A 288,358-nucleotide genomic window follows, 5' to 3' on the forward strand; every position below is an offset into this window, starting at 1 on the left:
TTCTCTGAATAATAACATTGAAACAAGAACGAAATAGTTATTTGTGTATCTGTTTTGGACGACTGTTTTTAGTGCGAGTGAGAAAGTGCCTAAAATCAATCGTCCAAAATAGATACTCAAAACATTTTTCATGTTAGGGGTCGAAAACCCGAGAAAAATATCAAAACTCCCTCATTTTCAGCTCCGACACATGCAAACAGAATTTTCAAGAGAAGCCTCGTCGACACAGTAGTCTCATAAATTAGGTTTAAAAAGAGGGGATTATTTTTCGTTAAAAATAATCACGACAGAGTAAAGTTAACCAGGCAGGAGCGCTGATTTGACTAAGGACCTGAATAATCTAGTAGCCCTATATTTTTTGTGAACAAAATTTTTCAATTTATGTCAGTGTTCATTTGAGTTCATTTTTATCCAGTGTATTAGGTCCCTTATTTGACGTTTCGAAAATGAACCGCTCCTGCCTGGTTTATTTTACTCTGCCGTGAAATAATCTGTTCTAGTGTTTGGTTCAATGCTATGTTGGTAAAAAAAAGGTTCTCGAGCCCCAAAAATGAAAGTTTTGTCGCAGTACCTTCGGAAAAACTTGACCAAACTTTTTTCTGTTTCCAGAGGTTCTCAGCAATAAATTCTTTCCAGTAATGTCTTTTCGAGGTCTTTCAAGACTGTTGTGTTAACAAAATCAGATAATTTTCCTCCAGCCTACGATTTTGCATTAACTGGAGTAAAATCGAAAAAATAAAGTTACAGCGGATGCCATGGCCTTAATAGCCAAACATCTACTTCGATGGGAAATACAGAAACTTTCACAAAATTGTCAAATTGAGTATGCTTCCCTTGCAAGAGCCGAATTCCTTTCGCACCCTCCGTCTTTCGAAGAAAGACTCTTCGGAACGACAAACAGAGCAATAGCTTGCCCATCACATACAGTGACAAAAAAGTAGAAAGAAAAGCTGTTTTGACCTCGAGAACTAGCGGCGGTCATAGGTCAGAGTGGACTGGCCATCTTCAGTTGCTTCCGATAACCTCTTACACAAGACAGCAGCAAAGCTTTCCATGAACAAATGTAGGATAGTTTGCATTGAGACATTGCCATCTGCTGATGGAAACTACTTTCTGCTTTCTGAATACCCACTTGCTTAACCTGAGACGAAAAGCTCAGAAAGTACTTTGGTATGCAGAAAATGATGCTCCCTAGTCCACTCCAAAGTAGACTAACATTAAGTTTCTTACGAAAACCGTAACAAAATTTGATTTGATTCGAAACATTTTATTTATCAAAAGATTACAGAATTTACAAAACCAAGTAATCAGACTGATAAAATCATTACGGTGCCAACATCGATTAACTGTGATGTAGCACGAAGAAGCAAACCGGAAGTGGAAGCAACCCAGTCGACCCGTCAAAATTGCAATCCACCTTATGCTTGTAGTACGAAAATAGACCCCCAAACAAGTTGTAACCAGCAAGAGAGTTAAAATCACTGAAAGAGTAAATGTGGTGGTATTCGGTATTGCCGTACAAAAATAACGAAACAAAATCAAGAGACTTCTTAAATTAATATCGAGGAGAAATGTAAAGGTAAAAGGGATACAACAAGCTTTATTTACACAATCTGATATTGTATTCCGAAGTTACATTCCTAAGGTTATAAACAAAACAAACCCATCCATCCGAGGTTAGAATTCACAATGAAGAGCAGCACTATAAATCTAGGGTAGCCGCTGTACTTTAGTACGTATGGGAGTGCTTACACTTTATTTTTAACAAGAACGAAGCTACAACTCACCTCACAGTACTAAACCATCTAACCAACAGATAGTTTATATTTTCAATAAGCACGTTACAGTCTGTTTAAGCGTAATAATGCGCTATTGAATGTAAGGATATTTACTTCTGTATATTTACAAGTATTTTCCGTAAACAGCAGGAAATAATACGATAAACGCGTTCATACACATCAATCATCGATGATGTTGTGAAGCATAAACCAAAATGTTCTGTTCATAAGAACTCCCATTTTCTCATCCATTTATACACAGAAAAAAGCAAAAGAAAAGCAAAGAGATAAACGCTAACACGAAAACAAAAACGAAAAACTTATTTTCCAACATCATTTTCTTGTTGCAAACTCCACTGTAAAGTAAATCGCAGAGATATAGTCAGACATTTGCACAAACATCATTTATGCTTTTCTGGGAAATTATTTTGCAATTTTATATGAAGAACTATTTTTATGCACATCTAAGTGATTTTTGATTCTAGCAGTTTACCCAACCGAAAGTCTTTACAAACATTTGTTTGAAGGTAAAAATGAACGATCAGCAAACTGCAGCAAAAAAACACAGAGTCGAGTTTATGTTTCCACTCTTGTTCCTTTTTTTTATCTCTCACTGATGCTGTCGGATAGAAAGTCAATGCGAAATAGTAAAATATCCTTGATGCAATATGATGTCACTCGAACAATTTTCACTGATTTATGGCGTAAGTTTCGGAAAGTTTTGTCAACATGACACCTTTTTGAACCGACAGACAGGTACGGAAGGAAAATAATAAAAGATTAAAATCATAAAAATGTTGCGTTGCCAAGGTTATGCTAATTCAAACTGCAATATAATCTCAATGTCGGCGATTTGAGTGATTGATTCAACATTGGTATGATTTAAGCTTAAAAAATTACTTGCAGAAGTTGCAGAAGCCCCGGAGCCCCCATATTTTAGGTAGTGCCACATGCAGGTGTCACATTAGCAAAACTCTTTGCTTTGTAACATAAATTTTCTATTTTCTAAAAAAATTTTTCGACTTTTTGCTAGATTTTATTTAACTAACATTTCGCGGCCGAACAAACTTTTGATTCCGTGAAAAATTAAAATTTTTAATTATTTTGAAAATTCTCAGAATTTTTCAATAATTTTAAGAATTTAAGAAAGTTTAGGAATTCTTAGAGTTTTAAGAATTTTAAGTATTTCTTAGAACTCATTCTTTAAATTCGTAAATTACAGAAATTTTTGAGAATTTCTAAGAATTTTAAGAGCTTTTAAAGAATTAAGAATAACTCAAGACATCCGTTCCATTGCATCTTTCTCGCACTATACTTTTCCAGTCGTCCGGCGGTATGATTAGACTTAAATTTGGTAAACATGTAGTGCCATACAATTGAACTGTAAGTTGGCTAAAGTTTCCATCGAAAGCTGTGTCACTGATGTAAACCAACGGGTTAAACATTAACTGCAAAGTACGCATTAAGTCATTGTTTAAGAAGAGTGGTGACTCAATGCTCCTAATGTTATTTGAGTGCATCAGGACCGTTTTGAGCGATGGTAGGTCATCAAAACACCCGGTCGGTATGAATTCAATTTCATTTGAACTGAGACTTAGCCATGCCAGTAATTTCTTGTTTTTGAACCAAGAGATATCGATGGTTTTGATTTTATTGGACGACAAATTCATAACCACTAACGAGTCCAGTGGGTCGAAGGCATCACGTTCAATTTTCTCAAGGTCACTGTATGTGATAGAAAGATGTTGAAGCCTTCTGAAGCCCACGAAAGTCGAGCTTTGCAACGATTGTATTTTCGTGTGTCCAGCCCCCACTACGAACAGATTCGGAAATCGTTCTCCAATTCTATCGGGAAGGAAAAACAAATCCGTCTCATTCCAAATACTGAAGTCATTCACCAAGTGATCGTCGCCAGTTGATGAGATCGAAATGTTGGGTGCATCAACGATTTGATCTTCTATTTTACACAGCATGTAGTGTTCGTCTTCATAGAAGCCAATGTCTTGTTTTTTTATGGTACATGTTAACGTTCCAAACGAATTAGCGGTTTGGGTGAACAAAATAACTAGATAAATGATAACAAACAATAAAGTAGCAAGTAGTAAAATAGTGAAAAAAATTGGAAGCGTCCGCGACGAACAAATGGGACGTCGTATTTTATTTTCTGATTTTTTTTCGATGGACATTGTGCAACAACTGAAATTTCAAAATTTACATTTCGGATTAACTGTTTCCTATAATATTCCACGCTCGGATAAGATAATTTTTATCACATGAAGTCGTTCAAAATGTCGAAGAACATTTTATGTAAAAATTTGTTTGTTTAGTGATGCTTTTACCACAAACTGGCCACGAGTTAGGAAGTTTGGTGATTTCAACTATGATTCGCTTAACTTGTCCGTGTGCAAATCGGTATAGTGTTAGAGTCCCACTGTCGCCATGGCCTGATGAGATATGGTATTTTTGAACTGCCTATTAATGTAGAACGTCGAAACACGTATTTAGGATTTGTGCATTTAGAGACCTCACTAACAGTCTCTTGCAGCCAATAACGAGTGCAGTCTGGACCATCAAAAATAGTCCCTGGTCTGGACCATCGGCTTAACGTGACTTCTGAACGCCTAGAAGTATGTAAATACTCTGTGAGGTGCGTAATTGATATCTCGCCTAAATGTAGTTTAGGCATTATGTATTCATCGTATTCAGTGTGACGAGTCATACGAGTCGTACGAGTCGTACGAGTCATTCAGTGTGTACATTTTTACTCAAACATAATGCCATTGTGAGGTAACTTGTGAATGACACCTAAATTTCATTAGTCGTCAGTTGACGTAATTTAAGATAAGACTTAAAACGGAATTAGAATTAAGTCTTCAAGTCCATTCACATGATATAACTATTCAGCCTTCGTCTGCAAAATTTTGACTTTAGACTACATTTTACTGATTAAGCCATATTTTGAACTTTCTACTCTTGCAACCAAACAACATGTGACGGCTGGTTTTGGTTTGGAAATGGAGAAAACGGTAATCTTATCTTAAGTTACTGTGAGGGCGAGTTCACATGTTACATACGCATAAACGCGGTGCCTTTTGAGGGCATCGTTCTAAAACTTGTCAAATGTCAACTGACCAGAGAAAACCAGAGAGATGCTAATATGACGAGTGGGACGTCGTTTCGACGGATAGAGGTAATATGTCGAATGACAGCTGGTTTTTTGAGAGAGAATTCAATACATTTTCTATCGACCAAATTCAAAATCATGCGATATATTCCCTCTATCCGTCGAAACGACCCAGTCGCAATATTAGCATCTCTCTGGAGAAAACAAGTAACGCTGTGCAGACACCACAAGGCGGTGATTGAACGCAACGCCACCTATTATCATTTGTCTGCCCAATGACTAACAGACGACCAACAAATCTTGACAGGTTACGTTAAACTGCACCCCAAAATGTACATGAATACTTTTTAGCACTTGTGGACGACCCCTTGACTGTGTGATGTTATCTTAACGTATGTTGGATATAAGTTTCAGTTGTGATTGTATGTTTATTAAGAGAAAATGCCTGTTGTGCCACTGTGGGCGCTTCTGACATTATTTACCGCGTCTGTCAATAAGATCGAGAGTTCTTCAGCATCTTTAACATGTACAATAAGTAAAAATCACCTCAACTTTCACGAAGACAACCACTACGTACTGTGCAAAATAGAAAATCAAACCGTTAATGCAACGAACATTACAATTCGATCAACTGGCGAAGATCACTTAGTAAATGACTTCAGTATTTGGAATCAGACAAATTTGTTTTTCCTTCCCGACAGAATTGGAGAACGATTTCCAAATCTATTCACAGTGGGCTGCGGATACACGAAAATAAGATCGTTGCAAAGATCAAATTTCCTTGGCTTTACACGACTTCGAGACGTTATTGTAACGAACAGTGACCTTGAGAATATTGAGCATGGCGCCTTTGATCCACTGGTATCGTTAGTGATCATGGACTTGTCAAATAATAAACTTAAACGAATCAGTCGCTCATGGTTCAAAAACAAGAACTCACTGGCATGGCTAAACTTCAATTCGAATGAAATTGATGTCATACAAACCGGGTGTTTTGATGACCTACCATCACTCGAAACATTACTGTTGACCTCTAATAAAATAAGGAGCATCGATTCACCACTCTTCGTAAACAACAAATCGATGCGTACTTTTCACTTAATATGGAACCCCTTAGTTTTCATCAGTGACACGGCTTTCAGTGGAAATTTCACCAAACTTCAAATTTCGTTGCACTCTACCTCATGCTTCCAACACCACTATCCAATTCTCACCATACCACCGGACAACTGGCAAAGCATTGTACGAGAAATATGCAATGGAACGAACGTTTCAAATTGAGAGTGATTAGATCTACCTTATCTCCCTTATTGAGTATAACATTAATAAAATTTTGGTCATTACGTACTGTTAAGGTTTGTTCTTTTGATACAACTAAATTGAGAGATTTAAACTAAATCAAAAGCCGGACGACGACCACACTTTCGAATGAATTCATCTTTATCTCAAGTGTGCAATTACGGTTTCAGTACAATTACTTCCAGGTGGTAAGTCTTTTAACAGGAATGTTGAAAAGTAGACCTATAACGTACGTGATATCGCCGCGCCTCCCGCAACCCAATCGACCTGTATGCCATTTCAGTGGTTTGCGGTCAAGATTATATGCGAATGAATGTTTAAACAGTGTAAGCGCTTTCCATGTTCAAATTAGAAATTGGTTTTTTGATCGGAGACAAATTATTATGATTGGAACCACCTACAACCTGCTTGTCGATAAACTACGAATTACTCGAATTCTCATTTTTATTGTATTCCTTGTAAACGTCCATAGTAGATTGTGGGATTTAATCAATACTTCGAAGCAGTTTATTAACTGGCACCTAAACAATTTTTTCCGTGAATGAATTTGATATGACGATATGACTGGAGGAAGCTTACTTCATTTCTTTTTCTGTAGAAGTTCATATGAATGGCTATTGATTAAAAGCAATTGTGGTTTGATTCAGCTCATTTTTTAGAAAATGAAGAAAATCTAATCTTAGATTGCTGTAGCTCAGTGGAGACAAACATATTTAGGGACCGCCTCGTATTTTTTTAATAACGCGATAAAATTATCTTATCGTTAACTCATCGCACTTCAAGCAAAAGTGATCATAGTCGACAGCAGCCAAATACAGTACTGATTTGTATGAAATGGTCTTTGACAGTGTTTTACAGTTGTTCTTTCAGTTCCCTATTTAGAGTTCCACTCCTGCTTGAAGTGCGTTGGTTAATTACATATAAAATGGTGCTGCTAAAATATTGTGGTTATAGAGTTTCATCTTTCAGTTGCGAATTGAAGTACATTTAAAATAAATCGAAAATGCCACGGCATATCGGGTCACTGTTGTTGTTTATGATATTATTTGCGACGTTAACAAAAATTGGGATTGCCACAGAAACTTTAACCTGTACAATAACAAAGGAAGACATTGGCTTCCACGAGGACAGGCACTACATGCTATGTCAAATAGAAAATCAAATCGTTGATGCACCGAACATTACAATTGCATCAACTGGCGAAGATCATTTGGTCAATGACTTCAGCATTTGGAATCAGACGAATTTGTTCTTCCTTCCCGACCGAATTGGTGAAAGATTTCCGAATCTGTTCACAGTGGGGGGTGGATTTACGAAAATAAGATCGTTGCAAAGATCTAATTTCGTGGGCTTCACACGGCTTCGCAGCGTCTTTGTTACAAACAGTGACCTTGAGAAAATTGAGCATGGTGCCTTTGATCCACTGGAATCGTTAGTGGTCATGGACTTGTCAAATAATAAACTTAAACGAATCAGTCGCTCGTGGTTTGAAAACAAGAGATCACTGGCATGGCTAAATTTCAACTCGAATGAAATTGAATTCATACCAACCGGGTGTTTCGATGACTTACCATTGCTCGAAACGGTATTGTTGAACTCTAATAAATTAAGGAGCATCGCGTCACCACTGTTCTTAAACAACAACCTGATGCGTACTTTGCACTTAATGATGAACCCCTTGGTTTTTATCAGTGACACGGCTTTCGATGGAAATTTTAACCGACTTTGGGTTCAGTTGGATCAGAGTACATGTTTTCAAAACCGCTTTCCAATTCTAATCATACCGCCGGACGACTGGCAAAGCATTGTACGAGAAGCATGCAACGGAACAAACGTCTTAAGTTTGGAGTGACTATCATTATAGCTGAGTCTAATTGATGATAATAAAGTTTTGATCGTTTGATTTTTTTCGAACTGTCCAATGTTTGGTCTCAGCAAGAGTTCTGACACGACTCATCGTCATCTGTTCGTTTATCAAGATGAATTATGTGATGATTGAAGTATTAGATTTTGCTATAAAACACCATAAGGTACTTTAAACAAATGAAGTAGCAGATTTAATGATTTTGTTGCGATGCCCTTGCCGTTTCTAAATGGTGAGCAAACATCAGTTTTCACGAGTTTCTACTACTTATAATGCGAAGGTTTTCACTTATTCAGCTGTAAAATGGCTGCGTTTGAATCATGTGAGTTTAGTAGCTATTGTTTGAAAACAATTTCCGTTTTGTTAAGTTCATTTAAAATGTAGAAAATTTAATCTAATCTTCTGAAGATATTTAGAGAGAACCTCAAATTTTTCTAATAACAATTTCACGATAAAATTATCTTATCGCCAGTTGCATACAAAATATGCGGTTAAAATTGATATGGTAGAGTTTCATCTTTCAGTCGTGATTCGAAGTTCGTTAAAAACAAATCGAAAATGCTACGTCCAGTTGAGTTACTGTTGTTGTTTGTGATATATTTCGCTGCGTTAAATAAAATTGGAAATGCCTCAGGTAATTTTAATTTCCAACGAACCCATACACGCCCGTGTCCGAGGTCAGCTACCATAATATGTAGTCGGCCGTTCAGAACAATGATGTTGCAGAGATACAACACTCTTTGAAAGTTAACCATACTTTGACTGCTGGCTGACCATGGGTGGTGAGTGCGGAAGTTAGGGTGTGCTCAAATTGTCGGCCGTGGACAGACCAATAATCCTACAAAGTTTTAACTTTTTGGTTCCTTCCTTCCTCAAGATATTGCTAAGAAAGTGTATTCACCACCCCTTGACATCATATGACATGTACACACATTACACCCAAACTGAATTAAATTTGCTAGAATTGAACGACGAATCGAATGAGCTATAACTCAATAAAATCGGAGATAGCTTGTTTTCCAAGCGGTCGAAAAATTGGCGAATTGACTCTTAAACAGTAACAGTTTCAACAATTCCACTGTTGATATTATCAACATATATGTTTGTCATTTTACCACTGATTTGTCCTTGTTGCTAAGTATTATTCTTCACAACGCAGGTGAGAAATGGTTATTCACTTGACTAGTGATAAAAAGATAAAAAGTCGAGCGCTCGTGCGAATTTCGTTGAAGCCGATGCCAAAACCAAAATTTTTCATTTTTATCCGGAGTTATGTAATGAATTTTACATGACATGCTTAGCGCGTCAAAAGTAGTGAGTGAAACATGAAAAGTACGATTTTCGACGCATGCAGCACGTAATAGGTATTTTCTCACCTCAGCTGAAACTTTAGGAGTTGTGAAAAACATTGTGTTGACCTCGGGGAAAAGGTAGAAAATTTTTCTCGGATGAATTGTGGAGTTCGGTAGACAAATAACTGATGTAATGGCTACCAAACACATATTTTAGATTTATGTTTAAAAATGAGTTAGGTGCTAAAATGATCTTGCTGGAGTCGGAGCTAATGAAAGTTACTTACCTTTGAAGATGGTTAAGGGAAGTTTTACCAGAAAGCCAAACGCACATCAATTGTTTTCGTATCTTTTTGTTATATTTACATTGATGGATGATAACAATTCCTCTTCATTTCATTTCATTTTTTTTTCTTTAATTACTCGTAGATATATGTCTTCATTTTAGGTATATGTTTCTTATAAATTGTTTCATTTGGAAATATTTATCTCTATAAAAAAAATTGTTTTCATTTTGTTGTCGGATTTTCTTTAAAATAAGATTTCTCGTTTAAATAAAATTTTCTTTTTTATCAATAGAAAAACGTTTGCTATAAATAGAGTGAAATTAATTAAATAAATTTTTTCTTTATATCACCGCGCAATGTAACATTACATTATGAGAGTGTAAATCGATAAAAGATTTGATTTTTTTTGTTAAAAATTTATAAATTTGATTTAGATCACAACAGAACAAAGAAAATCAGATTTTTAACAACATCAATCTGTATTTCGACGGTATACTGTGTCTTACACAGCATAATTCAAAATCAAGTTGAATACATTTTTCTATAAGAATTCAGTTAAATATTTTAATTAATTTATTTTTTGATTTACTTTTTTCTTGGTTTAATTTTACATTTCACTTTCGAATTTTCTATAATTATTGTGTCCTTTAATATATTTTGGTTTTCATTTGTTACAAAAATAGATAACTACGACAATGTACCTTTCAAATAAAGACGAAACAAATCGAACTCAACATCAACGGTATAATTTTAATCGAATTCTCAGTTGACCTCACACATTCATCCGTTTTCCCACTCTGATCAAACGGAAGGAAATCGGAGACGAAACGGATGGGTGTGAGGCCAACTTAAAGCCCCGTCTGGCCAAAAGTACAAAAATGAAGGAAGAAAAAAATTACAATCGAACACGAAAGTCATCTCAAGGTTCTCAAAGAACAGGTTAAGACACTTTAGAGTTGATCACAAAGGCGATGACATCAAGTTTTCAAGTTGACTTTTCATACAATACTTAATGAGTGCGTTTTACAAATTTGATATCACCCACCTTTGTGAGTGTCTTAAACTGTTCTTTAAGAACTTTGATTTAGACATGTTTTCTTAAACACACTCATTACAGATTTGCAAGTTTGCAAGTTTACTTTTCACACAATCTCTTATGAGTGTGGTTAAGAAAACATGTCTAAATTGTGTTTCACCCGCCTTCGTTAGTGGCTTAACCTGTTCTTTCAGAACCTTGATTCATCTAGGAAGTTGATGCCATTCATTTTACACCAGTCAGAAACTATTTTTTTTAATTTATTAGTTAAGGCCAGATTATGGTCGCATATATCGCAAGGATATAAGCGGGCATAACCTGGCCTTAAACGTACAGTAAATACAATCGCACTGAGAAGATGATGATATTCCGAAATATACCACTTATGAACTACATCTGTAAACGGCAGTAGAAACGAAAAATAAGCGATGAACAGTGGGAAATGCCGTTTTATACAACATGTGTAAATACTAGGGAAGTACAAGTTTGTGTACCAGACTGTAAAAAATATTCTAATCAAACGAAGTACAAGATTCGATAATTATATCGGTGATATGCTTGCCGTGAAAGGTTGAATTCACCAAAAAAAAATCCTAGAACACCTTGTTACACATTGAGAATGATAAGACAGGACAAATTTCAATCCAATTGATGTTATTTATGTTACCTGCAATATAGCAATATCCATGTCTCCATACATGCACATGTGTTCATTAGGAGAGCTTGTGCCGTGTCACTGGAATAAATAGAGGGAATTCGAATGGTTGAAATTGGAGACTGTGTTGGATAAAAAAATGAATGAAATTTTTGGAAATTTTAATCAATAATAGTCGCTGATGAAGTTAATTCACTAATTGAGTGATCTGAATGTCAATGTGTCATAATCAACTCTATCTCATTTTCCCCAGGGAACAACAAAACTGCCAGTTTTTCTCTGACAGGGCTTCTTATTCAAAATTTATCAGAATTTTTAAGAATTAAAATTCAGAATAATAAGCACTGCTGAGGGACAGCTGTTCGAAGCAGATTTCTGCAAATCATTTCGTCAATTTTCTATCTAGATGAACTATGCAACCTAAATTGAGTAGTCTTTACTGACCCGTTTCGTATTTACACATTTTTTGATGGTTTGATTTAGTCACTTAAACAGAATGATTTAATTTCATTCGAATTTCTAATTTTGATAAGTCAAAACCTAGTGGATATCAACTGACCTATGTACACATCAAAGGCCCATTTTAAAATTTAAGGCCTTTTTCGCATTCAATTGAAGTAGTTCCACATTCCAATATAGTCTAATATTTCAGTTTGCGTGTGGAACATGTGAAATAACTTAAATGTACGAAGCATGAACAATGGAATGAATTCGGAAACGTGAAATCTTACTTCTATTTCGACACATTACGTTCAGTGTTCAGAATGTTTTCCGCTGGGCTTACAATTCGTAGCAATATCTCAATGAAATCAGTAGTTTCGATTCGCGTAAGAGTGAAAAAATTACTCAAACAGAGGAGAGCAATATGTAGAAAGTCTGAGGCGACTGAGAATAGTTATAATAAGAATATATATCACTGGTGCTGTAAATAATATCACTTAGAATCTGATAGTCATCTGTTTTCGACGAAAAATTACATGAAAAAACGATGCACTCCGGTTAATGCATCCTTATATGGGAAAATTTATGTTTTGAACTGATTGGAGTATGTAACAGATTTTTACCGTAAACAAAAGAAGTAGCAGATTCAATGATTTTGTCATGATACAGTCGCCTTTTCTAAAAGGTTGTTTTGGAAAAAACTGGGCTATCTAATCAAATCAATATTTTCTAACTGTTTATAACCGTTGATTGGGTGTACACATAGAACTGAATGGCAGAGGCAAGGTCTGACATATATGTACTTTAGTTTATCTCAGGTCCTGTGCTATGCAAGGTGTACTATAGTACATATCTAGCAATTGGACGAGGTTCTACTGAATGAATTTGAATACAGTCTGTCTACGGCCCTGAAAAAAAAAGAGAATCGTAAAATTTAAAAGCTAAATTTAGAGTTAATTTTAGTCAGTTCTCTGTAAAAATTCAATTATTTCTGTCCCGTTTTTCTTTAAATATTTTCTTTAATGTTTACGATGAAACATGCCTATCAACTGGTTACACATTTTTTTTTACATAATTTCATTTTTATTCTCTTTGTTTTATATCAATCACGTCAATTTTTTTTTTCGTTAAATTTATTTTATCAGAACAGTTTGATGATATTTCTTTAAGTTGTCGAAATGGCACAGATATATAAATTTAGATAAAAGTTGCAGCATGTGTTTATGATTATGAATTGTACAATTGTCTGTTTGTTTGCTTTTTTTAGGTCGCAAAACAACCATCTACCAAAATAATGAAGGTTTGTCTATGGGAAGAGAGTTTCGGTTTTCATTTTTCTTTACTTTAATTTCGTTATCTACTGTTTTGCTTTGACGGTTCAAAACCGCTTTGTCAATTAATTTATTTTCATTTTCTTAATTTAATTTTAGTGTAATAACTTACCTCAAACATATACAGAGAACGTTTGGCTTAGTAATTAAATAGTTTCGTTCAGTTTTGCAAACTATTTTATGGTTCAGTTACAACACGACTTTTTCAATATTGATCGTAGCACAATTTTTACAAAATGATTTCCTTTGAAAATTCAAAAATTGCAACACAAATCCTGCATTCAGTTAAAGTTTCATCTAAAATCTTCCATGAGATTTTTGGGAATTCAATTTTATTTTTGGAATAGATTTTTTATCGAATTATTTCCCTTTCTACGACATGGGTATGAGTACAACTCCGTACGTTTAGTCCAATTTACAAAATTTGGTTCATCAGAAATAAGAAAAATTAAATTTCCGCTTTCCGTCAATAGAAACGTTAGGAATTTTTTACCTGGATTTTAATGATACACACTTTCACTCCTGTCGTCAGTAAGCACATAAAACATGTGAAAAGGATGCTCAGTCGATCTTTAGTTCCGGAAACTTGGCTGGTAATCTCATCCAAATTTTGGTAAGTTTTTTCTCCTGTCTGTCATATTCAACGACTGTCTATCAGAAGATAGCATTTTTCCAAAAGATAATTTAGGAAAATGCAGAAATTTTTTTTTTCCAAAAATAGTCCTCCGTTTCCTTCCTCGGTCATATTCAACAGCTAGAGGAGGAAACACGGTCAATGGTACTGTGAAACACTAGTCGATAGTAAATTTAACCTTGCACAATGGAATTCAAGGCGATACTGTGTTACGATTTCAATTTACTTACGACAGCAGGTGTCCAAAGTCCTGCTCAACATCTACGGTTGTCAATAGCCGGCAAACCGTTCTCTACCAAAAATTGTCTTTGCCTCGACAAAGATGAGAATGTTCAGTAGCGAGCAGACTAGATTTTAATTCATCAAAAACAATCTCACGACACAAATATTGTTTTACATTTGCAGAGAAGGGTGCTGCTTGTTACGTTCTCCCAAGTTCTCCACTTCAATTTCCATTCTAAAATTCATAATTTAAATTCTGCAGTGCTGACTGACGAACGTGCTAACCAGGTTTGAAATTAAGTACAAGTCGTGACCGTTTCGTAAATATTTCTAAAAAGTTATTTCAGCTATAAATGTAATACGTTCGCCTAAATACACAAGTTAGTACACATCTAAAAAAAGAGTGTAGAGTGTGACTCAAACAACAGAGCACACACCATATACAGAATGGTTTTTTTTACACAGTTTAATGTATTATATCAATCACATCTTCACAACAATAAATGTCTTCCACACTCCATTTCCCGCCGGCAAATAAACAACATGAATCATTAGTTTTATCATAAAAACCCTTTTGCCTCATTTCTCACTTTTTATTACTTTTAATTTCCCGTTTTTGTGCTAATAAAATTTGTTTCTCACACAGCTTCTTCAGCTGTGTACCTGTGCTATACGGTAATCTCTTGAATCTGAACACGTTTTTTCAACGTTGATGTATTGCTATGGTTGCTGTTATAGTTTTGAACGCAACTATTCGCCCCACTGCTGCTGCTACTACAACCGATGCCGCCACTTCCACTACCCATTTCACTAATACCACTGTTCCCATTGTTCCCACAAATGCCACCTTGTTGTTGATGAACTTGTGTATGATGTTCTAGTTGTTTTTCAATTTGATTAACATTGGATGCTGGCGGATTACTTGACGTTCGAGTGGGTGGTTGAGGTGGATTGTGTGTTTTTGTTGAAGCATTTTTCGGATGTTGATTTTGACACAGTGTTACTGTATGATGATGCTGAGATGATTGAATATTCTGCTAAAGTGTTGGATTAATAAAACAGATTATTACTCGGGATATTGGTAAGATTTAATATAATATTTGAGGAGAGCAGAGCAGAGCGCAGAAAGAAAAATCGTAAAAATTATTTTCCTCGATGCTTTTCCCAATTTTATCGCAAATATTCAATCTGATTAAAGGCATTTTTTATGCAAATTCTCGTTTATTATTCAAAAATGTTCAATAAATTATTGACGGATAAACGATTTTATATTCCGTAAACCTTTTAAAATCCGCTGTGCTGAACATATACTCCAAAGGGGGATCATTCCTCAAAATTATAAATGCTATGAAAATTTTCGATAGTGAACAAAGAGTCTCGTTCAACTTTTTATTTTATTTTTTTTTTAATTCGCAGTGACTGTACAGAACCATTGTTATGTCGCATAAAATGTTGAATGCATGAAACTATATGCAAATTTCGGTTCGTTATAGTTTAGTGCTTGTAACTATTGAAGGCTTTCATTTTCAGTGTGATTGATTGTTAGTGAATATTCAACCGGCCATAAGGGCAGAGAAAAGCATTTTCTCCGTACAGTTACAATAAAACCATCTCGGTTGTGGAAAGCAAAGCCTCTCATGCAAAAATTGTAGTTATACTATTCGGGACCAATAAACTTAAATACAATCGGTGGCAGTGAAATTTCAACATGAATTTGGTTCAGCTGTTTTTCAGCCGATTTACACAAACAATCAAAACTGTTTATACGTCTTCATACGGTTTTACCACTACCACGCGCGTTCGTGTAGCAGCTTCTATCGTATAAACAAGTATAGTTTTGATTGTATGTGTGGATCAACTGAAAAACAGCTGAAGCAAATTCAAGCTTTGTTCGTAGAAGACATCCACCTTTTGCCCTTTTTCTCTAAGAGTCAATTCGCAAAAACTTCGTACAGACGGGATTCAAGCCGATAGCGAACCAAACGAGCTTTAGTTCAAACGAATCCGTCATCGTTTCATTCTGAGAATTTCGTGGAACAACTTTTTTCTCGAAATTTTTTTGTTGAGCTGACATAGCTATTATAACTCCAACATGCGAGATGTGAATAATGTCAAATTGTTTACGTTTATGAAGGTCGATGAGGGGAATATTGTTGACCAACAAACACCGATGTATGGTCCACCCAGCCGCCGCAACAAGTGAAAAACCTCGAATTTTTTTTTTAAGTGCTCTTGGCGGCTGGGGAAGCCAGTAACAGGAAGCTCTAACCTGGAGGTTTGTAGCTTACATCACGCCCTATAGATTGACACCCCACACGACCATACCCACCGTCACAGATAGAAATGGAGTTGATTTTTCACACCGATCAAATTCTGGAAAATTGTCGAACTTTGACGTTCTCCAAATAGCGTTTTTTCGAGCGACTTCATCAAAATTGTATTATTTACAGTTTTACTAGTTGACAAATACTAAAACTAACAGACGGGATTCAAGCCGACGGCGAACCAAACGAGCTATAGATCAAACGAATCGTCGTTCCATTCTAAGAATTTCGTGAAACAACTTTTTTCTCGAAACTGACATGGCTATTAGAACAATTTTCTCCGGAGTAGTCGCGAAAATCGTTTTTTATCAATAACTCTAACGAGAGATGTGAATAATGTCAAATTGTGTACGTTTATGAAGGTCGATGAGGTGAATATTGTTGACCAATAAACGGCGATGTCCGGCCCTATCAGCCGCCACAACAATTAAAAAACCTCGTAAAAATTGACATTTTTGAAGGGATCTCGGCGACTGAGGAAGCATTTCGCCGGAAGCTTTAACCTGGAGTTTTGTAGCTTATATCGCGAACTATCCATTGACATCCCACACAATCATACCTGCCGTCATGACGCGTCAGAGATAGAAATTGAGATGCAAGAACTTGTCCCAATCGAAAATTATAAAAACTGCCCTTTTGTTATCTAAAACGACGATAAGAGAAACGATGAGCTCTGGTTAGTATACTGCGTTATGTACCAAAATATAGGTTGAAGCAAATGAAGTAACAGATTTTATCAAACTCTAGATGATACTGCAAACAAATGAAGTAACAGATTTAGTGACTATGCTACTAATAAACCATGTCATATTAATGCTTAATTAGTGCTTAATAACAGGTTAAAGATTGACAAAGTTATGTGACCCCACTAGCCGACGTATAGAATTAATTTGGGGATGATTCCTACTTTTGTCACAAACTTTTCTTCTTTATGAAAAAGTACGTAATGGAGAACGGTTTAAAAACCGGCATATTAAGCAAATTTAAGAAGTGTACAGGTCCTGCACAAGACAGCCACTTTTCCATTATTTTCGTGAACGTACCTAAACCATCGAAAATTTATTCAAAATGTCTTATTTCTTGCGTGTGAAAAATTGAGTGTGGGTAAAGTAAAATAGAATTATTTCCGCTCCGGATATATATTATGGCCAAGAGGGGTTGATTTTAAAAATTTTGTCATAAAATTCCCAGTTTACCCCACACTGGAAATGTGAAAGGTATTTCGCTAATCAATTTTGAAATTCAATTAAGATGAACATTTAAATCAACCGAGGATGTATATATACTATACACTTCATATTTGGTTTGCCTTTTCTTCGTTTATCTCTTCGAAAAATCCAATTTAAAATGCTCCCTTCGCCATTTCTATTCATCAACCATTAGATTACACAAAACTGTAGAACGTAAATTGCCGGCGGTTATAAACCACAGGTGCTCAGAACGTCAAAATTGAGTTATAAAATGATATTTTGTTCGTACCGACAAAAAAAAGAAAAAGAAACAAAAAATACACAAAAGAGTAATGGATTGTTCCAAAGCACACAAGGAACAAGGCAGCAAAAATATGAATTTTTCCGGTTAGAGAACCGTAATAGTTATTACAGCTGTGAGAGTTGCATATGAATGATACACAGAACTTAAACAATAAAAAAAATGTCCCGAATGTATGTACAGCATCCTTCCATGATACACCATGATATAGGTTCAGAGTTATCTTTTATTCACCGCAGAAAAAAAGGAAATTTAAAAATCTTTTATGCTCTCTTGTTATATGCTCTCATAACCATTCAGATAAAAACTACTTTTACAATTAAAAAAAAAACCGAAATATATTCACACCGTAGTTTGTAACGGTTAGCCGAAACGGTTCACTTACCTGTTGTTTATATGCATCGCACATATTTTTGTTGAGTGTACCTTTGTCTCTATGTGTACAAGGACTTCTCTGGAGGGTCGTATAACTCGGTGGTGGTTCTTGTTTACTTTTACCGGGTGAAGTTCCTGGCCGCACCGTTAAGGGAATATCTGTGTGCATAGTTTAAAGCATTCGGTTTAGTGTTAGATAGAGCATACCAGGGAAAAATAACAATGCTCGCTGGTTGTGGGAAAATAAATTTTACAAAGAAAATTCTTTCCGTTGATCGTATGCATAAAGTGTAGCGCAAGCAACAATAAGCCAAACAAAAAATTAGTCTCAGCGGAATGCCGAGATAAAAATGATTTTATAATTTTGCTACAGAAAAGCAACGAATAAAATTAAGTTTCTTACCGCCATCGATGGGACTTTCGTGCCCGGACGTAGAGCCATTATTGCAGCGACTTGTTCGAGTTTTCCGGCGGGATCTCTCGCGATGATAATATATGCCCGCAAATATTAGCATATTTAGTACGAGTAGTAAACAACCAACGCCAACCGTTACTCCCAAAGCTGCTGTGTAACTGCTGTGAAAGGGGACGTTATTTAGGAAAATTCCTATCATTATTTAGTGAGAGAAAAAATGACTTGAATGTAGCTAGAATGTAGTGCCGAGAGGCACTACCCATTGAGATGTAACAGCTATCAATAGCTGAAAGTGAAGAATGACTGACGCTTCAACTCAAATTCATTTAAAAAAACATGACGACACTTGCATGTAGTGTGTTGATTGTACGCTTCGAATACGCTTCAATTTGTGTTGGAAAAAATATCCCCAACAAGTCAAGCAGATATAACAATACGATACAGTGTGCTGAACACACCCATCTGTTCGTAAAATAGTGAAATGTACCCGGAAAACTTGTTGTTCTATTCAGGATTGAGCCGATACAGACTGACAAATTTATGCAGTGAACGCTCCGACAAAATCGATTTTCACGTTCATATTTTTCGAGTTGTCGTTTACATACCTATAGTAATGCCTAGTGGCCAGTCTTTGTAATAGTTCCTCCTCCTCTTCATTTAATGTTAACGGCTCTTCAGTATCCAATAGTGAATCGCCTAGCGTGGTATCTGGAGTACATTCAGGCCCGAATCCTTCCTGTCTCGATTCTTGTACACCATTTACCACACCATTTTGATAATGTTGCTTCGGACGAGTGAATGATTCCTCACGGACGTTGCCTAATATTTTGCACAAGAAATAATTTGCGTAAAATTACGAATCATGAATATGCAAAGAAAAATGCGTCTGGAGAACCAACAAGCAACAGAAGATAGAAAAAAAACGTCCTAAATAAATTCATTTATAATGGCTCTCATACCAGCGTAATAATGAGGTTCCCGCTCACGAAAATGATGATGTCTCATTGATACTTCTGCATCACCGGGTCGATGTAGTTGCGGTATTAAATTTAACCATACAGCCATTTTATGGCCTCGATAATGACTCTTCATTTTTGGTTTAAGTGCTGTAAAATAAAATTTATATTTTGATGTAAATGACAGCGAACCGGTTGGGATGGGGTGGTTGCTTTTATGGAATATTTTAATTAATGGCCGGAAAATGAAAATTTAATTGCGACAGTCATGATTATTATGGTAAGATGATGAGTAATTTACATTAGTTACATTAATTACTGCAAAAAAGACTACGACCCGACATTGGTATACATGTGCGAGGTGATTAACTAAAACATTGTTGCAAAATGCCTCAGTTTGGTGAAACATCTCAAAGAAAAATGCTGAGAACATTTAAGAAAAACCTTCCAAGAAATTACTTCATCGCTGTCAAAAATATAATCCCGAGAAATTTTGATGGTGGAACCTCCTGACAATCGAATAAAAATGTTTGACGGGAAAAAAGACTAAAAAATCATCTGTTATCGACTACGATCACAAAAATAAGCAATCATTTCTGCTTAGTGTTCAGTTTTATAGCCAAACGATATGTTAAACCAAATGAAGTACCAGATTCGGTATCAGAAACTAGTCGACACTTTAGCAATTTCCTTTAATTGTTACATTAAACTAAAGAAGTAACAGATTATGACGATACTATTGTCACTTCTGCAATGGTAATAAGAAAGTCCAAATAAAATTTTCATAAAATTTTTTAAGTGTAGCGAATGAAGAACTAACTGCTGATCCCTGTTTATGTATGCACCTTCACGTATGGATATCATAACTACATAATTTAATGTACTTTAATGTGCTAAATGAACGGTAAATTTTCGTCGCATCACAGCTTTTCTGAGTTTAGTGTTAGGCTAATGGTTATCATCTTCTGCATTTTATGTCGCTTTTATGTTAAAATAAGTTTTAGTTTTCACAGTAATTTTACAGTAATGAAAATCACATATGTTCAGAGAGACAGCTCTGTACATGTGTAGTGTAGAAAGTTAATTGTTGTTCGAGAGTCAGTTTAAATCGTAGTTAATTACAATATCATATTTAGAACTGCATTCAGCTGCATCACAATGCAAATAATAGTAGTTTTGATTGTTAGTTTTTAAAGTGACATAGCTTTCCATATTTTCTACTTCAAAATGTTGAATTTAACGTTAAGCTGAAGAGTTAAATTGTGAATTCTTCGACTTCTTCGAAATATTAGAGATTGGCCAATCACCCAAGATAACAAATAAGGTTGACCGTTGGCTTTTACTAGCTACAGTTGTATTAATAAAAATGCTTCTCTGTCCACTGACGATGCCTGGCTGGTGAGGGTTCGTAGTGAAGGACCACACTCCCTAGTTTACAACATAGAAAAAATACTTTGTCTGGAGGAACTTCTGTTAAATTAGAGGTAAATTGTTAAAATGTCATCCGAGTGATTTTTGGTGGTTGGCTGAGAATGTATAATAATTTTCCTGATACAGGAAATAATAATAGGTTATATTCATTTGTTATCGACATAGACAGACCATGTTCTAATGATAGTGTTCTCTTATAAATAGAAAATTTCTTTCAATCATAATGAGGTAAGAGATTTCACGCCGTTTAAACACAGTAGCAGATTTAATCGTCATACCGTGATTAGTGAAATATTAATTATACTCAAATATGTCGAAGATATTGAGCAAATTCAAAAAGTTATATTTAAGTAGAAAATTCAAATATATCACTTTTCGGACTAAATACTGACAAGCAGCGATATCTAATAATAAGCAATGGGAATGAATCAACGATTTCAAGTGGAAAATTTAGTTGTCACTGTAAGTACGAAAAATTGACGCGTAAATGCGTGTAAATTAGCATTGACTCAATCACAACAGGGAATTTTCGAATACAATTGGAAACAAATGGAAATTTCATCAAATTGTTGACATATTTCAGAAAACGTAAATAGAAATTGTAGAAATTCAACCAAAATCTTTTCTAAAAATACGCCCTGACCCTGATTTAAAGTACTGAATTGAGACATATCATTCGAAATTTATAAGAATACGTCGCATCTTATCTCTTTGGCGCTTAGAGTAGTTAGTATGTAGTTAGTAAACGTAATAAATACGTGCGTGATTATAGTAATCAATCTTTGGCAAGAAATCAGTTTCTTATCCTATTGTAACAAACTGACCGTGTATTGACACTATCGCATTGCAGAATTAATAGTACATTACTGCTATAAGGCTGTATATAAGAAACGTGTACCTATACGAGAGCTTGTGCAAGTATTAGTACGAGCCTAGGTTTTGCAAGCAAAATTATATCACCAGAAAAAGAGATGTTTGCCTACTGCAATAAAATACCTCACTGATATAAGGCTGTATAAAAGAGACTCGTACTAATACTTGCGCAAGCGCTCGTATACGTACAAGTCTCGTATATACAGCCTTATAGCAGTAATGTACTATTATCAGCAAGGGGTCTCTGCATTTCTGTTGGAGTAATTCTGTAAATGAAAATAAATCTTAAAAACAAAACTGCAAGCGATAGACTTGTAATCTATTATCGATATAGACGACCAAAGTAATGGCTTCTCTTCGTTTATATAGCATATGTTTAGTAAAACTACAGAAGTACAAGATTTTGTATCAAACAAATTTAACCATCATATGGCAGTACACTCAATGAACGTCAACACAAGGTATGGTCGAATGTCAAACTTTGTATGTAGCGGAGGACATAGCGATTTCATATAAACAAACTCACCCTCTCATGGTGAATTTGTTTATATGAAATCGCTATGTCCTCCGGTTTACATGAACAGACCATACCTGGTTTGTACATTCATTGAGTACACTTGCCGTTTAGCGTAATAGTTAACAATATCAACAGCTTTAATTATGGATCCATTCAAAACAGTAAGGTTGAATAAACTGATACACAATTGATGTCAGTAAAATTTCCAAAGGAATTTGGTTTAGTTGTTTTTATAACAGTCATAACAATATAACAGTTATAAAAGTATAACAGTTATAATAGTCTATAGTGGCGTTAACACTAACTAGCACGTAACAATATTCCAGCAGTATTAACAAGTATAAGAAGTTGTGCTTATATGAGTGGACCAGTTGATGAAAAATTCTGTATAAATTTGATTGACATCCTTTGTATGGTAACATAATTCCAACAATTTTCTTAATTCGAAAAATAATATCGCAAAGGCCACTATACTGTTCGCATTTCATCAGAATCAGTAATTTTTCCTCATTCCTCATTCAGCCGTCAAAATAGTATAAATTTCGTAATACGTAGCTCACGTTGCCATCATAAAAATGTGACTTCCTGAACATTATTTTTATAATGCCGATTCATAATTCTTATTCTCGAAATTAGACGACATACAAAGAAAAATGTAAAAAACCAGAAATTCGAAGGCTCATTTACTTCATGTGTATATTAGTTCCATGCTCACATTGTTATACAGCGGCAACAATGTGAACAGTCCATTCTGTTCTGAAACGTGCTTCATGTGGAAATGATTGCGCAAACGCTAAAATAACCGCCGCATTGTAGCTGGCTTGCTCATGACCATTCTATTCTTGGAACCCGTGAATGGGAATATTCGATGAATAATTTAAGAATTTAAGAACATTTGTGCAATGAAGTCTATGAAGTTGTGGAGTTTATGATGGTGAAGTAATGTTTGAGACGCGAGTTTGTTTATTTTTGAGAGTTATTGTGATTGGAAATTCTTTTTTTTAAACAAATTCTCCAAACGAAAATTGCTTTGGTTCATAAAGATTACGCATTCGTCGATAACAGACACCCTAACATCAAATCGACTAACTTTAAACCCAAATGGGTTAGCGAATGTTAGGAGTGTCAGTCGACATCAAATAGTCGGTAGAGTAAACTCAATTTCGCTTCGAACGATTCGTTCTTACACTCCATATTGTAAACCATTATTCCCCCTTCTTCTCATTCATTCAGTGCAAGCAAAGATGTCGGCATCTACAAAGAGCCGATATGAATTTGACCCACCAAGTTCTGCAAGTTCAGACAGGTAAAAAATACCGATAGAATATGAGTTACAATCGAAAATAACGCAAACAGTGAAACACATACGAATTGATTGTTTGCGTGTGAATTAAATCGCATTTTCCATACAAAAAACCAGTGATAAATTTTCAAAACCAAAAGTGACAAAACCATGCCGTCGTCGGGCCGAATACAAAATCACATGTAAATTTTTCACATTTAATATATATTTCTGCTGAGCCACGCGTTCTTATAATAATTTTTTTGTTGAAAAAAGATAAAATATCATTTCTGCCTCATTTTGTACTGTGCACTGTCGACGTAAATTAAGTCGGACTTTGTTTACGTGTTAATTAGTATACGTTACACTGTTTAATTACAAAGTGATCTCAAATCTCATTGACGACGTTGCAATATGATAACACATTTTTTTCTTCTTCTCACCACCGTCTAGTGTATATGGTTTAGTTATAAATGTTATACATTGATAATAATACCGGTTCCGATGAAAGAAGTATAGAGACGATGGACTATATAACTTTTGAGTGTAGATATAGATATATATATATATACGCACATGTGTAGATATAGATATAGTCGTAGAAATGAATGACACACAAATCGTGTTGAATGAACTCAAAATGAGTATTTGATCACTTTTATCCTAAAAATAGATAGGAAAATCTCCTATGTATACAATTTACGTGCTATAATTAATCGTTTGTATCGAAAGGCGTATTGTTCTGTATGGGACGTTTAAACATCGATCTAAATTAACCTATACACAAAACACAACAAAACCGAATCGTTCTACTTTAATCATATATTGAACGTGCATAATTAAACGTGGATTCGTTGACGTTGTTGTCAAAAAAAAAAAATATTTTCATTACCATAATGCGAAAAAGCCAAATTGCAAAGGCACCAACACATTTTTTGTTATCAAAATTTAAAACGCAGTTCAGATAAGATTGCGTAAAAACCGAAACACATCAGTGAAAAATGTATGGTCGCAATTATAATCGTGACGACGTTTCCCAACACAATGTTGATGTTGATCAATTTTTAATTAATCGACTAATTACGAACCTGTTGCAATAACAGTCAATTGCATTATATTGTTACAACATTCGTGTTAGTCCCCCCCCCAGAGGAAATATATGAATGCAACATGAACTCTTGACTGGAAGCAATTCAATCACCGTCAATTTAATGATTTTATCATGAATTAAATTGGTCGCGTGGTAGGTATACAAACAAATTTTCTTTGTTGTTTATAATGTCGCAATTATCCGGAGTATACATAATGTACGAGACAGTGTATGTATATAATATGGTGACTGTCTGTATTCGGAGTATTGCTCACCGAATGTTTATATTCTGTTTTGTGTATATATAGGACTGGACCGATGATAGTTCGTTGTACCCATCCAAAATGTGTTGGCTACACAATTTTCTTCCCATGACGACAGTTCGCATTTCAATCAATAAATCGGTCTAAAGTATTAAACAAACAATAATCCGACCATAAGATATCATGTGATGGTTAACGCCATCAAGATTATTTTTTAACCATGAGCGAACGGTTTGGCGAATGGCATTAACATCTTATACAAACAACCAAAATCATAACAATAATAATTTGATACATGCAGACATTCAATCCAGTCAATTTTGTGGAGAGAATAAATTTTAAATTGTGTACTCGTGTCGCGGCTGATAGTTTTGCCTTTAATTTATAACATTTTATGGGTGTTAGACGATTAAAATCACTGAAAATTTATGCTACGAAATGAACTTGACTGTAAGACCAAGGTAGGGTGACGTCAATCTCGCAGACGAATATTAATATCAGAAACCTAATACGATTACTGTAATGAAGTCGTCTCAAAACGATACAGACAGAGATGATGACGTTATGTGATAATAATTTCCCCTTTTTATTGTTCGTTTCCAGTGATGTAGCCGAAAGATTAGAAGTGACTGATGGGATATTTGTGGAAAAATGTTCCGCAGACGACGGATGTGTAAACTATGGGGCAGATGATTTTTATTGTCCCGCCTCTCCGACAACCGTACCGATCAAATCTAGGTCAAATTCATCAGGTAACGATTGTAATGATTTCTGTTATGGGGCGCTTGTGACTTGAATTGAGTCATCCTTAATTCAAGGTTTACAAGTCCGATCACGACCGAGGCGTCAACGCACTACATCCATCAACCAGACTACGACAATAACATCATCGGAATCAATTATCCGTGCTAACAATCGCACCATTTATACAGCAGGACGTCCGCCATGGTACAATTGTGCCGGTCAACAAGTCGAACCATTTGTTATAGGTTAGATTTTGATGAAACCCGTCCAAAAAAAATGCGATCAATCGTTTCATTTTCGCAATGACTTTATCAGGTATATGCGGTGGAAGCGCCAGTGGCAAGACAACCGTGGCACAAAAGATAATCGAAAGTTTGGATGTGCCGTGGGTGACTCTCTTGAGCATGGACTGTTTTTACAAAGTAAATTTGAATTTAAAACGAATTTGACGAAACCCCTGACTCACTTGACAATCTCGACACTCAGATCTTGAATGAGAAACAACACGATGCAGCTGAGAGGAACGAATACAATTTCGATCATCCAGATGCATTCGACATTGATCTGATGGTGGATGTGTTGCGTAAATTGAAAGACGGCCGTAAAGTGGACGTGCCAATTTACAATTTCGTAACACATGCCCGCGAAACAACAACCAAAACCATGTATGGCGCGAATGTTATTATTTTTGAGGGAATTTTAGTGTTTCACAGTCCGGAGATATTGGATATGTTGGACATGAAAGTATTTGTTGACACAGACGCAGATATTCGTTTAGCCAGGCGTCTACGAAGGGATATAACGCAGAGGGGCCGAGACATTGAAGGTGTTCTCAAGCAATATTCAACAATGGTAAAGCCGTCTTACAGTAACTATATAGCACCAACCATGGCTCATGCTGATATTATAATACCGAGGGGAGGTGAGAATAAAGTGGCAATCGAGTTAATCGTACAACATGTCCACACACAGCTACAGCTGGTAAGCCTAACAATCACAGCGTTTCCTAAAAACAATTTTCCATTTTTGTATTATCCCAATTTAGCGTGGGTTTAAGCTACGTGAAACACTAGCCCATTCATACATCGGACAACCGATGCCCGACTCACTGTTCCTATTGCCATCGACACCGCAAATCAAGGGCTTGCACACGTTCATTCGAAACCAAGACACACCGCGCGACGAATTCATTTTCTATTCGAAGCGTTTAATCCGTCTGGTTATCGAATATGCGCTGGGTTTGCTGCCATTCAAAGAGGTCGAAGTAGATACACCGCAAGGCGTTACGTATAAAGGTTGCAAAATGGCTTGCGACCGTATATGCGGTGTGTCTATATTGCGAGCGGGTGAGACAATGGAACAGGCAGTTTGTGATGTATGCAAGGACATTACAATTGGAAAGATTCTCATTCAAACGAATCAGAGTACTGGTGAGCCTGAAGTGAGTATACAGTGTTTCGGTTCGGTTTTATGTTTTCTTGACCACAAATTGTTCTGTTAGCTGTACTACCTAAGACTACCTAAGAATATCAAAGACTGTCGAGTAATATTAATGGATGCAACAGTTGCAACAGGAGCTGCGGCATTAATGGCAATTCGAGTACTTTTAGATTACGATGTTCCGGAGGAAAACATTCAGTTGGTGTCGCTGTTAATGGCGGAAATTGGTGTGCACTCAATCGCATATGCTTTCCCGAAGGTATGCCTAACAGTTTGATACGTTTTTCAGTAACAGTGCCGTTGAATGCTTAAAATTTTGTTTACCCAGGTCAAAATCGTCACATCTGCACTGGATCCGGAGATCAATGACAAATTCTATGTCATACCTGGCATTGGTAATTTCGGTGACAGGTATTTCGGTACAGAGCCTTCGTACGAGACATATGAATGAATTACAATTGTAAATATAGATAATTTTTGGTCATAGCGAATAAAAGCAATGCACGAAAATGGTTTTGTTTACTATATTCTGAGTGTACGCGGTAGTCCTTTGTTCCAGCTGCTGTCAGTGGAGTGAGAGGAGTCCTTACTGTCTGATCATCTGTTCTATTCTTCAAATACAATTTTGTACGAGATTACAGGCTGCAATTGGTAAGAGATGGTGAGTAGAATGGACGGGATTTTTTTTGATTTCGGACAAGAAGCTGTTGGGATCAACTACTAACTTAACAAGCGTATTTCGTGTCGTGTTTCCATTTGAAGAGTAAGGCAGAGGATGGGTGGTTTGGGACAGCGAAAAAGATACCTTCTCAGTTTAAGAGTCACTTTGCGAAAACGTCGGACGATTGAAATTTAGAGGGGCGAATATAGCTCTTTTGGTTTCGATGGATTTGTTGGACTATGTTGAGAAATTTGTAGATTTTTTTTCAAACACTTTCACATTAGGTGTGGGCCTCTGAGAAAAATGACTTTAGTGATAAAACGTGACTACAGTTCACACTTATCACGGTCGGATCATATCATATAAGGTGTCAATGGAAGCCTTCGATTCGAAGGGTTAGAATCCAGCAGTGCCTATATTCGCAATATATTTTCATAAATTTTCTCAAAATTTCGTCATTTTCTCAAATTTCCACAAAAACGTTTTGCGAAAATTCACGAAAATTTGAGAAAATCACGAAAATTTGAGAAAATTCGTGAAAATATTTTCGCGAATATAGGCACTGGAGTCCAGGGAAGAATGTAAGACAAATATTTCTATATTTCTATCAAATATTTTAATGCGGATGTGTTAGAGCGACTAAATTTTCACGAGGATGTTTTATGCTTTTTTTTCTCGAAATAGTACATTTCGTACCTAGGACTAAAAGTCTTTTTCAGCGTGTGAGAAGTTTCCAGACAGAGCCGAAGGCGAGGTCTGGAATCGAATTCACTAAAAAAGACTTTTAGTCCGTGATACGACCAGTATTTTTCATATTGGACGGAGAAAAAGTGCGAAGTCACACTTTTCGGGTTCTAGGTATGAAAAAGTAATATTGTTGCCTGCGCGACCACTATACCTGAGCGATTTATAAATGGTCTAATCTAGGTACCTAGTGTTTACAAACCATACCATTATTTTTCAGGTAGCCGAATAAGGCCGTCCTACCTACCTCTTTGAAAGTCGTCAATTTTTCGAGATGAAATTGCTGCTGGAGCTACTTAGCAGAACGTTTTCGAACATATCGATACTGCTACCTTGTACTTTATTAAGGCAATTATTTGACCATAATTTTACATTTATCCTATTAGTTGTAAGGAGAATATTGCCTGAATACACTTTCGCCCCATCTGGTGTCGTGTATTTTTCTCAGAGGTCCACACCTAAGGTGAAAGTGTTTGAAGAAAAAAATTCTTCCACAAATTACTCAGTCTGGAGATAGCTTTCGAAGGAGATATAACTCCTAAAGCTCGGAGACCCGTTGGTTTCCAATTTCATATAAGCTGGTCGAAGTTTTCGCAAAGTGACCCTTAATTGGTAGCCAGTCATTAGGTTGAAAAGTACAATGAGCACCACTCACAACGATAACATTTTTATTCCCCTATCAAGAACACTCCATACGTTATGCATGCCTTTACTGATTTATCAGGATTAAACGAAAAAAAGTAAAAAAAATTGGCTGAAGAGCTTTCACAATAATGAGCAATTTGTATAGAAACTGAGCATCAGCAGCGCACCGCAGTATAATAATATTTTTCTTTTGACTATTCATGTTTTCCAAATAATTAAACGCAATTTACTTGAATATATTCAAAGGGAGGCGGCACGGCAGCATCAAAAGCTCGAAAATTGTTCGCGTGTTATATATTTATTATGTACAGATGTAAATTCTGCGGGAACAACATAATGTTGAGCATTTGAAAATTACTCGCAACACACCGAACTCCACATACATTCGCTTATTTCATGCAATCAATTTTGTAAAGTACACACAATTTTAGGTCTCATCTCAGCAAAAATATTAAATTGTGTGTACGTTTCAGCGTACATGGAACATACATATATAGGTAGTGGGAAACGATGTGCCGCATTTAGAAAAAGCTTTTACTTTGCTGAAATGTACGATGTGTATAACTACACACACAGAGCACAAGTGTGTACAACATTGCAGCCGAACATTTTGCTTTAATGAAAAATACATTCGAAACAACGAACGCTTTAAGTTTCAAATTATAAATGTAGTGCAAGGCTAGGTAGGAATGGCAAATTCGTGTTTCGTCTGATTCAAAATAGAACACATCGGGAGTGTGCTGCTTTCATGCTTATATAGATTTATATAACACATACAACACACACCAACCCCCGTTTATAACCGGACATTTTTTATTTTGCTGCCAAATTGAATGTCGGTGTTTTCAGGGGGGGTCACGTCACCGAGCAATTAGCTTTGATGCAATATTTGGAATTAATCCAAAAGTACACTTTTGCACTTGCACACTTCATATGGATACACATCACAGTGGGTCGTTTAATAGCTAATAGAATGAACAGAAAAAATATCCTTTGCTTTCAAAGGAATGCGCTGGTGCCATTATCGATGCGATGTAATAACATCAGCGAAAATAAGAAGCTCAAAGGGAGTTTTTTCGCACAATCGCTCATTCAGCATAATTGAGTGTTTACAACGGTTGGCAATTTGAAAATGAAGCTCTTGCTAAAAGGCTGTCACAATCGGTGGCCATTTCTAATTGGTCTAGCCATACAGGAGCATATATCAACTTGGATACGTAACCGGTAATATAAGATCATAAATTACATTGGAATTTGACTGGTGTTACGATTTTGTTTTACTTTGTATAAAATACCGCTCACAGACCTCTCTCCCCCCAAAAGTCGGTACACAATTACGCAACGCACCTCTTAAACTTTTAAGTAAATAACATTTTCCTCTCCCCATCCATTGAATATATAAAAACCAAAACGATCTTTTGAGAGGATTATTTATTCAACATCCCAAGCATTTTAAACGACAAAATAATTAATTTAAATTTCATCCTTTTTTACTCAAGAATTATAGTCGGGACGGTTGTGAATGTTTATTAGCATCGTCATAAAAGCATCATACACACAATCGCTGCGTGTATACTAAAATATAGGTAGTTTGGTTTGGGCTGCAAGTTGTAAACAGAAATAAACAGAAAGTAAACTTGGAAATTGTTTTTCTTCATTAAAATTGAACTAATTCGTTCACTATACTCCACTCTCGTCGAGGGACTGTACTGTTACATAAGTAAAATACAAAGCTGAATTGCAAACAGGAAAATCTTTCTTTTAAGCTTTCTTTTCTCGACCTTTTTTCTCCTCATCCAAAAAAAAAAAAAAAAAAACGAAATGTTATAACGTCGCCCGTTTAGTTTTCTTGTTCTCAAGTACTCATACCAATTCGAAAATCCGTTTAAGACGTCACAATTGTTTTTATTGTTTTGAGAGTCTACATTTATTCTTTTTGCCTGTGTTTTCACAAAGTTAAAGAGTTAATGGTTGATGGCATGAATAACAATAGTTCTTTGTCGGGTCAATTCATTTTGTGCAATTAAAATGAGATGTCTAAATTGGGAATTGTTTGCAATTTCAATGAACTTATGTAATTGTTTTGTGTATAAGTAGCATAAGTGAATGGATATAGTAAGCAAGGCAAGGAGATTTTAGCTTGCTTTTATTGGAACTGATGATTTTTCACTTAAATGTTTAGTATCTTGACTGTTCTATTTTACCTATAAATCTACCGTACTTTACACAGTAAATTAGTTCCCTGATTAACGCTGAAATCAGGATGATAATCGTGGTGAATTAATGTGATTAACGGCTATTACTTAATAGCACATCTATTCTCCATCCGATTTAACTTCTTCGAAACGAAAGCGTTCTATCCACAGGAAATTGCACCACACGGAAAGCAGTGCAATTTTGATAGTCGAACTTTATTCAATTAAAAAAAAATGAAATGGAAATGTGGTTTGCATACAACATCTCTGCATTTCAGATCAGTTAAGGTATTCAGGTCGCGATATATGTCGCTGAATTATTACCGAATGGATCATTTAACAGGGAATTTATTTAGACGCAGTTTACCATTTTAAAGCGATTCGACAACTTCTGTCGAAACTCCATTTCGAAACTAGAAATATTTTGTTAAAAAAGATAAATTTAAGTGTGTGCACCAAGGTCCGTGAAATTTAGATTTTAGAAATAGAAATTATCAAAATTAGAGAAAGTTTAGTGGAACTTGGCGAAACTCCATGTAAACTCTAAAATTTGCTCTGTTTTCGACAGCGACGATATCGTAAGCAACGAGTTAAAATCTTCTTATGTAGCAAAATTTATGTTACAACAAATGAAGTAAAAGATTTTGTATCAAACAGTAGACGATGATCACATGAAGTGCCAGATTTAATGGCTAGGTTTGTCATTCGACTCACAATGCAATGCGCAATTTCATTTTTCGGTTCAAACCAATGTTCAAGATAACCAAAATCTTCTAAAACCTTTAATAATTGTGGAGTTTAGACATGCAAACTGCAGCATCAAATTATTACTCAATGAAGTTAGTTATGAAGTTGAACTATGCGACATTTAGTTTCGGTTGCATTAAAATAGAGAACTTACTTTGTACTGAGAACTTTCAATTTCAATTAAAAATCGTTGCCAAGACAATTTTCTACGACAATAAAGCTCTTGAACGAAACGTAAGAAATCTTAAAACTTTGCGTCGTTTTAAAATAATAATGGAAATATCTATAGAAAATGATGGAATATTAATCGAAAGAAGCGTAATACAATGATAGTTCGGTGCGATACATTTTGCGAAAGTTTCTAATTAGAACGAATTGACATAATTTTCTCTTTAATTGCTAATCAACGGAGTATTTTTATGTTGTTGCACAATGTTGTTATCGCACCAGCACAGGTGGGTTTGTTTACTATGGAGCTATAATTAGCCTCTCATTTTGAATTTGGAGTGCTCCATCACCTACACGGAGAAAACTTGTGCTTGCACACCCACACAGGCTTATCTGATCAAAATGTCAAAAGCGTAGAATAACTACTTATAATAGCATTTTTGAATTGCTTTCATTTTATGGTTCGTCAAAGATCTACACGCAAAAAATATTTGGAAAGTTATTAATCCTCTTGAAGTTTGCTGCAACTGTTCACATTGTTTTAATTAATTTTTAATATTGTTTAACGTTCTACTGACGACAAGCATATCATATTGACTCCTTTACTTCTTTTGATCAAAGTATGAAGAATCTTTTACTTCTTTGGTTTTGTCATACATTTTGCTATATAACCACCGTTCATCGCCTAATTTTGTCGTCTGTGTTGTTAACAGATGAAATATTGCTGATAGAGTTTTAGTCTTTTCTTGATAATCATGCCCGCACGTTAGTAAGCGGGCGTGACGCAAGTCCACTACCAAAAATGTTTTAACATTTTTTTTTTTAGGACGGCGGAGCATATATACAGCAACTTTTTTACGTCTCCCCCTTAACTCCAACGACCCTCAAACTAGGATATCTGGAATATCGGAGTCCATACGAGTTCAACAAGCTATCACACGTTACTGCAGCTTCAAAATTGGCCGAGATATTGAATGTCGAAATATTGATTTTTGTATGAAAATAAACAAAATTTCGTTTTTTCAGATAATTGAAATCGCCTATGTTAGTTAGTTAGTTAGTTACATAGTTCCTATGGAAAAGTGGATCCAGCAACTCCTAAACGTTTCTATAGATTTTCCTGAAATTTTGGTTATAAGCTAAAAATGGCCCAAAAATAAGAATGGAATTTTCAAAAGTTGGAAAAAACCCATATCTTGGGAGCTGGAGCTCCCTAAAGTCTCCATACAAATGCCATATAAAAGCCAATTTGTATGTGTGTGTGTGTTTTGCATATTTTGGCACATGAAATGGATGGCCATGTGTGTTGTTTTGGGATGTGTTTCTTGTTGGAAATTGTGTGGATCCACTAGGTTGGTTCCTAAAATCGTGGTATGGTTGGGCAGCTGGAAAACTTCAGTCACTTTCAGTTTTTAAACTTATCTCGAGAACTGTGGCAGATGGAAGGTTGGTTTCTTGGACAAAGTCTTAGAGTTTTGGGAGAAGAATAGGGCAGTATGTACAAAAAGTGGAAAAATTTGGTCACTATCAGTTTTTAGACTTATCTCGGGAACTGTGGCAGATGGAAGGTTGGTTACTTCGGCAATATCTCAGAGTTTTGGGAGTAGAATACGAGCGAAATGACCAAAACTGGAAAAGTGTTTCAATTTTATGTTTTTGGACTTTTTCGAAATGTATGGCAGATGGAGAATTGGTGTCTTCGGCAAAGTCTTAGAGTTTTGGGAGTAGAATACGGGCGAAATGACCAAAACTGGAAAAGTGTTTCAATTTTAAGGTTGGTGTCTTCGACAAAGTCTCAGTGCTTTAGAAGCAGAAAACAGTGGCAAATATGAAAATTGTCGGGTAGTTGGAATTTCCCGTTTCAAATGTGGTTTTGGTATTATCTCTTGTGTTACGGAACATATAAAATTGCTTTCTTCGTCTCTAAAAAAAAACTTTTGTTATGTTATAACTGGCGCTTTAACCTTAAAACTTACAAAAGTACTGATATCAGTCAAAAAACCCTTAAAGGGTAAATGTGACGCAAGTCCTTTATCTTACTTACAAAATAACTGATATCGCTGAGGGTGACGCGTTACTCGTTACACTCGTGTTTGTACAATATACAGAAGAGTATTAATTCTCGGTATATTCACCGGTACCTTAATGTACTATTAACACATACGCGCGGTGTTCGGATGTCAAAATTACTTAACTAGAAGTTTAATTCAAAAATTACACTTCAGTTCTATGTTGTTGTCTCGTTTTCGCTTATGTGATACAATAGAGTACACACTTGTCACTATCAGTCTCGGCAAGCCTCGACTTCTTCGTTTCGTGACAAGTGTGTAATATATAAAATTGGTCTACTACTTCACCATTAAAAGTTAAAAGACTAGCTAAAACACTTGTTGTTTGAATAAATTTCAACGTAATGTATTAGTGTATGTTTATTTAGACTGGTTTGGAAGCAAGCAATTTGATTATTATTTCTTTCTTCACTTCGACACGTTTCTGCAAGTTGCCATCTGGTTTTCTATCATTTTGTTTCTCATTAATTCCTGAACATCCTCAGCTGCCTTTCTATTCAACTCATAAAATGAAAACGATTTCATGGAATGGATCCATTTCGTTAATTTCGGATACTTAGACTTTTCGATAGGCAAGAATGTGTCCATTGACGATAACGTTGCAATGCAAGAAATATCCGCAATACTCAAATGATCGCCACACAAAAACGGTCCATGTTGTAAAAATCGTTCCATAGTGTCCAAACCCTTACAGATTTTCGTCAGAACCTTTGGTGACATCTCAGTGGCACCGTACACGAAAAGATCCTCAAACAAATTATTGAACTGAGTGTACAAGTAGCCTGTATCAAAATGTAAACCGGCATTGATGTGTGCTCGTTTTACAGTATCCTTCGGATAGAGTTGATCGTCTTTCGCGTAGTTTTCACACAGGTACGCTGCAATGGCATGACTGTCAACAACGGATATGTCATGGTGACCGTGATCCACAATAAACGGTAAGGTTTGTTGAGGATTGATCTTGATTTTGTCAAATTGAAAAGAATTTTTCGTTAAAATTGGAGAAATTAGAATACGGAGAAGGTTGACACCACCAGTATTGCGTGAGTCTGTGTTTCTGTTAATGCATTTAAAGTTTAATGTGACATCCAATGGAACCCTTGTTCTTACAATCAACAAGTAATTCTGGTTGAGTCGCACTTGATTCTCCTGATTATTTATGGATTTAGGGATGAACCACCTGGATTACATTTTTCTTCGGATATCACATGCAACTTTTACTTTCTCGCATGCAACTAGCACACAAACTGGCGCAATCAGCGTTCGAAATGGTAATGGGTTAAAGTTGTGCTTCATAAGTTTACCTTAAGAAATTCGGGTGATAAATGTTCACCTTTCTGTAAATCGACGCTCTTTAACGAAAGCTCTATTCCGATCGCTTTTGCTACGAGTAAAACTGTTCGTGAGGGCGGACTCAATATTGAGTAGTACAAGGTAATATCGGCAGTTGAATTGCTTTTGTAGTAATTATTCACGAATTCACTACTAAAACGTCTTATCATTTTTATGGATCAAAAGTTTATCAAAAATGAACAAAAAAAACTTTCGCACTGCGAAATATTCAAATGTTATATCCAAATCGATGTCTGTTGTGCAACTAAAATCTTAAAATTAATTTTACAATAAACAGACGAACGACAAAATTTATGTAAATTCGGATGATAGGTAGACCAGTCGGTGTGGTTGTTTATTTTATTAAAAAATTAGTCCACTAGCGCGGACGATGTGTTTTAGACGATTTTGTAACTTTTTTTCTTCTTCTATTCATACACGTTTGAGTGATATGCTCATAACATTTTAATTTAAATAACAAAACAAGTAAATATCGAAAATTAGCACAGTTAATAAGAACACTGCGGCCGTCATATTCAAATAGAAATATTTGCAGTTTTTAGTCGCATTTTTAGTGAAGGGCATATCAGATTTTGAAAATTCTTTGTCCACACGAGATCAAAATTTTTGGATTCAAGTTAAAAGCGACAAAATTTGGGATGATTTTCGTACGGTCAGAGGCAGTGAAACAGTATGAATTTGCTTCAGCTGATCCACAAATACAATCAAAACGGTTTATTCTTGTTTATACGGTTGTAGCTGCTACACGTACGCGCGTGGTAGTTTTGATTGTTTGTGTGGATCAGCCGTAAAACAGCTGAAGCAAATTCATGATGCAATTTCACTGCCTCCAACTGTAATTGAAGTATGAATGAAGATAAATGGCAGATTTACTAACGGATTGTGAGTTCTAGGTTGGGGATGTGCGATGGGTAAGGGACCGAGACTGGCGTAGTCCACAAAAAATTGTTTTCATTCCTAGATGTCAAATATCGATTTAAAATTTTTTTTAAATTGATTTACATCTTGCGTAAAATCAAAGAAGCTAAATTTTCGAGTTTTTGGTTGCCTACATATTTCGACCTCTACCAAAAACTTACTTTGAGATTTTTGTTAGCTGTATTAGTCTTATTCGACTAATTGGGGTCCAATTTAACTGGAAAAAATAAAAACCGAAAGAAGTTTGTCGAAAAAGCATATTTCGTGAGTCGTCAAAGTCCGCCGACTTTGAAAAATTGAGTGGATCTTGAACTTGAAAATTCGTAAATTCATCAGGAAAATGATTCAATTTTTGCTCAAGTGGGCCTAAATTCCTGGAAATGCTGTAGGCTATCCAGAACAGAAACGTTTTTCAAAATCATCTGAGAAACGTTTGTGTCGTGAGTATTTGTTTGGCCTAAAATTGGGGAAAAATCTAATCGCCATTAGACATCATTAGACGTGTCGAACAAACGTAACGAGTCGCAAATACTTCAAGAAATCTCAATTCGATTTCTTCCCGACCATTACTCCATTAATGGTGAATGGTTTCATGATTCACAACATGTGGGATGTTCAAACGGTCGATTTGAGAATTCACAGGGTTATGTGAGATAATAATCATAATGCAATCCACTAGTTATGTACTTGTACGAGTGTACAACAAACCCATTAGTGGATTAGGTGGTGGAACCTCCCAATGTAGCCCCTTAGAATTGTATACATACTGGAGCTACACGGATCATTTGTTAAAGATTTCTTTTTCATGAAAATAAATTAAATGAAAATGCAAACTAACTAGCAATTATATGGTCGTTACTATCTCGGTTTGTTGGAGTTTAAACTAGCAACGGCTAGATAAACTAGACAATCTTTTGTCATCCAAAAAGGAATCTGTTGAAAATTAGAAAATCCTCAAAAACTCATCAGAAAGCTAAAGACAATCCTCAATACCTAAGAGTAAAATCTTTGAAAATCGATGGAAATCCAGCAAAAATGGTAAAGCCGATTCTCCTAAAATCATAGAAAATCCTCAGAAAATCATTGCATCTTCTTCTTGCAAGTAAGTCCATACTCAAGGAAATTCATTAATTTCAAGCGCTCGCTGAAAACAGCTACAGAGATGAATGATTCTATATGCCTAGAATGCCTCCATCAGAATATCTCAAGAGAGAAGTAAGGGAGTTATTCTAATTTCCTTATCCAATTTATGCAATGACATAGAAACCAATTTCTGAAGTGTATTCTCCGATACTTTCACATTGAATCAAAAATTATCTTTTCCATAATCTCGTATTGGATTTCTGCAATTCCATTGAAAGTTTAAAGCTCGAGAAACACAAAACTAAACATCAAATCTTCCGGTCAATATTATTATTGTGCTAACAAACATTGAATCTTAACACCTACCATACAACCTCTTGTACAAACTGCAATCATGAAAGCCGAACAGGATTAAAAGCAGAAACACATTGCATAAATATACATAAATTGCTCAATGAACTCCGCATATGCCGCAACGAATGTTTATCCAATAAATACTAGAACTATGCTGAATAAATTTGGGTCTGTTGGAGCAGCAACTTCTTATACTGTTCGTGTCAAAAATTTTATGTACCTGCTTCTAGTTTTAACATACACACGACCATAACGAACACCAACCAACATCGTAATCGCACACACTTGGGAAAATGTTGCCGAACAATTTAACACACACAACTTTTAACAAAATTAAACAATTAATAAAGTTTATCATTCACTGATTGAGTATCTGATACAAAGATCACAATAATCTATTACGACAAAACACCGTTGAATAGACATAAATTATGGTTGTTCTCGGGGTTTTGTTTTCTAACCCCGATGACTATTAATATATTATTCCACCCCCCAAACCCCACACCACACCCGAATGGCATACTAGATACTAACATGAAACTCTCTTACATGGAACGTTCGTAAGGCTGTGTACCATGTACATCGGGAAAAGTTCTACTTCTGGTTAAAGTTCGAGGTAATATCAAACATTTTCATTGAATATTGCGAATATTGTTGCTGAGAAAACTTATGTTTTCCCTGAAGCGTTGCAAAAACTATTTTCAAAAGTTGTTACATATACACGTACACTATACAACAGTCCTTGAGAGTAGATGTTTTACTTTTGGTGCTACTTGCTCTGCTAGTATATAAGTTTCAAGAACAAGCGGTTCGGTGTAGTTGTAATTTCATGGCATAATTTTTTTCTGTTTCGCTCAGTTTCTTTTTTTTTCCTCATTTCGAATTACGCTTGGAAAAGTTCTTTAACATTGGCAAAAACAAAACAATTATTAATGAGAAGTTTATTTTATTTGAGCTACGGAAGCGTAAAAATAAATTAATCCGAGTGTAAAAAAAGAAAGTTACGGCAAAGGCTAGCTGACGGCTATTGTATTTTGTGTCGATTCTATCTTCTTCTTGCTTTGAGTTCTCTTTTTTAAACAGAATTTTGTTCAATGAATTTTTAACGGTGAAATTAATTTCGCTTAATTTATCGTGTGTTGACTCAGCCCCGCAGCTTCGAAGAACTTTAATTGTGTGCGGTAAAAGTTCATCGTCTTACAGTTAGCAAAACTCTTTCATCGATCGGATAGTTTTTCAACAATGCCACGGTGAGCTTGAAAAAAATTTTATTCGACCTCTCGTGGACATGAAATGTTTTTAGTGGTTTTTGTAGAGGGCGGCACCACGAGTAAGAATAACATAACAAGAAAATATTTCGATGGGAAAATTTTTAATTAGATCGATTTTTCGTTTTTCTGTGCGCTGCAGGAAGCTTCGAAAACTGTTTGGACCCTACTGGTGACTTGTTTGATCACAAAAATATAGTTACTGTTTAGCCTGAGGTCTAAGCTTTACAGCGATACCAATCATGACATTCATGACTACCAAAAAACATCTTTTATGAAGGAAAGTCATTCTGCTATGTCGATGTGAATTTTAAAGGCTGTATCATACGTGGATTACTTTTATTTTCTCTTATAAATTATTTTTAGTTATTTTACATAATTTAGGGGGTTAATAAAAGGTCGAAAGAAGATTTTTAACTCGAAATAGGTTTCTTTGTAAATTGCACCCATGAGTAAACTGCATTATCTCGAGTCAAAAATTAACAAACCTTTCTTTTGTTTCGTTCGTAGTTTCTCCAATAGTCATTCTAAGCTAATTCTGCAACATTTTAGTTGTTTCCACTAAAAAATGAGACATTATACGAAGAAATTTGGGTGGTCGTTCAGGTGTACCAACAAAGATTTTGTCAGAATGAAATCCAACCTCATCCTTTGACCTTTTATTAACCCCTTAAATTATGTTAATTAACTAAAAATACTTTTTAAGAGAAAATATAAGTAATCCACGTATGATACAGCCTTTAAAATTCACATCGACATAGTATCGACTTTCCTTCATAAAAGATGTTTCTTGGTAGTCATGAATGTCATGATTGGTATCGCTGTAAAGCCTAGACCTCAGGCTAAACAGTAACTATATTTTTGTGATCAAACAAGTCACCAGTAGGTTTCAAACAATTTTCGAAGCTTCCTGCAGGGCACAGAAAAACGAAAAATCGATTTAATTAAAAATTTTCCCATCGAAATATTTTCTTGTTATGTTATTCCTACTCGTGCTGCCGCCCTCTACAAAAACCACTAAAAACATTTCATGTCCACGAGAAGTCAAATAAAAAAAAATTCAAGCTCACCGTGATGCTGTAAAAATCATATCTTTTGAGAGGCCGTGAACCATATCATGAAAGAGTTTTGTAGCCGCAATTAAGTTAACCCTTGAAGCAATATTACTGAACTCTTGTTTTGAAAAAAACATTTTATAATTAAAATTAACACAGGATGTGGAAATCAGGACATTCTGTAGACGTTTGTAAACAATCCAACTAAAGACAAACATTGTGTGTTTGCTAATTTGACGTCATTTATGTGAGCACGTACTTATCAACACAATATTCCCAGCGCCCTGGACCGTGGTCCAATTGGTCTCTATGAAGAAGCGCAACTGATCAACTTATCAACTTAGTAGCAAATAAGTTGCTTAAAAATCTGTCAGTGCATCCAACGCTACGCTAGACGTCAGTGCACCTGTAAGAGATTACAGAAAGCCACTGCAAATGTATTACAAAGTTCATTTACAATTTGAAAATTCTAAGTCATATCTGACAGATATTGATTATATTCAAAAGAAACCTTTTAGAAACTCCTAGTCATCTGTTATCGACATCAACGACAATTTAAGCGATTAGCTCCGTCTGATGTTGCCTTAATATAGCAAAGTATATCTTACAACTAATGAAGTAATAGATTTGATGACACGCAAAAATGTATACAAATGAAGTAACAGATTTACTGATTCTATCGCAATACGGTTACTGTTTGTAACACGGTTAAATGAAGTAACTAAAGTATTGTACGAAAGATAAATGATCCGAAGAACGACAATAGGTCGTTTCTAATGAATCGTAGACATCACTGCGTTGTAACGAAAAATAGATATCGCTGCTGACGCTAATTTTTCTTTCGCTTTTTGCAAAAACATTCCAACAACTCATGCACAGTAAAAGATTCGATAACTGCACGTATGCTTGCCGTTTGTTGTATTATACACATTTCCTTTTAAACTTGAAAACATTTAAACTTCACTAAATGTGCATTTCACTAATTGAAACATCAAACAAAATTCCAGAGAAGTCAGAGCATGGAGGAAAAGCCAGATTTTAGACGGGGTAGAAAAATGCCAGGAAAAAAGCGGAAATCAATTAATTGAAAATTACGTTTTTCCGGAATCGCAAATATTTCGAAAAAAGAACTAGCGAAAGAAGTAATCAATATCCAATTCACACACCCTTATTTGATGATAAAGTAGTCGCACACTATATAAGAACTCAATGAACGCTTTTTGGGTAAAAGTTTAATTATACAGTACGCTGCTTCTGCTCTTCCATAACTCTTCACCGAAAACATTTATTCAAATACCAACAACAACAAAAGAAGAAGAATATCCAACAAAAAAGCGTGCAATGCAGAAGGACTTTTTCTCTTTCTCTCGTTTCCTTTTCCCTTTGCATGTTTTTGTTTTAAAAAGGAAAATATTGCAAAAGTTTATTTTGTTATTGAGAAAACTTTGTTATTTAAAATGCACTTTTAGGAGGATGTAATTGTAAATAAAGGAAAATGGAAAAACTTAAGTTTGGTGAACAGAATCATCCGAACGTGATAAGATTACGTTTCGTTTCGTACTGGATTTTTTTCTTAAACATTTTTTTCATTTTTTTAAAATGCATCGGGTTATTGAATATTTAGATTTTGTTGCGAGTTCAGAGAGAAATTAAAAGGAAAAAAGAATTTCTTCCGAATAAATTGACTTCATAACTTCAGTAAAGTATGAACAAACAAATGGAATTGAAATTGATGCGATAGTTAAGTGTTTTATCGCAAAGCTGTTTTCAATCTCCGATGTTTATCGCATCCATACAATAACTACTTTCTGTCCAATGACCTGAATTCTCATTTTTCGAATTAAATCTATTGAACAAATGACAAACAAAATTGTTCATAAATTAAACTTGACTAACTTTCCCAAAGAGATGAATAACTTTCGAATCTTTAATGGCCGACGAATAGCAATAGCATCAGAACAATACTTACATATACTTAAATACTGCTGCGACGTAGTTTCATAAGTTTCCCATGTAATTCCCCTGTACCGTGTTCGTTCTCTAGCCGTGCCATAGTCAGGATGAAGCATAGCCTGTTTGAAATTTAAAATATACCGAAAGTTTAAACAACGGAACTCAAATATTTTCACTAAAACTTTGTAATAAATTTTTGACCAAAATTTCGTACCTAACGTAACTGGTGTTTGGGAGTTGGAAGGGAAATATGATAAAACAATCGAAAACAAAAAAAAAAACTTTAAGGAAAATATTGTTCGGGAGGAGACACATGAAAGTTTAATAATAGAAAAAAAATGTTTAAATTACCTGTTGGTGACCAGCTTCGTTTGGATCACCTGTCTTACAGAAATTTGTAACAAAATTCAAAATTGCTTCAGCCACACCCATATCCTGGCGTGAAAAGTTTTGCGAAAAGTTTGGCATGCCCAATACCAGCGGTAGACCGAATATGTACGGTAGATCTTCGCCACGTACACTTCCGAGACGCTGAAAATGATTAGCAATAATTCATATCAGAAAATGTGCGCTCCAAAAAATTAGAACTTCATGAAAGGAGATTTTGTGTGCCAGACCAATTGTAAAAGAATGTTTGGTTCGGATTTTGAATCGCTTGTAATAAACACACACTTTATTTTTACTGTCTATGAACGTCGCTTTTCTTCGGGAAACACAATCTGTCTTCTTGTTTTGACAACAAAGAAAATCCATAAATTTAATGGGTAATATTCATAGAGCGAATAATTTCTCAATGAAAAAGGTATATCTGTACGACTTATGCCTCGGTAATATAATAAATGTGCACGTTAAGCTTTTCGCCTTTTGCCATTCAATACACCTAAATAATTCCACTTTTATATTACTCTACATCGCTCTATAAAAGAGTAAAAACGGGGAATTTTCTTTTAATAAATTTACGATATTTTACGGCAAGTGAAAAGCATTTTGTGGTTAAATATTTTTCATAAAAGTTTGTATCAGATTTTAACCTGGCGATGATAAGCTTGTATTATCAGTCTGACGGTTGATTTATTTTGTGGAAAATTGTGAAAATAAGTACCGATAAAATAGGTAGAAAGCAGAATGCCAAAGGGATCTGAGTCTTAAAATAGAAACATTTTTGTTTTAAGATACTCTCGAAGAATGTTTCCTGATTTGAGAGTTGTGGTTTGTCTCAATCCACAGATTTAGTTTAGCAAACGAAAACCTAGATTCTTATGTTTCATCATTTTATATATAAAAAACATCAGAAATTCATAGACTATAATTGTATTGGATTAACATGTCGTGTTGGGTATAGGGACTGTTTTTGAGAAATTTTTTGAGAATTTTGAGAATTCTTTGAGAATTTTGAGAATTCTTTGAGAATTTTGAGAATTCTTTGAGAATTTTGAGAATTCTTTGAGAATTTTGAGAAATATTTCTTTAAATTTCTCAAAATTTTACAAAATATTTTTCTTATACTTCTGAATAAAATTTAGGAAAGTTGACTTTGTTACATGTCTAACGATGTAGACTATATTTTAAACGTTTTTGTAACTGATTTAGACAGCTAGTTTTGATAAATACTTGAAAACTGAATATCGAAGGCTTTAATTACTTCTTCTTACTCTTTTTCGACTGTACGTGCTCTCTGGTTACATTTTTGTCTGTCTGCACATAAAATTACATTGTTACACCATGTTTTAAGCTTTAAAAAATGTGAGAAATTTTTGAGAAATTTTAGAATTTTTTGAGAATTTTGAGAAATTTGACTTATCAAAAATAGCCCCTGGCTGGGTCCATAGACGAATGCAATGACATTACCGACCGCTACAGCTAATCATTTGCTATCGACAACAACACCAAAAATAAACGATCAGTGCCGGCTGGTGTCCTATTATATAATCGTGAAATGTATGTTGAAACAAACGAAGTAAAAGATTTCAAGTCTTTCAAGTCTATACTTTTAACAAACGAAGTAACAGATTTGGTGGTTGTACACTGAGTAACTTGCCGTTTGTAAGACATTCTATGCAATGTATATTTTGGATTAGATTTCGATTTCAAGCAATTCAGCGTTGGCACATTAATCTTAATAACTACGGAATTTCGAGAGCTTTTCATTTTTGAAGCGTGCAGTTTTGTGAAGGAATTCACCATGTGGTTCATAATCCACTGAGAGCTCACCAAGAACTATGTGTAAATAAACTTTCAGAGATATTTTAGTGCATCACTTATTCTGCTGACACTGCTGAATTATTTGCATTGAATTTGTGCAAATTCAAACACGGTAAATACATTCAACGGTTCTCGTGGTTACGTAAGATTTTTATAGTTACTTCGTGGCGCATCAGTGTGTGTTGGAGAAAATATTTAGTAAAGCTAATTTCAGTTTCAGTGAACTTTCAACAAACCTATCGATCTCTCAAAAAAATTTGCCCTAAAAGAAAGTGCCATAGGGGACTGGTTAGCATAATTCATTTTTTTTTCTTCGGTATTCTCATTATTATGGTTCTCTAAAATGTAACTTTCCATTCAAATTTATTCTTAGAAACTGTTTGTACGAACAACTCATTCCAGGTGGTTGGTCACAGTTTACGTACAAGATTTATTATTCGAAAAAAAAGGAACTCGTTAGTCCCATTAGAAATTCTCAATGTACGAATGAAAAAAAAATGGGTCGTCGTTTATAAACGACCAACGAAAGATTTAAATAATGAAGACTAACTAACGGAAGGTTATATATATATGTACGTTATGCTCTTCAATAAAAGTTTACAAATTGAAGTACCGAGAAAATGAAGGAAACTTTCAACACTTGGCGTAGACCGTAAACATAATTCTCTATCATAATTTGGATTCAATAAAATGTTATTAAATCAGTGAAATTCAAAATTTGCAGTGAAAGGGAAATGTATTTTAATAAATTTTCGCTAATATTAAAAGTATTTCTGCTGACAGTATTATTATCTATCGTCGGTTATGGTTTTCATGTTTTTCGGAAGAAACTTTTGATAAAGCTCTTTGGGAATTTTGAATATAACCCAAAGCAAGCGAGAGCACACATCTATACATTATATAAAATAAAATGTGAATTATTTTCCCGAAATGTTATTTACGCTAAAGCTTGGATTATAATATTTCGAATATGGCAGTTAGAGCGAGTCATCACAGATAGGGGTGGTGCTGTTTAAGGAATCGCGCTGGGATTGAATGGAAAAGTTTTTTTTTATTATTTTTATATTTTATTCCTCGGTACATAAAATGTTATGCTTCAAACATCAAAATATAAGATTTTCGGGGAAAAGACGATTGTGAACATTGTGTTAAGTATACAAAGCGCTGTGATACGTAAATACGATAAAATAAGCGATTTTCATGGTTTGTTTGTTATAATAGAGTCGGATTTTCGGAAAGTTGATGCTTATTCAATAGATTGTTATAAATTTTTGCTTGATGAGCGGCTAAGGAAGTGAAAGAATTTTGATTGAGTAAGTTGAAAAATTGCCAATTTGTTAGGAGTTGTTAAGTCTGCGCGAAAAGCGTAAATTTTACACGTAAATAATTTCGAGGAAGCAGCGATGGCAAGGTTATCTCAGCAAGCAAATGTATTAAAACGCATGATAGAAAAAAAAGCAAAAGAAGCACCTGTTATAGTCAGAAACGACAAAAATAAGCGAAGACCTCCGATATTTGTGGCTAAATATAGTCAAAAGTATGTTCCAACGAATGAAGTAAAAGATTTTCTAACAAACCGTTTACTTTGAATAAAAGAAGTAAAAGATTCAATGATTTATTTATACGATGTTTCAGAGCCGAGCTGGCCCTACTGGGAATTCGGGCAATTCCCAAATGGCATTTTGGATTTTTATATGAAAACGTTATCCCTTTTAGCCCGAAGTGCCTTTTCGTAGTCAGTCCGGCACTGCAAAAACTGATAGTTTGTTTAGTAGCCAATTGAGGCATAATTGACACATAGTGTCTCTGTAACTCTAACGTGATCTATGTGGACAAAGACACTGTTCAGCTTGTCTTTTAATTGTTTACTAAACTAGGAGGGAAGTACAATTGTAAAATGGTATCCCAGACCATGTCATATTTCAAAAAGAAAGTTTACATGCTTGCGTGTTGAAAATCGTCCATTTCATAAAATGTATTACAAGACTCGGGATAAAAGTGAAAAGTCATGTTTTCGATTGTTCATTGACCTCGGCTTCGCCTTGGATAAACAAAATTAAAATTAAAAATCAACACACGAAAACTGGACTTTTTAACTGTTTATCCCTTGTTATGTAAATGAATATTTGCTTCATGCTGCATGGACCTGTCAGTACTATACAACAAAATAAAAAAGCTTTCACTTACTTGTGGATATTCACTGTCTTTTGTTTGATAACCGAAATGGAACAAATACGTTTTTGCCCCACGTCTGGCATGTAGGTAGCCGACCTTTATCAATGGTGCCACAGTATGACCATCACTTAATGCTTCCATTGTTGAATCTCTGGTGGATATATAAAGAAAAAAAAACGTTTAATTCCGAGGGTTTATTATCTTGGCATTACATTTTGGTCGACTGGTTTTTCATATAATGTTGTTGTGTGAAGATATGAATTGCGATGTGTGTGCTGCCCTTTTTATTGTTGAAATATTGAATTTAAATTGAATAACTGGCTGAGTAATAATTAACACTAAATAGAGCTGTAGTCCAGACCGATTAAGGGCGACAATATTCGACTATCTGCCATTAATTTCCTACTAAAATGAAAGTTAACTGTTCGTTACGTTCTGGATTCTATAATGAAACTCTAATTGCATTTGCGAATGTCTAATTACATTTTATGCTTGACGTCTTTGATTACATTTCGTTCTGGTTTAATACTTTCCCAGTAATGTATCTTGAGTCTTCACTGGAAATGTTAATTGACGTGGCATTAAGTCATAAAAGGTTCGTTATGCAACGATTATGAGAGGAACGGATGTTATGCTGGTAGTTAAATTGAGAACACAATACAACAGTATCTCGGTGGATTTTATTGCTCCATCGTCCCTTTACGTGTAGCTATGCGATAAGTCAATGGAATGAGTAATTAATTTGTGAACGTCCCTATGGCATTAATTAAAAACAAAACAGCCCAAGTGTCGCTGAACTTCTTTTTTTTTCGTCGACAATAATTTCTTACTGAATCAACTCTTTTGTCTGCAAGTCTTAAATCAAAAGCCTGATCATTCATCACATTAAAATAGAAACCGTAACTTTCATTAAAATTAATTCATCAAATTCCAACTAATTTTTTTGTTTTGTGTTTATTTAAATGTGAATATCAATTAAACGTAATGGGTCTCATAAATTTGCCTAAGCAAAATTTAATGGCTCTTGCTTTGAAGTAGTGAAGGCACCCCCAAAACATTTACACAAACAATTTTTTTCTTCAAAAAAATTCAAACCAAAATCATTTCAATTTCATGAGGCATTACAAAACACACCTTCAGCCGACAGTCGCCATGTATTACAAATCATTCGTTTTCGTTCATATTGCCATTTAACTAGGAAAATTGAATCATAAAAGAAAAAACAAATAAAAATTCTAATTCGTCTAATTGTTAAATGAATGTAAAAAAAACCCGACGAACGAAAGCTGAAAATGTTGTTCTGGATAAGAATGTGGTGTTTCGTGACTAGCTGTTTATTTCAATCCGAAACAATTTTAATTTAAATATAAAAATGTGTTGTGGAAAACAATAAAAATAATTTTTGTGTTTCACGATTAAGGGGTATTATGGTAATAAATTTGTTATCACCAGCCTAACTCAGCGTTAATTAACTTAAGTTTTTCCGATACAGATCTGGTAGATATGCATGCAAAAGCAGTTAAAAATAACTTAAGATACTTGAATCATTTACAATAGAAAAGGAAATATGAATTGTGTGAATCATTTAGGGTTGCCATTCGGACATTTTTCAAAAGATAATTCCTGTAGAATAGACACTGTCTATTAGACAATATCATGTTCTTCATTTTCCTTTCTTTAAAGATTACTTTTCAGATTTCAATTACTTCCAAGACGATCAGAGCTCATTATGGCATGCATGTACTTTTGGAAAATATAGACGAATAAGACTAAAATCATATGCTGTTGATAAGAACGATAAATAGTAGGCGATCAGCTCTGGCTAATGTTCACTTATAAAGCAAGACGCTCGTTAAAACTACTATAGATTGTCTGCATTGCGTATTATACTGATTAGCAATACTTTGAAGAATAGAAGTAGTAGATTAAGATTGAGTTCTTGAGATGACCTGTACATTTTACGGTCTAGTAAAATGCTTCGAAGCTTTTCTCCATTAAAGCTCTGGACAACATGAAGTACTAGATTTTATGTGGTAAAGCAATGCAAATGTCACTTTAATCATAGACACGTAGGTACGTCATAATTACGCGTGGAGTTTAAAGCCCGACCTGAAGAGGAGGACTCGTCGAAATAAACATTGGGTAGCATGGAAGTAATGTAATAATAATGATAAATCCGCTTCCGACCTATAGTCGTGTTTATCAAGAAAAGAAGAGTTCTTTTTTGGAACTAAAGTCTTCGACTTCGCAAAATCGAATTCGAAAAATATTCGTTTTTTTTTATGATTTCTCTGATCCAAATACTTTTTTTTTAAGAAGTAAAAATATTAAAGCATGCCACTTATCCCACTTGTAGTTGTAGAAACCTGTGCATGTTACACAAACTTACACAATATGCCGAGTCGTAACGAATATTTTTTCGCTCGCCCAAATATAGGCTACAAATTTGCAACGAGTTCATTGCTCTTAAATCGTAACGAAAAAATGGCAACCCTACCATTATTGGATTGAGCTTCTTTTTCCAAGATCATCCAACGCAGATAAAATATTCTTTGCATAATTTTCCATGGCGATAATAATTCTTTTCTCTGCGAAACAATTATAATTACAAATTTCGAATTTTCTTTTGTTCAAGAATAATTTCAGCTCATATTCTTCATTTCAAATTTTAAATAAAAAAAATGTAACCAAACGATATACTGTACACGCCAGCGCGCAGCCATAATGAATACTTAAAAATCTTTAAATCATAAATAATGCATTTTTATATTACACCCGACGATAAACTATAGTACAACATGGTACACAGCTGCAGCGCTCATTAAAATTTTAAATTTAACAAAAGCTGGGCTTTGCACACACACACATCTCGTCGTTTCTCGTCTTAATCACCAAAAAGTGGAGAAAAAAAACGAAAGAAAAAAAAAACCTAAACGAAACGAACAAAAAAAATTATACGAAAATTTAACTAATGAAATGCAACCAGGTCGACTTCCCAGTGATACATTCTTTTTCCGTCACCATTAGCAAAAATTTCTCTAATTATTTAATTTACCCATTTTTCTATATAAGAATGGAGAAAAAAGAATTCCAAACAGAAAAAAAAAGTTCATTTTGTGTCAAAAAAGTATAATGGCAACGAAGGAATTGCATATATACACCTCGTATCTCATTCATCAGTGAATATATTTATGTATTTTCAGTGCGCAAAAAAGAAATAAAAATTTCTCGTCCTATTCATAATAATTATAAAAACTAAAGAACATCCAATTTCGTATCTGCATTACAATAAAATATTAAATTTTGCTCTAGTAAAGTAAGACCAGAGCTGCACAAAAAAAAATTTAAAAAAAACTTACCTAATATTAATGGGGTGTTGAATTGGTTTGTCCCAATCCCTGAAAGTTGAACAGTATGTATACATTACATTCATGATTTCAAGCGATGTGCAATTCATTTTTTTTGTTACTCACGTATACTCATTTCGAACAGCCGAAAAGATTTCATTTAAATGGAAGGAGAAAGCATTCCGTATGTATGTTCTGAGTAGACGGTTTCGTTGTTCTTCCTCCAAGCCATACTGATAAAAGAACATGAGAGAGAGAGAGTGAGTAAAAAAAAGTTGTTTCTCAGATAATAAAAAGCGAAATTAAATTAGAAAAATTCTTTTTTTTCTTCTTTACACGATAAAGTTTGTACTGTTTTAACGAAAAAAAAGCTCGAGTTTAATTTGATAACTTTGTTTGTGAATTTCGTTTTTTTTTCAGGTTTTTATATACCGTTGGTATTCCCATATACAAATGAAAAAGGATAAACAAGAGGATATTAAGTTCAAAAGTGTATACACGAATTCATTCCGATGCTGACAGCATTCTTTATAATTTGAATTTGCGTGGGACGAAAAGTTGATGACAAGAAATAAAAATAATTAAATTACTTGAATGTCTGCCGCATTAAAATCGTTATAGCTTTCCGTTGTGGTCATGCCGATCATCAGTTCTTTCGTAATGAATCCTTGACCGGCATGTTCCATACCAAATTCTGGATCCGGTGCATCGTCTAATGGCAAAAATGGTCCCCATGAAGGCATGAATCTGGAAATGTACCGAGGAACATGTTACAAGTACTGTGACTACTCAAGGAACTAAGTTTTTTTTTGTTAATATGAACTGTCTGGCGCAGAACGAATTCTCAAATTTGTTTATTTTAAGTGAGATTGTTCTGAATTAAAACTCCTTTCATCCATCCCATTCTTGAATCATTATAAAAGTTTCGTATGAGTTTAATAAAAAGTTCGTGAGCATTTAATAAAAAAAAATGTGCCGAAAAGTTTGTCATAAGTTTTCTCAATTTGAAGTACAACATAAAGCGAATGTTTGTACTTCCTCATATAAATGTATAAAAAGAACTTTTAATTTCACAATTAATTATTAATGTCATACAAAACAAACATGTCGTTGTGTGTACATAATATGAACGATTCAAATTGTAACATTGTAAAAAATGACGTAAGGAAAGACTTTGAGGAAAGAAAAGCGTCGTAAATGAATGAGAAATAAAGCAAAATATGGGAAAATGTGTTGTAAGCGACTTGAAACTTAGAGATAGAAGTCGGAGTCGTCACTGTGTTAACAATTCAACAATTTACATAGAAAGGTTACGAGCTACGACCCTACGACATAATTTTACTTTTCCAGTTTCCCAATGCAAGTTTGTGACCAACGCACTTCAATCATGAGTGTGAATTAAATAGAGTACTAATGTCTCGTTTCCTGTTACCAAAAAAGTACTCCGTATGAGAGACAAAATTGAATTTTTCAATTTTTTCTTTGTTTATTTGACAATTCGCTCTCTCACGGAGTACTTTTTGTTGAGTGGAGTGACAATTGACAGTTGACAGCTGTCAGTACGATCGCTCATGCTTGCAGTGCGTTGTTGCGATCCAAATTTTATATTTTCAAAATGTGTTATTCAACAGTGTGATGAAACTATTGCGTTACTGGATTGTCATGTATAGATATTTACACACTAGGGGATCATTCATAAATGACTTTCTCTTTTTTCAGTGCTGCCAGCAGGTTTGAATCATTGTTAGGTCGATAACTACTAATTTTCTTGAGTCAAATGTGTGTTCTATGCATCCAAAGAGACCCTGAATTAGGGTGTAAAACACACATTAACTTTCGAGAACGCATATTTAGCAAGTTTATTAATGATTTAAATCTGCTGGCAGCACTGAAAAAAGCGGATGTCATTTATGAATGGATGTGTAAAAGTGATGGTTGTGATGAGAATCCCACAAAACCTTGTTCATTATGACTAAACTGGAATTTTGCGCATACAATGTGTTTTCGTCAAGAGTTGTAAATTCGATGTTGTCGAGTTGTAAGTTGGATGTTTATTGCGCCAAATTTCCGTCTAGGCACATGTTATAAAAATAGCTGTTAGGAGGTCATGCTTCAATAACTTTTCAAGAATGAATAAGGATTATTCTACTGAATATCTAACTCCTAAAGTGTATGGCTCTGGAGATGGAGACGGATGGTTCAGGTTCGATCAAGCACTAAAAAGACCCTACACTGAACATAATGCATACATTTCAATTTCGACCGGATTCTCATTTGTTGTTAGGTTTTTTTAATAATTCAGTATCGAAGGAGATTCGATAATGTATGGTCATCGAAATATAATCACGAAATCTATAACTTCTTTTCGTCGAAAAGCGCCTAGCGCTTGGGGCAAAAATCTTTTACTTCAATGGTTAAAACATGAGCGTTACTATAGAAGAAAACAGCCTACCGAAATCGGACGCATTTTTCAGTGGACTTTTTTATATGTGCCTAGAAATGTATTCGACCCTAGAAGCCAAAACCACTTTCAAAAAAATTCTTCGAAGTTTGTGTGGCTGGTGAAAGGTGATCAAAAACCGAAAACTTTCTTTTCTTACAAAAATTTCTCCAGTTACACGAGCCGTGCAGGGTCGTGTGGGGTGTCATTAGAAAGGTAATCGCATGTACTGTTGAGCCGCATAGGGACTTATTGGGTTTAAAATTCATCGACACTGAAATATGTGCAGTTAAAGTTTTCAACCGAAGTTCTTACTGAAATTTCTCGAGGTACACAAAACGTACATGGTCGTGTGGGGTGTCATTTGACAGGTAATTTAATGTGCTTTTGAGCCAAATTAGTTCTTATGTGGTTTGGATTCGCTCAATAGTACATGTGATTACCTTTCTAATGACATCCCACACAACCCTGCACGGCTCGTGTAACTGGAGAAACCTTTGTAAGAAAAGTGCAAGTTTTCGGTTTTTGATGATCTTTCACCACCCACACAAACATCGAAGAATTTTTTTGAAAGTGGTTTTGGCTTCTAGGGTCGAATACCTTTCTAGGCACATATAAAAAACTCCAACAGAAAATGCGTCCGATTTCGGTAGGCTGTTTTTCAAAAGAATCCCTCACAAGAGAGAATTGACACGATCATCAGTGTAAGTATTTAGAAAATGACAGTAAATGCGAGTAAATGGGTAAATGCTTTCACACGGTATAGCCGAATTGTTTCCCTTCGATGACTGAAGAGATGACGATCACAGTTTCACAATACATGGTGAAATAATCTTCCTATCAATTGCAAGAGTGAAATCGATTTTCATCAAAACAAATGAATGCTATTTCGGCCACTCCCAAAGGTGTTACAGGTAATCTTATTCCTATATCATGTAGAGCTTACAAAATCACCTTCTTGTACTTACGAGAAATTATTCGATTGTGAAGTCGAGTAATTATTATCTGTTGGAGAATAATACGATTAGCCGAAATGTTTGTGTGTATCTTCAAAGACCATATAAAAACCGATATACTAACGGAATCAAGTCGAATGTTATAACACAGAAGCATTACATGCCGCATTTAAGTATTAGCACAGCTAATACAACACACAATTGACTATACCAACAAAATGGATAGAGATCCGAAAAGAAAAGTCCGTCCTTAGGTGGAAAATCAAGTGGAAAGCAACAACGAAGAAAAACAAACGAATTTGATTAAATCAAATACAAATTTATCTTACCTAACATTCGGTAATCTCACGCCCATGATAGCCTCTAGTGGTTTCGATCGCAAACAATTTGTTATATCATTTGTAACGTCCTTATTTAATCGATTATTTCCATTTGTATCTAAATGGCATGCCATTTGTTGAGATACTTCTACGCGCACACTATCTGGATCAGGTATAACGGACCATGGACTCAATGCCGAACCACTAAGCAATATTGCACGATGGATCAACGCTGTAAATGGATTTTATAATTCATTTTTATTTTGCGAAGCAATTGGACCAAATCAAATTATTTTTTATTTGACGAGATATGGAACAAAACAGAAAAAAAAGTGGAAAACAAACCATCCTGTTGTATGCTAACCATGCTAACATGTTGTTGGATACACTATCCGTACGTTACGGAATATTATAAACTCAATTTCATTGCAACATGAAACTGTAACATTTTCTGCTGAATTTATATTGATAGAAAACAATTTTGGATTTCTATCTAATAATTGAACTAACTAGAACGAATCGTCGAATTATTCATGATGAAGTTTGCAATTCTCCAATATAGACTGTATGGAAACTGGTGAACAACTAGCTTTTATAATAATTGTTTTCGGTGAAATTATAACATACAATGAAACCGTTAATACCACACAGCATTGTTGAAAATACCTAGGCCTTTTCACTGTAATAATATTCTAACCTTTGTGTGCGTATACACAGGGTTAATGGAGCATTAAAGCCTGCAGAAAGAAATAACTCGGATTGAATACCTGCTTTTGTATCGAACTGATAGCAATTTGGCCGGGCCTATTTCGTCGAATTTATTTCCTAAAATTCCTCAAAAATTCTATCTTGAACTGGCTGACATCTAATATCTGAGCCTGCTTTACCTGAACCTGATTCAATCAATTTTGACCTGACCTCAGTTACCTGCAACCTGATTGTTGTGGTCAAATCTGGCCTGAAATTTTAGCTAATACAGATCTGAGATTCCGAGATTTAATGTTAATTAAAGCTTATAAATGTCCAAAGAGATACAGGTCAGAAGTAGAAATTTTTGAAAATGTAACCTTTCACTCAAAGTAGAGCACGAGATACAATGTAGTCAGCTGCAATCCAACTCATCTTATTACAAGAAATATTTGACGTCTTAGCAGTATGGTCGAGCATCGCCTAGCACTTCATTCAAAATCTTGTACTTCATTATTTTTAACATTTCTCTTTCTACATACGGTAACGTCAACAGGAATTTTGTCAAAAGTGTCGGTAACAGATGACAAGCAGATTTGACAGAATTTAACAAAGATCCGTTTCAAATAGACCCTGTGCTCGATTTGAATATTTTAATGAGCACCAGTAATCGATTTCGAACAGCAGGTGAAAATACATCTCACAAACTATTTGTTCGGTAACCGTATAATGACATTGTTGACCTGTTTCTGTTTAGTTAAAGGGCATTCATAGAAGCGCAAAATGTGTACATCATAATGCCTCGCCAGATGCGATGTACTGTTCCTGTTACATTTCAAAATCACATTAATTATAATGCCGTGCTAACAGCGAATTTCAGCGGTATGTACAAACGTAATTCTTATACGTCACAGATGTGGTTCTTTACGTCCTCGCTTCGAATTAAATATAACACAACCGTAACTACCAGGCGACACATAATCGGTCAATCGTTTAATGAATATTTGACATGCTAATTACTGTCTCATTAAGACTCATTGACCATGTAAGCACCGATAGAATCTACTACATCATTCACCAAAATATGACTTACATCATTCCAACCGATTTCAATTCAGGTCATTTCACAGGCGTTGTCAACGTGTATGCACATCACACAATGCAATATTGTTGACAATGCGTGCGGGTTCAGTTTTAAAATTGGAATGGGATAAAATGATGGAAGCGTTACTTCGGTCACTGTTGTTTATTAGTTAGTAATTTAACCGGATTACTACATTAATCAATTTGATCATTTAGAGACTTCCGGAACTGATGGGGGTCAAAATTCATTTGTTAAATAAATAAAAAGTTAGTTAAACCTTTTCCAGCTTTCGATATCAGCACCAAATTAGCCAATGCTGCTCCAGTATCGTGTCCAACTATTGTAACTCTTGATGGATCACCACCAAATGCAGCTATATTATCCCGTGTCCAATGTAAGGCAGCTAATATATCCATAAGTCCCAAATTACCACCCGAACCAGGTAAACTAGAAGCACGTGTTTTAATAAAACCTGCAAGTCAAACAACACCAATTTATAATAAACGAAAATCGTGTTTTACTATGTATGGTACCTAGCTACAGTGAAGGTGAAACTATGGGGGCATTAGTTTTAATGATGAATGATATAGTGATTGATGAATGCCTTTTTGGCTATATAATTTACTATCCACATGTTGTTCATATATATGTGTACACAAACATTTCTCGGTCTTATTTATCAACGGAGAAGAACTATGAAGGACTACTTGATGGTGAGTGTGAGGAAGCTTTCAGTTCTGAGTATATTCGGGGCATGTGAATAATATGGATTATTTTTGCAAAGAATATAAATGATTTCGTTGCGTATTTTTGTTTCGGTAACGATTAGTTTGCAGAGGCTTTATCAAATTAATTAGAAATGAATCTGGGTCAAACGAGTGATGGAGTGAGTAATGAATGGCGATTTCGCATAAAAAGACCAGACGTCATTGCTTGCGCAGTTTTTTTTGTACAGATAAAGTATGGTTTATCCCATCGACAATGAAAGAATGTAAAAAGTTTAACCACAAGAACGTTCCCCTAATTTGAAAAATACAGATGCGTTGGATTAGACACAATGATCAGTTTTTATATAGATTTTACATTGTATAGAATGGTATTGAGGATAGAGCAAAAAAGATGCCTTGCAGGCATCAGGGGACTCGCACGACACAATTTCCTAATATTGTCGCGTAAATGGTAACTTGGAAGTTTGGTTTATTCACAAGAAAATCTAACTTGCCGAAAATTAGGCATTTTAGTCAAGTTAGATTTTTCTTATCAAAATACAGTACGCGAAGTGCAATAATTGCCTTGACCAAGGTCTCTAATTCAGAATTATTACATAAAACTTATTGAAAACAATTCCTGAATTATTCCTGGTATTTGCTTCCAATCGCTCGTATTAGGAGTCATTGAATCATTTATTTGCTCGTAATTGTTAATATTTGCCGGAGCATTTAATATTTGATTTGATGTGTGACACTATCAGAGTGGTTCACCACTCGTTCAAACGTTGTTGTACCACAAAATGTGTATTTTGGGGCAATGATACAAAGTTTGATTACATAACTGGGAATGGAAATTTGAACGTCTGGTTTTCGTATAAAGTTTTTAGACCCGTACCAAGTACTGGGGTCTGATAGGTTTACGCATACGTTTGTAACACGTCGAATTGGACTCCGTGAGTAAGGGGAAACTGACATCATTACTGACATAAAGCCTTCAATTTTGTGTGGCAACAAGGGGAAACGTTTACTTTTTTATCGATATTGGGCTCTAAGCTGCCAAAATAGTGCATCATTTAACTCGAAATTCAATTTGAAGCAAAACGAAGAAAAATGCATTCGACGACATTTCGACGGCATTTTGAAAGCATTTCGGAGACGAGTCTCGGTCGTCAAACAATAATTTATAATTATTTCTGATAGTATGGTGGCAGTTTTAATAGGCAAACTTTGGAACCGTTTCACTATCTGTCGAAATGCAGCTGCTCGCTTGACAACTCCGCATATTTTGCTTTACATCTCAATTTGAAGCATTCACGCCAACGAAAGCAAAATGTTTTTTTTTTCTGAAAAATGTCTTCATTTTTCGCATGGTGCACAATGCAAACATGACATCGGTATTTGTGGTGAGCGTACAATTGTGTATTTATTGCTGTCACTAAGAAAACATCCGAGTAGCGCGATATTTAAACATTTGATATAAATGTTCGATTTATTTCGCATAAAAGGCTTGAGTGTTAATAAATGAAATTTGAAGTATATGACGACTCGACTCATTGTTGATTTTACATTTAAAATAATTTGTTTCACTGTAAGATTGACAACGTTGATTACAGTTGCGAGATTTCAATGTTTTTGCGAAAAATAGAATATTCTCTTCCCAACTGATTAAATTGTGTTATTTTGCTCAAAACTGAATATTTGTCGAATTACCGCACCTCCCAGTAGAGAAGAGTATGAAGTAAGAGAAATAAAGAGTTTCACACTAAAGGCTTTTGATACGAATAGGTGTTTCGTACGGGTCGGCGTTAGCTATGTTTTAATTCCATACAGAAAAGTGACTTTCAATTTTTAACCCAAGTTTTGTACAGCTTTACGGTCCCATGATTGTAATTGTAATTTCGTTAAATCGATTCCAGAACGCGTCTCTGGCTCGTTCGCTAAAAAAGCCCTTTAGTATAAGTTAGGAACAACGACGAAGTCGCGATATTTCAACACTCGGAATCAATGGACGCAATGGACTCATCAATTTTCGCATGGACAAGCAATACCACAAAATACAGTGCATGCTGCGAAAATATTACACGAGAGAACAGCGAATTATTTTTGCAGAACTGTAACTTACTATTTTGTTTGAGTTTTTTTTTTTTTGTACCGGCTTTGTCGGCGCTGCGCCATCTGTTATCATTTCTCTGATTGTGTACCACATTGATATCGTTTATTCTTAAAATAGCCAGTGATAATAAGCTGCATAATAAAATGTCTAACGACATTGCATTTGAACATGTACTTATCAATACTATACCGTGTTACACCCAAACTCAGGTTCATAACAACATACACATCGACCTTGGAAAACTCGTAATTTATCACGAGAGCAATTGAACAAGTGTCAAGTTTTAGAGTGAACCAGACTCTCTATGGAAAAAAAGATAATCTTTTGAATATAAAAGGCGCGAGGTTTACTACGTTGAATTAGTCTAACAGTTGTCATTCTACTGTTGCAACAGTTTTACGTACAAAGTAATTTAAAAATTTTTTACTAAGAAATTCAAAAAGATGAGTCGTCTTATCATTGCCAGTATCATTGTTGTGATTTGGGCGTATAGTAGTCCTCTAACTGAATCAGCAGCAGCAATCGAATTGAGACAATGTTCATCAATCGGAAATAATTGCGGCATTTCACGTGACGCCGAGAAGAACCCCACAAAAGTTGTAATGAGACCGTGTTGCGGTAAATTGGTCTGCTTAGGCGCAGGACCAAATGAAATATTAAATAATGGAGGATCGGCACACCATTCCGATACACTTCTCACTCTCGGAGTTTGTTCGCTAAACTTAGATAATGATATAGCCACTGCGGATAAAGAGGAGTATGAAGCATCCGCTTAAAAAGACAACAGCAGTCACAAGGAATTAGCTTCAAACATAATTCGACTACCAAACACATTTATGAGTAAATTGGATTTTTAACATGCGAAATAAACTTACATTTAAATCAGCAAAGTCAGCCGGACTTTTATTCCCTTGACTGTAAGTCATGATGGGTCTTTTACAACAGAAAATATACCGTACGTGCAGGATCACTGGATCACAGGATCACATAGGATGTATAGAAATGTGATTAAAAACGTTAAATCTAACACGTTTGCGCTCTTTGTTAACTCAGTAACTGGAGTAATTGTCAATCGATTTTCAAAAACTTTTTTATTCGAAGAAATATTCAAATGCCCGGGTCCAGTTCGATTAATGGGTGGTATCGGCTCAACCATCTGGGGCTAGTTCGAAACCGATTTAAAATAGAAATTGTTTGGTCGAGAATGGAATTCCTGAGGTTAGGTTCCAAGGTAGATTATGTTGGTCTAATGATCTAGCTGCTGTTGTTAAACGAGCTTTTGAATCTATTTCAATAGTATTTTTCTTGTTATGTGATTTTGCCTTGTTAACAAAAGCGAGTAAACCAAAGATTAACGGGTGTGAAGTTTAATACGAGTTTAAGTTTATTTATAGGCAACGTTTCAAAGATTTTCAGTGAAACTAAACAGAAATAAATTATTAAAGAGAGAATAAGACTGTTCTAATAGTTCATCTTCTAAATACGTTATAGTGACCATAAAAATATCAAATTACATTTCATTGAAATAAATCAATAAATCGCAATAAATCATTGCCAATAAAAATACTATTGAGAAGTTGAGACAGTCAAGGGATCTGACCCACCCAACAGGTGAGACCTTTGACAAAATTTGCTAGAATTTGCCATTAGCAAATTTGGAAAATTTTGGAAAATCTTAGCAATGTTGGCAAATTGTGGAAAATCGATTTCCCAAAAATAGGCCCTGAGACCTAGTCATGTAATAAAAAATGTAAAATCCCTTACATACCTCGACAGAAGTTGAGTAAATGAATTGGCATTGCCATGTATAGTCTCTGCTACTTCAAATGACGTTCATAAGAAATTCTCTATGACAATGTGTTCAGAAAGGTTCTTACTAACACTCAATTCCATCGGATCAACAATAGAATCGAAATTTCGGTCCTGAGTGAATCGGCAAAACTCTGAGGCCGGTGAATGTTCAATTGAATAAGCAGATAGACATATGAAAAATAGTGTTGATAATCAAGATCACTGTTTCTGTGAAAGTAAAGACTGTGCTCTGACTCTGTACTTTTTAATTTTAAATGCAATTTATCCGAAACTGTAGAATGTTATTTTCGACAACTAAACTTTGTAAATAGAAACCTAATATTCACAGTAATTTGTCTTCTAATGTAAATTTGTTAGCTTTCCGAAAATATGTGGACCGTAAATTATATTCAAACCAACTCTCTCCATTCATGGCATATGACATGTTAATTACAAAGTTCCAGCACACAACACTGTGTGTATATGGAGTAATTTGCAATTTTAAATAACCCATCAACTGCACAAAGTTTTTTTTTTTGTCAAAACAAAAACTTCACCATTATACTAAACTTGATTACTATGTATGGAATTGTTTTAACAAACAAAGTCGACTAAGGCCAAACTATCACTATCGCACACAATAAGATAATGAAGAACTTTTTTTTCATACTCATTTTAAAGTGCATGAACAAAACCTTTAATTTATTTTTGAACATTTGTCCAGGCTATTCCTGTGAGTCATGAATGAATAAAAGTTTTTTTTTTTTTGAACAGTAAAATGGGAAAAAGGAAGAAGTTGCACAAAGCAGCAATTTCAGATAAGAAAATTGTGCAGTTTTTTTATGTGTTTAACCTTTCGGTGTTTTTTTTTTGTTCGAATTTAAGTTTTAACACTTTAAATAAAAAATATCATAAAATGAAAAGAGCGGTTTCTCATCATGATAAAAATCTTATGGGAATTGTTCTTATAGTTTCGTGTATTTTCTTTTCCATCCCGTTTATGTGCAAGAATAATGTAGTTAAAAAAAATATTCTAGATGCAATTGGGGTGTTGCTGTGTGTATATAGAGTCAGCCAAGCAGCAGTTGGCGCAATAATAAATCATATTTTTGATTCTTTTTCCCTAGTCTATTTTTTTCCGTCGAAGATCTGTAAAAAGTTTTGGGATTCTGTTTTAAAATAGAAAAATGTAAATCAATGATAAAAAATTATTAAACTTTTCCGTTGAAAGGATAAGAAAAAAAAAATTATCCCACAAAATAGAGGAATAATTTAATGAATTTGGAATACTTTATTCGATTTAAAATGATTTCTTTTAAACAGATAGTTGGAAGTTGTAGTTTCACGATAGTATTGCCGTGCAGTTCTTTTGGTTTATTTTCTTTGAAATTTTTCATTTTTTCTATTGAAAGACCATTGAAATCGATCATTTTTCCACAAAACAGCTGCAGATATATTTAATATATTTTCCGCTCCAACATACAGCCAACGCCTGCTACTTATAATTATTTCAAGTCTATTAATTCTTTTGATGTAACTATTTTTATCAGATTGAAACCAAATCTTTTACTTCATTCGTTTTAACAAATTGTTTTGATTATATAGTACCTCATTAGGCAGAGCTCGTTGCTTGTTTTTGTCGTCGCTGTCGATAACAAATGAGTGGTTTTGCGCATCAATATTTTCTTCAAATGAGACCACTCAACCGGTCTCAAAAGTCGAAGAAAATATTTTCTTCAAATGAGACCACTCAACCGGTAAACCAATAAATGTTAGGAAAGAGACCACTTGTTCCATCTCTAGCGATCTGGACATATAACTGCAACGAGACGACTCATCCAGTCTCGCACAGTCTGGCGAAATAATATTCGAAAAAAGACTACTCGTTTGGTCTACGGCATTCTCATTTGTTCATCCAAAATGTTTTTAGCAAAAAAAAAAATTATTTGGGACCGAATTGAGAATTCCAGCAATTTTGAGACTAGAATTAGACCGTTGAGAATACGTATTTCATGGTCTCATGAGACCGACATTTTCACTGGGGTTCACATTTTTAGGGTCTACAAATTCATAAACACTGTGGCGCACACGTATCCACCGTAAATTGAATACGGAAGAGTTTCTCATTTGTTGGGCATTTTCAAATAACAAATACCAACCACATTTCAGAGAATGTGTCGCATTTCCACTTTCTACCACTGACTGATTGTAAATAAATAAAATTCATCGATTTATACTTATTGAAATTCCTTGGTCTAGACGAACCCGTCAACAGATGTTTTTTTTAAATTCCGAAAATAGATCATCAATACATTCATCCGAAATGCCTGCCAAATTTCATAGTTTTCAATTTCACAACACCACCATCCGATATTGAAGAGAAAAGGATGTTGCCTGATAAAATATAAACCAGAATTTATATTTCTGTTTTGATTGAACTTTTGAAGCCATAATTCCGTCCCATTAAAATTGTATCGTCAATAACGATAAATAGTTTCCGTTAAATGGAATATTTAATCGGGAAAATATCCAATCTGCTAAATTCAATAGTCTGTGTGCAGAGTAATAAATTTCAAAGTTAAGGTGAAACCAACGCTTTCCATTCTCGCAAAAGTTCTTAGACTGTAATTAATTACTTCAAACTGTACCCGGCTCTGTCTAAGTTGAATATATATAGTGTTGGAGTTGGCTTATTGTTCGCTTCACCAACTCTGTGCGCTCTGGTGCTATGATAGTACATATTTATAACACACAGAAACAGATTGAATGAACGCTTTTTTTATGCGAAACCCAGCAGATATTTACACTAAGTGGATGTATTTGTGTAACATCAGGTTTCAGAGGTCTATATGAATTCGGTTGGTTTTTTTTTTGGTTTTTTTTTGGGGTAAGCCCGATAAACGTTTCGAAACGAATATATTCCGCAATATTGTTCTTTGGTTAGGTACTCTTTTTTTAGTACAAAATAAAATTATACAAAATTTTGTTGCAATTACCGTCAAGTATTATCTGCTTGGCGAAAAAAAAGTCCATGAATTTTTATGGCCCAATTTTAAAAATTTACACATGAAATATGTACGAGCGAAACGAATTCCAACACAATATAAACTTCAACAATGTACCGAGTTCAAAAAAAAGCTTTTGATATTTATAAAAAAAATTTACTCGTGACGTTCCAGTCTGTACTATAAAGTTGAAGTTAAATAATTCATTCATTCCTCTAAATAGCAACGTACACAAATATGTTTGATTTCAGTTCGGAAAATTAAATAGAACGAACGAACGAACAATATATTAATAAATCCACAGCGGAGATTCTTTTGAACGATCAAATTTAAACTTTAGTTGCTAGCGAGAAAATTTTAAATAAATCAATCGTAAACAAACTCAAAGCTCTGTGCAGACAAAGGGTGTCTTAACACACAAAGACGAGATTTAATAACAATGTACGGATTCAATACAAAGCATTTCGACAGAATGGAGAATATTGTTGTCGGTATAGTTTGTGATGAAAAGTTTTTGTAAACAATAATTCTCATTACACTCCCATGATAAAGGCATTAGAGCGTTCTGATGACACGAATGGTATTTCAATATGTATACACTCAGTCTCTTGAGCTATTTTGGCTTTGTACGTCGTCTTTATGCTTTTAAAAACCCTTTTTCACAGCAGAATTCTACGAATTTCTTTTGCCAAAAGATTAAGCTTGATTGCCAAACATTTAATATTAACACACAGTTTATTAAACCGCAAATCTTTTTTAGAAATCAAACAAAAACATCGGCCAAATATTTTCTTTTATCCTGTTGTTTAAATTAAATTTAAATCAACAAAACCTTTTTTTGCTGGCTAGCTTCTACGGACATGGATTTTTTTCCCTGCATCACAGAGGGATCATGGGCTCGCACAAATGAAAGTCGACTTTGATATAAAGTACGGTGCGTGCTGTGCCGGGAAATTTCGACAACACTTTTTGTGTTTTGAATTCAGAGAGGATGTTTTATATACCTATATATATGAGCGCTTTTTAAGGTGTCTCTACACATACAATTCTATACACTTTTATATCCATTTGATTTCACACAGCGCGCATATTTAAATTTAAAACCAGATGCCACGGTAAAATTTTGAACCTATAAATTCGCAATATACGTAACGTATACGGTACATATGCGTAACAATGCGTGATACATACATGAATCTAATTTCGTATACGTTTTCTGTTGTTCGTCGAATATATGCCATGTATTTACTCGGGTTCACCACTTGGGTGGGTCAGATCTCTTGACTGAAAAATTTGTCAATAGATTTTTGAATCGTAAAGGAACTGCAAACTTTGAGTTTTGTTCATTCCATTCGCTCTATTCGTCCCACATGCAGAGAGTAGTGACTCTCTTTACATATATTCCACTTCATTTTCTGAATAAGATCCTCAATGTTTAGGGCTTAAACATGAGAAAAATAAATGCATTGAAGTTCGAGCGTTAGGTACTTTTTTGCTCTTGAAGACTGAAATTCGACGGATTTCGACACGCAAACTACGATCGAAAAATTGAATTTTTTGTGGTTTTTTCAGAGAGAGAGAGAGAGAGAGAGAGAGAGAGAGATATTTGTAGCCGATACGAAACTTTTTTGGCCGGGAGAACGGCTGAAAATGGATTTTCATATTTTTGGACGCGATCAAGTGAGCGTGTCTCACAACTCCAACACTATCCATCTACGAACTCAACCTCAATAATTTCATTCTTCGTCTATTAAAGCAAAAATTTTGAAAATCAGTGAAGTGTTTACTTAAGTTATCATGCATGACCTCAGAAACTCCATACTTCATCAATTAAAACCAAAATTTTAAAAATCGATTTAGAATTACTCGAGTTATGGTGAAGGACATTTTCAAAACATAATAGTGAACTTATCGTTAAGGACATTTCATGTGATTTTCTGTCATAATACCCTGACTTTCAGTCGAGGGAATTATTTCGAAAGCTGGCTACGAATGATGTAACCGTACGATATACATTTAACATAAATAAAAATATATTTGAAATATATCAGTACATCGTACAACAACAACAAAAAAGTTTTTTCATTTTCTCCGGCAATCCCGAATGTATCCGTCCCATCAGTACAGTACATAAATATAATATTATCAGGTACCTACATACTAAGAGGGATACATAGCGTCGAAATCACAATACCGTAGTTTGTCAGAAAATTTTATTTCTTTTATTAACATTGAAATTATCGATCAATTCGATTGAATCGATTTTTCTCTTTTTCGGAAAATCTGCCTTATACAATGTATAATATTCTCTTCTGTACATTGAATTTCAATGCAACAATACACTCCATCCGTCTAGATATATATGTGCATGACATTTTAGTTTCATTACATTTGTTATAAATGTTGTGCAGGACAATGCATTTCGGTTTGATATAGCATGGATCATTTCGCGAAATAGGATTTGATAGTAGCGTACACATTCTATGTGACAGACAGCCTGATGTTCGGATTCATGAACATTTTTCATTTTGAAATGCATAACTGGGAAAAACGAGACGTGAAATTTAATTGACTGAAATGATTTTATAGAGCTTGTGTCAAAGTCGTTTTTTTCCATTTTCTTTTTATTCCGTTCACAGTTCAGTTTGTATTTTTGTTGATGCAGCCTAAGGGTTCATCTTTGAATTCGAATTCAATTGTAGTTGTTGTTAGTCAACGTTCGTCAAAGATTCTATCAATGCATGTAGACTCTATTTCGTACTGATTGTATTACTTTAATATTGGAAGCCACCCATGAATCCCATCTCGGCACTTACAATAGATCTGTTCCATATTTTGAATTACAACTCGATAACATACAAGTCTTTTGCCTGCACATAGTATAACCACCTTACAAGCACACATGAACCTTCAATTCGATATTTTGCTAAAACATACTGTCGTCGGTATCGGTATCGGGGGTATCGGGCGTTCATTAGATGTAATCGAGGGAAAGTCATTGAATTTGCATTTTCTTTGCCGTGTGCCACTCTTGTGCAAAACGTTCTGGCGGGATATTTTGCAACTCTTTTACGTGGTTTTCGTCTCGGCATTAACAGAAAGTGCTTACTCTCAAAATGATGACACAGGTTCGAAGGAAAGAAAGGAGCAAATGTACGGTGAAAACACGAGGAAATGCCAAGGAAATAAGAAAATGATGACACTATATTTTGGCCAGTGAGTAACCCTTCGAACTGCACAGAGTATTTAATAAAATGAATTGCAGATCATTCAAAACAAATGTATTCAATAGCTCTTTAGGTATCTGTTGTGGATGGTAGATATTTTAGGAATTTCGCGAGTTGTAGCCCGAACGAAGTGGGAGTCTTCGTGGGAAAGGGTTGTATCCGAAGCCAAAGGGGTCTTTTATCGTTCTAGGCACATAAAAGATGTTAACATGTATCGGATGGTGAACTCCTTGCATAACCTAACTTTGTAGGTAAAGTGCCTAAGTGAGCTGACTATGATGTAGGAAAGCAATGTCTGTTCAAAATTTTATCATACTCGCGTCATGTTGTAACGTCACAGTTATTTATCTAGACGGATAAATCGGGATGGATAAATGAAAATTATTGACAAGTGCAACTGTTGTTGTCTCATTTTCGCTCCATATGATAAAATAGTTTATCTCCTGCAAGCTGATATTTCATACATTACGCGTTTCTGCATATAAACACAAACACATACATAACCACAGCCTATACGATTGGATAATTCACACATAACCCACCTAGGGTAAATTTACTTTCCATCTACATATTTGAAAAAAAAAAAAAAACGCCGAACTGCGGAAGCGAACACGGGACCAGCAGCATATCAACCAAACATGCTGACCACTATGCCAACAAATCACATAACGCGACGCAATTGGTGTCGGTAGTGGTTCGTCACTTCTACATCGATCAAATAATCAGAGTAGTCGGAATGATGTGATTTGAACGAAATGTTGAGGTGGATAGTATATGTGTGTGAGTAAGTAAATAAAGGATTCTCTGTATGATGTTTTTTTTGTTGTGAATGCGTTTTAAAACAACATGCTTAATTAATTAATTTTATCTACCTAGGTGAAATAATAGCAGTGAAAAAGTGCTATAATTTCGCCGTCGGTAGATAAAATAGCGTATTCACCTCTGTCCAAATGTTTATTTAGACACTTGGTGTTATAACATTCGCCTTCGGCTCATGCAATAACTCCCCAAGTGTCTAAATAAACATGTGTACAGAGGTGAATAATCTACTATTAAATCCAAATTTTTGTGGTTATTTCGCTAAAGTATGAAATATCAGCTTGCAGGAGATAAAACATTGTTCTGCCTTGGTGTATATTTCTCGAATCACTTCTTATGTACAATTGTATATACACTCGCTGGCGCTCGTTATATACAATTGTACATACGAAGTTATTCTCGAAATATACACCAAGGCAGAAAATGTACTAATATCGATACATGAGAGATCATCTTGGCAAGCCTCGATTGCACCTCATGTATCAGATAATCTTAAATTATTCAAAAATTGTCTTTTAAAACGGCTAATCATCTCTTATTAACAGCAACGACAAAATAATCGATAACCTCTGGTTAATGTGGTGACCACTGGTCTTTTATAGCAAAGTGTATGTTAAAGCGAATGAAGTAATAGATTAGGAAATATAAAACCAAACGAAGTAACAGAATCGATGATTATGCTGTTGGCGTTTTTGAAAGTTTAACAGCAATTATATCGCTTCAGTTTTCAGTCTACAACTACTTACTAGCTGTGGTCAATGTAATGTAAATATTTTTATTCAATTTGTGTGTTAATAAATTCAATACGATTATGTTGGACGGATATATTCATTTAAATTGTGAAGTATAAACATACACTTGGGCTAAAAAGTTAGACCCGTATTTTTTAGATCTAAAAAAAATTAGGTGCCCGCTACAGCACGTTCATTCAGATGTACGAATGCGTTGGTTATAGTTGTGCAAAAATAGTGCAACATCAGTTTTCTGGCTCTTCGTAAGCAGTGCCGCATTTAGCTTTTGGGCGCCATAGGGCAATTGGAAAAATAGGCGCCAATTTAGTAAAGCTAATTTTTTTTGGGACCTCAGGCGCCATTTTGTTCTGCTCCACTTGGGGCGCCAAGGGCATTTGCCCATTTGGCACAAATGGAAAAGGCGGCACTGTTCCTAAGTCACGTATTGAGATGTTAGAAAGGAAAGTGAATATAAATCCAAACCACAAATATTATCCGTACAATTAGCAAATTGTCTTAGACATCAAAGGATTGATCGAGTGGTCTTGAGGTATGCAACGAATTTATCGAGTACTAACCCTAGGGTACATACCTATCCTCTAAATCGTAATTGTGTCGGAAAGATTATGCCAATTGAACTTTCAATTAAAGTACTCTATTTCCACTACTCGATGGAAATTGAGTGGGAAGTTTATATAGTCGAAGTGATGAATATTCAAATACATGAACAAAATTAGCGAAGCGGAATAAGTAAGTTTTTCAACACCCTGACACGGATTTATGATAAGAAAATTCAAACTTTTTGAAATTTATAAAGTAGTTGGAATCGTGTACGGATAGCCTTTTAAGTTCTACTTTAAATATTGCTGTACGGAACCTTTGGCTCACCTCATAGTAAATCAAAGAAAATTATAAATAAAAGTGCAGTCGTGACACTAACTTTACATTGCGCGCACGTGAGACATTAATCAAAAATTCTGAAGGAAAAAAAACTTTTCGTTGATTTTCCATATTTATCTTCTGCTTTGCTTAAATTTAATCTCACAAAATGTGTTATTAAAACGCAAGAGAGGCACATGAAAACACAAATATTTGTTGAAATTTACGAATGTCAACCAGTCATCCTGCAAGTTTCCAACACACAGAAATACAGCAAGCGACAAATCGGAACGGGAAAATTTTAATAATCCAAAGAACTTAACTTTTCCAAACATTCAAACATATTTCGAATGATATTGTAAATATTAAACACTTTGTCTGCGACATCCACTGGTAATAATGCTAAAATTTCGACTGTATACAGAGAGGAAAAATGTGTTGATATAAAATACACATGAAAACGTTTAGGAAATTTAATAAAAGCTCAAAGTGTTGGTCTTGTTATTTTGTATCTTATGGATTTGCAAAGTGTAGAGCTGTTAAAATAGACGTAGACGATGATTGCTCCCTCTCTCTCTCCAATATTGTAACGTATAAATAAAGTCACTTGAATCACAACGCAGAACGAAAATGAAACATGTACATAAAACGAATGGAGGAGTTAGTATATCAGAAAATTGGTGTAACGAAATTAAGACAAATGGGGAATCGTTTTTGGCAACAAATATTTGCTTAACATTATGGCGCTTTATGTACAATTTTGATTATTTATGATATTGATCTGCCTTTTTGAATGTTTACGCAAAAGATGAAGTAAAACGTTTTGTACATTTATTGCTGTAATTGCTCAAGAGAAAATCCATAATCGTGTTTACCTTCTCCCCATGCAGTGGAACACTAAATTAGTATTGACATTAAAGCTCTCTAGTGGAAAGTAATAATCGAAAACTTTTAACTCTTAATCGGAGTTGTGTTTAAAAACATGCTACACATGAACATTGCACTGGTTCTTCGACAAAAGTTTTGGATCTGCAGTAATTATCGTTACAAATTCTACTTACATGCTTAACAGTTTCTGTAATTACGACATGATGTTATGTAATATGTACCGAAAGCAATGAATATAAATTTTGATGGTCGTTACATCAACCCCACACACACCACAAAGACTCAAACCTAAGCTGATAGGATTGGGTTGATGGGGCAAGTCGTACGAGAAAAAAAACTACTCAACAACAAATTGGAATTTAACGCCTCTCCGGTTATCCAATCTTAAATAATTAACAAATGCAAGACGGGGGGGACAGAGTTTTCCATCACATAAACTCGAAATTGAATTTAGCGTTCCACATCCCCTTTTCGGTGTAGAATTTGTCGAAAATTTATCAAATTTAACAAGAACCGATAAACATAATTGGGGACGGCATTTTAATCAGACCCAAAATCGAAACTCATCAAAATCACTTACGTTTTCCCTCTGGTAAAATGCATTACGTTCCGTACGAATTGGTTTAATATCCGAAAATATGAATTGTCCTTTCTAATTTGATTGATATAGAGAACAGGAAAATACAATTTCCCGCTATCTACACGCCAGAAAAATTGGATTTTTTTCTATCGTAAAATGAGTAATGAAATACCTAAAAAAAGGCGTTATTACATGTAAGGAGAACCCTTCTGCAGCGCTATATAACTCCTCTCTGCTATTAATATTTACTTCCATTTTTACCTTATTAAGTACAGCACACATCACATCTCCGTACACATTTAATGACATTTTACACATTTGTGTATTTTCGTTGTAAGACGTTTCCCTGAACTTTTCCGTTAAAACGTTCCATTCTATACCCATCAGCGCCTTCACAACTTTTATTGAAAAGCATCCAGCACACACATACGCATATAATAAATATTAATTTTTCGAGTATGCATGACACTACGCATGTTAGTAACACAATATAATATGCCTCTTATACAAGAAAAAGTTATCCTCATTCGGCGCGTTACGCATATAACACACAAAACACTAAACAGAGCTTAATAATGACATACATAAAAAAAGGAAAATCTTGAACAATTTCCGTGAAGGGTGGTGGTAATTAAGACAGCCAACAAAGTTTTCAATGGGCTGTGTGACTTTTATGTATTTATAGGGAAAATATGTGCGGCGGAGAGTTTACGCTTCGGAGTCGAACCATGACGATATTATACTTTCGAGGGAAATAAAAGAAAGGAAAAAAGTTATATTTTCCGTAGGATTATAATATATGGGATGCTTAAATGAGAAAATAATTAGAAATTGTTGAGTAGTGTGTGATATTATAAACATGGAAACAATTTTCTATGATGTATCGTGTGACGCATTCAGCGTGATATTCCCCGCTTTTTATGTACATAATAACATAAAATATGGCATTTACTTAGTCTTTTATGTTTGAGGATTTACGGAGAATTATAAAAAAAAGAGAAAATTCCGAAACCGGGAGTTTGTTCATAGAGGTTTGTCTCTAGTGTTATGATAATGTTTAATAAAATAGAAAATTGTCGCTTTTTATACATCCCTTTTGAAAATTAAATTCTGATTTCAGTTTAAGAAGCTCGGCTTATCGTATTAACTTTTTAAGAAGATAAAAAAGAATTAATTTCAAACAGAAACAAACGCTGGCTGTGAGAAAATTTTCTATTGATGAAAGGTATTACAGCAAAGAGGCATCAAGTAAACAAGCTTTAAATTTGCGAATTTGGGGCACATGTCCATAGGTTATCGCTCAGAAATAGCTACTTTTTTAAAAGACTAATCCGACGTCAGGGTCTCACTCAAAACGAAAATATATAGAAAATGAAGAAATTAAAAAAAATCGCAAATTTTTTATTTTAATCTTTCACAGACTACAAGCTGATCACCAAATTTTACTACATGATCTAGTACTTCATTAGACGTACATATCCAATCATTTCACTCTAATCTCTTACTTCATTTCATTGAACATACGTTTGACTATAGGTTTCTTCCATCGTACGGTAAAAACGAATTTTGACAGGCCGAAAACAACCGACCGTCATCCACAGAAGCAAACATAACCGCAACTTAAACAAATTTGTTCGTTAAAACTTCAAAGTGAGGTTGTGTTGGCTTCTCTGTGGATGACGATTGCCATTTTGAACGACATTGGAAGAAACCTATAGGAGAATGGAGTTTAGAAACTAAAGGTAAAATCTAATACAATTTAGTACTTTTCTTCATAAAAAAAACTGCTGTCACTGAATTATTTTTCATGAACAAACTTCACTGCTGTGACATTTCATGGGAATGAATCAACGTGAAGTTGTTACACAAAAAAATAGTCCAGTGAGATTGAAGTACTATAAAAAATGTGGCGCCTCTACAGGACCACCGACTAGGCGAATATAAAACCGCATTAGTCATAGCTTGTCATTTATTTCTGAAGCCTAATTGATAACAGATGATAGCCGCCCGGTAATGCTCGTAATTTTGTTTTAATCCTGTACATTATATTTACATTGTCTGCGATGAGAATGTAGATTTTTCGATTTTTTTTTCGATTTTCATTTTTTAGGTCTTTTTTCTTCTAGAAAAATACCCTATTATGGCCGCTCTGTCTGTCTGTTCCACAAATTTGGTAGTTTTGGTAGCTCTCAGTCGGTAGTTGGTATTGTTGGAAGTTAGTAATTTTGGTAGCTGGATTGATATTCCAAATTGCAAAGCCACTATAGTTAACAGTTAACATTGCAATTCGAAAATTTGGTAGTTGGTAGCTGACTACCAAGATTATTATTGACTAACTAACGTAATTTTCGACAGAGATGTTTACTGTTCAAGAACTAAGCACCGGCTGACGAAATGATTCTACTTGCTTGCCTATTTATAAACAGAAAATTTGGTAGTCTGTAGTTTTGGTAGTTATGGTATTTGCGAGCTGGATTGACATTCAAAATTGCAAAGTCACCATGAGCATATCAACACCAGGCAAATAATACTTCTTTGTTATCTGATAACCGATAGCTCAGAGTTAACATTGCAATTCGAAAATTTGGTAGTTGGTAGCTAAATATCAAGGCTATTGACTACCAACCGTAATTTTTGAAGAAGAGATGTTTGCTATTCGAGAACTACACAACGACTGACAAAATTATTCTACATGCTCGCCTATTAGCTTAATTTTTGGTAGTTGACTACCAAACTGGTAGTTGACGACCATGCTGATAGAGATGTGGAAGAGATGTTTACTGTTTGAGAGCTGCACACCGACTGATGAAATTATTTAGGCTGCTTGTCTATTTATTTTATTTTATTTTTATAATTCGATAATGTGGTAGTTGACTACCAAATTGGTGAAAGTTGGTGGAGATGGTTATTGTTCAACATCTGGATGTTGTTGACTAATGAAACTATCCTTCCTGCTTGCCTCCAGAAAAAATCGAGAAAAAGAAAAAGGACCTCACCAGGCTTTAGCCGGTCTATTCTTGTTTGATGATTTTGTTTATATTTTCACTTCACACAAACCACGATATAAATTAGAATGTGCACAAGCAGAATCATTTTTTGGTACACTTGCCATCGATTGAATTAAGAAAAAACTAAATTTGTAATTTATTGAAACTGAGAATGCACATCCAATGCCTACTAAATTAAAATGAAATTTTAGTGCAAAATGCATAGGAGAGGAAAGGTTCCGAAATCTTGTTTTTATGCAAAATGTTTTTTAGTTTTCGTCTTAAACAATGTAAATACAACACGTTAAAGAACAGTACAGAAAAGCCTATGTAAATGAGTTTTTTTTTCAAATCATATATTTTATCATTCCATAATACATGTGTGCGAAATTAGGCGGTTCGCCTTCGGCTCTCACACAACAAACATCGCACACATGTATTACTCATGGAGGCACACATCTAGGCTCTGCTCTAATCTATTAGTACGTGCTTCTGGTCAGTAAATGCCATTTTTAGACCCGTACGAAGTACTGGGGTCTTATAGGTTTACGCATACGTTTGTAACACGTCGAATTGGACTCCCTGAGTAAGGGGAAACCTATTGTGGTTGTCTAGAGATGCCAAATCGGTGAAAAAAAAATGTCTGTCTGTCCGTCTGTCTGTCTGTCCGTCTGCACGATAACTTGAGTAAAACGCATCCGATTTTGAAAATTCTTTTTTTTCCCATTTGGTAATGTCAAAAGACAGACTAAGTTCGAAGATGAGTGATTTTGGATCGACCCCTCCCGAGCTGTGTCCCAATAAGTGCTTTACGGTTTTTCTAAGATATCTCCGGACATTTAAACGGTACACTTGTAAGTGCAACGTCAAATAAAAGATATTTGCAATACCGATCGACAAAAAAAAGTTTATGGAAATCGGATGACCGACTCGTGAGTTAGACCCCTTGGTGTGAAACAGGCACAGGGCAGCAAGCAGTTTTTGCTTGTAGGTCGGCCACATTTGAACATATTTCGTCTGTTTTAGCTTTATGAGATAGGTATTGACCGTACCAATCAGGGAAAAAAATTATGTTCTCCGGAGCGTGAGCTAGGTCTCTTGGAGTGAGCTCTTATCTGGCTACTCGGCCGTACAGTGAACATGGAGTATTTTGTCAATATCTCGAGTAAATTTTGACCGAATTTCATGATTTTTTTTGTTTGAAAGGTATTAATGAATGTAAAGCTCCGGTACTATTTCCGGTCTCCTAACAAAATGGCTGCCGGCGGACATATTGGATTTTAATAAAAGTGATATATCTTGGGAAAAATGGTACTTAGAGAGTTTCTGTTAACATGGAAATAATTTGTTTTGTGTGTGGGGTGTTTCAGGCATTCCATATATGGACATCTATATATATCTATATTCACCTATATTGAGCTATATACAGGCATATAGAGCTATATAATAGCATATTCATCTGTGAAATGTTTATTTATAGGAAAATATAGGTAAATATAGCGGTATTCTTCTTCTTTTTCAGCCTGTTTCTATCCACTGCTGGATGTAGGCCTCTCCAACTTCTTTCCATTTCGTACGATCCATTGCCATTTGCTGCCAGTTTGTACCTGCAATATTCTTAATTCCGTTTGTCCATCTCTCTGGTGGTCTACCTATAGCTCGTCTTTTATATGGTCGCCAGTTCATGATCTTTTTGGTCCAACGTTCGTCTGTCCTTCTTGCAATATGTCCCGCCCAGCTCCATTTCAGAGATGCTATTCTTTCCATGACATCAACGACCCTGGTTTGTTGTCGAATCCATTGATTCGTCATTCTGTCTCTGAGTGTTATTCCAAGCATACTCCGTTCCATGGCTCTTTGTGTCACTCTCAATTTATCTTCGGATGCTTTCGTTAAAGTTAACGTTTCCGCTCCATAAGTGAGCACTGGAAGGACACAAGTGTCGAAAACTTTGCGTTTCAGACTATTATTCATTTTGCTTTTGAAAATTAGTCTGAGTTTTCCAAACGCTGCCCATGCGAGACCAATCCTACGTCTTATTTCTGCAGTTTGGTTGTCCAGACCTAACTTCAGTTTATGTCCTAGATATACATAGCTGTCGACTCGTTCAATGACAGTGTCACCAATTTTGATCTCTCTATCGTCCCCGACCAACATCGGGGACGATAGAGAGATAGCGGTATATAGCTGTTTAAATAGGAATTTATGAAAGTTGACTTCGTACGGGGCTGCCTATATTGCCTCCGGCAATTTATTTGTATATGATAACAAGGCAAAGAAAGATAATGTAAGTGATTTTTAAGGGCGAATAGCTTTTCAGTAGAGAATGAAGTAAAAGAAATGAAGAGTTTCACAGTAAAGGCTTTTGATACGAATAGGTGTTTCGTACGGGTCGGCGTTAGCTATGTTTTTTAGTACATTTTTCGCATATACCGTCCAGAAGCACGTAAAGCATTTCTTAGTCAATAAACAAAAACTAAAATGAAATAAAATCAAACTTGAGATTAGACAGAGCAGCTTGTCACGACGAAAACAAAATCATCTAAATGCTCTAGATAACGGATCGGACTTACGCCGTTTTCACTTTCCTTAACTGAGTTCCGCGCCTAACCAGAGTAATGCTAAGTTGTCAGTTGTCAGTTGTCAACGATTCACTAACCTCCAACTGTTATTCTAATGAATGTTCATCCTACAGAGTGCTGGCAACCTGGTATTTCTCTGGTTCTTGCAAGTTTTTAGTAATTTTAGCCTTTCCATATGATCTTGAGTTGGGGTAAATTGGAAAAGGGACTTACTCGATGAAATTGGTATTTCATGTTACCGACATAAATAAGTGTTTGTGCGTCCATCTGTTGTAGATCAAAAGAAGTAATAGATTCGATAAACGTGTCGATGATATGCGTGACTTCAGTGGCAGTATTGAATTATACTATGCGAATTTGCACTTAAAGACTACAAGTGCCCCAAATATGTATCAAAACGACAGCGTTACAAGTGCCCCAAATATGTATCGCAATGACAGAGTTACTATGCCGTCTCCCGAGTTTTGTGGCTCAATTACACAAATTAAAAGTTTTAGAATCAAGCAAATTTCCCGGAAATCATCTTCATAAGTGACTTCGACATGCCGATGTACATATTTTCTGGAAAGTGCACCTAAATAAAATGTAAACTTTTTAACATTTGCGTCGCTGTGTATGACCATCGAGGTTATTACGCTTTAATAAATACCACTTGAACATGCTATGCGTTCACATATATTAACATCATGTCGAAAGATAAAAAAGAAAATGTACATATTTGAGCTGTTCCAACACATGTCACATACCGTCTGAAAAGACTTTGTGGACAAGTTATTTCATGTTATCGTGCCATAATTAATAAATGCCCTGTGTGTGTGGGGAGTGTGTATATGTTCACATGGTACAGTTTTGAAAACTTAAAATACTATTTAGTCGTTAGGTTTAATATTGAAATAGTATGTTGTGTTACAAGTATTGTAATGTTGATTTTTTCAGCACTAGACCCAAGTTTTCCTTACGAGCGGAGCGAGTAAGGAAAATTGGGTCGTGTGCTGAAAAAATCTCATTACAATACGTGTAACACATCATGCTTTGTGCCAACCGAGAATTGAAATAGACAAATGCACAAAAATTCAGAATTTTCACTGTAAACAATCACTCTTCGAATTTGATCGATCACGTTGCTTTGCATTTTTTTAAAACGAATGCTGTAATAACTCATACGAATTTCATTTCAACACTGGTTTGAGTGTTGTAATAAGCCATGAAAACGGGTGTTGTAATTTTGGACATTTCAATCTAGTTATCGATATTGAAATCCGTCGTATTTCAATTCTCGGTGGCACAAACGATGTTTGTACTTATATCACGGCAAACAGCGTCATAGCACAATGTATGAAAGTTTAATTAATTTCATATTTTTCGTTTTCATTAGAAAAACTTTCCGGCATAAAATAATATTAAAATTGTTAAAAGCAACTTACATAAAGCTGCTTTTCATGGAGTGAAATGGTCGTGTTTTTCTTCCTTTTTTTCGAATAAAAAGAAGGAGTGGACGATTTTCTCAAAGGTTTTAACTTATATTGCTGTTTAATGACCATTTTTCCCTTTACGATATTAGAAAGTTTCTTAATTTTTAATGGCAACAATTTAACTTTGAAAAATAAACGTAATTTTTATGAAACTTTCAAACTATTTACAGAGCTAAGATTAGCTGAAAGGGAATATCGCATGAATTAATTTCGCTGGAGTACACAAACGTTAAACTTGAATCCAGTCGTGTCATTTATGTTACGATATCCGGTATAAGGGATTACGGGTATAATACATTTTCTAATGAAATAAAGTGAAGTTGTTTAGCGTTGATTCGAAAGTTACGCTAAGTGTTAGGTGGACCCGATAAACGTATAAATTTTTATATGACCAAATTGAATTAGTTGGTTTTTTTTCAAATATTATAGGCCTTAAACGGAGCGCGTAAGGTGGCAGTGACTCCAGCCCTGACTTAAAATTGTCTCATACGTCAGAAAAATTAAAATCGACACGAAGAAAAGAGGAATTCTGGAGAATTTTTGTGTTAGTACACTTCAATCAAAATTGAAGCTCAACGAAAGTCGTGCCGCAGTAGATGTATGGTGTCATGGATAGTAGAGGTCACTACCTACCCAACGACACCCATATCGACCAAGTCTATCATTGTAGTTTTTTTTAAACACTCTAAAAGTTGGAATTTTTTTCCCCTATAGCTACTGCACCACATACACGAAAAATTTCAAAATGTTTAAAAGGCCAACATTTGCGTCCTCAACACCTCTACCAATGACCATAATTTCAGATAAATGCGTTACGTATTGTCGGTGATATGCAACAAAAACTATTTTGGCTACCCTATAGCAATGCAGATCTTTTTTTCGTGATTTCTATCGTGAAAACATAATTTCTTCGAGGATTTTTTCTTGTTGCAAATGCAAGGTCCACTGAATCATTTAACGCATAGCTTTTAAAAATCGCCGATGGCTTGTTTTCTTGTTCCATACAATTTGTTCGAAATTTTGGCAAGGTTCAAAAACTGTTGTTTTATAGGGATCCAAATCGTCGATTTTCGTCTTTGTTTCACTTATTCGCTGAATTGCAGCTATTAGAACTTAGAACTGCCTGTCCCTTAGTCGACTCACATTTGTCTGCAGTTAAGTTTAAGCTCGAAAATAAAAAAATCGGTTAAATGGATCCAGAGACGAGGGGGAAACCACTGGCCAAAAGGGTGGCAAATCAATTTCTTATTCCTTTCTTCAATTACCGGATTATTCCGTTTGGCGGATTTGCACTTTAATTCCTATTAGTTTCTAATAATTTCACGATATTTTCTGTTACTATCCAATTCATTGTCTACTTTTTAGAAACAATTTTCTAAAAGTTTTCTTTACTTTTCTTTATTCCAATAATTTTCTAATATTTCCTTCAAATTTAAAAAAAACGAACGAAAACCTCGAAATGACTGCAGTTTCATAGCTGCCGAAGTATCCGGTAATTAATAAGGAAATATTAGAAATTGAAGGAATTGCAAGGAATTGAAGGATTTATGACGACGCGATGACGATAAAGATTAAAGACTCGAGCTGTCTGCGTATGTAGTATGAAATTTCTGTTAGCATATTCCAGCGCCCCATATTCCCAGCGCCCTGGACCATTGTCCAATTGGTCTCTATGAAGAAGCGCCACTGGCGTCATTGTACTTAATTCGTACTTCAAAAAGTACAACAATGCAAAAAGTTAGCATTGATTTCGTGGAATTTTTAATACACTTTCAATGACTGGAATTAGATGTTTCAAGTATTAGCCAAAACTTCCATTTATCTGTTTGGTTGTGAGGCCTATCTATAAGCAAATTCCCGCAGCTTAAGGGAAAATTGTGAAACCTTGGTTCAGAAACAGCTAATCATCTGCTTTCGTCCACAATGACACAAATAAGCGGTGAGTTGTGGTTAATGTGGTCTTATTAAGTAAAATGATTGGTTAAACAAATGAAGTAAAAGATTTCGTGTAAAATACTACACAATATTTTAAACAAAAGAAGTAACAGATTTAATGATTGCACCGCAATCGTTCAAGCATATCAGACGGAAAGCCACAGTATCTGACTATTGACTATTAAGCAATTGAGTTAGTTTTGCATCACATGTTGATCTGCAATAAACTGTTCCTGCTTACAAATCTTCGGGAGTTGCAACTCCTTGAACGTAACAACTCTTCAAATACACATGAGGTGAGAGTAAAATCGTTTCAATTAGAATCTCCGAAACACCAAATGGTACGTATCATTTGAAGGGGTCTTCTTCGAAAGTATAATCTTCAGTAAATTTGATTCCTGGTACATTGTTTTCTGGAGCTTCAATTACGCAGAAATTCTCATATTTTCTGAGAAAATAAAACTTCGGGCAATACCATTCATACATAGAATCATATATGCTCTGGTTTTACAAGTACAGTGGAAACGAATTCATTCAAAATACTCAGAAACGGGAAACACTGTTTGACGTAACATCCGAGTAAATTCCATGATATCAATCGAAAAATTCTTCATTTATTTAAGTTCATTGGCTCAGCTCCGTCACAACCAATGATTATTTTTGATGCTTTAGGTTCACAGAAGTGTTGAAATAGTATGTTGTGTTACAAGTATTGTAATGTTGATTTTTTCAGCACTAGACCCAAGTTTTCCTTACGAGCGGAGCGAGTAAGGAAAATTGGGTCGTGTGCTGAAAAAATCTCATTACAATACGTGTAACACATCATGCTTTGTGCCAACCGAGAATTGAAATAGACAAATGCACAAAAATTCAGAATTTTCATTGTAAACAATCACTCTTCGAATTTGATCGATCACGTTGCTTTGCATTTTTTTAAAACGAATGCTGTAATAACTCATACGAATTTCATTTCAACACTGGTTTGAGTGTTGTAATAAGCCATGAAAACGGGTGTTGTAATTTTGGACATTTCAATCTAGTTATCGATATTGAAATCCGTCGTATTTCAATTCTCGGTGGCACAAAATATAAAACAAAACGGAAAGCAGAGGAATATTTCAATATACCAATTTGTAATGCACCACTTACCAAGAATTCCTAATCGAAAATTAACAGTTATTACGATAATATGTCCATAACTAGCTAAAACCGATCCATCATACGGATTCCCCGATCCGTATTCGAACGATTCACCATGTACATAAAAAAATACTGCATACGGTGCCTCTAATCCACGGTTACCTGCAAATAAAACAGAAAAAATCAATTTAAAAATATTTTTTTGGTTTTAATTTATTTATTTTTATGCAAAGCGAAGGCCTATATCCCCCAGTACACATCTCTCTTTAATTCTTCATCACAAAAAGCTTTTGGTATACATTAAAATTGATCTCTCTGTTCATGCATATGTGATTGTGTACCCATTGTATATGCCGTGAATTTTGCATGGGTCATTGCGTATTTCATTTCACGATTGTGATAGAATCTGAAGAAGCGACACAGAAAGAAAAAAAACACGGCGAGACATTGACGAATTTAGGCTTACATATATGTTAAAATTAATGAAGTAATAGATTTTTCATCAGAATAAAGAATAATTTCGATCAATCTCGTTAGAATCGGTGGGGCTAGGCCACTAAACCTAAGCCTGTAGGGACCCTGTGGTGGGTAGGTCAATCTATGTAGAGATCTAGAGATTCATTTTGAAGATGTATTCAATTTGTCAATTGCAACATTTTCATAGAGCAAGGATGATGTTAAGTTAAAGAGCAACGTCAATACCTTACAGAAACGATTAGAAACGACATTGACGTCTAGAATTAGCGACGTGTTCTAGTGCTAGTATTCTCTTATTGGTACTTCAGGTGTAGGCTGGCAACACTATTAACAAAGTTTACGACGCGTCAAAGATTGTTGAAAAAATTAGATAGAAAAATGAAATGACAACTCGTGATCTGTGCCTTTTTGATAAAAAAGTAACGCCTTCTACGGTGCAGCTCGAGAGCTCAAGTAACAATATTGCGGAATATATGTTGAAAATATTGAAGTGATAGATTTTGTATAAAACACTAGAATATACTTCCCTCAAATGAAGCAACAGATTTAATGACTTGTCGTTTCTAAAAGATTAACTAAAAGGAACTCTGATACGAAAGAATTGTCCAGTCCAATTGTATTCTTATAACTTGAAGAACCAGTCCGTGTTCGTGGGCATATATAGAGTGTTGATGCGATAGTTGGTATGATATACAATACACAAACAATTCATTCCAATTGTATAAAAGGATTATATAAACGAGATACAGATATTGTATTTAATTAAATTTGAAATCGATCCATATCGAACAATTATTGTTTTACTCGTTACACAGATGTAACTGCAATTTATTTTTAAAAAACGCCGAAAGGGTTTTCGAATTTCTATTGATGTTGCGATGTGTACTTTTTACAACGGAATGACTGAAGGAGTGAGACAATAGCCTGGTATTATATTTCAATTCCATGGTGTAATTATATCCCAAAGGGAAAATAGCCACGTTCCAACAGGCACGAGTTTTCTCACTGAAAGCATAACTAGGGATGAAAAGTACAGTACTGTGTAATCCACAGTTAAGCTTTTTGTCCCAGGTTATACAAAGGAATTGACATATCTGCTAGAGAATTCTGTGAACCGTTAGAAGAACTGTTTTCGACGCACATAGCTAGTATTGAATAATGTGTTCTCCTAATAGTAAATGTACTAAGTGCTCTATTAGATGAGCAAAATAAAGAAATCATTCCTCGGCGTAACTCGATTCATTTCTGTAATGGCGCTGCCAAAATAGAATTTTTTAATACGCTCGCTTCGCTCGTTTGATAACATCACATCTAATGACAAAAACAACCTAATTTTCAACTTGTTGCATGAATAACTATTTCGCTATCAATTTTCTAATTTTCAAATTACTAAACTTTGCTATTCACTTAGAACAAAGTGCAACCCTGAAGTCTCATCTGTGTAAAATCTGTACGAAATTGAAATGGAAATTCCAAGAAGCGAAATTTTAATGTAAATTTTCGTACATGAATGTGAGTGAGACTCACATTGTGAGTTACAATTTTAAAACTAAACGCAATGGAAAAACGGAACAAATTACCACATTAATTATGTTGTGGTTGTTGTGGGCATAAAAGTAGTTTTAGTGAGTTCAACTACTGCATTCAGACATTCACCGAAATTATTGGACAGGTTCACAGTAAGTGGTTTACCCTAATCAGAATAGCAGCCACCATGCACTGTGTATGTACATTTTTGGTATACCTAGACGTATATCAATGCCAATGTTATTTCTGCACATTACATGTTCGGATTCGGTAGGATTATGTGCATTGTTCGTATTCTTCAAGAAAGGCACTCCGAAGATTCCATCTTTATAAAGGAGCATAAAGGATTTTCGGCATACCTTGCTATAAACTTGAGTCTACTTTCTGTTTTTAAAATTGTCAAATTTCTTGCAACGATGTTATACTGTATTGAAATATAGCGAATACGCCACATCAAAAGAACCGTTGAATGCTTTTCCCGGTTGAAATAGACAAAGTTATTTCTCATGTAAAACTACAATGCAGCCAAACATAAAATAAACCGCACTGGAAAAGATAAAAGGAGTCTTTTAATTACATTTCGTATAACGTTTTTCAACTTAATTCCATTAAGTGGAAATTGTCAGTTGTGTATTATAATTGGGCTGTGTGTACACACACACACATACAATACCCCAGAAATATATATATATTCACAGTCATTTTTCCCATTTATTCGAAAATTAACTTTCCCATGAAGAAACGTATACGCATCGAAGAACTATGGTAACATTTCCTGGCAGTTCATCGTTTAAGTAAGTCATGTTCATGTTTCGTATACGTTTCATTTTAGCGTCGACATTTAATAATATTAACTTAACGAAAATACTGCATGAGATATTTTTATTGTAATTTAATACGACTTAACAAAATGATTTAATGGAATATGCGATGGTGTAATAGCTGAAGCTATTAGTTTGAGTATATTTGCCCTGATGATAAATAGTGATAAATGATATGAAATTTAGTCAACATTTTTCGGTTAAATATTGTTATTTGATATTATTATGTCGACGAGGTTATCGCTTACAAAAATCTTCTTTGTGGGTTGTAGCGAGCCTTCGAGTTCACAACAAATAAAATACTTGGAATATTGGGAAATGTGAGAATTTCAGATGACGGAATGACGCAGAGAATTACGCTTGATCTTATCCCTTCGACGTAGAGACGGCAAGCACATGACCAGTATTATTGACTCGGGTCCATTACTTCCATCGATCAAAGTATTTTTAATCGATTGATTTCAAGTCTTGTACTTCAACTTTTTAACATGTATTTCATTACTACATAAAGGACAATATCACCTAGAGTTTGTCATTATTTTTGTCGTCATTATCGATATCAGATGAATAGCCGTATATAACAGGTTAATAAATATTGTGTCGTCTCATCCAACGAATGAAGCAAGTGTGCTGTTCGTAACTAGTTATTTAAATCACAAGAGTTCAACGCGAGCTTCAATGTACGAATATGCAGTCTGCAAATTCGTTTTTATCGTGTCAATGATCTGAAACATCAGTCAATACAGTTTTTGGCCAACCTCAATTGCTACAGAACAAGGTATTCTTACTTGCTGAAGAAGCCTAAGATTTCATTGAACTATGGCAAAAGATGCCTGCTTTATTCTGGTCAGACGTTGTTTAATGGCCTTCCGCCAACGATCGGAAATCCTCTTACCCTTAATCAATTTTGTCGTTCATTAAAAGCGTATTTGCTGACGCAACGTGATTTAAATTAGCTTTGTTTCGTTCACGATCGTTCACTTCTGTCTGTTTATTGAATTTAATATGGAGATTTAAGCTTGCTACCAATACCTCATGGCATTTTTTACCTTGCCTAGCTGTCCTTGTTACTTAGTTCGCTTGTAGTAATTTTATCAGTTAAACTGTTTACGTTTAACTCTGATACGCTGGGCAAAGGACAAATCATTGCTCTGGGGTTATATGTGCAGAAACACCCTCGCTCCATCATATTTGAGCTCAACATCAAAACATACAGGACATGCAGCCAAGAAAGCAGAAGTTGACAAAATCAATCACTTATTCCGAACTATCAAATCAATTTGTTTTCGTGCCGGTCGCCTCAGAAACATCTGGAATTTTCGGAAAACTTGACCTGAATTTGATAAAGAAAATAGGGAGTAAAATTGCCGAATAAGAAATTTTTTCAACAACTTTGGTCAAGTCAACGCAATACAACATTTTGCCAATATTGAATTACTGACCAAGCAATTCAAAAATTTTATAAATAATTGTACCGATACTTTTTGAAGTTATGCATCGCAGTTGTGGTTGGCGCCATGGCTGCCGCACTGTGCGCGTTTGTAGTGACAATTCATTTATTGTCACTAAAATTACCAAAAGGAAATTGTCGGATGTCACAGATCCAAAAAAGCTGTATGTGAGAGATGTAACACGAAAAACAAAGAGTCTTAACAAATGACGAAAAAGTGTATGAATGCTCACTTCAGTTTGTGTCGTGCTGATATGCACATAGTAATCGCGAAGACATACGTGCACTGATGATGGCGTGATACGCCGAAATCAGCATTGTTTTGCTCTGTTGTTCGTCCACTATGATTGTAAACGGTAAAACGTTTCGTCACGAATCGTAAATGGTAACACGTTTCGTTCGCCATTCGTTGAATAAAAGAAATTTTTTCAACAATTTTGGTCAAGTCAAAGCAATACAACATTTTGTCAAGTAAGAAAGCAATTTCAATACATTTTTCACATTTCATACATACATCTATTAGAAACACCGACGCGTCGACGATCAACACAACCGAAATTTTAGTCTGGTGTTCAATTATATAGCGAAAAACTCAAGACAAAAAGTGTGTCAACGAAGTGAAAGATTTGGTTACAACCAAAAGAAGTTGTAGATTCGATTATTATACCGACGGTATTCTTGCGTCAAACAGTTCATAATCTGTTATAAGTTAATTCTCTAACTGATTGTAGAAAAGTTGCCGTAATATTACGTTAATTTCAATAAAATATTGCTCAGTTGCATGCTCAACATTATTATGCTCTTGTTCATTCTTTTATGTTCGAAATTCATTCAACTGAAGGTAAATTGAATTCATTTAATTTTTGGATGTTCTGTAGCGAACGTTTTTCCACTCACAGTTAATTGCTTTGAACTTAGATATAATTTGCCCGAATGGAATTTGGCATTCACAAATGTGTTCAGTACAGCGGCGGATAATTATTCACAAAATTAATGTGAGAAACACTTCACACTAGATTGGTTTTTAATTTCAGACTATATCAATTAAATTATATTAATAGGTGAACGTCCGGGCATTGCGCTCCAACCATGTCCAGTTGACTACCCGATTTTATCCGAGAATATGCTTTTGACAGTATAAATCACTAACAAGAACATCTAAAACCTTTTCGTACAGATACCAGATAACAGTTTCAAGATATTGAACCCACGGTAAGTCTTTTGTCCCATGGTAACCACCTAACCATACAGGAAAAAGATCTAAAATGCTTCCATTGTATAACAAATAAAAATCAATTATTGGCAATGAATACAATAATCCCCTGTACAAATTTAAAGGAATTTTAAACGAAACCGACAACGAGACACCATAGAACTCAGAATCAATTCCGAATTGACTGTAACCCTGATGGGATGTGTATTTCAATCCCATCAAAAAAATACGATTACAACCTACGCAAAAAATAATGAAGTAAAATTCCGTCTCCTTTTGCGAATGGGGAATTTCTTTTTGTAATAAGTGAAATTAAATGCGGCAATTTCGGTATATATTTCTCTTATCATCATCATCACGGGTGGTTGTTCGATGTAGATGGAAAACAGCTTAGGCGAAATATTTTTGTCAGTTTGAATTGAAGTGAGATGACGCGTATTATCGAAATTTAAGGACACTTCGTCTTTCTCATTTTTCACGTATCCTTGTCATTGTTGTTATTCTCAGGAATTATTATCGAAAGCCAGAGGAGTAGCGGTTTAAGTGCTTCATGAGAAAGACAAATTCATTTCGAAGTGTGTCATTTGGTAATCAGTTGCCATTAGTACAAAAAGTGATATTTGTTAAGCGTATGTATGATTGATGTAATTTTTTGATAAATTGTCGAGTCTGGTCTTAGCATATGACAATAATATTCACATTCACAATGTGCTTTAATTCTGAATTCAAATTTCTGAATAAAGTGAAATTGCAGAGCATAAAAGCTTTGTCTTTTCTTCGACACGAAAGCCTTACAAATGTGTTATTCGGCTACAGTATCGTATTTAATCAGCCAATTTGATTATAAAACTTTCGAGCATAACATCAGCTATTTAGGAAATATTTGGTGATGACGATGAAGAATTGAAACTTTGTAAACTTTAGCAAACTTACATGCTTCACCTCACACCAATGTTAACAGTGCCATTTCCGTATATTTCTGTATGTGCAAGTCATTTCATTAATCACATTCGGATTTTTATTATACTCGTACGTGATTATAGTAAATGTTAAAACTTTGCAATAAAGTTTTACTTCTGGGTAATGCTGTGCTGACGTTTTGGTTTTAATGTTAGTTTCGTGTATCAATTTATAGAAAAGGTAATTGTGGTTGTCGAAGTACAAAACATGAAATACACCGTCCATAGGCTTGACAATAAAAAAAAGATTAGACTTTTACAGTCGTTGCAGGCATACCATCGAATTCTTTACGTCAAAACAACTGTCGGAAACAAAATCTAGTACTTCCTTAGTTTTTACATACATTATGCTATATAAGATGACATTCGTTCCGACGAAAAGTAATCTAAATTGTAAATGATACATTAAAAGGCAGCAACTTGATACCTTCAAGCAGTGTGTTCACCTCAAATCATTCGATATTAAATTCACTATAAATGTTTTACCATCCAGAAACAACAAACTTGTACACAGGCTGGCACAGCCGCACACACACATACACTGAGCCCCTTTATAAATAATATTTAATATTTATTGAGGATGAAATATTTTGCTAAGCAAACCATTTCAAAATAATATTGGGTAGAAACATAATGATGTGGGTAGCAACATTATTTATGAAATATTATGTTCCTGTATTTGATTACATTTCACGATGGCTTACAACCAACTTAAGTATAATATACGAAATCCGCAAGTCGAACAACTATTGCAGAACCAGAGCCGTAACTAGTTCACATTTCTCTTGAGGGTGTGAGGTAGCTACAGAAATGAAAAATCGGTTCAATAAATCTTGTCGTAAGTGGGAAATTCACAGCAATTTTAACAAAATATTCGGAAGGCATGGTTGCTGTATCAACAGCAAATAGAGGAGGGTAATTGACATTATGCAAGCGAAGCGAGTGAAACTTTCTTTATGTAGATTTATTGGATTGTAGCAGACATGTGTTTTACATAACCTCAAAAACGAGCTATTTCGTGCGAATTCATTGAAATTAATTAAATGATAACAATTAGTAACAATCTTCGCACATGACCAATGACACATTTCTTCACCTTAAATCTAGAATTTGTATAGTTGAGAGTTAAGAGATTTCTGTTGAAATTTGGCAAGCTGTTCTCGATAAAAATCAAGAATTCATATTGGGACATGTAACAGTTTAAGGGTACAACCATCTGTTATAGATACTATGAATTACTAGACTTAATAATAAATGATGTGCTATACGAAAATCAATAGGAAAACATTACTCAGATGAAATTTCTTGCTAGCTTTCGAAGAGGCGTAAAAGAACTGTAGACATATCTTAGTTCAACTACCACTGGGCCAGAACCCTGTTACGGTTCTGTGAACAGAACATCAAATTCAAAGTAATTTTCTCAAAATGATTCCGTATATTACATTTGGTTACTTCAATATATTTATTTGATAGAAGATGAATTTCTAAGTTAAATAGTGTTCACATTGCACAGTAATATCATATGAGAACGACCCCCCTTAGGGTTCTTCAGATGAATAATTTTCCAATAATCTGTGAAATGGTTTGTAATCAGCTTACACGAAATATTCAGATATAATTTGTAAATATTGATTCAGGAAGGTCCCATAAATGATGATTTAAGATAACATTTCGTTTAATTAATTGCGTGTGCTATATACGCTGCTACAATGCTGAATCGTTGAATTTTCAACAAAAAGCGGTTCGATCTTTGAATTATTACGGGATAATATTTTTATTATACAAAATTGTTGTTACGTTGTGCTCCCATTAGGTTTTGATTTGTTGGAAGTGAGTGTTGAAATTTTTTTAACTCTCGTTATATAACAAAAATGATGGTTCATCGCTCGCTGGAGTAGAACGCTAGATTTTTTTTTTCAAATACAATTTGTTGGAGTGAGGAAAAGTTTTAGCTTTCTAGATCAAATATACAATATTATAAACGAATGGTCAGCTTTGTTATCAACAGAATCCATTCCGCTTCGTAACTAATCCTAAATTAATGAGATGGCAGTATTCGAAACGTCTGATCACAAATCTCGACGCTTTGAATTGCTTTACGTGTGAATCTATAAGCAATACACGATTAGTTTCTTTCTTTCGAAAATTATGTTATGAGCCTTTTAGAAGTACTTTCAATGTGTTATAAATGTGCGAAAAGTAGCCAAAATATATAAAGTGGCTGATAAAGTGGCACAATGTGCGAATAGATAGATAGATAATCGATAGAAGTAATAGATTTGATGAATGATATATTGATACATTCGCACCACCCCACGAACATAATTCATGACGGGATTCCATTTGCTGTATTATCATTTCTGCACGCATTCGAGAATAAAATGACTTACATATACTTGTTTGGGCTTTGGTATTTTGACTTGTAGAGAATTATACTCTCTCACTCGTCAAAATAAAAGTGGTCGAACAATGACGTAATATACGAACGTCCCCTCTATTTATTATTGTTTTCACTAAGTATTTTCAAGCGGAAATTTTTGTAAACCTTTTTGTGAACCTTATACAAGTACAGCCTTCGAACCTACTTACAATTGTATTCAGTAGTTTTGAACTAAAATAAATTTGTAATTCCTTTCGAAACGTTTCCCACTGGGACAAAATATTCGTAACAAAGAAACTATTCGGATTTCGACTAATTAAATCATAATCTATCTATTCATTCTACTGAGACATGGGTCCGGACACAATATGCTACGTGTGTTGTGTATTAAGACGATACCTTGGAAATCAGCAATTTTTGAAAATTGGCTCATAATTCATCATGAGCTTACAAACAATATCTCACGTATGCTGAACTAAATTATGCAAAGCCACTATACATATAAATATTACTTTGAAATCCGGAATGTTATATCCCGGGTACAATCACACAATGGTTGACCATATAATAACAATACAAGATTAATGTTCATTTTGCATGAATTATTTGTATTTTCCGGTGCAGAAGTATTACAACTCTAAATATGAACATTGTTCATTAGTCATTTTCATTTTGTTGTGAATGGAAGTTATGAAATGTATGTAAATTGGGTGCACTTACAATAATAATATCAAACGTAAAACACAGCAAATTATTAAAAGTAATGGGTTATTACCTCAACAATAATTATAATGAACAGTTCGCATAATAGCAATTGAAAGAAAATTGTGTTTGTAAAGTTCATTTATTATGGAGTGATTGTGATGCAGTGAATTGGACGCATTCTGGGAAATCTATTTTTCGGTGGGTATTTTCGAAAGGATAATTGGTTCGGGGTGAGACTTTCCATACGTGGTCGATATTTAGTGAGGCGTCACGGAGATTAAACGACAAAATGAAAATTAAAATTAAAATTAAATTAAAATGAAAGCAGGGCCTATTTTAAGGAAATTAAATTTCCAAAAATTCTTAAATTTTTCCATCACTTTTCTTCATTTCATCTAAAAACACAACCGATTGCATCGTAAATGTTGTTTTTACTGCTTTTTTAAGTTGTTTTTCATGTCTTTGAGCTTAACTGATTACTTCGGAATGAGATCTAACAGAAAACAAAATTTGGAAATTTTAAGAATTTTTGTGAAATTTTGGAAATTTTTGGAAATTAAATTAAATTCCTTAAAATAGGCCCTGGCAGGAAAGGAGTGTTTTCTTGACAACTGATCAAATGACATTGCTAGTGAAGAAAGTGCAGCACTTTCTTCACGTGGGTAGAAAATAGAAACTTTTCTCATTTGAACTGTCACTTTGTTCATGTTTTCGAAAATGGTATGGCGAATGGCTTTGTTTCGTGGAGAAAAACGACAACGGCAACGTTGTGTTCACCTCTGGAGAAAAAAGAAATTCTAAGAAGAGCGATATTTTCGGCTCTCGTATCGCTCTGGCCGCAAACATCGCTCTTTTATTTAAATTTCATATTTTCTCCAATCGGTAAACAAATAACTATTTTTTCACAACGCAGGCGAGAAAATTGTGATTTTCTCACCTCAGCCGTAACTTCGGAAGCCTTCGTTATGAAAAACATTATGATATTTCCAACTTTTTTTTCCAACCATGTCCTTTCATAAAACCGTTCATGCCAACCAATCGCCGACAGCGCTATACGATGAGGAATTATAGGGAATTGAACTGAATTTACCTTCTTGCAGGCTATAAAATGAACTTTAATCATGCTCCGTTAGCGGTAATTTATGTTCACCAGCCACTAGCACATAATGTGGAGGATGCAATTACCGAGGAATGGTTTTTCGGCCAATGTGAATACAGCCTTCGGCTTAGTTTTCAAAATCATCGCCACGCCTAGCAGTAAAACGAGTTGAGCTCACTAGCAATTACTTGTAACTAAAGACTTAACCTTTTATGAACGGAAACTTATAACCAATATTATCATCGAGTCTAGATTTTGTTAGTTCTTTAAGTCTTTATGACCAAGTGAAACGATCGCTATTGATAAAAGATATGCTCATTTGCATATCTAATTTCAGAATAGATTATGTTTATTCCCTTCTTAATGATTAACGATTTTTTGGTTGTAAACGTTGCCACGAAAAGGATACTTAAGAATAAGAAGTCAATTGTTTTGACTTCCTTGTTTCAGAAGTAATGACGAAATAAATTTGCAACATAACAACCGTGCAATAAAATGCCCCATAAAATTGCTGACTTAATCACCAATGTGTGTGTTCACCAGCTTATGTTAGACGTTGTTGGCAATTGTATTTGCCATTTATCCTTCTAATTATTAGGAAATCCTCGTTTTTTCCTGTAAAAGTACATTATAATGACTGATTTAGCCGGTAATATTATAACAACGCGGGAAATATTGTCAACTAGCGGTTACGCGTAAAATCTATTCGAAGTACATGGTTCAACTCGACAAATACATACCACATTCATTAATCAATCGAATTACCGCAAAAGTCATCGATATAGCATAGCATTCCATTTTTGCCTCGATTAATTCGGAAAAAGTTATCAATAAGTTCGATATTAACATTCCAAAATGTAATTTGATTTCATAAATGTCAATTTGAGGTTAATTTTGACGACTGATTTTCACATTTCGATCACTCGATGATTTAATTTTTGAAAATAAATAATTTTTACGATTTTCGAAAATCGTTTCTGGATGGATGAGTGAGAATATGCATTGTTTGCTATTGAATTTTTCATTCGATTGATTTTATTTACACTTTTTTTGGGCATGTAATTTTATCTGTTGTTGTCAAAACGTTAGAATCAACATTCCCTACATCCAATCCACATTTCATGTCCCCATTAGACCTGTACAGATTCCTGGGACTGTGGGATATTGGGATAAATAAGTGTTTTGCTGGTCGGGAAGGTTAAAATATTGGACATGTACTTTTTAGAATAAAAAAAAATAGTTTACCTTACTAGGAAAGTAATAAGGCCATTACTGCCCTAGAACAAAGCCTTTACCAACATAGTAAGGTAAAATGGCATACTATAACTGGGGCCGCTCTCGGATACTTTTACTCACCTAGATACGAGATGACTCGGTACTTCCCAGCTATAGTAATCTACTATTAGGCATTGGGAACGAGGCATTTGTACAAATGTATGAAAGTGTTAGAAGGGAGAAGAATAATGATGTATATGTCTAAACTATTGAACAACTATTTAGCACAATATCCCACAGTTCCCGGAATCTGATATAATTACCTAAAAATGATAATTTAATTGTTCCAGTCAAAATCGTTATCGCCTTGTTTTGCAACAGTTTTTATTAGGAAATAGAAAAATCCGTTCGTTGAAAATCAAAGGAAAATCCATAAAAATCATGTACAGTCGAAGGCAGTCAATTTTCAGCATAAATTTGCTTCAGCTGTTTTTCAGCTGATTCACACATACAATCAAAACTGGTTTTCCTTGTTCATACGGTCGAAGCTGCTTCACGCACGCGCATGATAGTGGTAAAACCGTATAAAAAAGACGTATAAACGGTTGTGATTGTTTGTATGGATCAGCTGAAAAACAGCTGAAGCTAATTTATGCTGAAAATTGACTGCCTTTGACTGTAATTATTGAAATCGACAAAAAGAATCCTTGTGAATATTAAAAAATCTACCTAAATGTCTAACTTACCCATTGCCTAACTGATCCATTGTCTAACTGATACTTTGTCTAAGTGATCCTTTGCCTAACTTATCCATTTTCTAACTGATCCATTGTCTAATTGATCCATTGTCTAATTGATCCATTGTCTAACTGAGCCACTGCCTAACTGACCCATTGTCTAATTGATTCATTCTCTGACCCCAGTGCCTATTTTTCGTGAAATTTCATGAATTTAATAAAATTAGTGAAATAAATTTTGAAAATAGGCCCTGTCTCTAACTGGCCCAATGTCTGTCACGTTACCTAAGTATAAATTAATAATTGTCGACAGCCGGCATATTTATCAAGATAATCCGTACAAACTCATACAAATTAACATCCTTCGGCAATAAACTGGACCCTAATTCATTCATATGCTTGTGTTTGCTTGTGGTTCCCCCCCTCTTAATTCAGAATTTGAATTTTGAATCAGCAGACGAACAAATAAATTAAAAAATAAATTTCAACGCAATCTTTTGAATTTTAAGCGGCATTACTGCCTCAATGGTACCAACCAGGAGCAACACAATTGTAAAAATTGTCCAAATTGTGGAGAGTTTTTTTTAGTGTGAGACTGAGACCAATAATTATTCATGAACAGCTGCCATACATGCAAACATCTAGTTAAAGATGAGCAGATTCTGAAACAAATAACAGTAAAAACAAACCGTGCCTATGTGTGTTCGTTTTGTATCCGTTGTACTCCCATGGGGATTGTCAGTTAAGCAATTTAGTTGTTGAATAGCACTTGAAGTTGAATCAGTTTAAAGTAAGAGGTAAGCCGAACATAATTATAGATTATGCTGTGATTGTTTTGGGTCTTAATAGCTAGAGGATTGAAGCTTAATAGGACTCAAAAAATGTTTTTAATTACCTAGCAGCTGCTCAGTTAATCAATAAAAAATTTGGGAAATTAAAATTACCGCGTGCTAAATGACCAACTTTTCATTAAAAAAAACTTGCAAACGGAGCAACTGCTAAAATGTGGAAAGATTTGTATTGGGAACTTCCTAAAGTAAAGAAAAAATAATTTTCCTCGCAGAGATAATCATCAACACCGTGTACACAGCCACCAATAAATCATTTGTCAACATGGCGGCCGCAACCCAAAGAGCCCTATTCATTGTGAACATAGAGCAAGGATCCGAATCAGAAGGTTTATTCCATGGAATGTATGGCAGTCTAATGACCAGATTGAAAAGTAGAGCAAGATTAAATGCAACAACTGTCGACTCGATTAAAGCGTTACAAACGCACTGTGCTGCATGCAATCCTAAGGAAACCGTTCTATTGTTCACCAACGAAGTAATTGCAAAGAGAACAGAACTACACGATATGCTCAAGCACTTTCTCAGCGGAGGTGGACTGGCTATAATTGGCTGTTTGTTTTCATCGTTTACGACAGCACCAATGGCAGATACCCTGTTCCAAGCGTTGGGTCTACACTGGAAGCATGCAGATTGTTATCGAACAACATTTGGCCTAACTGATATGGGCCATTCTCTGCTAACTGAGGTATCATCAAGATATTCCGCTATGGCTGTGCAGCTGAAAGACGTCCCTAATAACCAAAAACTCTACAAGCCAGTGGCTGATGCCACAACCGAGTCGGATGTATTTTCGTTGAAGCCAGCGGATGCGAATTTAGTGATGGCAGCATTTGGAAAAGTTGGAAAGGGGGCTGTTGCATATATAGGCGATATGAATGCGGAGGACGAGAGTGATCGCTTGATAATAGCTCTTTGCTCGGCAACGTGGTAAACACAACTTTGGTCGATCGATGCAATTTTTTCGGTTGAGTTTGAAATTAGATTCCACAATTTTGTCAATAAATTTTCCATTTTCTCAATTTATTTATCTGTTGACTTATCGATTGATTCTCCTGGCCGCTCTTTGCTTTCTCTTCCATTACTATCGTGTCACTTCGAGGTTTAATTGGCCTTAATTTTCCGACGATTTTCTGAACTAAATTTCCCATAGCAAAATCTCAATTAGACTCTCAGTTTACACCGTAAGTCTACCAATCGGCAGATCATGATGGATATGCTTCTGAAATCGATTTTTATTATTCCCACCAAAAGATTGCCTTAAAAGTTTACTAATGAAAAACGGTGTGTTTTAGAGTGTAAGTTTCTAGGGCTAATTACGATGAAACATACGCAAGCTTAAACTAAGTGTACCGTGCATCTTTACACCATGTAGTCAAGAGAAATTCTGCCGACGAAAGTCCAATAAATAATTAGCGAGAAGATCCTGTTCAATTTAAAATATAAATGAGTTTCATGTCCAGCATTCCGTATTTTAATTTGCGAAGAAACACACACCCACTCCGACGAACAGCACAAAATTCCGAGCAAATTGAAGGCCAATAAAATAAATTGCAGATTGTCATAAACACGAACACAAATTCAAATTAAGACTGTCGTCCGTTGCAAAGTCAAACTAACTCAATGTAACCCGACAACAAGCAAACCAAATTTTAAGGATAACTTTAACTTAAACATCTGCCCCGATTTCTTTCTTACCCGAAAGAAAAAGGAAAGGAAAAGAAAAATGCTAGAGAAAAATATTGAAACCGTCCCATACAGTAAATATACCGTCTGGATATCATTTTCGAAACTTTTATTTAAATCGAAAAGCTACTTGGGAACCGTAAACGAAAAACAAATACAGGTTTAACGTTAGAACATTTTGCAAGAAATCAAATGTGGAAAAACCATCTGGCCGATTGTTTTCCAGGTTTCAGTTGTTAGAAGCGAACGTATGTGCATATATACGTTGCGGGAGAAAATATGGTCGAAATATAATGTGTACAGTACACACCAGGCAGCACACAGATGAACAACTCGAGCAAAACCACATATCCAAACAGTTTATAAAGGAGAAACTTTATATAAATGATAGTAAAACCAATAGTGAAATATTAACATTTAGTATTTTCCAGGTCACTCCAATTTTCCGATCGAAGAATTTTCACTGGTATTTATGCGATGGAAATAATATGTGCATACAAATGTGGCTAAAGTCGTTATATGAAATCGGTTATAAACTCTCTTACGTTTGCTCGACCAAAATGTTTGTATATTTAATTCCTTGTACGAAAAGTGATATGGGCGAAAGAGGTAAAAGGAAAATAGATTGTTGGTGGTTTTGCTATTAAAGTTTTGGCTGGTGTATCTGCCAAGGCGTTATTACAGCCATCCTCCATTACGACTTACGAAGCGATGAATCTGATACACGATATTATATTATGCTATGTATGGTCGTGGTTTATATGCCAATATCATCATATGGAAGCTGTGTGTTTCGGAATAGTGTATTTTATGGGCTGACTATACGTATAAAAGTGTAGAAGGAAATAAATATGGGATTGGGTTTTTGCCTGTGTGTGTGTGTGGAGTGTGTGTATGGATATACTATAATAATGGATGGTAGAATTTGGAAGCTTTCCTTCATTTCGTTATGGTTTTGTGTTTGGTTTTTGGCTGTGAAGGAGCACTGAGATTAAAAGATAACATTTATACTACGAACAAATATTATTGGCTTTACTAATGAATATATGCTCGGAGAGAAGGTAATAGAATATTTATTTATGACTGAGGAAAATTATGTCTGTTTTTGTTAGATTTGGATAATAATTGGTGAATTAACTTTATATCTCTTTATTCCAATGATTTTGCTAAAAGTTCCAAAGGAATACAAATTACGTCTAATTAGATTAAATAGATTTGATTAGAACTTAGATTGGGAGTTCGCTTCTTCTTCTTCTTCTTTTTTTTGTTGCTTCGTAAATCTCTGCCAAAGTTTAACGAACGACGTTTTCGTTCGCCTCGCATTTCTGTTCGTCCAACTGTACCAAAAATAACCAGATGAAAATACATATAAATTTACTTTTCTTCCTGATTTATGGGCATAACTAATGATTGATTTGATTTGTTATGTTCTTTTACTACTTGATTAGATATCAAACTCACTGTGAGATGATGTTCGGATATTCCTCTCTTGCTGTGTGTTTATATACGTACATGGGTAGGTAGGTAAACTATTTCTATCTGTTCATTGGGTATATCATCATGTCAAAGTATATTGCTAACACAATTTATCATATAACCCCGTGAGATATTTGTACTTTTGTATCAATTGACGTTGCCTTACAAGTTTCGAGCTATGGCAATTTGTAGTTGATGTAATATCTTTCCGAGGCATACGTTTAAGTAAACAGGGAAGTATAAATAGAGATGAATGAATGTAATTACATTTCAACGGAATACGAAAACATTTTAATATAATGTGTATTGAACGTCGAGTCAAAGCATGTATATTACCCAACCCATGTGTCGTAGCTTATATATACACTTTTCTATCATCAGATCATTGCCCTATATGACACATATAGTAGGTTCATGTCAATAGAGTTTTTGAAATGCAGAAATTAGGAGAAATTTCCGGGAAGTACGACAAAATTCATGGATCTCCAAAACAAATCATAGCTTTAAAACTAGGAGCTGAATTCGTAGTTTGGAAGAGATTTCAATGGATGTTATGCCTACGGGCATTTCCCCTTACAGTTTTTCCCAAAAGTGGCAGATTCATGGAAATTTTCGGAATTATTTCGTATGATCTATGTTATCCACGGTTGGGTTGGTTTGAAACTAGATTAAATAGGGACCACTAATAATTTTTTTTATATTTATAATGAGTGATGGACAAGAACATCACTCAGGAAAAAATTAGCCCGAACCCCTGAGCCGTTTCTGAGAACCAGTGGATGCGCTACCACAAGCACTCAGGCACAGCCTGAGTACTGTGTAAAAAATATTGCTTTCGGTTATTTGCTCTCGGAGCAATAACTGTTGAAAATCAAAATTTCACCCTTTTCGAAGAGTGATATATCCTTGACAAAGTGACCGAACCAGCCAGTCCAGATTGATTCTAGACGCGGTTACTAAGCTCTTTCGAATGGCGACAAAAAACTTTTGAACATGTTCTTTTATGTTACATTTTCAGAGAAGTTACTTTTTCCGCTACCCTCGGTGAAATTTGGACAATTCTGTACCTTTCTGGCAGCTTTATTTTAAAATAATTTGCCCCATTATATTATAGAGGAATAAGCTTTTCAACGATACCAAATATGCCATACTTGATCCACAACAAGTACTGTTGATGATTCAGTTTTCAATCGAAGTCACTCTACTCGCAAATCTGGAGCTCTCGAAAATAATTTCGAGAAATAATTCGAAATAATTTCGTTTTCGAGGTCTAGTTAATCTAGTTTCAAACCAACCGTGCATCATAAACAAATTGGCAATTAAATCATTGTACTTCATTTTTCTGAACAAGTATTTTTGTATAACTATATCACTATAAATATAGAAAGGTCCACCCACATTGCATTTGATTTTGCGTTATATCTCAGGAACGCAAGAAGCTACGACGAGTGATACCAACAATATGGCTGTGGTTTACATGAAAATGTGGCTGCAACGCAAAGGCGAGTATTTTATGATCCACGTTACATCTCATTTATCTCCTTTTCATTTGGCTGTAAACCGTATTTTAAAGCCTGTTACGGACAACTATCATTTGTTATCGAAAACGAATTAAAAAACAAGCAAAGAACCCTGTCTATATTGCCGTCTTATATGTCAAAAAGCATGTTCAAAAAAATGAAGTAAAAGATTCGAATTCAATATCAGATCAGATCAAACGAAATAATAGATCCGATATAGTTAAGCATATGCTTGCCTTCTGTGAGAAGATAAATACAACTAGGCCAGATATATCGCTGGTCATTTTTGTTGATAATATATTGCCCGTCATCGTCACTGAAGATTTGACAGAGACTTTCTTTTGGATAGTAAAACATTCTTATGCGAAAAGTGTAGTAAATCCACGATACGATTGAGTTGGATTCGAGATGTGGTGTTGGTGTTGGTTTCGGTTATTTGCCGATGATCAACTTGTGCTATCATTTTTTTGAACATCAAAATCTAGGTCTTCAATGTTGAGTTTTTGTAACAACTATCTCTATGTGTAAGTGGAAATCAAGGATTATAGTTCCACGTTCCAACGAGGCTAAAAGTTACGATATTGTTCGTAAGTGGGCAATATTTTTTGTCATTATGCCTTTACTCTTCACACATAGCAGAATTTTCGGAAAATCTCGCAAAACATTTCAACAAAAACATTATTTTTCGTGAAAAAAAAAAATTGAAAATAATTTTTCGTTCTGAAGATAAATGAAATAAATTTTCCAATTTAAATTTTAAATTTATAACTCCTTTCCGGTGACTTGTTACCCAGTTGGAGCGACTGGAACGCTAAAAGCGACCATATATTTCTGAACAGACGTTTTCAACAATTTCAATTGTTGGCGTCATAGCGGCTTGAAGAACATGGAATTCTTGTTCCGAAAAATATTTTATTTCCAAATGATGTGTTTCACATTTAAAACACTTTGAGTCGAACATTTCGGTCAAATTCATCTGAAAAAAGAATGAAAATCCTAAAATCTCCCGCTCGATGTAATAATCTTGGAACATTATTGAAGCTTTTACGACATTGGTAATACACCACCGAATGATACAATTTCTCTTTTAACTCCCAGCATCGCACTGGCTTATATATAAGACGACTACTCATAATCATATAACAAAACACTTAAACTTCAGTTCTGTTTTCATTGCTCAAACATATAACTTCCTTAAGTTATGAAAAGACAAGAGAAACCGGTATTACGTTCTATATTGTATGCATGATGAAGGAAACATACTTTCTAAACAAACGATTTAAGCTAGTTCTGCACACACATCTATAATACATATTCCACGTTACCATCCAGCTAAACTATTATACACATGGAATGTGCAAGACGAAATTGGAATTTATGACTTGATTTAATTTTGTACAAAGGCAAAAGACTTCCATGATTTATGTGACATAAAGTCAGAATCTTTATTGTGAATAAATTTAAATTTGCTTCAACAGACAAGGGAAAATATAAAATTGTTTATCGTCCGATGAGTACCCCCGGTTTACCGTATATTTGGAATGTAGAGTGAACACGATTCGGTGGAGCAGCATTCGGTGAAGTAGATTTTCGAGCGTAATTGTTTGTTTAAACATTGCAAATGCTTACAAGGTGAATTGTCGCAAAGTGCTTTCGAACAATTATTACCAGCACGAAGACAAAGTTTTCACTTCTTCTCGCTACTTGTTTGATTATTACTTTAAGTACTCATTCAAATTTGTCGTTGCTGCTTATGGAAAGTGTTGGAAGCGACGGATTAGTTGAATTTCTTTTAAAATAAATTTGTGGAACCAAAGGAATTTCGAGAGAATAAAGAAATGTTTTTAAGAAGTGCAGGCCTCCAACGCTTTTAAAATCCTTTTATTTGAGGAGTTTTAGGAGATTTTACTTACACCCAAAAAAAAGTTCTACGTTTTAATCGCCCAAAAACACGATAAGACCAATGGTTTACTCATCCGTACACCATGTACATTTAAAACGTACAGTAAGTGTCATACAGACTTTGACCTTTATTTGTCAATTTAAAAATAGATCAAAGCTAATTAACGATTGGTAATGATACAATCATATCATATCATCTGTTTTTTAGTTTGGAAAAAGGATCACAAGCATAAATAATAAAAGAAAAAAAAACAAGTTTAGCTGGACCGTCTTCTAATTAACGGTTAAAAAGTAAAGTAAATAATTGATTGGCACAGTGGTGCTTTTTTAGTTTCAGATTCGACGATTTTGTAAAAGTTTTATTTCGTTTTAAAATATTTCCCGACTTATATATCCAAAAAGTATAATTTCAAATCGAAGTTGGTAAAATCTTTTAAAAAATGACGTTCATGTTAAAAACTGACACGACAAAATTCATAACATCAGTCATTAACATCACCTGCCAAATGACAGTCTTCCGCCATCAGCAAATAGTTTTTTCTACTTCCTACGTCTGTTGTGCTTCAAGCCTGTAGTCACATTTTAACCTAAGTGGGAATGGTAGACAAACTAGCTGCAAATTTTACGAGCAACCTTACATTTATCAATCACCTTGATCGGCCTCATCAGATCAAAGTTAGGAATTCTTGATGTGGCTGCCCTCTCCGTAATTTCGAATCAAACCCGCATCAGATTTTTTTTAACATTTTCATTTAATTTTTTTTAATTCCACAAATAAAAATTATTGTTTTCTAAGAAAATAATTGCAAAAAAGATATCTGAGGAGCGGAATGAGGTCAAATTGGTTGAAATATAGAATTCACAATTGCAACTGTGACAGTTGAACTGTCACATGATACGTACGGATTAAATGTACAACAATGTACGAATAAAGTGTACATCAACATACGGATAAAACCCCCAAAAACACGATAAGACCAATGGTTTACTCATCCGTAAATTGTACATCCAAAACGTACTTTCTACGGGTTACTCGTAGAAATTGGGCGATTTTAATGTACATCCAAAATTTCATTTTTTTGGGTGTAGGTTTCAGGAGATTGCTAGGAGATTTCGTTCGCTGGGAAGAATTTATTTTTTAACAACCTTTTATGTTTCCTTTTACAAATAGCTCGATGGAGTAGGCCAATATTTTTGTATAAATTCTGCTAAGCCCTATTTCTTGTATAAAACTCATATTTTTGCTTTTACAATGGCTATTGCTGGAAAGTCTTCATTTCTTGTATCATTTGGTTTCCTTTGTGCAAAGTATTGTACTCTGGGCCCAAGTATTAAGGCCGATTTTAGTAACGCTCGGAACCTGAACCTGATCTTGACGTGAACTTTATTTTTAAACTTCAGGTTTGACCTGAACCTGACCTGAACCTGACCTGAATATATCAGGTTTGTTCATTTGAGGTTCAGGTCAGGTCAAACCTGACCTGTTCCGAGTATTAGATTTTACTGGAATGCCAGATGCAATTCCCCGGTTATACATTGACTGTTTTCTTAGATTGAACAAATTCTATAACGAATGACCATCCACTTTCTCTCAGTTGACGAACTCTTCACAATGGTTGACCAAACTCACTTCGGTTTGTTTCAACTTTACAGTGATCGTAAACTTTTTCACGGAATAACCAACCAAACGTTTAGATTTGAGCAAATCTTCTTCTTGTGTACCCAACTGAACCAACTGAAATTTTAGAAATCGGTCGGATCAGCTGCGCTACGGCAATAAACCGTAATTCTAACTGGCTACAGTTAGGATCATATCTCCGCCTACATTTGAGAAAAACACTATATATTGGGCTTGTTGCCCGTTCAACGTTCAGGTTTATTCTGATTTATTTCTACTTAGACCAGTGGAAAAGCTCTTGGATTTCCGAACACTCCCATCTGTGGTTTTCACACGAAGGAAGGAAACAACCAGGGTTCCTTAACGTTAAAACTTTATCATAAAAGTTTAACTTCGTAACGGTTTGCATTAGAACTTTTGCTTTTTCGGTACAGTTCATAACGAAATGGGTGTAACGAAAAATTATTTCGGTATAGTTTAACGTTATAAAGAGGAACGAAATTTTTTCCGGTATAACTTAACGTTACGAAGTAAAACGAAATTTTTTTCGGTATGGCTTAACGTTACGAAGAGAATCGAAATTTTTTCCGGTATGGCTTAACGTTACAAAGAGAAACGAAATCGATTTTGCAAAGATTGTAACGTTACAGAAATAACAAAGAATTGGTGTTAAAAACGTTGCGGTTTCCGCAGCTGTAAATTATAAAAATAAAAAAATCTCATGAGAAATGCTCCGTTTTATAATTAAATTACTTCAAAGTTCAATAAGAAAAAAATTTACGAGAGAAAAAATCTGTATAAACTTCTCTTTAGACCATGTTGTTACTGTAATTTACTATAATTTCCAAGATACTGTATTGGTACAGTTGATTGTCTTAACGTTATTTCATTTCTCGAAAAAAAAAAATCGTTTCATGGTAACGTTACGCAATATAACGGAAGTAATTTCGTTATCTTGTAACGTTACGAGATGTACCGGAAAAATTTACGTTATCTTGTAACGTTACGAAATGTACCGGAAAAATTTACGTTTTCTTGTAACGTTACGAGATGTACCGGAAAAATTTACGTTATCTTGTAACGTTACGAGATGTACCGAAAAACATTTCGTTAGCAAAAACCGTTTTAGATTGTGTAACTGTAACAAATATACCATAAAATTTTTCGTTATGATAATAACGTTACATTTGAATCGTTTTTGTAACGTTACGTCCACGTAACAAAAAATAACGTTAAAAATAACGTTGTGCCGGAACACTGGAAACAACACTTTCCAAATCCACGGTCGCACGATCTTTGTTTTATATTTTCATTTTGCCAATGCCAGATTACTTGAATCCCGTTTAACCATTGACTCTTCCGTATAACACTTCTTCGTTGAGTGAACAATTTCTTTACCAGATGACCGTTCTCTTGCCGTTGGTTGTTCAAGCTCGATGGTTGACCAAACTCACTTCGGTTTGTTTCAACTTATGTTCTCAACCTTTTTTCTCAGAATGACCATGTGTTTAGAATCGAACACACTTTCTTCTATGAAGCCATCTCCATCATGTAACCGAAGCGGTCCTGTCACAGTCGTACTATGAGAATATGTACGAGCAAGTGTTACATAGAAAGCGAATGAAGAAAAAATCATCTTGCCCAGCCGCGAATTTGAACACGGGACCTCTCGATTATGAGTCGAGAGCTCTAGCGCCAAATAAATTCCTTATTGAGATCTAAGAAATGAGAAGCGCGGCAGGTGAAATTTGTCATTTTATTTTACTCATCCAATCGTATTGATCTTGATCCTGATTTATAGGAGGTTAATGTGATGTTCGAAGTCTCATTTTAAGAGTTTTAGGAGATTTTTGGAGGTGTGGGAGGCCTGGAAGTGAAGTGAGATTGAGTCATGCTGAATACATAAATTGATCCAGTGTTGCTTTTCGCTTATTATTTACCTAGCACAATTGGGGCTAACATAAGCAGAAACGGTCGTAAAGAAGATGTTAACTGTAAAGTTATCTGAAGTGTTATTTCAGTGTTTATTTTATCATTTCTCATCTTCACGTCGAGCCAGCACCGGCAGAAATGCCTTCATAAATATATATTTATGTTTCTCTAATTAAGTGCCAATAAAGGCCCAATATATCTGCACCATTTTTATGACGCGGGGTATTGCACGCCCAATTTTTTACCATTATCCTCTTTTTATACATTAAACATTTTTTTCTTTTTTTTTGTCTCGATATATAAAAGCGAAGCATAAATATAAATTACATTTACGTAACATGACTGACCGTAATATACCGGAACACACAGAGGGACGGGGACAGTCGTGTGTATATCCTTTTTTTATGTCCATTAAAAAATATATATTGTCGCGAAACGCCGACCAAAATAATAATATTTTATTGGATTTTATATAAATTTTATGGACATTTTTTTTTGTTGTTGTTGTCGTTGTTACTGCTGGTGTACCGTGAAAGCCTCGTTACAATATATGAGATGATTGTTATTAGGTCATGTTAATGTTCGTTTAAGTGCTAATGCATTTTGAGTTATTTGTGATTTATGCATTTTATTGGACAACTAATATTTATTACAGTTATTGATTTACCAGCAACCGACACACACTTGCGACACTACCTTTACATTATTATGATGTATCGAGAGGATATGTTTCATTTCAATCTTCATGATAAATTGATTTATCTTAAAATTTATTCAAATGGATTGACTTGCTGAAATACATTTCGTGTTTTGCTTAAAGTTGAATATCGATTAACTGCACCACCGAAAATTTACAATTTCTGACCGCAAAACGTATTCCGTAAGACATTAGAAGTTAGACAATTCCCTTTAGATTACTGCAATGGATATAGTACGGTTCGGTTGAAGTTTTACCTCGAGTCTCCGAGTTTAGGTCGTTAGCTGTGAAGTAGTGTAATCGGAAAACTTTGGAAATATTCGAAATGAAATTATAGTGTTAGCGTTCCCCAGTGGCATATACTCATTCAAAAAGTACAGTTAAAGTATGTGGATGGAGGAAAACAAACGAAAGGGATATTCATCTGTTATTGACAACGATGACAAAAATTGACATCAAGCTCTTGCTGGTGGTTTCTTTACACAGTAATATCTATGTTGAAAACAATGAAGTAGCAGATTTTGTTGCAAGCAACTTATACGAAAAAAGAACCAGATTTAAAGATGACATGTCAGGTTTGATTTGATTGAATCAGTGCTTGTTCGAAACCCGAATTTGAAAATGGCTGAGAAGTGAAGAAATGAGTTTAAAGTTTTTTTGAAGCATTTTCTTCAACTTCTGTGCAATTTTAGGTTTTTTAAGGAATTTTAGTGAACTTTACGGACTTTGCGGATTTTAGGGAGTGATAAAGGACGTCTTACCGCCCATCGATTGAAGAAAATCGGTATCATATCTTGCATTTCACAAATATATATGCTGAAAACAATGAAATAGATTTTGTCAACTTCAACGAAAAAGAACCAGATTTACAGATGATATGCCAGTTTAGGTTTGATTTAATTGAATCAGTGCTTGTTCCAAACCCGATTGAAAATGAGTGTAATAGTCGTTTGCCGGCGTCTAAAGCATTTTCTTCAACTTATGAAGATTTTCTGGATCTTGGCAATTTTTAGGAATTTGTTAAGGATTTCTAAAAGATTTTTATCTAGTGACAAAGGGCATATATCCGCCCTTCGATTGAAGAAAAAACGGTATCAGTCTCTTCCACTTTACATAATAAATAAATGAACATCAATCCATAGTTACCCACGAAGGGCAGCAAGACATAACTAACAGAAAGGTAAATATATCATGAATTCTACAGATATTAATTTTCATTTAGAAGCTTGGATGTTTAATGATCAAATAATCTTCGCAAATTTTGGGCTAATTGCCATTATATGAACATTCTCAGCGAAAGAAATGAGAAAATTTCTACCTCAATTTGCATACATATTTCATTTTAAATAAATATCTTGCAAATTATGCTCTGATATTACTCCGGAAAATTTAAACAAAAAAAAAAGAACTGAACACACAAATTCACGCACGAATGAAAATCTTACTACACACACATACCGAAAACGGAGTGCAATTTGAATTTTTATTCAAAGAAAATAACTCAATTTGCAACGTAGATTGAATTCCATTTTCATGGAGAAAAAAACAGATTGTTTCACGAATTATATCATTCCTTCAAATATTATGAATACACCACATACACCAGAGGACGTTAAAACAATCTGCGAACGAAGAAAGACATGGAAAGACATGAGAAAATGGAAAGCGTCTTGTTCATTTTATCTTATCTCTTTCCAATAAACATAAAAAATCAGCACCGAAATAAGTCCGACGAAAAAAAAATCTTTTTTTTTTTGTCTTTGAATATATATTCCAATGTGATTTATCGTTTGGGTTTAGTGTCTCCTCAGCATATGTATAAAAAACACAGTGAAATTGCCACAATAACTGGGTGTCTCCTCTCCAGTCTTTGTTCCATAAAGAATAATAAAAAAATGTGAAACTTGGAATGTGATTTACATGTCATCATTTCCCACAGGACTTCACATTTATAATGAAGTTTGCCGAACAAAATCAGGATATTTTTTTGTATTCCTTTCGCTTCATTCCTTTCTATTTTCATTATAAATTATTTCGGGCAAAATATGTATTTCGGATATCAAAAAAAAATTTCTTCTTTCTTTTATTTAGCGATGTAATAGCAGCGAAAGGAAACATTCTCTTTGCGTGTACATGGTTCATTAATTTCATTTCAAATACTGAAAATTTTTGCGATATTGTGATTGGGTATAATATGAGCAAGTAATATTTTGTGTGCCGAAATATTTACAATTTTTTTTTATTTTGAATGATGTCTCGAGGTTATTTTATACACAAAATTCGATTATGTTTCAGTCAATTTTTTGGGTGTGCTTTTTTTCGGCACTGAATTTTGTAGTGGATTGAGCGGAAGTTGTAGAGGAAACGGTTTTGATGTGAATTTGAATCGTACAGGAAGCATGGAATTTATTTTTTTTCTACTTCTTAAACGGGGAAACAATGGAAATTAAATTTATTTTTTCACAGTACATTGAGATTGATGGCATTTTGAATGGTTCAAATGAATAACTGAATCATAAAATAGGGTCAATCAATATGTCAATCAAGAAAGTCTTGATGATTGACAACTAGCAAATTACTTTAATTTAAACAACCAATTTTTTGTCGGTTCGACACAACCTCGACGAATTGTGTCCCTTTTCAAGATCAATGACCCTCCTTCTCTCTCTCTCTCTCTCTCTCACTCTCTGTCTTTTCAAGCATAAGAAATTTCCATTCATTAAAGGTGGCAGCATACCAGTACATGAATAAAAGTTAACGTGTCAACCCGATTTATATCATCACACAAAAGAAAACGACCTTCCATCTATAAAATTACTCCCACTCGAATATAAAGATATGTCTCAACTAAGAAAAGAAAATGATTTTATGGCGTTGTCGAGAGAGTATGATGTTTGGCTTGTAGGATAAAAAAAACGACATTTCGCATTATGTGTCGACGAACTCGCATGCGGTATATATATATATAGACACGGATAATGTATAACAACGCAGCCATACAACACTCACAATGATGTGATGTTTTGTTTATCGAATACTGGGTACTTTGTGACATACCAAAAGTGAAATAAACATAAATAGAACATGATAAAGATAGCGTTGACAAGAACAACAACAATAACCATAAACGGGAAAGTTTTAATTGCCTCCCAGGACAAAAATTCACCCCTTTTTTCCCTCCCATTATCATGGAAAACGATTTTTGCGCTTCTCTTCTTCATTTTTTTTTGTTCATCCTCACACAGAAGCATGAATAACATTGTAGTTTGTTTGTTAGAAATGTATTTACCTGAACCGGGTACATATATGTTTAGTGTTAGACAATCCTCGCTTTGATTCGCCAGTAGTGGTATAAGCCGTTTTAGATACTGATAACGTCCTTTTGGCATATACATTAATGCAGCCGTTCGGTTTGTTATGTCTGGAAAATTCTGCAAAAATAAAAGTGAAACATTGGAATTACATATAATATACGGAAAATGGGAAATTGTTTTGAAATCTGGCTGCAACTGGAAAAGCATGGTGGCGCAATGTTGCTCTAAACTTTAAATTGAAAAGACATTCAATTAGTTTTGTTATGGTGATTCAATTGGAAAACATAACGGCAAGGTAGATTGAAAAGAATAATTAGAGGAAATTAGACCGAAAGACGACGAAGATTTTTGTTTTCATTGCAATTTTTGCTTGTCGTTACTTTCGGATGGTGGTCATTGGCGAAGACAAAATTCCTTTGAGCTAAAATTGGGTGTGCGTTCGAGTAGGATATTTTTAGCTGTTTTAACAATGTTTGTGTTTGTCTTTTGCTGAAGTAATTCCAGGTGTTTGTTACATGAGTAAAAGCCGTAATTCATAAAATCATACCGTAAATGAGTTGAGATGTTGACTGTTCTTTCAAAGAGCAATTGTGAAGCAATACACCACAATTAAAAAGCAAAATCCACAAAAATTTTCTAAGCTACAGCCATGTTGGACAATTTTTATCTCTCGAAATAATTGGGCGTCGGGAGACATTCTATAACACCAACGCAAAATGAGATTGACATTTCTAGAAAATACAAACAGGTCTGTAAATATTGAGCAAATACGGTATATCCCAGTAAAAACGAGAGGGAAGACCAAGTAAATAGTAACAATTAATCACACGATATTTACACTTTTTTCTATGGTTTGTTACCGAATCTTGTACTTCATTAGTAGGAACGGGTAAGCCCAAAGTTAGTTACAAATTTCGTCATTTCTGAGGTATAAAGTTAGCTGTGTTGGCTATGTTTTGCTGTAAAAAATCATTCTATTTCTAATACTCAGTGCTTTCATACCAACAAGAATTTGAATTTTTAACCTGTGGAGTGGGCCTTGTGTGATCGAAGACGTCAGCCGTCAGTTACGTTACATATTTGTGATGTTTCGAGATATTTTCACTAAACTAATTTTTTTCTGAAAGCTACTGATACGACGTTTGATAGCCCAAAATGTGTGTCTATAAAAGTGTTATTTTTCGGGATCCTGGATAGCCAGAAATATTTTTGTTTTTTCGAAATTGATGACCCAGTGACAGAAAACGTTGCTTTGACTCAAAACCGTTTGAAAAAATGGTTACCACATTTTCCGTGATTAACTCGACGAGTTAAAATTCGAGAATATCACTTATTACCACTGGGAAGCTATTTTATCTACAGTTTTCATATGACAAAAAAGAATTTTGGCAGGGATTGGCTTGAGGTGGCTTTACACTAGTTCGCCGCATAATGAACCAAAGATCTTCTAAAAATGTTATTTCATATGATTTAGCGCAATTGTGCAAGTACAACGTTCGATTCTATTCTACTGGGCTGGGAAAAGCTACACGCATGTGGCTTCAGGCGCGTCTGTTCAGATTTAGTGAAAGTATCTCGAATGGATCTACACAGCAATCATATCAACTAGTGCCTTTTTTCGATAATTTCAATTCTCGAAATAATCGAAAATTCTCCAAAAAAATGGTCGAGAGCTTTTGGAGAACTTTAATAATTTTTTGATAATTTCGAGAATTTGAACTATCTAAAATAGGTCCCATCATCAACCTATCAATGCAGACTCCTCCAAGCATATCGAGTAAATCTATTGTGTTTGTGGTTCGTGTTGAGCTATAGCACATAATATTCAACTCCACATAGTGACTAATTCAAGAAATCATTGACATAGAAACCAGCAAGTACTGCGGTAAAGTCGCGACAACAACACACAAAACACGTACTTTTATTGTGATCGAAAGTACTTGTAGAAACCCAGCGACCGAGGCAAGTACTGGCAGTTTAAATTATAGAAAGACAAATGTACGGGAAAATTTTGTATTCGCTTCAACTATTGCGATAAAAGTACGTGTACTTTAAAATGTCCAACATTTGTACTTGTCTAAGATAAATTATCTTCTATAATATACATGCACGACCCGACCATGTACTGGCTCAAGTTATTTATTGCATTACATTTAATCTACTCAGTGTAATGTTCCACAGCGGATGAATTTAAAATGTAATTTCAGATTTTACCCATCAAAAAGTAGTTGTATGTTTCATCGAACTTGCGATAAAAATTTACAGTAGCTGGTTGGTGAATAATTATACATTAAAACTCACCGTGGTACAGTTTTGCAAAAGATTTTATGAAAAATATAAAAATTAAACTTTAGAAACAGAATATATTAATATCGTCAGCGTAAATCTGCTACTTCTTATGTATTTGATGGAAAATCTCTTACTTCATTAGTTTTTAACAACCATTTTGGTATATATAAGATCAAATTAGACAGAGCTTATCACTTATTTTGTCTTCGATTCCGATAACAGATTATAAGCCGTTCGTAAAAGATATAAGATCGTCTTAAAGGCTTAGGTCTCATAAATGTGTCATAAGAAGCAGCTCTTCAACATATAAATATCATGACATGTCTCTACAAGTCGAAGAATGAATATTTGGAGAGAACAATTAATTTTGAAGACGCTATTGACTAGGAAATATACTGAGAAATCATCTACGACAATTACAATTCGAGAAATGGTGCGATCCTATTTTCTATCCATATAAACATAAAGGCGTCGAAACATTTGCGATGAACTCATGTACCAACAAATGGATTTATGATGGATACGGATTATCAATCTCAACATGGACTTCAGTCGGACCTGGACGATACAAAGACGGGGACCAGTGCAAACATTGTACTGAGTCTTATACATTCGAATCATGAAGCCACGTTCTGTTACTGATCCCGACGCTCACTTCTCCACAATAAATGACACAATCTTTTGCGGAGTGCAATAGCAAAAGCACTACGGAATAAAGGCTACATATCAATAGAAGGAATGTATTGCACAAGATGGAACTACAAGACGAATCGATATGATTCCCATCAACGAAAATACTAAAATCGGCATAATTCTGGATCCAACTGTCCGTTTTGAAACAGGAATCAACCAAGACGAAGAAGTTAATTTGGAGAAAAGGTCAATCTCTAGCACCGTGTATACACGATTTGAAAGCAATGTAATTGATGTTCAAATTTCGAGTGGAACAAGCAATAAACCAAAATACATGGATGCTGCTACATTGGTCTTAATTCGGAAACGATTTTCTGAAACTCGCAAAATTACTCGTGTGTTTCTTGAGCAGAAGCTTTGGTGACTATCGACAAGTGTAGTTTTGTATATGGCATGTTCTTTTGTAACATTTTCGTGCATGGTATTTTTTCAATGCAAAATAAAGATATTTTAAACATTGGAAATGATTTAAAAACTGTTTCTAAATGATAAATAAAGATGAATCTTCATATTCAGACCAAAAAATAATAAAGTGTTATGAAAAATCTGCCAAGTACACCCAAATCAAGCGTTGTTCCGAACGTTTCTAAAGTGAGAAGAGTTGTATGCAGTCATCGACGGCAAAGGTGTTTTCTTATAGTTTCACAATAAAATTTTAACCATTACTTCATTTAAAAATAACAAGAAGGGCAAAACTTCATTTTAATCACGTTTTAAGTTAAATTTGATTGTGAAATAATTATAAAATAATTAAAAATGTCACCGTTCCGAACGTTTCATTAGTAAAAAAATCTAAAATGTCATACCGATAGGCAGAAAGTTTTCGAGCCAAACGCTACTAAAGTTAAATTGGTTACATCAAATTGGTATCCAAATAGCACTTTGTGCGCTATTTTACATTGAAAACAAAAGATTAATGACGCCAAATACCGGTAGAAACCAAAAATCCGCTACAAATTTCTGTAAAATACCGGCAACAAAAAAAAATGTGCTACGAATGTATATTTTGAACACTAGTACTACTGTCCCTATGTGTGTTAGTACAAATTGTGAATTCTCACTGAGCGTGGAAACTGCCATATATGAGCTAAACCTACAGGTGCACTTGTCGAAAAGGCTGTTACCGAGATTTCTTGTTCAAAAACACTAGAGTGAGATTGCGAGTATATCACAAAATTCTTTCCGAATTAATTTCAAATAATACAATCTAGTACTTGGACCGAGTGTTGCAAAAATGACTTTTATTTGCCAGGCTGTTCATTACGTCGCTGATTGCAGAATGAAAAAGAGGAGATGAATGAGTCGCAACAAGTTATACTTATTGAGACATCATAAGTCTAATCCAGCAACAAAATATTATTTAAAAAAATCATGATTTACCTGTGGACACACGGGTGCAAATGTGTCTGCCAATTTCGTGCCCTTCCAAGGCGGTAAACTTTTCGGTTCTTCAAACCGTTGATTACCAACCGGTGGCAGTGCGTAAGGAACAGCTTTAAACACTTCAACTGGCTCTAAATGTCTTGAGTTCAATTCCAAAATCACACCACGAATAGCACCGGATTTCGTTTCGACGATACGAGAACTGTATCTAGGACCAGCTAGTACAATAACAGTTTTCGTCAGCAGCACGAACACACACTGTATGATTGCCCATTGTATGAGGCATATGTAATTCGGCCCAACCGGGGCCTGCATGTTATTCTAAATGGTTTTAAGGGGGACATTACTGGCCCCCGATTTGTAATGCATCCATACACTAAAACGATGTAGGTGTGTCAATCAATTCCAATATTGGCATGCGTCATTCATCATTAGGCGGGGTTCAATGGTTTTTTTTTTGTTTGGTTTTTGCGAAAAATTTAATTCACTCACTCACTCACTAAATGGAACACTGTTTTTCTATGCTGGTCAAGGAAAAAATAAATTATTTTTCCTAATTACTAACTGGAATGGTATGAGTTTAGTGCATGTTTCGTGAAAACAACGAGCGTCTTTCTCATTAATCATTACACCCATTAAAGGATTAGTTGTAAGTTTTGCATGTAAAACTTAACCTTTTTTACATTTACATTAGAGGTACGCAACGAAATCACTTCATTAGCAACTCCACCAGCAGCCATTAATCGCTAAATAATTGCTGTTGTTGTTGTTGTTGTTGTTGTATGTTGCTGCTCGAGAAGGAATATCTGCAAACAAAGAAAACAAAAATTTAATTGCATAATTTATGTAATTGGTTTAATGCGGAGTCTACACTCGGCTATGTTTCATTTTCTGTCAATTTCATTTAAGATTTTTTTCCTAGTAATTACATGCAAAAGCATCGAACTGATGAAATGGAAATACTATTTTGTAGAGGGGTGTGTCTGCTCCATAACTCTGGATTCACATAACGATGATAAATTTTAATTAAAAAGTTTTCGATTTTTTTTAATAAGCTCCCTTGACTCGCACAATAAAATTTTAAAACTTTTTTTTTCGCTCTCCTAGCTGTAAGAGTTCTTGTTATTAATCTTTATTAATACCCGTGAAAATGATGATGATGATGCTAAAATAGATGGAATTCATATTGATGAATTTTACTTTTCATCTGATATAAAAGAATTTAAATTCTAATGAAAATTTATGAGTTTCACGGAAAGAGAAGGTCAAATATTTATGGATTTTAATTGATAGTTGATTTGATACGATGTTTTAAAGCAATGAGATATCGTAACACGAATATTATATACAGATGTATATATGCAGGTGTTGTACGTACACCTATAAAAAATAGTGAAATTTCTACGAATTTCTCTACTTTGTGTTGAAAAATAAATGGCAATTACATTCTGATGGAAAACGGAAATTTTAAATGAGAAATGTATTTATTTTCGCAAACGACTTAAGGACACCGACTAAGGGAAGGGGCAACAGTGGTTAAAATACCACATCATAACAGAAAACATTATTAATTATTAATCAATTCGTTGAACCGTCTTTGTCTACATTTCGTTTACGAATGAATCAAACTTTTGATAGATCTTTTGGATACATCAGTTCTTCCTTTGGTTTGGTACCAAATCTTGTACTTCAGTTGTCGCAACATACATTTTTCTATAGAATACTAGTTATAGCTTGTCTCTCATTCACGTCTTTTTAGTATATAACAGATGATCATCCATGATACGGAAAATGATTTAGTTACGCTTACAACTAAGTGAGAACTAATTAGACTTTAAGAGCGCTCACCCCTTGGCAAATTTTTAGCCTACATTTATGCGCATAAATATTCGTTTCTTGATGATTTCTCTGAACTAAAATCTTTTTTTGAAAAAGTAAAACCATTAAAGCATGCAAAAATGTGTTACTTTTAAAGGAATAATTGGTTTGTGGTTTATAACCTATCCCACTTGGAGAAACATTTGCAAAATGTGTAAATTACACATTTTGTAATGTTTTCTCCCAATAGGTAAAGTTTTGACTCACAAACCAAATTTTTCCTTAAAAGTAACGCATTTTTGCATGCTTTAACGGTTTTACTTGTTCAAAAAAAGATTTTAGTTCAGATAAATCAACAAAAAAACGAATATTTTTACGCACAAATGTAGGCTAAAAATTTGCCAAGGGGTGAGCGCTCTTAACAACTGCCTGGTAATTTTTGTTACAAAATGCATATTACGACCACATCACCATTGTGCTTATGGGTTGTTCGTAAAAAGGAGGATTCAAAATTAGTAAAAGACACACAGGACAAATACCTAAAGTATTTTAAAGAGACTATTCGCACACATATGGTATGAAAATGCTTTCCTCTACAAAACGTCATGGACAATTTTTGATTCGGTTCGCGGAATTCTATTTTTAAAGGTGATGATTACTGCTAGAAAATTTGCAAATAATCAAACTATCATAAAGAGACTACTTGCACACAGTGCGAATAGTCTCTATCTCAAAATTAATCCCATCTTTACTAGCTACACAATGTTTAATCAGCTAAAGAACTCATTGGTCACAGGACCATTTAAAGTCAAATCATCCTGCACCCAGCAAAAGTCGGTGTCTCTGAACGAATGAATCGGAATGTTGATTTATGAGTAGTTGGAAATAACCTGATTTAATTTCAACCCTTAGCTCTAAATACCATCCGAGACCATCCACCATCAAACAGATTCACCATTTTATGGTGAATATTTATACGAATGAAGTATCATTGAAATGTCTTTCGAATTAAAGTCTTTTTAGCTTTGACTGGAGTTTTAATATTTTCTGACCGAAAAATTCCATTACAATAAAACTGCAAAACGAGTAATATCCAAACAAAAGTAGTAAAACAATTTTTATATCGCAATCTTCAACAGCCACCACAATTGAAAATTATAAACGATTAGTTCTGGCATTATATTCCGGGAACAGTTAAAACTCGGACCATATGAAATACTGGAGTCTACTTTCGCAATTTATAATATGTGATGCTTAAAACAAAACTCGAAAAAAATTGAAATTAAATACGAAAAAGGATTTAATATTTTATTACCATCAAGTGCCATGGTTCGTAACTTTTTATTCGTCGGGAGAGGAATTGTAGTTTCAAGTGGCATTTTAATAAATTTTCATGTTTGAGGAAAAGTTTTCAATTTGAATATTTACAGCTTTTATATTGTAGTTTTATTGTACTTATGCGATATTAACATTTTATGTGAACATTGTCACATATTCGAGTTAAATATGATGCAATATAACGCAGAAAAAAAAGTTGTCTTGACAAATATTTATCGCGGAAACTCGAAGTTTTGTGTGGCGGAACGTGAAGGCTAGTACATAGAAGAAGAATGTGTGAAAAATAAAAATCTCCATACAAAATATTACTTTTCATAGTTCTGTCGAAGATACGTTTTGTAGGTACTACGACGAATTTTATTTTTCAGCACTTTTCCCTTCCTCACATCTTAAGCTGTAAGCGAGTATGTGTTAGGTGAGTATGCCAATTATTATGGTCACAAAGTAGAAAATAGAACGAGTGTCTGTATGCATACCAATACCAAATATACCAGCCAACGTTGTAGCGTCTAACAGAAATCGATTTAACTTATTATATATTACACTGAACCAGATACGACCAAAGTAACTTGCGTATCTGAACCAGAGAGATGCTAAGATTACGGCCGTCATATTAGCACCTCTCTGATCTGAACAAATAAATTCCAAGATCGATAATAATTACAATGCTTACATTTGCACATTGTCGTTACTAGTTTTACCGAAGGAATTTATATATTTCCATTGCTCATGTTGATCCAAAAACCTCTCATGTAACATAATCATTACATTGGAATTGAGCTTTTATTAATTTTTCGACCCAGAAAACAAATGCAAAACACTTTTTGTTTGGACGCTTCATAAGCGTGAGCATATATGACAATCTTGTACTTCATTTGTTTTTACACAACTCTTGTAATACTACGTTTTGTAATACTACAAGCTTCGTGGAAGTTACACAGAAATTTGTTTTACGATTTTTATTATTGATTGCTGAGAGGTAACACCAAATTGATATGAAAATTAAGGATTTGAGATCGATTTTCTCTGATAATTCTGTCGTGTCAGGCGAATCGAAATTTTTTAAATTAGACTTGACTGGCACGACAGACCTTTGAATATTATTTTTCTCAAATTGAATTCTTCATTTAGCACCAGTACATTGACATCAAATCGTATGACAGATGTTGTGATGTTTGCGGTAATTTCGATAAGTGAGTTTTTTCCGAACAGCTATAGTGACAAAAACGGTACAACGCATAGAAACTTTAGAGAGGCGAATTTGTGAGAGAATTTCATATATTTACTCTCGGAAATTCGCCTCTTTGAGATTTGTATGCGTAGAATAACTGAGAAACATTTTTGCACTTGTACCGAAATAAATGGCATTTGCGTTGCACGTCATTTTCATTTTATTTATTTTTTTATATTTCGGCCTATTGTAGTTATCAATATATTTTATCGCCCAACTCGTTGCATTAATTGATTTTTAAGGCCCACGTTCCAATTTAGGACTAGTACTAAAAAATTCCCTTTATGCAACAAGTTGCACAATATAGTATTTCCGTCTCGGGTGGAGTAATAATATGACAATATGGTGCCACCCACACAGGCTCTTTATGTTGAATGCATATGAAAATGAGATTTGGAGTTTTGTATATCGAATTATTCGAAACAATTTTTTTTTCTCCATTTACACTCGTGTGTTTCACTAAATCCTACCGTTTGCCTGTGTATTTGTTAATATAATACTCAATGAATGATTTTCAGCCTCCATTTATTATAAGTTCTAAAATTGTGTAAGTATATTAAATCCTCGAATATTGTATGCAAATAAGCCCAGACTAATTCCAATCCTAATATTTTCTCTTTATACAGTGTAGATCTGAAAGCTTAGCCGCAATATACATACATACAGCACAAATGATTGTATTAAACTTATGCCTAACCATATTCTGACGCTTCCATTATAGAATATAGAATATAGATATGAATGTGATTGTCCCTGTCCACAATATGCAAGCTACTGCTAGAGCGAAGCTGTAACATACAAATACAGCACGCCGAACTGTATAAAACAGTTGAAAATTATTTTAAATACATTTATAAAATTGCTTAATACCCATAAAATAATTTCCACTAAGTCCCTCATGGGAAATTATTTAAAATGAACATTTTATCTATAAAATATTGTTCGTTTTGTATTCAAAATATTTCGGTTATAAATTCATGTTTTCGGAATAAAACTGAATGCCGTAAATGAAATTTTGACTTTATGATAGTCGTAACTGCATTAAAATTGTTAATTGTGCTCCGGAAAATATAGTGATAGCAAAAATTGGATCGTATATACACTGGAATGACGGTTCCTTTTTTCCGCGTATGGAATTTAATTTTCTGATTTTATAAAATTAACTGAAATTAACGGGGTAAGCTCGCTCATCACCGTGAAATGTTTAAGCTTTTATGCTCCGTGTATATTATATAATCTCGCATTTGCATTATACATATACGTTCATCCGATGATCTTCATTTATTTTGTGTTCTGTAAAATATAAAACGACAGATTCAATTTATTACATTGCACACACATCCACGATACGATTAATATATAACAAAATAATCCCAAATCCTTTTCTAAACACTAAATGGTGCACTAAGCTTTTTCCCATACATAACATTTCATATGCACAACACCACCGCATCACATGATGATATGCACACAACATTTTAAACCGTTTTGCATAAACAAAGAGAAAATTATTTTCAAATAAATGTGCACCTCTAGTGGAATTTTAGTTTCAGCTGCTTTATGTTTGGTTTCGGGGAGCATGGGCGTCATACAAAAGCAGCACCCGGCAAACCAGGACATGTTGAAAAGGATGGAAGTGTGCTGTGGAAAAGTGTGGGGAAGTAAATTTGTTGTTCACATATTTTGTTTGGATTTGTAATTAATAAACATCCAACACCGATTTTAAATTAATGACTTTAACATGTGTCGATAATTAAAAACATGTCAATAAGGGAATGTACGTACTCCAAAGCCACAGCATTGATAAAATGATACTATAGAATTGAAGACGATCCTTGGACATACATTTTTAAGTTCTAACAATATGGACAAATTGACGACGGACAAATTTTAGTAATTATGCTGTGATTATAAATACACACAATATTGAGGAAAACGTTGCACTAGTCATCTGCTATCGTCAGTTACGAAATGTTTATGCTATGAACCCTCTTTTATAGAAGTCTCTTTTATAGCGATAGACGCCATTATCATCGAATAGTGAAGTAATAGATTTTGTATCAAACACTAAGAGATTTTTTACAACAAATAAAGTAAATAAAGTTATTTTGAATCATCTGCTTCACTTCAAAAATTATGACTTCTAACGAAAATCGATATGTGCTACTGAACTGGTTGGTCCAGCGCCCAAATCATATTAAATATCAAATAAGTGTTCTAGAATTTTTGGATATGTTACTTTCATAGACAGTTTGCTCATAGACACTCATCAATCTAATACTTGAATCTGTTACTTCTTTTGTTGTAAATATCGTCAACCGACGATTGATATAGAAAGACAACGTTAACCTGTGTACAACTCTACACAACATAAAGGCGTTCGAAGAAAATATCATTTTGTCTGAACCTGTTTGGGCTTCGGCACTAGAGCTCTCCTCATAATCGAGAGGTCCCGTGTTCAAATCCGCGGCTGGGCAAGATGATTTTTCCTTCATTCGCTTTCTATGTAACACTTACTCGTAGATATTCTAACAGTCCGTTGCCAATTCGCAACGTTAAAAATATCGCTTCGCTCACTTGTTATACAATATGTACGTATGAAGTAATTCTCAATTTTGTCTCACATAGCAATAAAATACTATAATTTACTCCATGCTGTTGATAAGAATATGACTGAGCGAGCCTAACATGTGAAGTAGCAAGGCATTGTTGGGGTCTAATTGTGTGTGGAAAAGGTTGACGACATGTCTAACATCGTCCATATGTCTAAGATGGTCAGAGATAGATAATCGTGTTTTTTCCACCATTGGTCAACGGCCGGTTGGTTTTAATGTCCCAACCAACTAAGAGACTAAATTTACTTCAGCTGTTTTACTAGCCGGTCTACTCACACTAGCACAGTTCTTATAAGTCATAATGCATGCTACGTTCTCTCATACACGTATGTGTTAGTGAAACCATGCAAACAGTGTGATTGTGTGGGTTAACCAGCTGGTAGAACAGCTGATTCAAACAGCACAAATTTGGTTGACATTTTTACTGTATTTACAGTATAAAAAGAAAATGCCTTCAAATGAAAGTTTGTTCATAAACATAAACACTATCGTAATGAGAATATGTACTCTGCGTTTCGTTGGATCCGAACTATGAACGACTACACATTTATGGCACTACAAAATGTAACTGTACGATAATAATAATAAATTTTAACTGCTAAATTATAAACATTGGCTAGAGGCTTGTTGAGAGACAAAACTCCCTACCACCCCGGTTCGTATTATAACAGCTGCTCTTGAATGCTTTTAGATCATATGAAATTCCACATCTCATCCCAAGTACATTTTCATTAAATTTGAATGTTATAAATTGTAAATTGGTTTGTAAACTCTCGGGTTAGACCATGTCGGATAAAGTTTTCCCGGAATTGATGTTTAGTTTTTAAATTCATGAATCAACAAAATCATAAATCAAACAATTTTTTTTAGTGCTCATCTCTCTGTGTCTGTTTACTTTATAGAGATATATAAATTCGAAAACAATAAAATTTTATTTATTCAAATCATTCATCCAATTTCAAAATGTATATTATAACAAAATGCTGGCAATATTGATGTGCATGCTGTGCATATATGTATATACACTTAACAATATAATATTTTGTAAATATAAAGCACACACTCATCTTTCGTATTATCGTATATATACATTGTTATATCAATAGGAAATGTTGGAATATATACCTAACTACCCTTTCCCCCCGCATATCAAATCCATAACCGCATTCAATGATCCAATGTTACAATGGAAACCGGAAATCAATAATAATAAATCAGAACTGTGACTATCAATCAACTCCTAACGATATATTTTTTCCCCGGTTCAGTGTACGAAACCGGAATATGTAACATAGTAAAATCGAACCGTACATTTCGTATTTTAAATTCATTCAGGTTGCATATTGTAAAATATATGTAGGTGGAACAGGCCCGATCGTGTGTACCCTTGGCAAAAAATTAATTGAAGTTTCAATTCTATGGTACGACTTTTATTCACTCGCTTTTTTTTTTTTGGTTGTTGTTCTTGTAATAGATACATTTGCCAATAAATATGTGTTTCAATCCATTATATTTGTTCTCACATTTTTTTTCTCTGGATTAAAGCTTTTTTTGAGTTGTGTTTGAGTTTAACGGAAAGTCTCAGCAAATATTTGGTTTTTTTTTTCCTGTAATGTACACATTTACGGATTTTATTTTTTTAAATAAATAATGAATGGAAATTAACAAATCGATGCAGACGAACACGAGATTTCAATTCCGTCAACAAGAGATTCCCACATCAACACAAAATGGAAACACATTCTTTTGCAGTTGGTATTTTGCAATTTTGAACGAGCTTTCATCAAAGTTTTTTTTTTTATTTCCTTCCATCCCATATAAATCTTCTTAATCTTCGTCTAAGTGTGGTTCGGTTAACATTTTGTAAATAACAACATCTGAATGAACGAGAATAGCAGAGCAGTTGCATGGGCGAAACTGATTTGCACGAGATTACGTTTGCAAAGTTATTTAATTTTCAAAGTAGTGGGAAAATAAATTATTTAGTTCTTTGTTAACATCTTAATCTTTTAGGATAAATGGAGCATGGAATGCGAAATGTAAAAAGGAATGCGCTACTTGTGCTACGAGCTACGATAGCAATATTTAGAAAATGTGATTAAAAAAATCGCTAAATTTTCAATTTTAATATTAATGCAGCGCTTGAGATACATCAACAGCCATATTGATAAAACGCTCGCCATTAACACAACATCAATGTTATAATTGTATCAAGCTTTCCGTTAGCTGTTCTAAACTTAATTCGCATCGTCGGTCAATAACAAAATAAACCATTGAAATAAGAAGAGTGGTGGTAGAGACTGGCGAAATTGAATTTTCCGATTTATTATTGCTGCACTAGAATGAGAGTGTGGTCGAAATTAATAATCGGAGTTTTCAGGTATTTCTTTTCATAGCTTGGTGTAGTGCTATAACAGCATTTTATGTACATCATCTCGTTAATTGTAATTGGAATTTTGAAACCAGGAAGAATTTTCGAAAATTGTAAATAACCGGAATTCGTAATTTGATCAAACAATTTCAAAAAAATCATTCCACGTCCCAACAAACCAGCTCTACTTCTAAGCTCTATGTTTCGACGGATTCAAGTGGAAACAGAAAACAGTGTTAACCATCCACAATTTAAATGTTCCCGGATTATTAATAGTCTGTGGGGGGATAATAAATCAGTTCTTTTACATCACGAACTGCAAACCTCCAATGGTACAATTGGACCCGTTCCACATTTATCGAAATCTTCCTTTCTTAATAAAACAAATGAAATTTTCCACAAAGAATGGAATATCAGACCACTTCCCCTTCGATAAAATGGAATTTATTGACAATATATCCATAGTAACCTATGTTAAAACCAATGAAGTAACAGATTTTTGTCACAAATATAGTCGTCACGACATGTTAAAGAAAGGAAGTGTTAAGATTTGATGATTCTGCACAGCGAAATAAAAGACGATCTTTACCCGGTGGAGGTACAAACAAGAAGAACATTTATTGTCACATATGATTACGACTATGTACAACAATATGACTAGACCGATATGTTCATATGAACAACATTGAAATATGAATTCCTAAATTCAACACTCTCCCTGAATGAATATTTCAATTCTTGTCAATAAACTAACGAAAAACTCTCCCTGAATTGGAAAAATTCTTTCTCATCACAATTCAAGGTAAAAAATAAATTCTTTGTGAAAAAATGTTGCAAAACATAAAAAAAACACAAAATCTTCACACAATAATAGCGTTGAGCGTATCCTTCGATCAGACACTTTTACCGATAATAAATCTCTCATCTCAGACCCCAATTGCTCGATCTCAGTGAAGTATCGACCAACTTTAAACCTATAAACTTTTTTATAGTCCGGTCGTCGTGACGAAGATTTTTGCGAGTTTTCCAAAGTCGGTAGATTTGAACCTCCGACAAAAAGTTGGTAGGTTTAAACCTACCAACTTTTTTCCAAACCTACCAACTATTTGTCAAATCTACCAATTTTTTTGCCCAACTTACCAAGTTTTCAGTTGGTAGGTTTTGTTGGTAGGTTTAAACCTACCAACTTTTCAGTCTCGCTCGATGAGAAAAGTCGGTAGGTTTGACAAAAAGTTGGTAGGTTTGAACCTACCAAAAAAACCTACCAACTTTCTGATCGAGCGAGACTAAAAACTTGGTAGGTTTGGCAAAAGGTTAGTAGTTTTGAGAAAAAAGTTGGTAGATTTGACAAGAAGTTGGTAGGTTTGAACGTACCAAAAGAACCTACCAACTTTCTGATCGATCGAGACTAAAAAGATGATAGCTTTGGCAAAAAAATTGGTAGGTTTAAACCTACCAAAAAAACCTACCAACTTTCTGATACGTCGAGACTAAAAAGTTGATAGCTTTGGCAAAAAAATTGGTAGGTTTGAACCTACCAAAAGAACCTACCAACTTTCTGATCGGATCGCAAAAAACGGAAGTTACAATATCTCCAGAGCCCATTTTTGATCTTGTTATGGCAAACCAAACACTTTCCTAATACAATTTATTGAAAGGTAAATTCAGTTGCCGTCTATAATTTGGTTCTGTAAATTTAAGTTTTATAAATATAACAAAAATTTCACAGACTAATTATTAGACGATGCGAGAGAAAAAAAAATTAACTCCTAAGTTACCAACACCGTTCCGGCGCCCGGCTCGCATTGCGGCCCTCCGCTTCGCTCCGGGGCAATGGGCCGGATCGCTCGGCGTGTTAAAATGCTTTTTATGTGCAATGAAAATTGGTATTACTAAACTTCTTTACGTTACATTTCGTAAAGTGATGAGTTCCCTAGGAACCAACAGAACGCCTTTACGGCGTGAAGAAAGTTAGGAATTGAGTTGAGATTGAACCTACCAACTTTTTATCGCGCTCGATGACAAAGTTGGTATATTTCTTTGGTAGGCTTAAACCTACCAACTTTTCAGTCGAGCTCGATCATAAAGTTAGTAGCTTTGGTAAAAAGTTGGTATGTTTAAACCTACCAAAAAAAGATACCAACTTTCTTATCGAGCGCGACTAAAAAGTTGGTAGGTTTAAACCTACCAATTTTTTTGTCAAACATCCTAACTTTTTGCCAAAATGGTCGTCCCAACGACCGGACTATAATCAGAAGTTGGTAGGTTTAAGTTGGTCGATACTTCAGAGAGATAATTGCTCGTCGTCATTGTACCGAACATCGTATTCCAAATTTGCATAATCGCCACGCCCAATGTTGCCAGTTTGATCTAATCATCGTTACAATCAAAGACGCCATTTCTCCGGTGATTCATACGACCGAATACTTCCCTTCTTTGACCACATGATTCGCCTCCAAACGCAGACACACAATGAATCGTCTCGGATAGCTCCAATGTTTCTGACTTCTTGGCAAACGATGTAACCGCCGATATTGATATTTTGTCCTCATACGCGCGACGAAATTTAATCGATTTACACAGCTGATGAAACGTGACAACCTTCCATCGCCGAATTACACCTCTTCGTCGCCTAAATCCTTCTTATGACGAGATTCTAATTGACCATATTCCAATTGAACATGCGGTTTCCGAAACATAACCTCATTTCGCCGGAACCACAATTTCTCCGGATTGTCTTGTTCAATTTCATGTACACTGTCCATCGATACGACGCCACCATTTGTACGACCAAAACCATTTGAACAGCCAGCTGAAAGACCCAACTTTATCGCTTTTACATCAATTTTCTCCTGAGGATGCTTATCGCCGTTGATTCATTCGGTGTGACCGAAAAACCTTCCAAAATCACGCCAGATTTTACCTTTTTCGTCGTCCGAATCTTTCTCACACGGCACGCCACCATCCATTTGAACAATCGAGCGATCCAATTTGACCTTGCCTTCACACAAGATTTCGCCTTGATGATTGCCTTTGATTCACTCGGTGTGATCAAAAAAAAAACCTTGCAAAATCACGCCGGATTTTACCTTTTTCGTCGTCCGAGTCCTTCTCACACAGCACCATCCATCCATGATTTTTGTGTTAAGCCCTTCTGTCGTTTTCCTTTCAGCGTTTCCTCGCAGTCCAATACAGTTCGCACCATTTTCGCAGATCCACCAGCCTTCAAATTGTTCACATCCATTTTGATTCGATGAAATCGAGAAATTTTCTCCGCAATCGCACACTATCCATGCCGGTAAACGATTTCGAAAAACAATTTGTTGACGATCTGCGGCTTCTGTTCTTCACTTTTCGACTTTTATTTTCGCGTTCCTGGGCTCCATAACCTGTTAAGATTTGATGATTCTGCACAGCGAAATAAAAGACGATCTTTACCCGGTGGAGGTACAAACAAGAAGAACATTTATTGTCACATATGATTACGACTATGTACAACAATATGACTAGACCGATATGTCCATATGAACAACATTGAAATATTAATTCCTAAATTCAACAGGAAGTAATACATTTGCTGATAAGAATGTCGACACGCTTGTTATCCTGTCAAGTTCAGAATGAATAACAGAGAAACTGCTATTTCTTAGTACAACGACTTTCGCCTAAGGTATACTTTGTATTAAAATTTGTTCATAATTCTCGATATATTTAACTTTGGTGTGCAGTTGATTCGAGGAAAAATGCAAGGCGGTTCTGCTTTTCACATAATACCCGGGAGCAATGATTTACAAGAGCTTTTGTAATGTGTCATGCCTCGTGCATCATAGACGAAGGCAGCATAAATGAAAGAAATTTTACAAAATTCTAAATTAATTACAATTACTTATGCAAGAGATACTTCCCGTATTAATATGAAATTCACGTAGTATCCGATAATCGTTCAACGGCAGAAAAAACTTTAAATTAACGTGATGTAATTTCGCTTTAAAATAGTGTGTATACCCTCTGCATGCTACCCATCCTTTCTCCATGGCAGGTAAAAGGATATTATATCAATATTTCATATGCTGGAAAAGCGTCTATTAAAAAGTCCCTTTTTTAAGTGTGAATAAAGTTAAATTGGGTTACAATATTACCGCTTTTCATGCTGTGTGTTTGTGAATGTGGAAGAGAAGAAAATGACATTTTCCTTACGGAATTATTAAACAAAATCATATTCTGGAAAACGTATCACAGTTCTTTGAAAATTACATATTATCTTGAACGCTGAACGCTGTGTGGAGTGTGAGTCGTTTATGCTCAAACGATATCATTATCCTCGATATATGCTATCGTAAGAACTTTTTTTTAAATATTAAAGGTTCCTCGATATTAAACACCAAATATGTAGACCTGAATTTGTCATTTTACACAGAGCAATAGGGAGGGTGAATTCGGTAACGTTTTATGGTAAATGTTGTGTACATCCGAATATCGAAAGCCGTGTGACGGGGCGATAAAGTGGTAATTTATTTAGAACTTTCGGCTTTATTATGTATTAACCGAGTACTGCTGAGTAATGCTGGTCATTTTACGAATTTTACTTATCTTCAAGTGAAGACAGCAGCAAGAATTTTACTCACTCAGTCTTTAGTAGCAATCCCATTCGTTCTATTTTTTTCGCCTCACTCGTCATTTTATCAAAAATTCTTATAACATCACTTTTTTCATATAGTGTCCTCTTTCGTCCTCTCTTTTTTCAACACAAACTTCTTTTTTACTGACTTTCTACAAAAAGGAGGTATTAATACAAAAAATTCTGTAACGCAAAAAGAAATCGCTCGCTTCGCTCGTATTGTATACTACCTTTATAACCTCCTTGCTTGAATATAAGAGTTATGTTTGAGAGACACCCAAATTCTCGCAGTAAATATAATTCAAACGTGATAGGATAGAAAATAGTCCTGATTCGCATAATATTCGGTGGGTGATCACCCTGTGCCTTAACCAACTTTGAATGGAAGTGTCGCACCACATCGGATTTTTTTTGCTAATTCAATAGGGGGATGTAGTCTGGTTACAAAAATAGCAATAATAAGAAAAACGGCTGGGAGAATTTTTTTTGCGACCACTTTGAAGTCATTTTTCCATACATTTTCATGTATTTTATGAAAATGACAAAAATGTTTTTTTTCGCCAAAATACGCATTCACAATTTTTATCATTAAAAAACATTATTTTTAGCAAAAAATTCTTCTACAGTATGCCTCTAAACACTGAGATTTCGTTTATACACCCAATTTATTTTTCATGTCCAGCAGAATTTGATATATCCAAATAGCTGTATAAACGAAATCTCAATGTTTAGATGCATACTGTAGAAGAATTTTTTGCTAAAAATAATGTTTTTTAATGATAAAAATTGTGAATGCGTATTTTGGCGAAAAAAACATTTTTGTCATTTTCATAAAATACATGAAAATGTATGGAAAAATGACTTCAAAGTGGTCGCAAAAAAAATTCTCCCAGCCGTTTTTCTTATTATTGCTATTTTTGTAACCAGTCTACCTCCCCCTATTGAATTAGCAAAAAAAATCCGATGTGGTGCGACACTTCCATTTAAAGTTGGTTAAGGCACACCGTGATGATATCTCTAAGGCTTGATTTCCACTTATCAAAAAAGCACTCTGTGTGAGAGACAAAATTGATTTTTTCAATTTTTGTTTTGTTTACTTGACAGCTCGCTCTCTCACGGCTCTCACACTGATTATTTTTTGTTGAGTGGAAACCATAGTTAAGAAAGGAATATATTCACGATTTCAATGTCTAATTGTGCAGAGATGTTGGTTTACAACATGACTTGCAGTGTGAATTACATAAGGCCTGGACATAATGCAAGAAAAAGTTCTAATTCCTCGTTGGAAATCTACTTTTCGTCCTATTTTTCAATTATAGTGACTTTCTCTCTTTATCCTCTTTTTTATTCCAAAATTGTTCTCTATTTCAAATTTCGAGAACTGAAAAAACAGAAAGAGTTATATTCAACACCTATTTCACGAAGGTTTCAAATAGACAACAGTCTTTTCAAAAGACTATTTTGCTGTCATCTGTTCGACACGCGATATCACACAACTCATACATACACTTACGCACGTGTCGTAATGTTGTCCTCGTTTGTAAAGGCATGTGGAATGAATGAAGAGAATTGGATTGAAACTGCCGGTTCTCATATTTCTCTAGCAGAAGGCTAATTGATCAGACTTCTAACATTTCAAATTTATCATCAGTCTTGAACGTCGAAATGTGGAGAGCAGTCGTTTGGTATGTACTTGACTTATCAATTATGTACAATGAACCATAAATCTGCTTATAAATTCGTAAGAATGTTTTTCATGGCAGCGCTATTGCTGGAAAATCTCGCTCAAACACTGTAATGGAATTCTACATTGTTGCCTTTCAGTCAAAAGAATGAATGTTGTAACTAAATGTTAATTAAAAATTTCATTCCTTTAAGTCCATCCATTATGTGTGTGTACTTATGTAGAACAAAAGCTTTCAAGGCTCAGCAAGTCTCTTGAAATAATGATTTCGTTCCAAAAAAGGATTGTGGACTCTTGACATTGTAAATTGGAACATTATTATTTGCTGAACAAGCGCGATGTATATATATCGACAATCGTAACATCACATTAAAATGTTGCATGTCATAAATGTCAAGAGCACTGCAAACATCCAACGTAGATAAATCAGTCTATTCCAATCTAAATTAAATTATTGATTGATTAATAGAATCAAATTGAAATTGCTGCGAAATTACTGTCACATATAATAACCTCCTTAACAATATTCAAGAACCATCAATAAAACAAATCTTTTATCCACCCCATAAGCCCCAAATCACGGAGTGAGCGTCTGGAGTGTATAATATACAATTATAATGAAAATTCCTTCCTCCCTCTATTATGTATACATAAAGCTTGCTTCAGTATTAATCATCTTTCCATATTTCACGGTTCTATAGCTACATAATACATGTACTGATTTGTGCATGGCTTTCGTGAAACGATGTAAAAAAAAATCTTTTACACACACTAATAGCCATCCCGAAAAATTTTCTCCATAATTTTTTTTTTTGCTCCTCATCTTATCCTTTCTCCATATCCGCGTGTTGATATTTCCGTTTTTGAAAAGTTGTGGCGCGAAAAATTCATTAATCTTCGCTGACATCGATATTTATTTTTCCGTTTAAATGTAATTTTCCTATAATATGTAGATTATGTATACAATTTCTGTATGGAGATGTAATTTCTTAAACATAATTTATGTTAATAATTTATGTGATTTTGTCGGGATGGAGAACCAGTAAAAATATTTGATAATAAAATTTATGGGCTCTTGCTATGGGAGAAATGCATGATGATGTTTATTCGGTTGGGGAGCATACTTGTTTTTTTTTTTTCTCTCTCGCAAATGAAATTTTCGGTCAAATATTCCGCATCAGGTCATAAGTTTGCCGTTCGGGGGAAATGCGATAAAACGACCTATCAAAAAATAAATGGGATTTGTAGAGAGCGTAGAAACGATGTGAAATATTGCGTGACTTAAAGGAACGACAGAAACGTTTTTTTTCATAATTATTAGATTTCGCTATATCGGAGAGAGTTGATTTAAGTTCGTCTGTAGTAGTATAGGGAAAGAACTAATCACAGAAGCAGAACGTATCATTAGAACAAAGGCAGAATCTGTTACTTCATTTGATCGGAGTATTTACGAGTTCAAATAAAATCTATCACTTCATCTGTTTTAACATGTATTTTTCTATAAAGATCTATGATTAAAGTCGTCATTTATAGAAAAATACAGATATCATTGCTTACTTCTGACGACGTTGTCGATGACAGATGATTTTTGTTGAATTTTTGTTGCAGTTTTGCAATTGACAATTATGTTTCTGTTTTCATTCGGATTTACTTTACTTATCAGTTCTCTTGCAAATGAAGCGTGTTCTAAACTAAACTTCTAAAGCTTTACAATGGAAAACGCGGCATCATTGTCAATCACAGCAGTTCGTGTGTTTTCGACTTTACTTTTAAGAGCAATGGGCCAGAAAATGACCACTAAAATGAGCCATCATGGCATCATGGTGAAAAATCGATTGTAAAAATATATTGGCTAGAAATACATCACAATTTTTTAGCCTACAGGCGGAAAAATATTTGTTTTTTGATGATTTCTCTGATCCAGAATCTTTCCTTCAAAAAGTAAGCACGCAAAAATGTGTTACCTTTAAACGAAAAATTGGTTTATTGGTGATAACTTATCGCACTTGGAGAAGCCTTTGCAGATTGTGCAAATTTATGTAATCTGCACAGGATTCTTCAAATGGGTAATGACTCACATTTTTGCGTTCTTCAATGGTTTTACTTTTAAAAAAAAAATGGTTTAGAGAAATCATCAAAAAACGATTATTTTTCCGCCTAAATGTAGGCTACAAATTTGCAAAGGGTCAATCGCTCTTAAGATTTTTTGCAAAGTGATACGGATGAGTTTAGTGATACGAAGACAGGAGATTGTATCTCATGTAACTGACACAGCATAAGTCTCTAGAACCTTAAATGTACATGCTGAACGAGCATTCATAAAATTTAAAATAAAATTTGTGTAATGGCTGACGCACACTTATCATCATTTTTTTAGAACGTAATTCTCCGACCTTTCAGTCTAGTAAATATTTCAAAAGATGTAGAAAAAATTGGCCGTCGTTAAGTAAATGTATTACACGAGTAATAAAATGTGATGTAATCGAAAAAGACAACATAAATTTAAAAATGTCTGTACAGGTAACATAATAGACTGTGTCATTAAACAGTCGCAATTCTCTTTATTTACGTACGAGAATATAAAATATTCCGAAAAATAAGAACATAAGAACGAAAGAAATCCCCAATTTAAACATTATCGCTGAAAACATCATTCCACATTACCAGATATGTTTTGCTTTTTTGTGTGCGAATGGCATGGCACCCTATTTACATTTATATCATAAATTTATTTATGTTTAGCAAATACAGACGACAAGACACACCAAAACGCATACACCATTTTGCGAAGCAATTTTTTTTTCTAACTCGCGGCATATTTCGAGAAATGGTCCTAAAAAGCTTTTTAGATATTTCAAGCACGCATAACATTCGTACACAAAATAAAGCAAAAAGAAGAAGAAAAAAAAGAAGTATCACATAGAACGGCATAGACATTTAAGAAGTATTACTTTTACGACGGCTTTCTATCTCAATTCTAAGATTTGTTGTTGTTTTTCTTTTAACAAAGAAAGAATTCCTATATGACTTCGTTTCTACCAGATGTTCTATACTGTATTATACTCCCACATTCTTGTTTCTCATGAAATATCCATTTCAAGCAATGTGACCCGATGAAAAGTAAAAACACGTTATAGGCATTTACACGCTTAAACAAAATGTTAAACGAAGAAAAAAAAATGGAATGGAATTGACAAAGCCGTTTACTTTCAATTGTTTCGTTTCATTTCAGTAATATCCATATCCTGTGAAATTGTGCGGTTTCTACGAAACGTTCCTATCTTTCTCTTCTTCTTTTTTATTGGATATGTTGGATAATTCGAGACGAGGAAAAAAAGTGAAATAAAAGTTTTGATATTCGGAAAAGTTTTGTATTTTGCGCGAGTTTAACACTTCTTTAAGGATTTCAGTTTCATCACAATGAACGTAGAAAGGGAATACCTTCAACCTAAAATAAGTATTGGCAATTTTAGCGATTTCACACTTTGTTCAATAAATCTTTCCAATGTAAAGACGTCATAAATATCACCGACTTATATTTACCAATAGCTTACCAAGGCTTTGCATTTTTCTATTTCGTTTTATCAAAATAACATCACAAGAAACTCGAGTTCGTTATATTACCTATCAGCTCCTGCCTTTCTCAACTTCCCTTCTGGATTCTGGTTAAAATCTTCAAACGTGACATATAATAATCAAACTAACTCTTGTCAGAGATTTTGAAGTCTCTGTTATAAACAACAACGACTATAATGAGCGTTGAGCTTTAGCTCCAGTTATCATATATAGCGAAAAATGTATCTAAACTAATGAAGTAACAGATTTTGTATGAATCAGCAGACTATTGATTTAAACAATAGAAGTAACAGATTTATTGAGTTTTTTATATTTAGATATCTCACTAACAGCCTTCGCTGAATGTGACTTTGGAGAATTGGAGGAAGATCGGAGATAATAATGTGACCCTATTTGTTTTACTAGCAGCTATTCAGTTTATTCTAATGTTATCGATGAAAATATTACCATTTTAATGAACAGTGGTTACTACAGTTACTCTTGTAAAAAACCTTCAGAAACATCTGTCGTAAAATGTCACACATTGTTTTCTTAACTTGTCACATACAAAGTATATAAACATACTGAAGGTAATGCAAATCTACAAAAACTCACGGAACCCTACTTTCGGGTGAATATAATTTTTACCATGTTGGCCACTAGTTAAATTCACTTTGTTAGGTTGCATACTTATACTCAACACAAAAAATTGTATGCAGAACAACACATTTCTACCAACATGTCGTGGTCGGAATTGCGGTCGTACATTTTTCAAAGAGGATTCTGATGAAAAGATGTTAACAAAAATGAAATACGAAACACGCAAATGTAGGCTACAATTTTAGCTAAGCGCCGGTGACTCTTAAGAAATATAACGAAATGAAAGACAAACCAAAGAATTATTTTATCTAGTAAAATGCATGTGTAAAAAATTGAAGTACAAGATTTGCAATCCACAGATTAAAAGTACTTTGATCAGTGGAAGTAATAAACCTGATAATACTGCTGGTCATAATGTTTGCCGTCTGTAACAGGTTAATAAGTTAGTACTTAAGACGAATTGATACTTAGCTGAAATTATAGTCTACATTTGGGCGTTTTGTATTGTATTTCAAACTATTGACTTTTCTCATAGCTGTCACACTGTCACAAACAGTTTTTATTTAAAACTAACACATCTATGATGTAAAGAGATATTAGCAAAGATACGCCCAAATGTAGACTTTAATTTCGGCTAAGTATCAATGCCCATTCTGACAAGACATTTTAGTGTGACATTAAAAAATGAATCTCCTTCTTAAAAATGAAAATGTTCTTTTGATAAAAATCCAATCAATTACCAAATTCACCACATCATGAAAGTTTGCTAATGCATTCGAAAAGGATAAACGAAATGGCTTTCTGCGACCCCGGCTGTCCAAACTAAGCAAACACATTTACCAAGCATTTCGATCTTTGATTCACCAGTGCACATTTTAAAATGCATGAAATAATAAAAATCGCACATTTTGTGTATTTTCCCATATAGATATTCGTTTCGCATACATAATGCTGCTGGTGGATCGTGTCTCGTTTTGTATGTTTCACACAGCTTTATTTGTGTCATTTATACGGTCGTATGTTATATGTACACATACCATATGGCATAAAATATAAACTTTTAGAATCCTCAGACGATATATATCATGTGCAACTCATTCGATTTGATGAAGCCTTTCGAATCCGATTACTAAGTCATGTAGAAAATTGGATATGTGCAAGACAAACTCACTGGCATTTGGTGTATGGGATGTGTATGTTTGCAAAGATAGTTTTATTTTCATTGAATTGTTATGGAGAAACGTTCGACAAGAAATTTAAAAAAAAATCCGAAATGAAACACGTAGTATTTGTCTTAGAATGTTTAACAGATCGCTCTAATGTTTGATTTCAAATATGCTGTAGAATGAGTCAATTAAGTCATTTGTTTTAGCAATTTATTGGATGTCAATATACTATTGCGTAGAAATTACAAACATTCAAAATAACCCAAACATTTACGGTCGGGGGCGCCTATAATCTGTTATCGATAACGACTTCAGGAATAAAAGACAAGCGCTGTATGTAATGCGGTCCAGCAAAAACTATGTTAAAACAATTGAAGTAAAGGATCTGATCTTAATCTCTTGAAATTTTTTTGATCGAATAAAGTAATAGATTCTATGGTAACTACTAACGAAAATCGACTGAATCGGACTTCCGTCGATAAGGTTGACAATTCCAAAAATTCCACTGAATTGCAAATATTAATTACTCATTTTACTATAAAACATTATAGAAATTCCGACCGAAGTCCACCAACAAATCCACTATTCTGCCGTACAGCGCATAAAAGACTTAGAGAGGCGAATTTGTGAGAGAAAATATGTGAAATTCCCTCGCAAATTAGCCTCTCTAAGGTTTTTATGCGTTGCACGGTAGTGGTGCCTTCGGCAAAACCATCCTATTCAATCAATGAAGTAAAAGATTTTTTCACCATAAACTGTAGAAAATTGTTAAAATTATAGAAGTAACCGAAGTAATAAAACACATCTGCCCATCAGATGTGTAAACGATGATTGATATGAGGCTAAAGAAGACTAGGTAAGTGGTTTAAATTTAAAGTACCCAAACCTTTATCGAGTAGGTAAACAATGTAGAATTTTTGGGACGGCCAATGGAATTTTTGGAAATGAGAATAGTATTTTTCATCACGGCTTCGCCTCGTTAGGACAAGCTTAAGACTAGTCCTGAAAAAATTCTGCTTTCGGCACGAGTCACGAACTACGTTTTCTGTGCCGTAAGAATCATAATGAGACGAAAAACAAAACAAAAACATTGCAACAATTTGAGCTTTTCTTAGCAATCACTTTTCGATCGTAGGTGCAGTGACGAAATACGTCGAATTATGATCCTAAGGCACAGAAATGGATTTTTTGGAATTAAATGGAACAATCAAAATTTAGAGTAGAATTTTGTAAAAAAAAATGAAAATCAAATTGAACATTTAGGACTGTTGCGTTGACGATCTTGACTCCATTTCAATTTTACTAATATCCTTATGTCCATAGAATGGAATTTAGTGGAAATCGGAATCGTTGGGATAATTTTTTTGTCAGTGGTTACCCCTTAGCCTTTATAGTGTCTAAGAGAGCGATTATTTGTTGAAATTTATAATGGAAAGTTTCTTCGCTGATCATCAATGAATTAAGGCTTGTCCACGAAGGAATAATTTGATTTTTTTTCCACCCGTCACAAAACCAAATAGAACAATAGGTCACACACTGTCTATTAGTGTCTTCATCGTTCAATTTAGTTTTCTATACGATACACGAACCAAATAATAATCTGTTCAATAAAGTCATTCCGACATATATTGCCTCCTCCAATATTTAATCTAATCGTAAATTATGAAGATTACACCAATTCCTGGTTTATTAGTTGACCAAAGAAGCAATCATAATAATTTCGTTTATTGATCGCTAAAAGTATAACATAATTTTAATCCAATCTTCGGCACACACACCCATAGAGTATATATCTCGTCCAGTTTTGTTATTGCGTTCGGCCGAAAACAAAATTATATTTCTTCTCACACACAATAACGATAACCTAGCACAGAACGATAAAATGTGTGAAACTGATGGTCAGTGTATGTGAATATGGGCTTAATGTCTACAATCAAAAGATGGAAAAGGGTTTTTGTCCATTTGTTATACGTTAACGAACGCCAAAAAATATATATAGAAAAAACACGTGACCCGGCAAAAGGTACTCCCCCAAAAGAAATGGAATGGTTCAGCAAATGGAAAACATTTTTCAATATATTTTCAATTCTGTGGACGTATGAAAATAACGTGAAACGAATAAAATCTCAACAGATCGTACAATGCGGGCAGAGGTTCGTATTTGAACGGAGCGCAAAGTTGTGTTTAGAGTTTGAACACACATTGGAGTTCATATATGTATATGCGATTTGCACGAGGATTTGCAGCGTTTCTCGTGAAGCAGGACAATTTTTTTTTTTTTGGAATTTTAAATGTTCTGTGTAAATGATGGGAATGTAAGTTCTGGTCTATGGGTCTGGGTTTAAATATATTTTCGGCCTGGATCGCAAGAGAATGGATGCATTTTCGACGTTATAGCTGTTTTATATTAGCAACATGTTCAATTCATAAATTCAATTTCATAACACGTTTTGATTGCATACGAGCGTTGCTTTCTTGCTTGTTAGAAGCTTTGTGGTGTTAGTAAATATCAAACCAGGGACTAGTTTTGGGAAAACATATTTGGTAGATGCTATTTGCACTCGGGTGCAATAAGTCTTTAATACGCTATTCGCACTCGGACGGGAGAAAATAGCCTATATAACTAAAACAACAGTCTATATAACTGTAAGCTCCACCGAATGTAATTTCTAACGTGAAATAGTCTTGTTAGTCTAGTTAGTAAAATAAATAGTATGGGCTGTCTGTCTCCAAAACGGTATCATGTTTCGGAGCCAGAGGCGGATAGTCACTTCAGACAAGGTAGGTACTAATCGCAAAAAGTGTGAATAGTCAAATAATCGCACAAAGTGTGAATAGTCAAATAAAGTCTAATCGCACTTTGTGCGAATTGTCAAATAAAGACTATTTCACTATTCGCACATTTCGAGTAAACTGAAAAGCTTCGAATGATGTAGTTAATGAAGCTATCATTGACATAAATCATTAGTAACCGTTAATGCTACGTATTATGTTTTGACATAATCACCATCTTCTACAAACATTTTGTAGATTGAGATTCACTATCTTCTTCAAATATTTTGTAAAAGGAAGTATCAGTCTCCCCTACAAACACTTTGTAGAAAGAAGCAATCACTCTCCCCTACAAACACTTTGTAAAAAGAAGTAATCACTCTCCCCTATTAAAACTTTGTAAAAGAACGTAACACTCTATTCTACAAACACTTTGTACAAGGAAGCAGCACTCTATTTTACAAACACTTTTAAAAAGGAAACAGCAATCTCTTCTACAAACACTTCGTAAAAAGAAGCAGCACTATATTTGACAAACACTTTGTAAAAGGAAGCAGCACTCTCTTCTACAAACACTTTGTAAAAAAAAGCAATCACTCTCATCTACAAACACTTTGTAAAAGGAAGTATTACTGCCTTCTTCACAGTGCTTGTCACAGGGAGTCAGTGATGCTTCCGTTTACAAAATGTTTGCAGAAGATGACTATGCTACCTTTTACAATATGTCAAAACGTAATACGAAACATTAATAGCTAAATTTTAATGTTCAAATAAAGACCAATAAAATTAGTTTTCCTGTGATGAAGCATTGTATTTTTGGCCCGGGTGCAAATGGTCACTTCGAACATATTATCCCATATTTTCATACAGAATTTTCCAAAATTTTTCGAAAACGAAAATGCGGAAAATGTTTTCGCAAAAGTAGTCCCTGCAACAGACGAACGTAAATGATGACGTTAAATTTCTTTATTTCAAATTATTTTTTTCATTTTTCTAATTTGTAATTCATCAGATTGTTAGCTGTTCATAAGTCTTGAAAATGAAGAGTCTTAATGCGTATGTCTCAAGAAAGTCAGATTCAGTTACATTATCGTCGATGTTCAAATGTATACATCAGGTAGCACATTTAGAAAGGAAAAATCCTAGGTACAGCTGTAGATTGTGAAATAATTTTTCTTACCAAAAACAACAATCTACTGCGGATATCCGAGATCAAGCTACGTAAACGATAATTTATGCTGTACATTCTGTTCATTTTTAGACCCGTACGAAGTACTGGGGGCTTATAAGATTAATATGCCGTTTGTAAAATGTTGAATTGGAAGCAGACGGTAAGGGCATTTGTCTATGTTTGTCTGTCTTGGAGTGAGCTCATATCCGGCTACTCGGCCGTACAGTGAACGTGGTGTTTTTTGACAATATCTTCAGTAAACTTTGACCAAGTTTCATGATTTTTTTTTTGTTTGAATGGCATTGACGAATGCAAAGCGTTACTACTATTTCCAGTTACCTAACAAAATGGCTGCCGACGGCCATATTGGATTTTATTAAATGCATTATAAATCGGTAAAAACGAAGTGAAATTTATCCGTTTTCGCCAATTTTTCTAAAATCTGAGATGTACATGCACTTTAAATAGCGTGTTGTGGAAAAATGTCTAGATTTTTCTAGTTTTTGTTTCATTTGAGAGGTAATCGAATACCCAATGGAAAGTTGGCAAAAAATTTTGGGTTTCTAAAATAATGTCGAATATTGTTGGCTTTATTTGAGAGGTACTTCGTACGGGCTTTCGTAATTGAGTTATGCGCAATTTTAAAAATGAACACTTTCAGTAAATTTGCCCAACTTGACTAGAATTTTGGGAGGCGATAGATGGTTGTAGACATATTAGAGTTCCGGGCGTATTACGGCTACGGACGTATTATGGTTACGGACGAAATAGGATTACGGGTTGTACGGGGCTAAGTCGCAGCAAACGCTCCGACTGCTCTGATGCCTTGTTTGTTGTTGTATTTAACATCTAAATTCAACATCAATTTACTCGTCGTCCACAATAACAATGTAACGAAGCATTTAAAAAATCGTTCCTGCTGCTTATTAAATTGCTCTCTTCAAATCGTAACACAATTTTTAATTAAATTCTTTATTAATAACACTAAACAAACAAGCATTTGTTTATGCTTCGTCTGTTTAATGAACCTCCAGCTGTGGGAAGAAATAGAAGTAGAAGAAAAAAAACCCATCGTGTAAACGAAATCTCAAAGCGTCACGGTGGTAATGTTGAGAAGAAAAAAGGAAAAAAAAGCAGCAGCAGCAGCGAAGAAAACATATTTTCCTGATGCACTAAAAACCTTAACAAAATATGCTTCCTGACAAGTTTATATAATATTTTATGGTTCTGTGGTTATAACACTGGATAATATATATGTTTCTAGGCAAGAGTCTACACCATTTCCGACATACGACCAAGATACGATATATATTCATATGTATTTACAAACAATCATGACATAAGAATGTTATTTTAAGGCATAAAGATACGAATATCAAAACATAACTTCTTTTCAGTTTCCAGTCTTTCGGAGTAAAAGGAAGAAGAAGGAACAAAAAATTGAGAGGAGAAGAAACATGCTGTTTGGTTTTTTATCCAACTGGATAGACAAAAAAAACTCGGCACAATATATATACACCGAGAGTGTGGTGGTTCAACAAACAATTTTGAACTGCACCAACATTTCATTTGCTTTTATAGCATCTTACACTATTCTCGTGCACCGCACATACATACATTTTGTATAATGGATTTATCCTTTTTTTCCCACTAAGAATTGTTTTTACCTGGTTCAGTCTATCTAACATTTCTATTTCGATGGTGTTTACGGTAAGATGGAAAAAATGAATTCTTTCGAATTTGAACGCGAACAAAATAAAAAAAAAACGAAGAATACGAAGCGAACAATTTTAAATGGAAATGTTTTGAGAGATGAAAGGGAGATGCTAAATGTAAGACGAAAAAAAGGAAGGTATGGAAAGCGCTGTATATTTAAAAAAAATGGAACTTCTTATTACGTGTCGTGTAGATCACTTTAGCCATACAGATTGGATGCATAAGATGAATCTTTCAAGTTTTTCTATTCTCTGAACTTTTTTTTTTGTTATCTCTTCTTCCCTTTTAAAGCTTTTGTCATTTTGAATAATGTTGAAGGTGCAGAGTCATACATTATGCGCCACATGCATGGTACGTGATTTCGCCTACAGTTTTAATATACACACGGCTGTCGGTTTATATCATCCTCATACGGTATACATCACATCTTGTTATATTACGACCGAGATAACAAATAGCTACTGAGCAATGCTTACATGAACGACAGAGATTCCTCCTTTTTTTCATCTTCAGTAATAAAAAGAATAATCCACTTTCGGTTACCATGTATTACGATGAGCATCCCTTACAGGCATGTCATGAATGCATATAGTACTTGAAACCACTACCCCGACGAAAAATATCTTCATTCTATTTCAACTTTGCCGGGGCCAGGTATACATGTTATAACGGCAAGTGCCACTTTTGATCACAATCAAATAACTGCCAAATGGATGTCTGTGATGTTATTATATTAAATTGTTGTGTTGTTGAACTGTGTAACTGTTGCCTGTTCCGTCGACCTTTTTCAGTATAAACTTTAATTTGATGTTCCTGGTCGTATTGGTTATGTGGAAGTTTTTGGTTCTTCGACATTTTTTTTTTTTTAGACATTTATGCTTGAAGTAGTTTGCTTCATCCGAATATTTATTCTAAAATGCATGTACGATTACGTATGCAATGCATTAGTTGAAAGTCGTCATGTCATGGGAGTAGATCACATGTCACGTCACGCGCAACTGTAAATCAACGTGCAAAAAGAAAAAAAAGAAAAACCCACCTCGCGTGGCGAACGAACAATGCGAGAACATATATTCCTTACTGACTGAAAGAAAATGGATAATTTATGATGTCTTCAAGGCAGCAGTTATATAAATGAACGAGGGGACATTGTATGGATGCTGTTCGCACTGGTTTGCAGAAACTTGTTCACAATGACACACTTGACAAAACAACCATACCAATAGGGTCTAACTATATCACAATTGAATGTGAAAGGGGTCATTGAAATAGTGCTCACACTAAAAAGGACCATCTCATTCCACGTACTCTATCAAAGTACGAGGGACAAAAATAGAAATTTATGAAACGCACGTTTTTGACGGACTTCCTCCCCCAAAACAGCGTGCACACTATTTGAATGATCCCAAATATAAACGAGCACGAGAATCGATGCAACGTCTACTGACATGAATTTTAAAATAGAAATTTTTTCTTAAGCGACACTTCTTTGACTAATGAAACTTTCAAACTATTTTCCCAATAAAACAGAATAATCAGACAACATCACAACAACATTCCTTTCAATTATGTCCAGAGCATCGTTCAGTATAAGTACTTTAAATAAAAGTAATGGAACTGCAAAATATTTACGTCGATACACTCAGCGTAGTGCTCTTAATATTTTAGGAATTCCAACATTAAAACTGCAAATTGAAGCACTGGCATAATTTTGGGAACGGTTTTAAAGTTCCTAGATGATAGCATTTCGACATAATTGTTTGTTAATTATTTGATTAGTTAATTCTGTTATCTACCACCCAATGCAAACAATTGACTGAAACTATACATTCGAATTGATCCGATTGATCTAACAATTAATTAGTTTACACAGCCAAATCACAAACAAATTACCTTTATATAGAGGTTGGTACAATCATACCTAGCATACTATGTATGTAAGTACTTGAATGAACTGTGAATGAACCTTTGTGAACGACGTTCTAAATGAAATGCATTTCGGAATTACACTGTTTATCAAGCAGTTGCATACGGTTTAGCTTAAAATGCAAACTTGATTATTTATTACAAATTTATTATTCATTCATAATCGTCGTAGACGTCGTATCATCAATTAAAATTTTGTTTGACTGAGTTTGCAGACCTTACAAAAAAAAGGGAATCAACATTCTGAAATCTACTACAATTGATTGAATATTGAAACGTGATGTTGAACGTGACATCGAACATGAAGTGTATATTAGGAAACCTCCGTTGGCCTGTAGAGGAGCCGAAGTTGTTTTTTTTAGTAGGTCATAATTTGTTCTCTATTTTCAGGTGATATAACTTCAGTCTGGTAAATTATCCATGAAATATCGTAGCAGTGAAGTTTTATAAAAGAATAGATCACTAACATCACTGATGTTGCATCAGTCAATTTATGACGAAACGTACTAGAAATGTAATACAATTATACGAAAGTCTATTACAATTGAACCTTACTATTACTTTCCAAGTGGCATTTCTTTATGTGTAACAATGTAGATTGCTAATCCAGCGAATTGTCAATCTTATGAATCATAAGTCATGATTAAGTAAAGTATACTGTGCTAGTCATGAGAGGACGAGCTGTTGAGCATTCGTATAGGTAAGCTCGTATGATCTAAAGATATTTATCATTGTGCTAGTCATAAACATTTTCCTATTAAAGACTTTAATTTAAAGTTGATAACGACATAACAATAAATAATTCGTTTTCATACATCCTGAACGTTTTTACCGTTTCACACATGACAAACGTTCCACACACTTATTTTGATCTGACTTACCATATTAGACGACATTATCCATTCGAACCACATAACCTACAACACTAACACAAAAATCTACTACTTCGAAGCCGTTTTAAGTGGATTACATTTAAGTTATTTAAGTGACGAAAAGTAGGACTTTCCGTTGTCTTTATTGCGAATAACGTTGTATACAAATCGATGATAAATGCTTTTTTAGGCACACGATGTGTATTGTCATACTCGGCCTACGGCCTCGAATCGAGCCTCGAATGACAATTTTTCCATCTAGTGCCTAAAAAAGCATTTATCGCTCGATTGTATAAATAACTATTATCACTCTGTGGCAAACTTTCATTCGACCTAATGAGAAAAATGTTGTGTAATGTGGTCACACCCAGACTGTGGCATTTATTCCTTGGTTGCATATTCATTAGTTTTCCTATAAATCATAAAAAAATTGTAAAAGAAAAACTCAACTCACACGTCAAACACGATTGCAGCAAGACTTCAATTAAGCATAGAAATCGTACACGTTTTCATTTAATTTTGCAACTGTTGTTGGAGAAAATACTTCACGCAATTCTTGTGTTCACAAGAAGGGAAACAAAAAATGTACAATATTACAGCACAACGTGACATCCTATCACCTTCAGCAAACTATGTGTCCTCACCACGCTTCCGAAGAAAATAACTGAAGTATTCGCTGTTCAACTACTTTATTGTTGCAAACAGAATGCACTGTTGTGGTCCAGAACTCAAAAATTTAATTTTTGCTTCGTGATAAGGAATGTGCACTGTGTTGAACAGGGATTGGTCGGAAACGTAACATTCTGTTTTGTTGCAGAGATCCCATTCATAACATACGCTCGCTGAAAATTATGATTTTTGATACCACCCCTACGACCCCGCCCGTTTTTAAAAAAACTTTGAAAGAGCGCACGAAATTTTCAGCTCAAAAATGTAAAACAAATTGCAAATTTATACCGTAAGCTTCAAACAAACGGTGGACTTTGCAGGCATGGATGAAATTGAAACGTTTATGTCACTTGATATAAGCACGGGATGCAATACAAAAATGGGAGAATCCCATCCGTCCATGAAAACGAAATTAGATGCGAAAAAATGCCAGTGTTAACGGTAATTCAGCTCTTTTCGACAATAAAAATTCATTGCAAGAGGACTCTGCTTTCCAAGAAAAGTGTAAAAAATGTTAACCCCATACAAGTTCTGGGATGGGAATTTTTTCGTTGAAGGCTCTTATTCAACTCTTATTTTATATTATTATTTGCAGTGTCTATGAATGCTTAAAATATCTCGCCAGCCGCAAATAGAACATATTCGTTCACATAGGAACCAAAATAAAACCAAGGCACGCTGCCCTATTGTAACTATAGTTACATCGACCCATATCCAATTTGATTTGGATTATAATAGTGAAATGTTCAATTTCTAATAATATCGCAGATCGTACAACTTGTCTAATAATATCACGGATAATACTCCTACAGATTGCTCTTATACATTCTACAATAAACTTTCCCCCAGCATTTACAACTAAAATCATCGAAAAGTATTTCGTTTAATAAAATTCCAAGTGTACTCTCGTAGCCATGGTCCATGTCCGTTTCATCTTCAACAAATATTTATTTATGAAAATACAACATGTTAACAGACCCTTATGCCAAATTGAAAAACAAAAAACGATTCAAAACAGAAACATTTTTGCATTTTCGATTAACTAAGTTACGAAGAAAAGAAGAAGAAAAAATGAGTAACTTCCTTTGGTACAGGGCAGGGTGAAGAACATATTAAAGCCAGCGCCTTTTGTACGTATAATTCGAAGTTTATTCATATGGAAAATATTAAGAAAAAAAAAGAATTTTTCTTGCGTTTTTCGTTATTAAAAACTTAATTATACAAAACATCCCCCGAGAATATCTCAAATAAATAAAATGCGAAGAATATTTCCGAAATTATTAAATTTAATGTCATTTGTTTTTCATGGTATTTCATCTTTGTACACACCCATATTTTTTCGTTGTGTACACCCAAAGCATAAAATTGAGAGTGGCAAAGTCTGTTTAGTAATTTATTATTAAACATTGGTCCCGTAGAAGAAGAAAAAAACCCCTGAGTATATGGCAGAGCTCTCCGAGAAATTCTTCTCAAATATTCATTGAATTTGCTTAATTTTCGTGACAACTCCTGCAAGCAGTCTCGATAAATTCGGTTTGAAAATTCATCAATGTTTAAAATGGAGAGCGCGACAAAACAAAGAAATTTGACTCACTCCATTTTCGGTGTGGAAGAAAAAAAAAATTACTTTAAATTGGCAAACAGGGAAATGATAAAGATATTGATTCAGAGGGATAGGAAAATACACTCATTTTGTCGGCGACTTTGTATTCCCGCTGAAAAGATTGATAATATTTTGATGACGTCTGTGTAAAATGTTACCGAATTTTCTTTCTTTTCTCGGTTTTTACCGTTTCTTTTCATGTATTTTGATGTAAAGGCCGTACTTCAATTGAGTCCCACACCATCCACTAATTCCTCTTGACTTCTTTTCCTGAAAATACCAATTTTTATTCAACATTTCCAAACATCAAACAAATTAAAATTTAATTTATTTTTACAATTACTGTCGATTTATATTTTAATTTATCAATCAATTAAGTATACCCCGTCCCCCCTGCTTAAAAGTTTTCTATTTTTCTTCCGTTCTATATTTATTTGTTAATTTTTTTTCTCGTCTTCACAATTTCAATTGAAAGCGACTGTGGTGTTTCACAGTTTAAAAATTTTTGTGTTTTATTTTATTTGCACAATGAATTCGAAATGGAAAACACCACAAAAAAAATGTTAGATTTCTGGTAAGAGAGATTAAGGGTCGAGATTTTTTTTATATTTTTTTTTTCTTCAAATTGAATTGAATCTCTAATATATATAAAAAGTGAAGATACCATTTGAGTTATGTACAAAGGAGCGGAGGGTGGAATAAATTGATTTTAACTTTCTTCTGGCGAGTGTAAAGGCAATTGAGTGTAGCCTAAATGATAACATTCAAGTGATAGTAATGAATATTTGAATTTTCAATTTTGTTATTTCAACAAATATTATGGGGAACACTTGTTGCGTGATTTGCAATGGAGATTGTGAACAATTCAATAATATGTGATACGTAATCTGTCCGTAGGACAGGTGAGTCAACAAATGAATTTTCAGCTGAATTTTACGACGTAACGTATTCGATTACGCTGATGGTCCAACAACATTAAAGAGTCATATTGCCAAATCTTCATTTACCTTTTTAGATGAAATACACTAGAACATCTCTTTTTCGCATACCTGACCTCTTTTAGTCTCTTTTTCGTCGATTACGTTGATTTGACCAAATTCTAAAGCGAAAAAAAAAATAGCTACGCGGTTCGAATTTACACTTCTACCATTTATAATGTACTTTTTTCAATTCTTGTACTTTTCAACGTTCAAAATCTTCTCCTGTGTGAGTCTGAAAACCTTTTCTGAATTTGACAATGTTCAACTATGCATTGATAACCTTCACCGCAAATACATTGTCATAGACGAAGCTAAATGTTTTGATCAAGCATGTAAGTTTAAACAATTCATCGACGATGAAACAGACATGGCAGAGTTTAAAGAAAAACTTACTCAAGAAATTTTTTTCGGAGATTCTCGATCTGCCGAAAAATATTCAGTACTTTTGATTACTTCTAAGTATTTTTTGCTATTCCAGCACATAATGCTAACATAGAACGTATTTTTAATTTGATTGGTGTTCAATGGAACCTTCTGCTTCCCGAGACCATTAAACAAATAATTACCAAAATGTATTGTCGAAAGTTAAATATAACGTTAAATACTTATATGAGCGAAACAGTGATGAAGAAGAATTAGTGAGAAGTATTCGAGAGATTGCGATTTTCACTTTAAAAGTTGACGTAAAACTTGGAAATTATAAACTTAGAAGTCTCTTTTTTCCTCTTTTTTTGCTTCCAAAAAAAGTCTCTTTTGTTCTCTTTTTCAGTGTCGAAAAACTCTCCTTGTGAACTTTTGGATCTGGTAACAGTCCATCAAAGTCATTTAAAAATAAAATTTTGACTATTCATCTGTTATCCACAACAACGACAACAATAAGCGGTTTGCACTAATATGCTTTTATATAAAAAGACATATGGTAAAACTAATGAAGTAAAAGACTTTGAATTGGACATTTAGTGATACCTTAATCAAATGAAGTAGTAGATTAATGACTATTCTTGTGATAATGTATATGCAGAAAACAACGATTTAAAGGCCTGAATCTTATTTCTGTGATTACTAGAGTATAATTAGAAATATTTATCACTACAGGCGACTGATTCTTGTAAGCGACAGTGCTCAAAATTGTGCAAATAGGCTTCGACTAGAAGAGCATCTATTTAAAGAATTTTAAAGCGTAAATTAATGAGTTGGTAGTGCAATTGTTGAAATGTTTGATCACAGATCTCGAATCTTACATAAAAAACAACCCACGATCAGTTTCTTGCGTTCGGCAATCATGAAGCTTTCAACGATAGAAGTAATAGATTTACAAAATGATGTTTTAATACGATGGACGATTTTAAAAGGATAAAAGAATAGTTACAGTCCCTAAACCTGTAGAAATGTTTGATTTGAGTAAATTTAGCTTATACTTCTGTCACATCTTTGGCAGCTTTTAGTACGTACTAAAACGATAAAAGCTGTCAAAAGATGTGACAGAAGGATAAGCTAAATTTACTCAAATCAAACATTTCTACTGGTTTAGGGACTGTAATTGTAACATCCGTCTTTATTCTTGTAAAACAAACGATATAGAAAATAAGTTGTTAATTACGGTAGTTACTTATAGAAACAGATAACTCAGCTGGTTCGTTTCGCCAATCTTTTCCATTTGTAAAAGCTTAAAGCCTTCAAACTGAAACATTAAAAATAATTGACAAACGTCCCAGCGAGCCTTCTTCTTGCACCAATGGTTACCTAAATTGGAGCAACATGCAACCAAAAATGAAAATGAATTTTTGGGACTTAATCGAAACATGCAACGTTCGATTTTTCTTTAAAATCACATTCAGATGCAGTCATGATTTAATTCACCGAAATCCGATCGCGTGCAAAATACTCAACACCTCTACACTACTTGCTTCAATTAATAAGCCAAAGAAATACGGAAGAAATCGTGAAATCGGCTATAAAATCAAAATTACATGAACGAAAATGGAATTGGGAAAATGTGGTCAATGGAACTCTTTAAAAAATTGCTTTAGGAGAAAGGAAAAAAAACGAGAACGTTACTCTCGCTCCATAAGAATTTTTCATATCAAACAACAAAGGCTGGGAAACATGTCGCATCGTTTGTAACGATTATTTTGTGTCCAGTCCGTGCAGGATGTGTATAAAGGGATGTTTGCTGTGTGTATAATATAAAGTTATTTCAGTGTGGTCGTTTATTTGTTAGAAATGTACGTAATATTGAGAAGAAAATTTTTGTTTCTTTTATCAATGAATCAAAAGAAAAGAAAATATTTTTTAATAAATGTGTTTCTGTGGAGCGCTTTTCGTCATCTCCAAAAAAGGTTTTTTTATTTTATTTATTTCAAATATGTGGGGTTTAGGTTTATTCAAAAGTCCGGATAATCTTTTGTCCAATAATTTTTTTTTTCCTTTGCGTATCTCTTTTTGTCGTGTTCTCCTTCAAAGTACATTTAAGGTCAAAATATGATTGAATGTGGGCTTAAGAAAAAAAGAAACATCCATGAGAAAATCGGTATCTGGTTAACCGAAAGAGCATCTTAAAACGTCCGAACAAAATTTAAATTAAAATTTAATCCCAGTTGCTCGGTTGCCTTACCTTAAATTTGAGTAGAAATTGTGATACACTCGTACACTATACCGAAGATAAGTTCAACAAAATCAACTCGAAACCATCAATTTGAAATGAGGAAACCATTCTAGGTCAAATATATCAATATAACGGTAACTGTAACTTTCAAACAACCGACAGATGTAAAAGTTTCTTCGAATATAAACTTATGCATTACAATCACAATGCAAAACGCTTTTTGTTCCGTCCTTCAATGGTATTAGTGAGTAACAATCGAAAGATGCTTGGCTTGTTTATTGGTTTGTTAGACTTCACAAAAGTTAGAAATCCATACGTATGTGGTTTGAGTCTGAGTTTGACAAAATGTACTTGACTTCGTTTGTTCCACAGCGTTTTAATGGTGTCACATTTTGTGTGGAATGACTCGAGCACTTCGATCGAATAAAGGCAGTGAACAAGGCGATGAAAAACTTCGTTGTTCCTTCGCCCTATTGTGTATATAGGTTGAAATTGTGTTTGCAATAGACGGAGAAACTATTCAATTAATGCTTTTTGTTGGATGTTGTTTTTAATGTACCTTATACTAAATATTATGAATATGGAAATTCTTGTTGGAAATTGCATTTTCAATATTGTTCTCATTATGGCATTCCGGTTTTTCCCGTACACAAATTATATTAACTCTTCTGCATCGAGAACTCATTCTGTTTTTGCTGTACGAAAATAAACACTCAGCACACCTACACACAGAGAAATAAAACTTTTTCAAATATTAAAATTTTGTTCCATTAATGTTTTACGAACATTCTAATTAAATTTGTGTTGTGTTTTTGCATGAACTGAGCAAGAATGTTTTTAGCAACACGGGCAATGGTAATTTTAATGGCAATTCAGTTAATTTTGTTTCGCCAACATTATTTATTGTGCATAATAGTTGAAGTACGTTGAAGTAGTACCTCATACTCGTACAAGTCTTTTGGTATTTTGGAATATGGGTTTGGATATTTGCTACTACAGAAGTATTACAAGTAGGGGTAAAACTTCAAAAATTCAATTCTAACAATTTAAAAGGGAAAAGGCGAAAACATTTTACGATTTCTCGGATATTTTTTATCTACAGCACTAAAATTTCAGCATGAATTTGCTCCAGCTGTTTTTTTAGCTGATCGTCTGTTTATTCGGTTTTACCACTACCACATTCGTGCGTGTAGCAGCTTCAAACATATAAACCGTTTTGATCGACCAGCTGTAGCAAATGCATGCTGAAACACACTGCCATTGACTGCAATTTATTCGGTTTCCTAATTTTATATATAAACGGAAACCAATATGACGATGACATCACTTAACTTTGGTTTAAAACATCGAAAATCGAATTATTAGAAGATGTACGAGCCACTGCAAAGTAAGGGCCGAAGAGAACGGCAGACGTGTTGTCTACACTCTGCAGACAGAGTTACGTATATCAGGAAATATTTTTGTGGGGAAATGCATTTACACTTTGTTATAACGGCAACAGCTACATCGAACTTTACATGGGCTATTCATAATAACATCCTATTCTAGGGGACGAAGAGGTCAGCCAAGTATTATATGCCAAGTTATACATTTTTTTGAAGATATGGCATGGGACGAAAAGTATGTAGTACATAGAGAAGGTAATGCGACTCAGCAAAAAATACGCAGCTCGTCTTTAGGGTGAATTTACCAACACAATGTTGTACACATGAATCTGTATTGAAAGTTGCAACCTGCAACACATCGTAAATTTTAATACTAAACAACCCAGGTGTAACTATTAGTATCTCAAAAAAATGACATGGATGCAACATAACACCTTGAACTTAAGCCCCTTATGTTTTGTGACATGACATGGAGGCTTTCAAAAAAAGGTTAAATCATCTGTTGACGACAGCAACGACAAAAATGTACGATGCTTTCATGACAACTTATGTAGTAGGGTGTAGCGTTTTGACGAAAGTATTTTGTTTTTTAAGGCCTGCAGGTAGGTTCGATGCTGAATAGTCCCCTGATCACGAAAATAACAAACAAAAATATTTGAAGTTCGAAGCTCCCATGCGCACCTCTGAAAACCGACTTTTTGGTCCCAAAGCTATAGAAAGATCAGTTCTGGCGACTGTGTGGAAATTTTTTTTAAGTGTAAATAATAATTACTCGTAGAGACCGTGGGCATACTTTAAAATTAAAAAAAATTGACTCACCGATGAAAAATTACAAGAAGTGCTCCCGACCATGACTTTTTGAGAATTTTTCTGGATTTAAAGCTTTGTGAAATCTGTGACTGGAAAGCAATATAGTGGTGTCGTAGCTCAATTTAAAGGGAATTTCAAACGAATGTAGACTCGACGTAAAGTCTCACCGGGTTACAGATTCCTTTACCTTCTAGTGCGTAAAAAATGGTACGATAAAAACCATATTTTTTTATTTTTCACAGAATTTATGCAAAAACAGTTCCATGTTCTCAGTATTGCTGGTGTTAATAATGCAGCTATCCTGGGATTCTGCATCGAACCTACCCGCAGGCCTTAAAAAACAAAATACTTTCGTCAAAAGCTACACCTTATTATGTAGTAAGATGAATGCTAAGACAAACGAAGTGAAAGATTTTGTATCACACAGTTACCAATACTTTGAATTACAGAAGTAACAGATTTAGGGATTGTACGTGATACTCAAGCCGTTTCTGAAAGGTTTAAATATAAAAAAAATTGGCCTAGATTTTGAGATGGTGGTATTGTAACATTGTACTTTTCAATGTTCAAGCACTACTTTCGACGTAAAATGCACTACATAACTCGGGATAAAAGTTGAAACGTCTACTTTTCGTGTGATTGTTGATCCGAGGCGAAGCCGAGTTTCACAAGAAAACTCTACTTTTCTGCTTTTTATCCTTAGTCATGTAATAGTTATTGAATTGTTGTTCGTTGTGTTGCTTTGCTGGTCAGCGGAAAATTTATTGAAAATTGTTGTTTTGCTTGCTTTGACCAAGGCAATCAATAAAAAATACCGTTCACGCAAGGCGACTTGTTTTTTAAATTGGTCAAAGCAAGCAAAACAACAATTTTCAATAAATAATAGTTATTTACATGCCAAGGGATAAAAAGTTGAAAAGTAGAGTTTTCGTGTGAATTTCGTTAATCTAAGGCGAAGCCGAGGCCAATAACGAAAACGAGATTGGAGAACGAGCAACGGATTTTACATGGTTTTGAAACCGAAATCAAATTTCTTGTTTTCCCTAGGTGTGTAATAAGCCACTTTCGACCCTAGGGGAAACAAAAGGATGTAAAATACTATTGCATTCAATTGTACTTAAAATTGAATTACAAAACTAGGAACATGTGAGTCCCACTTTCCAACAAGTCATATTTGTGTTGTATAATCTTATCGTGTTTCAAAATTGATTGATGGACACGAGACTTACAACCAGAAACAAGTAAAAATCGATAGACGACAACCGGAAATTGTACCTTTTATAAATGTAGCGTAGAATGTTTTTCTGTACCCAAACCAATGCAAATTGAACATTTTCCAAACTAAAAATCAAAGTAAATAAACCCAAAGTAAATGTACCGTTTTATAGAAAGAAAAACAACGAAAAAATGTGAAAAGTTTTTGCCAATTTAAATCAGCCGATTGAAGTGGTTAGAATAACACAAAATTTTAAATATCGTTACGAATTTTCAGTAAGTGAAAATGCTCTCAAAACGATCAAACACAAACAATGTGTGAAGAATTATATAAACAATTTTATTGGATGAAGTCTTGTTATTACCAGGAATTGCTTCGCAACACAAACAAAAAACTACAATAAAATTACTTCCATCTTTTCAAACTATTTTCTTTCGCTTTTCAGTTTCTTCTCGCAAGAGCAGATCTTGTTTTTTTGTGTTGTTTCAGAAAATGCTCTTGGTAAAAGTTGTTATTTTTGTGTTGAACGCGATGGTTTTTTGTGAAGAAAAATTAATTTTCTATTAGCAGAGACTGTGGGAAAAACACCGTTGTACAATGTAACTTGTGGAATTTTTCAGTGCACACGGTAAAAGTTCAAACAATTCAATAACGTAATGGTTAACTCGTTTGCTTTCCACTTCAAGATTGAGTAGCCAGTGCGAAGGTTCGAAACTCAACCGCAACAGAAAAAAAACCGATTGTGAGACGTTAGACAAGCGCAGGTGATTCAATCGGCTCAAAAAATCTGGTGTAGTTGTTTAGAGCTGTCAATGACAACGGCTTACCGGTCAAGACATTGTTGGGAGCCGCCGGTATTGTATTCCTACTAATTTCGTTCCTGGTGCACTAGATGTCACTAGGATAGTCACTGAGCGCACTGTAGAAAATATTCGGTATGAAAGGATCTCGAAAAATAAGCGAAATTAGCAAATTATAGTAAACTTTGGCAAATTTTAACAAAATTTGAAAAACTGGAAATTTTAAGCAAAAGATGAAAAATCCATCTCCTGAAAATAGGAACTGGGTGAAATACACATGAGAGAAGAAATTATAGAATGGTGACGAAGAGAAAATTGTGTCAGTTGTATCGAAGTGGACTGGAGGGTAACGTTAAATAAAAATTTTAATTTAGGCGGTTCTTCTTTTTGCAACATTTGACTTTGTGTGTCATTTATTGTTTCGATTTAAAAAATGACTTTTAAATGACTCTACTTGACGCCAAGACCAGTTTAAATTATGTGGTCGTCCTCTCAGGTAACACTGTATACAAATTCCTACTCAATAGAGACATAACCAAAATATTATTGCTGACATAATGTTCGGAAAAACGTTGGGGCTTAGGTTATGGCTCTGTGGATGCTCTTGTTTGTTTTCGGTATGTCAAAAATTCTCAGACCGAAAACACAAGAGCAATTATGCTCGTGTGTTCTCGACTTTAGTGTACGATGGAACACATCTAAATAGGTTGCTAACAATGACTTCATGAGGAACACATACGGGATCGATAAAACTTTCTGAATTGAAAATCTGTCCGTTTTGTAATTCCAGCTATTGCATAATAATTTCAATATTTTTTCCTGCTCAAAAATAACGATTTTTTTCCATATACAAAACGTTTTGTTCATAAAATATCTCGTATATTTACCATGAAGCTTTATTGGGTTCTGTGAGTTTTCAAATATTTATTTTTGATCACAATTTCACCATCATCTGTCAACTAAATTATTAACCTTTTTTTTGAAAAAAAAAAATCTTATTGACGTAGTAAATATGCGTCCCACCCATAACCAAATCGCCTGGCACATACACATAGCTTATATCCTTCTTTACCCTTCTCATTTCGGGGCAAAATATTTATATATAAAGAACACCGTTATGGAGTTTTCATCATACGATAACCCTAGTTTAAGCGGTATAGCACGCAAAACGTGGAGACATATAAACTACAAATGTTAAAATCCGATGTTACTGGGAAACAACCATTCTCACTACATAGATTTGAAATAAAACATATTTTTCCACCGTAACGGAACCGTACATTTTTCCAACTTATGTACATGGCATTGAATATACTGAAAATACGAGACGAGATATATGATTTTATTGATCGCCTCTCTTTTTTGGCTGTTATTTTTGTGCACGACTGTGTCTATAGGTATGTATTTACGAGATTTAGCATAAAGTTCAGCACATAAAGTATTCACGCTCCTTGTGAATACTTATATACATCTAAGCCAACAATTATTTCGATAAACACTGACCTATTTTGTGATGGAAAATACTTCGTCCGAACATCCTATAACCGGAACCAGCTACAGAGTTTCAAGAAAGGTGTTTCACGAATCACGTTGTATGTTGTAATATTCGAGAAAGTGAAATGTTTAACATGCTTTGTCAGGCTTTAATCTTATTTAATGAGAATGGGATTACGTCCCCGTCTATTTACGGAGAACATTCAGAAATATCTTTATGGTAGACATTCTATGACTTTAAATTGAGGATGTTTGATGAATTTTTGCCCAAAGATAAAGGGAGATTAGAGTTCCTTAATTGATATTTCCAATGGAAAATTGTACTGTTGCCGTATAATTGAAGTTAAATAGTAATTTCGTTAAATCAGTTTGATTTCGGGGTGAATTAAATTAGATTACAGTGATGGTCATATAAAAGTTGAAGAAGACTTTGAGGCGTGACAAGTGGATATTGTAGATGAAGACGCTTCCTTTTGCAGTATACTAGGAGCATAAGAGATTCTTCTGTTGATTTATCTATGTGCCACTGTTCTGGGTCCAAAAATATTGTTTATCTTTGATTCGCCAGACATCTAACATGTCCTAGTGTCAGCATGTGCAGGTCTAGTACTTCATTTGTTTTTACACCACCACTTGTACAAACGGCACCCTTTTTGGACATTATCTTACTTCTATAATTGTAGTGCAGAGTCTACTACTTCATTTGTTTTAACAATTATTTTGCTATAATGAGCGAACACTGTCTAGAACCCAATGTTTATTTGGTGTCGGGGAATCTTTGGTTCTCTGTCGAGTTAAAAATCATGAGCAGATCAACGTTTGTAAAAAAATTGTCTCTGAATAGGAGGACTTAAGATAGTATTTTCAATGATTTGAGTAGACTGATTTAAAAACACAAAACTTTTATTTGTATTGCTACGCCAGACTCTCTGGAAACAATGAATTAATTTTTCTCAACATTTATTGGCCCGTGATTGACGATGTTTAAAGAAACTCCAAAAAATGTTGAAAAAAAAAAATCCCCGGAGAACCACACCTATGTAAATAAGCTTTCTACAAGCCGTCAATAAAAGGCATTTATTGCTGTAGAAAATGGATTCAAAGTTTCATAAAATTCACCAAAAAGTTTCACGAATGCCAACAATGCCTTTAAATGATTTCGTAATATATGCTCGGTCTTGTTAACATAATGGGTGGTACTCTAAATGGGTTTGGCTATTAATTCAAGAAAAGAATTTTTTCCCCTTCAAACCTTTTCAATTTCTATCATGTCACTCATGCATACGAAAGTATATTTTATTTCGCAGTTTTTTCGGTTGTTGTATTTATTTAACCCTCGACTTAACCGATGTCTTTATTGAATTTTCTTGTATCCGAGCTGAGTGAGAGAAGAAGAAAAAACGGAATTCATAGAACAAAAACAAAACTTTTTTTTCCGCCAAAGAAAATGATTTGAATTAAACTAGTATTAAGGGATAATTAAGTGGATATCCTTGACACTTATTGGATTAAATTCCAAAATTCGAAAAATCCCTGACTATAGAGAGAATGTAAACTTTTTTCCTCGGTGTAACCTTCGTTAACATCATTTAGCACTTTGAAGCCATTAATCCTTTTTGTTTAATTATAATATTTTAAATCATCCACCTACCTACCAACAATATTATATACGGTATAGATACACACACATGTATTAAATCCTTTGTACCTCCTAACGTTGGTTGGTTGAACCGAAAAGTAATATATTTGCAACAGTTTATAATATACACATCTGTAATTTTGTGTTAGTTGTTCGGTTATAGTTAAGTCGAAATATTCACAAAATGTTGTTTACGTTGAGAAAATTCCCATGTGATTATCACAGCTTGTAAGGTATCTTCTCCTCGCTACTTTCCATAATATATTTGGGTTATGCCTGTCGGGTGTGTATGAACGAACACAAAATGTTGTAACAACAGGAGCGACGATTATTTTCATGGTTCGGTTAATTTTATGGTTATGTTGCAATATTGAGGATTATAGTTAAAGGATTATATTTGGAAAACATTGCAATTGTAATAACATGGAGCTCATGAGCTTTGACCTGTGCTCGTATGAATGGCATTTGTATGTAATAATATTATTACAACAATCATCGTGTATGAAACATTGACGGGTTGTGAACAAACAACTTTGAATTTTAGTTTATATATCCTTAAAAGAACAATTGCCTTTTGTTTCAACTTGCTTTAGATATATTCTGTGATTATTATAGAGTCTCTACCGGTTGATCAAATAACACAGGCTAATTGGGTTTAAGGATCAACGTTGTAAAGGTTTCCGATAAAACATTTTCCTGTTGTTTTATGCACATGTTAAATATAAAGTAGTATATCGTGCCAGCGTGTTAGACTAGCAGGAGTGACGCAAGTCCAACTACAAAAAACTGTAATAAACAGCGGAACCATGCATTCAGAGCCACCGTTCGAGTTCAACGAGTTACACAACAAGTCCGAATGTCAAAATCCTTCAAATTCAGGAAATTTACATAAAAGTTAGTGTATTTATGGGTAACTCCATGGTTAGTTGCGTTACAAATTTCGTTATCTGTGAGTCATAATGTTAATTGTGTTGGCTATGTTTTGCGGTAACAGATCTCAGATCTGAGATCTGTCTATAAATTTTCAAATACTCAGGAGACATAGTGCTTTCATACCAAGAAGAATTGGAATTTTTAGCCTGCCAAGTGTGACTTGTGTGATCGCAGAAGTCAGCGGTTAGTTGCGTTACACGTTTGTGACTTTTCAAAATATTTTCACCAAATAAAAACTGAGTAAGGTAAACTTTTTTTCTCTGGGGGATATATGTCTATAAAAGTGATATTTTTCGGAGGTCATTAACAGTTAGGATTTTTTTCGCAATGGTAGTGGTTGTTACCCAACAGACAATGTTTCTTTGGCTCAAAACCGTTTAAAAAAATGGTTACAAAATCTCGACGAGTTAAAATTCGAGGATGACAATTATCACCACTGGGAAGCTGGTTTCATCTACTACATTCATCCAACTAACCTGATTGACCTAAAGTTATTTTTCTCATGAAGTCATATGCTGTAGCTTTCGAATGACACTGATCTTCAGTTTTTATTTGAAAAAATGTAATTTCGGCAACATTTGGGTCGAAGTGATTTTACCTTACTTCAAAGCAGAATGAACCAAAAATCTTTTAAAAATTTAATTTCGTGTCATTTGGAGCAATTGTGGGATTGTGGAAGAAGAAGAGAAGAAGTGGAATTATATAGTTCAGATCTACAGGAAAACAAATGTACAAAAATCATTTGAGATTTATTGAGAATATCTCGGAAAGCCGAATACGAACAAACACTTTTTGGTCATATCTCCCCAAGACCTCATTTTACAATGACCTCATATTGGTGTCAAGCTACGTGTCTTGTCAATTTCAGCAAAAAAAAAGTTTAGTGAAATCGGTTCAGGTTTCGTGAAATAAACTATAATTATCAAAAATTTGCATAAAACAACCATACATTTTTATGGTGGTATCTCCCCGAGAGTTACGCAGGTCATGTTAAACAGAACTTTTTTTAAGTTGAAATAAATGACATGAAATGAGATTTTCGGCCACCGACCTAATATGGGGATTAAACGACGCGTCTGGTCAAGAACTTTCAAGGGAAAAAAAGTTTGCCGAAATCGCTTTTCATTCGGTGAAAATATTTCGAACAGTCACAAATTAGCTGGAATTACCCTTAAATATACTTTGAACGAAATGAAAAATCCTTCGTTACTTTGTTGGTGACTTCCGGTTAGAAAAGACTTCTGAACCCTTCTTTAGATTTTTCATGGGCGTGGTGTGATTAGTCTTTTTTTCTGCAATCAAAATGCCATGACAAATTGACGTTGACATTTTGTCTGATTACAGTTTCGGTGGAGAATTTTTTTTTAAATTGCGAATTTATGTTTTGTGGAGAAAAATGGTTAATCTCAGTACACATACATGAAAAGCGTTGTTGGTTGTAGCGACATGCACCCAAGTAAACAAACCACCAAATTCCACAAAGCTAATCTACCAACAAAATGAAAAACGTTGTGTTTACCTCGGGGAGAAAGAGGAAATTCTAACTCGAGCGATTCTAACTTCACTCTTGTTGGAATTTCGTATTTTCTACACAAATCACTATTCTTCAAACTTGGGAAGTACGACTGTTTTCTGTTTCTTTCTGGCATTATTTTTCTCCATTCTAGAATTTTACCAAAAAAAATTGAATAGCTCAATTTCTGCCACCAGTGACGCAAATTGTTTTTTGGTAAAAATTTCTTTATAAGGTAAATGATGCAGAGTTGACTCAACTCAACTCAACTCAACTCAACTTTGAACTCAAATTTTTCGGTGATTTCGGCAAGAAGTAAAGAATTCTACTTTCATTTTAAAGATTTGTCATTTGTTTTCTTAATAAACGTAAATTTAATTAATAATTTGTAGTCTAACTAATTAAAATTAATAAACTAATAAAAATGCAGATATGTCCTAGGGGTATCGTGAGTGGTCCTATGGTTAAAATTGTGAGTTGTCCTATGCTGGTTTTAAAAAGAATATTTGTTTTTAAAACAGATTTCAATGAAAATTATCTTATTATGATTTTTTCCAACAATAAGTAGCAAAATTAACGTAAATTCTATTGAAAAACTACGAAATAACAACAAATTTCGAAAATTGTTGGTTCTACACACCAAGATGTAAAATGACAATAATAATTATTTCATTTCATTGTTGTGTCTTTTTCTGTAGAATTATGGATTTATTGGAGAATAGGGTAACGTCACCGGTTGCGAGCCCTGCGCCGGTTACGAGCCTCCTCTTACCATAAGAAACAATGTTTCAGTTACGAGCCCCTCTCAGTTCTTACCATAAGAAACAATGTATCAGTTACGAGTTATGAGTTACGAGTTGATAGATTTGGTAGGCTCGTAACAGGTCTTAAGGGGGCTCGTAACCGGTGTCGTTACCCTATCTGCTTCTGTGCTTCATTTCTTTTACATAAGACGCCAATAACATTGAAAATATTCTACATTTACGTGAGTTTCAAAATAGGTCCACTCACGATTTTCAATAAGACAACTCTACGTTTGCATTGAAACAGTAATTTTTCTTGTTTTTTATTTAATTTGATTACTTTTTATACATTAAAACGCAAAAATAAACTTGAAACAACAAATTAAACTCATTTCCAGAATGGGTGACCCTGTTTTGGAATAAATATCGTGCAATGCCCAGGTCCTCTGTCCATGTATGCCATAAACCAGACAAAATTAAATTTCGTTTCGCCTCCATTGCGTTTGATGTAAGTGACCAATTTTTCCAGAATTGCAGATTATTTCCAGATTCTGGACAGTATCGACTGATATTTTAGACCATTTTTGACATGGGTGACCAAATTTAGAAACAAATATCGTGCAATGCCGAGGTCCTCTGTCTATGAGGACCATAAACCAGGCAAAATTCATTTTCCCTTCGCTTCCATTGCATTTGATGTACGGTATCACTGTCTTCAAGATTCGCAGAATTCTGCAGAGTCTTCGAAACATGTTTCGGATCGGAGTGTTTCGATTTGTATGACTTGGTACAATTTTATTTGGTTATTTTTGGAACCTTCTACTGTATACTTTGTATTTGGTTGTTGTAGAACTCTGAGAGTATCTCACATTCACATTGTGATCAGCCACGAAACTGGAGACATAGAATTTTCACAGTTAAAAAAATCGATTCTTCATGTTTTAGCCAAAAATCCAAAGGTGTTTCTTCGTACGGTTAATAAGTTACTGTTACACAAAAAATTTAAGAGGATGCTGACCTATTTTTCTATGCAATAGTAAAGTTGTACGACTCAATTGTCTACACTAAAATCTTATCAAGCGATTTTAAATAGAAATTTTTTTTTAAAGATGTAAATAAAAAATGTAGTTTTTAAGTGGGCAAAGTTCATGTCAAAATGAAGCTTTTCGATGTACCGATTTAGAATATTTTTTAGAATTATTAGCAGCGAAATCCTGTGAAATTGTTTGACCTAATAGCAAAACCGTAATAGAATATTAAACTGGAAAAATTATTTCAAATAAATAAAATTTTATAGTAGAAAATAATCATCTTGCCTTTGCATGTCAAAACGGTCAATTCAACATTCATTTTTGGGTAGGTCAACTCTCCATCATTTACCTTAAAATATTTTCTTGATAAAATGTTTGCGATCAGGATCAGTATGCATCATATAAAATGGTATCCACAAGACTTGCGTTACATATCCCTTATTAAGGGTTTTCACTCGGCAACAATTTCCATTCATTCCCTTTGCGTGAAATATATTCAGTCAGTGTCATCATTATGCAAAAATTCTCCAAAATTCTAAAATTTTCGTTGCGATTTTGATGCGCAAAGGTTGCCAGGTTCATTTATTATTTCACGTTGGAGTCGAAATCGAGATTAAATTACGATATAACCGTAAAACAGTGATATCACTGAGTTTACAGAAACGTTTTTCATCAACAGTACAAATACTTCAACTGGTTATCTCTATGCACATTTTCGGTTGTGGTGTGGAAAAAGTTTTTATGACGAGTTCATGGAAATGTTAGGAAATGATTGTACGACAATGTACATTGTACAAAATTCAAATAATAATCTCACATTGCATTACACATCAACTGGTATGGCATACAACGACAATTCGTAATATTTACTTTCATTGTGAATCTGACTCCATTTCAGTAATGTGCAGCTGTTGCTCTTGTTCATGTATGTTTAATTTGAGAACTCCGTGCACTAGTTACACAATTAATATTAATTACTTCAACGGCACGTTGCGATTTCGGGTAAAAATCAAGTAGAGTTTGAAAATAAAAGGATTGATCAATATTCTGCTAAATTGCAAATTGGTTTAACAAATGAAGTAAAAGATTTTTCGTCAATAGCAGATATACTTGAACCAACGTCGTTAATTGTCGATTTTCTAAAGTTTTATTAAGGAAAATTTCCCATGCAGGCATTCCATTTACTCATTTTTTCATTTTTTACTATCTTCAACATCTCAAGTGAGGAACTTTTCCAACTTTTTTTTTTTAACTATTCTCGTCCCATTTACTAGTTTTTTTTTTCAAATCAACTTTAAATAGATTGACACGACAGACAATTCAATTAAAATTTTATCTCCCAATATTGGCATAAATACTTCATCTGAATCTGACACCACTTTGGATTTTCTTGGCTGAGAATCAGTCATTTATTTATAAAAAGTTCTTCACCTTCTTAATTAGAATGTCTTCCACAGGTGCATTCGTCTTTTAACTTTATATTTTCTTGTAAGAAGTGAGAACGAGAAGAAAATACAGTTAGATCAAAGTATGTACTTCAGGGATCAATAGTTTTTGTTTATCTAGTGTAGAAAAAACGTTGTTCCTAACTTATACTAAGAATTTTTTTTAGCAAACTCGATTCCATAACTCGCTTCCGGCTCGTACTGCAAACCTCTCGTTCGCTCTCGTTTCCTTGGCATGCGTTAGGAAAAATACTATTTTTTTTGTTCCACACAACTTTCAAAGCTCTGCTTGGAGAAGGGGTTCATAAATTTGGTAAAGTGGAATGAGTGGAACGAATGCAACAAATAAAACCCATGAAAAAGAAAAAAACTTTATCTTCAGCTAAATTTATTTTTTAACAGTGTACGATGGAATGACAACATATACTCTTCGTTCTGCTTTGCACGAATCGACAAGAAATATTTTCTCGAAAAAAAATTTTTGATGAAAAAGTTTTGGAAATTTTCAACGATGCACAAAAAATGTGACATGCTATTTGACATAATCAACGATAATTTAGATATTCTGGTCAATTTTTTTCCCATAAATAATCTACTTGTTTGAAGCACATCGACTATAAATAAATTGATAAATTACCAGCCAGAATTTTTTTTTATGAAACTTCATACTAAGCATATCCCAATATAAGTTAAACTCAAGAGAAATCTTATTCCTTACTGTCGTTAATGTCACAAACAAATTGATTTATAACCGGTTTTTCCCTCCTGCCTTATAGTTATAACTTATTTTTGATATACCGGAAATTGACAGAATTTAACAGAATGGTTGTTGTATTCGAATATATACGAAAAATGGCATAAGAAGTCTTTTAAATAAACAAAATATGTATACACACGATATTGTGATATTTGTAAGCCAATATGGTTCCCTTTTTAACCTTGATCTCTTCGTCTATACGAATGTATGATGTTTATACCGTTCTTGCCGGTTACATACTATATATCTGAACCGTATACACAAACACACTTCAGACCGAAAATTTCTCCGCATGCATAAATAAATTTAAAGCTCCCTGGTGCTTTAATAAATCCACTTTTAAAAGGATTTTATAGGTTTTTCCAGCTTGGCAGAAACGACTTATGTGTGTACATATTTAAAAGACTCAAAGTAATAAATGATTGTGGCAACTGACCCTTTGCCATTGAAAGTCGCTACACTCGGTAATATATTGTATAACTGTCCTCTATATATACCTCCAAATACGATTCTCTGGATATAAATTTGTCATATCGTTTAAATGTCGCATTTTATACGATTCTGTATTCAACGAAAAGTTTCACTGGAAAATTCGGTGTAATTTTCCTTCTAACCATTGGCTTGATTGAATTACTTTTGCGTATAAACTTCATACGACACACGTAAGGGCATAATGAACATTTGCCATTGATAAGTGTAGAGAGGTGGGTCCTATTACGGCTGGAAATTTAATTCAATATGTGCTTAACAGAAAATCTGTGCGTGCACCGAAAATAATATGGAAACCATTTCTGGGAATGTCACGTTCGCTAAAAAGGCAATTTTCCGTTTATAACAAAACAAAAAAGTCTATTTCACGCACACACAAATACACACACTTATCCCATGTATGATTTTCCATTTTCCCAAGACGCACCTTTCTGCAAATATTGTACATCTCGTACTCTTTTCCGTCTATATTTATCCCAAGGAAAATAACATTTTATTTTTCACAATGAGACTTTTCGGTCGGATGGTGGATAAAAAAAGGGGTACCTCAAGCACACACTAGATGTGTGCTAGGACTTTTTCTTCCCATATACATTTTTATTCATCATATAAAGGATTACCAATTTGAAATTTCACATTCACCTCATATTTCATCATCAAACCTTTTATCGTTACAAATCCACTAAACTTTGAATAGTTGTGTGTGTGTACGAATGTGGAAAAGAAACGTTTCGGGAATGTTGGATAAAGATTGTCGGTTCATCTTTCCGCCGTTTTCTGAAAATATTCCACATGCTCTTTGGGTACCGAACCCTAGTTTTATATCACGTAGGTAACAGCAGATATGGTATACGTATAAAACGTAAAACGGGGGATTTCTTTTTTTTCCCTTGCGCGCCACATGACGGAAACCACTCGTCTTTCTAGTGTCGACTTGTTCGAACTGCCTTTGAAAATCACCTTTAGCATTCAAGTAACGTTTATTTAATACCATCTATTGAATTCAAACGTGCAAACTTTGATGTGTTTTTTTTCGCTTGCAATATTTTCCATTCTCTTTTTTAATGTGTGAAATGTGTGTGGAAAATTGATTTTCTTTCATAAGTTTACAATTTTTAAAGAATCTTTTGTTCGAGCTGATAAATACTTTATGTCTCTCCAAGTCATACATGTACGGTTCAGTCAATATATATATTGTCTATATAAATTCGATGAAATACGAAATGTTTAAGAGCATATTGTTGTCGATGGTGTTATATACATCTGGGATGGATTTATCAGACTTTTTATGTTGTGAATGCGTTTCAAACTTCATGAAGATATGTGATGCTTGGACACAAGACACACGCCGATGCAAAGAGAACGTCCATTCGGGTGATTTCTTTTGTTCGAATGATCAATACGAAATGTTTCGAATGTCACACATTTCTGAGCCAATGTACTCATCTTATGAAGTAACATCTTCTATGACACAAACTTTCTTATTGATTTTTCTCACTCTTTCTACAGTTGATTGTCAAAGAATGTTAAAAAATCCGACCTGCACTTGAACACGAATCTTACTTTTCTTAGGTCAGCTGCACCGTGATTATTATTTTAGAGGGACTCTTTTGAAAAACAGCCTACCGAAATCGGACCCATTTTCCAGTGGAATTTCTTATATGAGCCCAGAAAGGTATTCGACCCTAGAAGCCAAAACCACTTTCAAAAAAAACTCTTCGAAGCTTGTGTGGCTAGTGAGAGATGATCAAAAATCGAAAACATGCACTTTTCTAACAGAAATTTCTCGAGGTACACGAAACGTACATCGTCGTGTGGGGTGTCATTAGAAAAGTAATTTTATGTTGTTTCAGGGAAAATAGTTTTACGGAAGCTTAGACCCTATTTGCAACAAAAGGAAATGCAATTACCTTTTTAATGCCACCCCATACAAACATGTACGTTTCGTGTATCTCAAAAAATTTCTGTTAGAAAAGTGCATGTTGTCGGTTTCAGATTACCTCCCACTAGCAACACAAGCTTCGAAGAGTTTTTTTAAGTAGTTTTATCTAGGGTCGAATACCTTCGTGGACTCATATAAAAAATTCCACTGGAAAGGAATCCCTTTAAATGTCTCTCTCTTCAGAGCGAATATTTGATAAAATTTAGTTGTTTATATCGATAGCCACCTTTATCCCACTGTCCACTTTGACAAATACTTGCGTTTAATATAAAATAATCCCAGACAAATGTACACAAGCCTTTGGATGATTTACGACCACGATTATTATTTTTTGTCTATAAAATTATTTGAGTCGGGTACGGATCAGGCCTTGTCTTAGTAGTCTTCGAGTTATAAAACTTTGGTAACTTACCTCAACGATAAAGCAAATTCACCTGAAAAGCGAAAAAGAATTCGTTAGTTTTATCGTAATGGAAAGTCAATTGGTACAATTTATATTAAATCTTATGCAAACGGTATATTCAAAGAAACTGTTGCTTATTTTCTTTAAAGTATCTGCTTGGGTCAAAAATCGTTTACTTCATTTGTTTAAGAATTTATTTTACAATAAGAGTCAGAGACTAAATTTTCCGTACGACGATACATGTCGATACCGAGGTCGATACTTAACATATAAATAACTAAATGCAGAAAGGAGACGTGTCGCACTAGCGAATTATAAGAAAAATAAAGTTGTGTTTCTTTACTGCTTTCGGCTATAAGTACATCATTTGTTCTTTTCAATCAATATTCCAACCATATTCTACTTTCATCGTGAATCTTCCATTTTTCTTAAAATTCACTAATGCATTTAGCCATTTCTGAAAGTTTCGTTCGAATTTGTAACACCAAAAGGTTTTTTATAGCCATTCCCACTATAAGACCACTCACAACTCCAATGAACAATGAACACATATAACCTTTCCCCTCAGAAATTCCACCTCGTATTCTGTCATTCTCATTCTCAACAGCGCCCAACAAAATTTTAGACACAAATTCATCTCATGGGCATTAATTTTCCGATTGTCACTCTTCCAATTGATATTATCAAAGAATGCCACACACACAGATAGAACGACCGCCAAATTGTACCGAACCTGATTTATTTTTGTGTTATTTTCTCAATTTTGGCAATACAAAACTTGTGATGATCATACTTCCCTATAACATATAAAATACATTGTGTACCAGCTCTCTTGTGCACTTGACAGCAATTGTGGCATATATATGTATTTGGATTGGCATATTAAGTGTGTTGAAGATAAATTGAAAAACTATCCAATAGTTTCGGTTGAGAAGCTATTTTAAACTTGTGAAAAGGTTAAATGAAATGTCACACGTGTTTAAACTGAAACGGAAAATGGAAATTTCTGCCACAGTCTGCTGTACCTGGCAGACTTTGTGCGGAGTCAATGGTGACTCGTACGTGAATGACAATGAGTCTAACGTTTGATGGCATAGAAATATCTTCTATAATACGATTATGTTTGATGCGAAGCACACAGCGAAATTCTCAAACTACCATGACTGTTTAAAATTGGTCGTCGTCGCTCTTAATGCATAATTAAATTCAAAGAAAATGGTAAACAGGGACGGATTAATCTATGGGCTAGATCCATGGCAATCGAACATTCAACCTGTTACAGACGGCTGTCATCTGTTATCGACAACGACATCAATAATAAACGACAAGCTCTAAATGAGGTCATATAATAGCAAAAAACATGTTCGAAACAAATGAAAATCTTCGTTCAAATGAAGTAATAGATCAGATAGTAAAACTGTTAATATGCTTGCCGTCTGTGACAGGTTAAGTGCGCTGAGAAATTAGAATAGTGAGCGCTGTGAGACAGCTAGTTCCGTTCAAAATGCAAAATTTTCTCGTTCGCTCTGTTCGCGATTATTTTATTGGTTTCAATAGCTCAGTGCGCTGAAATTGATAAGCCGGTCCTGACTGTAACCGTTGGTACATATATGGAACACAAAACAGCTTCATTTTTTGTGAATATTAGTTTTTAATCCTTTCCGTATTTTAATTTAATTAACCCACACCGAAAGCCTCCAGAGACGTGTATCTGCAGTGCGTGGTATTATATTTGTACCGGCGACCGGACGTGAGTACAAATTTATGTAGCAATTCTTTTCCGTTTGACTAAAAATGTATAACAAAACCGTTGTTCCTATCATTCATTTTGCAAATTTTACAAAAGAATGTAACCAGAGCCAGTCACAGATACCCAGAGACCGAACATACGATGGAAAATGAACGGCGTGAGTAAAAGCTAAGCATATCAAATATTCAAAACTTGCTAACAATATCGTCGGTTGCATCATAATTTATTATAACCGGGTGGAGCACTGGAAGTTACCTCAAAGGTTTTATAACTGGATCCAGCTTCTATTAACCTAAAGCTTTTGTATCTGACATATCTGTTTAAAACAATGATAAAACTTTTCCGTTGAGTAGGGTTTGAATATGGAGGACTACTTTAAATAATATAAAAGACGAAAATATACAAATTTTGATATGACATCTCTCTCTGTGTGTGGTGGCTGTGCTGTACTCGCCACGGTAACGTCTATATTAGTTGCCTCTGTGAATATTTTTTGGGATTTTTACGGATTCTAACCATAAATATGCTTTATAATACAGGCTGGCAGACTCGTAAATAACGAAATTTATGATTGTTGAAGTTTTTTTTTTATTATTTTTGGGATTCGAGAGTGGTTTTCGGAATAATAATGAAAAAGTTTTGGTTCACAGGTTATTTGATTTAGACAATATTTTGTGCAGGGGAGAAGACACAACTAAACAACGTTGGTATCAGCATGATTGGAGTTTGTAAATATGTGGGAGTTCTTGTTTTATCATTTGTCATTATTTTCGTGGAAAGAAATCATTCAGAAGTTTGTTACATTGTTCGTACATTAGAATATATATACTCAAACGTATGCAAAGGATCGGGGGACTGTTTATTATGCAAATATTGGTGATAGGAGATTGGGAACAACCATTATCATTGTGTCGGTTTACCTGAACTTCACTCACAGGACACGTAATACTTCGGCTTACAAGTAAGTTGTGTACTACGTGAAATAAACCAAAAAAAATATTTCGAAGCATTATAAGAGCTTATAACATTTGGCACACATTTTTCTCCAGAGTCTTTTCAATCTATCTCTAAAAACGTTTTCCCCGATTCCAAGCAAATTGTCCTGATGCAGGACGACTGCTTTTACATCTATAGAATTTAAGGGCTCTCCTAATTATTGGCACTTTACAATGAGTGCTATCAGTGCCGTCTTCAACTCTTTTGGCGCCAAGGTCAAATTTGAAATTTGCGCGACAAGTATTCATTCTACACAGAGAAAAATCCTGGATTAGATTTAAATCTTTTTCGGATTACATATAGGACCAAATTTATTTTTGGGTTGAAATCTAATTTTTCGAAAGATTACTTGCATTTAATCTTTCGAAAATAATCTGTCGATGGATTAGATCGAAATCTTTCAAGAGATTTCAATTTTTTTTATTTTGAAATCAAAAAATTTTTTCAACATTTATTTGAATATTTTTATTCTGAAATTGTGAATTTTATTTGTTTAGTTGAAATTAAATATTTTTAGCCCCGTACGAAGTACTGGGGGCTTATAAGATTAATATGCCGTTTGTAACACGTCGAATTGGAAGCAGACAGTAAGGGCGAAGCATTTGGTTATGTTCATAGATGACGAATCCGCAATAAAAAAAATGTCCGTCCGTCCGTCCGTCCGTCTGTGACCCCTCTAGCTTGAGCAAATCACAACCTTTTTTCAAAATTCTTTTTTTCCCCGATTGGTATCGACAAAAGTAAGGTCAAGTTCGAAAATGGGCATGGTAGGGTCGGCCCTTCCAGAGCTAGGGCCCTATAGTTGTTTTTCAGTCTTTCGATTATATCTACCGATATAATACGCACACAATAGCTGCTTGTGATATATCAAATGAAAGGTATTGACGAGTAGAACAAAGTTGCTGAACATTGTTTTTGGGTAAGATGCAACGTGGGCTTGTTGGGAGGGCTCAAAGGTCGTTCCTCGGCCCTAAGTGTTTTTTGCACATAAATCGAGTAAATCTCATTAAAAATGGACACTTTCAGTAAATTTGACCATGCTGAACTTGACTTGCATTTTGGTAACAGGCGCATTAGAGGGTTGTAGACGTATTAGGGTTCCGGGCGTATTACAACTACGGACGTATTATGGTTACGGACGAAATAGGATTACGGGTCGTACGGGGCTAAGTCGCAGCAAACGCTCCGACTGTTCTGATGCCTTGCTTTTACTTACTTTGATCAGGATTTGAACTCTTTCACCTCGCTACCTCCGTATCTCCAGTCCTGTACTTTACCACTGAGCTATTGGGTTCTTAATCTTGGCAAGATTTATTTTCGAACCGTTGTTGCGGATATTTTAATCTTTCAATGATTAAAAAATAATCTTCTATACGAAACCTTTGTAACAACTGAGGTAACCATCATAGTAAACGAGTTCAAATCCTAATCGAAAGCAACATTTTTTTTTTTTTATTATTCAATAAACGTTTATTATATTTCATAAATCTGCATGAGCAACGAAAAGGAAGTTGATCCTGGCAAAATGTTTTATATTTTACTTCACTTCTCATTGCTACTATCAATTTTAGCCATTTTAATCCGAAACGAAATCTATCGAAAGATTTAATTTTTGTAATCTTTGAAAAAAGATTGAAAATAAATCTTTCGAAATATTTAAAATGTTCGTAATCTCTCCGTAGATTAAACATTTAATCCGACTTTTTTCTCTGTGTAGGCGTTAAATATTCCTACATGAACTCGATGTGACTCAAAAAAACTTTCTTTTTGTACCAGTTTGGTCAGGCGCCTCGGGCAACTGCCTAAAGTGTTCGTATCGTAAAGACGGCACTGAGTGCTACTGTCATCGTAACACTCTTTTGAAGGAGATGTTGTTGATACCCGCGTGTTGTTGTTTGTGAACGACCCCTATCCTTTGGATCTCGACAGAAGTGAAAACCAGATGATCATAAACCCAAGATAGCCAACAAAGGTGTGTATTCCCTTTCAAAATGCAGAGACTGCCTTTTAAAAAAATAATTTGCAAAAGTAGAGTCAGGAGCTGATTCATATTCAGTTTCCAGGTCTGGAAATGCCCATGTTCTTTGGTTCTAAAATTTAGAACATAGAATTACTAGACTTCAATACCTACATCACCCTACCCGACATAATTTACAAATTATGACCAGCCTGTTGCAGAGCCTTCACTGACAAAAAAGTATTTTTGGTATGGGGCGCTACAGCTGTGGCAGCTATTGTAGATTACCTGGAGACAAAACCTGCAACAATTGAGTTTTTCGAAACTTTTTTGTCAGTGTGTTTTGAGAAATTTATTTCTGAAAATTCCCAAAATTTCTGAAGAAGTTTAATTCAAAAAGTTTTCAGAATTTTTTCGTAAAAAAATCCCAGCAATAAGCCCATCCTTTGGTATATAAGTGAAGGATTAGGCTGCCTTCCTTTTTAAAGTCATTTTTATTTAGACATTGTGATCCTCTCTCAACTTTCTCACATTCTTAATACAGGGATGCCTCGTCCACCAGATAAATTATTATTCTAGTTCATCAATTACTATTTTAGTACGGGTCTCAGGTTTTAATTAAAAATTAATGCAAAGTGTTGCCCCACTTGAAATTTAATTGCTTTATTGATAGATCGTGTCGAGAGTCGCGTAAACTATATATTTTGATTGGATCTAGAGCAGCTCATCGTTACATTATTTCAATTAATAGTTAAGTTCCTCGACAAAAACAACAACAAAAAACTCATAAAATCTTATGAAACAACACACGGATTGAGTATGTCAAATATGTCGCATGTCGAACGCAACACAAAAAGTTTTACTTTCGAATACCAAAATATATACAAAAAAAAATGTTTCCATTCCACATTATATGGTAACATAAATAAATTCCAAGTTCTATATCATGTTTACCCACATCAATATTCCATGTTGTCGTACATTATGTGTTCAATCCAAATCCATAATAACTTTCAATTGGCTTTCGATATACCCTTAAGCTTTTTTTTTCGTCTATTTTAAGATACCGCCACATACATTCAATTCCATTCCACATAATATAATCCGCATATATATACGTATATGGTACCCCAAAATAAAAGAAAACAAAACGAAAAATTGGTTATACTATGCCATACTTTAAGTTTTCGAAATACATAATGTGGTGTGTTACATTGAATATATGCGAATTGCTTGAAGCTACGACCAAGGTAAGATGCTGTTTTTCTTTACGGCACGAGAAATTCACTGGATAATATATTCCCCCATAGAGACGCTAACCCGAAATTTAATAAATTATTTCGGAAGTTTGACATATGTGCCGATACAATTTCTCTTCATAATGTCGGTGGGGGCACAAAGCGTATAACAAACACATACTTTGCTTGTTTAAAGGTTTTTAAAGTAAATCCAGAACTCATCATATACTCGGTATATATGAAAATAAAAATTTATATGAACGGAGGAGTGATGACAAATCATAAGGCATACGGAACAGGTGCCTTCAGATCCGCTGATTGAGTGAATACAGGAGAATTGTAAATAGTACTTTATAAATAATCTTCTCTTCTATTGCGTACATTTCTAAATTCACTTGGGCGAATGGATCCAAACAAAAAACGGATATTTTTTAAAGAAATATTGTTTTAAGACAAAGAGAAAAAAAAATGATTTCCTTCGTTTATTCCCCTGTTGTATTATACAATATGCAAATCTACAAAATGTAAATTTTCTTTTTTCTCTTCGAACCGACTCAAAAGACGTACATAATTGAAAGTTTTCTCTTCAATGTAAATGAAGTTGCTCACGCATTTTGGATTAACAAAGATTTATTTTCGAAAAATACGATTTACATTCAAATAACAGATCTGATCGATGTAAATAGTCAAGTCTACTTATATAAACAATAATTAAAGTAATACATGTGTAGAGTGCGGCGTCGGCTTATGTCAAGGTATATTGAATTTCATTATGCGAAGTGTGTTCTATCAAGCAGACCGGTGCTACCTGCGAAAAGTCATGGAATACAGTTTGAGTATAGTTTGACTTAAGCCGACGCCGCATTAAATGTATAGGTTTTCAGATTTTAAGTGTGTCTCTTGTGCTGTGCTGTAAAACCGTATGCTAAAAGGAGTTTACATTCTAAAAGTGTTCGCTGGTGAGTCTAAGTTATTCTCATAATCGATATTTACTATCAATAACATCGTAACTCCATATTGAGACTGAGAAATTATTTCATTTTTCACTTTAAACGTACGTGACGTCACATTTTCTCAGTCCCATTCCTCATGTTTTCAGATCCTATCCCCCCGCTAGCGTGACATCATCAATATAGACATCATCGCTTTATCTGGTAAAAATTTACGAAAACAAAATCTTCAAAAATTTTCTTTTCATTTTTCAACCATATTCGGCACACTCAATGTACCAAATGAACTCCACAAAAATATGCAGTGTAATAGTCAAGCTGCGAGAACGATTCAAATCTTTCTAATTAATAAGTTACAATAAAATGTGACATTTTCCGCTTAATCATCTTCCACCAAGTTTTTCACCATCCAATGTAATGCCACGTACAATTTAATCCAACTGATATGAGGGCATTATATTGTATCATACAAAGTAATTTTTCTCTCAGTTTAGTTTCTCCATCCATGGGTTGGTTCTGTACATCGCCCAGATTATATACTGGAGTTTTCGTTTGTATTTTTGAAAGGGAAAAATTGCAGAAAATATTGTTCCATCTAGATGTATGAATGATATAATACGAATGTAGGTTACGGTCTATATGCATTTTCTTTCACTCAAGTTGTTCCACATCTATATATATATATATACATAAATGTGTGTTTTACTTCTGGATGAGACGCAATGGGAGTCTTATCGCAAAATACTAAATCATATGGTGGTTTTTATGGTGTAACAAATATAAAGTGAAGTTGAAGTTATTTTTCGTTAGATAGAGACGAAGAAAAAAAAATGGAATGGCAAGGCGGACGAACTGGGTAAGTTAATTGATGAGCAATCGTAAAAAGCTGACATATTTGATTTTTTTCCTGTTTTTTTTCTTCTCTCTGGTTCATATTTGACGATATGCTGTACATTTTGCGAGTTTATCTGTTAATATGACTGATTGATCAGGTTTTTTATATAGCGGAAAAGGGTTCCCTCCATCTGATTTTACACTGCAATGATTGAGCTGTAGTTTATTGAGAAGGTCGAATATTTTGGATGTTTTATGTACGTTGTATCTTCTTGCCTTTTGTAAATAAGTCAATCTGAATGATTGATACATGTCGATATTATTGGCAAGGACTTTATGAACATGATGTGTACATAAAATGGACATTATGGAGAACTTGATGGGTTCGGATCGGTTATGGTAGGAAAAGATTGTAGATAAAGACCAATAACTGGACACAGCACTGAGCTTTCACATTTTTATTAGAAGCCAGATTTTGCGACACATGTGAATGAATGAATGGGTGCTATGAACGCTTAATTTATTGTGTTCCCACCTTACCTACCACTAGCAATTTCTTAAAATGTAGCGCCGGTGTTTGATACTTAATAAGCTCCATTTTTGGCTTTAAAGAGTAAGTTATTTAAAAGAGAACAGTAAAACTGTTGACATTTTGCATAGGTTTTGAAGGAGTTTTATATGAAAATGGAGATTTATTGTTTATTTCAGAACTTATTTCAGAGTTATGCTGCGTTTTCATTGTAAGACGATTTGCGGGTTTCAGCCTAAGAACTAGATTTGTCTATTTGTACCCTGTACGAAAGTAGCGATTGATATTTGTGCCTCTAAATATTCGTATTCGGTTCGTACCACATTAGGCTCAGTGGAAAACTGAAGAGAAATTTGGCCTTCTTTAGACCGCAAGCGTTTTTGAATTTGAATTTATTGACCAGCAGAGAAAACTCCTAAGGCAATACAGAATATCAACAGTTACATACACTAAGCAAATACAAAAATAAAAAAAAATAAACATCAGGGTCATGTAGACAAAAAAAAAATTCGAAACAATCAAAAGAAGGCACCGTCATACTTTAAGACTCAACAAGCGTACTGTGATATAGTCAGGGAATCTATTACTTCGTTATTGTTGGATGGTCAATCTATAGCTTCATTAGTCTTAACATAAATTTTGCTATATAAAAGATGGCCAGCCAGAGCTAAGAGAATATTTTGGTCGTCATTGCCAATAATAGATGGTAAACCAACTTTGAGCCGTAAACTTCGGCGTACATCATGTACGGTACATGCAATTCAGTCTGTTTTCATAATGTAGAATTTACAACACAGTTTAAGAAAAGTAATCAGTTACTTGCCAACTTAAATTCTTGACAGAATATTGTACGGTTGTTTCCATCAAAATTCATCAACCTGACGGAAATGCCACAAATTGTCTGGTTGAAATTTTTCTTTGTGAAGAACTTACAGACTTAAGTAAACTATCAACATTCACTCAATGGATATATGTGAGACATGACGTAAACTATAACGTCATGCCCCCAAGGTAAAGCGTAAACAAAGGTGAACGTTCTACGTAGCCTTTCTGCTCTATTACTACTTATTTGAGCATAGCTAAGTACTAATATATTTAAAAATACAGTAAATACGTTCATAGTGTTTGTGTAACAAATGAATTCACATTTTATGTTAAAGAACATAATTTAATCATGCAAAAAGTAAAGAAAGAAAGGAAAATCAACATTACATACATACACCGAAATGCCGACATATAATTACATGGAATCCCCCCTTTAATTATCTTAAATTATCCAACAATCAAACAATGGACTAGTCTGGAAAAAGGTTCATACACAGTACATTTCGAATGCCATACACCGCATTACAAATATAGAAAGTATTAATTCCCAGCTTCTAGAAGTTAAATAACGTTTATTTAGTGTGAGGTTTCGTTTGGTTTTAGTTGGGTTTGGGTTCTATTCTAGAGGTTGTAATGTGTAATTAGGGTGAGATATTAAACGAGAGAATATGGTTAATATGTACAGTACAATGGGTCGTATGTGTTTAGGAACAGGTATTTTTCGCCATAACAATTAGTAGTTTCATGAATAATTCATGTATGAGACAGAGACACGTGAAATATATTAATTTGTTGTAAAACGAAAATTTTAATTTTCCATTCTCACCAAACCAACCACCTTATCAATTTGTTGACTATCACGCACCTTTAACAAACAACCAATTTTGATTTTATTGATATGTCGCAATGTCACCTTTGAACATCAATATGAGAATATTCGCCTGAAAAACACCACCCCCGAAAATGTATTCATATAAAGCTCTCGATATTTTCTGCGTATAGAAAGTACAATGAAATCGATTCCGTAAAAATCGAACACACTTTGATAACACAGCCGTTATTCAATCTCAAGCCCGAGTGTTTGAGTAAATAATAACATGATTTTCAAGTGTAAAATATTCGATCGAAATTCGAAAATATTTTATGTCGGAAAATTATGATCTCAATGGCACCTTATTATGCGCAAGCATAAAGGAAGGAAATAGAAGTAATTCACACCACTTGAACAGCAAAAGCAATATGACACAGCCAAACGTTGTAATATATTACTGTTTATTCGAAATTAATATCACACTCTCTCCGACACTCTTGTAACCCTGAGAAGAAATGAAAATTTCGTCATGAGCTTCATCAATGATTTTCATGATTTTGCTTTTAAGCATTTATGAAGTACTGTGCTTGCTCAAACATTTGCAATATTTGGAATTGGCCTCTCGTCGATGTTGAAGTGACGCAATTGGTTGTTGGGTCTCGATAAGTGACGAGTGGCAACAACGACAAAAATGAGAGATGAGTTCTGGTTAGTCCCGAACAATATCTATTAAACCGTATAGCAACCCATAAAAAGCAATAATACTTTACATTCGATGCTTCCAAAGTAATTTATTACAAGAGGTAGCAGTTTTGTGATAAAATCAAACTCACAAGTGTGGTTTTTTGAGCAACCAGCTTCGGTAACTGTCTTCGACAAGCGTAGAGTTTGTCACAACCACACTTGTCGAAGACCGATTACCGAAACAAGTTGTTCAAAAACACACGAGTGAGATTGCGAGTATCACAAAGTTGTTTCCGAATTAATGAATTACGTAGTGAATCATCCGATGCATCCCCACGAAAGTTAAATTCACGTAAAATAAATCCCGTAAAATGAACTGAAAATTAAATTCTAAATGAAATGGATCATTTTCCCAGTTCACCATCTGCCTTATAATGGTCAACTTTCGCATGGGGCACGCAATAAAAGATTTTACATGAAACACAATACGATAAGACAAGTGCATGTAACGGTCCAAACTCTCTCCTGTAAGGCAAATGACGATGTTTGATAAGACTGCATATTCTCTGTTGGTCTCTGCACTTGCCTTGTACTTTAAACGAAAGTAACAGATTTAATTGTAATTTAATACGCTTATCGTTCATGAATGACTCAAACCAACTTTCGCAAACACGGCAATGTGTGTACTATGTAATTGAATTTCTTCAAAACCACTCGATTTGCAACTGGCAAACACTTCGTTTTTCTTTTACCGATGTAATACACCAGATTTCGAACAAGGGGAAAAACACCTCCCTTTGATCTATCTATTAAATTACGTAGAACTCAATATCGAAATTTTGGAGTGTTGTCAATTTGTATAACAATGGCAGAGAAGCAACCAAGTAAAGGGAATCTACAGTGTCTACGTCTTCAAGTCAATATACCATAACTTAAGCCGCTCACGCACAAATACATTTCGTACTTCGTTTTAGTTTCAATATCATTCTTACTGAGAGCCTAATGTAATCAGATTTTAGTTGTCATTAGTTTCGATTATTTCAAACCTTTGACGATTTTATGCTAATTAGTTGGAAAATAAATACATTCAAAGTACAGTTCGCAGACTATGTTCTGAACAGAAGAAGTATTTTATCGGGTTTAATTATACGCCGGCAGTGCATTAAAAAAACATCGAACAATAAACACAAAAGCAGATCTGAAATTATTAGAACGGAACAAAAGTACAATGTTTAATGATGCCACATTCACGTGCACGTATTGAACTCAATTTAATCGAAAATCAATTTACTGAAATTCAATTAAAAAGTTGTTTGAAAATTTAGAACAATAATGTGATATATACGGAGCTGTACCACTGAAAATGTGACGCAAGTCCTTTCGGTTTCAATCGTACAGCTCCGAATATAAAATCGGAGCCATTAACATAGAGTCAATTATGTGTCATCAGCTATTTTCGAATAAAAAAAAAAATTAAAAAAATGAAAATTTACCAAACAACAAACAAAGTTAGTTGAAATGAACACGTTACACTTGGCACGAGTATATTAATTAACAAAATATTTGCTGTTCGCATGGATGAAATTTATTTTATCTACTGCAAGTTGAAAATATTCATAATTATCAGCAACAAACGTAGTTGACTTGCACACGCCATTATGTTGTGCACAATTAGTTATTTTCCTAACGCATGGTAAAATGCTTTTTTAGCGAATAAGAGGTTTCCCGCTCGAGCCGGAGGTGAGTCGCTAAAAAAGCCCTTTAGCATAAGTTATGAACAAAACGTTTTTCCTAAATGCCGTGGGAAATAAGCGATATTTCAACACTAGTTAGGAAAAATAGGTTGCGTTACAAGTGTTGTAATATGGATTTTTTCAGCAGTAGACCCATGTTTTCCATACGAGCGGAGCGAAATAGACAAAGTCACAAGAAATCAAGATTTTCATTGTAAACAATCATTATTCGAATTTGATCGATCACATTGCTTTGCATTTCCCAAATAACCCATAGAAACTGGTTTGGAAATAATGTACATTTCAATCTAGTTATCGATATGGAAATCCGTCGTATTTCAATATCAATTCTAGGTGGCACAATAGTACATTGAATGACAAGGGGCGAAAGTAAAAAAATTCAACCGTGTGCGAGAGTTGGAGCCCGCGCCGAAGGCAATGAAAAAATATGAAAAATTTAATAATTTAGCCATCACAACAATAACACACACAAAAATGAAGATATAACTAACAAATCATTCAGTAACAAAAAGTATCAACTTTGTATGCTAATTTCAATAAGAACACTGGCGCACAGTGTTTTACAATTTTGATCAAAGTATTCTGCATAATATGAGCGGATTTTGTTGACAACTCGACTCATTTCTCTCATTTTCTGTGACGTCAGTCACTTTCGCTGTTCGTTCAGTTGCGTTCGCTCTTCGTTAAGTACTTTCTCCCCGTGGGATGCATTTTTTTACTTTCGCCCCTCATATGCGGGGCGAAAGTATCATTTTTCAATGTTGGTATCAAAAAAAACTTTTCATGCTTCGGGGCCGAAAATGAGGGCAATTTTTCGAATTTTCTCGGGTTTCCGGCCCTCTGCATGAAAACTCACATGTGCACCTGTTTGGGACGGTTGATTTAAGGCACTTTCGCTTGTAAGCCTCACTTCGTTCGGCCTACAATCCGCGAAATTGCCTAAAATCAATCGTCCAAAACAGGTACACAAATGACTATTGTACACTCACTAAGCGAGCCGCTTGATACATTAGGTTAAGGGTATATAACCAAGATATTTGTTATCATCGGACAACTGAAATACGACATATTTCGCCATGATTTTTTGTTACGAAATGTCAGATTTTCCCGAACGATATATCGTCCGGGAAAAAATTTCATTTCTCTACGATTTATCGTGTGATAACGGTTTTGAATGAATTTTTCCATGACTATTCGATTGAACAAATTTAATATGGTGAAAGTGAAGTGTTTTTATTTTTAAGTAAATTGATGCGTTTTGTCTATTTCAGTTGTCCGATGCACAAAACGTTGTTCGTACCTCGACAGAAAATGGATTTTTTCGGCACACGTCCTAGTTTTCCTTACTCGCTTCGCTCGAAAAGAAGCTGAAAGTGCTGAAAAAATCGTCATTTCCTGGCTTGGTATGAAAAATACTATTGTGCACGCTATTAACACAATCCTACTACGATCAATCATGTGAAGTAGAATTCTGTGAATGACGGGTTGATGTGGTTTATGAAAATTATGAATATTCAGTAGATAAAATCTTGTTGCTAACACGTTAGTAAATGGGATGTTGCTGAACTCGCTTCGCTCGTATCGGCGGACTTACATCTAGTACACAAAACTCATCATTTACTTACTAGTTAGGAAAATAGCTATTAATTTTTATCGTTCTGAACGCATCGATAAACAGTCATATTTTAATTTAAACCACGTTTTTCATGCAAACTGTTATACATTAGCTGGCATACAAGCATCCTTTAAGGTATCAATGCTGTGATGTAGCTCAAACTCCAACAAACAATTTTTTTTTGTAAAAACCCGAAAAAAATCGGAAAATTACAATTTGTTTACAGATGAGCACGTACACTCTGAAATGGGACTGTGAAATGGAATCCTATTCCCTATTATTTGCGTTATAATGCAATATTTGTAGAAACAATAACATTCAGCAATTCCATGAGAATTTATGGAATTCCATGTATAAATGCTGTGCCACAATATATTTGTATATGTAAACTGAACGTGGATATGTTGTGGGTGTGTTTGAACATAATTGAGGATATTGCATGGCAAAAATAATTAAATCAACAGAGAGAAAGTTTTAAAATAAAGGATGGGTCCAGAGACCCTTTCCTAATAACACATACACGTTGTAACATTATATAATGTTATGGTATAAATAGTGTGATACAAAGTTATTAAATTAGATTCGTCTGCACCATTATTAAGTCATTACTCATTATTGATGTCATAATAAATAAAGGAATAAATGTGGCTAGCTAGGTTGCGTACTTTTTGTCTGATAAAAGTATTTAGCCGGTGGATGCAATTAAAAAGAAAATTGTTAATAGTAAATGCGAAATTAGGCGGTTCGCCTTCGGCTCACACGCCACAAACATCGCACACATGTATTACTCATTTACATAGGCTCTGCTGTAATCTACTATATTTCAGTAGTTTTGAAGGACACTTCGTTGAGTAACTGATAAAAGGACGTTCATAAAACAACTGAGAGATTGCGTTCGCAGAAACTTTATCACCTAGGCTAAAATAGAGCATCATGTACAGAAACCAATATTTCTTCATATCGAAAGTAATAACTAAAAATAGTTATGTAAAGTAATGAGCAAATTAATCTCTTGAAATACGGCGCTATTTTCCTGCACAACATTCACTAATCATTCACCCGTTATACACAACAAATGATTAAATAGCAACCACTCAATCACGAATATTCATTTTCTTCAACATAACCACTGACTCAAAAAAGACTTGAGAAATTATTTAAGGTACACGAAACCTAAAGCACACACAGAAGCCTTTTATTTAAGGTACACGAGAACTAAAACACACACAGAAGCCTTCCAAAAGTTTCTTCCATTTATCTTTTGTAAACAGCAAGCATATCTCCAAATTAAGAGGCACCGGCGCTTAGCTAAAACTGTAGCCTACATTTGCGTGTTTCGTATGTCATTTTTGTTAATATCTTTTCATCAGAATCCTTTTTGAAAAATGTACGACCGCAATTCCGACCAAGAATCTGTTAGCTTTAAATAAAAATTAGTTTTGGTTGTAGTCGTTTGATCAGCTTTGAGAGAAGTGAGCAGTTTAATGAAATTTTCATAAACTGCTCATTGTTCTCAGAGCTGGTCAAATTGCTGCAACCAAATCTATTTTCTGTTGAAAGCTAACACATTCGTGGTCGGAATTGCGGTCGTACATTTTTGAAAGAGAATTCTGATGGAAAGATATCATCAAAAGTAAACTAAAATCCAGTAATTAAAAATCGCCCTAATGTATGCTTTTCGGCAAAGTACCGGTGCCTCTTAAGGACAAATCTGCTACTTCTTTTGTTGCAGGATCAGTTAATGTTTCTTTTACTTCTGTAATTTAAGTAAGCCATTTGCTATATACAAAAGAACTCTAGCGAGAGCTCGTGGCTTTATTTTGCCATTGCTATTCATTCTGGGGAAAACTATGTTAGCGAAAAACCAGACAGAATAAATACGACAGTGAAACGGGCTAGACGCCCAAAGTAAGTGTTTCTTCTAACCGTAAACCGCAAAGGCCATAAAGTAAAAGCTAGCTTGTAGCTAACGGTGTTGAAGATTCAACATTTGGCGCCACCGGGTGGACCTTTGGGGTTGGATTATTTCGGAAAAATTGGGAATCGAATGTTACGTCATCGTCAATTGGACGACGAACTTACTGATAAATGGAACAAAAATAAATCGTCAGTAGGACAAGCGAGTGTTCAATGTGTGAAGCAAAATCGAATGGATTTGTCAATGGAGCAAAGTAACACAAGGGACGTCAATGGGACGTCACAAGACGTCAATGGGACGTCACAAGACGTCAATGGGACGTCACAAGACGTCAATGGGACGCACAAGTGCGAGTGAATGAAACGAGCAAGTCAATGGAACGAGCGAGTCAATAGAACGAGCGAATCAATGGGACAACGAATATGGTCAATAAGCCAAGAAATTGGATGAAGTATGTACCAATTACGAGACGTTAAGTTGGTGGGAGAATGATTGTCCATGTATGGACAATTCATGAAAGTAATGGTCAATGTATGGACAACAAATAGTCGATGAATGGACAACAAATGATCGATGGATGGACAACAATTGGTCGAAGTATGGACAAATTGTGAAACATTAAGTTGGTGGGAGAATGATTGTCGAAATATGGACAAATCATGAAGAGTAGTCGATGAATGGACAACAAAATGTAGGACATCGGTGGGAACAAAGGAACGTAATTATTTTAAGAAAATAATTGGTGGGAGGATGTTGGAACGCCGAATCCAAGTGAGCTATTGTAACCAAAAAAGAGATCAAGTTTTCTGAGAAAAACTCTGTTAGTGAAAAATCAGGCAGAATAAATACGACACTGAAGATTCAACAGACACGCACGCTAAGTGATATTTTAGTAGTGTTTTCATTTTCGATGCCTAGAAATTATATAAAATAAAATCAGCACTGCTACTACTCCTAAAACTCTTCTTCCTTTACTTTTTACATTGGAATTTCATTTTGATGCTCTCTCATCTCTCTCTCAATCGCAATCGTTACTCAGAGTCCCATCTTTCAAAAATTATTTGTAACACTTCTGAAACCAAACAAATATCTCCTAAAATACTTTTTAAAACAGGCTCCTTATCAAGCCTCTTAAATTCCTAAAATAGGCGAGAAAATAGGCGGCATCTTAAACCATGGCAGTCTTGTAGATTCAACATTAGTATCACTGCAACTGAATGAAATGCAAAATGTAATTGACGACACATAGGTTCAAATGTAACGAAATGTAATGTGACAATCTTTAGTGATTCAATTTTAGTTTAAGTATATCGTTGCCGTCATAAATAGTTTCATTGCAAAATTAATGTCTTATAAATTAAATTGAACATTGTCGGAGTAATAATAGCAGCTTCAGCAGATTTTTTTGTTTTGGGTGTAAAGCTTCGAATATTGAATACGTAATTCGCCTGGTATAAAGTAAGTAAATTTCGCCTTTGTATTTTATTATTCTTGGAAACAATGTAGAAAATTATGGGCACGTACCCGAGAAGAAGAAAAAATGTTTCCCCAATCTATTCCTAAATCGTTAGAATTTTTTTTCGCTTTTCTTTACGACATGTAAAGTCTTGGAAAGGCAGAAAAAAAAGTCATAAAAATTTAACACCCCAGCTGTACAAGTAAGGTGTCATAAAAACAAATTCCATCAATTTCAAATAATCCACGCATAACAACACCCCATATTCTCTAAGGTTCATGCATATAACATATAACTCAGCTAACTAAAAACAGACACGAAATCCATCATGATATAAATGAAAATTTCGTTTTCCACAATGTTCTGTACTCGGTTTTACAAGATTGATATTCGAATAACTAGAGGTGTTTGAAAACATATATTAAACAACATCACGAACCAGAAGTTATACCCGGAAAGTGTGAACTCCATTACAGTCAGTACCGAATAGAACGGTAACATTACAAATGGAAATTTATATAACAAACATAATGACGGGGCTCTATACATATTTCGATATATACTTGCCAGTGTCTCTACCAGAGGATTGAAAGTGTGACTTTGTTACAAATAATGATTTACCATCGAACAGCAATTTGTCATTCCACCCTTAAGCCACAGCAACAATAATAATGATGATATGGTATCGGCTCACTGTATTATTTGCTATCCGAAACAGTTGCGTGTGTGTGTGTGTTTGTGTATCGCAGAGACACATCTACACACAATGTGGTGCTAAATTAACAAAATGAATGGAAATGCTGTGACTACACTGGCTGAATTAAACTTTTTGTGATGGACATGATAAGATAAAAATCAGCGAAAAAAAATTGAACAAAAAAGAGAAAAAAGTCAAAAATGTTCTCTGATCCATTCATTTAAGAATTATAAAACAGTAGAAGCGGGCTGGCTCCGAAGCTGGCCCAATTTTCTGATGGATTATAATTTCTAATTAATGGCCACAATAAGCCACATTAGGAGACGAATATTGTGGAAAAAAGAGGCTCGGTTACACCACAAACAGAAAATCGTCCATTTGCATGCAGAATTGGGCAAAATTGTAATTTCTAATAAAACACACTTGGGGTGTCTCTGCTGCTATGTACATACCGGATTCTCCAGTAGAATGGAAACTACACACTTGGCAATCTTTCATCGTAGTTTTGTTTATGCCTTCATCGTGTTATCTATATGGAATATATGCACGGAGTTCTCTTTAAATTATTAGATACCAGTGCACACATTGCACAAATGCACATTGTATGCATAACACAACCACACGCCATGGAGCTTTTGGATTCTATAAAATAATATATTTTGTATTGTTAACGCTGTAAATCATATTCGTATGTTTAAGTTTATGTGTTTGCTATAAACAACGATATGGTGTAATTTATTGCACTTTCCTTTAGTGCACTGTGACAATCACCCGCAAGATGAGTTAATGCATAATGTTAAATTCCATTGTTTCAATTTAAAACGAAAATTCTTTGAGAGATCGCACCATCGCTCCACAAAATGTACATGCATTTCGTTGTTGTTTCCCATTACCGTCTTATGTCATTCATTTTAGAATCTTCTTTGCAGAGACATTCTGTTACTGCATATTCAAAGCAATATTATACGTACGATTCCAGTGGGAATGGAAAATAGTATCGAGGACAATCCATACACAGTTAGCTTGAAATATGAAGGCCAAACTACGCTTGCTACTGCTCTGAATAATTACTTTGTTATGTGTATATATTTGCAACAGATAAGCAAAATTGGATTTGACATTTTCGCATTATAATAAAATTGAAATTTGTCGTCTGGGTTAGAGTTTCGATATATTCATTGGAAAATGTTTTCGGTAGAGAAATATGATATTCGACAACAATATTATACCGACACCGACATTTTAATATGCAATGCGCATAGATTGTGTAACAATAATTGTGCATCGAATATGATTCCCAGAACGTAATTTTCATTGATGAATCAGAAGCAGAAACCACTCGGAAACAGGAGAATGAGCTCAAAGCGTATAATTAAAAATAAATGATGATCGTACTGATTGAACTGCAAACGAAAAATTTCGACATATCATTGGGAATAGTTCCCAACATATTTGATCCCTTTGAATCTCGATTCGATTCTCTGAATCAAAAATGATTTCTAGCAACAGATGCTGTGATATTGATATCAACTCTATGACGCCCTCTGCTGTAGATGTTGATTAATAAAATCGGTGTATCCAATGTGTCTGTGCCTGTCGCGTCACAGGCAATTAATTTTCCCATTTTCGCGGAATTATTGTAATACCATTGCCGTTTCTATTTCCATCTTCTCGGAATAATCTTGTTGGTTCAGAAATTGTTGGAATGTCATCTGCATCATTAGCAGAACTTTTTTTGTCATACTTTTCATTTTCAGTTTTATTCACGGAAAGTCCGAACTAAATGATGATAATTAGACAGTGAAAAGGGCGAACGACCATGTGACGCTAATAATCGGTGGCCAAACAAGCATGGAGCCAATGGTATATTTAGGCGTATATACTGTCAGACTGCGAGTATTAACATTCATAAAGGAAACGCACGTACTTTTATTTTGCTTTTGTTTATTCTTCTGTATATGTTCTGAGGACCAGAAGCACATACAATGGAAACAAGCCTTACTATTACTTTACTCAAATGAAAATTGTTTCTGCCACTATTTTGAACTGTTAATGTGATAGGTATCTTACCTGCAGCTACACATAGCGACACGAAAGAGGCCTAGTTCAAATTTTTCTTTTGTTCTACTGTCAAGTTTGAGTTAGGTCTCTTTAGTTTAGTTGGCTGAAGTATGATGCTTTGCATTTAATAATGCTGTTCAAAAATACACCACATCTCATTAGGCCATGGCGACTGTGGCAAAGAGATGACCAACCTCCATGAAGTAGTTCATATCTTCTTACATGTACAAGTCTAGTGAATTATAAATGAAATGAAAGTAAACTTCGACATCATTTCATCACCCATTTTGATGACATATGTGGGTCTAGTGGTGAAGTGACCACCACTTTCCTTACACAGGCAGATATTTTAACAGGGTTGAATTGATTGCACCATCTTTTGTTGCTTGATTAAGCGCAAGACGTCTCAATTATACTGGTTATACGATGTTCCACAGTTACTGCATTACATTATTTACTCCTACGTTTGTTTAATTTAGAATTTTCTAGTAGAAATTTGAGGTACCTAGAAGATACAAACAGACAGACAGACATTCACTGCGTATAAATAAAAACAGCTACCGCTACTTAACCAACACATCACTGATTCCACACCAAATTTATTGAAAGTCAAATGTAAAACGGGAGGTCCCATTCTAATTTGATATTCCACGCTCAACCAACCAGGAAACACAATTTCGACCAATAATATTTTCCTTCCCGTTCAATGTAAAAATCTAAACCGTTTCGAGTGGGTTGTGATTGAATATTTGCATTTTATGTTCCGTATAACAATAAAAAAAAAACTCAATTTCCATCGGAGCGAAGCGGAAATTCAATTGTTTATCGTCAAATTTTATTTTTATTTTCACATCCATACGTCATACGTATTTATCTAATAACAACGTGAAGGAACTTTCAATTTCTTTTTTAAAATGTGTGATAATTCAATGCATTCACAAAACATCGTTTCACTCCGGGAAACAAGCAACCATCTTCACTCTTCACCGTTACATGGCAAAAATTTTACATCATTTCGTATGCATAAACTCGTGTCACTTTACCGCACTCTCGTTCCCATATTCGAGCAAATAATTTCCTTGTTGTTTTTATAACTAAATTTTCCTACCCCCATCCTACACCATCTGTTGTCAATAGAAAATACATTTCCGCTTTAGAACGTTGACAGATATTTTTATTTCGTAAAAAAATGATATTTTTCTTTGTTCTTTAAGAGCTTGTGTCCCACTTCGTCGTTCCATTTTTCACCGAGTGAACCATTTTTCCACATTTTCCGTACAACGTATACAGCTACGTTCTTAAATCTCATTTAATTTCATTGAATGAAATAAAAAAAGTTTTTTTTTGTATTCTTGATTTCATTTTGGTAAGTGTTTAGGTGTCATAGAGACTTGCATTGGTTAACTGTATCAAAAGGGATAAACACAATATTCGTGGCTGGTGTTAGTCTCTTTTTTTCGTGTTTTTTTTTGCTTTCTGTCTTGGGTGATTGAGAATTTCAATAGTTAAATGGGTGACCGGGGGAGACACACGAACAGTGTTTAGGAGATCACAAATTTTACTAAAGGGATTGAATTTATACAGTCGATCCGTCCGAAAATCATATATTATGAATTGGGAAAAGGGTACAGATTAAATACGGACATTTGGAAGAAAAGATAGAAGAAAATAATGGTCCAGAAAAGATAACTTCGTACAAACAGCAATCGCTTGTTGGTAGAGTAACGCACATATATGTACGTACATACGTATGGCATGGGATACATATAAATTTGGACGATATTTACTGGGGATGAAATGTTTTAAGTTTTTTTTTCTTCGTCTCTTGTGTCGTGACTTGATAAGGAATATAGGAAAGAAGAAGGAAAAAAAAGAAGAAACCTCTGATGTGACGGAATTTTCAATGTTTTATTTTTAAAAGGAAAAAAGGGAAAGAAAAGACTTCGTATACTCCTTGGAATTATTATTGGCTTGGGATTTAAGTGATAAGACCATAATATGATCATTGTTATTACTGTGGCTAATGGTTCATATAAAGGGTTCAAACGGTCGATGGAGATATGGAAATGTTTTCATGTGGTTGTTTCTGTGAAACCTTTTTTTTTCTGATGAGTAAGACGTTATGTATTTATAGATGTGTGGCCATGCGAACAGTAATTCATCAACTATATTCCGATGAATCAATGAAATGTGTACGATGATTTTACCATTCACTGGTGGAATATGAGTATTGAACATAATTTTTGAGCATCACTTAGTTACTCAAGACAAACATATAATATGCTTTTGCTGACATATCAACGATGAAACGAATTCCAATATTTCCATGTAATTCTGACGAATCCTGGATTTTTTCTATGTCAAGCTGTGTTAAATAACAAAAAAAAAAATCGTTTACGAAATCCATGAATTATTCGAAGTGATGCGATGCCACATTGGGTGGAAATATGCTGACATTTTTTATGTATAAGGCTTTCAAGCTGTACTGGTAGGAAAAACCGAATTGTTTTTATTGCTGAAAACTTTTTCTGCAGTGAGTTCGGTGGTGTTCCGTAGTGATTATGTAGAAACCAATTCTTAATCAAACTATATGGAAAATCTGGTCGCAGTCTTACAATAGCTGAAGTAGGTTACACGCGAGTGGATTGACGTCAATTTTTATTTTAAAGTCATCTCCTAATGATGAGAAAATTATTTTCCATTAAACTAAGTGTTGGAATTACGGTTTCATTCCACTCCGGAATCTATGTTGGAATTACGGTTTCATTCCACTCCGGAATCTACAATGAAACGACCAGTTTGCCGTCTCAGAATAGACTGATTTTATTTAGAACAAATACGGCGTATTTATATGTTTTACAAACTTATCTAGGCTTACTATATTCTTCTTATTTAGACTGACTACTACGTTCATTCACTTTATAGAGTTATTCAATTGTAACTTCCAACATGTTGGAATTACGGTTTCATTCCACTCCGGAATCTACAATGAAACGACCAGTTTGCCGTCTCAGAATAGACTGATTTTATTTAGAACAAATACGGCGTATTTATATGTTTTACAAACTTATCTAGGCTTACTATATTCTTCTTATTTAGACTGACTACTACGTTCATTCACTTTATAGAGTTATTCAATTGTAACTTCCAACACTCCCACTCAATTGGATAATTCTATAAGTGTACTTCGACTCCCACTTAAATCGTATTACGGACCATTTCCATAGACCTCCTGATTCGATAATTCAACTGAGCCATTCGACCATCGACCTTGTGTACATTCAGCAATTTGGAAGGAAATGGAAATTGAAACATGAAAGAAAATGCGAATTGGACAGATCGAAGAAGTCTTCAACGTCTAGGGGGTGTATTAACTGAATTAAGGGGGTGTGTTAGATTTCGTGTTCAAGTGAATTATCCTAGTTCACTAGTTCTAATTCAGTTAATACATTGACTCAGTATACCGGTCAGTCTGAATTTTGATCGTGTACCATTTCCGATAGCCGTAAAACAATCGTCTTACAATTTTTTTTTATTTATTTTACATCTCCTCAATTTCACAAATTCTTGAATTCCGCAATATCCGCGTTTCCTGGGCCTCATAACCAAGATGGCAACAGTGGTCAAGATGACACACGATGGTCAAGATGACACACGATGGTCAAGATGACACACGATGGTCAAGATGACACACGATGGTCAAGATGACACACAATGGTCAAGATGACACACAATGGTCAAGATGACGCACGATGGTCAAGATGACACACGATGGGTGTGATGACTACGGATTTTAGTCATGGAAATAGCTAAATGCTATTCGTGGCAACTACGGATTAGTTGCAATTGGACATAAAGGAAAGTCGCTGCATCACAATTGATGAATGTTCAAGTAAAGGGCAGACGACAAGGTCGATTGTGAAAGTTGAACGGCAGTATCGAAGGTAAACGACAAGGTCGATTGGCAAGGACGAATGGCAAGTTCGGAAGTACCGAAAGTCAATGGCAAGGACGAATGGCATGGTCGAATAATTTGTACGAGGTCAAATCGAATTTGCACGAATAATTTAATTGAGTGGGTCATGATTGAACGAATGGTCGAATGTACACAAGGTCGATGGTCGAATGGCTCAGTTGAATTATCGAATCAGGAGGTCTATGGAAATGGTCCGTAATACGATTTAAGTGGGAGTCGAAGTACACTTATAGAATTATCCAATTGAGTGGGAGTGTTGGAAGTTACAATTGAATAACTCTATAAAGTGAATGAACGTAGTAGTCAGTCTAAATAAGAAGAATATAGTAAGCCTAGATAAGTTTGTAAAACATATAAATACGCCGTATTTGTTCTAAATAAAATCAGTCTATTCTGAGACGGCAAACTGGTCGTTTCATTGTAGATTCCGGAGTGGAATGAAACCGTAATTCCAACACTAAGAACAGAACCATCAAGATAATTAAAGTTACGTCTCGCGTAAATCCTTCATCGGGTGACACAGATGCAGTGGCATCGAGTCTACTAAGGGGGCAATGGGGGAAAACGACACCCATGACAAAGCAAAAATTCTATAAATTCCTAGGGCTTTCCAACATTTTGTGCTTTTTGCCTCCCAAAAGCGCCTCATGAAGAAATTTAAAGTCGGCGCCTCTGCACAAATGGGTTTAAAAAAATTTAAACAAGAGAATAGAGAGTCTGGCCTACATCATTGTTGTGTTTCACATAGCCGAGAATTGTAAGGGAAAATATTTTTATTTTTTTTATTTTTAGTAGGTCGTCAACATTACATTGTGATTTTCGAATATACTTAGGAGAGAAATTTCATTTATTTCTTCGGTTTTTTTTTCTTCTTTAATACAACGCCACCACTATTTCTGTCTATAAATTCATAGTTTCCTTTTAGCTGCAGGCTGCAGGTATTTTTCCGCTTTTTCCTCCCCATTTCGCTTTCACACTTTTTCATTTCACCAGAAAAACTTTTCACTTTAATTAAAAACCTAAAATCCAAAGAGCGGATTATTGAATTTTCCCGTAGCCATTGCTATCACACATAAAATAGAATAGCTAGTAACGAGGCGTTTATTCTATTAGTAGGTTCCAGTTATTTATTTGCAGTGCAGCGCATTCTCTGCAGTTTCAGACGATAAATTTATCCGGCACCAAAACTATAATACAAACTTAGGAAAACTAGACAAAAGCGACAATCTCGTAAGACATTTAAATGGGGATTGGTTGGTTCCGAAAGTTTTACAACTTCTGGAAATGTTCGTTTCGGTGCCGAGACTTGGAAATAATTTATAAAGGTGTGCGCGCCAGCAGAGTCAAACGTTTCACATGCCCGTGTCTATTAACATGTCTAACATGGATGAATATAATTCTCTTCTTCGTTGTGACTGCATCGAAAATTTCTCTGCACACGTATATCACTTTCCATGGAGTGTAGTACAATATTGTGCATTGGGGCATGCTTGACAATACCATATAGCTACTCGTCACTTTGATGCAAAGTACACATTTTTCTGTGTTGTTCAATAGAACATTCATTTTACGGTACAATTTTGTTGGTAACTTTTCTAGTGTGGCTACGGAAATATTTAACAAATGTGGCCGTAAAATGAATGTGGCGTTGAACATGGAGGAAGATGTTATTTAGTTTCTACGACGAAGATTTACGCTTTGATTTTGTTTTGTAAAATGTTTTCAAGTAGATCTCGCTAGCTGAATTTATTGCACTCAACCGGGAAATTTGTGTTGCCATGTTGCCAATCGGGGACATATTTTATCCACAGTTTTATTATCCGTCAATGATAAACATCTGATGAAGTAGTTGCTCTTGTTTAAAATCTCTTGCTGAACATGTAATTCACCCACCACGTATGTTGTGTATGTACACACATCATCGACTATTTTACTATACCGTTTACATGCATCCATTTCGCATATAAATATTTTGAAGAAAATATCAAGTTTAACCATGTTTATGGTAATGTGCGGTTGTAACTGTTACTCAAAAGTTATACTTAATGGTGTAGTTAGTTCCTTCCTTAGAAAATTATAATTTACACGAAACGCTCCCGAGAAACGTTCCTCATTCAATGCGAGGTGTGGTAAACTGCTTTATATTTATACCCGTTTGTTATCAGCCTACTTACACTTGATTGCTGCGAATGGTATACTTTCGTTGTGTATGCCTGGGAAAATCGCAAATGTTTTAGTGGTAAAATTGTTTCTTTTGGTGGTGGTTTTTAACTTTCTTTTTTTCATTCTCTCTCTCTCGTTGTTTTGTTTTGTTTTATGAATGCGATGCGGATAATTTGGTTGCGGTTTTTTTGGTTTCAGAATTATTATTATTCCTGTATTCCATGAGACTTGATCGTGGAAACATTTTATGTATATTTAATGTGTTTGTAATGAAGGGTTATGAATGATAGAATCAAATGACTGAGCAAAAATGAGGCAGAAGTAACTTCAAATTGTGTTTAAGTTTGGGATGTAAATTTGGAATATTCGCTGATGCCTTAGGGTAGTTTCACTCACCTAGCTACAGCATATCCAATTATAGTACATGTGTTATACGATACTTTACGGTGTACCGTATTTACTGTACTGATTGTTTTGGCAGTGAAAGGGTGAACTCCGCTAATATGTGAAATATCATATAATATCGTTGCGGACTGATGGCGTTACATAATATTATAAAAATTCCCAGTATTGCATTCTTTGTTGGCCGTATTTATCTGGAACTATTTTTTACTATCTTTACTATTCACATATTGGAAAAATGTCCGAACAACTACGTAAGCAGTAAGCACTAACAGCCATTCGTCAACTACAACTGAAAAAACCTCATAAGCCGTAACTTATTCGGTCTTTTATTGAACAATGTTAAAACTTTTGAAGTAAAAGATTTTCATCGCAGATAATTGTTTTTTCAATGTTATTTTGACTATCGGTAATGATCTGTTCTGACAGCCAAAGGGCATACAAGATTTGCTCGTCTACCATCCTCAAGTGTAAGGACAAGCTTCAGAAACTCGCCGAACACAAATCGGTCAAACTGGTCCCAAACCCAAGTAATATTCAAGGCAACGAAATCGCCGACACTCTAGCGAAAGCGGGAGCATCAAAACTAGTCTGCGGACCGGAACCATTCCTAAGAGGGCCACCGTCATTCTATACAAATCTAATCACTAAATGGAAAGGCAAAAAATTCAAACAATACCGGGACTCAACGAACCATACCAGACAATCAAAAAACTGCATTAAGATCAGCGCCAAGAACGCTAATTATCTCCTCTCACTTAGCAGGAAAAACATAAGGAGATTAACATCCATTCTCACTGGCCACTGCTTCCTAAATAAGCACACGCACACTATAGGCCTAGCCCCAAGTAGCTTGTGCAACACCTGCGGAGACATAGAATCAGCTGAACACTTCCTATGTAAGTGCCCTGTTACATCTCAGCTAGAGCTAAAAGCTTTGGAGCCTACATTCTCCCATACATCATAATCTGGAGCCTTCCGCCCAGCAGTATCCTGGATTATCTAAATCGCACAACTAGGGTATGCACAACAGGCCCGTTAGAGGCTTTGGTGCTGAAGCTTAGCTTCACCCACTCTAACTAACTAACTATTTTGACTATTCACTAATAAAAAATAGTTTTTGAGGTGTACCTCGGATATGTATGATATGAGGTTCCTTATTAACCGTATGGCTTTATTTACATTTTCATATTCCTCGGGATAAGGTCTCGTTTTCGTGTGTTTATTGACCTCCGCGTCGCCTCGTATCAACAAAATTCACACAAAAACTCAACTTTTCAACTTGTTATACATTGTTATGTAAATAGCTATTACATGTAAATTTACATAAGCAAATCACGGTGAGGTTTTCCGTCCGCAAATCATGGTCAGGGACCTTACTTCAGTTATGTATAGTATACGTCGGGTATGAATGGTTCACGTGTTGTATGTAAAGTTTACGTTCAATATGTATAACATTTTGGTACGTATATCTCCATCGCATGATAGGTATGATGTCAAAGTGCCATACTTTTTATGCGAAAGCGTACATGGGCTTTGTATTTAATATTGATGGCAATGCCAAGCGCTTTACATATCAATTTTTCATATCAGGAATATTTCCGTTTTTAGGGACTCCTGATTCAGGATTCACTAAAAAATCGAAAATATTAAATGATCTTCTGGTAAAATTTCAAAACATTTTATTCAGTAAATTCAATCAATTTCACTGCTGAAATATTGATTACATTGAGATACTCCGCTTAAAATTCAAAATTAAAAGTATCTAAGCCTAACCAAAGACAGCGTTATGTACTACATATTATGTAGGACCAATTGGCTCGCGATATTCTTATATCAGAGTGCGTTGAAAGTTATTTTTCAATTCATTTGTTCATCTACTGATTCACCTAAAATACGAATTCTGAAGCTCATTGAAGGCGTCAACAGAATTTAATTACCATTACGATGATTGATATTGATGTAAAATATATTGATGGTATGTACCTTTAGAATTATTTCCAAGCATCATAACCCAGGGCTCAAACGTAGAGCATGTAAGTAAACGTACAGCATGTACGTACTTCGTGTGCATATGCACTACATTTACGTACTTGTACAAACACTTAAAAAAAGACTATCAAGCTAGCATGTCGGAATATAGCAACATTGGTAAGAGCACCACTCTGAGATCTCGAACACAAATAAAACAAGAAAAAAAATAATTAAATAACGAAATTAGATGGTGTACATTGGTACGTCTTTTTATTTCGGATACGAAAGCATACGCGTCCAGCACGGTAACTTTTCTATTAGTGTTGAGATTGCAGTCCTTGACTTTTCATCACGATAAAAATATCCAAACAAGGACGTAATCTACTGTTATATCATTCGTTGAAGTACTTATCACTTATGTATAGCATATAACTCACAGACTTGCTAATTATACTGGGTAATATACTTGTCCTATCTACGAAATCTCAAATTCACAATGTATAATACAAAATCGATTGCCTCTTCAGTATTAAATAATACCGACGACATGATGCTTCAACAAATTTTTTGTTTTACAATGTTTTCCAAATAATTCCCTCCAGCTGCATGTCTATTTATTATGATTGTGTGATAACATAATGCCTCTTCATGGCAAGTTATTCCGACGAAAAATTGTTTTCAAATTTGCACATCTTCGCGATGACTACCAGGTCTCATTAAATTTTTTTTTTTTCGTCTGCTCGTTGTGCTCGTTTCTATGTTAAAAACTTATTTATCAAGTGAAGTTAACTTTCATTCTTAAACAATATAAGAAAATGATATTGTACTTACCTTATCCTATAAATGAAAATAATGAGTCTAACAAAATGATTCATATCTCCATCCGAAGCCAAGGAATAACAAAAAAAAAACTTTTTTTGCGCAAAATGTGAAAACTTTTTCCATCCTTTTTCATTTTTTTTCCCTGTACCTATTGTTAAACCTATACCCAAAGCACCTCTCTGTGTATACATATATGTATGTTCGCAAGAATAAATACTTTAATCCAAGTTTTCGTGTTATTCTCATCAGAGCGCAATTTTAGTCGTTATGTTATACTGTGTGAACACATTTACCATGCAAAATCATTGCCGAGTGGGAGAGATGATACAACACTATTCACAACCATCACGATTGTGCGATAACAAAAATCTATACATACATAGGGCTCCCCAACCAACAATTTTCCCATTTCGGTATGAATATATATATCTGGTTTGATGTACAAAAATATAAACGTGGGAGCTTAGCAAAATGTTTTGACGTAAAGCTTTAAATAAAACCACACACACATTATATCATGACCTTAAAAGTTTCATGTTTTCCATGTCGGCACTATCTTGAAAGAGATTAAAATAATGATGCGATAAGATCTCTTGAATGTTTATGTTGATGGAAAATAAATAAACTTTTCGGAACGTAATTTTGATGCATGGAAGATGGTCTATGTGTGGTACATACATCATCATCATGATGACGATCATCGTGTTGCAATTAGTTCTATTTTCAGTGTCTAAAAGAACGATTAACATATCACAGTGTAACGAAAAGAAAAACGAGGAAAAATTCCTTTCAAACTCAGAACACACGTCCTTCTATGTGAAGATATAGATCCATCATTAATTAGACTCAAATTGTGGATTTAACAAAAACGTGAATGAAAGATTTTCAAATTTACGCCGAACGATTTCTATTATCCAAAATACACTACCGGTTTTCTAAAGAATCTCGTCTACCTAACAAATTATCCGGTAAGTTCAGCGTTTTGAAAATACTTTTACGCATAAAATGATGATTTGTTTACCAAGTGGAGAAAATGGAAAATTCCAATAAGAAAGTTTGCAGCCAGATGGTAGATGTGTTGTTGAACTCGCTTCGCTCGTAACGAGCATCTAGTGCGCAAAGCCTCCTACCATTTACTAGCTAGTTTAAAAAAAACTATTTTCTCCACAAAACAAACACATCAATTAACACCATTTTACAAAACCAAAACAAAATGACAGTTGCAAAGAGATAAGACTCGCGCTGAAGCCCTCGGATACTTTTACTCATCTGGATACGATATAACAAATTACTTTACTGGTATAGTAATCTGCTATTACTCACCTGAACTGTCATCAGATAGAGCGTCAATAAAACGTCATCTTCTCACCGTATTTGAGCGGAGAAAAAAAGGTTATTCACGTTGCACGGATGAAAAGTTCTATTTAAACTTTATTCATGTTATTCATAGAAAAATGTATTTCTACTTTCGATTTCGATATGCATTCAGACGATTCTTTTTTTGTTAAATTTTTATGTTCGAAATATGAAAATTTTCAATCTTTTTGTGCTTATTTTCTACCCATATAATGTAGACACAAGTTCCCTATTTCTGCAAAAAGAAAACCCACGATACTGACTTTGTACGAATTTGTATTGAATAAAATTAAAATAATTCTTACAAAGGGGAATTCTATTTCCATAATATCAAAATCCTCAAATTGTAAACTGGAATGTAATCTTCCTATGTCGCGTTGGTTCTTAGTACACTTCTATCCTCATGTATAGATGATGACGAAAAAAAACTATTTTATTCAGCTATTCGAGCACACATTATATACACACAAATGCAGTACTCAGACCCCGACTCGAATTTATTAAATATTTTCTCCACTTGAAAATTTTATATTTTCCCGCATTGGTTCCACAGTTTTACGAGTGCAATGGTGTACACACATAAGAAAAAGAAAAGATCTCAAATAAGATATTTATGGCATTTTTATGCAATGTTCTTTGAAAATGTCATTTTAAGTCATGTTTAAGAAAAGAAAAAAAGAAGAAGGAAACGAAAACACCGAACCGAACCGACTTGTATCATTTATTTCCACAAAATTCTATACTTGGAACAACATAAAATTAACATAATTTCGTCGGATGTTAATATACGGGAGGTGGGGGAGCCTAAAGTGGAATAGAAAATTATTAATAAATTATATTTTCCCAGGATTTATTGTGTGTAATAATAGACATTATTATACTGTGGTGAATGGTAGTGGTGGTGGTGGGGTGATGCTCTATATTTTCCCAAAAACAAAGATGTGCTCGGCTTGCTAAATTGGTTTTATAATTTATTGGTAATTTATTTACTAAGCCTAGCAATGTTTCACAGAGCTCTGACGTAATGCTGATAAAATATGTTCGACTCTGAGACTGATTGTGTTGATTGTTTCGTTCGTCATTGGAAATTGTTTTGGAAAAAGAAGCTAAAATTCGGTAGACATCAGAATTAGACATGGGTAAGGTTCACTGCGCCTTTCTCTTGAAAAACCGTTCTGACTTAAAAGCTGGTAATGGGCGAACCGCGGTCTTAATTCGTTGATTAGAAATTCATGACATAAAACGTCTGGTCAAATACAATGAGATTCAAAATCAAGATTTCATTCCCTTTGTAAACGTACTTCTCTCACTACACGTACAATTTGAATGACTCCTACACAATGACTTATGAAAACGAAGAAAACAACCAGCTGAAGCCACAAAGAATTTTTTTAGAAATCTGACCTGATCTGACTTAACTTGGTCTTCATTTCAACCAAGAACTCTATGCCACTAGTCTGAAATTTCATAATTTTGGTATCACTCAGAGAAATCAAATACTTCTTTCGACGTTTTGCATTAATACGCAGTTCAAAAATACCATTTCTCATCAGGTCATGGCGACAGTGGTACTCAATCCATCGCTCTAAGGACACTATACCGATTTGAACACGAACAAGTCTAGCGAATCATAGTTGAAATGAAATTCCAGCTAGACACCAAAATTGCTGACTCGTGGCCGGTCTATGGCACTCAGCATATTCGACCAATGTACATTCGGATAGTCAGGGAATGTTCAAACCTTTCAGTATCCTATAAGTTTTAAGCAATGTTTGACCTGATTACCTACATCCTGGTTTCAGGTCAACTCAAATCAGCTTTAAGGAAGTTCAAAATTTCTATAAAATGTAGCGACAAAGACACCTCGCTGGTAAGTATAGCCTAAAGTGCACATCTCCAAAAATAATCAAAATGATGAATATTAAGCGCACAGCAATACATTATGGTCTCTTCACTCATAATAAAATAGCTGCCGTTCTATTTAAAGAAAATCTTTTAAAATAAAATCCAAATACCTACGGCAAGATAAACACAAACATCATTACGAAAAAAAATGGTGCAAAAAGCTTTTCCCTTCAAATTCCATTAAATTTAACGACAAGACTTTTCTATATTCTCATACAATTCCATCTGTTTAGTGTTATACATACATAATACAGTTAACCAATATATAAATTCATCTCTACAATACATCATCCTATGGCATAAATGATAATATTACGTTCGTGTACAAATGTACGGTACCTCTATTATACAACACATCTATTCCACATAAGTATCCATCCGAAGGCTTTCCAAGGAAAAAAAAATAAATAAAAATAAAACAAGGAAGAAAAACGGGCTCAACAAAAACAACTCAAGTTTCCGTTAAAATAATAAGAATGTTGGATTGCGACAACAGACACAACCATTATCCGCTGTCATAACAAACATTTTCAAAGTTTCATTTTTTCTTCTTCTTTTTTATTTCATTTTCTTTCTCTGAAGAGTTTCACTGCTACTTGCTGGTTCGGGAATACGATTGAACTTGTACGGATAGTTTGTTTAGCAGCTTTTATTTGCTGTATGAGCTACTAACAGAATTGTTTTCGTTTCTTTTATCGTCTTCTGATAAATGAAAAATTAACAAAAGTGAACTGTAATTGAATTTAGACAAACGTAAAATGATAGTATGTTGCCAGACCAGTGAACATATAAATGAAGTCTCCTTTCACATCAGCTAAGAAAATAATGGAAATCCCATTGCACTCATTTTTCTTTTATTTGATTTTATTAAATGGAATTTTCTATATAAGAAACAAACATGTGTAAAAGTATACACAATGGTGCACACACACTTAAATTCAATAAAAAGTTACATTTCATTTGAAGTCATATTTCACCATTTATTTGTTGATAACCAAGCAAGTGGGTTTATCGTTCGGAGCCAAGTATATTGACCGGAAGCGGAACGGAATATTCGGCGACTAGAAATTATCTATACGTAGCCTACGTCATGGATTGTCTGGGAAATGGTTAGTTTAGAGGAAATTTGCGAGACCATCACACAGTCTACCTATGTCAAATTTCATCATATTTTCTAGTTTTAAACGAGTCCAGTCTCGAAACACCTACAATCCAATTGACGCTATTCATTCCACATGCAGTACCAACGTTACGACATTTACGTATGCATTATAACGTGTAAATCGCATGTGGAATGAATAATGTCGATTGGATTGTAATTTTTGAAAATGTAACTTCTTATGATTCTTCCACTGTACTGGTAAGTAGGACGAAATATGGTGCTGTTCGTTCGGTTGCTAATCGTTGTTTTTCTTTGATATTTGATAGCTCGTTGAAAAGTTCCCGATGCGTTTGAGGAAATAGAATGTTTGATCATTGTAGTTGTGCTGCAGCACTGTATAAAACGCTACAAAGAATGATAAAGTAGAACAAAAATCTCCTCCATCTTAAAGTGTCTCACTTCCAATTCCTTTGGAATGGTCTCGACCAGCTCTAGGAAAAAGGATTGAATTTAAAGAAATTAAAGAAAGCGCTAAAAATGTCAAATATATCGAAAGTATACTCAAATTTCATCTAAAAGTGATCAGATTTTTGTAACTCATCAGGAAATATGGAAATGGCTAAACATTGAAACGAAGATAAATTGAAATGATATGATGAAATGTTGTTTATTATTTTACAAAGTTACTGTGCTAAGGGAAGCGTTACGAAGATATGTGATAATTGGTTCTAGCGTGTGTAACCAATAAATAGTGCATTACTATACAAGTGAAGTAATTTGATATCTCGTATGAGGAAAAGCTTCAGCCCGAGGTACTTTTACTCATCGTGATACGAGATATCAAATTATTTCACGTGTAAAGTATGGCGTTTTACTTTACGAGCGAGGGAAAGGGTCTTCACTAGTGAGGGAAAGGCCACATTACCTCACTAGTAAAGTAAATACCTTTGTGCCACCGAGAATTGAAATACGACGGATTTCAATATCGATAACTAGATTGAAATGTCCAAAATTACAACACCCGTTTTCATGGCTTATTACAACACTCAAACCAGTGTTGAAATGAAATTCGTATGAGTTATTACAGCATTCGTTTTAAAAAAATGCAAAGCAACGTGATCGATCAAATTCGAAGAGTGATTGTTTACAATGAAAATTCTGAATTTTTGTGCATTTGTCTATTTCAATTCTCGGTTGGCACAAAGCATGATGTGTTACACGTATTGTAATGAGATTTTTTCAGCACACGACCCAATTTTCCTTACTCGCTCCGCTCGTAAGGAAAACTTGGGTCTAGTGCTGAAAAAATCAACATTACAATACTTGTAACACAACATACTATTAACATTCATATACACTGTAGACTCTTTAGTCAAATTCAATGATTACAAAATAATATTAGAATAATTGTTTAAATAATGGTCCAGTCCCGCAGCTCTAAATGTACTCCTATAATGAGTGACCGAGAATTATTTGTTACTAACAACGACTTTATAAAAATGTAATGAGCTCTTAGACGTGCTTTTTAATAGCAAAATGTATCCCTTAATACAAACGAAGTAAAGATTTTGTATCCAACAGCTGCTGTAGTTATAATAAAAGAAGTGATAGATTTCGCTCACCTTATTAAAATATGATAAAATTCAAAGAAATATAGAAATATATATCATCATTCAATCAACAACAGCTCATCCTTCAGAAGATTTTAATTTTGTTGAAATATTCGAAAATATTCCCAAAATGGAAACACTCCAAGTTGGTAGAAAACATCAAACTGAACCAAAATATGCTAATAATAAGCTAATTAAGAACGGAAAATAGACTGCGAATTGCTAATCCGTGTAATTTGATTGAAAAATATTGTATTACATTTCAACAATTTAATGAGTTTGAAATTGGAATACCGATACACGCATTTCGGGTGGGAAGGTTAATTTTACCAGTCTAACATAAAAATTGCAAAGGGAAATCAATACTTCGGAGGGTGCATTGTGGCAGCAAGCATCGAATCAGAATTTGACGGGCAGCTAATCATCTGTTATTATTGTTTACTGTTTGCCTGTTTTCACTCGACAATTAATAAAAGACGAAAGTTGTGTTAATTTTCTACTGTTGCTACATTTCGGACCCTGCTTCGGTTCATCATCAGGCTAAAGTTAAAATTTTAATATCTAAATCACTTCGTCAAATCCCTCAGTTTGTTAGCCCCGTACGAAGTACGAAGGGGCTTATAGGATTACGATGCCGTGTGTAATTGATGGAATTCGAAGCAGACGGTAAGGGCAAAGTGTTTGCCTATGTTCATAGATGACGAATCCGCAATAAAAATTTGGGCCGTCTGTCTGTCACGTCGATATCTTGAGTAAATCAAATCCGATTTCAAAAATTTTTTTTTCCCTGAAAGATAGTCGAAATAGTGAGGCTAAGTTCGAAGATGGGCATATTCGGGTCGGCCCTTCGTGAGTTAGGGCCACCTAAGTGATTTAAGGTCTTTTGGTGATATTTATGGCAAAATAAACGATGGAAATGTAAATGACATGGCAAATGATAGATATTGTCAATACCAATCCAGGAAAAAAAAAATTTAAATCGGGTGAGTGGACCGTGAGTTAGGGCCTTAGAAGTGAAAAGCTACTAGGGCCCAATGTGTATTTTACATACAACTCGAGTAAATTTCATATGTTTTTCGTAATTTTTGTTTCATTTGAAAGATAATCGAACACCGAATAGAATGTTGTTGAAAAAAAACAAGGCATCAGAACAGTCGGAGCGTTTGCTGCGACTTAGCCCCGTACAACCCGTAATCCTATTTCGTCCTCAACCAAAATACGTCCGTAGCCCTAATAAGCTCGGAACCCTAATACGTCTACAACCCTCTAATGCTTCTGTTACCAAAATGCAAGTCAAGTAGGGCATTGTCAAATTTACTGAAACTGTTCATTTTTAAAATTGCACATAGCGCAATTACGAAAGCCCGTACGAAGTACCTTTCAAATAAAACCAACAATTTACGACATTATTTTAGAAACCCAAAATTTTTTGCCAACTTTCCGTTGGGTATTCAATTACCTCTCAAATGAAACAAAAACTAGCAAAATCGGTTGAGATTTACTCGATTTATGTGCAAAAAGCACTTAGGGCCGAGTAGCGGCCTTAGTGCAAGGGCCCAAATTTGAAACTTTTTTTGCCATCATTCTATTCGGCATTCAATTATCTCTCAAATGAAACAAAAACTAGCAAAATCGGATGAGATTTACTTGATTCATGTGCAAAAAACACTTAGGGCCGAGTAGCGGCCTTAGTCCAAGAACCCAAATTTGAAACTTTTTTCGCCACGTTCTTTTCGGTATTCAATTACCTTCCATAAAAAACAAAATCTAGCACAATCGGATGAGATTTACTCGATTTATGTGCAAAAAAAACACTTAGGGCCGAGTAGCGGCCTTAGTCCAAGGGCCCAAATTTGAAACTTTTTTTTTGCCATCATTCTATTCGGAATTCAATTATCTCTCAAATGAAACAAAAACTAGCAAAATCGGATGAGATTTACTCGATTTATGTGCAAAAAACACTTAGGGCCGAGTAGCGGCCTTAGTCCAAGGGCCCTAATTTGAAACTTTTTTCGTCACGTTCTTTTCGGTATTCAATTACCTTCCATAAAAAACTAAAACTAGCAAAATCGGATGAGATTTACTCGATTTATGTGCAAAAAACACTTAGGGCCAAGTAACGACCTTTGAGCCCTCCCAACAAGCCCACGTTGCATCTTACCCAAAAACAATGTTTAGCAACTTTGTTCTACTCGTCAATACCTTTCATTTGATATATCACAAGGAGCTATTGCGTGCGTATTTCGGTAGATATCGTCGAAAGACTGAAAAACACCTATAGGGCCCTAGCTGTGGATGGGCCGACCCTACCATGCCCATTTTCGAACTTGACCTTACTTTTGTCGATACCAATCGGGGAAAAAAAGAATTTTGAAAAAAGGTTGTGATTTACTCAAGCTAGAGGGGTCACGGACGGACGGACGGACGGACGGACGGACGGACGGACGGACGGACGGACGGACGGACGGACGGACGGATGGACGGACGGACGGACGGACGGACGGACGGACGGACATTTTTTTTATTGCGGATTCGTCATCTATGAACATAACCAAATGCTTTGACCTTACTGTCTGCTTCCAATTCGACGTGTTACAAACGGCATATTAATCTTATAAGCCCCCAGTACTTCGTACGGGGCTAAAAATGTGGGTCCTTGGACTAAGGCCGCTACTAGGGCCCTATGTGTATTTTACATATAACTCGAGCAAATTTCATTCGTTTTTCGTAATTTTTGTGTCATTTGGAAGGTAATCAACGGCCGAATAGAATGTTGTTGGAAAAAAATTAAATTTGGGTCCTCGGACTAAGGCCGCTACTAGGGCCCTATGTGTATTTTACATATAACTCGAGCAAATTTCATCCGTTTTTCGTATTTTTTGTTTCATTTGGAAGGTAATCAAAGGCCGAATAGAATGTAGTTGAAAAAAAAAAATAAATTTGGATCCTCGGACTGAGGCCGATACTAGGCCCTATGTGTATTTATACTCAATAAATTAAAATTTTAGGGCTATTTGAAATTTTTGTTTTATTTGAAAGGAACGTCGTACGGGGCTTCGTAATTGCGCTGTGCGCAATTTCTAAGATGTACACATTACATAATAATTTTACTTTAACTACTTTAACCGGCGCATAGGCTTACGGTCAAAGTAGGGTGACAGACGCACTAGGGTCACGTACGCAATAGATAGACGGGTTTGTACGGGGCTCAGTCGCAGCAAACGCTCCGACTGTTCTGATGGCTCGTTTATCTTCCCTTTAATGAAAAAGGAATTGTAAAATAACCTAAAAGCCACAGATAGTAGAGTTAGTAATACTACCAATAACTAGGAACTGACATTAATGGCTTATCCTTGTATCGCTTGCTTTCACCCAAAATGAAAAACTACTCAGTTCAGTGAAACTGACATTTAGAAAATAATTGGTTGATAGGTCATGTGTCTTCTTCGTTTTCATTTGTTCTGTCCCTGTTGCCTAAAGTTTGATGTACGAGCGGCTGATGGCTGATATCTGTTATTGACAACGACGCCAAAAATAAGAGATGAGCTCTAACTGAAGTTCTCTTATAATAGCAAAACCTATGTTAAAAACCAATGAAGTAACAGATTAGCTGTTTAACGTCAGGTAGACTTGAAACAAAAGAAGTAGTAGATTTGATGATTGAATCACAATATGTTTAAGAAAAGGCCAACTACACTGGGACTACGACTTGTAATTACAGATAACTAGAGATTGTCGTACATTTATCCAGCTAGCCGATCAAAAATTCTATCTTGTCCATAACTTCTGGTTCATAAAATTCATAAAATCGGATCTGTTCAGGGAAACCTCGCAATAGTTTACCTCATTCTATTTTTTCTTCAATCTCCACGACTTATAAAAAAATACGACTGTACGAACGATATGAGTAATAAAGAATCTGTACGCCACCCAACGACTATACCGAATATCCAATCTGCGGAACATTGATGTCTTTTTCACGACTATCAAGCGGCAAAAAAATTAAAACTAAAATACAATTTCGTCGTTGATATATTGACGGGACGTACATTTTAGTTATTGTTTTTATTACCATAGCACATAAATATTTCTCCGAATTGAACACAAAAAAAAGGAATATCTCCCATATAACATGTACAACGACAGAGCCCGACAGAAAATCCAACTTTGAATTAAATTTCAGTTCAATGACTCAGAAATAACTCAACGAAGCGAACTGTCTATATAAATACTCTATTCTCAATGTTCGCTTTATTGAAGCCAAAACACATTCCCTGACCTGACTATGGCATATATTAGGTAATACTGAAACCATAAAGCATCCAGGGAATATTGCTTATACAACGCTTGACGGTAAATGTTGGGTAGAATATATGGATTGGATTGGTTTGCACAGACCACACACCCATGTATATATATATGCCAACATATCCAACTAGAGTTCTCAATTGTTGCTGGTAATCTTATCAGTTAATACCAGAAACAATCACAGCAGGATGATGTAATATACCTCCAAGGTATTTTATTGCAATCCAAAGATTTTGCAAATACTTTGCTGTTACACAGTGAGTGTGTTGCGACAAAGTCGCCATAATTTTATGGTTTAAGAATTTCGGACGGTTTTCAATTTGTGGAATTGGTATTCGAGTGGTTCCGTATTATGCTTTTAGCGAAAATGTTTCTTTTTGTATTATACTTTATGCTGGTTACTCTCATTGAAAAATGTTCCAATATTTTTCATTCCCATGCTCGAGCTGTCAGCAAAAAAATTTTCTATATTTTTCTGTACGAGAGAGTATAGCTGAAACGAGTTTTGCATACTAAATGAGACATTTTTCTTGTGTGAAAATAAGTTTTCATTTTTTTTTCTTCTTCTTAAAAATGTGCCCGGAAACGAGGTTTGAACTCGAAGCTTATTTAAGACATTAACGCCGTGTTACGACCCTCCAATTCGTTCAACTTTGATGTGCAAATTTCATGTTTCTTCTTCTTCTTATGCATGTAACATGAAGCGCCACTGCAAACATTCTGGGTAATATCGGAATGTGTACATAAGTTTATTCACGACAGCTTCACGACTAAAATTCATCAGAGTTTTGGAAGAAAATGATGTCAAAACCATTGGGGAATTAAATCAAATCTAAAGAACTATGTCATTGGAAATGTATTGCTTTCGAGTCAACATTGGCATGTCAAATAGAAATTTAAAAAAAAATTGTTCACATAAAATTCGCTTCGGTAAGCGAAATGTATAGAACAGATGGAAGTATATTGGTAAGGAGAATGGTTTATGGTTGTTAGCACGATAAAAATTATCATTTTATATTTGGCTTAGTTATACTTTCTCATTCCATTTCGATCCGACGTAAATATAGAGGAAAAGAAATGAGATTTCAATGTTAACACAGGCAACACAGCCCATCATTGCCGGTGGATCAGGTTGCTCGAGTTGGTTTTATTTAAATGTAAAGTCTTTGTTGACTTATATTGAGCCAATTCCATGTCCTGTCCGTATAATTGATCAGTGAAAAACAGCTGGAGCAAGTTCATGCGGAAATTTCACTGCCTCTGACTGTAATAGATTTCGCGCTAATTTTCGTTTGAAGTTTCGTCGGCCACAGGATTGGACACGGAGTGCCAAATATCGTAGTTAATTGCACTCTGAAAAAGTTCAACTCCGCATCAGCTTTCCTTTCATTAATACAAATAGAGTCAAATTTGACATACGAGAAATGCTTTGATGCTATGCCTAGCACTCTAGTGGTCTAGCTTACAACATTAAATACATTAAAATTTAAAAATGTAACGAGACGTAGCTACTGGCTCTAGAACTTGTCAACAGTACGTAAATTAGCTTAGAAAACGCTTAAAATTGAAGGTTTCGCATTGTCAGAACCTGGGAATACATTATAAGCTAAAGAATTGTTGATTTGAGGTAATTCGACTTTCGCCACCAATATTCCATGTACCAAAAACACAACTTTTTGTCAGATAAATATCAAATTTAGGTGTCCCAAATCAAATCAGATGTTGTATTTGACTCCCCGCGGTCCATTTAGCATATTTAAAGTTTAATTTACATTTTTGCACATTTTCATCAAATCTTGTGGCGAGATTAAAGTCTCAAAATCACCATCGGGGAACTTTGACAATCAGTCATGAACTCAAAAAATATTTTTTTAGACTTGATCATTTTTATAAAATAATCTGTGAAGCCTGGAGATTAGATTACCATGTTGACTCAACTTTTTATGTACACCGAGCCCACCGTAAAAAATCGATATATGTGACGTGGACCGAAAACGACGAAATTTTCAAAAATCGATCTGGCGGCAGCACAAAATTAAAGTTTGATTTTTTTTTTCTTCCATAAAATGATCAGATGGACCAGCTGAGTGGATTTCCGGCTGAGCCTTAAAAGAACTAACACATTTTGTAAAAACCGCTACACCCTACCCAATAGTCAAAATGTATCATCAGTACAATCATCAGTTATCGACAGCAATGAAAAAATAAGCGATGACCTCTGACCAATGTGATCTTATATAGTGAAATGTGTGTTAAAAGGAACGAAGTAAAAGATTTTGTATCAAACATGAGACGGTAGTTAGAACAGTAGAAGTAATAGATTCAGATTCAATTACTATATTGCAATAATGTGTTAGAAAGAGCTTTTGTCTGAGCGGGAGGGAGTATCAGAAACAGTATTTCAGGTCGGGTTTAGAAGGCTTTTATAAACTTGCTCATACCAACACCATCTAATAAATTTTGTGCATCCGACAACGGAAATACGACCTATTTTGCCATGATTTTTCATTAAGAAATGTCAGTTTTTCCCGAACTATATATCGTGCGGGAAAAAACTTCATTTCTTTACGATTTATAGTGCGGGAAAAGAATTACATGAATTTTTCGATTGATTAAATTTAATATGGTGAATGTGAAGTGTGTATGTTTTCAAGTAAATTGATGTGTTGTTTTGTCTATTTCAGTTGTCCGATGCACAAAACGTTGTTCGTACCTCAACAGGACTGGTACTGAAAAAATCGTCATTTCCTGTCTTGGTACGAAAAATACTATACTTGCTCTAATATGCGTAGGTCTTTCTTCTATACTAGGTATAAGAAGTGGAACACAGTTTCATTGAAGTTAAATTTTAACAGCCATGAAATATTATTGCATTTTCATGGAACTTTTTTTTTTGGTGCAATTTTCAAATCTATTTTCATTGTAGAATATAGAACGCGCGGATTTTATCGCTAATTCATACATGCAATGTGATACTTTTATGGGATCAATAAAGAATGAACCGAACATAGATTTTTTTAGGCCATAAATAATTTAACAATAGCCCAAAATTCCGAGCGCTAGCTCTATGCAGTTATCAAATTTTCACTACCACATTCAATAAATTTGATTTTTTTTTTTTTGGTTGCAGGAAACAAAAACATTTTTAATACCTCCGCTTATGAGGTGTACGTTCTTTTTTGTTGGCCGAAAAAAAAAATTTAATTGGAAATATTTCTTCGTACAGTCACAATCCATGAATCATTTTTAGTGCTTGTTTCGGAGCTGGTTATTGTCTGTAAAGCATCCTCTGTCATAACGATTTTATTTCAAATAATTATTCCTTTCACAGGCTCGGTGGGGACAGGTCATGCTTGGCAATCGGGCGATACCCGATAGAGGCCTTCCTGCTTTGTGTTCTCTTTACATTTTTGTTCAATTCCTCACTTACGCCTCTCCTTGTTAGAAAGGTATTTTTTAGTAGCTTTCGAATGACATCAAATTTGGCCATATTTGTCACTGCATCTGGACTTATTGCATAATTTTTGGATGTTAGGTCACTGACGCCCATAAACGTCCACAGGGAAGTCGAAGCAGAACAAGATGGGGATCCCCCGAAATTACCTTTCGATTGATATTTTTTGACTTTGGGACAGTGCCGGAGCCCGAGACTGAGTGATATCGGACTTAGTCTTATACTCCAATCTATTCCTTACACGACAAAAAAGAATCACGAAAATCGGTTGATTTTTCGCTGAGATTTAACGCACGCTGTTTTTTCGGATTTTTGAAACACTTTGATACAGTCAGTCGTTGTCTGCCTTGGAACCACAAAAAAAAAATTTCTATTGAAATGATTCACCAGAATAAATTTCAAATAAATGGGATTTGTACTAACGAGTAACTTAATCAGATAACATTTCGAGTACACACAAAGTGGTAATGGATTCCTGAGAGAGCATACCAGAAATATTTTCCATTTATTACTTAAATACCAAATGATAAATTATAATATCATTTAGTACCCCCGAAAACCCATTTCAACCCTAAATATTAATTAAGATGTCTCCTCTCATTTACACATTATTTTCGTCGTAATTTAAACAATAAACCAAAATTAAATCTTATCCCAAACATTTTCACTTAGTCAAAAACACAACAAACACGTTTATACTAATCACTCGCTAAACTCTTTTCAATTTTCTCTATATTCGACCCGTGTGTGCATGTGTGTGAATTATATTCCATTTTATATCCCGTACACATCATTTTCAAACAATGAGATGAACCTTTTCCTCATCGAAGAAGACGAAGAGGAGAGAGAGCAGCAAAAAAAATTCAACGTTAATCATCAGGAACACACAACACCACACCTACGGCACCACATATAATAGACATCTAAATGTTTAGCCAGAACAGAAATCCCTTTGTTCAGATATTTCATTACTTTTACCCTTTAAAACATTCAATCTAATATGTTTCGATAGAGTGACCCTTTTCGTATCAAAATAAACATCCCCCAGTCGTGTATTTATCAGTTCTTCTGTATACTTAGTCTAGGCTTTATATAAAATTGGTTTATGTAACATTTTGTCGATGGAGAAAAAATGTCGTTTTTTTGTGTGTGGAACAGAATAGAAAAAGTGACCTAAAATAATAGATGTTGAACAAATTTTTAGGCAATCAATAAGAATAGCACACCCTGGTCTAAATATAAAGATAACATTACTTGAAGCAAAATCGAATTTTCGATTTCCTCACATTGATTGTGTGTTGGAAAGGAAAATTAACAAAGCTTTCAAAACATTTCCGCCTGTAGCTTTTCGGTTCTTCTCTCTCTCGATAATTTTTTTTTATTTTATTTTTAAATTACTTTAGTTTGTGAGAGGGCTCGTCATGTCATAGGAAATGGCCATTAGTTGAATTTTAACATTCGCTTCGAATGTGTTATAAAACATCAATTGGGGCAACAACAAACAAAAAAATCGATCAACATTTATATATATATATGTTGGAACGGCTGGAACGGTCATGTGTGACGGTAATTTTATAAATTCATTTCGTATTCAATGAGAGGTTCTTCGAAACGAAATTCAAAGCGTTATTCAATTAAATTGCAAACAGTTGCGCGTCAAAGTTAGTGTGTTCCATCAAAAAAAAAGAGAGGGATACTCTGCTATAAATGTACAAACAAATTAATTATTTTCGCAATTTTATAAATATAATATGCAGTGAGTGCATGACAAAATGTGTGAATTTAATGTGGTACGGTGATAATATTGAATTTCAATGATGATGATACGTACAAATAAATTGCAGATTTCATTTTGCACTGTGTGCCATCAGTAACAAATTATAAAATTTAATTAAAATTAATTTGGAATTTGAAAATGAAAAGTCCTTTGGCTCATTTTACATTATGTTTTAAATGAAAACATTACATTCGAAAATATGTTACAGAATTTGTGCAGACAGATAAATCGAGGATGATCGGAGAGATTCGACGCACAGAATAATTGTTTAATTATTTGATGTTTGCTGCTTCGTCAATTCAACACGCCCAGGGTCAGCTACCCTACTTTACGTTATCTATATTCACAATATCAAGAACTATTTTTGGAAAAACTTTTTTCCATATTTCATGGATTTTCCGAAATTTTCCTAATTCTAAAATGGTTTTTGTAAAAATTTGTGAAAAAAAAGAGAAAACTCTAACGGACGGACGAAATGGCTCAGTGGCTTCGTACTAGGTTTCCATCGAAGTGATTCGGGTTCGAATCTCGTGTCAGACAATTCCAAATGGAATTTTTCTTGCGATTATATCGCATTAGTAACGTCCTAAAGTTCACTGTGTAACGATGTACACGAGTCAATCTGAATGACGGCGTAAGTCATCAGAGAGTATTTGCATAGTTTAAGGCGTGGTTCGGACGTTACAAAAGGTCTTCACTTATCATTGGCCGCAAAAAGCCTGTTTGTAAGGTTTTTATGAATATGTTTTATCTGGATGAGAAAGCTTTATCGCTGGAAGCTTCAAAATTCAGCAATGTTTAGTTAAGATACTATGTTTGGTACATGGTTTAGAGTACAGGCAAAGTAAACAATCTGGTTCCAAGTTGGAAAGTATTGTCAATCGAAGTACCTGCTTCTCAATTCTGTATTTTCACAAAATCGTTTTTTTTGTTCGTAAAATTTAATTCTTTCATCGGTTGTATATAAAATTACATGAACTTGCACATATCAGTCTTTTACCGACACCTATCTCACATGTTATCAACAAGGATGGCATAAATAAACATAAATCTTTACTTAACGTCGTCTTATATTGGAAATTACAAACAAAATTTTAAAAAGCGATAGATTTTTTGCCACTTAATCAAATGAAGTAATAGATTCGATTAATAAAGAGCAGTGGCAATAAACTACTGCAGCTACTAGAAAAGTCGACACCCCTAATCTATGTTTTCGTTGCTGCTTATTGCAAAGGCGTTCACAAGTTAGATGAATGTGCATGATAGTGACTGTGTATCTTTCTTCAAATTGATTAATTATTCTGCACATATACACTGCGTAGCAAACACGTCCCTATAAGTGTGTCAATATCCATCACTTTTCCGATACAAGAAGATCGGTTCATCATTTGCATAAACCATTTATAAAATGTTCCATTAAAGCTATTTCACAACGAAATTGGGCTAATTTTTACCGTATCAAGCTAAATTAAAACGGACCTAGCGAAAATAATTGGATGCAAATTATATGACGTAATGGCATGACGCAGAGAATTCATATTTTTCGTTTAATTTTACCGTCCATATATTTTCCGTATTTCAGCTCTTTTCTTTTCTCTGTGCGAGTTTCGTTTCAGCAATTTTTTTTTTATCAAATTTTTTTGAGAACATTTTTATACTAAACTGTTCGAAAGAAAAAAGAAAAAAATTCACGTTTGACATACCTATACAGATACGTTATACACGCCGCACTTGCTTTCTGAATTGTGTTTGCCGCTCCAGTTTTTTTCCTTCTTTATAGATCCCATTTTCCTCGCCATTTTCACTAAGAGCTGAAGCAATATATTCTTGGCAATTTCTTCATAATTCTCTTAAACTCAAAAAGTCAAATGCGAATTTTAAATATATCGCTTTCTTTCTGTGTACAGTAAAAAAGAAAGTCTGATGCTATAACCGTACACATGTATGCACTACGTATACATTGTAGCTCATCTACTCGCAGAGCCATAGTGGAATATTGTAAAGTAGTTGCCTCATTTCTTGAACATGAAATCTCCAGAGGATGAAACGGATGTGAAAAAGACTTTGCACTTAGAGCCAATAATTCAAAAAGATTATAATGAAAATAAAAAAGTATGAGTAAGCGGGGACAGTGTCATTTCAATGAATGCGACTCTAACGACGATTCCATGGATTATGTTTTGTGGTGAAGGAATATTAGATTAAGTTAAAGCCAGTGCGACTGCTACCAGAGAGACTGAATACGTAAGTTGAATTCTGAATTTTATTCTCTCCTCGAATTTGGCTTTACAATCAGGCCTAAAGGATTAAGAAAATAGGAAGGATGGGGACACAGTTTTTTCTCTGTTTAATTAAGGAAGAGACTATTGGTACCGGGTGCCAATAGTCTCTTTATAATACTGTGGCTAATGGCACCGGGTGCCAATAGTCTCTATATTATACAAATGCTAATCGCACCCGGTGCCATTAGCCATAGTATTATAAAGAGACTATTGGCACCCGACGAAGTTAATTAAACTGACGAAGTTATGCAAATTGCATACTAATAATAGTTATTTAGGCGTGTACGCAATCTAGCTAGGGAGCCGAAGCCCAATACTTGGAAACAAACAGACTAAAAAAGTATTTTAACCGTGTTACACCCAAAACTCCCCCATCCCCAAATTACATGATTTGTTTGTTTATTTGATTTTTTCGTTTAAAACCTCAATAACAGCTTTTTACAGCCAATAACAAGTGCATTTTGGACCACGGGCTTAACGTGACTTCCGTACCACGCCTTGAAGTATGCAAATACTATCTGAGTAAAGTTAGGTACTCAATTGATATCACGTCTAGAGGTGATCCGGCCCGAACCCAATTCATTTTTAACGGGCTTCGGGTTTCCAAAATTTGATTCGGGTTGGGTTGGGGCGGGTTTTGGGATTTAAATTAAAAAAACTTGAACACGACCGTTATTAATTTTTGTTAAATTCATAAATTCCTACAGTCATAAGCGGTGCAAACTGCAAACTCATCCAACTTCTCTCGGAAACAACGCGTATTAGTGTATGGCGGATACAAAATAAAAGTCGGTTTTTACGTTTCTTAAATATTTTGGATTTTATCGGGTCTCAGTATCTTCCGGGTTTCGGATTGTCGGGTCTCAAAAATTGAATTCGGGTCGAGCTCGGGTCGGGCCTGGTTTCAGCATATGTCGGGTTCTGGGTTTTTAAAATCAATTCGGACCGGGTCGGGTTTCGAAAAAACCTCGGCCCGCTCACCACTAGTCTCGTCTAAATGTAGGCTAGACATGCACCGAAATTGATCGTGTCTGGGTTGCGTCATACAAGGCATTCAGTGTGTCTTTTTTAACGATTCCTTTAGTATCATCCCTTTTGATGTCGAAATGTCTTTTCGATATTGAAATGGAAGTTCTTTTTCGCACTTTTTTTCGTGTATTGTTTCGTGTATAGTTTGCACTAATGCGTTTACTAGCTATTTGTGCAACCGAGTGATAAATGTTTTTTTCAGGCAACAAAATGATTCTAAATGGAATTTTTCAGTAATTTAAGCTTTTAGAGACAATAAAGACAACACAGGCTTTACTTTTCGCCACCGAGTTGTGAAAAGTGTTTTTTATAAAAACTGATTGATTTTGATGATTTCGACATCAGAGTACGACAACTTATGGCATGAGACTCGAGATGTCTCTTGTACATTCCCCCTTCAAGCATCTTGAATTTATTAGGCTAAAATATGAGAAATTAGTCGTGAGTCATTCTGAATTCCAAGAAACTTTCAGATAAATTAAATTCCAGAACAACAGAGTCCCAGACCATCCAGTACGAGTACAGTCCTGCTTAAATCTTATAAATCTTAAGAAACTTCTAAATTTTAATATAATCTCTCATCTATGTAAAATGTACGAATGCAATTGCATACCCAAAGAGCGGGTATAAATTAACCTTAACGACATTCTGCTAAGAATAAAACTCTTGCAGCATTTCCTGTGAAATTTTTGTTCACCATTTTATGTATTACCTTCTACACATAAAGGGAAAACTTCTGCATCGCTCATTCTCAGTGCTAGATATTATTACTATACACACACACATAGCAACTGTACATCACTTCATGTCATTTACTATATGGCTTGGTTACATTGCTGATTGTCCCTTAAAGTTTCAATGTACTTTATTTTCATGATGGTTACAATCCACCTTCTCAACCTCCAGAGTGTATGTTTGGCTTGCGTAATCACAAGCCTTTTTTGAGCAATTTGGATTTGGTATATGAGAGACATTCCATATACAATATCGTTAAAACTAGAAATTCTTCAGCATTATATTATAGCCATTAGAATGGTCTATTTTCCGTATAATGGTTTTTGTATGAAAATTAGGACACACACAAAAAGTTGTTTGAGGACGAGTGAATGTGCCACCCGCAGGGTATATTATGATCATTTTATGTGCTAACCTGGGTCATGTGATTTTATCCTTTTCCATGTAATAGGTTCATGCATATATAGCCATGGTTCAGTTATGTGTACTTATGTTGATGACAAAAACAAATCGAAAATGAATTATAGCAAAAACACATTTTAGAACTAAGTTCACGTTACGGAAGAGGGGTCGAAATGGTTACGAAAAAGCAAATCTTTCGTAAAGTCATAGAAAGGTTTTACTAGAACAATAGTTTGCTAATTGAAAAGAAAAATCCCGGAAATTAATCGAATGAGCCTTGGTTGAACCATATCAAGCAACAAATGTTTGCTCTTCTATTCCAAAAAAATCGATTGAAGTTTCTTTTGGACAAAAAAAACAGTCGAAAAACCACAAACATTTTTAATTAATAAAGCGGTTCGAACTTCGAACGACCTATGACAAGGTGAATTATTGATTCGTACCATTCGCAATGCGAAGAAAGAAAGAAAAACCGTAGGTGTATGTATTGACAATGTATTGTACATATATGGCGAAAACGTATGAATATCCCGTTTACGAAAACATCTCAAGGAAATTTGTTTTTGGTTGATACTTCCGATATGGCTGAAAGCTAGAGAATTGATTGATTGCTTGGTAATGGTTTATTATTTCCGGTATATTATAGAGTTCTCCTCGCTCTCTTTTTTTATATTTCGTTCAAAATAATATAAATCATACAGATTTCGGGATGGATGTTATCTCAGACAACTACATTGCCTTACTCAATAAATGAGAGAATGATAAAAAAGACAGTTCAATTTGGGTAATGGTTTTTGTTTTATGAAATAGCTGAGTTTCATGTATAAATAGAATGTCTGATAAGGCATCGATGTGGGTCACATTCTTGGTTGAGTTCAATAAAAGCAGGAGGGTTTTCAGCAAGACAAAGCGTCAAGTTATGCTCGTGTAAATGTGACTTAATTTACAGCTATGGTACACTTAATCTAATCAACAATCCATCTGTTTGTTCACGATGAACGAAACTAATTTCGTTTTGTTGAAGTACACTAAAAACTTTTTGCAAACAATCTCATTATATTAAGTGAAAAAGATGACAAATATTTTCTCGGAAATGTAGTCATAAAATGCAAAAACTTTAATTGAAATCTCCGAAAATTTATTGGTGTTTGCAGTGACAAAATGTTTGAAGCAAAAAACAACGAGAAAAATAGAGATTCACTTCGGAAAAAACTATGTTTCGATCTGAGAGACGATGCAATGTTTTTCATTTTTCAATTCAAACATATTTTAGAAGTGGCTAGTCATCTGTTATCGAAAATAGCGAGAAAAGCAATTTGCAAGTATATTAGTCCTTTTTGGAAAAAGAAGGGATGGTAATATTCGAGCGTTATTTAGTTTTGGGTTTAGCGTTATAAATAACTCTATTTACCAATATTTTCATAGAATTGGTACCAATTTGATGAAAATATTGGTAAAGTAAATAATTTAAAAATTTTGTAAAAGTAGAAAGTTATAATTAAGCTAACTTAAAGTAGGAAGAGAATCGACACACCGAAGAAATAGATGGTGAAGAAGAATTAACCAATCTCTAGTAGTCATATCTTCGTCCATGTAAACGTCTAGCGAATCATAAGGTATTTGAAGTCACTCTATCATGAGTCCACATAATTTTCGTTTATCACACCACCTAACCCTTTTCTGCACTTTCTCAATAATACTAAACTATGTTATCTCGCATGCCTAAATTTTTCATGAATGGCACCGTTAAACAACGTTGTCTAACAAAGCTAATAAAAGATCGTCCGAATTTTTCATCAATATAATGTTTACGTAGGAAAATTTCTATAGACTGCCATATACACAGTCACAGTCTAGCCTATTCTTATCGCAAATTATAAAAATGAATAAATCCCGTGTGGTAGCGCCATCAAGATGAAACAAAAAATAAATTGTAAAAGTCATTGCCAGCTGTTTGTTGCATATATTTCTCTAAATTGAATAGATCGAAATAATTGCATAAGTCCAACATAAATATAACCCAAACTTCGCCCGTCTTCGGAGGTTCAATCGTTTCCTCGACAATGTTCATAAGCAGAATAAATACAATTTTACCAACTTATAATTATAAACCAACGTGCAAATAATCGTTTTGCACATTTGCCACTAGCTACACTTCTCTTGCAAATTGACTCAAGTGCTCATGAGACCCCGACTGACAGAGCAACACAAACCAGTATTACATAACGATTTTACAAACATTCGTACATATAATACGATGGCATTATGCAACACAACCGTTTTGTGTGACTTGACGTAAAACTGGTGTTTGTGCAAAGTTTCAATTCCCAAAATTCATACACGACAATTGTACAGGAGAGCAACAATATATGTGAGAAACAATTAAATCATTCATGCCTGAATTATATTAATTAAATTTGTTTTTGGAGAAGTGATGACATTTCCTGATACACACAGAATCAAATATCACAGAGGAGACAGTGGGTGAATTTATATAACATAACTCAGTACACTCACTGGACATTCAACACATAAATGAACCTATTCAATATATACGTATAAATATGGCCACTGTCATTATTGACCATTTTCGACCTAGATAATTGTTAGCCATTTCAATAAATTAGGATTTAATGTCCAGCTGAGATATACTGTTTGTCATGGTATTTGAGGGTAGGCGAAATGATTATTGTTTAGCTTACATTATTTTCATTGTGCAAAAGCTTACAGAGAGCGAGAGAGGAGTTTTAATAAATAAATGTTTCGGTTACGGTTTGGGGGAATCGGAATGAGTGTTCGGTCAGCATTAAGAGGTTTTGAAAAGTTTTTTTTCCGGTCGTAACAAAATAGAGACTTAGTCAGTTTAAATGGCTCAAGGAAATTTATGGTATCGACGTGGTGGACGATTATTTCTTTCTCGTTCGACAACAGAGACTTTTATAATTCAATTTACGCAAATAAATGAATGTTCGGGTAAAGGTTAAGAGGTTGTAAGTTCAAAGTTCAATGTAAATACAAACTCCTAAGATGTGAACTCTCGCGACTTATTATTTTCTTAATTCAATAAAAACAACGGCTGATTTGAGCTGTAACGACTTTTGATCCTGACGCGAAAAAGTTTTTATGGTGGAAAAATGATTAACAAAAATTTGTCGACGGGAGACAAGTTACTCCAAATAGCAATGGAGCGAGGAAAAACGATAACAGGAAATTAACGAGAAGTGCCATGTTACACATTTTTGTGTTTTTTCTTTCCCTCTTCCTTGCCAATACCATCGATTCGTTTTTGTTGTATTTTATAATTAAAATTTATGAGGTGAATGAAAAGAACTTTTTTTCTTCTTCTTCATCTTCTCATATTTTACTTTCGTTTCCATTTTATGTGGTTGCCTTTTTTTTATTTTATAATCATATCCCAGGGGATTCTAAATACGTTTATATAATACACGAGAATTGTGTTATTATATACATATGAAAAGCAAAAGCACACTTTTCAGTCGTATTGTGCCGCTAAATTCGTGTCAGTAAAAAAAAAGAAAAGAAATTTCTACAGATGAAATTTCGTTTGCTTTCTTGTATATAATGTAATCATATAAGACAAGTGTTGAAGGACTATGTGATGCTTTAAGATAAATTTAATGTTAAAAGTTGAGTAGAAAGTTTAGGATATTATCGTATTTTGGTGAAATAATTACAGACGAAGAAGAGCTTTTCGGGAAATTTTTGGGGAGTGAAAAATTTTATCAAGTGAGTCATTAGGCTTTAAATACCAAGTTACTAACTAGATTACCAAATTTCATCAATAAATTTTCAATTATTTCGGGCCGAAATTTCATTTGGTTTTTCTTTAAACAGAGGATTCATTGTCTTCTCATTATCTTTTTGTTTTCAATTAGAGTGTCTGGTTGGCATTAGATGGATATTTTTGAAGTAGCACAGAAACAATTGTGTGTACTGGAAATTTACCTTTAAGTGACAATGGCATGAATGTTACCAGTACGAGTTGGAAACCACCTAAAAGAGCTACATGCAAAAAAAGGATTGCAAATAAGTTTCATTTATTTATTTCAGCATTCGAAGGAGATACAAATTTGAACCCAGAAATAATGAATTTCATACGAAAAAATAGAATTGCAAAGTAGCAGATCATGTGGTTTCTCTCACGCACGACTAACAGTAACTACCGAACCTTTTACTTAAATAATTGAAACATACGTTTTGCTGTATATAAAGTGCCGGAAATGGTACCATGTGCTCTTAATCTAAAACCACATTAGTCATAAGTTCATCGCTTATTCTTGTTGCAATTGTCGGTAACAGATGTCATAGCTTTCCGTAAATAAATTATAAACTAACTTCTTCTATTCAAAGTAGTTTCGTTTAATAATGGCAAATCTATTACTTCTTTGGTTCTACCATTGCTGTTGTTTTTGTCACTGGATGTGAGGTTATCAAAAGAGCGCAGCGAGAAACATTGGAAAAATACCCTTCATCGTACGTCGCCCAAACAATGCATGAAAACGTTCATTTTCGCAACTAAGTTGTAGAAAAGAACATTAACCAGAGCACTTCAATTATTTCTGTTGTTTATGTCGAATACACAAAAAATCAGCGGATTTTTACGGAAAACATTCCAATTATTTCTTGAATTTTCATAGATTTTACATGTTTTACTAAGCTTTCTAATAAAAATTGCAAATCTGGAAAAATTAAGGAAAACTCTCAAAAAAATGTAAAAATCTAGGAAAATTCAAGAAAATATGACAAAATATTTTCCTCTAATTCCCTGAAGGCTTGTACAACAAAATTCACACGAAAACTCTACTTTTCAACTTTTCATTGTTTCTAAAAACTAGGCCTCACCTTTCGGGTGGGTCGGGTCCCTTGACTGACTTAATTTATCACTAAAGGAATTTTATAGATCACAAATATTGTTCCCATTGATACTTTATTCAACACACAACCTGAATTAAATCTTTGTCGTAAAACTAATACCACCGAACCATCGAATTGTGACAGAATTGACTATCAAGACGATCAAGACACAGAGACTGGTTTCAACGTTTTTATTTTTTTTATTCGTGCATGTATATGGATTGTTGTAACTGTCTAATTTTAGGGGGTTCTTTGAAATATCTTCAGTTACGTTAAAAAAGGGGACTCCAGTAGCTTTACAACATTCCTCATATCACCTACCGAAAAGTCACTTAAATCTGCTTAAATTGCATTTGAACCCAATATTTGTTCAATTTTTTGTTACGATTTTTGCTATCCATGCATGTATATCGAGTGTTGTAACTGACTAATTTTAGGGGGTTCGGTGAAATATCTTCAGTTACGTTAAAAGAAGACTCTAGTAGCTTTGCAACATTGCTCATACCACCCACCGAAAAGTCACTTAAATCTGCTTAAATTGCATTTGAACCCAATTTTCGTTCAATTTTTTTTTACAATTTTTGCTATTCATGCATGTATATCGAGTGTTGTAACTGACTAATTTTAGGGGGTTCGGTGAAATATCTTCAGTTACGTTAAAAGTAGACTCTAGTAGCTTTGCAACATTGCTCATACCACTAGTCACTCCCTTTAGGTCGCCGTTTTCAAAATAAAAATGAAAACTGTTCTCTCTTTCCATTTTTAGAGCGTAAACGGTAAGAAAATGAAGTGTAGTGCGTTTCGTGCTTTCATGTCATTGTTTTCCGCTAGTAGAAACTGGAGTGAAATGGAGTAAATGTAAAGAACACCGCTGTTCTTATGTGTAAGGGACGAATAAAATTTCAAAAATCTATTGAAAATAAATACATGTAAGTGCTGGGACCTAATTGATAGCAAATTACGAAAATATTTTCCTGTTGAAAATGGAAAGCGAACTGTAGTAGCAATTGAAAAATGGTGCTTTAAAAATGACTCATTTTCTTACTCAGTTGAAATGAGTTCATAGTGTTTTCTCTACCGCTGTACAGTAAATGACTAAAGTTTGTATTTCTGTCTCGATATCTCAACAAATATTTATTGTCAGTGAACAAATCACAAATGGTGGAGTGCTAAATTTTTTCATTTCCACGTATTTATTCAACTTTTTTTTAGTATAAACGACAAACGAGTTTCTGGCATTTTTCCAGAACCATTCTTAAATAGGTAAAAGATAATAATACTTTTCCGCTTCGTATAAAAGTGGTATCATATATAGCTACCCATAAGCATTCTATTTATTTTACTTCACATGCCAATACAGCACACACAGCTACCCGATATACAGAGCAATTTTAGAGTTGAAGCTCCGCTCCGTTAAATTGAATTTTGTCAAAAGATAAGAAGCAAATGACTACATTAAATCTGATAAAATCATCATCATCATCAGCAACATGCACTCATTTAGTCACACTCATTACAGTTGTCATCACGTTCACATGCATTCATTTTCTGATCGAATCAACTAAAGGTATTAATGGGGTTGTTCGGGGGATGTTTCGTTGAACATTTACCGCAAGCATCACGGTTATGTATGTATACAGTCGTAAGCGCTTACATATATATATATATCGAAATCGAACTAAATGATTTTAAGGGCCGTTCTAAAAGCACGATTACAACGTTTGATAATATATCATTAAATGGACGTGTGGTGTTCGTCTCACTTTCGAAAATTGCATTACGGAAAATGTGACTGTGATCGGTTTAGCTGTTTAACTATATTTAAGGGACCAAATCAAAGAAAAACCACGTACAACGTTTCTTTTTTTATCACTTTCATTAAAAGATTCTCATGTATAATGTAACCGCAAGCATGTTAGATATACATTTTCGTTTCCGTTGTGAAGTTAACTCGGTTATCCCCCATTAGTGTTGCTTCGAAATGTTCTCAATCCGAGAGTGAGTCGAAGAAAGGGAAAGAAATGGAACAATGGGCATCACATAAAGAGATGTAATTTATAGGAGAATAGGTATCCTTTCGTCTGACAGTTTGTCTAAGAGAAATCGTTTACTGGGTCAACAATTTCGTCTTATTTCTGAATAAAAGAACGTTCGCTTGTTAGCTAATAAAATGTCGGCGACACATTTTATACGTTTTTTAAAAGCACGTATCGCACAAAAACACTCATAAAAGTGGTAAACAATAGTTTATGACGTTAAAACCCTTAGGTTAGATTGTTGTTTTGCTTTCTGGAGATGGAGACGCAAAAAAATGCAAAAAAGTATTTTTCCGACTTTTTTACGTTCACCGTTTGTTGTTGATGCTTTGTTCAAAAAAAAAGTTTTTTTTTCTTGTTCCAAAAGCTTCCGTTCCATTGGATTCTTGTTGTATATATTTCGATATTAAATATGCTGCTGGTTCGCTCGATTAGATTCTACGTTGTTGTTGTTTACCGACATTGTTTCAGCGTACTTTTTTTTAGTAACTTCAGACATGGTGGCTTATTGCCATGACAAATTTAATCATTCCTAAAACAGATGCACAGTTGTTCCAAATTTTATGATAAATTTATGTACGTTTTTAACAGAAAATTGTAAAAAAAACCAATAAAAATTCTTGAACAGTGATACCATATCGTACAACATACTCTGTGACGGGAGAGTATTTTTTTGTGTATCTGAAAAACATTAAAGTTACAAAAGAAAATCGTAAAAAATTGCCGTTAACTTCCAGGCATTCTGTACCGAATTGTAAATGTGTATTTAACGTTAATTGAATCCGTTCAATCGTGAAAAAGGGCAAATTAGTGAGATAATTACAATCCACATTCATTCATAATGGAGCCCTTTCAAATTAATGTAAAATCTTACATCCACATGATCAAAGCCACGATGCTTTGTGAAATACATAAATTGTGCAAATTCAATCCCTATGCACCGATTTGAAACATGTGCACTTGAACATATGCTGAAATAATTGAATGCTTTCGATTTGATAATTTAGATATATATCCAGTCTGTGGTGTATATTATAACTATATGGGGGGGGGGGGTTGGATAGGGTTGGGATATTGATGAATGGTTTCTAGTTTGAATTGATACAACAACATGTCAATTAAATAATTTTGATTTGTATTTGAATTGGTTATTTGTTGTAACTATTTGCAATGTCCGTTCGAAAATGGAGAATGTTTACATTAGAATTGGGCGATAAGAACTTCGGTATATATGTAAATACGATGTATCATTCAAATCCATTTGATACACGACACCGAAGTTCACTGCACGAACAGGGCATATTGTTGGAAATTTTGTTAATTGAAATTGCTGAAATTTACCGTGAATTTATTGAACTTTTGGTAAATTTCAGTAGTTGCAGTAAACAAAATTCCTTGCTGAACAGTTGTGCCATCGGTATTTATGTCCTATATTATGTAATATCGTTAATTAAATCTGTGAGATTTTCACACAGTGGCTACCAATTAGCTGTACTCAACCTCTGATCTCCAATTAGCCTATGGTTAAGGCCGAAAACATACTAGCAATTTTGAGTTGATGGGATCGACAATTATGGTGCGTGTTCCATTGTCTAGCTTGTGGTGAATATCGGATTACAAATGGAAAACGCGCCATAATTGTCTATTGCAACACAAAGTTTTTCATGTGTTTTCGGCTTAACCCTATCAGCAATTCGTTGTACAGTGGCTGCAACAAGAACGCATCAACATCAATGGCCGGTCTACCAAGGAGAGATTCATACTAATCTATTCCAAACAGTAGTGTCAAAATCCTGGAGTAAATTTAACGATTATCTCCACAGAATATATCGACCCTATCTGTTATTGTAGCCTGGCACCTGAGACTCTTGTACATATCTTTAGGGATTGTCCACTTTTTATACCAATCTCAGGCTACGCACCTTTGGGTATTATGAGCTCCAAGATGAGGATCATTAGATGGCAGATGCCTTAACGACTTCTTATCGAAAACATTATCGAAAACAGGGAAATTTCACTGATAAAAGTAGTAAGGTCGGGGATAAAGAAACAAAGGATTTTTGATCCTGTTTCTCAGTTGAATAAGCCTCTCAAAACTCCAATCTATTTACACTCATCTCCTATCTTTATATAAGAGAACACAGACTAGACGTCCTCGTTTTTTGTCTTCGTTTTCGATAACAAAACGCCAATCACTTGCAAAAGCCAATCCAAACCGAAATTTTAAATCTTACCAAATCGTCGCTTCAAAGTGTGAAATTAATCGAATCATTTTTGTTTAGATTGCAATAAACTAAAATAATTATTCAGGTGGGTAATGAATGATGAACGAATATAATTTTGCTTTTTGTTTTGCGCATAGTTGCCATAGCAGAAATAATTGCCAGTTATTTGGACACATTTATCGATATAAATTAAATTTGTATCGGCACTTGATGAGTTTGGGGTTTTCCAGCTGTATGATGGCAGCCACAAAACGAAACCGTTTGACCCATTAACATTCTGTGTTCGGCATGGAAAATCCTACGTATTATCCAATTAAATTGAAACTGTATTCAACTGGATGCGAGTGAGGATGTGTGTATGTGGATTTTAAATTAACAGGTCGATGCATCCGTTTATTATCGTAATTCGATTTGGTTTTCAGATGCCTGTTTTTAATTATCGGTTTTTTTCTCATTCCCATGGTATTACATGAACTATGTAATGCATAATCAGCATTTTCATGGCCCCTTGTCTTTGTTTGGAACTTTAAAAAAATTATGGATCGTAACACTCACTATAGCTTTGAGACGCCCCCATGAACTTTTGACAACTACATTATCGCAGATTTTGCAATGTCGATAGGTGAAATTTTTCCGAAGAGTTTTCGATGGTGTCAAAATATATGGCAACATCAATTATTTAATAAGCTTTCACACTTGTACCGAAATGATGACATACTTGTAAGTACTTGCATCTAGGCATGTTTGTTAATTCATTCGATTGATAAAATATCGATTGTTTCCTTTTAATTAATTAATCGATTGGTAAAAATTATTTGGCAGATGATGAGAAAAACTAAGCCAGCTTGTGTCAACTCTAACGATATCATTTATTTTAGAAATTGTACTTCAAACACTGAGTCACACTTTTCTCGAAGAGATTTTGAAAATTTGACGAAATTCGAAAATTTGACAAAAATTTGACGCAATTCGAAAATTTGAAGAAATTTGAAAATTTGACGAAAGTTGGACGAAGTTCGAAAATTTGACGAAAATAGAAAATTTGACGAAGAAAGTAATTCTCTATCTGCCACCACTCAAGAAATATCTCCAAAACCCCAACTGACCCACCCATTTCCACCTTTCGACATTTTTCACATATGTCCTTCTGTTCTTGAAGAAAGCCGAAGAAAGTTACTCTCTATCTGGCACCACTCAAGAAATACCTCTGAAAACATAACTGACCCACCTATTTCCAACTTTTGACATATGCTGTCTGTTCTACTCATAAAACTCTGAGACTTTGCCATAACCAAAGGCTCTATACCAGGCAAAAGTTGACCGATTTTTAAACGTTGGATTCGTTCCTTACATCCGCCGTTTATACAATGACAACAAATGAATGAGGGTGATATGGATTTTTATTGTGCGCGAAATTTTTGAAAACGCAAACGATTTTTGTGGAATTTTTTTATTTTTATTTTTTTTTAAGGTATTTTAGGTTTTAGGTATTTAGAGTGATATATATTTGATCACCCTAAATACCTAAAACCTGAAATACCTTTAAAAAAATAAAAAAATTCCACAAAAATCGTTTGCGTTTTCAAAAATTTCGCGCACAATAAAAATCCATATCACCCTCATTCATTTGTTGTCATTGTATAAACGGCGGATGTAAGGAACGAATCCGACGTTTAAAAATCGGTCAACTTTTGCCTGGTATAGAGCCTTTGCCATAACCCAAAAAAATATTAGTCCTACGCTCGAGTAGCTCAAAATTTGGTCACTCTAATCACTCTAGCTGAACCAAATCTGCACCGATTTTTCTAATTATTTTTTTGTTTGAATCGTGTGACCAATACCTTTCATTTGATGGGTCGCACGCCTCTGCAGACCATCGAGAACCACACTCAGAAACCACTTCGAGGCCAATAAAACAAAATTCTGATTTATCCTGGGATAATGGCGTATCACATTTTCATTTTTATGCCCACCCTGAAGCTCCTGCAAAATTTCATGGAGATTGGCTAACTAAAGTCAAAGATTGGCCAAAAGTCAATTTGGTGTATTTTGTATGAAAAGTGACCAATTTCAAAACGATGTATCTCAGGCAATTTTAAACCTACATAGTCGAGTGATAGCTCGTATTTGAAGCGAGAATATGATAATATAGGTTGTGGTGGTACAACAGTCGACTTTGTGCAACACGACGCTATTTCAAATTTGATCGATTTCATTTTCCATCTTTCTAAGTGAATTTTTAAGAAAATGTGCGATAGGATGGGCGTGTGCATTTGACACAGGAAGCTGAGAGTTTGTTTGCTAGAGAGGGTATTGGATGGGCGCACTATTCTTTGAACATGCATCAGTAGTCGGTGTCGGACACTGACTGTTCTTTCATTCACACATGTCCGGAGATTGGTGCGCCCACCATACACGACCGAATATTACATAACATACCAACATACTCTACGAACAGGTGTAATACGTATGATGTAACGTCGATATTGCATGTAGAAATAAATTGGATTGAAATCGATGAAACTTAAAACTCCGTGTATGCATTCTGGCAAATAAACAAACTGACTGAGTAAAAATTCCAATGGTTACGTGAGGCCATTGAATGTCAACAACAATAATAATAAACAATATCCTTCTCTAATTTCGTATCACCTTAAAACGAAAACAATTTATTCTCACAAATGTCGTTAAGTAACCTATTTCGACACATTGCACGTCAACACAAATTTCTATTCAAATAATCGAATAACCTTTTCCTTTCCCGTTATTATTCCCCACCATAAAAAGAGAGAAGTTTAACTACATACCTGGAATAAATAACATTTTTGAAATTCATACTTTTTATTAAAACGTATAATGTGCGTCCTTCTGACCATAATATAAAATAAATTCAAACGATATTATATTTTGCAACCATAAAATTTTTCCGATTAAATCGACAGGAAAAGAGGTTTTGTATTCGTTTCGTTCGCTTTTTTTTTCTTCTTGCTGTTGCTTATGTTCCGTTACCATCTTAATAATCAAGTTTCATTCATTCGTTTCTTTATAACCGAAAAAAAGAGAAAGAAAAGAAAAAAATAAATAGAGAAAAGTGAAATGCGATATCATGTGGCCATATACCTTGAATGGGGGGTATAAATAAAACATTTTCTTATCATCATAAAAATTTCTTATATGTAATTTGGTTGTCCTTATTCAAAGGCATTGGTCGCAATAAAATGTTTTTATTAATACAATAAATAGTACAAACGTTGTTTATTAACTTCACAAAACGTGTTATTCCTCATACATGTATGTATGAACTCGTTCCATATCAGGAATGTATTGATTTTCCTTTTTCCCAGTAATTATTGGACGTAAGGAAAATAATTGAGTAGAATGAAATCCTTACAGAAACGGCTAGTCATCTGTTTCAGACAACGACATAGTTGGTGAGCGAAGAATATTATGTGACTTTGTCTTACGTAGCAATGTTCATGGTAAAACTGATGAAGTACAAGAATTTGACTTACACCGGACAATTATAGGTCATATATTGGAGCTGCTATGTCATCTGTTATCGACATCGATGACAAAAATAACAGATAAACCCTTGCATAGTGTGATCTTATATATGCAAATTTCATTTAAAACAATTGAAGTAAAAGATTTTCCTTTAAGCCGTTGAAATTATTTCATTGATCGATTGAGAAGTGACATGGAAAAAAAACTTTTTGAAAAAAGAGTGGCATGACCCTCAATCAAAAACGTAGATGAAAATAAGCAATAGACTCGATAATTTTGTGGTTAGTGGAACTGCAATGGAACGAAAATGTGGAATATCTTCCGACAAATTTGCCTCTTTCGCTGAGGTCTTTGGTCAGAAGTGAGGCAATGTCAATATCAAAATTTCAAAAAGCTTGTTGCCCGTTGAGCTCATAGTATTGTGTTCAATCAACAGTTTTACATATATCAACAAATTTTGCCGTTTCTAAAGGGTTCAGTCGCATAAAGTCAAAAGTTAAACCGCAAACCGCCGTACACAAATTCGATCACAATTTATTGCTGGAGGTGGTGTTCACAAAAAATGTGACGGTTGAGACATGTTTGGCAATTTTGATACTTTTTGACGTCATTTGTGTACGGCCCGTCAAAAACTTTAGTCAAAAAACAAATTATTGGATTCCTGTCAATACTATGAACCGCAACATCAATTTGGTGTAAACTTATTTCAATTCGAAGACTTCTATTTAACCCTCTTACTGTCATATTGAACTTTGTTGATGGGAGGACTTAATCATACTTGCCACGTACTTTAGAATGAACTTTTATGTGCAAAGCTTTCATATTCAATGTCCGTAAACTGAACACCTGGCCGCCACAATAAATTATTAGTGGCGGCAAATCGAAAATGGAAATTTTAAATCAATCGACTAGCCAACTGGAAAGCAATGAATGTTACAAAGTATTTAACATTCATCGGCTGTATGATGTTGTTAATGTATATCTGGGGATGCAATAAACAATAACCACAGTCGATACAACAGAAAAAAGATTTTTTTTTTTGTTTTTGTTCAACACTGTCCCCGAAATGTTTTTAATGTAAACATAAATTATTTATTGCACACCATTCTGAATCTATTATAATAGAGAGATAACATAACAACCAGCTAAAAACTGGAAAATGTTTCCTAAACTATTGCATGGTGGCTGGGTCTGTGTTGAGCTTGTTCCAGAATAACAGTTTTGCGGCTTTAAAGTTTACCAACGACAAACATTTTATCCGAAAAACCATAAAGTTTATGGACTGTTTAGTTGTTGTCCAACTTTCCCTAGTCCATGCACACACATATATCGGATAAAATTTGATAGAATATGTTACCACCTAAGCCATCACACAATGAAGTATGCTCTATGTGTGACACAACATAAAAAAAACGCTGTATTGATGCCTTGTATGTAGTTTGGCTGCATGAGTAATACAAAACAAATATATAGGATAGATAATGTTGGCCCGCATATATATAGATGTGTGTGGCTCATCGCTCATAAATAATCGGAAGGAAGTTTGATAAACTCTGAATAGTTGATGAAGTATGAACTGTGAACTATTGTGTCGGGGGAAACTATATAAGTCCGAAATACAATAATGTCGTCGTTAGTGAGTATAAACTGAATTTTTGTTATAAATATGGAATATTTGTGAGCTTGTATCAAGTAGCAGAATGATTTTAAAAGTTTTATTGCTTGTGTAACTTGCACGCATATTCAAACAACCTTGTTAGAAAGATTTTACCTTTGCTGGCATCCACTAGAAACTTAATGTAATGGAAAAATCTCGAACGCCTTTAGATCAAAGTTGAGAATTTGTTGCTGCATTTGCTTTGCAAACGAAATAAAAGTGGAGCCTCGTTTGTCGCGAAATTTCTCTGAAAACTAGAAGCAATTCTCAGAAAAAAGAAACAGCGTTTTCACTACTTTGAAAGGTAAATAGATAAGTAGGTGAATCAACACTTTCTGAGCAAGACAAAGTTTTCATCGAAATATTTACTGCTTCTGATGCAAAATCGAGGGGGAAACTACGCGTGCAAAAACTGGGACAGGTGTTATTTACTATTGGCGCCAATAGAAGGAAATAGTAGGCAAATAGAAAAAAAATAGTGCGCCAATAGTCACCAATAGCAGATAGATGGAGCTAGATTTCCTCGCGTAGTTTCCCCTCGTACAAAATATTATAAGACTCTCCAATTCAGACAAAAACACAGAGCACTTCGTTTTGAAGACAGCGACAGTGTGATTTAAAATAGTTTGATTAACAAATGAAGTAACAGACTCGGTTATTGTAGCAGTGATTTGCTTGCCGTCTCTGAAAGGTAAATTAAATGTGAGTTACGTTGGTGAAATGAAATGATATAGTTTCGCCAACGCAATTTTTATTTAACTTAAGCAGGCTAAAAATTTGAATCCTGGGCGCAGATTATCGAAACATTCGTAACTTGACAGTTTCTATGGTATTTTATTCAGTCAACTGTCAAATTACGAATGCTTAGAGAATTACGCCCTGACTACTTAAACTAACTAGAACAGAAATAATTTGACATCAATTTTACAATGAACTGAGCTATTGATTCTGTAATCGCACTATAACGAAATATGAACGTTGAGCCGATGAACAAACATTTTGTTTTTATTTAAAGAAGTAAAATTTCCTTATTCACGTTACTCCCAACAACAACGGTACATTATCTACAATTTGCATGCTGCGATAGCTTCCCATTTCATTTTAATGTCATTATTGCTAGGTTTGCGTTCGGATACTTGCAAGAATCGAATAATTGTTCCATTTTATCGCATATTTATTTTGTGCTTACAAACGGTTGACTGTGGTGCCGCTGCCACTATTATGTTGCGGAAATGAATATTGTGCAAGAAAAATGAGTATGATGATGTGCATTCGAAGATGGTTTCAGTATAAATTGCTTTTCTTTATACCAATCAATGCAATGCAACTCGTTTGTGTGCATAAAAATCGATAAAACGTCTACTAAACCATCTCTGTGAAAATTCAAAAAGCGAACAAAAATCAAGGAAATAATGGAAAAATGAAATGTGAAATCTAGAGATCACGTAATGTAACGTCGTTGTGCCAAAGCACATAATAATGACTGAGCTCAACTTAAAGTAATGCAATGCTGCAATGCAAATGATGATATGTTCAATCTTATTATTATCAACAACGCTTCGTCAGTTTAATGCCTCCATATTTGTTGTTTTCTTCTATAATTTGAAATTGAATCGCTATAACCACATTGCGAATGGAGCAAATTATAGAAATCACATCAATTATCCAGATATTACACGGAAAATATTAGCAATGATCCTTCAGCAATCTATTGATTCCTCGGTTAAACCTCAGAAAATCACTACAGCCCCTCCACTAAATATTTCAAAAGCTTATACTTATATAGTGTACACATACATCTATCGCCCGGTAATGCTTTGAATAGACGCTTGGATAGAAGCGTATAAAGGATATCATTTAGAATGTTAAAGGATTATCTAAAGGATTATATCATTTATCTCGAGAGCACTACTAGCACATCGAATACAAAGCGAAGTATTTCAACACTGCTGGATGTATATACTATATCTACACGTAACAATATTATATTTATGCCGTTGGATGTGTAGTGAATACCCAGAGTCTTGATGTGTATAAGCATATATATATTTCAAACCCAGAGAATCCGTTTCAGTTCTCGATGCTGTCTTGAGAAGCCGCTAGAATTTTGAGATCAATTGTACATCAGATTGTTTGCGGTTTTTTTGAGAGAGAGATAATTCTATTTAAATTAATTTCTTTTTAACTGAACCATATTATATGGTTTATTCTATTGCTGTCCGCATTACAAGAATTTGGAACATTGATGAATAAGGAGTTTGTTAAATTACACAACGTTTTTCATGTGTGATCATTTGAAAGGGATCTGGATGACATCACTGAGGTGAATTTACCTCAGTGATGCCAGCCAGGTACACTTTAAATGATTTATCACATACATCCATAAAGAACACATTAGAACAGACTGTGGAAATCGACTTAAACCTGTGATAAACTATGTAATGTTGACGGAGATATTTTTCAATTTTTTTCTTCAGCTGGCTGGAATTGACCATATACGAACGGATTTTCTTTCATTCAATTATTTCATTAATGCAATGTCGAGCATAAGTGGTGAGCTAATATAAACCATGTAATTTTCTACTATCATCCTAAGTGGATTAACTTTACCATAGCTACGAATGCAATATAAGCTACTGATTGAATCAAAAAAAACAATTGGTTTGGAAAAATGCAATTAATGCGCGCATTTTTGATTGAAAAAAATAACCCTCAATGGTCTACTACATCAATTGAGTAGCTGAGATCTTTTAATGGGTTACAACAATGGGGTGGTTAAAATAAATGATTTCTTTGAATTTTCTCATTGTTAACGGAAAGTGTAGGTCTCGTCGAACGGTTTTTTTTTACACGATTGAGACTTGTAGAAGTTGAATGATTTTCAATAAAAAATTATATTCTTCGATAACATTGGGTTTTATGTTACTGTAACGACACAGCCATTGTTCTAGAAGTCGCGTGAATGAACACAAAAATGGTATAAACCGATTACTTAAATACATCAGACAGTTTCTACCAATAAGCAACACCCAGAGTAATAAGAAAACATTTCGAAAATTCTCGACATTTATTGTTGTGATTAAATGTTTGAGAATGGTTAAATAAACTCCTGAACTTCCCTTTGATCATCAGTCTCAAAGGGTGCCCATTAATATTTGATAAACACAATAAAACAATTCGTCATGCATATGCGATGTGTATTTTATCTCATTGTAAGCTCCTTACATTTTAAAATGGAAAGGATATACGTACTCCCAGAGATATTGTATAATTCGATGTGTTTGCTATACATGTCATGTATCGCGGTATGTTATATTTAACTCTTATACGTCTTCGTGTCTCGGTGAAATTCAATAATATATCAAACATTTTCCTGTATTGTGCTCGAAAAAAGGTTGTAAATAAATGCGTGTGAAGAAACAGAAACGCAGACAATATAGCGCTGGCTGTCGAAGAATTGGATGATTTAAAAGTGTGACGTTAACGAGAGATTTGACAAAATTAATGCTTTTGAAGCGATTGAAAATTTACATAATATCCCAGAATATTTTTCATGTGAAAGTTCAGTTTGCGGTGTGAGTATTTTCTCTGTTTTATGTGAGCTCAGAACAAGCAGCGAATTTAATTTTAAGAAATTATGCGAAATTAATATTATTTGGAGAATTTTAGAACTTTTGAAAAATATTTCGGCGTTCTACCACTAGATTTCAAAGAGTGTTCGAGGGCAACATCACTAAAGGGCATGTCACCGATATCTCAGAAACTACTGAACCGATTTTAATAAACTTTTTTTTCCCCGAATGGTAGTAAAAACTTATTCAGCCCGACATGAAGTCAATCGGCCCTATGGTTCTCGGAAGATATTGCTGATAAACTGAAATGAATCTAGAGAATACAACGAATAATGCTAATTTCACTAAAAGTTATGTCGGACTCTAAATTCATAACTTTTTACAGCCTTTCAAGAGGAAAAAAGTTTTTCAAAATCGGTTCAGTAGCTTCTGAGATATCAGAGATATGCCTTTTTGTGATGTTGCCCTTGATATCGTGTACAATTAAGTTAACATGTTTGAGGTTCGAAACGTCAAAATTGTAAAACTCACAACAAATGGCAGGCCCCCCTTTTTTTAGCAAATTTTACGAAATTCACCAAATTTTGCTGAAACTTGGCAAAATTTGCTGAATTTTACCGATTGAAATTTTCTGGCAAATTTTAGAAAAAAATCGGATTTTTTAGCATAATATTTAACATCATCCTAAAAAATTGTCCTTGATACACAAAATGAAAACAAGAAAAAAAAAATGAAAACGAAAAGCAATTAACGATAAAAGACCACAAATTCTTCATGATTCGACTTCGATTTCACGAATTCTCTGCTAAAAAATGTATTACAAAAATTTGCATTCCTCTACAAAAGTGTTGAAACATTCCAGATAGACATATAGCTAACAGGTAGATATGATGATCGTACATATTTTTCCAACAAAATTTGTCAATTTACTCTTGCAGAAATTCTTGAAGAATGTTCCATTGACATTAATATTAACGTCTGTTGAAAAGTTTTCGCATAAATTTTTTAAGTGTGAAATTGCGGGTGAAACGATTTTGTTAATAGATTTTTCTCCGTTTACTATTTTTCATGAGTTAAAAGAGTTAAGAGAGCTTATAAACAGAAGCTACCAGTAATCAGAAATGCCAATGTACTGGTGCAAATTATAAAAGAAACAGTTTGGTTATACAACCAGACTTACTTTATCCTTTCAGAAGCGACAGAAGTATAATCAGTAATCTTTTACTTCTCTGCTGTTGTTTGTAAGCATTTTTATTGTTTCATTGAAAATCTATTACTTCATTAGATTTAGCATACATTTTAGTATATAAGAGAATATCAGCCAGAAGTAATTGCTTATTTTGTTCATCGTTTTCAATAACAGATTACTGTAATAAATCCACTAATGGTCGAAGTCTGGAAGCGTGTCCGAGGTACGACTGTGTCTCTGAAAGGTTTAATATTCGAAGAAAAATATGCTCAATCAGCTCTCGGCTAGAAATTCAAACATGAAAATGTAAGCCAAAAAGAATTCAAAATGAGTCTCAGCTACTAGCTGGTCAATTTATTTTTAACCAGAAAACTTTTTATAACTCAATTAATAGGTTGACGTAAAAAAAGATGCATCACGTGGTGTCAAACGTTTCAACCTAATTTCGAATTAACGATAATATGGAAAAAGGCGTGACAAATTGTCAAATACCAAGCAATATACCGAAAAAAGTTTCGTAATTGAATTTCTGTTGATTATTCTCTATCTTCACCTATTAAACGAATTCTTATGGAATTAGATGAAATTCGTGATTTTTGCATTTTTATACATTTGTGTAAGAATTCAATTACGGTGACAGACAACGTTTCACGAAGTATTACAAATTGGCGTAAATGGTCGGTGAAAAATAAAGAATAAACGGATTACGAACTTTTTGTGTAGTGGTAAACATATTGCTTGTTGCTTGTACATTTTGAGTTTTTGATACATAACTTAAGAGGCATCGATACGTAGCTAAAATGGTAGCCTATATTTTCTCGTCTCGTATTTCATTTTCGATGATATCTTTTCATCAGAATCCTGTTCGAAAAATGTACGACCACGAATGCGTTAGCTTTAAATAAAATTAGTTTTGGTAGTAGTCGTTCGACCGGCTCGGAGAAACGTGAGCAGTTTAATGAAATTTTCATAAACTGCTCAGTTTTCTCAGAGCTGGTCAAATTATATCAACCAAAGCTATTTTCCGTTAAAAGCTAACACATTCGTGGTCCGAATCGAGGTCGTACATTTTTGAAAATTAATTCTGGTGGAAAGATATCATCAAAAGTAAACTAAAATCCAGTATTTAAAAAACGCTTAAATGTATGCTTTTCAACATAGCATCGATGTCTCTTAACAATGGGACAAATCATAGAAATGGTATCGCTTGTGTGAATTTTACCGATACGAAACGAAACCGAGTACACAGTCCTATCGAACAACACTACCCTTTACGCAAGAGAGCTTAAATGTCTAAAGTAAAACACTCCAAAGACAACTTACACTAATGATATCTAAATGTAAGTAAAGACATTTCTCCCTTGTTAAAAAGAATAAAACGTTCAATTAGTTGTTAAGTGTATAAATCCCTGAAAACGTAACGATTCGCTTGAATATCAACTTCACTCTTATTATTGAGAAACGTTTGTCATAATGTGTTTGAATGAGAAGAAAAGAATTACCCAACCAGTATGCAAATTATGCAAAATAGATTTTTTTACGACAGAAATTACTGTCCCGGCTTGAGGCATACTCTTCAAATTACCAATAATGATATAAAAGGTTAGCTTACCGGTAGTGAAAATTGTTTCCTGATTTTTCTTGCAAATGCCTCAAGCAGTCCAATTGATACTTTGCCGCTGAAACTTTAATCTTCTAGTTTTTGACAAATTTAGACAAGAAAGTTGTCTGGTCGTAAACTAAATTTGAATTTCACTTCATAAATTTGTTACAATTTTTCTGAACCACTTACACTATTAATTCGGTTGCAACAAAAGCTTCATTCATCTGTTAAAGTGTAATTATATGTTACACAAACTTTAAGCTTGATTCACTCGACTTCTACACACTCACTAAGACACTCATTCACAAGAGACATTGTGCTTGTCGAGCAGTCACAAGAGATTGAGTTTCACATCAATGTTTCATTTTATCATGTTAAAAAATTAGCTAATTATAACTTACACCAGCATTACAACTTCTTAGGCTTCTAATCAATTACACATTCAAATCAGACACGAAATTCTATTTTTGAACTTGTCGACAAATTAATTTCCTTCGCAACAATTTATCTCAATTGTAATCACGGACTACTTTAATCGTTTTTATATTGACCGCTCATCAAATCCTCTCAATGTTTATGTTCGCGATCGCAACAAATCCTTCATACACCGCACGCTTTCAAATCCCGGACAGTACTGACTGAAAGAAAAGTTTATATCGCCGAACGTGAAAAGGTTCAACTCATTGTTTGATGACAGCGGATTTTCTCTTTAAGTTGAATTATAGTAAAAATTGTGCGATATTTTCGATGTTGTGCCAGGTTGCAGTGCGCAAACGTTAGCTTTACCTTTCAGTCGAACCGGAGAGTAGACAAATGTCGCTGCATGTTAATGTATGCTGAGGAAAATAGGGGAAATTGAAAATATTTTGTTTTTGGTTTGTGTAGTTATACCACGTGCTACTGTGCAAATCTGTGTTTATGGAGCATGCTTTCGGATTTGATGTATCGAGCTTTCAATAAAAAATAGATTTGTTTGTTGAAGTTTGGCCAGTTCTGAAAAAGTCAACAGTTTGTCTAAATTTACATAGACTGCTCAGGGACGGTCAAACTGTCACAAACAAATCTGATTTTTTATTGGAAAATGATACCAGGATCTTCATTCTCATACGTTCGTAACTCTAAAAATTCGTAACTTGACAGTTGCTTGCATAAAATCCCATAAAACTCTCAATTCGTAAAGGTACTAATGTTTAGAGAAAAACGCCTTAAGTGGGCTCTTCAACAAGGTATCCATTTCTATCCAACAAGGTCTTCACACGTACTAATGCCATTTAACCCTCTCTTTTCGAAAAATGTACGACCGCAATAACGACCACAAATGTGATAGCTTTGAATAAAAATTATATTTTGATTGTAGTCTCAGAATTTCAATTGAAATTATAAGAGAAATCTGAAATAAAATTTTTGGTGCCACGACTGGGACCCGAACCCAGAATCTCCACCTTACCGAGAGGCGAGAAGTGAGTTTGTTTATTTGAAATCGCTATTTCCTCCAAGGCTGTATACTTTGGGGAGGTCATGCAGATCGCCATTTTATTAGATACGCGGGAACACACCTTTTTCATACAAACCAATTCACCAAAATTGAATTTGTATGGCGTGGTGAATTTTTTGTATGAAACGATGTGTGTAACCCGCGTATCTGCATCTGCGTGACCTCCCCAAAGTATACAGCCTTGATTTCCTCCGCTCCATATAAATTTTGACATTAGACCATACCTATAGAGTATAATTTCATTGGAAATACCAGCAATACCAATGTTTTTCAGCTGATCCGTGATCCACACATATATATACCATCAAAACTGTTGATACTGTTGAAGATGCGACACGAACGCACGTGGTAGTGGTAAAACCGTATAATGACTTATACTACAGTTTTTGACTGTATGTGTGAATCAGCTGAAAAAGCGGTTTTATTAACCGATCTCTAACTGAAGAGGGAAATCCACCTACCAAAATCAGACCCATTTCGTCTGGGATGCATATATACATGGTTTGAAAGTCTTCAAGAAAAGGCCTAGTTTGTTGCGGACTTAGACAGATTGTGGATAAGTTTTTACATTTATTTATTGAATTATTGACGAAGTACAGTTGTTGAACATGTTGACTGTACAGAGTAGAAATCGTAACTAACTACAAAGGATACAATACTATAACTTTTAGATAACAGATGGTATAATGAGTCGTATAATAAGTGTACACGCAGTGATGCCAGTAATGAATTCCAACATAGTTGCTGGTGAGTGATCTCCGAAGGTCGAAAAAGGGTGTTTTTAGACTAATTTTATTGCCGCTAAATATTACATAGCGATGTAGGTGTGAGTAGGCTCGTTGGAAAGCTGAGGTCGAGTACTTCTAGGGTTTGCCTCCATTGATATATGTTCGAGTGAATTTTAGACAGGTCTCGGCTGGTACTGATGACGGTTAATGTGAACCTAACATGCTAGTTGTAACGTACATTATCTAAGCTTTCATTTGACAATGATTTAGCCTACTGAATGAAAGATTTTTTTTCATCTCGGTATGACTATTTATAGTTCACCACAAAATTTCGAACCTTCAATGTCAGTAAATAAAAAAGTGTCAAAGAAAAATAAGCTTTTTCATTGACTATAAGCAAGAATGGAACACACGTATACCCAATTAAATATATAAACAACAATTATGTACACTGGTATACACTCCCATAACATTCTATTCAAATGCATTCAATTGTTGTGGGAATTTTGCGAAACAAATTTTATTTTGCCACCTGCTTCATGTACGATGCCATTACTGTCTCCTTCATCTAAATAATTCTACCATATAAAAGTAATGAATGGATGTTCTTCCTTTATGCATTTTGATGCGAAAATATATTTATCAACTCGAATGCTCGATGTTTGTTACACAAGACGGCAGCGATGGTTGTTTTGTATACACTAACACTACACACAGCATATATACGTGTGTAGATTGTACACACATGAATTTTCTTTAGATTTTCTATTATTGCCTTTATGGTTATAATACGTTTTGTTGTTGCTTTTAAATGGGGTAGAAACCGAACTGCATTTTCATGTTCTCTGGTACTATGTTTCCATGCTGTTTTGATTTTATGGTGTACGCTTTAAATTCTTATTTTGTTAAATATTTAACTAAAAACACATATGAGATGAAAATACTTAGCTTAAAACAACGTAAGAATAGAAATGGTTTTGGAATTATTGCTTCAGCTGGGATTTATGATTATGTATGTGGAAATGGTTGCGGGAAGTGTTTTTTTTTTCGTGATGGTAGGAAAAACAATGTAAAATCTTCTGCTTAAAAGTACACAAAAGTTTCCGTAATGTGAGCAATGTCTACATATTAGGATGGTATATAGTCACAGACCGATAGCATCCGGATGATTCTAATCAGTAACTTATATCAGATGCTCTTTAACAGACCGATGGTTATATCACCTGTGATCGATAGTTGATGACTGAAAAAGCGATAGGTAAATTTTTTATATTATAGCAGACGCTTGTTAAAACAAATGAAGTAAAAGTTTTTTTCAACTCGTTAAAAATATCCCGGTCAAAAAAAGTAACAAAATCGATAATTAGATTTGTGTGACTGGTAGGATCAAAAGTCGGTCTATTCTGTCTGTCAAAGTGAAAAACGTCAAATGTCAAACAAAAATAAATATAAGGCGTAGTCACAACAAGGATTTTGTGACTAATTCACATATTTTATTTTGTTTGACGTTTAAAACGTCACTTTGTTAGATGGACTACACCGACTTTTGATCTATATGCCCTCCAATCATCGAAAGGTTAGTCGAAACTCAATGTAACTACTATTTAGCAGCAGGGTTTCAGCGTCTACCGCAAATCTTTTTAAAGGTTTGATTGACTGAAAAAAGGGCCTTTGAGCATTACTGCGAATTTTTAGGTATGCCACGTATTTATGGCCGTTTTTTTTTAATGTAGATGCAGTTTTCTGAAGTCAGAGCTCTGACATCGTATCTCTGACGTTAACCCTCTTACATTATATGTCTAACGTCAGAAATCTAAAGTCACATATACGAGTTTTTTTCTTCAAATTTTGAATAAAACGACTCGTTGTGTCAACGTAGTTAACGATATTCAACACACGAAAATTTTTACACTACCATCTCTTACACCACGACATTGGTTGATATGTATCTTGAACGGTTGACCAGCAATCTATATCAGCGGAGTCCGTAATTCGTGATTCAGGAAAATATCCCAATCCAATAATATAGATGTTTATTGATCAGTAGACTTTCACATAATGAAAACACAACTTTGGTTGTCGGAGTACTAAGGAAAGATTTATATGTGTCATATCTCAAACATTAAATCGTCTAACAGTGGGATGGAAATGTTGAAGTTATGTTTAATCAAAGCATTCTCATAAATTCTAATGTTATTCTAATCGTAGTAGTTTTTACTGAGAAGTTTTCAGTCGAAATACTAATCTGATTGAGACAGTTAATTAAATTTATTCTTTCGTATTCTGTTTAGTTTTACTAGTTTCCAGACCTACATAGATTCTAGCAGGTTATGGGACAAGGGACGTGTGTAGATTAAATTGTTTTATAAATAAAAGTTGTGAGAATGACACTCAAAAAAGCGACAAGAAAAAAAAAGATATTATTTACAGTTGACATCCCTGGATAAGGAATAAAGATTGGATCAATGATAAGGAATATGAGCGGATAATAAACCAAGAATACCATCAATATTGGCAACGTTTGCAGGAAGAAAGAAGAGAAAAGTAAGGAGAAGAAAGGAAAAGAAAGGACAAGAAAAGAGAAGAAAGTGGAAAAGAATTTGAGCAACAGAGCTTGAGGGGAATGACAGCAAAAGAGTTCGAGCAACAGAATTTGAACAGAAGAAGAAAAGAAGAAGTAAAAGGAAAGTAGCAGAAGAAGAAGACAGAAGAAGAAAAGACGAAGTAAAAGGAAAGAGGAAACAGAAGAAGAAGTCAACACCAGAACAGTGTTCCAGAATCGTTCAATGATATCTAACTAATTGTGACACGTAGCTTATCCATAGTTTGGTTGCAATACGTAGCAGATTCTTGCAAAAACTTCTCTGTAGATTTTTCTCGAGTCGCAGTGTAGATCTACAGAAGCAGTCACTGTTTTATTTCAAATAAGTAAAACTAAATCGATTAATTTATGACACGTAACCTGGACGATAAAATACTTCTTAAACGTAGAGATTATGCAGCGCTGATATTAGCATTTTACAATGTAATTTCGTTTCATTTAAGCTCGTCGTCGTCATCATGTCGCTAGAGTAACTTTCAATTATATCAAAGACAAATTGTCGTCTCTCTACTTAGGTTTTTTTTTCTAATTCCACGTTCAATATTCTATATAAATTAGGGAAATTGAATTTTTCACTTGAATAAATATTTTTTATTTGCAATTCCGGTTCTACATCCACCGCCGTCTTTTTTCCCTTATCTTACACCCTTTTTTCAGCTGATGTTAGTCTGTGTAACGCAAGGGAAAAAATCGGTTACACTGAAACAGATATTGTGTTTGTTCGTTCAATATTTTCCAAGGCGAATACGCAACAAACCATTCTAATTAGGTGCCAAAAGATTTATATTACGAGCCACACCATCTCGTCCCTATCTCTAATTCGTCTATATAGATTCGCCATAAAAATGAGCTATTGTAAAACGAATAAAATACCGTGGAATGTTAAACCCATAATTTAACATTGTCGCTGACGAGAAATATAAAAAGAAAGGAGCAGACAGAAAAAATACACAAAATTTCAATTCAACACCAGAAATTTAAATTTTCTTTTTTTTTATGTACGACAATTGAATTTAACAATTATATGAAAAACCCAAAAGCTAATGCAAACTAGAAGAGTGCCTTTTTTTATCAAGGCTTTTTCCTTTTCTGTTGACACAGATATAAATTTGCATATTTATTGCAAAAGGGGATTTTAAGTGATAAAGAGAAATGGGCCGCGCGACTTTTTTATAGCTTTGAGCACAGTCGTACTGGTATTTGTTGGTATGATAGCCATATATGCGTCTATATAGAACGTAAAGCTCAGTAAGGTACAAGTATACCGCTACAGAACAGAACAGTCGCAGCGTTTGCTGAGGCCCGTACGAACCCGTATATGTATTGCGTACGTGAACCAAGTGTGTCTGTTGTCCTACTTTGACCGTAAGCCTATTGCGCCCGTAAACGTAGTTAAAGTAAAATTATTATGAATTGTGTAGATCTTAGAAATTGCGCATAACGCAAATACGAAGCCCCATACGACGTTCCTTTCAAATGTAACATAAATATCAAATTGACCTAAAATTTTATTTATTGAGTATAAATACACATAGGGCCTAGTAGCGGCCTCAGTCCAATGTCCAAAAATTTCAATTTTTTTCAACAACATTCTATTCGGTGTTCGATTACCTTCCAAATGAAACCAAAATTAGGAAAAACAGATGAAATTTACTCGAGTTACATACAAAATACACTTAGGGCCCTAACTCACAGTCCACTCACCCGATTTTAATGAACTTTTTTTCCTGAATTGGTATCGACAATACCTATCGTTTGCCATTTTGTTTATATTTCCCATCGTTTCTTTTGCCGTAGATATCCCCAAAAGACCTTAAAACACTTAGGCGGCCTAACTCACGAAGCGCCGACCTGAATATGCCCATTTTCGAACTAAGCCTCACTATTTTCGGTGATTTGATTTACTCAAGATATCGACGTGACAGACGGACATACAAAATTTTAATTGCAGATTCGTCATCACTGAACACACGCAAACACTTTTCCCTTTCCGTCTGCTTCCAATTCCCTCAATTACACATAACATCGTAATCCTATAAGCCCCTTTGTACTTCGTACGGGGCGAAAAAAGTTCCATGTTTGCGTATCTATATAATATGTACACACTCGTGTACCACACAATATCATCATACCATTTCTGTGAATATTTTCAACCATGTTCTTTACGGTATTTCTAATTTGTTGAAATTTATATTTTGTTTGTTAAATAATTTTTTTCTTTCCACTGGTGTTTTGTACATTTTTTATTTAATTAGCGTTAATTGGGCTCGTTTTATTTAATTTAAGTGCAGTGATTATATGGGAGGCCTCTGTGTATAAATATCTTTGTGTAGAAACATTTTCTTTCTTGTTTGATAACAACAAAGTCGCTTGATTTAATCCACCGCCGCGCCGCGCGCCCTTCGGTTATATAATATGCATATTGTTACATTGTGTATACGAACACTTGGTGTGAGTGCTTCGAGGATTTAAGTACGTTGCATGCTTTTTTTACGAGGCATTTTATTACTGATGGTAACATCAAACCCTTTAAATACCTTTGATCCTATGAGGGTGGCTATTTGGATGGTAATTTTCGGACTAGTTGAGTCAGTGTTGAATAAATGCAAAATTGCTATTATGTTATAGTTTAGGATATTTGTACAGAAATTGGTTACATTTAAGCCGAGATCTTTATGTTAACGACCTACCCTCGGAAAAATAATCGTGAATTATGGGCGGTAAACATTTTCGTGGACACATTTTGTTGAATTTTGTGGACCTTTAAAAACATATTTTTGATAAATGAAATGCCGATAACAAGATACAATTGACGAGCTAATACAGTTAGATTTGTGGCATAAATAAATGACTTTCTAATTTTTCACTGGGTTCAAAAACGTTGTGTGGGGTAGATTCTGGTGCACTCATACTGGACACTGATTTTGATTCCCCAAGAGTCACTTTCCGAGTACAGTCACTTTCCGGGTACATTTCCCTAACACTTTTTCTTTCTTCAGATGCCAGTGATCACTACCACACGACATGATATCCGTAATTCCATTTTGCGATTCACGTTGATAACGATTGCTACACCTGCAACCACTTTCCACTTCTTGCACTAAAAATACCCTTTATGAGAATGTTTTAAAAAAAAGCTCTGAGCTTTGCTCAAATATTTCCAACCCTTTACAGTTTTCATAGCATAATAGTTGGGCGCTGCGAAAGTAATTCATTACATGAGCGATCAATTTGTGATACGAGCCGAACTCAAAAGTGTAATATTAAGCAACAAGCTTTGGAAACTGTTGTTTTGACAAGTATATAGTACGAGCTTGACTTTTCCAGAGGGCAGGTAAAAAAAATGCTATTATACCCCAAGCATCAGAAAGCTCGCCGACTCTATTGTAAAGTGTGGTTTAACAGACAAGAGCCGGACATATTTTCAGAAATTAAGTTCTTATAATGTAAAATATGATAACTTCCTTAGTCGCCTCGAGCACATTTAAAACGATTGAGAAAGTCATAAAACGAACATAGGTATTTCGATCTGTAGTAAAAATAGCCAAAATCGTTTGTAAAATTTAAGAATCTTTTAGAATTTAATTCCCCTAAAATAGGCTCTAGGTGAGAGGTATATATAAGATGCGCCACAGTGATTCCGTTGATAATGACTCATGATAAAAACGTTGAAGTATGCTTTAAACAAACGTTACCGTGTCTACAAAGAGAACCCATATTAAGATGCATCGATACTTTGTTGAAAAGCATACATTTGGGTGTTTTTTAAGTACTGGATTTTGATGATATCGTTTCACCAGAATCCTTTTAAAAAAATATGCGACCACAATATCGACTACGAATGTGTTAGCTTTCAACCGAAAATAGATTTGGTTATAACAGTTTGACCAGCTCTGAGGAAACTAAGCAGTTTATGAAAATTTCGTTAAACTGGCTACATTTAGCTAAGTACCGACGACAATTTTTGTTCACTTTCTTCACTGATGTAGTTTCGTGTAAAATTTACGTAAACCGTTATCTAAACGGAGACAAAACATCCTACTGTAAAGACATCTTTACGTAAGTTTGTTTGGATTGATAAAGCGACAGACGGAGAATTTAATCACTTCATTTAGATTTTAATTCGATTGAACGTCGGTCGGTTGCACGTGAGAATTACCTTCTGATATGCAATTGATTATTTATTTAGCTTTTCGTCAAAAGATTAATTTTGGTGTAGAAATTGCCTGTTATGAGAATTCCCGATTTATTAAATTTCTTTGTATAGATATCAGCCCCTGATTATACATTCTGAAATGTCTTTGAATTTGGTCCGAACATGGAACCGGATAAGAAAATGTTTTAAATTGTGAACATAGAGGATTGTGAATAATAACATTTTTACGGAGCGTTTACCGCGGAAAAGACTTACCTAGTACAAAAGCCTTGTAGGGCTGCAGCTACACCTTTACAAAGTGATCAGTGAGTAAGCAACTACAAGCTACAAATTGCATACACGCTGTTCGTTCCTTTCATAAAGAAACGAATTACCTAAAGTATCATTACCATGTGACTTAACTAACAAACCTGCTGACGCAATCAAATCAAATGGCACAATATCTCAAATGACACAATATCTTCGTCGCATTTTCATTTTATTTTTAACTCAAATACAAAATCAGTTTTATCTTCGTCGCATTTTCATTTTATTTTTAACTCAAATACAAAATCAACTTTTAACATTCCAAAAAGCGTAAAGAAAAAGTTTTAAGGATTAGCTACGTTGCGTAATGCCTGTTGTGTTTCGATGGTATAACGGTAAGCGTTATCGAGATATGCACGGACATCCACTGGAGCACCAGGCGTATAGGTCTGCAGAATTGAAACAATGTTCGTCAGCGACTGATGGCCATCATAATATGCGATCTCCTCGAAAACTGGATAGGAGTATGGTGGCAAAGCCATGGTAGCTAACGAATTTAATGTACTGAGAGTTGTTACAGCATCGGAAACCTGTTGTCGATATTGTCGCTCTTCTAAATAATATGCTCCAGATTCCAGGTTTGTATATGCAATAGCGCTTGAGTCCCGAATACGTTCCAAATCAGCATCAGTAGCGGCATCGACTTTAGTATATACCAACACCAACAAAAATGCAGCAAAAAATTTCATTTTCTTTTTTCAACGTTTTTTTTTAGTGTGAAATTATCTAACACTCTCAATGAACTAATACTTTCCTCCGAATAAAGTCGTAGATTTATACCAAATTTTTAATCTTGGATGTTATCATATTGGCAAATTTTATTTAAAGAAAACGTAGAGGTTACCCGTGCGAGTAGTCTACTCAAGTACTAGTTATTTATAAATGTATGAAGTTAATCAAGATAAGTATTTAATTAATAATTTGTTTAATGGTGATTCAGCTTCGTATGCTGATCGTGTTCTGTGCCTTTGACAGTAGGAAGCGAAAAAAAATCTCGTTTTAGTGTCAAGCCATATGTCGAAATACAATACATACATTTGTAGCGCGCGAATATTCACGTGTCAATATAATTACGGCTTACCCTGTTACATACGGCTAGCATATGACCAGTATTATTATCGGGTCTATTACTTTCATCGATGAAAGTATTTTCAATCGGTTGATATCAAATTTTGTACTTCATTTTTTTAAACATGCATTTTACTATTATAGTAGACCATTATTGACCAGAGTTTGTCGTTATTTTCGTCATTATCGATAACAGATGAATAGCCAGAAGTGCCGAACTCCCTTCTCTCGCAACTCACAGCTAGTGCGCAAAACAACCCCATTTAATAACTAGTTAGCGAAATAGCTATACAAAGTGATTATCATTGATTGACACGATCAGGACAAATATAAAAACGAGATACATTTTGTGAAACAAACGAATTGATGCGACGCGTTTTTATTCGCATCGCTTCCAACATAATTACCGCTTAAGATAAGTTACCATACTTTAAAACGTGTTGCATGCGAACAGAGCGTGGATTTTGTTATCTAGTGTTTTGTGTACTTTGCGTGCGAAAATGACGAAGTACATACGTAAGCATCAATAAGAAGACAATTCAATTAACAAGGTAACCTTGATCAGCTTTTATCAATTTGCTTTAAGAGTGAAATCGCGAATTCTTTAAACAATCGGCTAGCCATGCCATCCGAATTTTTGAAGAGTATGGTAGTAATGAAATCCTAAGTACCGTAAATATGTTGCAATGTATTTACGATACGTTTAAACCACATTTAGAAGAAGAAATATTTTAACAGAAAACAAGCCACTCATATGGTAGAGTGAGAAATATTTTTTCTCCTAAATGTGGTTTAAACGTATCGTAATTGTGTATAACAATCGAAAAAAGAATATTTGTCATTTACATTTTCCATTTATACAAAAAGAAAATGAACATTTCACGTAAAAAGTGACTTTTGGAACTTTGGTAACCCACTTTCACGTGAATTTAGTTTTCTTGGTACAGCAAACTGTTGCATCCCGAGTTCCGAGGAGCATATATCACACCCATCCAACCAACCACAAACTCGGCTGCTTCAGAAAAGTAACCCAAAACTGCATTTTATGTAAGAAGTAAATTCGGGAAAATTATCATCGGAAAGCTGAGGTGTTAAATGTCACTTTTTGGCCTACACATTACTGACATCGATTTTTAACCGTGAAGCCATGATGGAGTCTTTTTGGCCAAATGGAGAAAAATGTAGAAGACATAATGGCGTCACTGTTAAAATTGATTTTAAGAATGTGTGGGCCGAAAATTCGTCGTAAGGTTCTTTAAGGTAAACAAAAATGAAAGTGATCGACAACCGGTCGAAAGTTCTTTGGAGTACTAGCTGACATTTTAGAAATTGCCCTGACACTTATTGCCAATAGACACTCCAGCCCAAGTTTTTATATATTGAGGAAGTAAGGAGTCTAGGCCTTCCAATGGCACTCTCGACAGCCAGGTTTGTTGTCACTGGTCAAAGAAACATTTTTCTTAATACAGTCACTGTAACTAATACTATATTTGATGTCTTGTATGGTCGACCTAATCTAGCACTACAACCCCCAAAAATTTTAAAGAAATTGGCACCTTATTGCCCGAGAATAATGTGAAAAAATTTCCACCTAAGAACCAACGATTTTTCAAACAGCTCTACCACAAAAACGACAATTCCGAGAGAGGCGAGATATAACTCGTTGAACTCGTAATGAAGCAAGGATTTCATGGGTACATACTCTTTAAAAATCCGGATACGTTGAATATATCCTCCATACAAATTGTTCCAAGAATTCGCGATTTCACTCTTAAATTCTAGGCCATTGCTATTTGACCTTGCGTGCAAATAGCATCTTATAGAACAGCTGGTACAGCTGGTGAGTTTAATGAGCATCTTGTTAAGTCTGGTCACACACATGGTGTTGATGATCACAGATCAGCCGTTGCTTCTGCTCCGAACCGCGATGTGCATTTTAGCTTTTCTAACGTGTCCAGTCTCGATGTTGCAAGGGCTGCTAACTCAATTAAGTCGAATTCGGTTGGACTTGACGGAGTCCCTTTGATGTTTGTTAAAATGATCTTGCCATTTGTCTTGCCTCCGCTGACGCACATCGTAAACTACGTTTTCACGTCATCTGCTGTACCTCGTGTATGGAAGCTATCAAAGGTGCTACCGGTTCATAAGAAGAGCAGATCTCGGGGATTAAATGACTTTAGGCCGATTTGTGTTCTCCCTTGCCTATCAAAAGTGTTTGAGATTCTAGCGAAGGAGCAGGTGGTTGCGTACCTCAACTCAAATGATTTACTTGACAAATATCAGTCTGGCTTCAGGGAGAAACATAGTGCGAGTAGTGCGTTACTTCATGTCTCCGACGAGATCAGAAAATCATTTGAGAGGAAGCGTCTTACGATTATGGTGCTGCTCGATTTCTCCAAAGCTTTTGACTCTCTTGATCACTCTAGGCTCCTTTCTAAGTTGTCTGCTGGGTTCGGCTTTGAGACTTCAGCTGTAAGTCTCATTAGAAGCTACCTCGCTGATCGACACCAGTGTGTCAGCATTGGTGGCTTCGTGTCAGAGCCGTTGCACAACAGGTCTGGTATACCGCAGGGCTCGGTCCTGGGCCCACTTCTTTTTTCGCTATATATCAATGATCTTGAGGGCGGTTGCACACCAAGTGTTTGCTGATGACGTTCAATTGTTCTATTCGTTTGAGAGGAGTCGTCTGAATGAGTCTGTTTTCAGGCTGAACCAAGATCTGCATGCAGTGAGTCGCTGGGCAGGTGTGAATCGCCTTTCGTTGAACGCGAAGAAGTCTCAGGCAATTGTTTTTTCTGAGTTGAGTGATGCGGTACTGAAGACCCAATTGTTTCCGCGTATCCTTCTTGATGGTATCGTAATACCGTATATGAATGAAGTTTTGAATCTCGGCCTCCTCATGGATAAGAAACTTTCTTTCAAGAGTCAGGTGAAAGTGGTATGCGCTAACGTGTTCTCGAGGCTTCGTAGCCTTTGGCCTAATGGTCACCTTTTCTCAACGAAAATGCGCCTGATGTTGGTCTAGACCCTCATCGTGCCGGCTTTCACGTATGGCGAGTGTGTTTACTCTACCAACCTAAGCGCTGCTGACGTTAAGTCACTCGAAAGAGCTTTCTCTGCGTGTGTTCGCTTCGTGTATGGGTTAAGACGCTATGACAGTACTCGAGATTATGTAAATAAGATTTTTGGTTGCTCTCTGATGACCTACATCAGACACCGGCGCTGCTCTGCGTTACATAGCATTGTCAAATCAGAAAATCCGCCGTATTTATTTGATAAGCTGACTCGCGGAAGCTCGTCGCGTAGTAATGTTTTTTTGGTACCAAGGCACATCACTGGTACAATATAATCGCTCGTTTTTCGTCAGAACAGTTTCTGATTACAATTCGTTGCCTGTCAGTGTGAGGAGAATTAACTCGGCTGCGGGATTTGGAAAAGCTTGTCTCGACTATCTTAGCATGCATTTGTAGACTTGCGGACTGACGGGTTACTGCTCGACTCGTGGTACAGAGTTCAATGTATTTCGATATTTTTTTTTTTTTAGTAATTTCTTTTGTTCGTAAATGCACGTAAGTTTTGATTGTGTCCTTTGAGCCCCTGTGTTTGATCAATCGAGAATTGTATTTGCCCTTATTTTGATGATTACCATTACCCTTTTTGCCATTTTTGTTTTGTCTTTCCCGAATCGCTATAGTAACGCCTAATTTTAATTTTAATTTTGACTATGCCATGTATCGTGTTTTTTTGCTAATTATCTTCCTGTGTATTGTCGTTAATGTGATGTCACCCATATCAAATGTAAATATTGTTATCTTAAGCTTAATCGTGAGGACATTTGTATAAGGATTCATTTCCTTCTTGTTCCTTGATTAATAAAATGAATTGAATTGAATTGAGAATCTTATCAATTAAATTTAACCGGACAAAAAACTAGCATTACATTGAATGTGTTATGTTCAAATTTTCATAATTGAATGAGTAAAATATTATCGTTTCCCTGTACCAATAATGCCATTCACATACATATTTCCCTATTATTTATCACATCCAAAGAAAGAGCGAAAAAAAAATTATTGGAGTAAACTTTGTAGAAACCTGTGACATAATCCATGTTCAGAATATTTGAATGCACCTTACCGTTTTATTCAACATATAAAAGATTTCTGATTGTGTATTCAAGCGTTCCATTTCTGGGCGAAAAAAAAAATCTTTTAGGAAAATAAATTCAACCGAACTTCAATAAATCTTTTATATTTCATACATCGAAATATAATTTCTTAAAAGTGTTTGAACATATATCATCTTCTGTAAAATGTTCCGTTGCACCAGACCTGACCTCACAAATTATGGCAATATGTAGTAATGGGGTTCAAGATAATATAGCGACCGTGTACATTGTACATAACATATACCGGTCTATAGATAAATACACATCAACGTAACGTGCTCGATCGAGGGGGAAACAACAGCGGAAAATCATCTCCCACCATTCGCGTGTCGTTTGCTCATATTGCCCATTCATTCGCTTATATTTTCCCTTCATTCACGCATATTTATCCTCCGTGCGAATATATTTTCATTCATTCGCTCATAATTAACCTTCGTTCGTTCCAGCCATACCCTCTCTAGTAACCTAACTGCATTCATAGATTGTGGAAATTGGCACTGCCTTCGAGTCGGTCTTTTCAGATACGAAATTTAAAAATCTTTTCTTAGGAAATTAAATTTTTGATCACATTGTCCATGAGAATATTGTTCGGTGAAGTGACCAGAAGTGACCGACTGGCCGACAGCGTCAATAATTGAGAGTCAAATACACAATCTATTAAGTTGATAAGATGCAACGCAGCCTTGCATTTTACAGGGAAAATTAGAAATCAGTCAACAGTGTATGATTCTACAAACAAAGGAATAAGGTGGTATTATGACAGCGTCAAAACGAAGTTTGTTTGCTAGAGAGGGTATTGGTTCCAGTCGTTCGATCATATTTCCCTTACTCGCTCCAATGGCGAATGCAGCGTGTCCCACCATTCGCTCTTGTTGTTTCCCCCTCGTGCACGACGGTTAAAAATGTTGTGTATATTTATTGATATCCTTTTATTGAATATTTATTTTTCGGGAAAGGGGAAATATGTTTTCCCATGAAAAATGTGCGAGAAAACGATGGGAAACGAAACTGTTTTTGATGTAGAATTTCAATAGAAGATCGATTTCAAAATGAAGAAACCATTTCTTTTTTGTTGTTTGCGTTGTAATTATCTGTTTGGCAACTATCACAATCGTATCGGCAGATCGTTATTACCAAGCCCAGGACTTAAGACAGTTTTGTGGAAGTTGTGTTGTAGCTTAGCCTTTACTAATACCGCTATAAACGAAAAGTCTCTTTTTACGCCAATTTTTTCGCGGAGAATAAATTTTCCCTCAAAAAACTAATTTCTTTGAAGTATTATCACTCAAGATAATATCTCGTGCATAAATAAAGCCCTTTTCAGAACTACAAAAAATTATCGAAATGTAAATGAGCAGAGAAACCGATTTTTTCGACGTAAAAAGTAACCCTGAACAAAAAAAACTGTTCTGCTATATCAGAGCGGCATGTGATTTTTCTTGCGAAAAGAGTGAATAAGTGAGCGATTTTTCCGAAAATAGTTGGTAAATTCACTATTATTTTGAATTTAAAAATTAACTGAAAAGTGACTAAAAACGAGTGACTGTAGTGTTAAAACAGTAATATCACTCACACCTATCAGTCACCCTACGGTCTCGAGTCAAAATCAGGTCAACTTTAAAAATTAGGACTAACATAAGTCCATAGAGTGAGATTGGCTCGACAAGTTTGTGTTTACTACGTAGGTGAAAACACGGTGTTTCAGTGGGTTTTGATTTTTTTTATGTTGCAGAAAGTATAGTGCCAAGAAATTGAATTTGAGCGAGGTGGAGTCCTTTTTCACCAAGCAATCTGAGTGACCTTCGTATGAAAATCTTGAATTTGACAACTGTAAGTGTGACAAAGTGTAAAAAACAAAAGTTCAAAACCCACTGAAAGCCAATAAAGTCTAAGGATAAGGATACGCTTAGTAAAAATTGAAATAACGAAAGCCTGTTCATCCGAAAAAATCCAGTCTTCTTGTGTATATCGCTACTAAAACTACACTAGTGAATTGTATGAACCAATGTTTTGAACTTTGAGTAGATTTTGCGCCGCAGGCGAAATTTTTGATCCTAAAGTTACTGATTGATACTGATTTTACTGAAAATTTTCCTTAAGGAGAGGTTAAAGTCCCTGACAGTTCAGATGGTTTTGTTACGCCATCTCTCAAACAAAACTAAAATCATAAAATATGACTCACCGCGCCATCTAGATTTCGGTCATTGTGCATTGTCCTTTGTTTATCTTGGCATATCCGTTTTTATTTTTATCAGATTTATAGAATATTTGTCAGATGATCTCGCATTATCAAACCCAAAACTGTAAAATATTTTTCATTTGTACACAAAATCATATTTCGCTCTGTTCCACACACAACCAAACACATGAACAACACAAGCGACCAACAAATAATTTCACCACAAAATATCTAAAACTAGGTAATCACACCGCAATCCTCAGTACGGCCCTTATTTGTATACTATCGTTCAATCAAAATCGTAATTTCGATAATCGACAAAAACAAAACTAAATACCCGAGATGCGCGTCACTAATAATTTTTAATTTTTTATTTACTGACTCTTTCATCACCGGAATGCTTCGATCTGGTTTCGAATTACTTTGAAAATTTGCAGGATTCAGAAAAACCGTTCAAAGTTATTGAATTACTTATTCCTACCAAAAGCTCGATAGTTTTTCCTAAATTGTTCCGCCGATCATGATCACATCATAATAGTCGGAGTTGTATTTGCTGCGGATTGTTCAAATAATAGTCGATCCTTTGACTACGATTTATTTTAATTTGTTGTCTCAATTGTGTATCGAAAATGTTCATTCATGTTGGTATTCTCATTCACAAAACAGACACACAAAATTGACCGACCCAGCAGCTCAGTGCTAAAGGTGCCAAATTAGGGAACTTGGAAGTATGGTTGTACAGGTTCAAATCCTGCGGAGCTGTGTGAAGAATATTCTTCACAATTTGTGAGATGAGCTGCTGGGTAGGTTTTTTTTTAGAATAAAAAAAATCTCTTCAATAGAATTTACCAGAAATAATATTAGTCTCCTTGTGTTTAGAATTCAAAAATATTCACTTGCATTTCGCCTAAATGTTATCATTTTATGCAAGGAATGTGTTGGACTAGTTCTCTTATTTTTTAGTTAGAGGGTTCAACTGCTAGCTACGTACATGTTTTATTATGTTTTATGTTTCTGACTAAATGAAAACTAAAAAAAAAAAAATGTTTGCCACGAGAAATCGAACTCGAAAACTCGAAAGCAAAAATATTTTGTAGTCCAGCGCCTTATCCACTACACCACAGTAGACATACTGTGATACAACACACATATGAAGTTGAATTGAACTGTTGCAGCACAACTAATAATTATTGAAAACAAGAATAGACCGGCTAAAGCCTAATGAAGTGTATCAATTTGGTAGTTGAATACTTTACTATGAATCTGATGAAAATGTGTTTACTGTTCAACAGCTGGATATCGATTGATGAAACTATTCTTCCTGCTTGCCTTTTATTATCTCACGTATTTGGTAGCTGGTAGCTCCACAAAAAATTGATAAAATAAAAAAAAAACCTCACTAGGCTTTAGGCGGTCTATTCTTGTTTTCAATAATTATTATGAGTTGTGCTGCAACAGTTCAATTCAACTTCATATGTGTGTTGTAGCATAGTATGTCCCCTGTGGTGTAGTGGATAAGGCGCTGGACTGCAAAATATTTTTGCTTTCGAGTTTTCGAGTTCGATTTCTCATGGCAAACATTTTTTTTTAGTTTTCATTTAGTCAGAAACATAAAACATAATTAAACATGCAGTTGAACCCTCTAACTAAAAAATAGGAGAACTAGTCCATTTAGGCGAAATGTAGTTAATATTTTTGAATTCTAAATACAAGTAGACGAATATCATATCTGGTAAATTCTATTGAGGAGATTTTTTTTTATTATAAAAAAAACCGGCAAAAATTGACCTGGCGCACTCATATTCATATGTGAGATCACATGACAAATATTCTTCTCATAACTACACAAGTTGCCGACGCGTGGGATTGAACCCGCGGCATCCTAATTGCGACACTTTGACTTTTAGAGTAAGCTACCAGGTCAACCGACGTTAGTTTATTTTTCACTGAAGTCTTCTTTACTTTTTTCATCTCTTGGGCATAAAATACAGAATTTTTCTCGTAATTTAGGCCCTCAGTATGAAAAGTTTCACTTTGATCGGGCTACAACTCGCGAAATTGCCTAAAATATACCGTTGACAACAGATATGTAAATAAATATTCAATCAGCCATTCTTTAGGAATGTGTCTATATAGTGACGAATGTAATATTTTCTAATATGCATTTTTACGTTTCGAAACGTATTTATACTGCGACCGAACGTGTAAATACGTACCGGAACGTGTAAATACGTACCGGAACGTGTAAATCCGTACTGGAACGTGTAAATCCGTACTGGAACGTGTATGTCCGTACCGGAACGTGTAAATTCGTACCGAAACGTGTAAATCCGTATTTTTACGTTTCGAAACGTATTTATACTGCGACGAATTTGTACGTTCTGTAGAAATTCGTTGCCATATAAATCCGTACCGGAACGTGTAAATACGTACCGGAACGTGTAAATACGTACCGGAACGTGTAAATCCGTACCGGAACGTGTAGATCCGTACTGGAACGAGTAAATACGTACCGGAACGTGTAAATCCGTACTTGAACGTGTAAATACGTACTGGAACGTGCAAATACATACCGAAACGTGTAAATCCGTATTTTTACGTTTCGAAACGTATTTATACTGCGACGAATTTGTACGTTCTGTAGAAATTCGTTGCCATATAAATCCATACCGGAACGTGTAGATTCGTACTGGAACGTGTAAATCCATACCGGAAGGTGTAGATCCGTACTGGAACGAGTAGATACGTACCGGAACGTGTAAATCCGTACCGGAACGTGTAAATACGTACTGGAACGTGTATTTATACTGCGACGAATTTGTACGTTCTGTAGAAATTCGTTGCCATATAAATCCATACCGGAACGTGTAGATTCGTACTGGAGCGTGTAGATCCGTACCGGAACGTGTAGATCCGTACTGGAACGTGTAGATCCGTACCGGAACGTGTAAATACGTACCGGAACGTGTAAATACGTACCGGAACGTGTAAATACGTACCGGAACGTGTAAATACATACCGGAACGTGTAAATACGTACCGGAACGTGTAAATACATACCGGAACGTGTAAATACGTACCGGAACGTGTAAATACGTACCGGAACGTTTAAATCCGTACTGGAACGTGAAATACGTACCGGAACGTGTAGATCCGTAGCGAAACGTATAAATTCGTACCGAAACGTGTAAATACGTACCGGAACGTGTAAATCCGTACTGGAACGTGAAATACGTACCGGAACATGTAGATACGTACCGGAACGTGTAAATCCGTACCGGAACGTGTAAATACGTACCGGAACGTGTAAATACGTACCGGAACGTGTAAATCCGTACCGGAACGTGTAGATCCGTACTGGAACGAGTAAATACGTACCGGAACGTGTAAATCCGTACTTGAACGTGTAAATACGTACTGGAACGTGCAAATACATACCGAAACGTGTAAATCCGTATTTTTACGTTTCGAAACGTATTTATACTGCGACGAATTTGTACGTTCTGTAGAAATTCGTTGCCATATAAATCCATACCGGAACGTGTAGATTCGTACTGGAGCGTGTAGATCCGTACCGGAACGTGTAGATCCGTACTGGAACGTGTAGATCCGTACCGGAACGTGTAAATACGTACCGGAACGTGTAAATACGTACCGGAACGTGTAAATACGTACCGGAACGTGTAAATACGTACCGGAACGTGTAAATACGTACCGGAACGTGTAAATACGTACCGGAACGTGTAAATCCGTACCGAAACGTGTAAATCCGTATTTTTACGTTTCGAAACGTATTTATACTGCGACGAATTTGTACGTTCTGTAGAAATTCGTTGCCATATAAATCCATACCGGAACGTGTAGATTCGTACTGTAACGTGTAAATCCGTACCGGAACGTGTAGATCCGTACCGAAACGTGTAAATTCGTACCGAAACGTGTAAATCCGTACCGAAACGTGTAAATCCGTACCTTAGATGTGTAATTATGCACCGAGATTCATACAACGTTTTATGCAACAGAGGCATCTAAGGTTCGTAATTTTCAAACATTATGATGCTGAGTTGCATAAATAACTAATTCGAAATGGATGACATAAACGCATTGAATCGAATTGACTGTATATAAAAAATCAAATATGTGCGTTTGTTTGCAATTCCTATTGTTTCAGTTATTACTACTTGTGCTCAAACAGTTCAAATGAACTTGATTTGTGCGTCATTGTATGTTCTTTGTGATGTAGTGGATAAAGCGATAGAATTGATTTTTTTTAGTTATGTGCCTCGATTTCTTGTGTCAAAGTTTTTATTATTATTTCAGACTGTCTTTTTTCTTTTATTTGTGCATTATAAGGATGCATCACTGTAAATAATTGAAATTGTCTTTACATCGAGCATTTATGTTGTCATTTGGCGAGTAAGAATTGCTTACTTCAGTTAAAAATCAACCATCGTCGGTTGACCTGGTAGCTCACTCTAAAAGTCAAACTGCCACGATTAGGATGCCACGGGTTCAATCCCACGCATCGGCAACTTGTGCAGTTATGAGAAGAATATTCTTCACATAACTCCACATATGAATATGAGTGCGCCAGGTCAATTTTTGCCGTTTTTTTATAATAAAAAAAAATCTCCTCAATAGAATTTACCAGATATGATATTCGTCTACTTGTATTTAGAATTCAAAAATATTAACTACATTTCGCCTAAATGGACTAGTTCTCCTATTTTTTAGTTAGAGGTTTCTGACTAAATGAAAACTAAAAAAAAATGTTTGCCACGAGAAATCGAACTCGAAAACTCGAAAGCAAAAATATTTTGCAGTCCAGCGCCTTATCCACTACACCACAGGGGACATACTATGCTACAACACACATATGAAGTTGAATTGAACTGTTGCAGCACAACTCATAATAATTATTGAAAACAAGAATAGACCGCCTAAAGCCTAGTGAGGTTTTTTTTTTATTTTATCAATTTTTTGTGGAGCTACCAGCTACCAAATACGTGAGATAATAAAAGGCAAGCAGGAAGAATAGTTTCATCAATCGATATCCAGCTGTTGAACAGAAAACACATTTTCATCAGATTCATAGTAAAGTATTCAACTACCAAATTGATACACTTCATTAGGCTTTAGCCGGTCTATTCTTGTTTTCAATAATTATTAGTTGTGCTGCAACAGTTCAATTCAACTTCATATGTGTGTTGTATCACAGTATGTCTACTGTGGTGTAGTGGATAAGGCGCTGGACTACAAAATATTTTTGCTTTCGAGTTTTCGAGTTCGATTTCTCGTGGCAAACATTTTTTTTTTTTAGTTTTCATTTAGTCAGAAACATAAAACATAATAAAACATGTACGTAGCTAGCAGTTGAACCCTCTAACTAAAAAATAAGAGAACTAGTCCAACACATTCCTTGCATAAAATGATAACATTTAGGCGAAATGCAAGTGAATATTTTTGAATTCTAAACACAAGGAGACTAATATTATTTCTGGTAAATTCTATTGAAGAGATTTTTTTTATTCTAAAAAAAACCTACCCAGCAGCTCATCTCACAAATTGTGAAGAATATTCTTCACACAGCTCCGCAGGATTTGAACCTGTACACCCATACTTACAAGTTCCCTAATTTAGCACCTTTAGCACTGAGCTGCTGGGTCGGTCAATTTTGTGTGTCTGTTTTGTGAATGAGAATACCAACATGAATGAACATTTTCGATACACAATTGAGACAACAAATTAAAATAAATCGTAGTCAAAGGATCGACTATTATTTGAACAATCCGCAGCAAATACAACTCCGACTATTATGATGTGATCATGATCGGCGGAACAATTTAGGAAAAACTATCGAGCTTTTGGTAGGAATAAGTAATTCAATAACTTTGAACGGTTTTTCTGAATCCTGCAAATTTTCAAAGTAATTCGAAACCAGATCGAAGCATTCCGGTGATGAAAGAGTCAGTAAATAAAAAATTAAAAATTATTAGTGACGCGCATCTCGGGTATTTAGTTTTGTTTTTGTCGATTATCGAAATTACGATTTTGATTGAACGATAGTATACAAATAAGGGCCGTACTGAGGATTGCGGTGTGATTACCTAGTTTTAGATATTTTGTGGTGAAATTATTTGTTGGTCGCTTGTGTTGTTCATGTGTTTGGTTGTGTGTGGAACAGAGCGAAATATGATTTTGTGTACAAATGAAAAATATTTTACAGTTTTGGGTTTGATAATGCGAGATCATCTGACAAATATTCTATAAATCTGATAAAAATAAAAACGGATATGCCAAGATAAACAAAGGACAATGCACAATGACCGAAATCTAGATGGCGCGGTGAGTCATATTTTATGATTTTAGTTTTGTTTGAGAGATGGCGTAACAAAACCATCTGAACTGTCAGGGACTTTAACCTCCCCTTAAATTATCCGCTTTCGTCTGAAATAGTTAGAAATAGTGAGAAAAGTGAGGAAATGCGAAAAAAGTAACTCACTATCACTCCTCTCAAAAATAGTCTGAAAAGTGAGAATAGTGAGGAGACATGCCGCCCTGCTATATGCCTAAAAAGTGTGTTTTCTTTAATGTGAAATAATAAATTATAATAATAATTTGAATATAAATGTATTGTAATTTTATTGAAAATAAATATTAGTTTAAATAATCCTCCTACAATAGAACAATTTTTTCTCCAGAATAACGAGTTCCATCGATTATAAAATAAATTTCGATCATGTCTCATTCCAAACTGATGATTTTGTGAAGTCTAAACTCCGCATCTCGTCAGAATCAGACCCAAAAAAAACAATTCATCCAAGCTTGAACCACCCACCATCTGAGACGAAGCGCGAATCATTTTTCTTTGTTTTTTTTTATCTTGTTCGTGTTGCATCCTCGAGTGAAAATTTAGGCATTTTTGGTTTTCAGAAAAGATTATTATTGATTAACACGTAATAAAACCATCAGAAACAGTGATGCAATATTTAGTGGGATTAAAAAAATACACGCTGCATCTCGTCCGCCGCCGATGTCAACAGTAACCTGAACTATTGGTCCATAAACTTGCTGTGGCATTTAGGCACCATGACCAGCGGTACATTGTTTGATGTTGCCTGAACCGGCTGTAGGTTATTTGGTAATGCCTGGATCTGTACCCACTGTGTGGTTCACTGGAGGCGCTTCCAATGTTCATTTAACAAAGAGTTTGTTTTCCATTAAATGATGCAAATTCGTAATTTATGAGTCTTAGCATTAGATAATTTAACGAGGGTGAAACTACTCACTTTGATCATCAAGTCCGCACATTTTTCACACAAAATATAAAAACTCAGCACTTTTGGAAATCACTTTTTTTATAAATTTAGAACTTACGTAGATGCGCCTTTAATCTGAATCTTAATTGGTCCCTGGTTTCCGAAGCATATATACCGAGCCTGCTTGATTCACTAACCATCACTAACACTAACATACACGACGGTATACAACGTTGTGTTATATTTATTGATATCCTTTTATTGAATATATATTTTTCGGGAAACGAGAAATATGTTTTCCCATCAAAATGTGCGAGAAAACGACGAGAAACGAAACTGTTTTTGATGTAGAATTTCAGTAGAAGATCGCGACTTCAAAATGAAGTTTCCGTTTCTTCGTTGTTGTTGTTGTTTATCTGAAATTATCAGCACCTTTAGAAATCTCTTATTCTGATACAAAAAACTTACTTAGATGCGCCGCGCCTTTAATCGACATCTTAGTTGCTCTATTGTTCTCGATGAATCGATGCCTAGCCTGTTTAAATCATTAGGCTTTAACATCGCGTCTGGATTCATTTTCGTCGAGTGTTAGACACTGAATGAATGTTTAGGTTTTCGTCGAAAGCATTAGCTGTTGGATTAGCAAGGGTGTCCAAAATAAAAACGATAAAAATAGTTTCGGGTCGATCAGGTTAGTTGGGTGAGTCAAGTTGATAAATACGGCTTCCCAATGGAGTTAACATTTTACATTTTCTCACATAGTTTTTGACAAGTGCAAGATTTGATTAACGCTTTTTATCCACGTAACATAAACATCAATTTGTTTCGCTATTTTTCAAAACAAAAACAATGGTTCGAGTACAAAATTGTTACTTCTTGCCCTGTCAAAACAAGAGAGGAAAATTGGTTATTTTTTTACCAAGTGGAGAAAATAGGAAATTCCACAAATTTCACCATTTTTCAAAACGTAGTGACTATTCGCCCGTACGGGCGAATAGCATTCTTATAATACTAAGACTATTCGCCCGTACGGGCGAGTAATATTCTTATAATACTGACACTATTCGCCCGTACGGACGAATAGTACTCTTATAATACTACGACTATTCGCCCGTACGGACGAATAGTACTCTTATAATACTACGACTATTCGCCCGTACGAATTCTGTTTAAATTGCACCAGTGTGAGTTTCTGGGCCTTAGAATAATAATTCGACGTATTTCGTCATTGCACCTACGATCGAAAAGTGATTGCTAAGAAAAGCTGAAATTGTTGTAATGTTTTTGTAATGTTTTTGAAAACGTAGTTCGTGACACGTCTTAAGCTTGTCCTAACGAGGCGAAGACGAAAAATACTATTTGCATACCAGAGTCTTCCCATGTCACTTTCCATGAATCTTTGGTGTCGAAGATGTGTTCGTGTACTTGCGTTGCTGTGGCGATAGACGGTTTCCGGAATTACAGCCGAAAGGTATGTTGGGAATCGACACAACTTTTTAGTATTCTCTGGAAAAGCGTGTTGCCTTCTTACTTCTGGTGGTGCTTTATCACAGAGAGCGTAGAGCCATGGCAGAGGTTTGGATCCGACCGTACCAGTTACGATTCAATGACTTCGTTGAGTTGTGTGTCTACTTTTTGTGTGTGTGCGCTGTTTATCCACGAGGAGCAGCAGTATTCATCGTATTCATAGTTTGTTGGCACGATGCGGATACACCCCAAGTGGTGCCGGTTAATTTGTTCAGCAAGTTTTTTCTTGTGCTGATTTTCTTCTTGTTTCAAAGTTAGCGAACGGTCGAGCGTGACTCCCAAATAGGCTGGATTGAATTAGACACGAGACGTTGAACCAGATTCTTAGCTCTAAGGAGTCTGCGCGGTTGTTCAGGTGAAAGGCCGATGCGACGGTTTTCGATGCGTTTGGAATTGATCTCCACTTCCGGCAGTATTAAACGTAATTTACCATGTCTTCGTTCAATGTTTTGTTCAATTCTTGGAATTTTTTTGTGGTGAAACGCATATGCTTTGTCATCGGCGTACAAAAACTTGCGAAATTTGCGTGTGCAGTTTCGATGTAATTGGTGAGTGAAAGGACCTGGTCATCGGATCTATGTCCGGTACGGAAACCACCTTGGTCATCTAGCAGGATTGTTTCAATTTCCATTCGGTTGTACAGGACACGTTCCATTAATTTTAGCGTTTCTGGTTTTTCTTCGTTCTTGTTCCGTTTTAGAAGTGCCATTACTTTTGTTATTTTGAACGCTCGTGGTGGGATGTTCGTCTTGATTATGTTCGTGAAGAAGCCTGCAAGCTATGTTCTGCATCTGGGTCCAGAATGCTTCAGAAATTCTGGGTGGATCGAATCGGATCCACTAGCTCGTCCGTTTTTCATGATATTTAGAGCCTCGTCGTGGAGAAACATCTGGAGATTTCGCTACTCTTTGGTGTCTTTTTTCTTCCTAATCACGATTTTTTTGGTTATCCGGCTCAGGAAATTTCTGTCGTGCGGAGCTTTTAACGTTTGTACCAATTTTCGTGCGATTCTATTCGGTTTCATTTTCTTTTTTTTTTACTAATCAAAGCTCATGCTTTTCTGCTCGATCTGCATGTCCATGCTTTCAACTGTTTGAGTCAACTTTTTCTTCCTCGTTTCATCCAATTATTTTAGAAGCTTCTTAGCTGCTCCGGGACCTTAATTTTCCTTAACCTCATTGTGCAGCAGTACAGACGGTTGCTCTCTTCGCACCAGTACCAGCACGGAATGTATTCCTTCCTATTAAAATTTCTCTTAAGCTATGTGTGCCTGTTCATTCATTTGAATTCCTTCCTATATCTTCTGGGCACGTACTTTTTGGCTGTGGTGACGATCATGTTTGTAAACGGTGGCGATACATAATACATATATCATTTCGACTTAATTAATTCAACTTTATTTAAGTATAATGTTTTTCAAAGAAATAGCGTCATCACTGTGGCAGGTGGCTGTACGTGCGATTAGCATCCTTATAATACTGACACTATTTGCCCGTACGGTCGATTAGCATTCTTATAATACTGAGACTATTCGTCCGTACGGTCGATTAGTATGCCTATAATACTAAAACTATTCGCACGTACGGACGAATAGTCTACTTATACTACTGACGCTATTCGCCCGTACGGGCGACTAGCATCTACCTTTTCAAAACCAAAAGACAGTGACAGTTGCAACAAAAATAGTTATTTGTTCAACGATGGAAGAAAAGTTGGAAATTGCATTTCGATGGTATTGCTACGCTCTGACCACAAGTCACCCGAGAAAATACAATTTCCAATGTTTTTCACAAGAATGTCTTCCAATGTTTCAGTGGAGGGGAGAAAATGACCATTTTCTCGCCTGCGTTGTGAAAAAAGACTTGTTAACCCATGGGAAAAAATTGAATTGAGAATATAAAGATTTGCATGCCTTGATCATACATTTTTGAATTTCTCTCGCGAGTTGTAGCCCGAACGAAGTGACCGTCCACAACAGATACGTAAATAACTATTTCTCACCTGAAATGTCATCAGAGAGAGTGTCAACAACTGCATCAGAGTATAGAAAGTAGCGTTATTCACGCCGCACGGATGAAATACATAACCAAGATAAAAAGATGTTAATGAACACACGAAAATGAGGCGTTTTTTTAATGCCGAACTATCATCAGACAAAGTGTCAACAACACGTCATTTTTTCATCGCATTTTGAGTGGGCGAAAATAAGGTTAATCATACCACACATTAAAAAAAACTTTATAATAAATGATGGAATTTGTTTATGTACTGTCCGTTTGACAAGAGGATCGCCACAGTTCAGCAGGGGGTTTTGAACATTTGTTTTTTACACGTTGGCACACGTGCTCTTGTCAGATTCAAGATTCTTTTTACGAAGGTTACGCTGATTATACTTTGTGAAAAAGGCCAATACCTTGCAAATATGTCACATCTTGGACAGAATTTGACACTGCAATATCTGCAACATGAAAAAACTAAATGTTCGAAACCCCCTGAAACCCCGTGCTTCCACCTACGTAATATACACAAACTAGGTGAGCCAATCTTAATTTATAGTGAAAAAAGTATGATTTGTTACTGCAATACGTAGCCAACGTAACACAAGTAAATATTATGCCTGATGTACCTGACAGATGACGAAATTTGTAACGCAACTAACTTTTAGCTTCCATTTCATATAGATAATTTTCATGACCTTGTAAACGTCAGACACGATCCCAACTGTCAGACATGTCGAAAAATATCGAATGAATTGAACGAACGATTTTCATATAAAAATCAGGAAATTGAACGCAGTTAACGTCAATTGATTGAGGTTGAGGACTACTTGACGAAAAATTAAGTAGGGTTATGTTGGCAAGTACCATATAATGAAAATGATCTATTTTAAGACCCTGCATAAACACACAAGTCAGCATCACCGTTTTTGTTTTCGTATATGTCATATGCTTTTGTTCAAACAACTCGACAAACCAACGACTCTTTTGAAGCTGGATTTTCAATAAAGGAGTGGGTTCATAACTGTATCATTTATTTATGTGAATATTACGGTGACAAATACGTAAGACTTTGATATACATTGAAACACAAATTCAGCGAGATTTAAAAAAAATCAATCGACGATTCTTGACATATCGGTTTTTAAGTTTTTCTGGTTGGTCTTTGTTGGAGATTGTGTTTGTTTGTTTTTTTTTTCATGTTCACAGATTGTAGGTGAAGGATCAAAATTGTTGTCAATGGTGGAATGGTAACTGCTCTTGGGATGTCAGGCCCTGCTGCACTCTCTTGCGATTCTGTCACACTAGCTACTGTCTCCTCTTGATTTTGGTGATGGTGATCGGGTTTTTCGAATAATTTAAACTATTTTCGGCATAACCAACCTGCTCGCATAGTACCAACCTCCTAGATTTTGATATATATATATCACACCTCTCCTCCTAGCATGAACACAAGAAATATTCGGAGGCTTATGCAATAAAATAGCCCCTGATTTTTTTTAAGACACTAATCATGTGCAAACAGTAAATACACTAATGTTGGGAGCAGTGCTATGTTTATATCTAACGCATCAGTAAAATAAATTCTTACAGAATGAAAGGTGACACAAGCCTTTGTGTTTTTATTTACAAAATTATTAACATATACCGCTAGCAGTGACGCATTCTATGTCTCTGAACTCACATTTTTTACATGCTATACTTCAGTGATAAACAGATAATTCAGTGTTGTTGATCTGATTCTGATGTACAATCAGGTAAATGTGTCCTATTTTCTCATATGTACTCGATTCAAAGATATTTTAATTTAAATTTAATATTTTGATTGTGGCTCATACACTTGATGGTTGTATGTTCTGTTTAACCGAAACAAAATATTTTCGGAATTTCACTCAAAGAGATTCATAAGCCATCCCGTTTATTATATACAGAGCATGCACAAAATAGTTCAGCCAGTATTAATGCATCACCCGCTCCCCTGTTTCGAACACATAAACTAAACTATGAATAATCAATTATTCAAATTTCAACTGCATTGCACTCTAATAATTTCGGTGAATATGCGTTTTCGAAATGCATCCCTGAACTTTCCTGATACATTAAATTTGAATTAGCACTTCTATAATTACCAAAATTAATCTGTTAAAATGTATGTAAATGTCTGTCTACACTTTCAGGCATAAGATTAATGTTATTCTTCATTACGAAGACAATAATGTTACCGATAACAAAACGATGCATAGACCGAACTGGAAAGAATTTTTCAGCATGCATGATGTCAATCATATCGCCAATTAATTATCGAATTACTTCCTTTGATTTGTGCGTTGACTGGATGAGTCTTTCCTTCATTTTATTAGTTAATTTAATGCAGAAACTTTTGTGAATTTATTGTCTTCTTTCACAGTCGTTTCTAACAGACTTCTGATTTTAAAGCCAACAAATCCAAATCGGTAGTGCTAATGCAGAAACTTTCAGTTTTAGAAAAGGGTTAAAAATATCCTTTGCCTTTGCCCGTTTGATCACTTCCTGTGGTATTATTTATCTCCAAATCTATTCCTTCGATTGTATTGTTTTCTTTCACAGTCGTTTTTACCTCTTTGCAGAAAATGCTTTCTCACTGATACGCATACAACCAGAATATCATCTGAATTCTCTCAATCTGCAATAAGAAAATGTTTTAAGAAAAAATCAGATTGATATTGCGAACGCAAACATAGTATTTGTTCAACGATATCGGAGCGTGCTATATCATCATTAGGAATACGGTTTGGGAAATGCACAAGACGATCTAAAATTCTGTCCATGAAAGAAAGGAAGAAAGAAGAAATATAAAAATACGACAACTGACTGACTGGTACTATTATCCTTATGTCGAGATAACGTCAATTTGGAATAGGATATGGATTTGAGTTGAAAACTAATGTAACAATCCATTTCAGATGAGATTTAAGTTGTGAACGTGAGTGGTTTGTTTTCTTTCGCGAATGTTTGAAAATATTTTAGTTTATCAGAGCCGTAGCCAGGTGAGGCGCAGGGGGGCCGAAGCCCCCCTGGAAAAACTTGCGCCCCCTAGGATTTTTGAAACATTAATATTTTACTTTAAATCTTTGCTAACTCTACTTTCCGTCTTTCCTTGCTTCTGATTTTTTTTTCGCTGCGCGGCAGATCTTCTACTTAATTTTTTCTGTAATTGAGTTTTCTTCAACAAACTTTGGCAAGCAATTGGGTACAAACATCAAGCATGAAATGAAGATATACTCTGACTTTTCTTTAAATTAATAACTCAAACATATTTGTATAAGATGCATATTTCGTACCATTTTACGTGAAATGTTACACCAATACATGTAGGCGTTGATATTTTTAATAGTTGTTAATTTAGCAAATAGATTTTCATTTACCGCGAACAACGCACAGTGCACAGTTTTGTCTTTGAAATTCGGAATTCGGGACAAATAATCATTACTTTATAGTAAAAGTATGGTGCAGACGTGTATTTTTAGAGACTGCATTAGCACATCGTATCTACTATATTGGAATAAAACAACTCTTTTCGAGTAACACTTCCGGTCTCTGAAACTTTCTATCGACATCGTCAAGGTAATCTTTCCCATTTTTTTTTAAATTCAAAAGTGTTGTGTGGTAAACAAATTCAAATTCTTATTTGCACACCAATTCTCACACTATCAAACATTTCGTACTTCATGTTGGAAACACATTATTGACGTAATTTTGTTCGTAATTTCCAGTCTATATATAGTTCGTTTAAGACCAGTACGCGCAAACAGCGAAAAAATCGGGCTCAGTTAGCCTAAAACTAAAACGTTATAGTCCTGAACGGCAAGCTATATTTGACGGTGAAGCTTAACTTGAAATCGAAAGATAGGAAAAATGATGTGACAAATAACCTTATTATGAACGGAAAACCATTTTTACTACAATCATAGATATTATCCGAAAAAAAATTCGCCTCGCTTCGCTCGAAATTGTCTACTTCTATCACATAGAAAATCTAGTTTAGAAATTTTGGTGTGACGCTTGCTTCAGTAATTTACTATCTGTGTAAGTGTGATATGTTGTAATAATGCGCATTTTTGTATTATCAAAGTTCCAATTAAGAGGGCAGACTAGGTGTGAAGTAGGCTGTAATTGAAAAATTGGTTTTAAAATTAATGTAGACCATTTAATGAAAATTTGTTCCAGCAATTAGATGAGCAATATGTTTATCTATCTCTAAAAAACGAAAAACGATTTACAATAAGCAACAGTTGGAAGAAAACCGATTTCCAAAATATGAACGTCGCTTAAAGTTAGGCTATGCAATATTTTTTTGGAAATCGGTTTTCTTCCAACTGTTGCTTATTGTAAATCGTTTTTCATTTTTTAGAGATAGATAAACATATTGCTCATCTAATTGCTGGAACAGATTTTCATTAAATGGTCTACATTAATTTTAAAACCAATTTTTCAATATATAGCCTACTTCACACCTAGTCTGCCCTCTTAAACATTTTCTTGGGGCGTGCGCCCCCTCTAAGTTTTGGGTCTGGCTACGGCCCTGGTTTATATCGCATCTGCAGTAAAAGCGCTTACGCAATTATTATCATTCTGATAATGATAAGTAAAAAGTGAAATATGAAAATTCACACTACTCATGCAGGAAAATTGCAAGGTTCTGAAAGAACAGGTTAAGACACTCACGAAGGCGGGTGAAATCAAATTTGTTAAACGCACTCATTACATATTGTGTTTAGTCAACTTAAAAACAATTTTTTGTTGTTATGTGGAAATCGTCATATAAAGTTTCTCAACCCCAGTTGACGCCATAGAAAATTTTTGATTCCACTGCCTTCGTGATCAACTCGAATGTGTCTTAACATGTTCTTTCAGAATCTTGGAAAATTGCACCACAAATTATGCAACGAACTGTAAACGTGTAGTATGTTCTTTGTATAACTTGTCTATTGCATTGAGTTGTCTAAATATTTATCTAAAACCTGACCAGACATAAAAGCTAAACTCTGCTATTCAATCACCTCGTACAAAATTAACAACTGAACGGGTTAGCTATGTATAAAAAAAATACTTTAATTGCATTTATTCAAATGCAATTTCAATTTCAACTGAGCGAGTTTATTTTTACTTTGCAACTACATATGGAATGTTTCACTGCCCTCTGTGAAAAAGTAAAATTTTGTATTTTCTTCATAATTTTACATTTCAGATTTTTAAATGCAACAGCATGAAAACATTCAAAATATAATCTTCGCAGTGGAACTGTCTTCACATTTTTTGTACTACAGTCTGCTACAAACAAAAACATATCTAAACATGGTGGTTAGAAATCAACTGTTGCAAATTATGCACAGAAGTTCCTTTTATTGAGGATTTTTTCTTGTAATATTTCAATGGAATTATTTCATTAACCAATATGGGCTTAATGTGAATGACTCCCTGTATTTGAGCATAATAAATGAGAAACTTTCTGTGCACAACAAAAGTTGTTGCTTTGTCCACTACAAATCCAAGCTTGACTTTTGAATAGGAGAAAATTTTATTGCGACTGTCCATCAGAGTCTATAATAGTGAAAACGTTTATGAGAATTTTCCCGATTTCTGTGAATCTAAAAAATCGTAAAACTTCATCAAAATTCACAAAAACGTTTTTCATGCCATGAGTTTTGAGATTTTTGTCGGGTTTTCGACCACTTACATGAATTTTTTTTTAGTACTTTATCTCCTTTGAATCACTTCGTTCGGGCTGCAACTCGCGGAAATTGCCTAAAATCAATCGTCCAAAACAGATACACAAATAACTATTGAATATTACAGGTTCTACTTTCCATAGTAAATTGTAAAATCTTGCCTCACTATAATTTGGTTTATTTTAGCTTCAAAGTCACAAATTTGATGAAATTTCAGATAAAAATGTAACGCTGAGAACAGATGAAATTACCCATATACACAGTCAGATTTAAGATATCTCAACTTTTTCGAAATCCATTACTAAAATTTCACTTCTGCTCTGATTAAGTACAACACTTTTAGTAAGTTGGTTAACTTTTCTGCGAACGGAAAGAAAATTTAAAATTCAACAAACAATTTTCTCCACACACACACAACTATATGTTTTCATTCAAATATAGTGCCAGGTTTCTAGCTCTGCTATAGCTTAACGAAATCGTAAAAATTTTTAAGAAATGTAAAGAGAATAAGACGAAAAAAAATTGCACACATACATTTTCTCCACATTACATGTTGAAAGTTGAGATATATATTTGCGCTGAAGAATAAAAAATACGTACAGTGGAACAGCAGCACTCAAGTACGTATGCATAGCCATACTTCCAATTCAAAAAGAAAAGTTATCTCCTTTAGTTCTTATTCAACTTAGTCTTGAATACACACACCAACCATTTTCTTTAAAATAAATAAAAGAAAACGTGCAAGAAAAAAACGAAACACAATAAACACAGTGTATAAAGTTCATGGACTTTAAGTAGTCAACAAAAGAAACTATTTCAATTACAATTACTCAGTGCTCAGAGTGAGACGATGTGCATGTTATGTATAAAACGAATTAGATGGATTTTGTGTGGAAAAAAAACTTTATTTTCTTATCTTTTACCTGTCTACTTACATTAGTTCAGACTATTATATTTTTCAATACGCCGCTATATACATAATAGCTTGTCGAAGACAGAAGAAAAGGAAATCAATTTAATTTTCTTATACTCTGACAGTTTATTATAACGGGTCTGCGAAAAGAATTTCGCAAGTCATTACGATTAAGGAAATGAAGTCTTCAACGAAAGAAAAAAAAAATTGATTAAAAAAGAGCTTTCGTTGTTTCACTACTCTTAAGAGTATTAAATATTTTTATGATAAAGAGACGTCTCCACTGGTCTAAAAAATCCGGAACAACATTTTCTACCAAAGAGACGTCTCCACCACCGGTCTAAAAAATCAGGAACAATGTTTTCTGTCACAGAGACCTTTCAACCGGTCTAAAAGTTCTGGAACAATATTTTCTGCAAAAGAGACGTTTCAACCGGTCTCCAAAATAAAAAAAAAAAAAAAAATCTGCCAAAGAGACGTCTCCACCGGTCTAAAAAAATCAGGAACAACATTTTCTACCGTAGAGACGTTTCAACCGGTCTCCAAAATCAAAAATAAAAATTCTGCAAAAGAGACGCCTTCACCGGTCTAAAAAATCCGGAACAATATTTTCTGCCACAGAGACGTTTCAACCGGTCTAAAAAGTCTGGAATAATATTTTTTGCAAAAGAGACGTTTCAACCGGTCTCCAAAATCAAAAAAAAATATTTTCTGCCAAAGAGACGTCTCCACCGGTCTAAAAAAAAACAGGAACAATATTTTCTGCAAAAGAGACGTCTTCACCGGTCTAAAAAATCCGGAACAATATTTTCTGCCACATAGACGTTTCAACCGGTCTAAAAAATCCGGAACAATATTTTCTGCAAAAAAAACGTTTCCACCGGTCTCCAAAAAAAAAAATCTGCCAAAGAGACGTCTCCACCGGTCTAAAAAATGAGGAACAACATTTTCTACCATAGAGACGTTTCAACCGGTCTCCAAAATCAAAAAAAAATATTTTTTGCCAAAGAGACGTCTCCACCGGTCTAAAAAATCCGGAACAACATTTTCTACCATAGAGACGTACTAGGGTCACGTACGCAATAGATGTACGGGGCTCAGTTGCAGCAAACGCTCCGACTGTTCTGACGGCTCGTTTTAGTATTGTTACAAGAAGGTCAACTTATTGAGTCATATCTAAACATGACCGACACACTGTTTGTTTTATCCAAAAATAACCGTACCAAATTTTAAGCCCGTTTAATCCATTCAGTAGCATCAATTCACCTATGTTATTATTGAAAATCTTTTTGACAAAATTCTATTTATGCCCGACTAACTGTCATGTGTGGCCAAGCCACACATTCACATACTTCCACTCCACATCCACTACAATTTCCTTTACATAATATAAAGCAGATTCCTTTGCACAAAGAAAATTTCAAAAATCCTCTGACATATTTACGGAGTAAGAAAAAGCACCCAAAAGAATTCCTTTTTATTGTGCTGCCATTTAAACTGAATCAAAATGCAGCTTCACTAAACCCACAGCTAGAAAGGGAAGAAAAAATATTATAAAATATGTATCCTGCCACGGTTATATTCATTTTTTTCTCCGCAAATTTATAGGAAATGAAACGAAATAAAAAATGAAATATTTGTTAGATGTAGGCTTGAATAGAAAATACCATTGGTTGGCTCTATAACGACGTAAGATATATGTATTGATGGGAGTTCTCTGTGTGAATTCGTGGCTGTTCTACATTATTATTCTGAGGTAAAAAAAAAACATAAAATTCAAATAACATCTCGACAGAACAAGCAACAAAATATTTTTAGGATTTTTCTTTTCATAAAATTGGGAAGCATCAAAATTCAATTCCATGAATCATAACTGAATTGTAATAAAATAATCAGGCCACCAACCTAAGATGAAATTCTTTATTTAAAAAAGGAAATTGCAGGAAAAAAAACTTGAATCTTTCAATTTAACTGCTTTACAGCTTTACTTGTTGATATTTCAGTCCACTTTACTTGTTTTACGTTCTTTTAATGGGGTCATCTTACTTCCTGACAGTTGAATGTGTCTAAAAAAATAGGACGTCAACATTTGTTCAAATGAACTTTTTTACGGACGACAATTCGCCCGCCACAACAAAAATAAAATCGATCAGTTCTGGCTAGTGAGTAATATGTATGTCACGACAGATTAAGGAAATAGTAGATTATGTACTGGTTTGGAGATTTTTATTTTGACGACGAAAGTACCGAGTTTGAGACGAAGGCGAAGGCCATTGTAGCATATTTTACTCGCGAAGAACAAGTTTTCGGTAGGAGCAGCGAGTAAAGATTTTCATTCGCTCTCAAATCTGTAAAGTTATCATTACGTGTGTATGCGTTCCCCCATGGAAAGTTGTCATAACATGACATTGGTTCCATTATGAAGTTTGTGTCACTCTAGTGTCAAAAAAAATTCTATCCGGCAAATTCGTTTCAAGCCCATAAAATCTCTTTTGACAAACAAGTTTAACATTTTGTGATACTCGTGAACTTACCTGAGCGTTGAGTAACTTACTTAACTTGTGTTGTATATATCGCCTTCGGCTCATTTCCAAAGTTCAAAAACGTATCTCCGAGTTCAGATTACATATCACAAAATTGATCCTCACGTAATGAATTACTTCTCTTATGCATCCAATGTAATCTATTACCAATCAGTTGGAAATGCTTAGATGAACACGACCCGATTATTATGATGACTAAATTATATACTTGCTGCCCGAAAATGGGGGATAGAACACAGTTTTTCCCAACTAGTATTGAAATATTTCCAACGTAGCTTAGGAAAAACGTTCTTCCTAACTTATGCTACAAGGATTTTTTTTAGCGAATTTGATTCTAGAACTCGTCTCCGTCATCCGTTATCCAGCATCCGCTAAAAAAGTCTCAGCATGCGTAAGAAAATATTTATTATGACAGCGAGTGTCCGAAGTACTTTATTAGGCTCTAGATGTGTAATTATGACACGAGGCCGCAGGCTGTGCGTCATAATACACATCGTGAGACTAATAAAGTACTTCGCACCGAGATTCATACAAGGTTTTATGCAACTGAGATCTAAAGTTCGCAATATTCGAACATTATGATATCGAGTTACAAAAATAACTATTATGCAATCGAGTAGGAAGTACGCTATACGCTATACGATACACACACGTTACTACGATACACACACGTTACACACACGTTATAACTCTTCTGCTCTAATTTGTTGTAAATTTTGACATAGTCAGCTCGTCAATTTTGTTGACTCTAAAACGTTCGACCGACAAGTTTATTTTTATTGGTTGGACATTCTACCAAACATGTACTAAATTTATCATAAATCAATCTACTTGCCGTAATTTGGTCATCGTGAACGAGAATCAATTTTTGCTGACGCAATTCTTCGCTGTTTATTGTTCTTTGTCTGGTGTCCTTTGTTCAAACACATGGCTGGTGAAGCGGAAAATAACATCATTTTGGATCTAAAATCATTTAACGATGTTGCTACATATATCACAAAGGAAAATGAGAAGCTGTCCAGGGGAATTGTAGATAGCCTCAAAGCGGATATAAGCTGTGTTCGGGCCGAATTTAAGAGTGACATCGACGCGTTAACCAATAACCTAGAAATCAATCAGGATAAATTCGGTTCAGAGCAAGCAGCCCAAGCTGATCGCATTGCTCGCCTGGAAGACACAATCGCTAGGATGCAAAGAATTTCGGAACTGGTTATCTCTGGAATCCCGTTTGTTACTGGAGAGTCGTGTATTGAGATCGTCAATAGCATTTCCAAGGTCATCAGCTACCACACTACATCGGATACGTTTTCTGCTTTTCGCCTGAGAAAAACAGGGCTTAAGCACAGTAGCAAGGCTCCGCGGAATGCTGGTAATAGTGGCGGCGACAATGCTCATCCACTTATTGTGGTTAAATTCGCTTCGACGACCGACAAATCGACTTTCATAAGCAAATACTTAACCTACAAAACGCTTTGTTTGAAGGACATTGGATTTCAGTCCGATCGACGGATCTTCATTAAGGAAAATCTGACTCCATCTAATTATAGAGTCTTTCGGGCATGTTCGGATGCTAAACAGAATGAGTCAATAGCTAAATTGCACACAAGGGATGGAATTTGTTACATTGCCCGTTCATCAGGCGATTCTATGGTTGCTATTCATTCCATACGACAACTGAATGACTTTTTGGGTACATCCTCAAGTGGAAATTCATCAAATACCCGGAACCTTAGACCGAAACGAAAGCGTGACGACGATGACAATTGCCAGCAATCATCCGACCACCGTGTGAAAAAAGGGAGGAACCCTCGGAACCACGAGCGTACGTAGATCCAGTGTTCGACACGCGTTTTGACGTTTTCTACTTCGTTCATCATATCATTAGATTACTGGCAGGTAGATTGATTGCATTTTGTTTCATTTTTTCTTTGTAACTGCTTTGATAAGTTTAAATTTGTGTCTTTTTTTCTTCTAATTTTTCGTTAGTCGTGCATTTTTTAAACCGAAGAATAATTACAATTTTTTACCGTTACTACTGGATTGGACCGTTGGTTGAATACTTAGCGACACCGTGTTCGATCTGCTGTGTGAGTATAGCTTCATTTCATTTCATTTCATTTCATTACGTAATCATTTTCGGATTGTGAATGCTTAACTGACTGCTGGAGACTATTGGCTGTCTGTCGAATTTGTTTATTTATTTATTTTTTTTTTTTTGTCATGTCTTCACGTCAGCAGCCTATGCGTTTGAACGGCGGTAGGGCTGATTCTATTTGTATGCCAAATGTTGTTCTCAAGTCGGCTCTACCCAGTGGTAGTGCTACGCTAAATATTGCTCATCTGAATGCGGACGGGCTTCGCCCTGATATTGACGAGTTTCGGACTATAGTCAAAGGTGCTAACCTACATTGTGTGGCGATTTCTGAGACTCACTTCAAGAGTTATATGTCCAATAAATCGGTTGACATTGACGGCTTCAAGTTGTTCCGAAATGACAGACAGTTACGCAGGAAGGGCGGTGTTGCTTTGTATGTGAAAAAATCACTGCGTGTGCGAGTTGTTTCCGAGTCTGTGAGCGTAATTGGAACCCTTGAGTATCTGTTTGTTGAGCTGTGTCTCGCTTCGCATAAGGTTCTGCTTGGTGTTATGTATAAGCCGCCTAGGGTGGATGATATCGGTAAGTTAGACGAACTGCTCCAGCGGTTCAGTCTCTGCTATTCAGAGATAGTGATCACGGGCGATTTTAATGAGGACCTGATGGAACGCTCAGCTAAGACTCGTCGGTATGTTTCAGTTGTTGAAGGAGCTTCATTGAGGTTTGTGTCGGAGGAGCCTACTCATTTTTCGCCGACAACGTCAACTGCCATCGATCATTTCATGACTACTTCAATAAGAAATGTGTCTCGGTTTTCACAGATCAGTCTGCCTGGCATATCTAAGCATGATCTCATTTTTATGTCACTTGTTTGCGAAATGGATTTTGTGGTCAAGCCACCACGCATGGTCAGGCGTCTACATGATGTTGATCCCATTAGTCTCTTGGCTGATGCTCAGGCAGTTGACTGGTCTAGGCTCACTTATTTTTCGAACGTTGATTTAATGGTGGAAGCCTTTAGTGAGGATGTGCTTCGTTTGCTTGAGCTGCATGCTCCCCTTGTTCCGTGCTTGACAGTGTCGTCAGCAAATCCGTGGTTTAATGCGGAAGTGAGTAAGGCGATGGTTGATCGGGATTTGGCGTATTCTGAGTGGAAGCGAACTAGGACGGATGAGAAGTTCTGTGTGTTTAAGGTTCTTCGGAATCGTGCGTCGCAGATGGCTTTAACGGCAAAGAAGAAGTATTTCGCTAAGAAGTACGTCAGGGTTTCTCCGACTAGGAGCCTCTGGGGCAGCTTGAAACGGCTGGGTTTTGTCTCAAATTCTGACGACTCCGCGCCACCGTTTACTGCGGACGAGTTTAATGTTCACTTTGTTGGCAGGACTGACTATTCGGAATTTCCCAGAGTTATCAACACGTCGTGTAGTCCGCCCTTTATCCGCTCTACCACTTCGAATTCCCCGTTTTCGTTTCGTGGTGTTTCTAGCCTAGACGTAGTTAACTCTATCTGTAGTGTTAAGTCGAACTCAGTTGGTCTCGACCTGATTCCGATTTCTTTTATTAAGATGCTCTTGCCGGTTGTCTTACCGACAGTGACGCACATGTTTAATTCGATTATTTCCAGGTCCTTGTTTCCTGCTCATTGGAAGACGGCTAAGGTCATTCCGCTGCACAAGAACTCGCGAACTCATTCGCTCGATGACTACAGGCCGATAAGTATGTTGCCTGCTCTCTCTAAGGCACTTGAGAGGTTACTGAAAAGGCAGATGATTCGTTTCATGGAAGGTCGTGGCCTTCTGTTCAAGTTTCAGTCTGGTTTTCGTTACGGCCACAGTACGACCTCAGCTCTCCTCCAAGTCACGAATGACATTAGAGTAAATATGAGTAAGAATGTTGCCACTGTTCTCCTCCTTTTAGACTTTTCCAAGGCGTTCGACTCTGTTTCGCATGATCTGCTTCTAGTCAAGTTGCAGACGGAGTTTGGTTTTTCGCAAAATGCAACTCGGATGATGAGTAGCTATCTCTCGGGTAAAACGCAATCAGTGTGTGTGAATGGGTTCCAATCAGAGTTACTCAGTGTTCGTTGTGGTGTTCCACAAGGATCGGTGTTGGGTCCTGTCCTTTTCTCAGCCTTTATTAATGATCTCCCTGGTCGATTGCGTCATTGTAAGAGTCACTTGTTTGCAGATGATTTTCAACTTTACAAGTCGGTCAGTGAGAGTAACATTTTTCTTGATATGGGACTGTTGAACTTGGATCTGGCTGGTGTGTCGGCGTGGGCCAAAGAGAACCGGTTGAAGCTCAATGCAATCAAGACTAAGGCCATTGTGTTCTCGTCTGGTAGTTGGGCTAAGGATATACCGGAGGTTGTCTTTGAAGGGGTTACAGTAACCTACGTTGATAGCGTAAAGAACTTGGGTCTGACGATCGAGAACAGAATGGGTTGGGATACTCATGCTCGTTTAGTGTCAGCGAAGGTTTTCGCTGGACTCCGTAATATGTGGCCTGTCGCTCGTTCCTTGCCGTTGAAGACGCGTGAGCTCCTTGTTAAGTCCTTGTTGTTGCCACATCTCACGTATTGCTGCCCAGTGCTGGGTCAGCTTTCTGCTAGCTCGAAGAAGGTTTTCGAGAAGTCGTTCAATGCTTGTGTTCGGTTTGTTTACAGCATTGGTCGCTATGAGTCAGTTTCGGGCCACGCTGCTCGGCTGCTAGGGAATGACTTGTTTGTGTATTTCGATTATTTGTCATCGACATTTTTGCATAGGGTCATAATTTCGAAGCAACCTGGTTATGTGTACGATAACCTCAGTTTTGGAGCGTCGAGTAGGACTCGCAACCTGATTTTGCCGCGAAATGATAGAGATGTTGTGAACGGGTCTCTCTTCGTTCGGGGTGTCGCCAAGTATAACGCTCTGCCGGCTGTAGTGAAGAGTAAACTTTCGGTAACTGGCTTTAAACGTGTTTGTAAGGCTCATCTAGGGCTCATAAGCCACTAGTGTCTTGCAGTCAATATGTCATTTCTTTATTTCATTTTTCATCCTGTTCATCTTTTCATTTCATGTTTCAGCTACTCACACTACCAGATCGATCGATGCGTTGTTAGATGTACGGCCATGAAGCTTTTTCTTTTTTTTTTTGTCAGTGTCTATAGACACTATACTGTTCACTAATAATTATTCTTCGGTTCTTTTCGATGCATTAATTGTTTAAAGGAAGAATGATTTGTTTGTGAATATTTTTTTTTTTCTTATTATTTACTTGGATTTTTGTTTTTCATTCGGACGATTTCTTCTCTTAAACGCAATCATCTACAAATTTTCGCTATTTTTTGTATCGCGTTGTTTTTGTTTCGCGTATAATATGTAATTTTATAAGGTAGATCACCTTACACATATTTTGTCATTAATAAATCAATCAATCAATCAGCTATTAGGCTCTAGATGTGTGCCTGCGGCTGCGGCCTCGTGTCATACCGAGATTCATACCACGCTTTATGCCACAGAGGCGTATAAAGTTTGCAAATTTTGTATGTTAGGATGCTGAGTGGGCTAAATAACTTTTTCCTAACTAGTGTTAAAATATCGCGACTTCGTCGCTTATTTCGCACGTCGTTAAGGAATAACGTTGTTCCTAACTTATGCTAAAAGGCTTTTTTAGCGATTTTGATTCCAGCACTTGCCTCCGCCTCGAGCTGGAAACCTCTCATTCGCTAAAAAGCATTTTAGTATGCGTTAGGAAAATAACTATTAACTTTTCAGGCTGGGTATTCCTCGAGTTATTTAAGATTTAAGTTTGATGGCAGCACTGAGAAAACTGTAATCTATGAATGATGCCTGACTTTCAGTTTCATTTAATTGCATTTATTTCAGTTTGAAAATAGTACATTTCGTACCTAGGACTCGCCTTCGGCTCTGTCTGGAAACTTCTCACACGCTAAAAGACTTTTAGTCCGTGGTACGAATAGTATTTTTCATATTGGACGGAGAAAAAGTACGACGAAGTCGCACTTTTCGGGTCCTAGGTATGAAAAAGCTATTACAAAAACATCCGCGTAGCTCTAGTATGATGAAATCAATTTAAAAGAGCTACAGAAGTTAAGGGTGTAAAGGGTTTACCTTTAATAATGAATTGCTGGAGAGTGTGTTTGTCTATAAATCAAGACATATGGTTAGAAACTCGGTAAGTTGTCTTAACAATGGCAATCTATCGTGACACCAAAGGTACGTACGACGAGACGCGATAATTTTATCATCCAGAGATGTCAAATGTCATGTCGTTTCAACTAAATTCGAGATTCAAAAATTATAACTTCGGTGTGGCGCATTTAAATGCCAATTAGACTGAAATATAAAGCTAATTAGACGAAGCGACAAAGCATAATAATAATGAAAATCTAAACCAAAAACTGAAAAACCAATATTATATACACATCGGCAGCATGATGTTTGGATTTACATATTTACCATATTAATTAGCAGACATTATGCAAACATAATTAACATATAGAGGTTTTCACCGGGTCCGTTCAATTCTATTTTTACCTTTAAACCAAATTTTATTAAATCGGACAATCCAACTGAACGAAAGCTATGCATTTTCTAAATCGTTCACGCTGAAAACCAGCGTCGCAAAATATGAAATGAAATTTTCATCAAATTAACGATATATACGTCGATGCATTATTGCGCTAGCTTTCCACACTGCACAGCGGTACAGGTACACAAGCCAACAAACGCACAAATCCATTTAATTCATATATTTTAATCACAAAGTGTAAATTTAACATTTTAATCGGAAAGGAAAATTCCAATGATTTATTCCCTTGACTGTAAGTCAGGGTCTTATGCCGGAAAATACCCTAAAATGTTTGCATGAAAGGTTGTATGATTATGTTATGAAAACCGGAATTGTCTGTCCCAATATTTTGCTTGAGTAATTATCAACCAATTACCAATTTTATTTTTTTAATCGACGCAGAATTGAATTCCTGAGGTTAAGTTCGAAGATGGGCTATGTGGAAATAAGGATCTGGAAGTTAATCCAGAAAAACAGTATTTTCCACTGTTGGAAATTCAGTCAATCGAAAAAGATTACTTTGATGGAATTTGATTTTGTCGGTTAGTTATATCCAGCTATCACGCATGATGGTCATATTTCACGCATGACAGTCAGCCATCACGGTGATAGTTCGCTATAGTCAGCAGCAGATTTCACGCCGTGACACTAGGTCCCACCTTTTGGGAGGGTCGGGTCCCTTGACTGATAATATTCCCAAAATAATGTGGGTTTTTGCTGGTTGGTAATGTTGGTAAACTTCTTAGTCAATCAGATTAGACTTTTATAGATATCTTAATCTTAAGCTGTCACTGTTTAGATGACTGAACAGCAACATCATGGGCGCTCGTTAACATAGCGCCCGTGATGCAAGTCCTATTACTAGAAAAAATTTGAAAATTTTTTTTTTGTCGTACACTGCGGAACCATATATACAGCAAATATTGAAGTTCTACAATTCAAATCCAAATTACTCCAAACTTTAGCTTTTAGCTTTAAAAGAAACTAGGCAGCCGTACGAGTTCAACGAGCTATCACACGTTCTTGTAGCTTAAAATTTGGCCACGCAATAAATCTTCCAAGAAGCCCCATTTCCATACATTTTGGTCAATTACAGTACTTTAAACGAAATAAAAAATCCTACAGTATAAACAGTATAATTACAGTATAAAAGCTTACACATGCGCATTAGAGCTGTTTACTCGCGGTATACCTGCGGGTAATCTGTTCAAATGCACGCTTCTAAGCTTTTATACTGTAATGTTTTCGAAATGATTGCTTCGAAAACTACAATTATTTAAAAATGAATTAAATGAGTAGAATCGATCAAATTATAATGCTCCGGCTTTATTTTTTAAACTTTTTAAATTACATTTTTAACATTTTTTACATTTTTCAAATTTTTTAATTTTTTTTAATTTTTAAAGTTTTTAAAATTTGTAAAAATTTTTAAATTTTTTCATGAAAAGCATTTTAAAGGAAAATTAGATTGAGATTTTTATAGATTCATTTTTTTAGGTTCATGAGTACTTCTGTAATTAATAATGTGAGAAACAGTTATTGCTTTAGTCACTAGAAAGATTACTTCATATTGCTCAACAAATTATTACAGATTCGGAAAGAGTGCCTTTTGAAACGTCGAGAAAACACATTTTTCAACCTTCTTAAACGTCGAGAAAACACTTTTTGAGAAAAAGTGTGTTTGCAAAATTTCGCGGTTTTCGCGTTTTCGGATGGAAGATATAGAGGATATAAATTGCGACCAAATAACATAACAGAAAATCAAACCAAACTTCCAAAACAACTGATATCAGTCAAAAACACTCAAAGAGTAAAAGTGACGCAAGTCCCTGGGCATACTTCCAAAACAACTGATATCGCTGTAGGTGACGCATTCTGCGCTTGTACGCAAAAATTGTCAAAGCAAGAATTAGGCCAAAAAAATTCTAGAAGAAAAATTTTACCCAAAAAATTTTGCGTCACTATTATCAATTATCAAATACCAATTATCGAATATCATTTATAATGTTCATTTAATACATTGCATTTCTATTTTCTGAAAGAGCAGACTGGAGAGAAGCGCTCTCTAGATTATTCTCTACAACGAATTTCGATAGCTATACAACGGCGTAACTCAGTCAGTGTCCGAGATACATTTAACGATGGACATGACCTTAATGTTTTCAATTAAAATGCTTATGTGATATTAATGCGATGTAAAAGATGCAATATTAAAAAAAAAATTATCAGTGGTGTATTATCAATTATCAACAGAGTAAAATCCTGTTTTTCTGGAATAATTTCCAGAACCTTATCCCGAGATGACCCATTTTCGAACTTAGCCTCAGGAATCCCATTCCTCGTCGAAAAAAGTCATCAAAATCGGTTATGAATAACTCAAGTTATCGTGATGACAAAGAATAACCTGTTTTAAACAATTACGTTATTGATAACATTTCATACATTTTATACAAACATTTTAGGGTATTTTCTGGAGGAATTTCTGGGTAATTTCTGAACATTCCAATAAACCAATTTCGTTATTCAAATGTATGGAATGACACTAAAAAAACAATCAAACAGAAAACTTTAAAACTCCCACGAGTGTGAAGTTTGCGGCCAGAGCGAAGCGAGGGCCGTAATTCGCACGAGTCGTGCTATTTTATTCATGATTAAAGGTTTTGTGAATGTAGTAAGTACCGGGGAGCTTCCTTTTTGTACTTAAGTTTAAGGGAAGAACGTCTACCGTACTATTTTATATTGTACCAAAGTGAAAGAGTCCTCTAATCGTTCCGCATCTTTTACTTCTGATTAGCGTTAACAATAAGACTATGAAACTGAATAATATACAACTTATCCGAGTGGGAAGTTTACGGGCAGAGTTGAGTGAGAGCCGTAATTCACACTAGTCCTTGTCTATTTATGATTTATTTTTGATTAAAAATCTGACCGCAAATTTACAAGTAAATAGAGTACAGAAAAAGTACTTTACCAAAGAATTTGTACTACAGCGAAGGTTTTAATATCAGTTATTTGTGATGTTTCATTGTTTGATTAAAATTGATTAAAAAATATATTGAAAAAATTGTCAGTAAAGGGACCTGACCCGCCCAAAAGGTGGGGCCTAGTTATGTTAAAGCAAACAATTATATTGCTACGGAAAATATATTGAAACAATTGGTGGCAATTTAATTATTATAGATATTGAATAGACAATGTCGGAGTTATTAAATTAATTAATCTGTTTAATGAACTCACAGTGCGTAGAGTGTGTCTAGACCAAAATATATATTTGCGATACACGTATGGAAATGGTTTTTAGTTTCACCCATTCGATGTGATTGCCAATTTGAGCCACAAACTAATTTGGAACATCGTTATTTTGATACAAGTGTCGACCAAGATTTTTTGTACGGAATATCGAATGAAGCACAACTTGGTTTTTTATGAGAATCCACAGCTTCGGTCCTGCAAATGTGGATGATTTATTAGCCCCGTACGAAGTACTGGGGGCTTATAGGTTTAATATGCCGTTTGTAACATGTCGAATTAGAAGAAGACGGTTAAACCATTATACGTCCGTAGCCCTAATAAGCCCGTAACCCTTATTCGTCCCTTATCAAAATGTTTCCGTAATCTTATTGCGTACTTGACATTATTGCCTATTTTTGCAAATTAACTGTAAGTGTTCATCTTTAAAATTGCGCTTAGCGCAATTACAAAAGCCCGTACGAAGTACTTCTCAAGTATAAAACAAAAGTTTACGATGTAATTTTAGGAATCCGAATTTACAACTTTTTTTTACCAATTTTCTTTCGGTATTGAATTATCTGTCAAACGAAACAAAAAGTAGCAAAGTTTGATGAAATATAAATATAAAAACCACATAGGGCCACAAAGCGGCCATAGTCCAAGGGCCCAAATGAGAAACTTTTTTTTGCCATCATTCTATTCGGCATTCAATTATCACTCAAATGAAACAAAAACTAGCAAAATCGGATGAGATTTACTCGATTTATGTGCAAAAAACACTTAGGGCCGAGTAGCAGCCTTAGTCCAAGGAACCAAATTTGAAGCTTTTTTTGCCACGTTCTTTTCGGTATTCAATTATCTCTCAAACGAAACAAAAACTAGCAAAATCGGATGTTTAACGTTAAATTGAACTCAGAACATTCACATTGGCGTGTAAAAAGTTGTGGACCAAAAATGTGTTTTCTGTTTAAAATCGGAAATTTTAGCATTTTGGAGATTTCGACAAAATCACTTTAACACACTACAGTCTCGGAATTATAAGAAGTAACAACCACAATCCAATCGACGCTATTCATTCCACCCACATGCACTACCAACGTTACGATATAAAATAGCATGAGGAACAGGCGCACCGAGTTCTGTACGGCGAGTAGGGCGAATGCCCCATACAAGCGAATTCGTATAGGGCAATGCCCCATACGCACATCACAAAATATGCATTCTTATTTATACGATTTTTAAAGTAACTCAGTAAATCAAAATCATGATAAAATTGAGAAATACACTGCACATAGTGTAACTTACACTGTGTAAGTATGTAAAGTAGAAAATACAGAGCTATGCTCTTTAATCTACATTATTTATATTGTGAAACTGGTTTTTAAATTCATTCGCACATTTTATCAAATATCTGTGTTATCAGAACACGTCCAGTCAAAGACTAAAGTAAGGAACAAATGTGTAGGCAATTGGCGACAGTGCTCCTAAAAGTAGCGACACTGCCATCGACATTTGCCACCACAGAAATTTCACTGTATTATATGGCGAAACGGTTTTTATAACCGAAGTGACTATTCGCACGCGCGTGCGAATAGTCTTTCCTTCGGCCGTAGGCTATTCGCACGCCACGTGCGAATAGTCACTCTTATGTTTGTTGACTATTGGGACGCGCGTGCGAATAGCCATTGTTACAGGTGTGGACTATTGGGACGTGCGTGCGAATAGCCAAACCTACAGGTGTAGACTATTTGGACGCGATACAAATTCGTGAAACATGATTTCACGGCGCGTAAAAGATTGGATCTTGGCTTTCAGCAAAACGGTGTGTGAATAGGTATTTACACTAGTTTTATGAGAGTTTAAATGACCATTGCCATAGCTGATCCCCATAACTTACGGTGTAACGGCCTACAGCATCGGCCAATCAGAAATATGATACTTATGCATAAGATTCGATAGCTAATAGGACCTAGAGTTTTACGAATCCTCAGGCTACATGTAATGGGATAATCTAAACTTCGCGTTTGTCATGATGTCTAAATAAGTTACGAATTCAAGCTGACACAGCACTAACAAAGCCACTCTTTGAGCCAATATATTTTTTAAAATTTCGACCCTCCTGACGTCGTAAAATACCGGTTTCTTTAATTTTTTTATTTCAAAAAACAACGCTACTATTGCCTCCCCAAAGCAATGCGTGGGTCGAATTTTTACTTCGATTTTATTTTAATATTCATCTCAATAAAAATCGCGAAGGAGAGAGGATTGATTTTAACATGTTAGCCAGCATATTACAGATTGTGTCTTGTTCACAAGTGAAAGTTACCTGTGCTATTTTTGACCGACGTTTCAAATTGTCCAATGAAGACAAACTGCTGACTTTGTATGGAGAAATGAGGTTTTTCTCACATTATTCGTTTTGAACAACAAATTTCACGGACCGTGCTACAAATTATGATAGGACATTAAATTTTCGAAATATTGTGAAATTTTCCGTGAAGTAAAGAGAAATATTGACGACTCCACTCTACCTTTTTTTAGTGCGCCTGGAAATTGAATATAAATTGTGTGGCAACAAGTGAATCCACTCAGAAAGATGTCTCAAGAAATGAAATATTTTAATTTAAGACCGATCAAATATGCTTTGCTTTTTATACATTTCTGCTTAAATACAGGGATTTCTTGTCAATAAATTCATTCAATCTTATGGACTCAAACTACAAACAATTATCTTGATTTAATAAATAGTTTCCCATAAATTGGTGACCCCGACATCTGAACAACCGTTCACAGTCATCAGTCAGTACAAACAAATAGTTTATTCTACTGCTCCCAAGAAAAATTCTTTGACCTAACAGAGCTCTATAAACTCTTGGCAAAATACAATTTTTCTTTTAAAATCAATTTTCATTTAAATTACAACCGTGCAATATGGACAATCAACAACAAGTTGATGGCCAGGCTATTCCACCGGTTCTACCTATTGTCCAACCAAATGTTGTAGTTGCTGGAGCGATACCTAATCCAGCTATTAATCGCATCCAAGTTCGTGTACCACCCTTTTGGAAACAAAATCCTCAGTTATGGTTCCGTCAACTGGAGGCTCAATTCGCTAATTCAAATATAGTGGCCGATCTCACTAAATTCAATACTATCATAGGTACTATTGAAAGTGACATCCTCTCATCAGTTAGCGATATTGTTCTTAACCCTCCTGCAGCCAATCTGTACGACACACTCAAACAAAGACTTATTCTGCAATTCACTGACATTGACAATAAAAAGCTCAAAAATCTTTTACATGAATTAACTCTTGGAGACTTGAAACCTTCTGACCTTTTACGCAAAATGCGAGAACTATCTTGCGGTAAAGTCGGTGAAGAGCTTTTAAAAACTTTGTGGTTACAAAGACTCCCTACAACAATCCAAACTGTACTTGCAACAAGCAATGACAATTTGGATCAGTTAACAGTTATGGCTGATACAATGCATGACATAACCGAATCCTCTTCAATTCAGGGTATCCGTTCATCTCAAAGCAACAACTTCGACGACTTAGTTAACGTTGTCCATCATCTCGAAGGCAAAATTGAATCTCTCGAAAAGGGTTTTCATGCGTCTAGGTCGAGCAATGGACATTCATCACGAAATCGTTCTCCAACGCCTTTTAAAGGTTCTTCTCCGTCGAATAAAAGCTTCTGTTATTATCACAAGCATTTCGGTAGCAAAGCAATCAAGTGTAAAACACCTTGCAATTACCAACATTCGAATTCGGAAAACTCCAACGCCAGTCAAACTTCGCGACAATTGACAATGGCCCAAAAATAAGTCGCTTGTACATTAAAGAAAAATCATCCGGTAAAGACTTTCTTATTGATACGGGTGCTGACATTTCTGTCATCCCACCTACATCCAAAGAAAAAAGTCAAGCTCCATGCCAGTTTACCTTATTTGCAGCCAATGGCTCACAAATAAAAACTTTTGGATGCAAAACAATTACTCTGAACCTAGGTCTTCGACGTCCAATACGTTGGATATTTATCATTGCAGACGTGCAATCCCCGATCATCGGTTCAGACTTGTTAAAAAAACATGATCTACTAATTGATATGAAAAATAACAAAATTACAGACAATTTATCAAAAATATCAGTTAAAGGTTTAATTCTTTCAACTAATAAATGCTACAGCGAGCGTTAAAACGCTTTCTAGTATTTCTATGTACAATCAGTTATTGCAAGATATTCCGGACATTCTTGACCTTTCATCTTTCAAACGAAACATAAAAAAACACAATGTTCAACATCGCATCGTAACGAATTGTCCACCACTTTTTTCAAAAGCTGATAGACTCAATTCGGAAAAATTAAAAATTGCCAAAACAGAATTCGATCAAATGTTAAAACTAGGAATTTGCAGACCTTCAAATAGTCCATGGGCGTCTCCTCTACATATCGCGCCAAAACCTTCTGGTGGTTGGCGACCTTGCGGTGACTATCGCAATCTGAACGGTCAAACTTTGCCTGACAGATATCCCATTTCTCATATTCAAGACTTCAACTCTTCACTTGAAGATACTTCAATATTCAGTGTGGTTGACCTCGTTAGAGCATATAATCAAATTCCAATGGCAGAAGAAGATATACAAAAAACTGCATTGTTAACACCATTTGGCTTATTCGAATTCCCTTCAATGACTTTCGGCTTATGCAATGCGGCCCAGACGTTTCAACGCTTTCTCAATACAATTATCCAAGGATTAGATTTCTGCTTCGCTTATTTGGACGATATCCTCATTGCATCCAAAAATGAAACAGAACATCTACTACATCTACGTACCCTATTTAAACGGCTTGATGAATATGGAATTGTAATCAACCTGGACAAATGCGTTTTTGGTCAAAAAGAAGTGAAATTTCTCGGCTATCTGATTAATGAATTTGGAACTAAACCATTAGATTCCAAAGTTGTTTCAATCAAAGAATTCAAACAACCAGAGACAGTCGATCAATTAAAACGATTCTTAGGAATGCTTAATTATTATCGACGGTTTTTACCTCATTCAGCCGAAACTCAAATTCCTCTGTTAAACTGTACCAAAGGCAACAAAAAAAGGACAAAACTCCAATAATTTGGACTTCTGAAAGGGTTGATGCGTTTAATGCATGCAAAAATGAACTAGCTAACGCTACTTTACTTGTCCATCCATCTGACAAAGCACCAATCTCTCTCATGGTTGATGCATCTGATTTTGCTATAGGAGGAGTGGTAAATCAATTTAAAGACGACTGTTGGCAGCCATTAGCTTTTTTCTCAAAAAGACTAACTCCAACACAGTGTAAGTATTCCACGTATGACCGCGAATTGTATTCCATTTACGCTTCAATTAAACATTTTCGAAATCTTTTAGAAGCTCGTGAATTTAAAATTTTCACCGATCATAATCCACTCGTTTTTGCATTTATGCAGAAAAATGATAAAGCTTCTCCTCGACAATTACGACAATTGGATTTCATTGGACAATTTTCCACTAATATCAGACATATATCAGGAAAAGATAATGTTGTTGCCGATACCTTATCTCGCATCAACACTATTTCACTGTCCAGTTCTCTAAATTACGAGTTAATTGCTCAGCAGCAAGAAAGTGATGATGAACTAAAAGCATTATTAACTCAGAAATCAGACCTTAAGCTTCACAAAATCGAACATAACAAAATCTTCATAACTTGTGACCTTTCAACTGGAAATCCCAGACCTTACATACCATCAACTTCTCGAAAAACGGTTTTCGACCAAGTTCACAATTTAGCTCATCCTGGTATTAAGGCAACCACTACCCTTATAAAACGAAATTTCGTTTGGCCGAACATGAATAAAGACGTTCAACTATGGTGTCGTAGTTGTCTCCCATGTCAAAAGACAAAAATTCACAGACATAACAAAACAGCTTTCGATTCCATTAGCATTCCAAATGAACGTTTTGCACATGTTCACATAGACATTATCGGACCACTTCCATCATCGGAAGGTTTCACTCACTGTCCAACGATAATAGATCGTTTCACTCGTTGGCCAGAAGCTATCCCAATATCCAACACAAAAGCTGAAACTGTTGCACGAGCTTTTCACATGAATTGGATCTGTCGTTTTGGCGTTCCTTTGAAGTTGACAACCGATCAGGGTGTCCAATTTGAATCGGATTTATTCAAGGAACTTAATAAAATCCTTGGAACACGGAAGATTCATACAACTTCTTACCACCCGCAAGCGAATGGGATCGTTGAACGCTGGCACAGGACACTGAAAAATTCAATTAAAAGTCACGCAACGAACCATTGGATTGACGTTTTACCTACAATCCTTCTAGGTTTACGTTCAATCATTCTCGAAAATCTCAATGCTTCTCCAGCGGAATTAGTATATGGTGTTAATTTACGCTTGCCTTTTCATTTCTTTACTGAACCCAAACCCAACGTAAATGCTAACCCATACACTTTTGTAGAACGATTGAAAGAAACAATGAACAAAATTAAACCAGTTCCAGCTTCCAATCATGACAAACAAGCAATTTTCGTCTCTAAAGACATGGACACTTGCACACACGTATTTGTTCGTCATGATGCAATAAAAAAATCACTTCAACCGAACTATGATGGTCCGTTTGAAGTCATTTCAAAACACAAAAAATTTTTTTGCGTGAAAATTAAAGGTAAACAAAAATACATATCGCTTGACCGCCTCAAACCAATGTTTGGAATACAGGCTTCGTTCACTCATACTGAACCAACAAGCAAAAAAGTTCACTTTTCTTCCTAAATTTTCATTAGCGGCTAGTCCCAAAACTAACTTTTGTTTTCATTTTCAAAATTTACCGTTTCACCTAAAATAACTCTTAAAATTTCCCGATTCGCCAAAATTTAAATCGCAAAATTCATAATTCAATCAAGAGCCCTTAGTTTCCCCAAAATTTCCTATAAATAAGGCAAACCCTTTACGGGTAAAATCATAAGTTTCACTACCTTCAATCAGTAACAGTCTTACTCATTCAAGTGAAAATAAAAAAAGGAGCTCCATCTAAATTTAATGGCACCTCCGAAGCAACGCAGCACTACCCCAATTGGTGTACCGACTTGGGTCAATGATATCATCAACGAAATGTTGCTACTGCGCAACCAAATCGCGACTCAGTCACACAGAATCAATCAAATTCATTCTTTGGTCATTCAGCCGCAGCCACAGCCGCACAGTGTCCCACCAAACAAATTGGTTCACACTGCATCATCCATCAATTCTTTTGAGAGACATCCGTCACCTGCTGTTCGCTTAAATCGAACACATTCTTCAAGTTCATCACGTTCATCGATGCAGACCACCCGGAATATTCATCAACCAGCTGCCGCTACCAATCCAAGACCAACTATTTGTTGGTACCATCGTCAATTCGGACAAGCGTCAACTAATTGTATCCAGCCATGC

General features: G+C 34.9%; 3 protein-coding genes and 4 long non-coding RNA genes across 11 annotated transcripts; 4 read left to right on the top strand and 3 right to left on the bottom strand.

Moving 5' to 3' along the window:
• Positions 1–13,042: 13,042 nt before the first annotated feature.
• LOC119072420 (neuroligin-1-like) lies at positions 13,043–113,190 on the bottom strand. 3 transcript variants are annotated; one of them, XM_037177636.1, is made up of 16 exons: positions 112,386–113,190; positions 107,999–108,140; positions 80,457–80,609; positions 55,866–56,060; positions 53,827–54,049; positions 50,692–50,848; positions 50,228–50,334; positions 50,114–50,152; positions 46,767–46,905; positions 42,729–42,908; positions 42,394–42,496; positions 19,528–19,674; positions 19,174–19,387; positions 18,557–18,726; positions 18,164–18,312; positions 13,043–15,000 (listed from the first exon to the last, which is right to left on the bottom strand). In XM_037177636.1, exons 1-16 carry the CDS (start codon positions 112,701–112,703, stop codon positions 14,632–14,634), a joined length of 2,805 nt encoding a protein of 934 aa, XP_037033531.1. In that variant the 5' UTR covers positions 112,704–113,190; the 3' UTR covers positions 13,043–14,631. The 3 variants fall into 3 exon arrangements, with proteins under 3 accessions (XP_037033531.1, XP_037033533.1, XP_037033530.1); XM_037177638.1 differs by having other exon boundaries at positions 13,043–14,997; positions 18,557–18,729; XM_037177635.1 differs by having other exon boundaries at positions 18,557–18,729.
• LOC119072421 (uridine-cytidine kinase-like 1) lies at positions 23,527–27,674 on the top strand. Of its 3 annotated transcripts, none has more exons than XM_037177639.1 (8): positions 23,527–23,651; positions 25,584–25,732; positions 25,799–25,969; positions 26,040–26,146; positions 26,211–26,705; positions 26,770–27,165; positions 27,226–27,423; positions 27,493–27,674. In XM_037177639.1, exons 1-8 carry the CDS (start codon positions 23,590–23,592, stop codon positions 27,613–27,615), a joined length of 1,701 nt encoding a protein of 566 aa, XP_037033534.1. In that variant the 5' UTR covers positions 23,527–23,589; the 3' UTR covers positions 27,616–27,674. The 3 variants fall into 3 exon arrangements, with proteins under 3 accessions (XP_037033534.1, XP_037033535.1, XP_037033536.1); XM_037177640.1 differs by having other exon boundaries at positions 23,577–23,830; positions 27,493–27,668; XM_037177641.1 differs by lacking the exon at positions 23,527–23,651 and adding an exon at positions 25,404–25,441 and having other exon boundaries at positions 27,493–27,668.
• Positions 34,704–35,979, bottom strand: LOC119072422 (glutathione S-transferase 1-like). The gene is made up of 2 exons (XM_037177642.1): positions 35,698–35,979; positions 34,704–35,353 (listed from the first exon to the last, which is right to left on the bottom strand). Exons 1-2 carry the CDS (start codon positions 35,893–35,895, stop codon positions 34,802–34,804), a joined length of 750 nt encoding a protein of 249 aa, XP_037033537.1. The 5' UTR covers positions 35,896–35,979; the 3' UTR covers positions 34,704–34,801.
• LOC119072423 lies at positions 93,647–94,890 on the top strand. The gene is made up of 2 exons (XR_005086861.1): positions 93,647–93,827; positions 94,094–94,890. It is a non-coding gene; the product is annotated as an uncharacterized LOC119072423 (long non-coding RNA).
• Positions 113,191–114,320: 1,130 nt separating the features above from the next.
• LOC119072424 lies at positions 114,321–130,140 on the bottom strand. Its single transcript, XR_005086862.1, has 2 exons — positions 130,061–130,140; positions 114,321–114,388 (listed from the first exon to the last, which is right to left on the bottom strand). It is a non-coding gene; the product is annotated as an uncharacterized LOC119072424 (long non-coding RNA).
• Positions 130,141–161,665: 31,525 nt separating this feature from the next.
• Positions 161,666–184,614, top strand: LOC119072426. Its single transcript, XR_005086864.1, has 3 exons — positions 161,666–161,676; positions 179,652–179,656; positions 184,483–184,614. It is a non-coding gene; the product is annotated as an uncharacterized LOC119072426 (long non-coding RNA).
• Positions 184,615–198,198: 13,584 nt separating this feature from the next.
• Positions 198,199–217,134, top strand: LOC119072425. The gene is made up of 3 exons (XR_005086863.1): positions 198,199–198,331; positions 203,740–203,744; positions 217,122–217,134. It is a non-coding gene; the product is annotated as an uncharacterized LOC119072425 (long non-coding RNA).
• The last annotated feature ends 71,224 nt before the right edge of the window (positions 217,135–288,358 follow it).

The sequence above is a fragment of the Bradysia coprophila genome, assembly GCF_014529535.1.
Source record: "Bradysia coprophila strain Holo2 chromosome IV unlocalized genomic scaffold, BU_Bcop_v1 contig_81, whole genome shotgun sequence".
NCBI classification, from domain to species: Eukaryota; Metazoa; Arthropoda; class Insecta; order Diptera; family Sciaridae; genus Bradysia; species Bradysia coprophila.

What these genes read in the sequence shown, in the direction of transcription:
- LOC119072421 (XM_037177639.1), top strand. Translation starts at nt 23,590, where the DNA reads ATGTCGGCATCTACAAAGAGCCGATATGAATTTGACCCACCAAGTTCT. An exon ending in GCATGGACTGTTTTTACAAA is followed by an intron (nt 26,147 to 26,210) that starts GTAAATTTGAAT and finishes CTCGACACTCAG; the next exon opens with ATCTTGAATGAGAAACAACA. An exon ending in TCGCATATGCTTTCCCGAAG is followed by an intron (nt 27,424 to 27,492) that starts GTATGCCTAACA and finishes TTGTTTACCCAG; the next exon opens with GTCAAAATCGTCACATCTGC.
- LOC119072422 (XM_037177642.1), bottom strand. Translation starts at nt 35,895, where the DNA reads ATGATAAGACGTTTTAGTAGTGAATTCGTGAATAATTACTACAAAAGC. An exon ending in TATCACCCGAATTTCTTAAG is followed by an intron (nt 35,354 to 35,697) that starts GTAAACTTATGA and finishes GACAAAATCAAG; the next exon opens with ATCAATCCTCAACAAACCTT.
- LOC119072420 (XM_037177635.1), bottom strand. Translation starts at nt 112,703, where the DNA reads ATGCAGGCCCCGGTTGGGCCGAATTACATATGCCTCATACAATGGGCA. An exon ending in TTAATGCGGCAGACATTCAA is followed by an intron (nt 50,335 to 50,691) that starts GTAATTTAATTA and finishes TTCTTTTATCAG; the next exon opens with TATGGCTTGGAGGAAGAACA. An exon ending in GCTGTTCGAAATGAGTATAC is followed by an intron (nt 50,153 to 50,227) that starts GTGAGTAACAAA and finishes TTCAACTTTCAG; the next exon opens with GGATTGGGACAAACCAATTC.